The sequence below is a fragment of the Bacillus rossius genome, chromosome 2, assembly GCF_032445375.1.
Source record: "Bacillus rossius redtenbacheri isolate Brsri chromosome 2, Brsri_v3, whole genome shotgun sequence".
In the NCBI taxonomy this organism is placed as follows: Eukaryota; Metazoa; Arthropoda; class Insecta; order Phasmatodea; family Bacillidae; genus Bacillus; species Bacillus rossius.
The window spans coordinates 91,262,347-91,525,140 of NC_086331.1; the positions used below are offsets into that span (position 1 = coordinate 91,262,347).

Consider the following 262,794-nt stretch of genomic DNA (forward strand, 5'->3'; position numbering starts at 1 on the left):
TACGCACACGAAGTCGTCGTCAGAATCGTTTACCAGCGAGGACGCTTGGTGAATTTTCAAGATGAGGAAATTACATTACATCTGCACTTGAAGCCATAGGTATAAAGATTGTAACACCGAAAATTTTAAAAGAAATCGCATTGGCATGAAAAAGAGCACTTCTCTACCAGATATCGGTGCATTAACACCTGACAGCGTAAAGTTTCTTCTAAGTATTGGACAAGTGCAGAATAAATATGAAAGACATATTCCTCAACGTGGAAGATCCGGTCATTTTTATGACAGCATTACGAAAATGGAACTTCAGGAGTACCAGCCTTTCTGCTCGGGCCATACGCACTACCTTCAAAAGTATGCATTGTTGTACAGCAGCAGGAAATCTGTACTTTACCTTGGCAGACATTTTTATGTATTAGAGGCACGCTGAAAAAAGCAGATGGCATGCATCCGACAATGACGACAATATCCTGCAATGGTATTCTTCACCTAATCGAGCGCATTATATATGTACTCAATGGCATCGAAGTAGACCAGACGAGAGATTTAGAAATAACATCCGCTATGGAAAATAATTACCTTTCGCTCACGCTAAACGAACTGTCTGCTGCAAAGATGGCCATTTGGGTTCTCCGGTTTATGCCGAAGGAAAGTTCTAAGTTTGTGTTCCTCTGTGCATGCTTCTTGGGTTTGCTGAAGACTACAAGCATATCAACATTAATTCGTAACGAGAGCTCGTACTGCTTCTAGCCAACACGCACATTATGGAATTGTTGTTGCTGCAGAAAACCCACAGGATGTCTCGCTAATACCACAATCTATAGAGTGAATGCTACCTCATATCCACGTGAGCACGGTTGAACATATCAGGATCCCGAAGAAAGAAAATGGCAAGAACATTGATTTATCATTCCGATCCTGGAGCCTGGAAACTTATCCTGGCTTGCCTCATAATCAGCATATTAATTGGATAGTAAAGTCCAGCTTCACTATGGAAAAACTAAGATACATAATCCTCCGGCTTCAGACTGGAAAACATCTCAATGCAGGAGTGAGATGCTCCGTGTTCGATAACTGTAAAATATGTAATGTAAAAATATTTTTAAACATCGAAATATACCTGTATGTTGATATAAACATGGACTTTGAAAATGGAAGATTTATTCTCGCATCTCAAATGTATGCCAATTTTCAGCAAGCATACTATTGTCGCAGACAGTCACCAATACTGAGTCCCGACAGTTTCAAGAACAAGGCTCCATTAATTGTGTTTTTATGTTTCCAAACAGGATGATCGAATAGATTCAAACATCATAGACACTAAACAACTATGCTTTTTGCCTGATACTTCACAATCGGATTTCATCGTACAAGTGCCGAGACAATATTGTGAAAATTGTCTAATAAATACTGCTTCGTTTGCGATATTAATTTAGTTATGACCTAGCATTGCTAGCGACAAGATTTACTGCAACCTGCAAGGTTTACAGAGCCAAAATGGATTCGTGCTGAAAGAGCTTGGCGTTACCTACGAGGACGATGGCAGGACTCGAACCCGCACCTTCCGACCTTCTTATACGTTGAAAATATTGGACGAAAAAAGTAAATTCTCAAACAAATTGCTATGCAACTAATACCATTGACTGGAGTGGAACGAAGGTAGAATTTCATATCACCAAGTGAAAAACAACCTAGAATATTTATTATTTCAAAACGAAATAATTTATGTTGCTGGACCTGAGCAGAAGAAATGGCCGAGCAATTTGTGTGAAGCACCAGTTGAAAATGGAGACCTGCAGCAGACGAACTACGGCTGTCCTTGCCTTCGTAAGCTTAATGCAAAGTATGGTGTTCAGCTACACGACAAGTTTGAACGAGTATGTGCCTGTACACACTCGCAGCTAATGCGGAAATGGCACTATCATTGTATGTAGAGCCTGGATATATATAAAAGACATGCAACCGTTCGTGCCTTCAGTTGTCGTCCGACATGCACGAATATGTTTTCGTTTCTTCCTGCCAACATGTGCATGAGCATAAGACATAGATTCAGCAGTATCGAGTATAGCTACTGGGATGCTGGATATCTGCGCACATATACAGTAACCTGTGATATAAGTGCTCAGCACTGGCGGTTTTCGCACTTTCCTGTGTCCTACGAATGGACTCCGCAGCTGTTAGATTGCTACGAACGTGGAAACTGTGCCATCTATCACATGTGATCTCACATTATCCTTCCAGCCATCATCGATAAGGTAGTCGCTTTGTCTGCTCATGCAACACCAAACTTGGATGTGCTGCAACCTGTTGCGACCTGCAATGCATCCATACAAACGTCTAAACGACCTGCTTCTCGTCGTAGTTCAGTCAGTGATCCTGTCTTAACAAGCTCTATGTCAAAGCCAAGTCGCAACCCTGGTAACAGACGACGTCGTCCATGACTCACCAATGCAGTCGATACCAAAGATGTTCAGTAGGGAACCTGTGTTCCTAAGCACGTGACCTGCAAACCAGTTGGAACCGGAATCGACGAACTAGTTGGAACAATCGTCGACAACACAGTACCCACAGTCGACGAGGCAGTCCGTACAGCATTAAAGAATTTGCTTACGAAAATGTTTAATGCCTTAACCTAATATGCATTTGTGTATTTTTAATAACTTTGTAAGTTTTGAATTTTGTGTGTTTTTATTTCTAAAGTTTTAAGGGTACTTGCATTTTAAACTCTAAAAAAATTCAACAGTCGTAGTTTTGACTCACATAGTATCAGCAACCACGGGAATATAAGTGAGGACCACACTACAGGACCCTCTGTCTACCTCTGTTCATGGTGCAGTGCGGATCGGCTCTTTTCAGTAAGTTTCATAAGATTTAGTTGCTGTTCCAATGTCGGCTTTGAAGGATGGTCTAAAATCGATATCTGGGACCCTGATGGCACTGCCGACGGTGGCAGCGATGCCGACGGTAGCGGAGAGCTCAGTGGCATGGGTGCTGGCAGCCACGGATATCCCATTGTCATCGGTACCATCAAATGTAGACATTTCTATGCAATCTGTGATACCTGCACCGACTTGTGCTGTTCCATCGGTTGAAGTTTCACCAGCAACTTTAGAGACTTCAACGAACGTCGGAAATTCATCGCACTAGTGCAAATACTGTGATGCATTATTTACTAAACCATCAAATACTCGTCGGCTTGAAATGAGCAGCTGCTAGATTGCTGCGAACGTGGAAACTGTGCCATCTATCACACGTGACCTCACATGATCCTTCAATGAACAAAGAACACCGTTTCAGTGCGACAAGTGTAATAAACATTTGGACATCATGATAACCAGAAGATGTGCATACGAATATAAAAATTATACAATCAGGCATCATTATTTATTGCTTTGCCTGAAAACAGTAGTCAATCTCATAAACTTGAACGATCAGTTTTGTTTTAAAATGAGTATTTTGGCAAGATTTGTCGAAGGAAGTAATCAATATTATGTTGATATGAGGTATTATGTTTTGGAGAATAAGTACGACTTTATTGGTCACTAGTATCCACCTTAAATCAAATAAATCTTTTTAAGAAAAATAACCCTGAAGTTTCAGTTAATGTGTATGCGCTAAATGAGGATAATAAGGTGTGTCCGATTTGGGAAACTAAACAAGAAAGAAAATATCGTTTCGATTTGTTGCTAGTGACAAATAAAAACAATGCCTTACTCACCTGTTACATCAAAAAAATTTCCCTACTTGTGAGACATCAATCTACAAAAATTCAGCACAAGATTTATATGTGTAAGATGTGCTTTAAGTATTTCGTTGATCAATCTCGAAAATCGGGCCTTAGAGCTATACAATATCTTGAACTCCACAAAATGAAATGTGGAAATAAATGTCGAACAGAATTTGCTTAAGTAATATAATTATTAAATAAATTGTTTGTACATTTTTTAGTAGTGTAGAATTTATGTAATAAAATTTTTGTTTGTAAAATAACTTGTGTTTTATTTCTAGAACCTGTCACTTTTGTGATTTTTAAAATTAAATTACCTATTTTGCACTGACCAAGGACCGAAGAAAGGACAGGAATCCATCGATTGACCCAGTAAATTTATGAGTAATATTTTGATGACTTTTGAGATATTTCTGAATTTCTAGGTTAATTATTACGAATTTTCAAGATGGTGGTCGATATGTCATCATTGGCTTACTAGAGGCTCGTAGTATATGAATTTAAGTTTTTTTTAGGACTTTCCACTATATTTATTGAAAGTATTATTTTTTCATAAAATTAAAAATTGCATGGACAGGAATCGATCAAATCAATCTGTATATTAATTGCAGATTTTTTGATGACTTATGGAATTTTTCCTGAATTTATAGCTACATAAATAACAATTTTCAAGATGGCATCCAACTTTATAGATGGGAGGTGCTACAGTAATAATAAATGATAACTACACTATAATGAGTAAAAATTAAACTAACATGGCGGCAGTGCACTCTAGCAAACGAAAACAAGATAATGGCCTCCAGTAGACGGAAACAAGATGGCAGATGTGACGACATACTAGCTGGCATTAGTAGTAGGAGGTCAGTCTTCTGGTGGCTTCCATGGAGGAAGGATCTGTCACCATTTTTTTGCCCTCACTGGGTTCGAACCGAAGACACCATTATGTAAGTTTGTTTTTTAAATAATATTTTATTAAAAAATTTTAAATTATGTTTTTGTAAATATTAAATTTTTTCATAAATTTTTTGATAATAATTATGGTTTTTCAAGATGGCGGCCGTAACGAAAATTGCAATGGTGATGTCATAATTTTAAATGGTGGAATTCAAAATGGTGGAAAGTTCAAGAAAACAAAATGGCGGATGTAAAATTAAAAATGGCGGAATCCATGATTGCGGATCCAAGATAGCCGCCGGGGTCAAGGTCAAGGTCATCCAAGATGGCTTGCCGTGACATCACAATCCAAAATGGTGTCGACAATCCATAATCCACAGCCTGAAGCCAATATATACTACTCTTGTGGCATTCATAGTTACCGAATTAAAATACTACTATTATATAATTTTTCACGAGTAAGTATTCTTTATGAAGGAATTTTTGGAAATTTAAAAAGAAAATTGGTAGACTTTTAGTAAGCCAACTTTCACACATAGAATTTTTTAAGTAATGATTTTGCTTGAGAAAATATAATTGGACATTTTATATATATTTTTTATTTAATTGTTTTAATATTTTATTCTTAATTCAATTGTTTGATTTAGTTAAGACAAGTTACGAATACATATATATTCATGTTAATAAATACAAAAACACACACGTCATGTTTGTATGAAAGATATACTTACACAGGTGCAAACTGTCATGAAATATAGACTGTACTTAGAAACACAACTCCTGCCGTTTCTGTGTACGAGGGTTGTAATTGCAAACCCTGATCATAGGGTTAGTTATATCTTCAGAAGCATCGAGCCCAGTGGCCGCAGCTTGGTAACTATGTAACATTCAGTGAAATAAACCGAAAATTTAATTCTTTAGGAGAGAGTAAAGACTTTTTTTTTTTAATATTTACTATTTGTAATTAATAATATATATGTTCGAATGAAGTTGTTTTGCTTAATGTGTTTTGCTTATGTGTTCTGCGAAATGTAGAATATTATAATATAGCAGCAAAGTCAATGAGAATTCTGGTCGTTGTAATTGATAATGATTTGTGTGACAATAATAAAGATGCTGAATTAATTCAAAATGGATAAATTGTTGTCACCAAGAGTAAGAGAAAATTACATCTAATAAAAATGTTGTCACTGTTGAAATACATCATGGCGACTGCACAGTTAATTTTATAAAGGGATCGTTTATATAAAAAAAAATGATATTTCAAAAGCGAAGAACTTGTCGCTTCAAACTAAACAAATGCCCAGTTACGTAGTCCAATAACCTGACCCTAGAGCGCACGGAAAGTATATGTAATGGTACCCTACTCTTATTACCAAATTCAGTGTACACTAAATCTCAGAACTAATTTTTTTTGTCTTTAAGTACAAGCTGTCATACGAATTACTGAAATTTAGGTTGCCTATCAAGTGTACTAGTTAACACTGACATAGCTTTCTGTTCCATGACACCTGTCGAGCCACCTCTAAACACTTATTTTAAACTCACAAATTTTTATTAGGTAAAGATAGAGTAAGCAAAAATTTTGGTAAACAACATTTAAAGAACTCTAAAAAAGTATTTTCGTATTTTTATACGCGTTTATCAAGATTATCTTATCTAAACATTTAATATGATAAATTTTAAATGAAGAATTACCTGAGCAATTTATAGCTAGATAATTTTCTACCATTATATGATGAATAAATATCTAAAGTTTCCAACTCCCGCCAAAATGTCACCCTATTCTGCTTTCATTGGCTGTTGCACCAATCATTCGCAACATAAATGCAATATATTAATTTCCCTCCAATGTTCACAAACTCTCTTCCATGCACACGGCCGTTCTGTGTTGTGTTGTCAAGTCTTGTGCACACTACCTACTGTTACTGGTGGATACTCATATTTTTAATTGTGAATTCAGCTGAAGAGATGGAGCCATACAATATTTAAAAAAGTGGAAGCTTGTGTGCGTATTGCATTATTTTTATCAAGAAAAATATTACAGAAACACATTATTTAAATAAATTTGCAATAAAATATCATTTTTAAGTCCTAGTGAACTCCAGACTTCACTATATTTTAATGTAAATTTATGTTTTGATGTCAAAGAAATGAATGCTTAAGACCTGGAGTGACAGCTGATACAACGCAATTCGCTAAATTGATGTAGACAAACTTGGCTAAATTGGAAACGCATCAGCCCACAAACTCATTTCACAAATTCACCGATTTTGTCTCATTAAAGCCAGTTCAAGCAACTGATTCCATGTAAGAAAATGAATGACCAAACAACTTCTTGCATGTTTTCACTTTTTAAGATACTATTTAATAATTTTATTTGATATACATGGCAATAATTTACGGTATTAGCGACCCTTCTTCTGAATTTTTAATGCTATCTTCTTTAGTCTTCTCAGCATGATTGTCTTCCCAATTTCTCAAAAACTGTACAATTTCTGCGTGGCCAAATGTTTCTGCTTCGTCGATGGGCAGATTACCCCACCTGAAAAGAAGAAGTCATAGTTATTTTACCCATTAATGGATGTCGTGATCACAGCTGTGATGTCCCTATTCTTGCCCAGGCAGGATGATTCCACGCTGCTTTGCCATTACCTTCCTCGGGATGAAGGTGAAACGGACAGTCCTAAATCCAGGGAGAAGGTTTAAAAAATCCCCTCCCCGGCCGGGAATCGGACCCGTTTCCCTTAACCCGTAGCCAGCAACGCAAGCCACTAGACCACACTAACAAGCACATCAATCTTTAAACACTAAGAGACGGAAGTTACAAAGTCAAACACTTTGTTGTTCCTTGATAGGTGACTGAATGATATACTTAAAGTTTCCATTAAGGTTTTCCATGTATTGAAATGGGCATTGTGAATCTAGCAATTTTTCTGACGTCATGTCTTTCAAAATTTAATAAAAGAAAATTCTAAATAATCGGACAATATCTTCATTGGTTTCGAAATTAGGACACTAAATTAAACTTTCTAGAAAAAAAAAACAATCCATAAATACCGCATTTGCATAAAAAACAAATATTGTATGGAAAAAGTTTTATGAAAAGAAATATATATATGTAGGTCAGTTAATTTTTTGCTTGAAAGATTTTGGCATTAGTTTTTCAATGAAATTATAGTTAGCTACTTCCCGGTGGAAATAAATACATATGAATTAGTTTACATTTTTAACCTACAAATGTGAACTTTGATGCAGCCTATTCTAGGCATAACTGTAACCAATAGGTTAAAAATAATTGAGTTTTACAAGTACGGAAACACTGCGAGTAAAGAACTGCGCCACAACTAACTTAAAGTACGATAATGGATTTGTAGACGTATAGGATAGCCGGACCTGCGCCAGGCTTCAGGTTGTAGTGCCTTGTGTCGGGCTTCAGGCTGTAAATAGTACCTAACGTCACGGAGGCCATCTTGGACTAAAAATTTATCAAAATTCTTCAAAAATGACTCAAAATAACTCAAAATTCCTAGAGATTTCCCCATTTAGAAAGCAAAAATCTTGTTTAGAGGAAAATATTCCCGTTTTATTCCTCAAAAATTCAAAATTTTGGAATTCAAAAAATCTCAAAATACGTTTACTTATAAATAAACAAAATTCTTAAAAATAGCTTAAGAGTCCTAAGAGCAAGCCATTGTGATATATAATCAAGCTCTTCTGCTATTGTCATCTTCCTGGATTGTCTGTTATTTATATTTTTAAGGTCACTACCGTTCCAGTGTTCATCAAAAGCTTGATAAGAATAATTTATTTTATCATGCCGTTTCCATCGTTTCAATATCAGGGCTTCATCACAGTTTTTTATCTTGCCATCTATAGGTGCTTTATCACAGTCTCTAATCTTGTCACCAACATTATAGTCACTGTCGCCATCATCGTAGAAATCACCTCTTGACACAAATTATTATTAGACTTCGGAAGCGTTGACGTCGAAGCTTCTTCATCGTCTTCAAACTTCCTTTTTAAGATTCCACCATTTTTATAAACTACGGAGGATCTACCTGAATTCTGCTTGAATGTATTCACACTTTTCATGGTAATGATACTTTTATTGTCCTTAGTCTTCCATAAATCACCAACTTCCGTCAATTTAAGTTCTTTGTCGAGATCAGGAGAGCTATGAACATAATCTCGTTCAAAACAAATGACTATCTCGTTTTAGATAGAGCCCATGATTTTTCATTAATATTTTAGAATACCACGACACGTCCCACGGGTGGGAATCCCAACAACACTCACGCCTACCGCCTACTCGTAGTGTGCATTTGAGAATCGCACCCAAGGTCTTATGCACCATTTATATACTGTGCAAGAATCGCATGAACGTAAGAAATGCAAGGCATAAATTCAGTAATAATATTTTCGAATACCGGTTTATAAACTATGCAAGAAGCAATAACCCTACGAATTTTGGCTTGCGTTTTCGACGGCCATATTTGAAGAAAGCGAAGTCCGTTTCTAGCCGTCTATTACTGCTCACCAAGATCCACTCAAACTCTTCTATTCACTGCTCTCACAGGTAAGTCTCTCCATTTCTATACCTGCCAAGTCCTGCCCTGGAAAGATCTCCAAAGTGTTGCCTCATTAGAATCCCCGACTTAATAATCGAAGCTCTGAGAACAATGACAGCCTAATTACTACACTTCATGCATGCGGGGTTCTAGAAATGTGCCGAAACCTCGAGAGCCTCAGATAATCACCAGGATCAATAGCAAAGTGCTGGAGAAGGGGAATGGAGGAAACGAGGCACCTCTGCTAATGGGATTAGACACATAGTGATAATTGAGGGATGGGTGCTACCTGCATCGTGCCACAACCACAGGCAGTTGCACAGGCTGGCTGGCCAGCTTCGCCACTTAAGTCCTCATAACACTAAGCCTATTCGTCCCGAACAGGAAACATATCTCAAAGAGTCCAAATGTACACTTTTCATTCATTCTCTTTTACTATTTGAATGTGGTGTACCACATCATTTAGTCATTTCAAAACTTCATACAGTACTTCTTACACCATTATAAAGTTCAAGGCATTTTCCTTTCTTTTTTTGTGGGCTGTATAGGCACAAAAATTCGTCTTCTTGAAATTCGGACGAATTGTCCTTCAGGTCGTATCTTGTCTTCATTCGGTTCGTCGTTAACCAAGGTTTTTAAGGGCCTCATTATGTATGAGTTTTATATGCCCCTCATGATGATTGGCATATTTGGTGGTTCTGATTGTCTCTTGACGAGGATGGCTGAATTTTATGTAACAGGTAAGCATCATCTCATGTCCAGACACAATACTCGCAGGAATCTGTTCAGTCGAACCATAATAGGAAGCCCTATATATTAACAGAAATAATTGGATGTGTTGGTTCAATTTTGTTGGTGGCTAGCACAACCTTGGCAAGGTGCATTCTCTATAGTCCTGTTGAACTTTTCCACTATGTCATCAGACTGAGGATGTACTTCTGCAGTCCTGGTTTTCTTTATCCCCAGTAACCGACACACCTCTTAACACATAGTCGATTCAAAATTGTGACCTTGGTCTGAATGCAGCTCCTTCAGTACCCCGAATCTACAGAGCAATTCTTGAATAGTGCATCTGCCGTGGTGGTGGCTTCCTACTTACTAAAAGCATAAACATCAGGCCACTTATTGAAATAATCAACTGCCGCAAGGATATACTGGTTACCATCTTTATTCTTGGGAAATTGCCCAGCTTTATCAATAGTTACACTCTCAAATAGGGCTCCAACATAGTAGGACCTTATTTTCTCACGACTACTGTATTGTGGCCCTTTTACAACTTATCATGTCGCATTTTTACATCAAGCTTCTACATACTGATGGTACCTCAACCAGTAGTAGTGGTGACAAATTTTGGCTAGAGTTTTATTTAGTCCAAGATGGCCACTCGAGTTCCTATCAAGAATTTCTTTCAGCAGTTTAGGTACTAGGTTCGTCGGGAGGAGTAGTTCCATCATAACCACTTTTCCATTTGGACTATTCCATGCCCTTTTAAATAAACCTTCCACCATCCTTATGGAATCCCATTATGCCCAATAAGCTTTCCCACTTTGATCACTGGATATATAATGCCATGATGGACATCCTGTATCCTTCTCTAGTCTAGATTGCAGTTAGCCAGAGAGAGCATCATCATGGCTGTGAGCTTGAACCTTCCTGTGTTAGATTCGGCAATCATACTGTTGCATATGCTCAGTCCACCTAGCGAGTTGTCATTTGGGTTCTTGAAATGCAACAGCCACTTAAGTGCAGTGTGGTAAGTGAATAGCGAATATGACCTTTTTTCTCCCATGCTGCAGTGACTTAACTACTGCTAGAAGTACTTTTCTCATTCAGGTTTGGATAAAGTTTTGCTGTAGGAGCTGATGACTCGTTCGTTTCCATCTTGAACCTTGGGGAGTACATCAACTAGCCAATTTCCCCTTGCATCTGTCAAGGATCCAGATATACTAGAATTGTTTTCAAAGTCAAGTTATGAAATACAAGTTTCATTGGCTTTTAAAAATTTGCAGGAGAATTACATAATCTTATGTGGCAGCACCGTGAACTGGAACAATCCACTTCCTGTTGAGAAAGCAATCTTCTTCACTTGAATGTACCTGCTCTTCAAGTCCGATGTCGAGAATCACCTTATGCCACCAAATGTATCGAGAGTGTCATCGATATGAGGAAGGGGGTAGCTGTCCTCCTTAGTGATATCAGTCAGCTTCCAGTAGTTCACACAAAATCTCAGTTTGCCATTCTTATTTTCTACCAAACAATTGGGGATGCCTAGAGACTCGCTAATGGCTCTATTACTCCACCCTTAATCATATCTGGAATTATATTCTTGGCCTACTCTTTGTGCCGCCAATTAGTATTTTTGGCTCAATTCTAAATGTGAGTTTTTGAAATATTCTGTTGCCAGTCATTTTAGTTTCTTGCTGCAAGAACTTAAACTTTTCCTCTTCCTGTATACTCCCGTTTAATCTTTCTCAGACCTGTCTTCCCAATTTTTCCCAGTCCTAGATCTGATTTTGCCGAGCCTTTTGCGAGTCGGTCTGTGTATCATTTTATTCCCGCCTTGGCGCATGAACATCGCCTGTAATTCGCCTCCGAGCCATGAAAAAAATCGCTATGTCCTGCAAGCTATCATGGCAGGCTGTTTCTAAGACCTTGCCTGACGTGAGCACTCCATGGCATGATCTTGAGTCATTTTCACCAACGTCCAGTCACGCCTCCGGGCTCAGTAGAGCCTCGTTCCCACTGTCACCGCAGTTTCCACCCACTTCTCTTCTCCAAGTTTTCCTGGGAACACGGCCCAGAGCACTGACCAGCCACTAACACCAGCCAGGGTCGGCATCCCAAGGCCACGACTCCAGTCCCAAAAAATAATGCTTATGCACTCTCATGGCAGTGTTGCGAATCACTTCCCCTGGGCATTTGAACGCCCGCTAAATGCCTGCCCTCTGGCATCTACCGCAACAACCCGTACCCCGTAGTTCCTTCCCAGGCCACCAGAGCGTGGGCCTAGTCCCATCCATAAGCCCCATGCCTTAACAGTCGCCTCATGTGAGTCGATCTCTACTTGTTTCGGACACCCCTCAGTAGGTCGCGCTGACATAGGCTAGTACCACCAACTTCGAGATATCGAAGTCAGTATTTCTCGACAAGCCCCTCGTTAATCTTCGGAACCTTTCAGTCTGGAAGCCGAAGCCTCCCCCCTTTCTTTTGATTGACTTTGCCTTTTAATTACGAGTCGCTGCCGCCCCAAATTGACTGCGTGCCGCGACTCCGGACTGACCACACCGTATCTCTGGCATCAGGACGTCACTCTGTTTTTTTAAAGATGTAATCAGCTAGACAAGGGATATGATTCCCACAACTTTAGTGATTAGCATTTAGTCAGTTTGTGTAGGTCTACCTCGTAGGAGTATTCATGTTTTGTTAATCATAATTTATTAATTTTGTTTTTAAATCATGGGAACATCCGCGACAACCGTAGGTTCGCGAGCTCCACACCCGGGCTGATCCTGGAAGCCATTTCCCTGTTTGGTGAGTTTTGACAACCTTTATTCCCCGACCATCATCGTGGTTAGAAGGCATTTGTTGCCTATTTTGCCATCTGTCTGTGAACCAGTCCTGAACATGTGTGTTTCGGATCTGTTCACAGACAGGGTCCAAAGAAAGGATGAGATTCCAAGGACTGGACAAGTTCCAAGGATCAAACAGTTTCCAAGGGCCAGATGTTGAACTGACCACTCCACCCTCGAGTCCTTGCTCCATCAATGGGGACGACTAAGGCACCCGGACACCTTGTTAGCAGCATAACTTTGGCCAACCATCGTCAAACTTCCTGTTCTTCAGTTTTTTAGATCTTCAGAATAACATTAAGCCACGATGTTGATCTGAACACCATAAAATTTTTCATTCAGGACTTTAATCGCTGCCAGTGTGCTTATTGTGAAAGGAATTCAACCTGTTTATTGTTGCGAATTCTATTTACATTGTGTTAATGATCAATGAAATTGTATAATAAGGGCCGGCCCATTGTTTAAATAATTTAATTTTAAATCAATGTCAATGTAATATCATTATATACATGTCAATCAATTTATCTAATTTTATATTATTATGAAAGCAATCAAATGTTAAATAAAAATAGAGGTGCTTATGCCTGGACAAAATCATTATTTTGCCTTTTGAAACTAAAAGATCCACTAGTTACCCCATTCATCAAGAAAAAGTGAAGTGTAACAAAATAATAACATAACCTGGGTTTACTCTGTTATGACTGAAAAGTGTAACAAAATGGTAGCAAAGTGTGGTTTCGGTCCATGGACCTCTGCATTATAGGCCCATCAAGATAGAGTGAAGTGTAACAAAATAATAACATAACATGGGTTTACTGCTTTGTTAAGGATGGCTGACATGGGACCTGCTGTATTGTTTCTTCATTGCCTGTGCTAATGCAATGGTGTACTAGGTTCGTCCTTCCAATGTCAGTATCCCCCTAGAAGATCACATCCTGAACTTTTCATAGAAATGCAGTAACTTCTACTTATTCAGGGGCAAAGTTCTCCTGAGATAATTGTAATAATTGCTATAGTTCAGGGCTCAGTGGTGATAGAGTGCGATCGTTAGGTGGAGTAGCTTCATACTGGGTTATCTAAAAACTGATTTACAGTTGTTAATTGGTTCGCCCTGCATTAAACCTTTATTTTTTTGAATCAAGAACAGCCACACTAACTGGCACAGTCTCAACAATCTTAGTAATGCTGCGCGATACAGGAGTCTTTCCAGACCTATTGTCATATCTTGATCGATAATGTAGGTCAGTTACCTGTTGGGTCTCCCTATATTCGGGATTATATTATCTGTTCATGATTGGCCAGAATTTAAACAGTTTCATCAACTACAACCTGCATTGCAGGCACTTATAGTTGTTTGGGATAAAACAATGCCACATCCTCCTCTCTGATTCACAATGTCTAACCATCCATGTCGAGAACAAATCCACATTTATTTATGTTGTTCATTTACAAGATTACCTCATCTGTATTACCAGCAACAATAAATGTTCACAAAATTGTACAAGTTTCTATCTAGACTTCAAATTCTGCTCTCTATGCTAAGGTGATATGTCTCTAGTTGCTGTTTTCAGTATTTTATGAGAGTGGTGTCTTTCTCTGCTATTCCTAATAAACAACATCTGTACGAACTATAGATTATGATGCTCCAGTGCCGAAGGTAAGTAAGCAATATCTACTGTAGACCCATAAATTGAGGAACATACTGTCATTCCCTCTATGGAATGAAGATAAAGGAAACATTCTAGGTTTTATTATTTTCGAAAATCTGGCATGCTCCACTTCATACTGTCTACTGCTTGTTTCTATGTTGCTAGTTTTTCTGTGGTTTTCTTTTTGCATGTTGGGCAGTCCCACTGAATATGCCCTAGTTCTTGACAGGCCAAGCACCATGAGCGACCTTCTGTCATCTGAAACTGGGAACAATAAGTAATACTCAGCAGCTTATTTACAGCATTGATTATATCCCCTTCTTTGGTGGTGGCATTAGTGTTTCCCTCGTTTATGATTCTATTCCCATTATTATTATCTTGATGTTGATGTTCCTGGATGCATGGCATGCCGATTCTATCTCTAGGGCATATACCAGGAAATCATAACTCTTCTTGTGGTGGACCAAACAAAGGGCTTGCTGGAACTTTGCATCCCTGAGTCCTCTATAAATACACTAGTAGCTAGCTGCTGTGGAACTCTGCAGTTGTCTCTGGGTAGGCTAGGTGCACAAGCGTCTCGATGTTAGCCTCGAACTTCTGAAGTGTTTCTGAGGATCGCTGTTAGTGTGCCTTCAAAGCAGTCCTGTACACCTCACCTAACTGTAGGTCACCATACCTCAGCTCAAGAGCTTCTTCTTATATAGCACAGTCTTTCTGGTCCGAAACTGGTATAATCTACAGCATCTCGAGGGGAGGTCGTCGAAGAGCAGACACGAGTGCTGTAGCTCTTTCTTCTTCGCCCACCTAGTCACTCCTGCAGCTGCCTCGAATTGATGCCTGTGTACTTCACACGAGGATTGGCCATCGAAAGTGGGTGGCTTATTTTAGGTTGCCATTGGTAGACCCTTCCATCTTGAATTCAACTGACGAAATCTTCCGACTTGCAGCAACTGTCGCTTCTTTAATCATCCGACGGAACTCCTCGGTTATGGCTTCTACTTGCCATTCGGTTGCCTGTTCAAGTAGAATTAGCTGTTGTGCCACAATGTCTTCATGTTCAGCTAGCGGTTGCTTCCGTCGGGCACGTTGCTCGTTTTGTTGTGCGAGATGCTACTCAAAACACTTTACTTTACCTCAAATTGAATACTAATTAGGACAATCTTCATCATTTATTCTCGAGCAGCCACTCGTTCACTGCGCAGCCACCAGCTCATTTTCCATATTTTCATATGCATTTTAAATTTATTTTCTTGGATTATTTGCGTGCACCGTTTTTGCGTTCCTTGCATAGTTTATCTACCCACATTATATGAAACAGTCCTTAATGATGTTCCATTTGACATCCAATTTCAGAATTGCATCATTATGGGTTACCTACTGTAGCGTATCCAGAAACTCGTGAAAAAGAAGAAGGGAAGTAGGTAAACTAAAACGTTTTCCCATTTTTCTTTGGAAAACAACATTTTATGTATATTGTGTTGAAAAAAATGGGTGAGTTTTTAACACCTCAAGACAATGGTTAGCCCCATGCATGGACGTAGACTGGGATAAATATTTCGAGTTCAACCTCTGAAATTTGGAAACAGCACTTAAATCTATTTACGAATTAAAATTCAGATAAATACATTACCCAACTCATTTCCCCGATAATCGCCTGGCTACGTCACTGTCCACGCATGCTAAAGTATTCCCGCATACCCATTTAAGTGCTGATCCTATACAGAACTAAGATTTCAGACACTTTTCTGTAATGTTGCACACATATTAAAAAGTTTCAGCTCAGCAAATTTAAGTGCTACATAGGAAGCAGTAGCGGTGTCACAGCTCCGCAGTGGTCCCTGGCTGGATCGCGAGTGTAATCTGAAGGCTGAGGAGGTTACTGCGATATGGGAGTGCATTTTCAGATGCATGGTAGTGCCAGGTTTCAGCGGCGTTGTCTGGACAATCGTGATGTTAGCTGATGGTGTTTGGTGGAAATTGGCCGTATCCCAATTTAACCGAGCATGAAAACCATGTGTGACAACCTATAATACTCTAGCAATAAAGATAGTGGTAAAAATAGACAAAAAAATTAATAAAAAAGACATAGGGTTCAATATCCTGAAATTTGGTTGAATTTTTTTGAAGACGTTCAAAAGAAAACTTACTTTGTATACAATTTTTAAAATGAGATACATGTTTTTGGAGATATTGTAAAATTACTAATAAACCTTTCGTAAATGTATTATATAGCTAAACTCTTAAATGATTTTTTTTAACCAAATCATACTTATATATATTGTTGTAACATCTACCCGTTATGTACCTTCTTGAACGTAAATTGTCTAAGGAAACAATTTTATTTTGAACAAATAGTTGTATGGTACAATACTAATAAACATAGTATGAAAACAATTTGGCTCAAATTGGTTTTAGCCTTTTACGAACTAAACCTTTTTTCGACGTGTGTATCTTTTCATTAAAGTACGCCGTTTCAGAAGAAATTGTTATATGTTCATTAAATTAAATATAACACATGCATTAACATTATGAAACATGTAAACATATAAAATTGGCAAAAATTTCTATTTTTAACAATTTCAAGAAGAATAAACTTAAATATATATTTAAGAGTTAAAAATATAAAACTTAATTTATTAAATTAATTGAAATACTTTAAATGATATCATTAATCACAATTTGATATTTAACTATTCTAAATTAATATGTTAAGGATAATTAAGTTTTGAGTATATTTGTTAGCAAAAATTATTATTTTCTTACTTTATATAAAAGGCTTTTATTATAACTCCGAAAATATTAGTTCCATAAAAAAATTGTAAAAAAAAAAAGATTTAGGATTTAATTATGTTTATTTATTCCATTATTATTCAATACACTATTAATTTAAGCACATAAGGTATATTTACCATAAGATATTATCTGAAATTATCTGTTTTTTTTTTTTTTAAATGACTGCTGCAATACAGCCTACCAATGATACTTCACAAGTATATGAATTGAAGAATTTTATGTTCTTATGAAGCTTTGTCGGAAATATAAATGCACACGAAAATTAATTTTTAACTGAACTTAATTTCACGCATGAAAATGTTACAAATATATAAAAAAAAACTCATTTGGTTAAGAGTGATTTAATCACTCTCATTTAATTTCAGTAACCTAACCTCCATTGAATGGGGAATTATAAAAAAAACTTACATAAAAGCAGCTTTGTAAAGGGCAGTTAAATAAATAGGTAAAGTATCAAACATTCCGTTTATTGAGATATTTAGAGCCGCATATTTAAATTCATTCTCAGTTGGTTTAAGACAGTAGTGAGCAAATGGGGCTCCGAGGACGGGCTGCAGGCTGTGGAGCCAAGAGCGGGTCAATGACCAACCTCTCAAACGTCACGGCAACCATCTTGGATGATCTTGACCTTTGACCTTGACCTTTTACCTTGACCTTAACATGGCGGTCATCTTGGAGCTGCCATCATTGATCCGCCATCTTGGATCCGCCATTATGATTTCTAGAACTTTCTGGAATTTTAATTCCGCAATTTTGTTTTCTAGAACTTTCCACTATCTAACACACCACTCCATTATGTTTGCAATTTTCCTTACGGCCGCCATCAAGAAAATCCATAATTTTTATGCTAGAAATTCGAAAAAAATAGATAAAAATTAATTAATCAAAATTAAATAAATCATTATTTAAAAATATCGTTGCAATTTTCGTTACGACCGCCATCTTGAATATTTATTATTATTATTATTGGATTTTAATTATAAAAATAAAATTTATAAAAATAAATTATTCAAATTTTAATAAAATAAAAAAAACGGACTTACATCCTCGGTTCAAACCCGGCGAGGGCAAAAAATATAAAAAAATGTTGACAGATCCTTCCTCCAGACTGACCTCGCACCATTTATGCCAAGGCACATATATCGCCAGCTAGTATGACATCACATCCGCCATCTTTTGTTTTCGCCTGCTGGAGGCCACCAATTTGTTTTCGTCTGCTAAAGTGGGCTACTGACATGTTAGTTTAATGTTTACCCCACGGCCTTAGAACTACAGGTCTGGACACTTGTCTATCTTGCCATGCATTCAACTTGACCCCCTTATTGACTGATTTAGTTCATGAAACGGCCGCTGGCGCCACAAGACAGTGGTCCGGTTTTAGCGTGTTGACAATAGGAATTGTTTTATATAAATCAGAAATACTCGTTTGTCAAGAAGGGTAGTTGTTTTATATTTTTGATGTTTATTATTTATATTAAAAAAGTTATGTATGCGCACCAAACTTAACATTGAAGTGTGCAAGTTTTGAGTAATGTTGATTTTTCTGTTTGGGGCGGGATGGTGGAGAGGTTATTGGAGGCAGTTTTTGAAGTAATGTGAACCTTCTAATTTTTTTAACCAAGTTCAAATAATTCATCGTGCTGTACAATGCCAAATCGCGTTTTTGCTCCAGGTTGTAAAACAAATTGCGACCGTTCATTTGACAAGTGTCGTGTTCAGTGCACCCAAACATGAACAACGCCGATTGTTGTGGCAGGCAGCAATTCCGAGGAAGGACTTTATATTAAAAAGTAGTAATTTCGTAGGCGAGAAACATTTCATTGAAGCTGCATTGCTACATAAGTATTTTGTAATTATTTCTTGCTGATTTGTGTACATGTAATATGTTTATATATCTATACATATTTACCATGTAGGGGTATGAAAATTAAATTCTAGTGAGTTTATTTGTCTATAGTTTCTGTAAACGAGTTATTTTATCTATTAGTTCAGTTTTTCCTTCGCAATATTTTGTTTGGTATATTTATCAAACAACTTGAAAAATGTACATGAAAATGTTGTCTCATGATTATCATAAAAATGAACACTTTAAAAATTGATAATCAGTACACTAGCTAAACTTTACTTTTTATTCAAAATAACATAGTAGCTCAAATAACCCTATTATTTGCAACCAAAGTACTAACAGTTATTTAGTGATAAGTCGACTGTTTCCACAGTTGCATAATACCTTCAGGGCTGTCAAAATAGTGGCAAGTAAGCTATACGTATAGGTTTATTATGTTTTTTCGTAGAAAAGTTACTATGTATAAAGAACTCAATAGAGGGATTGTCTATCATCTGCAATCTCCTGGATCAGGTCTGTGGTGCTTAGATACGTAGAAAGATGTTGGGATGACCCTTTGTTCATTATTAAATGAGAATACTCAACAATTTAATAGTAATGCACTGTTATAGGTTTTTTTTGTTGTGGATGTTTGTTAGAATTAATTGATGTTTTCGCACAGAAAATATGTCATGTGCAAATATACATTTAAGGCTGTTTTAGTTGTATATTTGCAAATTATGAACTGATGCACTAAAATATCAGTTCAAAAGAAGTTTTTTTTATGAAATTAAAAATCTGTTATCAATAATAATAGTTATTAAACTATCCGAATTTTTAAACCTTTAGGAAGTAGGTAGTGATGTAGTTGAATAAAAAAATGTTTTAAAAATTCATAAACCTGAGTAGGGTTCATGGGTATTGAAGGGTTTATTCTTCCTGTAAATAGTTAATCTGCTTTCTCTTGATTTTAAACTGCACACAAACGATTGAGCATAATATTTTTATAATAATTTTTAAAACAGACTGTGTTTTTGTACTTAAGTTCGGCAGGGAAAATTGGTTTAGTTCATTTCAAATTATTGTTCTAAAATCACTTACATGCTATGGAACTCGTCAATATTGTTCTGAAGATTGGTGATGGTGTTCTCAACAAATGATCGAACATTTTTTTACATAAATTTTATTAAACAAACAATATTTTTGTACCAATGTTCAGGGACAGCAGACTGGTGATTGGTTGATGCAATTTTGGGTTGGAAATAATTTGCTATCACTTAAGGAACTTTTCCTTTCATTCTTAAATACCATTGTGCCATCAGGAACAAATAAGAAAGTGACTAATTTCCCAGCATTAATAACAATAATAATTGAAGGGGAAAAATAATGTTGGACACATAAAAATAGTTATTTTGTTATACCAGATACAGTTTTTTTTATAGACAGTTGGTACTGGGACTTAACATGTATTTCCACCTCCCCTTCCATTATCAAAGTTTTATTACAGTTTCGTTTGTATTTTGGCCTGAAGACTATTAAGTTGTTAAGTATTTTCTATAGATCATAAATTATATATTAACAAAGTAAGTGTGCATGTTTTTCATAAAGATATTGTAACAGCTTGAGGAATAAAAAGCTTAGTAACAATGCTGTTCAGTTATATTTTAACCAAGCAAGATGGTAGGTACTGCATTTGTGTTATTGAAAATAATTGAGAGTTCTAGAAATATAAGAGTATATCTCCCAGTCGTAGGACTAAAAAATGTTTTTTTTGTGTGATTTTTGTACTCGTGCATTTATCTTTGTAATTATGTAGTACATCTCCCTAAATAGTCTTAACATAATTTATTTTCTGTAAATATATAATATGATTTGTAATAAAATTTTCATTTCATAACATGTTTTTAAATAAGTACCTAAACACATAAGTTTTTTTTATGCTAATAGCAAGTTAGGGCACATGGCAATAGTTTATAAAATTTTGATGTTATGTTCTGCTGATCTTTGTACTCTGCTCAAAATGTTTCACACCATGTAAACATGTCATCATTTTATTTATATTATAATATACTTATGTAAGTATCTTAAGATTATGTAAAATATTATTTTAATTGATAACATGTATTATTTGATGTATGTTTAATTGTAAAACGTGGCTTCTCCAATACCATTGTGTATATTTCACTATACAGGAATAATCTGGATTTGATGCAAATAAACAAAATAGCAAACCAAAACCTAACTGAATTAGCCCTCATTTCCTGCTCCTAAGACTGTTCAAGCACGTGTTTAATCACACACATTATGTCTCGTGCATGATTACAGCTCACTCTCATTGTATGCATAAAAAAATTATTTAGAAGAATACACAACACATATTCATTCCACAAATGATACATTTGACAGACTGTGTAATAGCATGCCATGAAGGATGATATCTACACAATTTTTCAAGAAGTTTACATATATGGATTTTAAAATATTTATTTGTACTTACTTGCTATTAAGTTACGTAATTCCATTAGTTATATTAAAATCCCTACATTGCAAATTAGAGTTACTGGACATTACATACTGAACATTGACTTGTGAGTAATGCAATACGCTGTGTTTTTGTACCAATGTTCAGCGGGGAAAACTTTTTCAGTTCAGTTAAAATTTATTGTTCAAAAGAGCAGTTACCGTTACATGCTATAGAACTGGTCTATTTTTCTGAAATTCGGTGGTGGTGTTCCTGATTTGGTGGTAATGCTAAAGTGCATAACTTAGTATAGTATTATTGGCATGGTCATAATTTCAACCTTTCTCATTATTCAAACAATAGTCGCAAATGATTTAGCATTGTTTGTTAATTTGTTATAAATTTGTTTTACAGACAATATTTTGTACCTATGCGTGGTGACTGTGGACTAGTGATGAGTTGATGTAATTATGGTTCAGAAATTATTTTAAAACACTTTAAGTAACTTTTCCTTTCAGCTTTAAATACCACTCTGACATGAACAAATAAGTTAGTAACAATTTTGCCCTGCATTAATTGTAGAGGGGGAAAATAGTGTTAGGTGCATCAGAATATTTTTTTGCTCCAGATATGGTTTTTTATTACCAGTTAGTACTGCAAAATAACTGCACTTCCTAGGTGTATTTCAACCTTTCCCCTTCCATTTTGTAAAATTTTTACAGTTTCCTTTGTAATTTCGGTTAAAGACCATTAAGATGTTTAATATTTTCTGTAGATCATAAATTATATATTAACCAAGTAGTATGTATAAATGCGTGACAAAGGCCACTAGGAAACTAATTACGTATTAAAAATAAGACAGACATACATATACAGATCGGTACTTGTAGAAACTAAACACACGCACACAGTTTGGTTGACATTTTTGTGCGGAAGCGCGGTCGCAATGGTTTTGCTAGCTTAAGCGAGCTTCATCTGTTGAGTACCTAAATGTGTTGTACAAACTATGTGTTTTTGCTTTCTACAAGTACCAATCTGTGAGTACTTGTGTGTCTGTCTTATTTTTATTATGAAAGTAGTATGTTTGTTTTTCATGAAGATATTGTGACTGCTTGGAAAAAAGAAATCCTAGGTAACAACATACCTAGTTATCGTTGAAACAAGCAAACTGCATCTGTGTTATTGAAACTATACTGAAGTTCCTTTATTATGTCTTGATTTTCAAAAGTGAAAAGGTTATGAAATGGGAGGAAATGTGTTATCTCAATATATGCAAAATACAATCTAAATATAATGAAATGAAGTACGATGTTAAAAGGTTGCAGTGAATGCCAAATCTAAAACAGTAAGGGAAACTGTTAAGTCCAGGAAAATAGCTGGCGGATTGTAAGAACAATTTATTTGTGTCACTCTGCTTCCCAAAGGGTCACACTGAGTCAATGAACAAAATTTTTAAACCTTGCACCCACATGCTTGCACCTACAAATTTTGAAGAAATCTTAATACTTTTTTTACAGCTGCATTCTTACTTATAAGTGTTTTAAAAACAAACATCAATGTTGATTATTAATATAATTTTTACATTCTTTATCACATTACTTGGTAAGTTTTATAATTCTACTTTTTCTGATCAACCAGGCATTCTAGGTGGTGGTGGTCTGGAGCTAAACATTTTTGGGGACCTAATTTGGACAAAAAGTACTTTGGGTGGCAGCTTAGATAAAAACGTAATAAATATTTGGTATAAAAATTACAAGTTCAGAAGAAGAGTGCGGGAAAAGTAGGGCGAATGCTTGCCACCGGGCACTTCTGTACCCAATTGCAGCTATGATAATAATAATAATAATAATAATCATCCACAGCCTGGAACACTCCCCGGCATTCATTTGCTGATCATCCAAAGTACTACAAATAAGAGGAATGGAGGAATGAAATGGCCTGTAGCCACTGTTAAACAATTTTTTACTAGGCAAACTTTTCACTGCAATTTTATTTTGCGACATAGTTTAAGCTCTTGTTATAATTAGTTTCACAGAAATTGGTACTTTTACACAAACTGTTACTTTATTTTCGTAGCGGAAATTTTGTATATAGGAGAGTTATTAGACTACTGTGCCTAATTAAACACTACATATATAACTCCCGGAAAAAGAGCATTAAAATATTAGCATTACGAATCACGATTTTCAATAGCGCGTAGTTGACCGACGTTATAAAGTTATGAAAATAATCTTTCAAAACAATAACAAACATAACCTATCAAACATCAACATTAGCCATTTTCTTGAACTGTGCACATAAATTCTTTATAACGTTGGAAAAATGTTTTATAATACCTACATCTCTCATTGAGTTTTTAAAAAACGCTGCCAAGTATGTGTAATTATCATTTAAATGCAATTAACTAAAAAAAGTTCATAAAGCACAATGTTAAAACCGGACCACTGTCTTGTGGCGCCAACGGCAGTTTTATGAACTAAATCCGTCAATAAGGGGGTCAAGAAAATACGCTTGTGTCCAGACCTGGTTTCTAAGACCGTGGTTTACCCACTATAGTGCAGTTATCATTTATTATTACTGTGGCGCCCGCCATCTTTAAATTTGGACACCATATTGGAAATTCGTAATTATTTAGCTATAAAATCGGGAAAAATTCCAAAATTCTTTAAAAATCACTCAGTAATTTACTAATTTATTCGATAAATAACCTGCCTCGGTTCCATCCTTGGTCAATGCAAAACAAAGGTAATTTTATTTAAAAAAAAAAAAAACCACAAAAATGACATGTTCGATAAATAAAACACCACACGTTCTTTTACAAACATAACATTTGTTATATAAATTCTACACTACTATAAGTACAAAAAACAAGCAAATTACAAAAATATTTAACATTTTCACGATTTCTGCATCTGATACCTACGAATTAAAGCGAGTCATTTACATATCTTTAAAAGTCTTTTCAGTTTATCAGGTCGACTCACTGGTAAACCACATTTTTCATACAGAGAAGAATAATCGATTTCATTAAAAGGACAGTGGTATATTTCATGACGTTTTGCACTTGGAATATTTGCTAATGCTTTGCTACAGAAGATATAGCTTGTATCTGGTGAATGTTCAACCTGTCTTTTCAAAACCACATGTGCTTTTATAATTTTCCATAGTGTATAAACTGGCTACAACACCTTTTGCACAGATATTTAATGTGCTTAGAGTTATTTCAATTGTGTATTTAATAATTACTTATTTTCACGTGTTTGCTTTTGACACAGTACGCACAGTTGGGTGATTGGGTGATGGAACACTGTCAGATGCTGCTTCCTTTATCGATGTCACTGGCACTGTTGACAACCATTGTAACACCACTGAATGTTAACTTCGGAATTCTTCAAGGTCTGCTCTGCGGAAGATATTGCACACGTCGAAATCTCCCGCTGTGCTGGGAGAGTAGATGTAGCTGTTGACGGCATTGCCATCGGGCTCTGCACTGTTGATGGTAGGCCTTCCATCCAGGTCGACGTTAATAGCGGTAATAATGTCACCGAGTTCTCAAGAATATCCGGATACTGATCTATTACGTTAGACAAGTCTAACTATCTGATCCGCACAGCACCGCAGTCAGAGGTGGACTGAAGTTCTCATCGACTGGGCCTCACTTATATACTCCCATTGGCTGGTACAATACATTAGTCAAAACAACATTTTCATTATTCTTGCACTTAACTTTCCCGAAGCATTTTTTTATAACGTCGATGTAAGCTATCTCGAGACATGAAATTAGTTTATTACACTTGATGCACTGAAACAGTATTCTTTGAGCATTATTTGGACACCCACTACTATCATTTCCAAGATGGCGCCAAAATTTAAAGATGGTGGGCGCCACAGTAATAATCAATGATTACTGCACTCTAGTGGGTAAAAATTAAACCAACATGTCGGTAGCGCATTCTAGCAGACGAAAACAAGATGGTGACCCCCAGCAAGCGAAAACAAGATGGCGGACGTGACATACTAGCTGGCGATATATGTACCTTGGCATAAATGGTGGGAGGTCAGTCTGTCGGTGGCTTCCGTGGGGGATGGATATATCATCATTTTTTTGCCATCACCGGGTTCGAACCGAGGACGTAAGTCCTTTTTATTATTATTTTATTAATATTTGAATGATTAATTTTTTTAAAAATATTTTTTTACATTAAAATACAATAATAAATACGTATTTTCAAGATGGCGGTCGTAAAAAAATTGCAACGATTTTTTAAATAATGATTTATTATTTTTTTTATAAATTAAAAAAAAATCCTGAATTTCTTGTATAAAAATTACGGATTTTCTTTATGACGGCCGTAACGAAAATTGCAACATTAGGGAGTGGTTTGTTATATGGCAGAAAGTTCTAGAAAACCAAATATTGGCATTTAAAATGGCGGAAAGTACTAGAAATCAAAATGGTGGATCCAAGATGGCGGATCCAATATAGCGGCTCCAAGATGGCCGCCGGAGTAAAGGTCAAGTTTAAGGTTAAGGTTAAAGGTCAAGGTCATCCAATATTGCCACCGTGACGTCAGAGAGGTCGGTCTTTGACCCACTCTCGGCTCCACAGCCTGCAGCCTGTCCTCGGAGCCCCATTTGTACACTACTTAAGTTTTTTTGCTAAAAGTACTTGTAGTTTTTATTTCCCAAAAGCGGGTTAATGCACCCTTAATTCTAATTTTGTTTACATATATAATTTTTTACAAATTATATTGTGTTTAAAGAAAATTACTTACCTATATTATTGGTTTGACTTATTCTATATCTAAGAGTCTATTCTTATGTGGTATCATTAGAACGTAAATAAATAAATATATTCGGGGAAAACTTAGTTTTGAAAGTTTTTGTTATTAACTGCATCACAACTTGCCGTAGTGTCTACAAGGCGTCTCTGTGATATTGGTTTGTCTTAAATGGTTTTAAAATACTCATTAGGTATTAAATAATGCATACCTGTCTTTGGGGTTGTGTGGCACGTTGCATTGGTCCAGGAGGAATTTTACACAGTCCAAGTGACCCTCGGACGCGGCAAGATGCAGGGCTGTGCGGCCGTCATAATCTGACAAAGTCATGTCCATGCCAGATAGCCTGTGTCTGTAGGGAGAACATTACTCATATCAGCGGTATTACAATTTTTTCGTAATACTAATAATTCGATTAGATTGGTAAATTAAAGTTTTTCACTTTGATTTTACCACTGATGTATCAATGGAGACTGACACAAACATTGTAATTAAGTTTTTAACAAATACAGTAGATAATTTCTATCATTTAGCATGAGAACGTGTGGTGATTTGTACGCATTGTACGCTAGCGCTACAACGGCGGGGTAGTGTTAAATATAAATTACATCGTTTTCAAATAATTTCGAGTGAATCACCTTGACTTGCAATTACTCCTGCCATATATGAGAAATTTAATCGGGAAGTATTTAACTTAATAAATACAGACTTACTGGTAGTAATAAGGCTCCCGTGTGTTAAATATGTCAGTTCATTCTTATTTGAAATAGAGCATTCACATTATATAATTTATGAAATATTTGTAAATCGTAATTATCAATACTATAATTATACTTATTATTAGTGTAAAAGATAAAAAATAAAAAATGATAAGGTAAACTGTGAGGAATTTACTAGACTTCTACCATTATAAATACTAGCTAAATGAACCAATTTAGTATGAGTTTGAAATAAATATAAAAAAGGTGTTTTCATTTTCTAAGTTTTGGGTTCTTAGTTATATAAAATAATTTTACTTATTATTAGTGTAAAAAAATAAAAAATAAAAAACGATAAGGTAAACTGTGAGGAATTTACTGGACTTATACCATTATAAATACTAGCTAAGTGAAACAATTTAGTATGAGTTCGAAATAAATATAAAAAAGGTGTTTTTGTTTCCTAAGTTTTGGGTTATTAGTTATATAAAATAATATATATACGTGTTTGAAATCATTGCATATACATGTAGAACGTAAACAAACTACCGTCGGTTTAGTTGTAGACATCAGAAGAGTTGAGCTTTGTGTTCACGCAATAAAAATGAGTTTTCTCGGGGTTAGAATTTCGTTGCAGTCATCCTGATTTATGTTCTCCATGATTTCTCGAAACCGCTCCAAGCAAATGCTGGAATGGTTCCACGGCCAATTGCTTCAACCTCCCTGGTCTTTGGTGTTGTGAGTTACAGTCTCTTCTGCCGAAAAGGGCGGGAGTAAATTACATGTTAAACAATATGCAAACAGAAATGCTTGCACTCAAGGCAGCTATTATCCTGTCAACATGTAAACCCCATCCTCCCCCCGGTTAAAAACCTCTTGTTTCCCAATTCGACTCCACTTTCCCACCGTTTTACTATCACCCCGTAAGTGCTGGATCATGACGTCGGTGTGGTGCGATACACCGTTCACAGCGTGTGTCGCAATACCTCCAAACCCTATTCAGACTTTTTCCGGAAGGTAAAATTCTCTTGACGTATAAATACCAGACCAAAGATGTATCTGCAGTATGTGGATTTAAAAAGAATACTTTTTGTTCTGAAAGTGCTGTTTATATGATAAACGGCTAATGTATGGATATGATAAATGGTTTTTTTTACGTCTGATATATGTGATTCTAGCATTATGAAACATCTAGGACAAAACCTCGTTGTCAGATGTCTGATCTAAACATAAAAACAAATAAATTCATTGCACTTTCAGACGCATAAGCTATAGTTTTCCTTATTTGTCTTATTATGAACTTTGGGCTTGCTAAAATTTTATTTTATGGTTAAAATAAAAGTACTTACCAAACACAATCTAAGAAATTAATTCAACGTTTATTTTATAGCCCTCGTCCCATCCCTTACTTTAGGGGTACAATACCAAAGATGTTAACTAACAGCAGGGGCGCAACAACTAAATTTCCAAGGGGGGGGGGGGGGAAATGTACCTTTTTATAAAGAATCATCGATCCCCTCTATTAAAACGGGGGGTCCTCCCCCGGAAAATATATGTATTTCAATTTGGAAAATAGTGCTATTTAAGCAGTTTTATTGTATTGATTACACAGCACTTTCTTTGCCCCCGTTTGCCCTCACTTCAAGGTTTCAGAGGGGGGGGGGGGGGGCAAAATACCCTTGCCCCCCCTGTTGTTGCGCCCCTGACTAACAGTCAAAATACTTAACATATACAAATAAATATGGCAAACTGCAGAGTAAATGGGGGGACAAATGTTAACAGAGGGAAAGGTCAAGCCCATTCTGAGAAAAAAAACATTCCGCATGACTTCTTACTGTATTTTATTGAAGTATTATTTTAAGTACCGCAAAACTTTTGTAAATTAAATATAACTTTGAAGCATATGCTTCTTGCATCGCCGTACAGCTGAGCGATTCCTTCCCCTCCCTTCCTCGTTTCCCCCTCCCCGGTACCTCTCTCGGTGGTAAGATTTCCCCTCCGCCTCCCCACTCATTCCCCTGTAGTGTATTATTCCGCCGCAGCTCCAGCGCCCTCTACCCTTGTGCTTATAAGGGCCTGCGAGCTCTCGTCTCGGGTCGTTCGGTTGCGGTCAGGGGAGCAGCTCGCACTGGTTAGTATCAGCGATGACAGTAACTTGTATTCGGTAACGTCTTTCTTCCTGCACGGTGTGGCCGTGCCCCTTTTTTTTTCTCGCCCGTGTAAAGTAACTTTATCCAGCCACGTTGTTTGTTGAGCCTTTTGGGCTATTATGGGCCTTTCCCTTTGTGTCTCGCTGTTCTGCCAGTCATGGTATGTGGTTTGCATTGCCATTGGTAAACGTAATGTCGATTTATTGTATTGATAATTTTGCTGTACTTTGTGTCCGCCACCCCGATATTGGCCGCTTTATTTTGTTGCGCAGCTTTTATCAGTTCATTAATTAACTGCAGCTTAACGTCTTTCGCTTTATTTGTTGCGCGAGCCAATATCGCTCCCGGGGTAGTGTAACCTCTCCCCTGGTCGCACCGAACCTCCGCGTTAGGGCATACCAGTTTGACTTCGCCTAAATTGTATCACTTTTTTGCATTCATTTTTTATGGCCTGCGCAGCCCACTTGTTTGATAGTATTGTATTTTTTAATAGTTTTGTATTTTTACTGTAACATTTTAGTTTACATAATTTGATACTTATAAATTTAATAATAAATTTAAAGACAATGTTGCAAAAGTGGTTAATCCTGTTTTAAAACAACATACCTACCTCTCTGAATAACTTTTTTTCACCTTAATAGCTTGCAGTCTGGTCGAACTCGTGAGTCCACCGGGCTGCAACTTCTGTGCTACTCTGCTGTTTCAGAGAGCGTTCAGTGTTGTTTTTCTGTTTCATGAACATGGACTCCACTGGTGTGTCGTGGGTGTATCGACTCCACCGGGCCGAGCTCGTGCAGCACTTAGAGGAGAATGGTCTCTCGTCGCTGCCGACCGACACGGTGCGGGAAATGCGTGATCGTCTGGTGCAGATTATTCGCGAGGCATGTGACGTTCCGCCTGCAAGTTCTCCGGCGCGGGCCCCGCCTGAAGTAAGTGAATCTTCCGCTAATTCCTTTAACCAGAAGTTATTCTTTGTGGCCCTGAAACCCCTGCCAGTCCTGGGAGGTAATGAGCCTAAGTCCGTGTTGGATTTCTGTATCGCTGCTGAGCGTGTTTCCAAATTGAATTTAGTCCCGCCTGAGGCATTTATGAAGGCTCTTCTGAGCAAGTGTTCGGGGACTTATGTGGATACCCTTACTGAAGCCATAGTCCAGGGATTAGATTTTCCAAAATTTAAATCCTCTGTCATGCGGTCATTGTGTCCGCCGCGTGTCTTAGACGCATGTAAGCGCGACTTAGTTTTTCGCTTCCAGCGGCCTGATGAGTCAGTTGTTCAGTACGTTAGTTCTGTTACCGCGTATGCTGACGCCCTAGAACTTAACACTCCTGAGGCAGAATTCGTCCAATTTATTTTAGGGAATTTATCTCCTCGTGTGTTGCGACATTGTGGCATGCTGACTCCGCCTACGTCATTGAGTGAGTTGCGGGTCTGGGGGGGCGAGATTGAAAGCCGTTTGTCGGCTATTGCTAAATATGAGGCTGAATTTCCTTCCGCCTCTCAGAACTTAGAGCGTTCTAGGCTGCGCAGTTCCGCCCCGCGCACGTCAGATCAGGTGTTTGTGTCTGACAGCCACGCGAAGTCTGTCTCAGAGGGGGACTGGAAGTCTAGGTCGTCACGGCCCTATGATAATGCTGAGGCGAGGTCATTTTCTAATTCGGGTGACGTATTTTCTCATGAAAAAAACCACTCGTCACCCTGAGCGCCTGTCCCGCCCGCCCGGGGCAGCCTGCCACGCGGAGAGTGTAACCGATCCTCCTGCTGCGCCGCGCGCGGCCTTGACTAAGGACGTGCGTCAAGTACAGCCTGACCCGGAATATCGGCGCGGGCGCTGCTCAAATTGTTGCGCCTTTGGCCATGTATCGGCTGAGTGCGTCAAGCCGCACATTGATTTCAATGACAGGCTGTGTTTTCGATGCAAGGGCTTAGGGCACTATAGGGCTAACTGCCCGGGAAACGGGGAGTGACGGGGCGCAAAAGAGGTCGCTTGCGTCGGCTTGTTAAAAAATCCTCTGTCCCAGTGTATTTGCATTACGCTCCTGTCACCATTCAGGACTGTTTTTACCCTGCTTTAGTTGATACTGGGGCCACTCGCTCTGTAATTAGTGACAGCTGCCTTCAGAGTTTGATTCACAAATTTCCTAACATCGCGCGACGTGTCAGGTGTGATGACGTCGTTAACATCTGTGTCGCTAATGGCGACCTGCTGCGTGCTGATAAATGTGTTATTCTGCACTTTAAAATTAAGCATTTTTCCTGGGACTGGAAGTTCGTGGTGGTGCCAGGCATTTCGCCTAATTTTATATTAGGTCTTGATTTTTTGAGCAAATCCCGTTGTGTTTTGAACATGGCTCGTCACGAGCTCAGTTTTGATTTTGCCCCTTCTGTTATTGTTCCGTTGAGCTTTGAGTCTGGGAATCCTATTGTTTTGGCTTGTAGTGACGAGGACGGGGCCATGCGCAAGGCGGCTATCGCGAGGCTCATTGATTCGTTTCCCGATGTTATCACTACCAAATTGGGAAAGTGTGACATCATGCCTTATAAATTCTACTTGAAGGACGAAATACCAGTCCGCAGTAAATACCACAAGGTTTCTCCGCCCAAGTTACAGGCGATGCGAAGCATAATCGACAAGCTCATAGCAGCTGAGGTAATTTCGCCTTCCACGTCCGATTTCAGCTGTCCAACTTTTCTTGTTCGTAAGAAGGACGGTGTCAGCTGGAGGATGGTTCATAATTTTATTCCTTTGAACCGTAAGCTCCTTTTGGACGATTTATATCCCCTGCCGACTGTAGAAAGCGCCTTACAGCACCTTGAAAAGGCGAAATATTTTTCTGTTATAGATTTAAACCAAAGCTTTCACCAGTGCTTATTAGATCCTAGCTGTCGTAAATTCACCGGTTTTTCAACCCCTTTTGGACACTATCAGTTTAATAGAATTCCCATGGGCGTCAGTTTTGGCAGTCAGGCGCTGAGTCGTGTCCTTGACCACTTTATGAATGATCTCAAATTCGACTACGTCTTTAACTATGTCGACGATATTATTGTGTACAGTAATACTTTTGAGGAACATTTAAGTCATTTGTCTGAAGTTTTCACTCGTTTGAGAACCGCTAATCTGACCGTTAATCCTGATAAAATTTGTTTGGGCAAAACTTTTGTTAAATTCTTGGGCTTTGTTATCTCTCAGGGTAGCCTACTTATGGATCCCGAGAAGATTGCTCCCATTGTCAATTTCCCCAGACCTGTGAATTTGAAGGGCGTCCAACGGTTTATTGGTATGTTAGGGTACTTCGCTAGATTCATTTGTGACTTTGCCTCGTTAAGTGCGCCCTTGAATTTGCTTCGTAAGAAAAATGCGCCTTTCATTTAGGGGGCAGATCAGGAAAAGGCCTTTCAGGCTTTGAAGTCCCGTATCGCCTCTCCGCCTGTTCTCATCTTGCCTGACTTCGATAGGCGTTTCGTACTGCAGGTTGACGCGTCATCCATTGCGTTAGGCGCTGTATTAGGCCACCTGGAGGAGGGAAAACTTAGGCCTATTGCCTTCGCGAGCCGGTCCCTGTCGGAGTCGGAGCGACGATTAGGAATCTATGAGATGGAGGCCCTTGCATGTTTATTTGGACTAGAGAAGTTCGAGAGCTACTTGGATTGCCGTGAATTCGATCTCTTCACCGACAACCAGGCCCTTAGTTGGCTTTGTAATCACCCGCATCAGCTGGGGAAATTAGGGCGCTGGGTACTTAGATTATCCTGCTTTCGTTTTGTCATTCATCATATTAAGGGTACCGATAATGTTGTCGCAGACGCGCTTTCGCGCATGTTCTGCTCTGAGGAATTTGAAGTCCCACAACAGCCGACTTTAGTTCCTGTGAATTGTCTATTCTCTTGTAAAATTTTTCCTGAGTCCTATGGCAACATTAGGGAGAGTCAGAGTCAGGACCCATTTTGTGCGCAGATTCGCAAGGACTTGGCCGCAAAAAAGCCTGTCCCGTATATACTTGAGCAGGGAATGTTGTTTTTTACTGGCTCTTCAGGTAGGGCGCGCAAGGCTTTGGTTCCTGCCGCTTTAAGAGCCATGGTGCTCGCGTATTTTCACTCGTCTCTGATTGGAGGACACTTGGGGATAGACAAGACCATTCGCAGGATTTCTGCCCACCTCTTCTGGCCCGAGTTACACAAAGACGTACAGAAGTACGTACGCAGTTGCCATGACTGTCAAATCGCGAAGCCCCCTCGTAATTCTAAAATTGGCCTTTATACTTCTGATCCTCCTGTGGCCCCCTGGCATGTTCTTCATATCGACATTTTTGGTCCGATGACGCGATCTCGAAAGGGCAATGTATGCCTGTTAGTGGTGTTAGACATCTTCACGAAGTTCGTGGTTTTGTTACCACTGAAAAATATGAAGGCCACTACCATTGTAAAGGCCCTGAGGGAGCAAGTCTGGAAGTTGTTAGGTCCCCCTTGCATGATTGTCTCTGACAACGCCCGTTATTTTCAGTCGAACGTATATAGGGATATGTGTTTTTAGTGGGCAATTAAGCCTATCTTCAGCTCCGCCTACTTCCCCCAGGGCAATCAGTCGGAGAGAGTCAATAAGGTCCTTAAAAGCATCCTCACATCTTTTTATCGTTCAGATCAGACTCTGTGGGACTCTGATTTAGACTTCATTAATGTTGGCCTGAACTCCGCCTGTCATTCTTCTTCCGGGTTCCCTCCCTCCATCCCTTTTTTGGGCCGCGAGCTCAATCATCCTTTGCTTAATCAGTGGGGCTTGCCGCCGCTGGACTCCAGCCTGGACGTCGCCGGACTTGAGCGTGTTCTTGATAGGGTTGCGTGTAATCTCTCTAAAGCCAGACAGGAGGTTATTACCGCTTATAATAAACACAGAGCAGCCCATGATTATGACCTGCCCAACCTTTCAGCTCAATTAAATGTAAAATTGTTGGCTCCTTTTGAAGGGCCTTACGTGATTCATAGGTTGTTAGCCCCTAATACTCTATTATTGAAGTCGCTTAATGTTAATAATAAATTAAAAAAATGTCACGTGTCTCAAGTTAAGCCCTATGTGGCATAATGTTTGACGTATTTTCTTTTGCCTAATTGATATTAGCCCTGCCGGCATTTAAATTTTTTTACACATTATATATGTTGTTTGTTTTTAATGTATTATAATCCAGTGCACTGGTAATTGCAATGTTTGTTGTTTGAGTGTGCGCGGTGCTGCTGGCTATCCCTTTTCAGTCCTGGTGCGTAGTTCCTGCCTCCTTCCCCTTCGCTTGCTGTGTCGGTCTTCCACCTTCGTCTGCTGCCTGCCTCGCCGAGAGACGTCTCTACGAGTTGGGTCTGCTCCCTCTCCCCCCGCCGCGTCGCGGTCGCCTGCCCGAGAGAGCCATTCGTTTCCGCCAGCTGGAGCTGTTCTGCATGCCTATCCAGCCATCTGTGTGTCGGTAGTCTCCTTGGCATGGGCCCGCCATTGATGAGACACTCCGACTGCCTTGCGCTACTGTCGGCGCAGCCACCGCCTGCTCCGTGGCTGCCACCCGTATTCCGTGAAGGCTGCTTCTCGCGCCTCCGTGAGACGGTGGCCGGTCTCTGCCCGGCGCGGCAGTACTGGCTTGATGCGGCTCTTGCTGGTCTGGCTGGACGGCGCCTGCTCCTGCGTCTGTGACGCCTGTCCGAGTCTCCCGCCTGTCCCTGGCGGTGGAGCCACGCGGAAGTCAACGTTGGCCGCGCCATCTCCGTCTACACCCAGGCATCTCGTCGATCTAGCCCGGCGTCACTCAGCTTGCTGTGTGGTGTGGCCGCCCCCTGCGCGCCCGCGGCCTGCCGCACCTGCTCGTCGGGCGGGTTGCTGCTCCTCCCACCGCGAGGGGCTGACCTCGCTCCGCTACAGAAGTCTCTGTCGCTGCGGCCGCCTCTGCTCTTCGCTTCTTCTCGGCGCCTCGATGCCGACAGCCTCACCGCAATCTTCCGATTTGGTTGACTCTCTGGGCAGGGACATTTAGGGGGGGAGGTTGAAGCATATGCTTCTTGCGTCGCCGTACAGCGGAGCGATTCCTTCCCCTTCCTTCCTCGTTTCCCCCTCCCCGGTACCTCTCTCGGTGGTTAGATTTCCCCTCCGCCTCCCCACTCATTCCCCTGTAGTGTATTATTCCGCCGCAGCTCCAGCGCCCTCTACCCTTGTGCTTATAAGAGCCTGCGAGCTCTCGTCTCGGGTCGTTCGGTTGCGGTCAGGGGAGCAGTTCGCACTGGTTAGTATCAGCGATGACAGTAACTTGTATTCGGTAACGTCTTTCTTCCTGCACGATGTGGCCGTGCCCCTTTTTTTTGTCTCGTTCGTGTAAAGTAACTTTATCCAGCCACGTTGTTTGTTGAGCCTTTTGGGCTATTATGGGCCTTTCCCTTTGTGTCTCGCTGTTCTGCCAGTCATGGTATGTGGTTTGCATTGCCATTGGTAAACGTAATGTCGATTTATTGCATTGATAATTTTGCTGTACTTTGTGTCCACGACCCCAATTTAGGCCGCTTTATTTTGTTGCGCAGCTTTTATCTGTTCATTAATTAACTGCAGCTTAACGTCTTTCGCTTTATTTGTTGCGCGAGCCAATATCGCTCCCGGGGTAGTGTAACCTCTCCCCTGGTCGCACCGAACCTCCGCGTTAGGGCATACCAGTTTGACTTCGCCTACATTGTATCACTTTTTTGCATTTATTTTTTATGGCCTGCGCAGCCCACTTGTTTGATAGTATTGTATTTTTTAATAGTTTTGTATTTTTACTGTAACATTTTTGTTTACATTATTTGATACTTATAAATTTAATAATAAATTTAAAGACAATGTTGCGAAAGTGGTTAATCCTGTTTTAAAACAACATACCTACCTCTCTGAATAACTTATTTTCACCTTAATAGCTTGCAGTCTGGTCGAACTCGTGAGTCCACCGGGCTGCAACTTCTGCGCTACTCTGCTGTTTCAGAGAGCGTTCAGTGTTGTTTTTCTGTTTCATGAACATGGACTCCACTGGTGTGTCGTGGGTGTATCGACTCCACCGGGCCGAGCTCGTGCAGCACTTAGAGGAGAATGGTCTCTCGTCGCTGCCGACCGACACGGTGCGGGAAATGCGTGATCGTCTGGTGCAGTTTATTCGCGAGGCATGTGACGTTCCGCCTGCGAGTTCCCCGGCGCGGGCCCCGCCTGAAGTAAGTGAATCTTCCGCTAATGCCTTTAACCAGAAGTTATTCTTTGTGGCCCTGAAACCCCTGCCAGTCCTGGGAGGTAATGAGCCTAAGTCCGTATTGGATTTCTGTATCGCTGCTGAGCGTGTTTCCAAATTGAATTTAGTCCCGCCTGAGGCATTTATGAAGGCTCTTCTGAGCAAGTGTTCGGGGACTTATGTGGATACCCTTACTGAAGCCATAGTCCAGGGATTAGATTTTCCAAAATTTAAATCCTCTGTCGTGCGGTCATTGTGTCCGCCGCGTGTCTTAGACGCATGTAAGCGCGACTTAGTTTTTCGCTTCCAGCGGCCTGATGAGTCAGTTGTTCAGTACGTTAGTTCTGTTACCGCGTATGCTGACGCCCTAGAACTTAACACTCCTGAGACAGAATTCATCCAATTAATTTTAGGGAATTTATCGCCTCGTGTGTTGCGACATTGTGGCATGCCGACTCCGCCTACGTCATTGAGTGAGTTGCGGGTCTGGGGGGGCGAGATTGAAAGCCGTTTGTCGGCTATTGCTAAATTGAGGCTGAATTTCCTTCCGCCTCTCAGAACTTAGAGCGTTCTAGGCTGCGCAGTTCCGCCCCGCGCACGTCAGATCAGGTGTTTGTGTCTGACAGCCACGCGAGGGCTGTCTCAGAGGGGGACTGGAAGTCTAGGTCGTCACGGCCCTATGATAATGCTGAGGCGAGGCCCTTTTCTAATTCGGGTGACGTATTTTCTTATGAAAAAAACCACTCGTCACCCTGAGCGCCTGTCCCGCCCGCCCGGGGCAGCCTGCCACGCGGAGAGTGTAACCGATCCTCCTGCTGCGCCGCGCGCGGCCTTGACGAAGGTCGTGCGTCAAGTACAGCCTGACCCGGAATATCGGCGCGGGCGCTGCTCAAATTGTTGCGCCTTTGGCCATGTATCGGCTGAGTGCGTCAAGCCGCACATTGATTTCAATGACAGGCTGTGTTTTCGATGCAAGGGCTTAGGGCACTATAGGGCTAACTGCCCGGGAAACGGGGAGTGACGGGGCGCAAAAGAGGTCGCTTGCGTCGGCTTGTTAAAAAATCCTCTGTCCCAGTGTATTTGCATTACGCTCCTGTCACCATTCAGGACTGTTTTTACCCTGCTTTAGTTGATACTGGGGCCACTCGCTCTGTAATTAGTGACAGCTGCCTTCAGAGTTTGATTCACAAATTTCCTAACATCGCGCGACGTGTCAGGTGTGATGACGTCGTTAACATCTGTGTCGCTAATGGCGACCTGTTGCGTGCTGATAAATATGATATTCTGCACTTTAAAATTAAGCATTTTTCCTGGGACTGGAAGTTCGTGGTGGTGCCAGGCATTTCGCCTAATTTCATATTAGGTCTTGATGTTTTGAGCAAATCCCGTTGTGTTTTGAACATGGCTCGTCATGAGCTCCGTTTTGATTTTGCCCCTTCTGTTATTGTTCCGTTGAGCTTTGAGTCTGGGAATCCTATTGTTTTGGCTTGTAGTGACGAGGACGGGGCCATGCGCAAGGCGGCTATCGCGAGGCTCATTGATTCGTTTCCCGATGTTATCACTACCAAATTGGGAAAGTGTGACATCATGCCTTATAAATTCTACTTGAAGGACGAAATACCAGTCCGCAGTAAATACCACAAGGTTTCTCCGCCCAAGTTACAGGCGATGCGAAGCATAATCGACAAGCTCTTAGAAGCTGAGGTAATTTCGCCTTCCACGTCCGATTTCAGCTGTCCAACTTTTTTTGTTCGTAAGAAGGACGGTGTCAGCTGGAGGATGGTTCATAATTTTATTCCTTTGAACCGTAAGCTCCTTTTGGACGATTTATATCCCCTGCCGACTGTAGAAAGCGCCTTACAGCACCTTGGAAAGGCGAAATATTTTTCTGTTATAGATTTAAACCAAAGCTTTCACCAGTGCTTATTAGATCCTAGCTGTCGTAAATTCACTGCTTTTTCAACCCCTTTTGGACACTATCAGTTTAATAGAATTCCCATGGGCGTCAGTTTTGGCAGTCAGGCGCTGAGTCGTGTCCTTGACCACTTTATGAATGATCTCAAATTCGACTACGTCTTTAACTATGTCGACGATATTATTGTGTACAGTAATACTTTTGAGGAACATTTAAGTCATTTGTCTGAAGTTTTCACTCGTTTGAGAACCGCTAATCTGACCGTTAATCCTGATAAAATTTGTTTGGGCAAAACTTTTGTTAAATTCTTGGGCTTTGTTATCTCTCAGGGTAGCCTACTTATGGATCCCGAGAAGATTGCTCCCATTGTCAATTTCCCCAGACCTGTGAATTTGAAGGGCGTCCAACGGTTTCTTGGTATGTTAGGGTACTTCGCTAGATTCATTTGTGACTTTGCCTCTTTAAGTGCGCCCTTGAATTTGCTTCGTAAGAAAAATGCGCCTTTCATTTGGGGGGCGGATCAGAAAAAGGCCTTTCAGGCTTTGAAGTCCCGTATCGCCTTTCCGCCTGTTCTCATCTTGCCTGACTTCGATAGGCGTTTCGTACTGCAGGTTGACGCGTCATCCATTGCGTTAGGCGCTGTCTTAGGCCACCTGGAGGAGTGCAAACTTAGGCCTATTGCCTTCGCGAGCCGGTCCCTGTCGGAGTCGGAGCGACTATTATGAATCTATGAGAAGGAGGCCCTTGCATGTTTATTTGGACTAGAGAAGTTCGAGAGCTACTTGGATTGCCGTGAATTCGATCTCTTCACCGACAACCAGGCCCTTAGTTGGCTTTGTAATCACCCGAATCAGCTGGGGAAATTAGGGCGCTGGGTACTTAGATTATCCCGCTTTCGTTTTGTCATTCATCATATTAAGGGTACCGATAATGTTGTCGCAGACGCGCTTTCGCGCATGTTCTGCTCTGAGGAATTTGAAGTCCCACAACAGCCGACTTTAGTTCCTGTGAATTGTCTATTCTCTTGTAAAATTTTTCCTGAGTCCTATGGCAACATTAGGGAGAGTCAGAGTCAGGACCCATTTTGTGCGCAGATTCGCAAGGACTTGGCCGCAGAAAAGCCTGTCCCGTATATACTTGAGCAGGGAATGTTGTTTTTTACTGGCTCTTCAGGTAGGGCGCGCAAGGCTTTGGTTCCTGCCGCTTAAAGAGCCATGGTGCTCGCGTATTTTCACTCATCTCTGATTGGAGGACACTTTTGGATAGACAAGACGTTTCGCAGGATTTTTGCCCACCCTTTCTGGCCCGAGTTACACAAAGACGTTCAGAAGTACGTACGCAGTTGCCATGACTGTCAAATCGCGATGCCCCCTCGTAATTCTAAAATTGGCCTTTATACTGCTGATCCTCCTGTGGCCCCCTGGCACGTTCTTCATATCGACATTTTTGGTCCGATGACGCGATCCCGAAAGGGCAATGTATGCCTGTTAGTGGTGTTAGACATCTTCACGAAGTTCGTGGTTTTGTTACCACTGAAAAATATGAAGGCCACTACCATTGTAAATGCCCTGAGGGAGCAAGTCTGGAAGTTGTTAGGTCCCCCTTGCATGATTGTCTCTGACAACGCCCGTTATTTTCAGTCGAACGTATATAGGGATATGTGTTTTGAGTGGGCAATTAAGCCTATCTACAGCTCCGCCTACTTCCCCCAGGGCAATCAGTCGGAGAGAGTCAATAAGGTCCTTAAAAGCATCCTCACATCTTTTTATCGTTCAGATCAGACTCTGTGGGACTCTGATTTAGACTTCATTAATGTTGGCCTGAACTCCGCCTGTCATTCTGCTTCCGGGTTCCCTCCCTCCATCCCTTTTTTGGGCCGCGAGCTCAATCATCCTTTGCTTAATCAGTGGGGCTTGCCGCCGCTGGACTCCAGCCTGGACGTCGCCGGACTTGAGCGTGTTCTTGATAGCGTTGCGTGTAATCTCTCTAAAGCCAGACAGGAGGTTAATTCCGCTTATAATAAACACAGAGCAGCCCATGATTTTAAGGTTGGAGATCGTGTTTTGTGCCGGTGTTATGTCCTGCCCAACCTTTCAGCTCAATTAAATGTAAAATTGTTGGCTCCTTTTGAAGGGCCTTACGTGATTCATAGGTTGTTAGCCCCTAATACTCTATTATTGAAGTCGCTTAATGTTAATAATAAATTAAAAAAATGTCACGTGTCTCAAGTTAAGCCCTATGTGGCATGATGTTTGACGTATTTTCTTTTGCCTAGTTGATATTAGCCCTGCCGGAATTTATATTTTTTTACACATTATATATGTTTGTTTTTAATGTATTTAAATCCAGTGCACTGGTAATTGCAATGTTTGTTGTTTGTGTGTGCGCGGTGCTGCTGGTTATCCCTTTTCAGTTATGGTGCGTCGTTCCTGCCTCCTTCCCTTTCGCTTGCTGTGTCGGTCTTCCACCTTCGTCTGCTGCCTGCCTCGACGAGAGACGTCTCTACGAGTTGGGTCTGCTCCCTCTCGCCCCGCCGCGTCGCGGTCGCCTGCCCGAGAGAGCTATTCGCTTCCGACAGCTGGAGCTGTTCTGCATGCCTATCCAGCCCTCTGCGTGTCGGTCGTCTCCTTGGCATGGGCCCGCCATTGATGAGACACTCCGACTGCCTTGCGCTACTGTCGGCGCAGCCACCACCTGCTCCGTGGCTGCCACCCGTATTCCGTGAAGGCTGCTTCTCGCGCCTCCGTGAGACGGTGGCCGGTCTCTGCCCGGCGCGGCAGTGCTGGCTTGATGCGGCTCTTGCTGGTCTGGCTGGACGGCGCCTGCTCCTGCGTCTCTGACGCCTGTCCGAGTCTCCCGCCTGTCCCTGGCGGTGGAGGCACGGGAAAGTCACCGTTGGCCGCGCCATCTCCGTCTACACCCAGGCATCTCGTCGATCTAGCCCGGCGTCACTCAGCTTGCTGTGTGGTGTGGCCGCCCCCTGCGCGCCCGCGGCCTGCCGCACCTGCTCGTCGGGCGGGTTGCTGCTCCTCCCACCGCGAGGGGCTGACCTCGCTCCGCTACAGAAGTCTCTGTCGCTGCGGCCGCCTCTGCTCTTCGCTTCTTCTCGGCGCCTCGATGCCGACAGCCTCACCGCAATCTTCCGATTTGGTTGACTCTCTGGGCAGGGACATTTAGGGGGGGAGGTTGAAGCATATGCTTCTTGCGTCGCCGTACAGCTGAGCGATTCCTTCCCCTCCCTTCCTCGTTTCCCCCTCCCCGGTACCTCTCTCGGTGGTTAGATTTCCCCTCCGCCTCCCCACTCATTCCCCTGTAGTGTATTATTCCGCCGCAGCTCCAGCGCCCTCTACCCTTGTGCTTATAAGGGCCTGCGAGCTCTCGTCTCGGGTCGTTCGGTTGCGGTCAGGGGAGCAGTTCGCACTGGTTAGTATCAGCGATGACAGTAACTTGTATTCGGTAACTTCTTTCTTCCTGCACGATGTGGCCGTGCCCCTTTTTTTGTCTCGCCCGTGTAAAGTAACTTTATCCAGCCACGTTGTTTGTTGAGCCTTTTGGGCTATTATGGGCCTTTCCCTTTGTGTCTCGCTGTTCTGCCAGTCATGGTATGTGGTTTGCATTGCCATTGGTAAACGTAATGTCGATTTATTGTATTGATAATTTTGCTGTACTTTGTGTCCGCCACCCCGATATTGGCCGCTTTATTTTGTTGCGCAGCTTTCATCAGTTCATTAATTAACTGCAGCTTAACGTCTTTCGCTTTATTTGTTGCGCGAGCCAATATCGCTCCCGGGGTAGTGTAACCTCTCCCCTGGTCGCACCGAACCTCCGCGTTAGGGCATACCAGTTTGACTTCGCCTAAATTGTATCACTTTTTTGCATTCATTTTTTATGCCCTGCGCAGCCCACTTGTTTGATAGTATTGTATTTTTTAATAGTTTTGTATTTTTACTGTAACATTTTTGTTTACATTATTTGATACTTATAAATTTAATAATAAATTTAAAGACAATGTTGCGAAAGTGGTTAATCCTGTTTTAAAACAACATACCTACCTCTCTGAATAACTTTTTTTCACCTTAATAGCTTGCAGTCTGGTCGAACTCGTGAGTCCACCGGGCTGCAACTTAATATCTAAACTTGCAGTCTTTACTTAAGTCCTTTGTTAAATCATCGATTGGGTGTGCCACCAAAATACTCATTTTCACGTCCGTACGACTGCGCCTCGGAACGACTCGTAAACGAAAAGTTTACAAAATGCATGTTTGTTAAAGGTGACTGCAAACTTGCTAGTTTCGCACAAACAGGTCTGGGATGAATAATCAAGTGTTGTTCAATGATATGGCTGTAGTGTTGAGTAAAATAAATAAATATCAAAGTCTAATTTCATTAACTGTTTCGTAGTGCGCAACTAGTGTAGAGATCCCGTCAGCACTCCACACCCACCTCCTTCCCACTTCAGACACACAGGTTTCCGCAGCAGCGATTACACTGTTCACTGCGCTAGGCTCGTTTACATTGAGCGCGCCATCCCTCTCACTGCTCGCCGCAAACTGTTTCGTGGTGCGCAAATAGTGTAGAGATCCCGTCAGCACTCCACACCCACCTCCTTCCCACTTCAGACACACAGGTTTCCGCAGCAGCGATTACACTGTTCACTGCGCTAGGCTCGTTTACATTGAGCGCGCCATCCCTCTCACTGCTCGCCGCAAACTGTTTCGTGGTGCGCAACTAGTGTAGAGATCCCGTCAGCACTCCACACCCACCTCCTTCCCACTTCAGACACACAGGTTTCCGCAGCAGCGATTACACTGTTCACTGCGCTAGGCTCGTTTACATTGAGCGCGCCATCCCTCTCACTGCTCGCCGCAAACTGTTTCGTGGTGCGCAACTAGTGTAGAGATCCCGTCAGCACTCCACACCCACCTCCTTCCCACTTCAGACACACAGGTTTCCGCAGCAGCGATTACACTGTTCACTGCGCTAGGCTCGTTTACATTGAGCGCGCCATCCCTCTCACTGCTCGCCGCAAACTGTTTCGTGGTGCAAGCGCGCAGAAGCGTGACAGTGGTCATGTAAAAGTATGATTTGCAAACTGAGTTTATGCGAGGTTGTAGTGGTAACCAGTAGTTTTTAAATAGTTTCCAAAAAAATACGTGCCACGGCAAACAATGTCAGTTCCATGCTTAGGCACTAGTCAACTGGAAGCACATTTCTTCCTTGCAATATTTTAACACAGTAGTCTGATTCAGGCGAGTTAGGGGCAAAATGACGGACTGATCCTACTTTATCCGTCACGATGTCGCAGCCAGAGTCCAGGTGATTGGCCCCGATCATGTGATCGTGCAGCTCCTCTGCACCTGAAGTCTAGACCCCAGCAGACGTCAGACGCCCCACTCCTCGGACTTGTGCTCACACTCAGGTGTCACGATTATCTTTCTTGCGCCTCGCGGCGACCACTTCATACCAGGTCTCCGCGCATGCGTGATGCGCATCACTCGCGCGTCCCATGAAACACGCCGAAATTCTCGTATGAGAAACAGCACTGGGTGGCACACCCACACGCACACTCTCATACATATTCCGGTACACAGGTCCCTGCTTTGGTGGCACACGAACAACTGAATTAAGTGCTATAACAATCTTACAAAAATATTACTGCTAAAAACACGAATTATTTTATTTTACGAATAAGCACAGTTCTTGTTTTAAGCAAGTAAAATAAAAAACTAAAAAAATTGCAACATACCAAAAGCTATCGCACTTGTGTGTAAATACCAGAAGAAAATAATTAAGTAGACAAAATACAAGACAGGAGGAGTGCCAACCACCTCAACATTTTGATTTATATATAAAGGGCGCATATTTTCAATTACGGCATAAAGGCATTTGATTAGGCCAACCTATTTTTTTCCTGGGACTCTGACCTTATAATAGGTTAGTTACATAATTATTTATAAAATAGTAACTAGTAACAATTTTTAATTATCAGTTAAATAGCTACGGCACTAAAACAATTTTAAACTCTCAGATCATATAAAAAATGTAAGGTGCACCATACTTGACCTTCTCATAGCCGTGACATCTCCACAAGATGCTGAGAAAAGAAGGTTTACTATGCTCAGACCTTTAGTCTCATACTTGTGCCTTCGTGGGTCTTTCTTGTTGGTGGCGTGCTTCAAGTTGTCATACCTGTGGAAGTTGAATTCTCTTACCAATTCCTGGAACATTCAAAACTTATCATAGCATGTGCACGTACAATTTTTGTGATACACTGTTTAATGCAATAAAACCAAACAAATGCTGCTTAAGTAAATGGTCTACAATAACAGGGCCATGGAGAGAAACTAAGAGCCTGGGGAAAATTATTCTATCGGGTCTCCTCCCTATTGCCCAATGGGCAAAATTTTCAAAACTCACAACTTAAATATAATTGTCTCGTAAACTTTACCGTGGCCATAAATGTAAATGTGACATGCGCGTATCGCATAACTTGTACGGTTTCCAAAGAATTATATATGCAACGGACGTAATTTCGTCCAATTTTTTGGGTAAACTCATGAATCAAAAACAATCTCGTAACTCAACTCCTTCCATTATGCTCGGACATGCGGATTTTGCTTCTCCTGCCTCTTTCTCTCGACGGCCCTGTTCAACATTATACATTCAATAAAAAAATTGCTTTAAAAATGGATTGCTTTCTGAGGAGTATTCAACTGTAAGACCGGTCACAGGAGCAAAATCAAATAACGATACTGTTTATATGTCCCACGGTTATGCACAATAGGCGTAGGGCGACGGGACCTCCAAATATATAGTAGACTGAACCCCATGTCTACCGATTCAAAGCTCATATTCGAGTCATGCAACGTATTGGAACTTTATCCTCACCATAGTTTGAGAACAAAAACAAAAAAAAAAATACAATTAACATACGAAAACAGAGTGCGCTATCTACAGAGCCAACTGAAAATAGTATGCTACGTTAAAAGCATTGGCGTAGCTGTGTTCATAAAGTTGGAGGGGACAAATAATGATTTTGGTGTCATGTAAACCCATTCCCCTCTTACTAAGACGGGGGGTCCGGGGGTCCTCCACCGGAAAATTTTGATTTTAAAAGTGCAAAATAGCGCTTTTTAAGCAGTTTTTGAATCTAACCATTGGATACATCGATGTTAAAATTATTATTGTTTCCTTAAGATAAAATTTGATGAGTGAAGAAATTACAAATAAAGTTGGGCATAATAATATTATAAAATAAAAATATCACGCTCTAGAAAGTTGGGGGGACATTCCCCTCCACCCAAAAAGTTCAGGGGGACACGTCCCCCCTGTACCACCCGGTTCCTACGCCCCTGGTTATAGGTAGCTAAATACTCCTGTAGATGACAATTTAATGTCTTAAGTTTTCAACGAATATAAAATAGTAAATTGTCAATAGCTTTTAATAATACATACAGCTGTAATAGTATTATTCAGAACTATTTGATTTTTTAAAAGTATATATCTGGATTTACAATCGTTCATTGCCTCCGCCTATCTGTCAATCACGTAACCTGTAGCCAATAAGGTGGTCACAAAAATTTAATCCGTCAAATGTTTGATAACTTCATACTTTTGACGGACGGACGGATGATATTATAACTTCCAAATATTAATTTGGGTTTTGTGTTGTCAAATCTTATTATACTTATTAGAAGACTATGATGCAGTTTAATTTTTTAGCAGTTTCATTAATTATGTTTTAACATACGTTTGAACACATTTTAAAGGCATTTTTCAAAAAAAAATTGTCCGAGTTACAGAAGTGTTTTTAATTACTCATGGTAACTCTGGAAATTTTGAAATAAATACAAGAGTAAAAAATTCTGTTTAATAAGTTATAATTGCATACCTTACATGAATGTCAAACTAATCTAAATTTTCTCAAAAAATTCAGTTTTCTAAACAGTTGGCAGAGTTTTAATGGAAAAAAATATATTGTTACAAGCCCAAGCAGGGCCGCGATGCGTGCCGGGTTCGGTGCTGGCTGGCGGCCCCGCACGGTCACTGATGTCATGCGTCATCAATTGACGTAAGACATGCCACACGTGCCTGCCCGGATTACAAGGGTCGTTGCTACCCTCCCCCTCTCCTCCTAAACACTCCCCGCGCGGCGCCCTGCCCGGCGCCGGACAGCCTGTGGAAATTCCGCGGGTCATCACGCGAGCTGCCGATGCCATTCTCGACGCTTCGGGCGTCGGGTCGGCACAGGATGACGCAACTGGCCCCAGCTACGCTCGTCACTTCTAGAAAGGCGCCAGGGTCTATATAAGCCTGGACGCCGGCCTCCGGTGGTTGCTCGGCGAAGGGAAGTGCGACGGCGGCGACGGAGTGGCTCGGCGAGTTGGAGTGAGCTCCTCGGCGAAGGGAGTGCGACGACGACGACGGAGTACGACGAGAGTGCGAGGGGTGCGGCCCAGCGAGGTGTGCGGTGTGTAACGACTTGAGATACTGAGTGCAAGTAATTGTTTAGTAGGCATTTTAAGTAAGATTATGTATTAGTGTTGTAACTATTAGCAGTCAATAAAATTGTGCAAAAAAGAATAAATTGGGCAATCCCTATACGAACCCAGTTCTTCCCACCCAACGATTACAAAAATCGTAACAATATTATGACGGACGAGCGGAGTGTTGTAAATCACTCTGAGGTTGACGAACAAATGCCAGACGGACGGACAGACTAACGGACGCGACGAGCAATTGTTTTCTGACTTTTGAGCCAAGTTAAAAAAAAGCTCAAGACCAAGTTGATGAAAGTACTCAAAAATTCTCCAATATTTTTGAAGCCATTTTCTCAAGCTATTCGGTCAGTTAGAATTATCCATAATCGGCAGTAATCTTTTTCTATTTTTTTTAATCAATTCGGTTTTATTTGCTTATGTGTTTCCAATATATACAAGCACATTCAATAAAATCAAAATTGTATCCTGTAAAATATATACTCACACGATATTCACATTAGGTTATGTACTAACCGTGTATTACAAATATTTAATTTCCTTCCCATACTCTTTCTCTGAGTTTCTTTAAGAATAAATTGTCTCGGCACTTAAAAAATTTATGAATATGAACTTCCGAGGTTTTTTCGTTAGCCTGAAAGTAGTATATGAATGGGGCTCCGGGGACAGGAGTAGGTGTGTGGTGTCAGTGGCGGTGTCCGCCATCTTGGATTGTGACATCACGGTGGCAATCTTGGATGACCTTGACCTTCAAAATTTGGCAAAAATAGCCAAAAATGACAAAAATTCGCCAACATTTATCAAAAATTCCCCAAAATTCCAGTTTTTAGAAACGAAATTCCGCCAATATATTTTATAAAAAAGAAAAAATACCATTTCCGAAGGTATAAACAAGTAAAAAATTCAATAATTTGAAATTATAAATGCCTCAAAAAATTTTTGCCTTTAAAAGAACAAAAAATTCTCAAAGTGGCTACAATTGCTCATCTACAAGCCTCCAATAAACCTTCGAGGGCATTTGACTTATACTAATAGGATGTCATGGCAGGCATTTTTAATTGCAACGTCATTGTTGCAATTATCGTTATGGTCGCCATCTTTAAAGCCTGTAATTATTATTGTAAAAATTAGGATAAAATTTAAAATTTATAAAAATGTAATTATAAAATTAGTAATAGATTATTCCGCCATCTTGGATTATGGTCATGTCCGCTTTAAAATCTGTAATTACTATACAAATATGTAAAAAATATTTTAATGCAATTTTACTAAATTTTAATTAAAAATCACTTACGTCATGGAGTCTGCGGTTCAAACCCGGCGAAGTCATTCAATTAAAAATGGTGACCGATCCGTCCTCCACAGAAGCCACCAGCAGACACACCTCCCAACACTAAATCCAAGGTAGATATTACATAGGCCAGTATGATGTCATGACAGCCATCTGGTTTTCGTCTGCTGGATGCCACCATCTTGAGTCCGACATATTGTTTTAATTTTTATCTGCTAGAGTGCAGTAATTAATTATTGCCAGAGCGCCCACCATATTATCGGCCATTTTGGCCACCATCTTGAAAATCTGTATTTATTAAGCTATAAATTCGGGGAGAGATCAAAAATGTATCAAAAAATCACTTATTAATATAATAATGATTCATTCGATATCCTTCCTCGGTTCGATACGTGGACGATGCAAAAAAAGGTAATTTTTTGCTTCAAAAATTATTAATTCAATAAAATATTGCGAAAACCCTAAAACTAGCTTAGGTTACTCGTCTACCAGCCTCCTATAAACCGATAATTACCACTGGTCACTATCTTGGATATTCGTAATAATTAACCTAGAAATTTGGAATAAAATTCTAAGAAATCATCAAATTTAACGTCTATTAAGTGACTCGATAGAGTTACATCCTTTCATGAAGTTTATTAATCATTCTCTCTACGAAAAACCACTCTATACACGATACCTGTCCAACGAAATAAATACGTTGTCACTGTTCCTACCATCGAAGTCTAATTTTTGGATACTTGGAATACCTTACAACCACTGGACATGCAATGATCATGCAATACACACACTGGGCAAGGAATGGATATGCAATACACACATCAAGTGTGACTAACGACACAGCTAATAGTTACAAGCTTGGTGGTCAAGTTCGTTCGTGCCTTGTACTTTATGTTAGAATGTTTAACCTGAACACAAAAGGATAGAGGTTGTAAAGTAGAAACCTAACCTTTCTGAGCAAAACAAAATTTTTGAATTGGAACATTATCACGAGCTGAATTGGTAATATTAACAGATCAAAATGTGTCGATAAATAATGTAAACCAAGTAAGCATATAAATTTATTTTAAATATTGAGTCACTTTGAATTTGGTTAAAAGTTGCTTTAGTAAAAGTTGTTGATGTGTGAGCTGCTATAGGCCTACCTATAATATAAGGGTACAAATTGAACCAGCAGAGAGGCAGGTGGACATCAAGATTCAAATTGCGTGCCGAGATACGTAGAGTTCGTTGGTGATGTGTCGCTTCTCCTCCTTTTCCCCTTCCGCGCCTGCGCACTATCTTGCGCGAGTTGTGATTCTTATGCTATTTAAAGTTGTCTCGTTATTGATGTTAACTTATGTGTGGCTTATTCTGGCACTTTTATTTCTTGCCAGTATGTTGTTCTTACGTTTTGTCTAGTTTGACTTTTCGCTTGTTTTAAAATACCTTACTTGTGATTAATGCATAACCTTTTTCGTGCATCTTTTTGTACTTTCTAGTGGCACTATTTTGTAGCTTCACGTCTGCCTATAACGTATATTGTCACGCCCTTGGCGTTAGAGAAAGCTTGTTAACAGAGTATTTATGTTTACATTTTTTAAGAGTCATTAAAACAAAAAAAAATCCTGGATCATGTTTCTTTATGGCAACATTACATCTTTACTGAGCCCTGTATTTCTTGAATCGACAGGGAGTAACACTTGTGAATATGTCTCCACAGCAATAGGGTTCAAGCAGGGGTCTACCACAAGGTCCCCCAAATGTCTGTGCTTCTACGCTAACAGCGGTACAGGGGTTTGGTTGTTTTAGTTTACCCCGCGATCGCCCGCCAGTTTCAAACTAATGCTGGTAAAATTAATGCCAGGTGTGAGATGAAATTTTGACTTAAAGTACCTTCTGAAATATTGTGGCATGAGTAATGATCATAGTATTTGGTTAAGTTTTTTATATATTTTTATTATATTTTTGGAGATATTATTCTGTTGTTATAGACATATTAACCTTTTTGAATTACAGCTCAATCTATTAGTAGATTATTGAGGGAATGATTAAATATTTATAGTGGTGATTAATGCATTTCTTATATTTAAAATTTCTAGAGTAATATAATATGTTTTAAATCACCTGAGATGAATTGCTGAGTGTTTATAAAAATATTTATAAAATTATGTAATATTGATATTCTTATACTAAATAATACCGAGAAGGCCAAGTGAACAGTAAAGCATATTCCATGTAGTTATATGTTACTCTGAGAGGTATTTCTAAACGTGTAATAAAATAGTGTCAACTTTAATAAGTTATAAGAAGGGCAAGTGCAGGGCACTACATATAAGGTTAATGGTATGCAGGTAATGGTGTGAAACCCCACTAGAATAAGTGATTGTTTAACTTTGTACCTGATAGATAGTGCAGTGCTGCAGAGGGGATTATTTAATAAGGTCTTGAAAGGGACGTGGTTTTGTAAACTTGTGTGATGTTTGTGAGAATTGCACCACCTGTCTGCCCTGCTGAATAGAAAACTTACTATACCCCCTTATAGTGTTGATTTAAATTTGAGAGAAGAAACCCCTCTTCCATGGATAATAAGATTTTGGTCATACATATTTATTGTTATGCTGAACGACATTTTAGTCGTTATATATTGTTTTTCTTAAAGTTACTTGCATGTATCCTGTTTCTGAGTGCATTAAAATTGACCATTTTTAAACTAATGTTTCCTTACATTGCAACCTTAAGATTTCCCTTTTTGGCAAATATTGAGAAAGTCAACAAGGATGGTGAAAATGTGTTGGTATTTTTTTTACCCTTGTTCTCAAATAAAAGTACTATCAAAACTGTAAAATTACAATTGCTCTGGTTTGGTAAATGTGTCATAACTGTTAACAGCATTTTTACTTCGAGATAGATAGATTTACAAATGCATGCATGTGTATATTTATTAAAACTTACAGATTTTACTGTGTCATTGAGAAAATTTACACTAATGTAAGGAAATATAATTTTAGAGGACTGGTTTGTCTAAACTCTGTATATGCAACGATGTTGTACAATTGTCGAGTCAGCAAGTCTTTGTTCGTTGACCGCGCACGGAGACTCGCCAACCTAGTGTTTCCGTTTGTCCCACAGGCTTTGTGAGAATACTGACAAAGTTAAGGTCAGTTAAGAGAGCAGATAGCGTTATGCGAGGACATGAGAAGGTTGTGCAGGGAGAACTGATGTTAGTCCAGAGCTGGATTGCTTGGTTACTAAGAGTACCAGAAATGGTGAAGAAACTAAAGTGTAGAGTGGAGTCTGAAAGGTGTTTCGAGCCTTACCGTGGTACACGGTGTTACGGGTTCTCGCGAGTGAGGTCCTAAGTTCGACCCTCGGGTAGAGTAGAGCCTGCAGCGCCTAAACTTCATGTACAGGGCTGTGCATACAGAGACTACACATAACTAGGAAGATCCTTGGAACTACATGTTGGTGTATTAATTAAAAGGCACCATGAATGAATTCCGAGAAACTTTATAGAAGGCGACAAGTGCTAATATCATGAATCCAGCACCCTAGTTTTCACATCCTCTCCCCTTTTATACCTACCTAGCATCCTTCTTCCCTCATCCTTTTTTGAGCCCAGTTTAACACTGGCTTGTCAGATTTGTCGTTACGTCACCTTGAATGAAATAACATCTCGGCATATTACAAAAATGAACCAGAAGCTCAAACATGTACACTAACAATGAACATGTTAATTTTTACTACTTATAAAAAAATTTAGCAGCTTTTAGTATTAAATTAACATCAAAAACTTCAAACGATTTTTAATTTTATCACCGTACATAAATTACGAAATAACTTCATTATATGTCAGTGAACTAACGGAGTACCGAAACCAAAACCTAAAGTTTAAAAATCAAGCATATTAATCTTTCGAAGTTCGTTCCCACTGATAAATAATTAAATAATGGAGATAACAATTTCGTTACGTAAATTAAATTGGATTTTGCCAATATTAATTGTATGAATACATTAAAATTTTGTAGTTTCATAGCCGTTCATAATTAACTATAACTAATACTATGAGTAGATGAATAATAAGAGTTCGAGGACAGGCGCAGGAGCCAGGAGCGTTCCGTTTTCAAAGAAAAATTCCTTTTTTGAGAGAACAATTCCCTTTCCGAAGGAAAATGTCCCATTTTATTCACCGAAAATTTCGATTGTTTGGAAAATACCTAAACTGGCTTGAGACTCCCACCCCATTAAGAAAACCTTAATAAAGGCTCAAACCCCCTCTCCACCCCCCTCCCCCCAAACCTAAAAGGCATACGAGTAAGGAGCCAGACATTTAGATGACCTTGACTTTCTTAAAACTCCAAAGTATTACTAAATAGTCCCCCTCAAGGCTCAAAAAATAAATAAATTTAAAAGGTATGTATGCAGTGGACTATCAAAGTTTCAAAACTCTCGGTTTGATTCCCAGTGTAGGCACTTTTTAGAAATATTCGTTTTCTCCTTCCTCCATGGTATCTACTAGTAGATAGACCACGACTAATACCAATACATATATTACTCCTACCAGTGTGATCTCATGACAGCCAAATTAGCCGCATTCCTACATTTTTGCGTCTGTTAGCGTGTTATTGTGGTGATCGTTCACATAGATTAAATTAATATTATATGTGCAAGCCATACGCATTCAAGGCTTTGAGCAGCAATTGTCAGAGTTATAAATTAGTTGTAAATTAAAACTTTTGTTTTAGGATTTCCGAATCATTAATTTTTTCGCATTTTTATGCATTACATTAAAAATTCTTTTTTTTTGTTTTACCGAAACTCTTTTTAAAACAAGGCCCACCAATCTAACATTGAGTAAAATCCAAACGAAGTTATTTGTTTGGTCATTAAATAAAGATGACTATTATTTAAGGAATAGTTATAGTTTTAAGCCCCATTAAGTATAATGTTTACAGTACAAATAACCTTATTTTGATTAAATACACAGCAAAGATCACGCATATGGTAAGACAGTCGCCCATGAGAAGCGTCCACTAATGTGCGCGTAGAGCTCCAGAGCAGGTATTCATATTAACATTTTATTAAAACAAAATCCTCTCTTATGCACATCTCATCCATCGTTCTTAGCATCTCTTTGATCTCACCGCTCGAATGGAAATCCTGGAAGGTTGCGTGTGCTACAGTTAAATACGAATCCACCTGGCCCTCTAGTGCCGAGACCTGCGCTCTGCAAATATGGGAAACTATAGTTACAAGTACACAAGCTAACAGTCAGGTACCGACCTGCACTCTCCTGTGTGAACTCGTTCATTCAGTGCCAGTCAAGTTCAGACCTGCACTCTGTGGTCATGGGAAACTATAGTTACGAGTTTTTGAAATAGAAACATTATTGCAAGTTTGACCTATATACATGTTCAGACGTTATTGAATTGGAAATAATACACAAAAGTGAACAAGGCCACTAAAACCATACTCAGATGTGTTTTTTAACAGACTAGTTATGGATTACACAAATATAAAACTGATAAAGTTATTTCTTGCAAAACTTGATAGTGTCATAAAAATTAATATATGTGAGTTGCAAAAACACAATTTCATACATATTCCAGAATTTAATTTTTTTAAATAAAAAAAGTCACCGAGTACTCAGTTGGATTCCTAATGTATGCTTTGGTAAATTAAAACGACAACTTGTCCCTCTTAAATGATGGCTACAAGAAGACTGACCCCACAATACCTTTACCAAGACATATATTATTCATACGAGTGTGCTGTCATGTCAGTCATATTGGCCACCATTTTGGATAATTTTTCGTCTGCTAGTGTGCTCTTACCATAGATATTCAATTGTTACCGACTGGAGCGCAGAAGTGCCAATCAACAGAACCTCAGCTATCATAGCGACACTGCTATCTTGTCTTTTTGAATGTTGGACGACAGTCCAACACTCAAACAACACACACACAAAAAACACACAAAAACACACACCAACACATACCAACACACACAAAAACGCACCACCTACACACAGAGAAAATTCCACAGCAGACTATACAGGATAACCTAAACATAAAGCATTGTACAAATGAAAGGAAACCAGTTAAGTTGTATTAGCAGGTTAAGTAGATGCAGCTACCATATATGGTTTTCACCATCGTTGCCACCCATGTCTTCGCCGACGATAGTAACACTCCCATCGAGTGCTTCATGTACATTGAAGTCTCTGACACCCAGGTCTATTATCGACGATGGTAAAACTGCACTGAGTTATGAATGATCATTGCAGTTGATGACAACCAGGTCTTTGCAGATGATGGTGCACCTTCCATAGAGTTCTGCATGGAAGTCGCCATCGCTGGCACCCAGTTCTTAGTCAACGATGGTAAATCTTCTTCGAAAGCTGCATGGATGTGAAGTCACTACCAGCTGGTAATTCGCCAACGATGTTTACCTTTCATCGAGATCTGCATGAACATTGGCATCACTGCACCCAGTTCTCTGCTGACAACGATACTCCTTCCACTGAGGTTGTCTTTGTAAACGTACAAACCCAAAATAAATTCTAGGTTATGCAGTGAAGAGAGGTGATCTATACTTTACCAAAGCAACAGGAAAACTGGAAGTTGCAATTACTAATCTCATGACTGTACTAACAGTCATAAATATAACAAAATGTAAAGGCATTGTGGATTTATTTAATTAAATCACTTCTCCTTTTCTTACAGCTAAAAAAAATACGTTACATGAAAAAATCGGTTTCCATTTTAAACAGAAAAGTAATAACTACGTAGTGAGCTTTTATTAATGTAAGATAGGCCTACATATTATAGGATTTATTAAAACAAATATCACTCCCCAAAATGAGACGCTAATAAAGAAAAACTGATCTTTAATTCATGTAAACAAAAGCAATCGATTAAAAAAATGTACAATACTAAAATTAAATTATAATAAACAACACAAATGTCTGCATGTTTTGCAAGTTCGTAGCACTTGTATGCAAAATAAAGGATAAATAAAAATAAATAAAATCTTATATCACAGAGTTAGGAGCTCTTAATTCAAATTAACAAGATAGCAATTTGAATATCACGATAAAACACTGCCTGCTATTCTAAAAAACGAAAGGACTTTAACAGACACAGTGTCGTCTGCGCAGACGACTTTGGTTGCTTCAGGTACATCGACTTCGATGAGTTAATCTTTGATGAACGTTAAGGTTTCCCCAAAATCTCCTGAGAATTGATGCCAACACTGTGCCAAGGTATTCTCCAACAACAGTAATGCTTGACCACATGAGAGGAACAAATGTAGGTACGAAGAATCGTCTTCGGAAGAGGTTTAGCTGAATAAAATATTGGAAGCTGTTTGCTTGAAATGATAAGTTAACAAGACATGTGAATACAAGCAAAGACCATGCTGGGCAGCACAATTTAAAAAAATCAGCTCAACAGCATTGTATTGATGCACTTAAGAATATGCCTAACTTAAGTGCAATAGCAGCTTATTTACCAAAACGTTTTGTTATAATTAAATAGGCATCCTTGCATCTACTGTGATTTGTCATTTACCTTCGTACATAATGAACAAAGACACGGGAAGAGTAAATGTGTGATGAATCCTTCTTGTATCAGGTTTTGCTGAGATAAGTGTCACATATGGTTTATGTATATTGGTAGTTTGAAAATACATGCGATAAGGTATAAAGGAACTACCTGCGGACATTTTGGTTTGGTTGCTCAGTTTAGGTTTGAGACTCACATGCGCACAGCTTCTAGTAGTAAAACAGACGGGAAGTAACCGAATGTGTTGACTTCTGGACATTAATCCAAACGCAAGAGTTCTCGATGCATTACAGGTGAATTATAATATGTTATATTATGAAAAATCTTTAATTTGCGAAATGCTGAAAGATTACTAGTATTAAATACCTTAAGTGGTGATAGGCCTATCAAGAAAATGATAACAAATCTGCTTACTTATGAGGCAGCGATATATTAAGCATTGAAATGTAACTTATAGTTGAACTGTCTATATGGTAATACGGAGCCATCTGAGGGCAAGCTAAATTATTGAGCTTTAAAGATGATTAATATTACCATTTACAGTTCCGACAAAGTAAAGTAGCCTGCAAAAATACTATCAAGAAACTATGCTGGAAGAACCAAAAAACATGGGAAAAGGATCTGGCTGGACACAATCTTCGGTGAACTAACTGCAGCTGAGAATTTGCCATTTGAACCTACTACTGAAGTAGAAGCTAATTGGCCTCTTTACTTTTACATGTATAGATACTTGTAATCAAAAGTAATAAAATATATTGTAAAATGTTTGATTTATAATAGTCTAGTATAGGATCGATTTCGGGAACTTTTTTTATTCTTAAAAATATGTTTTTTTTTCTAAATGAGATCATATGACTTGACCAAAAAAAATTAAGTGTTTGAAGTCTATTTTCTTTTTAAATTTTATATATCCATCAAACCATTTTTGGTAATAGGTAAAACCAATTATTTTATCAAGAGATATTTTATTTGTAAATTTTCTGTTGATTGTAATTATTATACAATTTCAAGATGGTAATCTTGACGGACGACAAGATTTTGTGTAATATGTTACCTGATAAACTGTTGATTGTCACAAGTGCACTCTAGAGGGTCACAACTGAATGTATATGGTAGTAGCAAAGTGTAGGCGAAAATATAATTAAGATAATGGTGATGACATTACACTGTTAGGAGTATTATATGTTTTGGTATAGGTAAGGGGGAAGTCGTCTTTTGGGAAGCATTGAGTTCTAAAAAGTGCTATCTTGTTAATTTGAATTAAGAACTCCTAACTATGTGATATAATAATTTATTTTATTTTATTTATCCTTTATTTTACATATAAGTGCTACGACGTTGCAACACATAGATATATTTTGTGTTGTTTATTATAATTTAATTTTAGTACTATAACTAAGAACTCTTATCAGTTGTAAATTTTTGTAATCGATTGCTAGTGTTTAAATGAATTAAAGGTCGGTTTTTCTTTATTAGCCTATAATTTTTTGAGAGAGAAATTTATTTTAATAAATCCTATAATATATAGGCCTATCTAGCATTAATGTATCCATTTTGTAACTCGTAACTGTTGTTTCACATTACCGCAAAGCACCAGTAGGTACCTGTCTGCCTTAGAAGTTGTTTGCAGTAGTTCGTGGACCACCCACCTAGGAGACTCGAAGCTAGCAGCAATGTCATCATGCATTACTGCACAGTGCCCAAATATATATATGCAAAACTAACGATGGTGGCATGTTCGTTCATGCATGTATTTGTAGTAAAATATGAGAGAGTGTGTAATTTTAACATACACATATATATGTGGCGTTTGAAAAAAAACTTACTCTTTATTAATACTTTTGTGTTTAAAATGGAAACATATTTTAATGTACCTATTTTTAACTATAAGAGAAGTGATTTCAATTAATCAACTATTTTTTTCTCCTTCCAGAAATACACATCTAAAAACTTTAATTGTACTTATGCCAAGTAATGAAAGCGGTTGATGTTTTGACCTATATTTTATTATATTTATAACTATGAGTATATTCATGAGGTTGGGAAACGCAACTTCCAGTTCGCCTGTTTCTTTGCTAAAGTATAGATCACTTTACTTCACTACATAACCTCGAATTTAGTTTGGATTTGTATATTTTCAAAGACTACAGCGATGGAAGGTGTATCATTGTCAGCAGAGAACTGGGCTGCAGTAATGCCTATGTCCATGCAGATCTCGATGAAAGTTAAACCGTTTTCGGCGAATTACCAGGTGGCAGTGACATCACATCCATGAAGATCTCGTTGGAAGGTGTACCATCGTCAATGAAGACCCAGGCAGCAGCGATGGCAATGACAATGCAGAACTCGATGGAAGGTGAATCATCGTCTGCTAAGACCTGGGTGGCAGCGATGGCAGCATCAACGCAGATCTCGATGAATGGTTTACAATCGGATGCGAAGACCTGGTTGGCATCAACTGCAATGAGCATGCAGAACTCGATGGAAAGTGTACCATCTTTGCCGTAGACCTTGGTGGCAGTGACTTGAACGTACACTCAGATCCGATGAAAGTTGAACCAAAGTCGACGAAGATCTGTATGGCAACGGTGTGACAACCACTGAGGAATCTATGGTATCTGCATCCACTTCACCTGCTGATGCAACAGAACAGATTCCCTTACATTATTTATACAATGCTTTAAGTTTTCTACTGCATAGTCTGATGTGGCTTTGTTTCTGTGTGAAGATGAGTGTGTTTTGGTGTGTGTAGGTGCGTGAGTTTGTGTTGGGGTTGTTTGTTGATTTTTGTGTGTTGGTGTATGTTTTTTAGACAACAAGATGGCAGCGTCACTATGATAGTTGAGGATATGTTGATTGACACTACTGCGCTCTAGTGGGTAACAATTAAAGTCTATGGTAAGAGCACACTTGCAGACGAAAAGGGTAACCAAAATGGTGGCCAGTATGGCTGCCATATTAGCAAAAGGTAGGACTAATATATGTTTTGGCAAAGGTAGTGGGGGTCAGTCTTTTTGTGAGCATCATTGTAGAAAGATGTGTCGTCTATCTTATTAATAAAAGCATTCATTGTGAATCCAACTGAGGACTCTGTGACATGATTTTAAATATAAAAAATAGTTGTTTTTCTTACATTTCTAAATTTGTGATGAATTTCTATGTATTTTTAACTCACATTTATGGATATGGATGTGTAAGTGTATCATTTTTAATTATTATTGTATAAGTACTGTAACTATGATCTCTATAAGTTGTATATTTATGTAATGTGCAGCTAGTGAGTTTAAGAAATTATAGGTACGTTAGATTTGGGGATTTGTGACCGGGCCGCGGGCGCGCGAATTCCCGCTACAGATTTGCGCCCCTGCTGTAAACACCATACTTAATGGGGCTTAGAACTATAATTATTCCTTAAAATGGTAGAACTAATAGTCGTCTTTATTTGATGACAAAAAAGATTAACTTCGATGGATTTTACTTAATGCAAGAATGGTGGCCAATGTCCTTAAAAAGAATTTTGGTAAAACAAAAAAAATAATAATTTTTAATCTAATTCATAAAACTTCAAAAATTTTAAGATTTCGAAAAATCTAAAAAAAAAAAATAATAATTTACAACGAATTTTTAACTCTGACAATTTCAGCTCAAAGCCTTAATGCGTATGACTTGCACATATAATATTTATTTAATCTCTGTGAACGATCACCGCAATAAAAATCTAGAAAGGCAGCCAATTTTACTATCGTGACATCACACTGATAGAAGTAATATGTGTCTTGGTATTAGTCGTTATTGTCTGTCTGCTGTTAGCCACCATTGAGGAAGGAGAGGACGACTATTTATAAAACGTTCTTCTACTGGGAATCGAACCGAGGACTCCGAAGGTTCATTGCATACATAATTGTTTTAATTTTGTTATTATTGTTTTATTAAATTGGTCTGGACAGGTTTTACTCGACACTTTTACCTCAATGGAGCAAGTATGTTTCTATTAACTATATTTCATAATTTTAAAAATATATATTTTTGAGATGTATTTGTGTCTTTTTGGATAATTTTTTATTCGCTTGCCGTTGTTAGAGTTAGAACTGTAGACTATGAATGCGATGGAGTAAAGCATGTTTTTATTTTCCTCTTATTTATATATTATTGTACTTTTTTTTTGTAATTATTAGTTTCATTATTTTAAATTTTTTTTTATAAAATATGGCGACCAAGATGATGTCAGACGCTTACTGGTTACATCTCGAAGAATTTATAAGCACTAAAGTAGTTTTTTGAATTTTTTTTAGGGTTTTTTGGTCGAGAAATTATGTCTCTAAAAAGGAATTTTAACTTTGGAAAGGGAATTTTTTCCCCTGAAAATGGGCCATTTTGTGTCTTAACAGGGTCTGTTTTATCATTTTTGGGTTTCCTGAAGGTCAAGGTTAACCAGATATCTGGGTCCTTACTTGAACGCCAAACGTTTAGGTTTTTTTTTTTTTTTTTTAAGTTTTCAAGCATTTTTATAAGTTTTTCTTACAGGGTGGCTTGCAGGAGATCTCTAGCCACTTGGGGGATTTTTTAAGCCATCGAAATTTTTGGGGATTAAAAAGGGAAATTTTTTCTCAAAAAAGTAATTTTTTCCTCGATAATGCGACATTTTTAGCCTTTTGAGTGGCTGTTCAGCCGTTTTGGGTGACTGTTTTTTCCTTTTTTTCACTTTGCTAATTAGAATATTGGCTCCTGGCTCCTGCACATGTCCTCGAATTCTTATTGTACGATAAAATTAGAACATTAATTATTTTCACATTTGTTGTAGTGTATTTTCACACATACATGCACATGTGTGATTTAAACACGTTTGTTATTGTAACAACAGTTGTACATTAACGTATTTTTACTGAATCCTGTCGAACAATTTGGTTTTCTTGAAACATTTGCGTCAAATTACCACAAATTTACTAGTTTCTCAAAATTACACCACAAAAATGCAAAATTGCTAAAAGTGTAAATACATTATTTTACTATTATTTTTTTACAGTTGTTAACGTGAATTTCTAAAAACGTACTGTAAGTTCGTTATACTGCGTATTATACATAACAAAATATCGTTAATATTTCACCTCGCAGAACTGGACACCCCGACAGCTGTTCCCTAAGGGATCGAGCGGCGGCGACCATGAGCAAATGCCCATGACATTGGGAATCACCACGAGCATCCCACCACAAACACCTGATTTCGCTGGAAGGCCAACCTGAAAAGAAAAAAGAGCGAACTGTTATAGTTGTACAAATATTTCATTACAAAAAATGTGTATAATTAAATTAAAAATCAAAGCCACAAAATATCATTTTAAATTATCACTGAAACCAGGGTTGTGTGGTAGCCTGATCAATTACTCTTAAATTTTTTGCGGAAAATCTCATTTGGTTTTATTCTTATGAAGTACGAAAAACGGCAGTATTTATTTTAAGCATAAAGGACCTTTTGTTTCCCTTACTATCATCTAAGATAAATCTCTTTAATAATTTAAAATAAGAGCGATATAAAATTTATATGAGGTCACAGATCACAAACAGACTTACGAAATATGAAGTGCAATCTAGATAAATTTCAAATGATTAAAATTTCAGTTATTAAATAATGTTTAAGAGGAAGCTTCAGTCACAATACATATTATTAGGTATTTCTCCACAGTTAAAACATAAAAAATACACATGTGATTCAATATATAACGTTAAGTTTTCAGTTCCATCGTAAAGTAATATTTTATTTTATTCAACAGTATTGGATTGATGGTGTGAGTTAATATTATATTAATATGTTTTATTTATTATTCTCATTACTGAAAATGTGAGCATATAGGCTAGCTTTTGTTGAATTTAGAAAATGGTCTAAATATATAATATATTATATTTGCTATTTCCTTTAAATTATTTATTTTACTATACATTTATTAGTTGCCGGCCAAAAGCCAAAATATACATACTATGTATGCAAATTATGCATACAATATGATGTATCACAGACATGAACTAAATTTGCGATAGTTTTACTTTAAATTAAAAATCTGCATTTACCTAAAATGGAAACGCTAGTTTGTGATAATAATCTTCATCCTAATTTTACACTAATTTAGAGCGCTCATCTCATGATTAAACTAAGGTTAAATGCTTCAAGAGAAATTTCTTTAAATTTTTTTCTTTGTCGCTAGTAAAATACTTTCAAAACCCAGCAAAGACTGTATATACAAAGAAAACTACAATTGTTTTAGTTACGGTCGCTTATTTACATTACTATACAATAATAGTAGTATTATGCATGAAAGCTTAAGTTAGCAGTACCTATCAATCATTACCAGTTAGAAAAGTTCTGACGACACAAGTCTTGTAACATAATATTTTTGAAGTTGAGGCGATGACGTCATAAAAGTGTAACTAAAATGTAATTATAACAGGTTAACGACCAGTGTAACGCGAATTTACGCATCATATTTTAGGTATCAAATGACTGGCTGGAAACACAGATGGCAGCAGCGCTTGATGGCATGTTTGCATAATTGCGCACTTGCATACTTTATCACGCGCATACTTGGCTCACGCGCATACTCTCTCACTGGAATACTTTCACACATTATTATACACTCGCATAACTATACACCCGTCTTTTATGCTTGCAACTTGTATAAGTGTTTCAAATATTTGTGTTCCCTTGAAATATCCTATCTATCTGTGAAATTTCACTTCTAACGCACGTGGTTGCCGCAAATGCATTTATTTTTAATCGGGCCTGGCTTTTGGGTGTGCAGAGCTTGAAAGTTAATAAAAACCAACATTTTAAATATAACTTTGTACGCCAGTTAAGAGCCAAACATTCATTCTAGTCTTACTATTTTTGTCAGTAGGGTATAATGGTATTAATTTTCCCTTCTCGGTTATTACAGTGGTTTCCGAATAAATTAATTCTGAACACATATTGCGCTCTTCTCTGATACTCAAGTGAGTTAGAACACTTTTGATGAAATGATTGACAGAAATTAAGCAAATAAATCTCTGAATTAACATACCTGGTTATGGTTCCTAAGCTCCATACTGTTTTCAACAATATTTTCACCTGAATGTTGCGCGGTATTTCACCCCAGGGAAGTCTTTCATTAGAGAGTGAACGATCAAAGTGTGCACATTACTAAACACGAATACAGATCAGTGTAGTAGGACATTTTTTTGTCCACAATTGAACGGCTAGTTTGCCAATAAAAATGAGGTTATAAAATCTCTCATCACTCATCCGAAATACCAGTAATTTTCAGATGGAAAGTGCTGCAATTAACGGTACTATTGAGAACATAGTCGTCCCGTTCAGAAAACGTGTCTGAAGCGCACAGTGGCCATTTGACTAATGTGTTTGTTTTGGAATGTAACATTGTTGAGTCATATAATTATTTTGGACATAAGCAATTGTTAATTTGCACTGTATATCACAGATAAATACGACATGACGGAAACAGATCTTAGTTCCCGAAAAGTTGTAACACTTTAGCCTCGACAAGCCTACTGTGTTCGCCTGTGTTGTCGTGTTGTCAGAATACCTGTTTAATTCCATCGCTGGTATCGCAAGTGCTGTATTATCCGTGCATTATCCAGATTATCCGTTTAATGTCATCGTTTGGTTCCTTTGTCGTCGCTGTGTTGTCCAGGGATGTTGACTCTATTTACTGTTTTTGTTGCATATATCTCATCATTATCAGCTCACTGTATTCGTCTGTACAGTGGTGTTGATCTCAATCAATCCTTTCACGGAATTATAACACGGCTAACCTTCACAGTAAATTATTGTTTCAGACAACTCTTAAGAAAAATGAAAGTGTGGGACCTTCTTCATATAACAAAAGAGTAAAAAAAAATTGGCAAAGGGACCCTGCGAATAGGGCAAAGGTCATAATGGTAATTTGCAAACAAGAAATGGGATTGTTAAAGGTGTCTAAAATTTTTGTGTGCCACATAAAACTATAAGACGGTTGTCCGATGAAAAATATTGTATTTTATATAAGCTACTAATGTTAAACATGGGAGACCTACCGAACTTAACCCTCAATCGGAACACGAACTTGTTTAGATATACACGCATTACAGTATTTAACAAAATGATGACACATAATCTATAAACAAACACTCGTGTCAATTTTTACAACGTCTGATTTCGACAGCTCTGAAGGTAAATCTCAAGCCAATGATAGCTTCATTCGCAAAACACAAGAGATTGTCTTTACCAAATATCTAGTCTCTAGGTGTGAATCACGCTGAGGCCTCGATACCGCAGATACCATTAGAACAAGTGACGCCCGCCAAACAACTGCCAAGTAGAACATTGGGCCAAATATCCCCGCCGGTGGTCCGTTAGGCCGGGTTTATAAACTACGCAAGAAACGCAAGACGAAAAAAGGATAATAACGGCTTTTCAAATACTACTTTATAATCCACACAAGACCCAAAATCTCAAGGTAAGCATTGGAAAACTTTCAACTTATTGCGTTGCGTTTCTGACGTCCATTTAAAGATAAGTGTTTGCGAAAACTTACAGATACTAACGTTATGTGCATAGAAGGCCATAATGTTCCTTTTACTACATAATAACGTTGTCACTTGAACTTTCACGCAGTGAACGAAAATAACTCTTTCAAATCAAATTGTCAAGTTCTTTTGTTTTCATGAAAAATACGAAAATATTAAGAAGCCCGGGGAAGATATTTGATTTAAATTGATGTACAATTTTAAGTTCCAAGGTTGGTGACGTATTGAGACTTCCGTGCTTTAAAAACGATTGTGATTTTCTTGCGTTAATTGCGTGTTGCGTCGTTTTTTTCTTCCGTAATTTATAAACCCCGCCTTAGCGGCAGTGAATAGCCACGTAAGTGACAACTCAGGGGAACATTCATGACACAATCGACATACGAACCGCGTGTGGTGACATGCTGACAGCAACATACAAGTCTAGACGCCAGCTGATCGTTCCATCCCGATATCCAAAACTCAAAAATTATACGTGTCTAATTATTTTAGCACCTAACCGTATTCAATAGAAAATCTGTGAAGCCAGTTTGCTACCTCTTAATTTAGGACCTAAATGACATAATCTATCACTCCAAAAAATATACAATGTATTAAATATTATATAATGCAAGGAAGTTTGTTTTTTATTGTCTAGAATAAAAATTTGCAACATTAACAAAGAATTTAAAGTGTTTTTATCATAGTCTTAAATTATTACTCTAATCAACTTGAGCAGAAACTAGGTATTAACTAACTTGTCGAGATTTTTTAAATATTACTGCATTTTGTGTGAATCTCTAGTCCTGAATAAAACACCATCACTTTACTTGCGCCCTTCATTACGTAGACTGGAATAGTAAGAAAAATACGTATGAAATAGACTAAAACTCACTTTAATGTTTGAAAAAAAAATAATTTAATGAGAATTTTAACCATTGACGTCATTTATATATATATAATTTTATTTAACTACTTTACTTAAAGGAAAACTATAAAATTTGGAAAATGGAAGAGTTTCTCGTTGGAAATGTTAGTTGAAATATTAACATTTTTTGATATAATATATGACTTTAATTAAGCTTTTATTTATTTACTACGCAGTAAATCATATAAATTAATTATACTGTATTTATAATTCTATTATCAGTCGTTTGTACTAATATAAACTCAACAATTCTAGAAAGTGTTATTTTCTGTGAAAAAATAATGAAAATTTATCTATGATTGGAACTGTTTAAAATCATGTTGATAAAATATATATTTTAAATGATTTTGTTGGAAATTTACGTCAAATTTGTTTCTAAAATATTCAGCGTATTATCTATAAATTAAGTTTTGTGACTATTGGTTATTTTACATTATTTGCTTGAATTATAAATGAAGTAAAATTACTTGAAAAAAAAATACCATCGATGAAAAACATTCATTTTAAAGAGAGTTTAAATACTCAAGAATCCCGAAATTTTTTATTACCGTTTAAAATATATATGGTCATTGGAAGAATATAAATTTATATTCATTGCAATTGCTTAAAACCAACTGATATGGAAATATTAAGTTTAGCAATATTATAAATGAACGTTCATAAACTTTTTTTTTGCATTTTGAAATAATAATAACACTATTTAATAAAATTAGAATTTAACTTCATTGTCAGGTAAATGTTATTTTTAATGTCAACAGTTTGCCAGTCCAGACCACAATATATTTAAGATATGACTAGCTCACCGATCTAGTCACTGAGTTTGAAATACAGAACTCTCTATTGTAAGTAACTGATATGAGGAAAAAAAATTATCGTTTTGTGAGAAAAGCAGGAACTTCCAGCTGGTTTTGCTTTCAATCCTAAACTTTTTTCTTATGGTTCTAATAGTAAAATTTTATTTCTGACTGACCAAGTATCAACTGTACTAAGCATTTTTGTGAAGTATCTAGTGCCTATTAAATACTTGGGAAATTTATTTATGAAAGTTTATTTTTCCGTACACAAATGTACAGAAGTGCAAGAAAGTGTATATTGTTTTATTTAAAATAAATCTGAGTTGCTTAAAACGAAATTTGCATAGGTTTAATGGCCATCAATAGTCACACACATCAAAAATCTTAACCATGTTCCGAATCACTCGCTCTGCACTTCGTTTAGTGGCTTACCCATACGGCCAACTTATATCACAACATTTACCTTGAAAGCAAACTGTCCCGAGTAGTCGTACATGCCGCAGCTGTGCATGAGAGATAACACGTCCCTCACAGAGTCAGGCGTCAGAACCTTTTCTTCGGTTATCGGGCATATTCCTCCATTTGCCAGTGTTGAGGCCATCACTGCCATGCTGTCGCAGTTGGCTTCCATGGAGCAACACTGAAACAGCCACGCCATTGTTATGCATTCAGCACACGATTCTAAGCAAGGCCAATGTCACGCGTGTGCGAAAAACAACGGGAGTGAAAATGACGCACGTGTAAGGGGTTTATATGTACTTCGTACTTGTCACACGTGCGCGAAAAACAAGGGGCGAGAAAAGTGAAATGCGTGCAGGTGGTTAATAACGGACCTTTCACACGAGCGCGAAAAACAATGCACGGGGAAGGAGTTTCAATTGGCGAGCAGCTATTGTTTTTAAAATATCTGGGCTGAAAGTTTGCAATTAGTGCAGCTTATTTTTACGAAAGAGTTTAATTCTATAATTTGAAAAAAAAAATCATCATTGAAAAATTAATATGAAGAGTAGGTAACTCACAACAGATTTTGACAACGTGTAACTCTTCTGAAACTGGAATGTTATCAATTGTAGTTTATATTCTTCCGTATTTAAAACTAATTGATATCCCTTTTTTATCTGTTACACAATGCTAACTTCCAAATATTTTCTTGTATTATTTCCTCGGTTACCAAACAAGTTATTGCACGTAAAGCTCATGTAGTCAGATGTTGGGGATAGCAGTTTTAGTTTAATTCCTATGGATGTTTTGCTTAAAAAATATTTGATATTATTTTCGTTACAAATATTAATGAGGAAAATTTAACATGTTTTACACTACGTATTTCTAAAAACTTTTTGTCAAGTATTTATGAATAATAGTTTTCTTTTTACTATTCAAGCTGTGGTAAAATACACTCTAGAAGATCAATTTCTGTGTTTTGGACCCCAATGTAGCGACACCTTAACGCTCGGTCTCACACCCCATAATGATTTGATTTTATCTTATCGTCATTTATATTATTTAAAGGCTATTTTTAGTATTTATATACATTTCTTGCATGTGTTGTTCTACCACAAATATTATGAACAGATGCTCATTCAGTGTAATATAATGGGTGTTAAAAAGACTGCAGGTCTTAATTATCAACACTTGCGCGACTTTTTAAACCCATAATAATACACTGTCGTAAATATTTGTTGCAGAACAACAAATACAAGAGAAATATTAAGTTGAGATTTATAAATAGCTATTTAACAAAATTAACCACGAAAAAAAAAAAACGGAAAAAAAAAAAATTAAGAGAACACATTATGAGACAGTCTTGAGCCACACGCCTTTGCACCGAAGTATGTAAATGCAGTTCGTCCTGAAACACTGGACACTAGCTACTTGCTGGATTCCTAGGGATCCGTGGCGGCCATCTTGTATAACGTAACTTCCGGCGGCCTTCTTGGATTACGTCACAACCGCCTCACATCTTACATGACCATTGCCACCAACGAACATTTTTTCTAGAACCTTCCACCAAGTGGTTTTTCTAGAACATTCTGCCATTTTTAATTATGACATCACATCTGCCTTCTTGAAAATTGGTAATTATTGACTAAGAAATTTGGAAACAATTTCAAAATGGCTGCTTCCAGCAGACACTGACGGCTTCATCGTAACATAAAGTACAACGCAGAGGATTAGGGTGTTTGATGATATCATAGTAATGGAAAGTGCAATTCACAGGAGTAATACATTCGATGATGACATGGTAACGAAAAATACAAAGTACATGATTGTAGTGCTCGATGATGTCATCGCAACTGAAAGTGAAACCCATAGGAGTGGGTTGCTTGGTGATGATGCCATTGTATCGAAAAGTGTAACAAATGCAAGTCGGTTGCTCGATGATGCTATCGAAACGAAAAAGTGAAGTACGAAGAAGTGGGTTTTTTATATATATGTAGAAAGTTTTAGAAAACAAAATAGTGGATATAACATCATTATTAGAAATGGCAGAATGTTCTAAAAAACAAAATGGCGGAATTCAAGACTGCCTTTGGTATCTGAGGTCAAGGCCAAGGTCATCCAAGATAGCTGCCAGGATTGATGTAATCCAAGATGGCCGCTGTGACTCCCTAAATCCGACCCTGAATAAATTGGCTAAATGACAAGTTAAGGATTTACAGGTTTAACTAGCACTCTACAAATGTGGGCAATAGCCCTTCTTTGGGGGGGGGGGGGGGGGGGAGAATGGCCCCTCTCTGGGGACCTTGCACCTTCGGATTTTTTTCAATGGGAAATAAGGAAATATATTCTCGTAAAAGGAAATTTTCTTTCGAAAAGGGAAATTTTTTCTTGAAACAGGTGAAATTTTGGTGCATAATGAGGTATTTTGAAGTGTTTTTGCTGTCTGATGTTATGTAATCCAAGATGGCCGCTGGAAGTTACATAATCTAAGATGGCGGCACCTACTAAACGAAAACAAAATGGCTGTCTCCAACAGAGACTGACGGTGTCATCGTAACATAAAGTATAATGCATGAGTGGGGTGCTCAATGATAATTTTATCGTTTTTTAAAATTAAAATTTTAGTACAAATTTTTTATAAATTTTATTTCTTTTAATTTTTAAAGTTAATAATTACTTATTTTCAAGATGGCGGACTTGACACCATAATTGATAATGGTTGAATGGTCTAGAAAAAAAACAAATTGGTGGAATGTTCTAGAAAATAAAATGGCCGCTGGGGTCAAATGTCAATTTACAGGTCCTCTAAGATGACCGATGGAAGTTCTAATCCAAGATGGCCGTCGTAAGCGATGTAATACAAGATGGCCGCTACGGATCCCCGGATCCCCGGATCCCCACCCAGCAGCCAGTGTCCCAGGACGAACTATATTTACCTACTCACAGAACTTACAAGAAAATGACCGGCCTCGGTGTCCGGGACCAACGAAACTCGCTTTTAGCTGTGGGTTCAACCCCATTCGTTGTTTCCGTGTTATGGAACCAGCTTGTAAGCCGCCTGCTGCTCAGTCTCCGGCGGCGAGGTGCGGATGTCCATGTTTTTAGTTAATAAACAAAATAGGATAGACAAGATGTAAGCAAAATTTCATAATTAGTTGTCATAAGATGCTTGCAATCTAGTTAACGAAACCTTGAATACATTAAAAGGTGCTTTGTCATTATTTTGTAAAATAAAAAAAATATTTATATGATGCATAATACATTATAAATTCTATCCTCACCTGAAAATAAAAGTCCATGCATTCTCGTAGGTTCGTTTTCTCTGGGTAACACTTGTGTTCTCTCATGTAGAACCCGAGTGCATAGTTTCTGTCTGCTGCTTCCCTCTCCGACAGAAATACAGCATTATTGAAGCCCAGGTACTCACTGCCAGCCATTCTCTGAAATCGTAAACAAATCTGTAGTTTATACTTACCGGTTACTGAAGAATGTATATAAAGTCAAGAAAGTACATTTGTAAGGTTACAATATATATACTCTAAGAATTATAATTGAGATTAGCAATAATAAGGGAAATCTTTTCAAAAAATAAACTCAACTTGTTTAGATTAGTTAATAGATTTTAGTCTAAAAATACAAACAAGACCATACTTTAGACATTGCTCTATCTATTATTTCCTGGTATCTGTCTTTAAAAAGTATGTGAAGACCCTGAACGCTCTTACAGTCTAGAGTCTGAAAGAAGTACCTAATAACAGAGCGATAATACCATTCTGCGGCTATTGAAGCATAGTTTATAAATCTAATAAACGTTTCAGTACTATACAAATGTCTGTACGGGTACTGGGTTCTGGCTAGGAGCCGACCAAACTGACGTCACGGCGGATATTTTGGTGTCAAAATTTCCTCAAAAAAGACTCACATTTCCTAGAAATTTCCCTATTTCGAGGAAAAATTTGAGAGAAATTTCCCGTTTTATAACAAGAAAATTCAAAAATTCAAAATTTAAAATGCCTAAAACAATATTTGCCTTCAGAAAACGAAAAATTCCTAAAAGTGGCATAAGACTCCTAAAAGAAAACCGCTTTAAGCCGCTGAGGCCATGAACTTGACCTTGACCATAAACTTTAAATTCTTTCATTTTTGATCAAAAAATTCCGAACAAAATCCCTAACAATATATTAAAAAAAACGTTTACTTCAAATGTTTAGTTACTTAATCCATTTCAGTGCTTGTTTGGATCCCCGAAAAAAAAAAAAAAACATGTAAATTATTATTTAAAAAATTTAAAAAATAATAATTACAATTAAAAAAAATTAATAAAAATCTTGCTAATGTGACGCCAGCAATCTCGGATTACAGAACCTTCCATCATTTTGAAAAGTGACGTCAGTAGTGTATAAAAAGAGCTCTGAGCCCTGGCCTCTAGCTGTGGATCGATGATTGTTGACATTGTTCCTCCAAGCGCAGATTCTCGTGAGGTGTCTGCCATCTTGGATTGTTACGTGAAGGTATGCATACTGAATTACCTTGACCGTTGACCCTGACCTTGACACTGGTGGCCATCTTGGATCTGCCATTTTGTTTTCTAGAACTTTCCGCCATTTTGAATTACGCCATTATTTTTCTAGAACTTTCCACGATCTAGGAATCGAATGCCCCACTCCCTAATGTTACAATTTTCGTTAAAGCTGCCATATTGAAAATCCGTATTTTTATGCTAGAATATAGGAAAAAATTTTAAAATTATGAAAAATTATAAAAAAGTAAACAAAAACACTTCGACATTTTGGATTATGTCACGGTCGCCATCTTGAAAATCTGTAATTATTTCAGATTTTATTGGGAAAAGAATTAAAATTTATTAAAAACTAAACAAATTTTAATAAATAATTATTTTAAAAACCGCATTTATGCCATGGCATACTCTGTGCAAACCCAGTGAGAGCAAAAATAAAAAAAAACAGCGACGGATCCTTCCTCCACGGAAGCCGTCGACAGGCTAACCTTCGACCACTAATGTCAAGGTATATATATATATATCGCCAGCTGGTATGATCTCAAGTCCGCCATATTATTTTTGTCTACTGGTGGCCACCATCTTGTTTTCGCCTTCTAGAGTGCACTGCCACCATGTCAGTTTAATTTTTACCTGATAGAGTGCATTAACCAATTATTACTGTAGCATCCGCCATCTTGAAATTTGGTTGCCATCTTGGAAATCAGTATTTATTTTCCTACAAATTCGGGAAAAATTCCAAAATACATTAAAGAAATATGCAATTAAAATACTGATTGATTCGATTAGTTCCTGTCCTTGGTTCGATCCCTATGATCAAAAATGAAGATCCATAGTGACTTGCAGTGTCTCCAACATTACCCTATGCTAAAATCTGCATTTTTAAAATTTAACACATCGCTACCGTAAAGTGCTCCCGTTGAGCGTCTTTTTAGTGTTGGTAAAGAGAATCTATCTGATGAGAACTTTAAAATGCAATTGTTTCGTAAGGTCAATTCCAAAATTTAAAAAGAGTGTTACTTTTATTACAGGTAGCTACTTGTATGAAGTCTTTTGATGTTATTCAAGCAAGTTTGTACTCAAATATTATTCATTTAATTAAAGATAATAAATTTAATCATTACATGAAATTATTTTTTTAACAAAACATATATGTAAGTATGTTTATTAATGTAACAAAGTGTAAAAAAATTGAATCGTAGGTCAGTTTTAAAATGGTAGCAGAATGTAATTGTAATTGTAATTTTACTGATTACTTCTATATAAAGTAATTTTTACTTGTAATTAGTTACATTGTCACCACAGTAATTGTAATTAAGCCCAATTACTTTTTCCGAGTACTTTTAACAACACTGCACACTGGACACACACAGAACACACACTGGGCACACATTACACATATTGGACACACAGTACACACACTGAACGCACAGTACACACACAGTATACACTGGTCAAACAGTACACACTCTGGATGCACAGTACAAATATTCAACAAAAGAACACACAGTACAAACACGGGACGCACAGTACACACACTGGAAACACAGTACACACACTGGACACGCAGTATGCAAACCCAGTACACACAATGGACACACTGGACACACAGTACATGCAATGGACACACTGTACACACACCTAACACAGGACATGAAATGACCACACAGTCCACACACAATAAACACACAGTAAACACTCAATGAACACACACAGTATACACATGGACCCACAGTAAACACACTAGACACACAATGAACACACAGTACACACACATGACATGCAATGAACACACACACAATATACACACATGTAATGCAGTGGACACGTAATGCAGACATTGAACATGCAGTAGCGAGAACTCAGGCTTAGTTAAAAATCATACTTCGTGAAATAATAACAATGCCTTTTAAAATCTAAAACATAAAGTTTTATTTTTATTTATACAAATGCAGGTAAAACAAGTCATTAGAGTATGTAGCCAGCTTCCCTCAGTTCTTTGAGTATGAAGGCTACTTCTTTGATGTGTGAATAGTTTCCTGCACAAAGCGAATCATGTAGAAGTCTTAACCTGCTTCCCATGAAGCATAATTAATCTCTTCTGCTGTCATCATTCTTGCATGTTTATTATAAATATTTTCAATATCACTATCGTCCCAGTGATCATCGTAAGCTTTATCTGAATAATTTATTTTATTACAACTATCCCATTGTTTTGGTCTCAGGGCTTCATCGCAGTCCTAGAGCTGGCCTGCTTTAGGTGCTTCAGCACAGTTTTTGATCGCGTCACCAGCTTCAGAGTCACTATCGCCATTTCCTTAGAAGTCAGCATATTCACCTGAATTTCTATAAGAACTCGAAATCGTTGACGTAGAAGCTTCTTAATCGTCTAAAATATTAATTTTATGTGTCTATCATTATTTCAAAGTATGGAGGATCTACTTGATATGGGCTTAATGTAATTTCACTTTTCACGGTGATGATACTTCCATTAGTTTCAGTCTTCCTTAAACCGTCAGCATCCTTGAATGTAAGTTATTTGTTGCGATCGGGAGAGCTAGAACTTTGCGCTTAAGATAAGGAAAATTATTTACATCAAGCAACACACTCTTCCTTAGTGTAGAGTCTTTATCGATGTCCTCTATCCCGTAAGTGGTCTTGGCTTTACATGTTCCACGGTATCTTTTTAAGCTGTCAATTCGTGTTAACAACCTAATACGCCGATTACAGCTTATCATTTTGCGTAGTGGGTTTTTAACACAATCATTCTTCTTGTGACGTCTAGCATTCCATCTCAGGACAAAATCCTTGCTGCAGTATCTACAGCGGCATCCTTCCGATTCAGCTGCAGACAACACACCAGGATCCATGTTAACTTCTGTGACTAATGATACATGCAAATTGAGATTTTTATTTAGATACATATACTTAAACACAAATTTGAATCATACATCACGAGAGTTTATTTTCAATTTTGAAAGACTCGTAGCCAAATAGTTCTGCTTATCAAAGGCAAGGTAAGTATTATTATTGGTTTTTCATTTTGGATGCGGGATGCTCACTAACGATCGAAAAAGAAGGAAGGCTTCCCTAGACATCAAGGAGAAGGAAATTCGTCTTGCATGATTGTGATTCTCAGCTGTCTCAAGGCATGTTATTTGACTGAGTAATGGATTTTTCTTGTTTGAATTCCACCTAATAAAATTTTTTTTATTACTGATTTAGTAACAGTGATTCAACAATTAAATGTAACTCTGAATAAAATTGCATGTCTCATTAAGTCAAAAAATTCGTGCAGAGATCTATTTCTCAGAATTAACCAGAAGCTCTCACAGAAAATCTGCAGAAGCCTCGATAAGAATAATGAGCACACGCAGAATACCATCAAAATATTGGCAGGAGTAATCAAGAGCACACGGAGAAAACTAACGCACGTTTCCCTCCGTATCAAAAAATTACAGAAAAAATTTAAAAAATAAAAATAAATTAATAAAAATAATAATGAAAATAATAAAAATTAAAAAAAAAATATAAAAAATTACAAAAACAGCTTCTGCCAGCTTGTGAACTTCTCCTTAGTTCATGAATTTTTTAACGCACAAAACATTACATTCACAAGGTCAAACAAAGTATGGAAATGTGTTAGTTAAGCTTACCATAAAGCTTGTGCAAAAATGGTTGCAATAAACTTTAGAAAATGTTTGCTTTAACACTGTTTTATTCAGTCGTGCAGAACGGTTCTGAACACTTAATTCAAATTGCAATGACAGCTTTCTTTCCATAATGGGATGGGCTGCATATACTGCTTTTAGTTTGAAGAGCTGTTATTGATCTGCTGCCATCCATCACAAGCAGTTTTCTTATTGTCGATTTGAAAACTTTCTGCAGAGAAAGTGCTTCGTATCGTCTTGGCACACATACGTATGTGCCTCTATTAGATGTGTCCAGAGCAGCTCACAAATTCAATTACATTACTGGAACACTTTTACGCTCCTCCCTCGTGTCTTGTAAAAGTTATTTAAGTTCTTTAACAACATTAGGAAACACTCTGAAATGGAATTGAAATTGCTGGAAACGGACTGGTCAAAAAGAATAACAGAGGAGAACGAGAGAGAGAGAGAGTGTACAAGAAATTTCATGCAGCCCCTGAATGGCTTATAAGGAACTGGAGAATCGTTGGTTATGAGCTTAAATAAAAAGTCAAGATTAGGGTTGCTAGGATTCTTTTTGATTTATTAAATTAAATCAATAATTATTTTCTTTTCTTTTAGTTTGCTGGTTGAATAGTAATAAACAACATTATTTCTTAAACAATAACTAAGTTAAGTTGGCCCGGGCCCTACACAGAATTATACCAGTTATTCATTAAGGTTAAAATCTTCCTTAAAAAATTGGTTGTCTGTAAAGTCGGTTTACGGACGACAGTTTAACGTGACAACGTCATAACAAAACATTGATGAAATTATTGCATACTTTATGAATAAAATTGAATAATTTTTATTTTAATAAAAAAAGAATAAATACTTGAAATTATACTAGTAATCAGATTTTTAAAATGCAAGAATAATTAACCTTTATTGCCGAAATTGTTGTAATAAGCAATGTGTGCCGTGTATTAGGGATTTAGGCACGTTTTATTTAAAATTTTGTAATATTAAATATTTTTAGAAATATATATTTTTTTTCTTTTTCTCTCATCTTATTTTCTTTACGGCCAGGCCCTCAGCCTCTGTTCTCAGAGGCGAGCTGATTCTCTTTCCCAGCCTCATGCTAGGCTAGCATTCTGGCTAATATTTCTCCCACCTCCAGGCACATCGGGGCCGGTAACTTTATTTCTTCGCGGGTCTACTTTTGCCTACAGCAGCTTGTGAAGCAGTGCTGAGCCCTGCTAACTCTGTCACGAATCGGTTTAGGGTTCACTAGCAGCAAGACACGACAGGAGGATCCCGTGGGCCTTGTGTCCCACAGACCATGCATTTTTTGAAGCCCTCCTCCTGCTCACCCACCACTTTCTTCTCAGAAGTGTGGCTAGGGGCGACGACCGCACGGGTACGTTAACCAAAGTTAAGGCCATCTCAGGCTTGACAGCCGCAGTTACGATTCTGGACTTTAGCGACACCTAGCGACGGCTGTGGTAACTAATGCCACTTGTGAGGCGTCGGCAGCGCCGACACTACCGCGCTCGCGCGGAGGTAACGACAACCTCTCTCCCCTCCTTATGTCTCAGGCCGCTAGGTGGCACCGCTGGTTACTCCATTACCCCCTAGCTTGACACTCTCGTCGGTCACTAGTCGATTTATTAGTACTTCTTCTCGCCACCCAAAGATAGCGCCTCAGTCGCGCAGTCACTCCAGTAAGATCTAATTTTTTTATGCCGGACACCTTCGGGTGGACTCGGTAATTTTCGGCTCAGAGCCTAACCCCCCTCCCATTCTCTAGAGACCCCGCGCTTATGATATTCTGGTGATATCCCGCGCTGAACTTACTTCGGTGCGCGCCTCCTGACTGACTGGTACCGTTTGTATCTGCGATCTTCGGCGAATCATCGACACCGTATATTATGTAGTCTTCTCAGACTATAGGGATGGAGTCCCTAGCTAAAATTATTAACCAGTCAGTAGTTTATTTGAAAGTACCTAGAGAAATTTAGTATTTTTTTATATTTTTTTAAAATTAATCGTGATGACTTCCGTGGCTACCGCGAATCGTGGTTCGAGTTTGCGGAGACGAGACGCCCTATCCTGAGCGCCAGGACCAACACCCTGTTTTGGTAAGTCTTGACGTCATCCCCCCCCCCCTTTTAATTTCCCTCTATTGGCCTTTTGCGCCATTTAAGTATACTGTCTGGAAACAGGTCTAATTCTTTGGAATTTGGACATCTGTTTCAGACAGGGTTCCAAGTTTGGGGCAACCAAAATCCTCTGCCAGAACCTCTGGAGTCGGTTCCTGAGCAGAATTCAACATCTTTAGGCCTACTACCTCCATCACCGTCTACCTACAGCCCCGGGTGATACCCGCATAATTCTATCTTTTTATTCACGAACTCAAAAATAGTGTAACCCAGTTAAGACAGCGGACAGTAAAAAAGCAGTTCGAGGAGAAGAAATTTATATTATGTTTTGGAAGGACTATATGTACAACCTTTAAAGTTACCAATGTTAATTTCATTCTTGTTTTTAAATATTTTAATTTTTGTTATACATTCAGGGCCGGCCCTATCGTAAATAACGTTAAGGAATATCATATAATAAGTGTAATTGTGAGTTATGTAAATAAGGTCACTTATCAATGAAAAACAGACTTTACTAAGGAAAATTTAATCTATAAAAAAGAAAGAACAATGATTAATAAAATAAGGAAGTCTATAGACGTAACAGTTGTTTTTATTTATTTAATATATAATAACGATCCTTTTACTCCCAAGTATTTGTAGGGAGTTCCTAAATTTTCTTTGTTTACTCCTAGTGTCGCCTCTGTTGTTGACTTTTATAGTTATTAATTGAGGGCCCCAGTAATCAAAGTTTCCAAATCTTTTAACCTTATTATTTAATTATTCTTTAAGACACTTGGGGTATTACAAAATGGTAGCAGAGCATGGTTACGTCTATAGGCATACCTAAGTTGAAAGGTCATACCTAAAATTAAAATTAAAAAAAAGAATTGAATAAAAAAAAAATTTATATTTTTTTTGTCACTTAGAATATTTTTGTAGTAAGTAATTTGTGAACTGTCCGCTGATACACATAGTAGCTAAATTGACCCTTGAATTTTAAAATTATCATAAGTTTTGCTGCACTTTGGTCTGGGTGCTTACATCTGAGCGCGAGCCGAGAGGCAGCTGGCTGCCCACCCACGCGACTCAGCCCGCGCGCGTGGCTTATCAACAGAGACGTGTCCGCTGGGCAAGATACTCCCCCCCCAACTCCCCTTGTTAAAGGTGCTACGCGCCAAGGTCAGACCTGCCGGCTGACGTGACGTTCATTGTAGGTACCCTGTTGTGCAAGCTAACCTGACAGCTTGTTACACCCGAGTACACTGTTCATTTCCCGACGCGCGTAGTAATAATAATAATAAATTATGAAGGCACATTCTTCCCACGCAATAAGGCAATTGTTTTAATTATAAGCTATATTTAAGTGTATTTATAAGTTTAAAGTAAGAGATAATTTTAAGAGGGTAGTGTTTTGTTTTGTGTAATACTATGAATCCGGAAAGGATGATTACTCCGGAGCTATTACTAGTAGATGAATTAAGTTACGAGTTGCAGTTGCGTAATTTACCAACTACTGGAAATGCGCAAGAGCTGCGAAAAAGGCTTCGAGCCGCAGTACGTGATAAGTTACCTACCTCAGTACATAATCTAAATTTAGAAATACTCGAGGAATTCAACATAGCTTGCTCCAAATTTTACGACATAGCTGCTTTCGTAAGTTATTCAGATGTGGAAGAGAATTTGCCCAATGTAAAGCGACACATTATGCGATTAGAGCATGTCACCAGACGACTGGAAAATCTTGTGGTACTTTCCGCAGATGTGCTCAATGGTGTTTATCGAACAGAGCTAAATCGTTGTCTGCAACAAACAAACGCCTTCCAAATTAAATTGAAAGCTAGGGCAGCTCAATTAGAAACTCAACAGGACCTCCGGGCCAACAATGCCCAGGCAGAAAACCTAGGAATGGAAACAATAGGAAATGTAGAGAGTGAAAATCCGGAATTTCCTCAGGAAATAAGGCAACCCGACACACAAGTATCTTTGTGTCAAACAAGGCAGGTTCCACCCATTTCATCAACATCAACATCTCAATCACTCATCACGGTTTCAACCCCTCCCATCCCAGCAGCCACCATTCAAATTCCCTCAGGCATACATGCTTCTACAGCTCCCATCACCAGTGTCACATTTTCCGGTAACTTGCCTGCAAATCCACATCCTTTAACACAACAAAATTTGTTTTTCCCATTCGCCACAAACCAGTCATATTTTAATCCATATTCCCAGTTTCATTCTTTATTGACATCCGGGCAAGGAACTCCGATCCCTACCATCCCCACCGCGCAAATTGCACATCCTTCACCCCCACCTCCGCCATCAACGCAGAATCAACCAGAAACAGCATTACCAGTTACGCCAAGGGCGGCTGAGTATAGCTGTTATGGGAAAATTGCCCATCCAGTCGAGAGATTACTTGTTGGTTTTCCAGAAACAAGTGGTCTTGACCCAGATAAATTAATCGAATTCATAAGGCACTTACTTAAAATCAGACAGAAAGGGGGCATTCCTGACAAACAGTTGTTGGAGATAGTTTTTCCCTACACCCAACCACCACTGAGTGAAAGAACGAGTCAAGCAATAGAAAATAGTTACTCTTTTGACAAATACCACGAAGAAATTTTGAATTTTTTTATACCTGCCAGACTTTTGACAAATTACCGTTTGGAATGGTACAACAGGCTACAGCGAAGTAATGAAGCATTGCCGCACTATGTAGCATCAATCAGAGAAGCCGCGGCGGTTCTCAGATTGGGCGTATCAGAGAGCGAAATAGTTAGTTGCATAGTAGACGGACTAAATCAGGCAGAGCGCTCACGCGCTGTTTTCCAGGCTAGGCCACGGAGTTTTGTAGAACTAGATCAACTCTGTATACAGGCCATGAGTTACGAAAATGCAGACACTCAGAGAAACAGGTCAGCGAAGTCCGTGGATAAGCATGATTCTCAGGCAGAAACTGCAAATAGTTTTCCATACACGAAACAACAGAATAGCCACCCACAACAGAAAACAAACTACTACAGAAATAATAAGTATGGTTCAAACAAGAACATACAACAACAAACACCTTTCTGTAATTATTGCAAGCAAACAGGACATTACATTGAGCAATGTAACCACAAAAATTTCAAACCAAATTTCAACAAGGCAAAAAACGCGTAAGGCGGTGGCCAGGCAAATTTCTACCTGGTCCACCTAAAACTTCATCCGAGAGGAATTTTTCTGTTCATAATGTGCATACTAACGAATCACAAAAACAAGATGAAAATCAAAAAAGGCATAACACCGGAAAACAAAAACACAAGAAAAATAAACGAAAGAAATACACAGAAAAAGACAGAAAACACAAACAGAAGATTATAACACAGCAAATTAATCATAAAGAAAATTCTGAGAAATTCACAAGAATTTGCAAAACATGTGTTAGCCTGACTAACAAAGGAAAACGTAAGTGTCACAACATTTTCGGTCACGTCCGAACTGTATTACCATACACTAAAGCAATGTTTGGCAAAAATCAAATTATTGGTCTGATAGATACAGGAGCTACTCGTAGTTTTATTTCAGGCGATTTGTTTAGGGAATTACAGAAGAACAAGCAGGTTCTGAAAACAGAAGTCACGGATGTGCGCTGTTTTACTGCAGCGGACGAACCAATTAGTATATCCAAAGTGGCTATAGTGAAAATCAGGATAGAATTATTCACTTGGAATTTCCCTTTTCTTGTGGCAGAAAACTTAGCCACGCAGCTTATTCTAGGCTCCGACTTCATCGCTAAAACAGGTATTTTAATTGATCTACAAGCAGGAAGTTTTGTATTTAAATTTAATAAAAATTTTGTCATATCATTCGTGGAACCTGAAAATAAAAGGTCAGGACAAATTACTAGTGTTTCTACCAACACTGACGAGAGAAATTCTTTGTCCCTGGATCATCTCGAGCCCAGTAAACAAGTTGCTATTCAAGATTTGTGTAATGAATTTTCAGATGTGCTAACTAAGAAATTAGGTCGAACTAACCTAATTGAATATCAAATTGAATTGACTGATACCACGCCAGTCAAAAGTCACCCTTATCAACTTTTAGGTCCTAAAATGGAAATTATGAGAAAACACGTACAGAAAATGTTAGATAATAAGGTAATAGAACCTTCTAACTCTCCTTTCAGTTCACCTGCATTTCTAGTGCCCAAGGGCACGGAACAACGTTTCGTCACTGATTATCGAAAACTGAACAAACAGATTAAAATACCGCAAACACCCCTCCCAGATTTGAACTCGGCCTTTCATTGGTTTAGTAAGGCCAGGTATTTCAGTGTGTTCGATCTCAATTCGGCGTACCATCAGATCCCACTCACGCAAGACTCAAAACCTATTACCGCATTTTGCGTACCTTGGAATCTTTACCAGTATAATGTGGTACCTTTTGGCTTGGCCACAGGTGCTCAAGTACTCACACGACTTCTTTAACAAGTAGTGGGAGATTTTAAATTTAAATTTGTTTACAATTATTTAGATGATCTTGTAATTAATTCAGAAAGTTTTGAGGAACACATCCAGCATCTGACTCTTGTCCTTGAAAGACTGCGCAAGGCAGGCCTCACTGTAAATACAAAAAAGGTAAAATTTGCTGCTTCCGAAATTTCTTTCCTTGGACATTTGGTATCACACAAAGGTGTTACAATTGATCCAGAACGAACACAGGCGATCAGGGAATTCAAACCACCTAAAGACACAAAGGGCATAGCTCGTTTTATTGGCATGGCTAATTTTTATGCCAAATACATACCAAATTTCGCCGAGCATGCGGCACCTTTGAATGCATTACGTAAGAAAAATACACAATATATTTGGGGTCCTGAACAAGACAAGGCATTTAATTTCTTGAAAGAAGCTATAGCGAATCCACCTGTTCTGCGCATGGCAGATTTTAGTAAACCCTTTATTTTACAAACAGACGCCTCAAGTGTTGCTATAGGGGCGGTATTGTCTCAGGAAATAGATGGTGCCAGGCAACCCATTGCCTTTGCCTCACGTACATTAACTTTTCAGGAAAGGAAAGCATCTTCGGTGTATGAATTGGAATGTTTAGCAATAGTTTTTGGTATTGATAAATTCCGACAATTTCTGGAACATAGGGAATTTCTATTGGAAACTGATAATCAGGCACTCGCTTGGCTGTTAGCTCACCCTAAACAATTAGGAAAACTTGGAAGGTGGATCACCAAAATTTCTTCTCTCAAATTTAATATTCAACATATTCGCGGTACTCAAAACATTGTGGCTGACACACTTTCTCGAATGTTCGAGAACCCCTCCGAAACAATATCTCAGGAGGAACCTCAGATTTCGTGTCAGGCACTCCTAACCGATTTCCCCTTAGCTTTTCAGGACATACAAACACATCAACAAGCCGACCCATATTTGGCAAAAATAATTGAACAAGTTAAAACTGGTACAGCTCCGAAATTTTATAAGTTAGCTAAAGGTCTTCTACAAAAACGTACACAACAGTCAAGGCACCTTAAAATTGTTCTTCCACAAAATCTGCGTGATATGATTTTCACATATTACCATAGTTCACCTCTCGGTGCTCATTTAGGTATTTATAAAACCATTCAAGGTATCCGACGCCATTTTATTTGGGAAGGAATGCACCGGGACATTACACAGCGAGTTAAGTTATGTAAGCTATGTGTACTAAGTAAACCTGCACAAAATACACAGTACGGTTTTCTTGCCTCAGAAGTAGCCGAAAGACCTATGCAAAAACTTTTTATTGATTTTGTAGGGCCATTTCCTCGATCCAAATCCGGACACTCTATGCTTCTTGTGGGCATAGATGCCTTTTCGAAGTTTGTTTGGCTTATCCCACTCCGTAAGGCTACAGCTGACACCACTGTGCGTGCATTACAAAATCACATTTTTAAAACTTCAGGATTACCGAACATAATTGTATCCGACAACGGAACACAGTTTACATCCAGAACTTTCAAGAACATGTGTTTCTCGCATGGTATACAGCATGTGACGACATCGCCATACTACCCTAAACCCTCGCACGCGGAGAGATTTAATAGAAATCTTCGTTCGGCGCTCATAGCGTTCCACGCGAATGCGCAGGAAAAATGGGACAGTAATTTGGTGTGGTTACAGATGGCAATTAATTATGCTCGACATGAAGGACACAAATCCACCCCATTTGAGATTATGTTTACTTATAAGCCCAACACACCCCTTTCCAATCTTTGGTCTCTCGAAGACCTACTGCCGGATGATCCCAAGGACATCACGGAGATTTGGAGAAAGGCGCGTAGGAATTTAAATTTGGCTCACCAAACAAATCAGAGAAGGTACAATAAGTACCGCTCCCCTAACCCCTACAGGGTAGGTGACACGGTAATGTACAAAGCACACCCGCAGAGTAAGGCCATCGATAAGCGATCGGCCAAGTTATCGTATCGCTGGACTGGACCATTACAGATCCAACGATTTCTAACCCCAGTGACTGTGAGTCTAGCCGACCCCAGTTCCGGAGAGTATGTGACACGAGCGCACATCTCCCACCTTAAGAAAGCGCATCCGAATTTAAATTAGGAGCGATTACTTTCTCTAGGCCTTGGCATGCCACATGTATATATATATATTTAAGACTCAATAAGGAGTTTAACTGAAAAATAAAAAACCTAGGTAGTAACATTAAGTAACAATAAAATTCCATGGTACTAGTTTGTAAGAAAACTTAATATAAGGTGTTAGTTTAAATGGCCACTTAAAATAATTTTAATTAAGTTAATGAATTTAATCATGTTAGTCATTAAGAATGTGCACATTAGTTCATAAGAGTGTTTAATCTTTTTTTTGTGTGTTAGCATGTAAGTAGTAGGATACAGGCGAACCTGGTAACTCGTCCTACTGAAGTTTTTGTTTTTTGTTTTTGCTTTTCCCTAAGCTCCGCTTTAACGCGGGGGAGTATGTGCCGTGTATTAGGGCTTTAGGCACGTTTTATTTAAAATTTTGTAATATTAAATATTAGTGAAATATATATATATTTTTTTCTTTTTCTCTCATCTTATTTTCTTTACGGCCAGGCCCTCAGCCTCTGTTCTCAGAGGCGAGCTGATTTTCTTTCCCAGCCTCATGCTAGGCTAGCATTCTGGCTAATATTTCTCCCGCCTCCAGGCACGTCGGAGCCGGTAACTTTATTTCTTCGCGGGTCTACTTTTGCCTACAACAGCTTGTGAAGCAGTGCTGAGCCCTGCTAACTCTGTCACGAATCGGTTTAGGGTTCACTAGCAGCAAGACACGACAGGAGGATCCCGTGGGCCTTGTGTCCCACAGGCCATGCATTTTTTGAAGCCCTCCTCCTGCTCACCCACCACTTTCTTCTCAGAAGTGTGGCTAGGGGCGACGACCGCACGGGTACGTTAACCGAAGTCAAGGCCATCTCAGGCTTGACAGCCGCAGTTACGATTCTGGACTTTAGCGACACCTAGCGACGGCTGTGGTAACTAATGCCACTTGTGAGGCGTCGGCAGCGCCGACACTACCGCGCTCGCGCGGAGGTAACGACAACCTCTCTCCCCTCCTTATGTCTCAGGCCGCTAGGTGGCACCGCTGGTTACTCCATTACCCCCTAGCTTGACACTCTCGTCGGTCACTAGTCGATTTATTAGTACTTCTTCTCGCCACCCAAAGATAGCGCCTCAGTCGCGCAGTCACTCCAGTAAGATCTAATTTTTTTATGCCGGACACCTTCGGGTGGACTCGGTAATTTTCGGCTCAGAGCCTAACCCCCCTCCCATTCTCTAGAGACCCCGCGCTTATGATATTCTGGTGATATCCCGCGCTGAAATTACTTCGGTGCGCGCCTCCTGACTGACTGGTACCGTTTGTATCTGCGATCTTCGGCGAATCATCGACACCGTATATTATGTAGTCTTCTCAGACTATAGGGATGGAGTCCCTAGCTAAAATTATTAACCAGTCAGTAGTTTATTTGAAAGTACCTAGAGAAATTTAGTATTTTTTTATATTTTTTTAAAATTAATCGTGATGACTTCCGTGGCTACCGCGAATCGTGGTTCGAGTTTGCGGAGACGAGACGCCCTATCCTGAGCCCCAGGACCAACACCCTGTTTTGGTAAGTCTTGACGTCATCCCCCCCCCCTTTTAATTTCCCTCTATTGGCCTTTTGCGCCATTTAAGTATACTGTCTGGAAACAGGTCTAATTCTTTGGAATTTGGACATCTGTTTCAGACAGGGTTCCAAGTTTGGGGCAACCAAAATCCTCTGCCAGAACCTCTGGAGTCGGTTCCTGAGCAGAATTCAACATCTTTAGGCCTACTACCTCCATCACCGTCTACCTACAGCCCCGGGTGATACCCGCATAATTCTATCTTTTTATTCACGAACTCAAAAATAGTGTAACCCAGTTAAGACAGCGGACAGTAAAAAAGCAGTTCGAGGAGAAGAAATTTATATTATGTTTTGGAAGGACTATATGTACAACCTTTAAAGTTACCAATGTTAATTTCATTCTTGTTTTTAAATATTTTAATTTTTGTTATACATTCAGGGCCGGCCCTATCGTAAATAACGTTAAGGAATATCATATAATAAGTGTAATTGTGAGTTATGTAAATAAGGTCACTTATCAATGAAAAACAGACTTTACTAAGGAAAATTTAATCTATAAAAAAGAAAGAACAATGATTAATAAAATAAGGAAGTCTATAGACGTAACAGTTGTTTTTATTTATTTAATATATAATAACGATCCTTTTACTCCCAAGTATTTGTAGGGAGTTCCTAAATTTTCTTTGTTTACTCCTAGTGTCGCCTCTGTTGTTGACTTTTATAGTTATTAATTGAGGGCCCCAGTAATCAAAGTTTCCAAATCTTTTAACCTTATTATTTAATTATTCTTTAAGACACTTGGGGTATTACAAATGAAAACCACATTAAGTTTTCACTTCACTTTATAAACAGTCGAGTGGAAGAGAGATAAATGCGGCGCAAGCGTACAATGAGCGTAACGGGACACAGCGTAACGGAACAATGTGCGTAACGGGAAACAGCGTAACGGAACAATGTGCATAACGGTACACTTTTTCGTGCGTGCAGCCGGCGTTCATCGATTTATTAGACGTTGTCACGTCAAAATAATATAAAATACATTTATAAAGACAAAAACAAACTAAATTTAAATTGTCTCCCAGCTGGCACTTGTTGATTTTATTCGGGGCATGTTGCCGGCGGAAGGTGGGAAAACACTGTTTTAACGTAGAGGGTATAATCGGTGCGATAATGACTATAAGGTAAAAAATAATGCCCTTGGACATAGTTTGTTTATGGGACCTTCATAATAAATTTAACATACCCGATCTAGTTAATCAACTTATATTTTTGTATGAATTAAAAAAAATATATATCTTATACAGAGTAGGTGCATTTGTTATTTATGAATAGTGTAGTGGTAACATAAGAATCCCATTTTACCTTTTTTTTTTTGACGTGACAACGTCTAATAAATCGATGAACGCCGGTTGCACGCACGAAAAAGTGTACCGTTACGCACATTGTTCCGTTACGCTGTGTCCCGTTACGCACATTGTTCCGTTACGCTGTGTCCCGTTACGCTCATTGTACGCTTGCGCCACATTTATCTCTCTTCCACTCGACTGTTTATAAAGTGAAGTGAAAACATAATGTGGTTTTCATTGCTTATTACAACAACAATTTCGGCAATAAAGGTAAATTATTCTCGCATTTTAAAAATCTGATTACTAGTATAATTTCAAGTATTTATTATTTTATTATTAAAATAAAAATTATTCAATTTTATTCATAAAGTATGCAATAATTTCATCAATGTTTTGTTATGACGTTGTCACGTTAAACTATCGTCCGTAAACCGACTTTACAGACAACAATTTTTTTTAAAATAAATGACACAATTAATTTGTGTTAGGGGAATTTATAAACATGATACTAACATATTTTTGATTTGTGTAAGACCCCTGCCAGTGTCACTCTGAACCAGCAAGGGTGAGAAACTCCTTCGCTCTCTGGCCAGAGTTCCATGAAATAAATTTCCGCATACTTTACTCAAATTTAATATTTCAAAATACTCTAACATTCATGAACAACGGTAAACACAAAATATTATTAGCAGAGACAAACCTATTTATTTGGTAATGAAATTGGGAGTTAAATTCTCAAATTAATACTAAACTTAGATTAAATTATTTTTTAAATAATTTACTCAAGCAATGTGCATTAACAAAATCTATTATAAAATACGTTAACACATTGCACATCTGTTATCTGATTATATATTTATGCGTTCGATATAGTCTTAATCCAGTTTACGATATATAATATCTCTTATAATGTACATTAAAAACATAATACTTTAAATCTATAAAAAAAAAAAGGCAGCCAGCATAAAGTTAATTGAACAGATCAAAGACCCTAACGGGGTTCCCACGTATTTTAATAAACTTTAAAAGTAAATAAAACACTACATGATCTTAAAAGACCTTATTAAAACGTATCTTGAAAATATTAAAAATTGTGAAACACCACGTAGATTCGCAAGCTAACGATGACGGTTACAGTTGCTCGCAAAAATGTACTAAGTTCAAATGCCATACTAGGGGTTTCCAAAACTATGCGCAAATATTCACTTTCATTATTTGTTGACAAGTAATACTTGATATTGTCAACTACAACATATTCTAAGCTCAAACGTTTAACTGCCAAGTTAAATACGTTGCAAACTCACTATATTGCATCATATTGCCTTAACCCATTTTACGTACTGTAGTAAAAAAAATAAAAAATTGATGGTTCGACGACTAGTAACTGGCAATATTGCTGGTGTTATTTACTTTAAAATTTCTAAATTTTCAACGAAGTTTTTACTGCCACCTCGGAGCGTACAAAAGGGGAACTGCTTCATGCCATCACCAAAATATTACGTCCGCGCTGCTTTACTTTCTTTAGGAAGCGATGCAGAAGGTCTTGTTGAATTCCGTACATCGTAGCAGCCATGCCCTCGATGCCATATCGGGTCACTCGCGACGGCAGCAGCTCGGCTTCACGAGAGCCAAGCGCTTTGCCTCGTCCAAAGACCGTCCTTCGCCGGAGGTTGACACAACACACTACTTCGGCGCGCGCAGCGTACGGCACCTTCACTTCGACAGTCACCTGTACTCCCCGCACTCTCGCGTGCAATTTCAGAAACAGTTAAAAAAACCTCCCGGTGGCTGAGAAGCTTCGGGTTCAAAATCCAGTCAAGCCGATATCACCTTTATGCATTGTTTTACTTTCATTTTAATGCATTAAATCTTTAAGCTTAATTCATATTAAAATTTAAATAAACCTGAAAAAAAACCGCTGCCGCAATAATAATCTTAATATGTATTTTAAAAATAATAAAGCTGGACTGCCAAAATTATTAATGAAAATACAAGTTTCCATTAATAAAATAATAAATTTTAATATATTTAGAATAAAGATAAAAAATATTATAGTGGCGTGGCCAATGGCCACATTGGTTAAAACTTGGAGGCATATCTCACTTTTATTTTTAACTCATTTGCTCTACTAGTCTGAAGCGGTTATAAGAGAAGTAGAATCTACACAATTTTTTTCAGAAATAATTTTGATAATCTGTTTAATTTTATAATTTCATTGCTTAATCTTATGATTTTAGAAGTTTTTCGACTATTATTTAAGTAATTTTTTTCAGATTTCATTTTGTTTCAAATATTTAGTTTTCTCTTTTAGTTTTCTTTGGTTGTTTTAAATAAGACATAAATTATTTGATAGTTGTGTAGAATAAATCCGCCTCCATACAAAAAACTTTCTTGTGTGATTATATTTGGTGTTTTCAGATGATTCTTCAATGACATATGTGAAACTAAATTATTTATCACTAGTTAAACAAGTTCAATTACATCTGCTAGTTTGACGAATATTCCTCGTTGAATGCACTACCTAGTATAGAATTATAAATTATGGAATCTAATTTTTCTCAGGTTTTTGTTGTATCAACATAATGTTAGTGCATTAGAAGCAGAACTTGACTAGAGAAGTAATGAACATAAAGTATTTTCTGTAAATGTATCAGGATGCAACGCTTTAGTTTTTCTTTCATGAATGCACTAAAAGTTCTTTTTGTATTACTTTTGGTGATAAAATACAAAAGTTACAGAAATAAAAAGGAAAAAGTAATCAACACATGGCAATAATGATTTTATTTTGGACAGACAATGTGAAGAAATTCTAGATATGTTCCTTGGATAAAAATACTGAAATCAATTTAACTCCATTGTTATATTCCAATGTAATAAAAGTTTGAAAACTTCTTCGCAAATACAAATAACAGGGCTTGAGCTTATGAATCAATAATTTTAGTCCCATTTATTCCTTCAACGATCTATTTTCAATCCCCTTGATGAAAAAAGTTGTAACATTACTGATTGAGAGATTAAAGACCCTTATTTAATTTTTGAAACAGAATGATTGTTTTGTTACTAAAACATAAATATTTCGTAGTGATTATTGATTGTTTATTTCAAAATCAATAATCTATTTATTTTTGAAGACTTTTTGCAATAAGTAGGTACAAAAAATCTTACCGAAATATTTTTTTCCTTGTCATTTGATCATGCAAAAATAGTGGCACCGGAATTTCATATCACATTTTGTAAATTTAATTAAAATAAATAATTTCAACAGATTTTCCAAAAATTTAATGAATTAACCCAGTGAAATATCTTATAAATATTAAAAAAAAATTGCAACCAAGCACAATTCCTATCAGAAAATAAGTTTTCTCCTGCTACATTTCGAGTCAAAATATTTTCAGAATTTAATTTTTGACAATTTATATTTTTTAATTAGGGCATCGAAATACGACTTTCAATAATATTAAATGGATATTTACAGTTTAAAAATGGTTTTTCAAATAAAAAATATATATTAACTTTTTTATGGAATAGATTTGATATAATTCCAACACTAACAACCAAAAATAATTCTACAAGAAATCTAATATTTCTGAAGAGAGGAGAGTATTATTTTAATAAAAAACAGCTCAATAATATGTGAAGCCAAGGCCAATATAGCTTAAAGCAGAAAATATATTCTTCTTACAAGAGACAACTACACTCACCTTGAAGTAATTCATAGTGAAGTCAAATTTTTCTGCCAATGTCATCTCAGGCTTTACTAATGTTTTTAGTAACGAGCAAACCAAAATCGCACCAGCATTAATCATAGGATTATGTGGTTTTTCTGTAAAAAAACCAAACCATTACTTGTTTCATGTAAACAGTCTAATCATTATGTTGTTGACTATCTGGTCACTGTACATTATAAATGTATTACACATGATTTCCTCGAAGTAAGTGAAGGCTATTTTGGGGGTTGTAAGAAGGTCCTAATAAGTGATTATATGCAGTGAACATTTGATCTGCGATGTTTTCCGTTCATAGTATATATAATTTTATATTTTACATCTCGTTGAAGAGGACATTAGAAATGGGCATATGCAACACATAAACTGGCCAAGGCCTAACGGAACGACTCAGTATTTTCTTAGAGCGAGTTCGGAAAACCATGGAGGAAATAAGTCAGGACCGACGGGCAGGTATTCTAACCCACGTGATCGCGATTGCCAGTCAAAAGTTTTGCCGTTGCACCGCCTATCTCGGTGGGACGTATTTTAATGGTAGTGAACGTTACAATGCGAGTAAAATATTTTCGAGGCGTGTTTTTAGTAACATTGCGTGTTAGTCCTGTTTATGTGGCGGGCAGAGGGTGGCGACTGATTTCATTAATTGTTTTTTTTTTTTTTTTTGCAATTTATGTAGCAACTTCATTATAAAGTGCTGTCCCACAATGCATCTCCAACTGACGTTCTTTTTTTAGAAGAATAGAAATGCATGTCGCACAAAATTTCCATTAAACTGAAGATTATCATTCTCACTAAAACCTTCTTAACGATTGTGTGAAAAGTGTAAGTTGTATGTTTTTGTGCTGAGTGATACGAAAATTAAACCCTGTAAAGTTGAATGCAATGAAAATAGTGGTTTAATTAAGGCGAGCATTCAGCAGTGCTGTCAGTACCTTTCGAAGACGTGTGTATCAAGAGAACCGAATACTAGAGAAAAGCTTTGAAATGAATAGTAAATAATATATTGATTAAATTAGGACCTTAAAAATATAGTGTCCTGTGTAATAATTATTGTGGTACCGAGTAGTTTCCTGTAAAATAACTTGGATCAAACAAATATTTTATGATTTAAGAGGTTTTGGTTACGTTTTCGTATTTTTTTCTCATGGCAATAATTAACATCAAATATTTTTAGCCCTACATAAGCGAATGAAATTACTTCTCCAGAAGTCTATGTTAAATCCAAGGCTACAATTAGAATGAGAAAATAAGTAAAGTCATATGTTTTGGACTATAAAAATATTTGGTAGATCTATTATGTACATCTTTAAGATTATCAATACCTACACTAATTCAAACGCATTGACTATAAAATAAATTAACTTAGCTTTAAAAAAAGTTTCTTGATAGTTCACAACTGCACAAGTATTATACTGGAACCATTAAAAATACTTTTATTAAATATAAAAACTTACTGTTATAATCGAGAACCAGCTCGTTGAAGTTACGGCCGCTCGGTTCTTGGCCGACATACTGGTGTACCAGGTCAGAACCCAGCATTTCCAGAGCAATGCCGTACGTCAGCGGTTTGCTGGAACAAAATAATAAATACAGTAGCAGTATAAATAAATCTTGAATTGAAACTTAAAAATGCTTTGTATTAAAAATCTTCCCACAGAAAAATAAATAAATAAATTTAAATGTACGCTACGTTCTTGCGGAAAGTCTTGCACGCATTGATTTATTGTGTACCGTGAAGACTGCGCAACTTAACTATTTTATCTCCACACACTTTCTATTCCGTCTGTACCCAGTGTTGGTCTAAAAACAATCCATTTAGTCTTGACCCAGAGTGTCAAATCGTGAGCCATGTAGTCACAGTTCTCCTATAAAGGTAGCTTTGATACATTTCTGGCACAACTATAACTTAACAACCTTTATAGGTGTCGTCTATTTTAATAGTTGTATGAAAATCGTTTTTTTCCATTCGTACTTTTGTGAATTTGTTTATTGCAAGTCATCGCTTTACCTGTACTATAAATAAAAGTAAAGATTTTGAAACATTAAATGAATACCAAAATAAGTATTATTTTTTTCGGACAATTTTTACAAATTTGAACCGTGTAATTTAGCTTAAATTGGTGGGATTATAAGTGGTGTCAAAATAGGCTGTGTACAGATTACCTAGATTCCTATATCTGGATGTGACTGTACCTGGGCACCACGCTAATCTTGCGGGGCAGGCTGCAAACGGCTCGATCCCAATATAATTTGTTTCGGAGCCTATTATAATATTGGTGGTCCCTTCGCCTTAAACCATCCGGCGTGTAAGGTTTGACGAACAAACGTTACGTTGATGTGTTATTACTTTTGAAAACAATTATAGCAAAACAAAATAGAGACACAGAATTGATTTTGCAGCAAAATATTAAAAAAAAACTATTTAGTCATATGCAAATTATCCAGTTAATCAAAATAAACAATTTATCTGAGTTAAATAAATTATTCGAATTTAAATCACCGTTTATTTTGTAAGAATAGTATGACTAGAAGTGTCAGTTGTATGTATTATTAAATATTTAGCTGTAAAACTAAAGTACCTCCTCGATATAAAATTAAAATTATTAGTTGTTTGTAAGTAGTCTGTAATAGCAGATCCAGGAACAAAATTCGCCAGGTGGTGCCTGTGGTGCCAGTCTGCCATCATGGATTGTGATGTTATGACCGCCATCATGGATGACCTCAACTCAGGCCACCATCTTCGATGACCTTGACCCCAGCCGCCATCTTGGATAAGCTTGTACCCGGCGGCCAAATTGGATGACCTTAACCCCGACTGCCATCTTGGATTCCGACATTATGGGCGCCATGATAAATAATATCAGAGCTGTCAACTTGAATCCAGAATTTTACCCCCATTATGATTTTCCGCCATCATCTTGGAATATGTCAGAACGACCATCTTACAATCGAACATCCTCCTCCCAAAATGCAGCAATCATCGTTACGGTGACGAGACCTTGACCTTTGAACTGATGCTGACTGCCATTTGGTTTTCTAGAAATATCCGCCATTTTTAAGTACCAACCATTTTGTTTTTATAACTTACCGCCATGTTAGATTATGATGTCACAGCCGCCATCTTAGAATATAGAACTTACTACCATAATTGATTATAACTTCACAACAGCCAACTTGGATTCCACCATTTTTTCTAGTACTATCTACCATCTCGGATTCCGTCATTATATATTTTGACATATTGTATGACATTTTGATTTATAGAACTTTCCGTAAAATTTAATTATGGTGGTACTGCTGCCATATTGTTTTCGACTGCTAATAGGGTCAACATCTTGAATGGCATAATGCCTAACATTTTTTTTTTTTTGGTGTGCTGAAGGGAAAAATCCTATTTTCGTCTGCTTGAGGTCGCCAACTTGATTTCTAACATCATAGCCATTATCTTCTTGTACTTTATGTAGGTCTTTATCTTGGCTTATGTAATGTTCACCATTTTTGTTTCTGCTGTTTGTTCCTAGAGTGCACCATCATCGCTCTGCCTCTTGCACATAAAATCGATCGTTAGTTACCTACCATTACTGTTATAATACTTAAAGATTTATTAAATTTTATTTTCTATACACAGTACATTGGAAGTTAGGTGATTTGAACCATCAAAGATCGGCCCTATGGTATGGAAAAATTAAACCTTTGACCACATTGCCATCGAGACATATGCAAGATTAATAATTAAATAAGATTTAAATAAAATAATGCATATTCGAACTTGCAATTTATAAAATATAAATGAATAATAGCCGCACCTTTTGGAGGCCAAGCCCCCAAACTTGTATTCAATGCTTGTTACTAGGAGCGCTAATATAGAGTATTATACATATATGCTAAAGTTTTCTGCCAACATCTGTGTTTACAATACATGCTAAGTAGTATATAAAAGGGGCTCCTGCGGCAGGTTCCAGGCGGAGGATTTAGAATGGGGTCAATGACCGACCACTCTGATGTCATGGCCCCCATCTTAGATGACCTTGACCTTGATCCTGACCTTTAACATCAATCGCCATCTTGGATTCCGCCATCTTGTCATCAAGGGACCCAATCCCCGAATTTTGCAATTTTCGTTATGGTCGCCATCTTGAAAATATGTAATTTTTATCCGATTTTAATAAAGCAAATATTAAATTAATAAAAATAAGGTAATAAAATTTTATTTTGAAGATGCACTTACATCAAAGAGCTAGGAGAACTCGGTTCGAACCTGGTGAGGGCAAAAAAAATTAATCTTCCCCCGTGTGGTAGCAGCTGACAGACTGACCCCGACCACTAATGCCATGCCAGATATTACATTCAATCAGTACGACATCATGGCGCCCATCTTGTTTAGGTCTGCTAAAGGCGGCCATCTCGGATCAATCATATTGTTTTCATTTGCTTGAGTGCTTCAGCACTGTCATCATGTTAGTTTAATATTTACCCACTAGTGTGCAGGTATAATTTATTTATTACCTTAGGTTCCACCATTTTGTCGGTCATCGTGACCGCCATATTGAAATTATGCAATTATTAAGCTAGATATACACGAAAAAAAATAAAATTCATCAAAAAATCACTTGTTATTTTACTGACTGATTCGATCGATATCCATCCTAGGTTCGATCCTTGTTTAATACGAAAATAGTATAGAAAAGTTATTTCTGGCCCAATCTTCAGGATGTAATGCATGGTGCCGGTTCACCATGTTGGATTGTGATGTAATGGCGGCCATCTTGGATGACCTTCACATCGACCTCTGACCTTAACATACAAAATTTTCCCGAAATTCGCCAAAGTCAGCAAAAAATTCCAGTTTTTTTGAAGAAAAAAAAAAAAAAACAATTTTACCAAAAAAAAAACTCAATAAATTTGAAAAATTACTATTTGAGGGAAAAATTAACGTTTTGAAGGAAAATTTCATGTTTAAGTCCTCAAAAATATCAACGGCTTAAAAACAACATCTACAGGCTTCCCTAAGCTTCCGAGGTCATGACCTTGACGATAAGAATGCCATGGCCGTCATTTTAAATTATTAAAGCACCATTGTAATTTTAGTTACGACCGTCATCTTGAAAATCAATATTTTTTATTGTTAAAAGTAGAGAAAATTTTTAAAATAAATAACTATTTAAATTTAAAAAAATTTGCCATCAGGGTTAGGACGTTACAGCCACCATATTAAAAATTCATAATTATTACAAGGAAAAAAATTGGAACAAATTTCGATTTTATAAAAACTTTTTTAAATACAATTTGAATTTATAAAATACATTTACATCGTGAAGTCTTCGGTTCCAACCTGGCGAGAGCAAACAAATGGCGATGGATTCTTCTTCCATGGAAGCCACTGATAGACTGACCTCCCACCACTAATGCCAAGGTATATATATCGCCAGCAAGTATGATGTCACATCCACCATTTTTTTTGTCTGCTGTAGGCCGCCATAATTTTGTCTGCTGGAAGCCGCCATATTTTTGTCTGCTGGAAGCCGCCATCTGGTTTTCGTCTGCTAGAAGACACTAACATCATTTTATTTCAATTTTTATCTGCTTGACTGCAGTAATTTATTGCCAGGACACTTGCCATCTTGACATTCGGTCACCATCTTGGAAATATGTAGATATTTAGCTAAAAAAAAAATAGGGGAAAATTCCATAGTTCACTAAAAACAATAATCAATATACTTGTGCTGGCAGCAAGAAGACATTTATGAGTGTGACGTCATCGGTAAACAAGAATCTTCCCTCCTTCCTCCTCTGCTTCTTATTACTCCCTCCCTGGTGGTCTGTACTGCCTCCCCTCCTTTTCCCCTACTCCGGTCTTCTCTCTGCGCATGCGCTCTACCGTCCGGTCGCCCTGGTAGTCGACACGGCTGTCAGACGTTCTTATTATTTCAGGTTCGAACGAGGCAACATGTAACTAACTGGGTAGCAGGTACCTTAGTTCTCCGTGTCCGACGTGTGTGGGCAGCACGAAGGTTAGGGTATGGGATTAACTTTGGATTAGTCCTTTTTCTAAATTCGTTTTCGGATTGCCTTTGGAAATTTTGTTTGGCTTATCATTACTTATAACGTGTAGTAATCAAATTGTGTGCAATTATGTAGCTCAGTCGTTTTGATTTGCTGTGTTGCCTTTAGGTCAAGTTTAATTTTCACGAGTGGTCGGTGCATGGCACTCTCTATGTAAAAGGAATTAAGATAAACGTTGCGAGGAGTTCAATGTTTTAATGTAACTGTGTATGTGTTGCATTTACCGACGCCGCGGGGTCGTAAATATTTATTGTTAGTAATTTAATTGTTTTATTGTATTGCAGTTTGTACTGCACGGAGTAGAGCATTGTGATTGTACTTACGAAGGTTCGTGAATCCATGACATGGTTCGGTTAGGTAAGGTCGTCATGTGCAAAATTTGTTGTAACCTTTGTCAGATGTGGTAATTGTATCAGGCTTCTCCCTTTTGGTATAAATCTTGACCAGTGTATTAATTGCTCTTGATATCGCTCTTGCATAGTTGCGATCGTATGTATGAATCTAGCGATTTACTGTATTGCATAAATTGTTCAGTATATTGCATCTGCGTGATTTAAAGGTTAGTCATTGCTATTGCGACTGTACTCACGTGTGTTATTTAGTGCTGTTAAGCTGTAATTGTTTGATCATAATATGCAGGAAAAATTAACTAACATGGTGGCAGTGTACTCTAGCAGACGAAAACAAGATGGCGGCCTCCAGCAGACGAAAACAAAATACAGACATGACATCATACTAGCTGGCGATAAATATATATGTACTTTGGAATTAGTGGTTGGAGGTCAGTCTGCCGGGGGCTTCTGTAGAGGAAGGATCGGTCACCATTTTTATTTTTTTGTCCTCACTGGATTCGAACCAAGGACTGCGAGCTTCATGACCTAAGTGCGCTTTTAAATAATAATTTATTCAAATTTGATTATTAATTTTTTTTATAAATTTTAATTTTTTCCCAAATTTTTCTTATAATAATTACCGATTTTCAAGATGACTGTGCTGACGACAACCGCAACTGTGTTTTTTAAAATTATTAAAATTTGATTAATTAATTTCTGTATCAATTTTTAAATTTTTCTCATTTTTCTAGCATAAAAATAATAATAATTGTAACAGTTACATCATAATTAAATATGGCTGAAAGTTCTAGAAATCAAAATGGGGGAATTCAAAATGTATGAATGTTTTAGAAAACAAGATGGCTGAACCAAGATGGCCACTGGGGAAATGTTTAGGTCAATGTCAAAGGTCAAAGTTAAAGGTGAAGGTCAAAGGTCATCCAAGATGGCCACCATGATGTCACAATCCACGGCTCCTGGCTCCTCAGCCAAAAGCCAGGTTCTGAAGGAACCATCCTATACTATTAATTGAATTATATTTTATTGTATCAAGCAAAAATCGAACCAAGGACGCACGTGGATCGAGTCAAACATTATTTTAACAAGTGATTTTTTAAAATATTTGAAATTTTTCCCGAATTTCTAGGTTAAAATTTACAGAATTTCAAGATAGCGCCAAGCAGTTGACAAAATGGCGAACGCCACGGTAATATATACTACTGCACTCTAACGGGCCAAAATTTAACTTATATGTTCACAGTGCCCTCTAGCAGACGAAAATGAAATGTTGACCTCCACCAGACATCATCAAGATGGCTGACCCAAGATGGCTGCCATAACGTCACACTGGCTGGCATTATATCTGACTTGGCATACAAAAGTCTAGCGACACGAATGCTACTTGCTGCAACTGCCTGCAACTGCCGAGCCTTCCCGAAGTTTGCCGATCGGGAGCGCCTACACCCTGATTTTTTATGCGCGCGTTTTCTCTCTCTCTCGTATAAAAAGCCACACACACAGATTATTGAATAAGTGCGCGTACTTTTTACTAATTGTTTTTATCATGTTTATTTGTTTTCAGTTCTACAGTGAGTGTTAAGCTATGAGCAACTGTAATCAATTTGTATGCGAAGAATGTGGACAAGGGTATGATTATGAGAAAAGTCTTCGCCAACATGTGCTGACAAAACATCCCGGGAAAGATGACGACGTATCTTCTAGCAGGAAAAAAATTGTGATTTCATGTGGAAATATTGTGATAGACAATATAATCTTCTTCGAAATCTGAGATACCATGAACTGAAAAATTATAGTGCGGAAATTGTTTCCAAAAACAATTTCAAGTGCTCATTATGTGAATTCAAACCTAATACGGAAACATCATTTTTAGATCATCTAGAACCGGAACACATTGATGGTGTCAAGTTCCAAGATCTCTAGTGTTCTTCTTTGGAAGATTTTGTGAAATGGAAGCAAAATGTTGAAAAGGAAACATTTTCCAGGTATGTGAAAGAATGTGGTTCAAAACGGCGTGCTGACAATTCTATTAGGCATTATTTTGTATGCCATTGTTCAGGCTATTACATGTGTCAAAGTACCGGTCAGAGGCACCTTAGAACTCATAACAGTAATAAAATTCAGGGAACATGTCCTGCAAGCATACGAGTAATCTAATGTGAAGGTGAAATTTGTAAAATTAGTTACATTTCAACACATGTAGGCCATCAAAATGATATCAGTCTCTCTGATTCGGAAAAATGTAATTTAGCAACAGACCTTGCCAAAAAGATTCTATTACAAGCCATTATAGACAAGATACGCGATTAAGTTTCTGATTCAAAACTAGAAAGAATTCATCCCGTAACCAGAAAAGCCATACAATATCGAGCAGTGTTACAATTTATGCGCCGCTTCTGTGTAACACAGAGACGATGGGACTAGCGTGGAGGCGTGGGTTAACGAGGTAAGGGCATGTGATATGTCTTTTGTTTTGTTTTACAAGCCTAAAAATAGTCACTGAACTGCACCCAGATCTGAAAAAATAATGTTTTGTCTTAATTATTATGAACAACGCTCAGTGTGACACTGAAATAATATGGCAGTAACTGTGTTTGTATCGATGGCACCCATGGTCGTAACAATTACGGTTAGAACTGATCACATTATTCATTTAAGATGACGTAAGGCAGGGTTTTCCTTGCGAAATTCTAAAATCGAATAGAACAGATAACCTTTACTACCAAAGTTTTTATGTCTGATATGGTTGACGCATTCTTCAATGCATGGGTTTTAACCATGGAACCACCAATTATGATATTTTACTGTTCAGGGCACGTAGACAGAGTTTTGCAGTAAAATCTGTCAAAAGTTAACGCTAGAGAAAAACAGGCCGAAGTCTACAAACTCTTGCGAAAATTGTCGCAAGAACGGGACTCTGTTGCATCTGAAATGATGCTCCCTGCGGTAATAAACCGGCTGAATAGAGATTCATACACAGCTGCTTTTGGGGCATATTTCAGTGAGAACTACGTGAAAATATTCAGTTATGGGAATATTGTTTCAGGCTAAATAGTGGCATCAATAAAAACATACATATAGAACATATGCATTGAACCTTAAAATATATATATTTTCAAGGAAAGACTGAAAGACGTTTGGATAAAGCGATTTTTTCTATTATGAACTTTCTTAGGGACAAGCTGTTGGACAGACTAATTTTTCTAACTAAAGGTAAAGTGACCAGTAAACTTGTGAACACAAGAAGTGAGCATAGAGTACGTCTACTTCTTAACATGGGCTTTATTATCGAAGAAGACAATGGCTGGAAAGTTTCATCCACATCTGATGTAAAATAATTGTGTCACCACTTCAAAGAAAACAGATTGGACTGCCCCTGAAAACTTGTATGTACCAAATGTGCCACATGCATCAATTAATATACTTGCACATGTGTGGGTGCCACTATTAAATGGAACATGTGCAAGCATATCCATCTACTAAGTCAATATATTGTTGCTGAACTTAAGCAAAAAAAAAATATCTAGTACTTTCTTTAAAATAAGTGGTGAGCAAGTCAAACTTGAAGAAGATATTCATGAAATAATTAAAGGCATTTTCACTCTAAGTAAGGTTGAGGTAATTAATCAGCCATGAAAGCAATTTTAGCAGTAGTTCGTTCGCAGAATGGAAGTCTTTCAAATAGTCAGCAGCAGTTCCAGGAAGAGAACAACTCAAAATTAATATAGGGTCACAAAGAAGACTGTTTTCTACAAAACGAAGAAAATTCATTCATCGCGCTGGAATATCGAAACAAATGAAACAGAAATTCAATACATCGCAATATCATTACTGCACAACAATTAACATTTATATTTCATTTGAAATGTCAAAACTAACTTATCTCAAGTAAGTAATTGTAATATGTTCAGTCATATGTTAGTATTACTTATATTATTTATTCACTTTGCTAAGCATTTACAGTGAATTCATCTTAATTCAATATTATACTTATTTTTTGAAGGTAGAAACATCTCAAATTATATCTATCCATTTGTATAGGGAAAACGAATAGGCTTTATTTTGGTGCACATTTCCTGTGTTCATATTCCAACTCAGTTGATTAATATTTTTTTTTTATGATTTAAGTCACGTGTTTAGTGGATGACATTTACATGTTTATCTTATATAATTTATATTTGCACCTAATACTTCAAATTTTTATTTTCAGAGTTCATTAATTTGATAATTATTTTTTATTTCTTTTGTGCTGAGAAGTGACAAATAGGCTTAAAAATTTTTGTTAAAAATTTGTTTTCTGTTAGCGTGTAAAGCCTGTGTTAATAAGTGCAAATAACATTTAGTAGGTATGGAAGTTCACAGTATTGTATCAAGTTTCAAATTATTGAATTTTTTTAAATACAAGTTAAATTATATATTTTTATAATTTTTTTCATCACACTGGTCAGTGTTTGACGAAGTTGAGTAAAATAAATTGAAATGACTACGGTATGGCACCAAATCCTGCATGCATGCCATTGCGCTATTTAAGGTCCGAGCGAGCCGCTGGCCCCAGAACAAGCGTGAGCAGCGTGGCATTTGCAGCCAGTTGCAGCAAGTAGCATTCCTGACGCTAGACTCTTGTCCTTGGCATTAGTGTTGGGAGAAATACCGTAGACGGCTGGAAGCGCGCTTCGAGGAGAGACCTTTGCATCTAAGCTGTGTGTAGCACTTTTCAGTGCTACCCAGCGGTTCTTGAAAGGTAGCCTGTGCACTCAGTGTGCGCAGGCAGGTAATCTGAGCTACGGTAAGCAGGTAAAGGTATTTTATTACTGACGACCAACGAGCCCAGTGACACCCGGGGAGTTAGATCCCCTACAGCCTAGCCTGAACCCGGCTAACTTAGCCCCGGGGGACGGTCAGTGGGTGCGCTAGGGTGTGAGGCACGGACTTCATAATGACGACGGAAATCGACGAAATGACGTCCTCCCCTCAGGAGGGAATGAATGACGGTGACTGGCAGACAGTCGCCACTAAGAAGGCAAAGAGGTCGCACCATGAGATGGCGGCCTCTACCACCGACCAGCAGGCGGGCCCCGCCCCCCCCCCCCCCCCCACTCAACAGCCGCCTGCGGCAGCGACCAAGGCTCCTCGCGTCAAGCCACTCTTCGTGTTTCTTGACCAGGGGCACCAATACCCGCGTGTATACCATGCGCTGAAAAACGCTCTCACCGAGCGTTTTACATGTACCAACCGCGGCAAAGACGAACTCATGGTGCACACCGCCTCCATCGCGGACTACGCACGCGCGATTAAGGCCCTTCAGGCCATTGGGGCACAGCATTCGGTGCTCTTGCAACAGCACGAAGTGCCGAAGAAATTCGTGCTGCGCGGCGTTCACCGACACACGCCGACGGACTTCCTGCAGGAGGAGTTCGCCGCACTAAACCTGCCTGTCCAAAACCACTGGTTCCTGGAAAACAGGCAGCGGCGGGAAAAGTGCGACGCCCTCGTTATCGAGGTCCCGCAATCGTGCGACACGGCTCGCATACAGGCTCTGCGCGAGTTCGCAGGAATGCGGATTCGCGTAGACGACTACCGACGTCCGAAGGGCCCGGCGCAGTGCAGCAACTGCCAGCGTTTTAATCACGTTGGCAAGGGCTGCCGTGCGGCACCAGTCTGCCGATGGTGCAGCGGCCCGCACAGCGCCTCCGACTGCCCGAACGGGGGCAAACAAGAGCACAAGAAGTGTGCCCACTGTACCGAGAAGCACTGCGCCAACTTCAAAGGGTGCAGTGCCTACAAGAAGGAGACGCGGAGGCACCTTCCCCCCCCCCCCCCAAGAGCGTAAGAAGCGGGAGCAGCAGTCCCGCCGCGACATGCGCGACAACATGCGCGCCACGGACCAGCCCCAGCCACCTCAACAGCGGGCACCACAGGGGCACCACGCCCCCCCACGACACAACCCCTGGGGCCCACCGCCACCGTGCTTCGGCGACTATCTGGCGCAGGCCAGTGGGAGCCGGTTTGCGCCCCTGCAGCAGCACTGGGAGCCCAGCCACAATGAGCTGGACTACCCAGTGCTTGCCAACAACCCGTGGCAGAGGAAGAAGGGGTTCAAGAAGAACCCCACGGGCCACAAAAATGGCCAAGGAAAGCCCCCGCGCCCCGCCCAGGACAGGCCCCGACAGCCTGCCCAGGACAAGCTGGCAGCCACCAAGCCAGCTCCAACACCGGCGAAGAGGACGCCAGCTCCCGCACAGCCGCAGGCCGCACCTGAGGCTGCCATGGCTGTTGACGCAGCGCCAGAGCTGCCAACTGCCCAGCCGACACCCCCCACCAGCGCACCGGCGCCGCAGCTCGGGGACATCCAGGCGGTCATCTACTCCCACGAAGCCATTCGTGGAGACGCCCGACTGCAGAGCGCCATCGGCCCTCTGTGCCAGCTTCTGGTCATCTGGCTGGATACATCCAAATCCATGGCCGACAAAATACGAGCCACCATGGATTGCGTATGTGCGCTTGCTGGCGTCATAAATGACCAGCCTTAACTCAGCCCCGAGTTGCAACACAACCCCGGCCACTAGACATAAGTTACATTCCCTCCTATTCTGGAATGCACGCGGCCTTAAAAATAAATTACCGGAACTTATTAACCACCTGGATAAACATAAAATAAAAATAGCTGCGATCAATGAAACCCATTTAAAACCGACAGACAGGCTGACAATATTAAATTATGTCATACATAGGCGCGACCGAGACGCACGAGGCGGCGGAGTAGCCCTTGCTGTACACACTAGTGTACAACACACTGCCTGCCAGCTCCCTGATTTCCAACAACTGGAGGCTATAGGAATTAATTTAAACATAAATCGGCAACAAATTAAATTAATTGCAATGTACGCCCCACCAGGCAGGTAGGTCCCTCAGCGAGGCAGATCTGGATACTTTATATGGAGCGGCCCCGAGCTTCCTTGCTGTAGGCGATATAAATGCCAAACACATAGAGTGGAACTGCAGGCGCGCTACAGCGAACGGCAGACTACTCTACACTCACCAACTCAACAAAAACTACACTGTACATGCTCCCTCAGAGCCCACATATGACTCTGGTCGACTGAACGACATGCCTGATATTTTAGATATCGCCCTGAACAAACGTGTCAACACGGGATTCGTACTCGAGGTTGAACACGACATGTCATCCGATCATTTCACTGTTCATTTAATATTCGATGACGCAAATATAGACTCCAACCAGCCACGAAAAATCAGGGACTATAAAAACGCGGACTGGCAACAATTTAAAAACTACTTAACAATAAATCTCCCCGACGCGGCCGAAATAACCATTGAAAACAGCGATAATTTAAATTCCGCGATATTAGAACTAACAGAAAAAATCCAGGATGGTATAAGCCAGTGCATCCCAGAAAAGGAGGTTAGGTTAGCACACGACGAGCTGCCAGAATACATCCGCAGCTTGATTTCACAAAAAAATCGACTGCGGCGTGAATACACACGGCGTCGTACACAAGAGACGAAACGCCGAATAAACGAACTACAAACAATCATTTCAGACGAAATCTCACTCTGGCGAGGCAGCCAGTGGGAAACTAAAATCGCGCGACTCGACACCCAGGACGGAAGTGCCTGGACAATGACGAAGCGGATTTTAAATAAATCGGACAAAATCCCGCCCCTTGAAACAAACAATGGCGTAGTTTTTCAGCCCCGTGATAAGGCACAAGCTTTCGCCGACACACTGGAAGCAGCATTCCAGCCCAACATGCAGCCCTGCGATAGGATATTCACGGCGCAAATTTACCGCGAACTCCGTGTTAAATTGCGACTGCCCACAACCTCTGAGCCATTACTTACACAGGCGCAAGAAATAAAGCGCGCGATCAAAAAAATGAAGCCGCGAAAAGCTCCCGGGAATGACGGCATACAGGCTGTTGTTCTCAAACAACTCCCGAACGAAACACTCGAATATCTAGCCGAGTGCATAAATGCAATGGTTCTGTTAAATATTTTCCCCTCACAGTGGAAAGAGGCTAGAGTTATAGTCTTCCACAAGCCAGGTAAAAATAAAACACTGCCACAGAATTACAGACCTATCAGTCTGCTAAGTACTGTGTCTAAAGTCGTGGAGAGTATTATACTGCACAGACTTAATGTACACATTCACGAGAATAACATACTGCCGAATGAACAATTCGGCTTTCGCAGTACACACTCGACAGTACATCAGCTCGTGCGCCTGACTGAAGAAATCACAAGCGCATTTAACGTACAGGATTACGTAGTCGCTACGTTTATAGATGTAGAGAAAGCCTTCGACAGAGTATTCCATGCGGGGCTAATCTACAAAATCTACCAAACAGGATTTCCAGACTGTTATATTAAACTAGTCGCGTCCTATTTAGCAGACAGAACCTTTAGAGTATCTACTGAAGGAGCTCTATCAGACATAAAACAAATAAGAGCAGGTGTACCGCAGGGAAGCATCTTAGGCCCTGTACTCTTTAATATATATGTCAGTGACATGCCACCCCCCGCACACCGACTAGTAAAGCTGGGCTGTTATGCAGATGACACAGTGCTGTATAGCAGGTCCCACAACCTCCGGCTAGCTACAAACAGACTGCAAGTCGCGCTCACTGAGTTCGAACAATGGTGCACGACTTGGCGTATAAAAGTAAATACAACGAAATCAGAGGTTATTGTATTTACTCGTAAAAATCTCCCGCCTGTAGAACACAGGCCGCAAATACGTTTGTTTGACGAACAAATACCGCATAAGGATGTAGTGAAATATCTAGGTGTTCACATGGATAGGAAACTACTCTGGCGCAATCACATTGACACTAGGCGAGCGCAAGCGCAGGCTAGGATCAGTGCACTCTACCCAGTAATGAGTAGACGATGCGGCAGCAAGGTTAAAACCGGCCTACTGCTGTACTATGCTCTAATACGCCCAATAATTACGTATGCAGCCCCAGTCTGGGCAACAGCTGCCCCCAAACACCTAATAAAACTGCAGCTGATTCAGAATAGGTGCCTTCGAATCGCCACAGACGCCCCACGATACCGCCCTGTAGAAGCATTGCATCGTGAAACCGAGTCGGAGACTTTGCAAGACTTTTACACTCGTACAACACAAACTTTTTACGATAAATGGGTAAATAGTTTAAATCCGCATATTTCCTCACTCGGAAATTATGATCCCGACGAAACACAAAAATACAAACACCCGAAATCCATCCTGGCGCACCGACCACCGTAGTGGCCCGTGATTGGCTAGAAGCTCCGGCCAATCACAGCGCACCTGCGATTTTTTTTCCTAACCTAACTAAAAACAAAGTGTATTTTGTTTGGGAGGGTCTGGGTTAGGGAAGACTCTAGGTGCGTCCCAGGCCGAAGCCTTTACGCCTATTAGTAGTATGTAAATGGGCATACGGGCACAGGGTCCAGGGTGTGGAGCGTGGCGCCGAGCCACATCTCTGACGTCACGTCCATCTCTGACGTCACGGCGGTCATCTTGGACGAGCGTAACGGGACACAGCGTAACGGGACAAGTAGATCACGACAGCCATTTTGGATGCGCCATCTTGGATCCGCCATTTTGGATGACGTCATTGTGTTCTCGAAAATTCCGACATTGTGTTGTCCGCCATATTGGATGATGACGTCACCGTTGCAATTTCCGTTACGGCCGCCATCTTTAACTTTTTTATTTATTATCCGATTTTAATGAAATTTATTTTAAAAATTATAAAAAAATTTCAATAATATAAATTTATAAAATATTTATAAAAAACAAACATTAACGACACGAAGTTCGGAGTCCTCGGTTCGAACCCGACGAATGCAAAAAAAAAATTAAAAATGGCGACAGGCTCCTTCCTCAATGGTGGTTGCAGGCAGACTGACTCCCACCACTTTTTTCAAAGCATATATATCGTCACCTTGTATGACGTCACGTCCACCATCTTGAAATTTGGACGCCATCTTGAAAATCTTTATTAATTATCCAAATTTAATGAAACAAATTCCAAAATTCATCAAAAAATTAACGTATTTGATTTCTGTTTGATTATATCGATGTAAGTCCTTGGTTCGATCCCCGGCGAGAGTAAACGGTCGATCCTTCCACCATGAAAGCTACCTAGACTGATCTAACATCAACAATACCAAGGTATATATCGTCAACTGGTATGACATCATGTCCGCCATCTTGTCTTCATTAGCTGGAGACCACCATCTTGTTTTCGTCTGCTAGAGTGTGCCGATACCATGTAGTATAATTATCTGGTCACCATACTTTTGTCCTCAACTGTTGACATTGAACATTGACCTTGACCTTGAACTTTGACCTTGACCTTGAACTTTGACCTTGACCTTGAACTTTGACCTTGACCTTGAACTTTGACCTTGACCTTTAACTTTGACCTTGACCTTGAAATTTGACCTTGACCTTGAACTTTGACCTTGACCTTGAAATTTGAGCTTGACCTTGAAATTTGACCTTGACCTTGAAATTTGACCTTGACCTTGAAATTAGACTTTGTCCTTGAAATTTGACTTTGTCCTTGTCGACCCTCATGGATCCGACATTTTATGTTCAGTACATGCTACCAGGAGCTACCACATGCTGGAGTATGCCATATTGTGTGTGTACTTGTATTATAGAGTAAATTTCCATCTGGATAATTTTATTCTAACCCGCTACAGTGCAGTAATCATTTATTATGGAGGTGCCCCCCGCCATCTTGAAATTCGGCTGCCATCTTGAAATCATGTAATAATGTAGCTAGAAAAGCGGGAAAAATCCAAAATTCATTAAATAAATTAGTAATCCATATAATGATTGATTGGATCGACTAAGGTCCTTGGTTCGATCCCTGGCCGATACAAAACAACTTTAATTTTTAAAAAAATACTAAAAAAGTGTTAAGTTTGAGAAAATAAAAACACCACAAGTTCTTTTAAAAAAAATTTATTACATAAATTCAATACACTACTACAAGTACAAAAAATACACAGACAAATTACCAAAGCCTTTTGGATTCCACGATTCAAACAGTCTTCTTATTGTACGGACTAAGCCTTTTACATGACTTTAAATGTCTATCCGATCCGTTCATCACCACAGCCAGAGACGGACTGAAGTTCATATCACTTATATAGTCTCATTAGCCGGTACAACACATGAGTCAAATCAATAACCATGTTCATTATACGTCTCGGAGCATTTTTTATAATGACGATGTAAGCTATCGAGACGTGAAATTAGTTTATTGCACTTATTGCACTGAAATTGTATTCTTTGAACATTATTAGAACAACCGCTTCTTTCATGTCTGCGAGCATTTGAGGCGATAGTAAATGATGCACCACAGTATTTGCACTGATGCGATGTACGCTCTTCATTAATTGAAGTATTCAATGCTGATGAAACTTCAGCTGATAGTGGAACAGCACATATCAAAGTCTCCTCCAGTGTTGTCAGAGGCGTTGCCAACGGGATCTGCTCCAACATCGTCGGCACCGACGTCATGGTTCCCGTAGTCGATGGTACATCCTCCATCGAGTACGACGTTAAAGTCGGTAAAGATGCCATCGGAGTCTCAAGAACAGCCAATTACACGTCTTATGCACCAGAAGAAGAAACAAACTAGGTGATCCGTACACCGTCGACGGCAGTAACAAACTGAGCGTCCTGCTGTCTAGGACTCGTTTATATACATTAACCGGTTTAAATAATACGCTAGTCAAATCAAGAACAATTTACTAAAATACTAGAGTCAAAACAACATTAAAAAAATAGCAGCACCATCAACAAAAAAGGAAGCACATTTGGAAGCACCTTCAAAAAAGGAAAAACAATAGGAAGCACCGACTACGAAAAAACAGCACATTTGGAAGCACCGACTACGAAAAGGCAGCACATTTGGAAGCACCGACAACGAAAAGGCAGCACATTTGGCAGCACCGACAACGAAAAGGCAGCACATTTGGAAGCACCGACAACGAAAAGGCAGCACATTTGGAAGCACCGACAACGAAAAGGCAGCACATTTGGCAGCACCGACAACGAAAAGGCAGCACATTTGGAAGCACCGACTACGAAAAGGCAGCACATTTGGAAGCACCGACAACGAAAAGGCAGCACATTTGGAAGCACCGACTACGAAAAGGCAGCACATTTGGCAGCACCGACAACGAAAAGGCAGCACATTTGGCAGCACCGACAACGAAAAGGCAGCACATTTGGAAGCACCGACAACGAAAAGGCAGCACATTTGGAAGCACCGACAACGAAAAGGCAGCAAATTTGGCAGCACCGACTACGAAAAGGCAGCACATTTGGAAGCACCGAATACGAAAAGGCAGCACATTTGACAGCACCGACAACGAAAAGGCAGCACATTTGGAAGCACCGAATACGAAAAGGCAGCACATTTGACAGCACCGACAACGAAAAGGCAGCACATTTGGAAGCACCGACAACGAAAAGGCGGCACATTTGGAAGCACCATCATCGAAAAGGCAGCACATTTGGAAGCTCCATCAACAAAAAAAAAAAAGGCAAAAAGGAAGCACAAGTAACGAGATCTAAGTCTTAGTTAGAAATCAGAATACAAGAAATAAAAAAAACATTAAATTCTTATAATTTAAATTATTTATTTTATTACTTTACATTATACATATGCAAGTACAACAAGCTATTATTGTATGTAGCCAGCATTCCTCAGTTCCTTGAGTATGAAGGATATTTCTTTGATGCACGAATAGTTTCCTGCACAAAGCGAACCATGTAGAAGTCTTAGCCGGTCAACCAATATGTTTGGCACTTTTCATGATGTGTAATCAATCTCTTCTACCACCATCTTCCTTGCACCTTTATAAATATTATGATCTCTGGTGTCTTCCGTTTTACCACCAACCTCAGGGTAACTTTCATGTTTGAGACGGTGATCATCACAAGCTTGATCAGATTTATTTAATATATCACGTCGTTTCCACCGTTTCGGTCTCAAGACACCGCCACATTCTTCGATCTTGGCAGCTTTAGGTGCTTCATCATAGTCTATGTCTTTGTCAACAGCCTCAGAGTCACTGTAACAATCGCCGTAGAAGGAATCGTCTTCACCCAATTTACCGTAATAATTCAATGTTGATGATGTTGAAGTGTCTTCATCGTCTTCATGCTTCCTTTTTAGGAGTCCATAATTTTTACAAAGTAGGAAAGATCTACTTGAATTCGGCTGGAATATATTCTCACTTTTCACGTTAAGGATTCTTCCATTGTCTTCATTCTTCCGTAAATCATCAACCTCCTTCAATTTAAGTTCTTTGTCGAGATCGGAAGAGCGAAGAAAATTATTGTCGTAATGCAGATCACTCTTCCTTAGGATGGTAGATTCATCGTTGTCCTCTAGCTTGTACGCAGGCTTGGCGCTACAAGTTCTGCCATGTCTTTTTAGGCTCTCTCTCCGCGTAAACGACTTGCTACATCGAACACAACTTATCATATTGCGCAGTGGATTTTTAACACAGTCATTCTTCTCGTGTTGTCTTTTATTCTTTCTCAAGATAAACTCTTTACTGCAAAACTTACACCTATGTTCTTTCGATACAGCGTCAGATCCCAAATCAGAATTCATATTAGTTACTGAGACTAATGCCAGATACCAATTGAGTGTTTTAAATTAGATCCAATACTTAAATAGAAATTTTTTTTCATATTTCATGAGCGAGAATTAATATATCTCATGCAAAAGTACTTTAAGCATGTAGTTCTGCTTTTCAACAACAGATGTCGCCACATGTTGCTTGCAGGTAAATAATATTTAGTTCTTTTATGCGGGATGCGGGATGCCCACTAACGATCGCAAAAGAAGGATGGCTTCGCTAGACTCCAAGGAAAAGGAAGTTCGTCTTGAATGTTGGTTCTCCACTGATGTCTAATGGCATAATATTAATTTGACTGAGTAATGATATGTGTTAATTCCACCTTATAAAAATATTGCAGGTTTTGATTTAGTAGCAGAAATTATCGAATTAAATGTAACTCCAAATAAAATGACATGTCTCATTAGACAAAAAAAAATCCATGCAGAGAGCGGTTTCTCAGAAGAGTCAGAAACACTTGAAGAAACCACAGGAATGATTGCAAGAACACGGGAAAACCCATCAAAATATTGACAAGAATAATCAGGAGCACACGGAGAAAACCATCAAAATATTGACAAGAATATTCAGGAGCACACGGAGAAAACCACCATAATATTGACAAGAATAATCGGAAGCACACGGAGAAAACCGCCTCAAGTTTTCTTTGTTATCATAAAAATACAGAAAAAAAATAATTAATAAAAAAACCCAACAAATTCAAAAACTGATTATGCTAGCTTGTGAACTTCTCATTGTTGAGCAAAGATAGAGTTCTAGTCCAAGCCAGAATTAGTTTTTGAATTTGTTGTGTTTTTTTATTAATTATTTTTTTTCTGTATTTTTATGATAACAAAGAAAACTTGTGGCGGTTTTCTCCGTGTGCTTCCGATTATTCTTGTCAATATTATGGTGGTTTTCTCCGTGTGCTCCTGAATATTCTTGTCAATATTTTGATGGGTTTTCCCGTGTTCTTGCAATCATTCCTGTGGTTTCTTCAAGTGTTTCTGACTATTCTGAGAAACCTATCTCTGCATGGATTTTTTTTTGTTTAATGAGAAATGTCATTTTATTTGGAGTTACATTTAATTCGATAATTTCTGCTACTAAATCAAAACTTGCAATATTTTTATATGGTGGAATTAACACATATCATTACTCAGTCAAATTAATATTATGCCATGAGACATCTGTGGAGAACCAACATGCAAGACGAACTTCCTTTTCCTTGGAGTCTAGCGAAGCCATCCTTCTTTTGCGATCGTTAGTGGGCATCCCGCATCCCGCATAAAAGAACTAAATATTATTTACCTGCAAGCAACATGTGGCGACATCTGTTGTTGAAAAGCAGAACTACATGCATAAAGTACTTTTGCATGAGATATATTAATTCTCGCTGATGAAATATGAAAAAAAATTTCTATTTAAGTATTGGATCTAATTTAAAACACTCAATTGGTATCTGGCATTAGTCTCAGTAACTAATATGAATTCTGATTTGGGATCTGACGCTGTATCGAAAGAACATAGGTGTAAGTTTTGCAGTAAAGAGTTTATCTTGAGGAAGAATAAAAGACAACACGAGAAGAATGACTGTGTTAAAAATCCACTGCGCAATATGATAAGTTGTGTTCGATGTAGCAAGTCGTTTACGCGGAGAGAGAGCCTAAAAAGACATGGCAGAACTTGTAGCGCCAAGCCTGCGTACAAGCTAGAGGACAACGATGAATCTACCATCCTAAGGAAGAGTGATCTGCATTACGACTATAATTTTCTTGGCTCTTCCGATCTCGACAAAGAACTTAAATTGAAGGAGGTTGATGATTTACGGAAGAATGAAGACAATGGAAGAATCCTTAACGTGAAAAGTGAGAATATATTCCAGCCGAATTCAAGTAGATCTTTCCTACTTTGTAAAAATGATGGACTCCTAAAAAGGAAGCATGAAGACGATGAAGACACTTCAACATCATCAACATTGAATTATTACGGTAAATTGGGTGAAGACGATTCCTTCTACGGTGATTGTTACAGTGACTCTGAGGCTGTTGACAAAGACATAGACTATGATGAAGCACCTAAAGCTGCCAAGATCGAAGAATGTGGCGGTGTCTTGAGACCGAAACGGTGGAAACGACGTGATATATTAAATAAATCTGATCAAGCTTGTGATGATCACCGTCTCAAACATGAAAGTTACCCTGAGGTTGGTGGTAAAACGGAAGACACCAGAGATCATAATATTTATAAAGGTGCAAGGAAGATGGTGGTAGAAGAGATTGATTACACATCATGGAAAGATCCAAACATATTGGTTGACCCGCTAAGACTTCTACATGGTTCGCTTTGTGCAGGAAACTATTCGTGCATCAAAGAAATATCCTTCATACTCAAGGAACTGAGGAATGCTGGCTACATACAATAATGGCTTGTTTTACTTGCATTTGTATAATGTAAAGCAATAAAATAAATAATTTAAATTATAAGAATTTAATGTTTTTTTTATTTCTTGTATTCTGATTTCTAACTAAGACTTAGATCTCGTTACTTGTGCTTCCTTTTTGCCTTTTTTTTTTTTTGTTGATGGAGCTTTCAAATGTGCTGCCTTTTCGATAATGGTGCTTCCAAATGTGCCGCCTTTTCGTTGTCGGTGCTTCCAAATGTGCTGCCTTTTCGTTGTCGGTGCTGTCAAATGTGCTGCCTTTTCGTATTCGGTGCTTCCAAATGTGCTGCCTTTTCGTTGTCGGTGCTGTCAAATGTGCTGCCTTTTCGTATTCGGTGCTTCCAAATGTGCTGCCTTTTCGTAGTCGGTGCTGCCAAATGTGCTGCCTTTTCGTTGTCGGTGCTTCCAAATGTGCTGCCTTTTCGTTGTCGGTGCTTCCAAATGTGCTGCCTTTTCGTTGTCGGTGCTGCCAAATGTGCTGCCTTTTCGTTGTCGGTGCTGCCAAATGTGCTGCCTTTTCGTAGTCGGTGCTTCCAAATGTGCTGCCTTTTCGTTGTCGGTGCTTCCAAATGTGCTGCCTTTTCGTAGTCGGTGCTTCCAAATGTGCTGCCTTTTCGTTGTCGGTGCTGCCAAATGTGCTGCCTTTTCGTTGTCGGTGCTTCCAAATGTGCTGCCTTTTCGTTGTCGGTGCTTCCAAATGTGCTGCCTTTTCGTTGTCGGTGCTGCCAAATGTGCTGCCTTTTCGTTGTCGGTGCTTCCAAATGTGCTGCCTTTTCGTAGTCGGTGCTTCCAAATGTGCTGTTTTTTCGTAGTCGGTGCTTCCTATTGTTTTTCCTTTTTTGAAGGTGCTTCCAAATGTGCTTCCTTTTTTGTTGATGGTGCTTCTATTTTTTTAATGTTGTTTTGACTCTAGTATTTTAGTAAATTGTTCTTGATTTGACTAGCGTATTATTTAAACCGGTTAATGTATATAAACGAGTCCTAGACAGCAGGACGCTCAGTTTGTTACTGCCGTCGACGGTGTGCGGATCACCTAGTTTGTTTCTTCTTCTGGTGCATAAGACGTGTAATTGGCTATTCTTGATACTTCGATGGCATCTTTACCGACTTTAACGTCGTACTCGATGGAGGATGTACCATCGACTACGGGAACCATGACGTCGGTGCCGACGATGTTGGAGCAGATCCCGTTGGCAACGCCTCTGACAACACTGGAGGAGACTTCGATATGTGCTGTTCCACCATCAGCTGAAGTTTCATCAGCATTGAATACTTCAATTAATGAAGAGCGTACTTCGCATCAGTGCAAATACTGTGGTGCATCATTTACTATCACCTCAAATGCTCGCAGACATGAAAGAAGCGGTTGTTTTAATAATGTTCAAAGAATACAATTTCAGTGCAATAAGTGTAATAAACTAATTTCACGTCTCGATAGCTTACATCGTCATCATAAAAAATGCTCCGAGACGTATAATGAACATGGTTATTTATTTGACTCATGTGTTGTACCGGCTAATGAGACTATATAAGTGATATGAACTTCAGTCCGTCTCTGGCTGTGGTGATGAACGGATCGGATAGACATTTAAAGTCATGTAAAAGGCTTAGTCCGTACAATAAGAAGACTGTTTGAATCGTGGAATCCAAAAGGCTTTGGTAATTTGTCTGTGTATTTTTTGTACTTGTAGTAGTGTATTGAATTTATGTAATAAATTTTTTTTAAAAGAACTTGTGGTGTTTTTATTTTCTCAAACTTAACACTTTTTTAGTATTTTTTTTAAATTAATGTTGTTTTGTATCGGCCAGGGATCGAACCAAGGACCTTAGTCGATCCAATCAATCATTATATGGATTACTAATTTATTTAATGAATTTTGGATTTTTTCCCGCTTTTCTAGCTACATTATTACATGATTTCAAGATGGCAGCCGAATGGCGGGGGGGCACCTGCATAATAAATGATTACTGCACTGTAGCGGGTTAGAATAAAATTATCCAGATGGAAATTTACTCTATAATACAAGTACACACACAATATGGCATACTCCAGCATGTGGTAGCTCCTGGTAGCATGTACTGAACATAAAATGTCGGATCCATGAGGGTCGACAAGGACAAAGTCAAATTTCAAGGACAAAGTCTAATTTCAAGGTCAAGGTCAAATTTCAAGGTCAAGGTCTAATTTCAAGGTCAAGTTCAAATTTCAAGGTCAAGGTCAAAGTTCAAGGTCAAGGTAAAATTTCAAGGTCAAGGTCAAAGTTCAAGGTAAAGGTCAAAGTTCAAGGTCAAGGTCAAAGTTCAAGGTCAAGGTCAATGTTCAATGTCAACAGTTGAGGACAAAAGTATGGTGACCAGATAATTATACTACATGGTATCGGCACACTCTAGCAGACGAAAACAAGATGGTGGTCTCCAGCTTATGAAGACAAGATGGCGGACATGATGTCATACCAGTTGACGATATATACCTTGGTATTGTTGGTGTTAGATCAGTCTAGGTAGCTTTCATGGAGGAAGGATCGACCGTTTACTCTCGCCGGGGATCGAACCAAGGACGTTCATCGATATAATCAAACAGAATTCAAATACGTTAATTTTTTGATGAATTTTGGAATTTGTTTCATTAAATTTGGATAATAAATAAAGATTTTCAAGATGGCGTCCAAATTTCAAGATGGTGGACGTGACGTCATACTAGGTGACGATATATATGCTTTGAAAAAAGTGGTGGGAGTCAGTCTGCCTGCAACCACCATTGAGGAAGGAGCCTGTCTCCATTTGTAATTTTTTTTTTGCATTCGTCGGGTTCGAACCGAGGACTCCGAACTTCGTGTCGTTAATGTTTTTTTTATAAATATTTTATAAATTTATATTATTTAAATTTTTTTATAATTTTTAAAATAAATTTCATTAAAATCGGATAATAAATAAAAAAGTTAAAGATGGCGGCCGTAACGGAAATTGCAACGGTGACGTCATCATACAATATGGCGGACAACACAATGTCGGAATTTTCGAGAACACAATGACGTCATCCAAAATGGCGGATCCAAGATGGCGGATCCAAAATGGCCGTCGTGATCTACTTGTCCCGTTACGTTATGTCCCGTTACGATATTTCCCGTTACGCGGTGTCCCGTTACACTGTGTCCCGTTACGCTCGTCCAAGATGACCGCCGTGACATCAGAGATGGACGTGACGTCAGAGATGTGGCTCGGCGCCACGCTCCACACCCTGGACCCTGTGCCCGTATGCCCATTTACATACTACTCCTATTCATTCTGGGTTTAAGCCATGCAGACAAGGGAGCATGCATCGTGTGCTTGTTCGGGGATTGACCAGCCATGGCTGCGATTGGCGCCATGACTAACTCCCCTATCTTAATACTAGACTATAACTAGATAAGTTGGGCCCAGGTAAAACCTCCATAGACAGAGGGAAAACCCTGGGCACTTTCATGCGGGATGCAAAGTTTCATGCATTAATTACAAGCAGGTTGGTTACAGGAACAGAAGGATGGTTCAGGAAGAAGAGTTGGTCAGAGTAGAAAGAGTCTACCATGCGGGGGTTGGGCGCTTGGACGCTTGTGGTGTTTAGGGGCACTGGTTTTTTGGGGGCGACTTAGTCGTTTCCCCCCAGCTGCCAGCCAGCTGAAACTTAATACTATTTTGTATTCTAAATCTAAATGACATGTGGGCATTAAATGTTTTAATTACGTTAATTATCCGCGAGCTGAGACAAGGGCCTTACTCCGGAGAAACTATAGCTTCAGGTCGCCTGTCGCCTTGTCAATGGCTGTCGGCACTTAAAGAAATTAGTTCGTCCGTCATTGCTGCACCTGCGCTCAGCCGAGGCCCGACCCCAACAGCGCGGTTGCGGACTGGCGAGAAAATTCTGCTTAAAAATCGCGCAGTTTTTACACTCGTATTTCTGGCAGCTCCAGACTTAGTATTAAGTATTTTATTTTTTAAGACATAACTTTAAGTTCTAATATTAGCATTAAGTAATAGAATTCTGAACATGTGCCTGACCACGTCCTGCAGTGCAAATACGCAACATTGGTCTAGCCAATGATTGACATGCTCAGGCTGGCAGCACATTGTGACAGAATTAAATCCTCCCGCACCACCCAGACACACCAGCGATTGGCCCAGCGGGGCTCTAATGAATTTTTGGCCCAGCGGGGCTCTAATTAACTTTTGGCCCAGCGGGGCTCTAATAAATACACCAACACACAAATTCCCCATTCTTATAGGAATGTTTATTTATTAATTATTAAGTGAGCAGACTCACTATCGATGAATAGGTGTCCGACCATGTGCCTGACCACGTCCTGCGGTGCAAATAATCAACATTGGACTAGCCAATGATTGACATGCCCAGGCTGGCAGCACAATGTGTCGGGCATACATGGCCGTGGTAACTGGGGCAACCTGGGTGCTGCGGCCATATAACTTATAGTTGTAAGATGTACCTTTTCTTTTCTTTCAGCTTACCTGGCTGGCTGGCAGCCTGGCGGGAAACGACGAAAGTCGCCCCCTAAAAACCAGTCATGCCCAAACCCCCAAATGCGGACAAAAATGTCCAAGTGCCTGCCCTTGCTTAGTAGATATTTTCTACTCTTCCAACTCTTCTTCCTGAGCCATCCTTCTATTCCCGTAGCCAACCCGCATGTAATTAATGCATGAAATTTTGCATCCCACATGTAAGTGCCCAGGGGTTTCCCTGTGTCTATGCAGGTTTTACCTGGGCCTAACTTATCTAGTTTTAGTCTAGAATAGTCAGTGAGGGGAGTTAGTCATGGCGCCAATCGCTGCCATGGCTGGCCAATCCCCCTCCTAGCACACGATGCATGCACCCTCTCCCGCATGGCTAACCCCTGTATGATTAGAGCGTATAGGCTTCGGCCTGAGACGCACTTAGAGTCTGTCCCTAATCCAGACCCCTCCCAAACACACTTAGTTTTAATTTAGGTTAGGAAAAAAAAATAGTGTTGGGAGGTCAGTCTGCCTGTGGCTTCCGTGGAGGAAGGATACGTCACCATTTTTAATTGAATTACCTCGTCGGATTCGAATCCAGAACTCCATTACGCAAGTAGGCTTTTTATTAAAATTTAATTAAATTAATTTTTATTAATATTAAAAATTTTCCCGTTAACATCGCATAATAATTACGGAATTTCAAGATGGTGGCCATGATGAAAAAGGCAACATTATAGAGTGGGGAGTTCGATTTCAATGTGGCGGGTGTGATGTAAGATTTTTTTAATTTTATTTAAATAGTAATTAAGAATTGTTTAAAATTTTTTGTTAAGAAATTACATGTTTACTCTCGCCAGGAATAGAAATGAGGATCTAAATCGATTAAGTAACTAAACATTTGAAGTAAACATGTTTTTTTAATTTTTTCGGAATATTTTGGTTGAGATGGTGGCCGTAACGAAAATTGCAACGATAGTGGCCTAGGTCAAGGTCCTGATCTCAGAGGTTTAGGGCGGCTTACTTTTAGGAGTCTTACACCGCTTTTTGGAAGTTTCAAGGGTTAACAATTTTGAGTAATCAAAAATGGAAATTTTCCCTTAAAAAAGGAACTCTTCTCTCGAAATAGGGAAATGTCTAGGAATTTTGTGGAATTTTGAGACATTTTTGAGGAATATTTAAGGTCAAGGTCATCCAAGATGGCCGCGGTGATGTCAGGGTGGTCGGTCACTGACCCGCACCTCCTTCCTCTCACCGGCACCAGTACCAGCATGCCCATTTACATACTAACTGCTATACACCTGATTCAAAATTTTACAACTAATGTTTTGTAAAAATTATTAAATCATGGTACAAAATACAACATAAATTACTAAATAAACACAGTATATAAACCCAATACCTAAGACCATTCTATTTACATGGCTGCTTCTAAGATTCTGTGTATAGTAATGTTTGGTTGATTGTGGTTACGATTAGAAAGTTTGAAAATGTAACCACAAATAATAAAGATTTCTTATTTTGGCCAAATAAAATGTTTTTCGTTTCTTTGTTTTTTGTTTGAAAATTTTTATTCGTGAAATGGCTAACAAGACTGAAGTGTTAAGTATATTCAATTATCGCAACATAAAATATGAATAGTGTCTTTGCTGTTGGGTTTACTCATTTTACCAAAGCAACAATCAGAGTAAAAACTGGTGTTGTGCAGTTATGAATGTTCAACTTTGTAAAATGTATTTATAAATTTTAAAAACACTTAAATTATTGGCTTAAAGCAAGATCACCAATTTTAGAGCATCGACGATATTGTAGTTGTAGTTGATATTTTAGATCATTTTGCCAGTAAAGCTTTCACTTATAGATAAACGTGTATTTTACCTGCATGACTGAAGTGTGAATGGAATGTTTACATCTCCGATTGAAAATCTCTGCCCATCAATTGTGCACACGCTTACTCCCCAATAGTCAGGATTCATTCGTGCCAACTGCGGGATGTAACTTGCTACCTGTTAATCAAACCAAATTCCTATTGTACCAATTGACAGCCCGAAAACAAACACTAATTTTCTACAAAAAAACGACAGTGTAAATGACAATATAATTTATTTAATGTATTAATTTAAATAGTGTATAATGTTGTGTTGCTTTTCAGAGCGAGGTGGAAGGTATGCGTAGAGCATTCGACTGTCAAGAGTTGGTACGATTAGAGTTTGACAATCTATACTCTTCTCGGTTTTCCCAATCACTAAATAATGGTATCTCATCACTTTATGTGCAATGCGTAAAATAAGGATCGATACCTTATCTTCTTTGCATTAAAAAATTTGAGAATTTTTTTTTTCGAACTGCCTGAATTTAATATTCTCTTGTCCCTCAGACTTACTTCCCTTACTTTGCGAGACTAGACTACCCTACATCACGAAGGAACGCTGTCTTCTGGTACAGAACTATTTTGAGTATCTATTTAAAAATTTTATTTATGTATATTTACGAATAGTATGTTCATTCAATAAATCAGCATGTTTCGTTACTAGTAGTATAGAGTAAATCTAAAGTAGATATTTTACGAGAGTCATCAGAGCTGTGTACAACTGTATAGTTGAAGCATACCTATTTCCCTAACAAATATATTTTAAAATTTTTTCAATATAAATGGTTTTCTGTGTAGTTTAACAAGTTAGTATATCATAAACCTACTGCTTATTTCTACAACAAAGGCCACCCAAGATGTTTCTTATATGAAAATTCACGATTATTTATTTTTCATCGGATATTGCCCATTATAATCCACGAGATATTAAACAAACATTATTTGCGAGACGTAAAATGTCGCAATTTTCACAATAATTATGAAAACTCGAATGACATCTTGCCTCTATTAGAAAACACTCAGTAAATAGCTGACGACTTAATTTGTAACGTAACACAACAATACATTGAGCTACTGTGATACACTTAAAGGATTAACCCTTAAATATAAGTAATTTCTAGAAAATGAACTACTAATCAACTTGGCGTGTGAGATCTATTCTCTAAGTGAGGCCGAATTTCATGATTGTGACACTCTCCTGAGAGCATCCACAAGATAAAGGAAATTCCTAATTAGAGAACAAAAGGTTAGATCTACTAAATAGCCTGGACTGTACCCAATGGGATTAAAAGTCTGTAATTTAGAAATTAAATAAGTCATATTTAACAAAAGTTCTTTTACTTAAATTATTGGTTACTACTTTTCCTTCGATTCTTTACTTTTAAAGTATGAAATTACTATTACAAATAAACAAGGTGGAATAATATTTTAATGGATTATGCTATTTGGTTATTGTTTAGATTTTCACCTCAGCATTGCATGGTTGTTGGTCCAGTTATTACCTGCACTATAAAGATTTGAAAAAAGTACAATTTTGATTAGAAAAACAGTCTTAATGATATGTTCTATAATTAACGATTATGTATCGATTAACTACAATTACTTTAGAAAATATGCTTAAAACTGATACAGGTTTTTTCAATAGCCTACAAACTAAATACTAAATATTTATCACCGAGAGAGGTAGCACAACGCATTCGAGAGGACTCGGAGTTCTATTCTATGTCGGTACATTCATACGAATATTCTGATTTCGGTTTTCTGCGGTTTCTGTCAATCACTCCAGAAAATGCTAGGGTGGTTTCATGCGATTATGCGTCGTCTCTTATGGTCTTGGTGTCGACGGAAAGTGAAACAATTACCAATAAAACACCTTAAATTATTTTTAAAAATTAAAAAGATAAAGTGGGCTCACTTAAAAAAAAAATTCGGGTGTGTTTTATTTTTCAAACGAGATGGAAAAATTTGGCTAGAATCTAAATGTTATGTATTCTGTCTTAATGGTATGTTTCCCTTTCCATTAGCCTTATCACCCTCAATTACCTCGACATATGGCCACTATCATGTGAACTCATTATCGAGGGTGGCCTCTGTCTCCTTGATGATGAATTGCCACAAAAGTTGTTTGCGGTCTTTTTTCACTCTAATATGACTCCTTAAAAATAAATTTCTGCCTAATATAATACCAATATCTCCTTTAATGCTCTATATATCTTTCTTTCTAGGTTATAAAAAGCATTACTTGCATCAAATTAAGGCTAACCTTACTTGTCAGTTTTTTTTGGAAATTAATAGCTTTTTATTTATTTCTATTAACTTCAACAACAGCAAAAGGAATGCATTGCTTTCCGAACTCTGAATTTTTTATGTTATAAAGTTTCTCTACACAAAGCTTCATTTAATGTACCTATTGAACGACTGCATGAATATTTCACCTATGTATGCAAATTCATATTTCTAAATAATTATCTGTCAAAATTATAATTATATGTATTTGCTCAAAATGTTTTATGAACTTCTTAATGTATACATAGACTTAATAATTTCTCAGTTACTCATAAAACTGACTTTTAATCTTTCAGAAGGGTCCCCAATTATATTTGTCTCAACAGAAAAAAAAATTATTTTATTTTTTGCAAGAACTCTGGCAAAGCTTCGGACTTCCGTTAAGTGCTTCAATATAATCAAATCAGATGAAAATCAAATTTACTCGAGGAATCATCAGTGTTGATGCCGGGAGGTGACCACGTCTGATGACTACATGGATACCGGGTGAAGCCACATTTTTTCGCTGATGGCCTGCACCAAAACATTGGGTGAAGTTTAGTATTTACATTGTATTAACTGTTTGAAAGGAATGTGTTCTATGAAAGTGACTGTGTCAAACAACGGATATTCCGATTAATACTTATTAACCATCATTCTCTCAATGCTTTGGGTGTTACAATGTGGCGATGGTGAAGTAAAATGTTCTTCGATTACGTCATGCCGTCTCTTGACAATTCCTAACTCCGTGCTTCCATAGGCCTGTGTGAACCATGGGTTATTCGCCAACAGACTTCAATCAGCTTGATGTCATTGCCGCTCCATGCAGGAAAGTGGGAGAGCCACTGACGTCACACGTGGATGACCGACAGCTCCGGTACCGCATCCCATCCCAGGCGCATGTCAACTCTGCGCATACTCGACTGAGCAGGAAAGACTCTGGAAGGAGTGAGGTAGGTCAGGACTGCATCTCATTATGTACATTCGGTGAATTTTCCATACAGGTCGTCTCAAGCCTATTCAAGCTAAGAGAGTGAATTTTGGCCAAAGTGCGGGGAGTCGTGCGCTGGCGAGTTAACTACCAGAGCGACGTGAAGTGGCGTTAACACCGATTAAATTGTTTTGCATGGCGAGTGTGTCTATACACTAGATCCTTTTCTCTCTGCTCGAGTACATAGTACTAAATATTTATAGTATACACTTAAATGAACATAAAGAAGTAGCATAAAGTATTTCAGAAACATTTTAGTTGATTATGTCACTTGAGTTAAAATTTTCTTGGAGAATTCAGAACAATTTGTATGCATTTGTAAGGAACAATAATAATATGTATGATTTCATAACTGAATACATAAAGGAAATAAAATTACTATTTTAAAAATAAATCTTATGTATTATAAATTTTACATATTTGTAACCAAATTCAAAGAGACGATTTGACTCGGGTAGCTTGAGGTGCCAGCACTTGGGATGTGGGATGCATATCTAGTAAACAGTCAATTTTACGTACAATTAAAGGTTATATTTAGTCATACATAAAATATTATAATTAACCTTACTGAAAGACTGAACCAGTAACATAATTAAGGGTCATTCATAGACATGTATTACACAGCGGTTCCAAAGCACTAGGCCATCACTGGCCAAACTTAACATGCTTTAAGCCTTTAATAAAGTCAGTTTAGCAACATAATTAATACAAGTACATGGATCAACCATCTTCGTTCTACAGATACAACACTTATTTTTCCCTTAGACACAATAAAACGCACCCAAAACTTAAAAAATACATTTACAATGTATCTGAGAGCTACAAGGGTTATAATTCTATACTTAATACAAATATAAAGCTACGGTTGTACCCATTACGTAATCTGTCCCAAACGATAGTTAATACATATTCATCACACGATTGCAAGACACAGTTTCTTTGAATGCGATACGTAGCTAGATTTTAACACTCATTTAAGGGCTCCTTAAAAGTAAATTTACCAAATTACTGAGCTACAACTACTAGGGCCTACTTTGCAATATCTGGAACACATATAGGCCTAATAATTTGTTTATTTTTATTGCAACAATTACAAGTTTAGAAGTATAATTATAAAACATATTTTATGCACGACTTAAACAGTGCAATACGCACTTGACATATTTTAATCTTCCCCAAAGTCATATTTGTACTTACCAGTAAGCATGCAGTTGTCGTGGTTAAACTCATGCATGTTTTTTAAAGTAAGTATCGCTTTGAAATAAAAAATCAGACTTTTGTTAGCATTTTTACTTTTACATGAAAGCCTGTACTTTATACTTTTCTACATAACTTCTAATTTTCTACATAACGTCTAATTTTCTACATAACTTCTACTTTTCTACATAACGTCTACTTTTCTACATAACTTCTACTTTTCTACATAAATTATACTTTAATATATAACTTATACTTTTCTACGTAACTCCCATCAATATTAAAGCACTTATCGTATCGTACAACTACCTTTTCCATCCCATAGTCACAGAAATCTGCCGCTTGAATTAAACTCATCAGATAACGACGAAATCGTAAAACGTCTGTTCTCTTTCACTTCTTCGTCAAATTTCTGCACCAAATCTTCAGTAATGACAGAAGGTCACTCACTTCGTTCCTCATTCATGCGGCCATATTTAATAGCTCTATCTTATTTCCGTAGCATTACATAGTTCATAAAATTTGCTCCGTACACTTCACTGACCAGACGATGAATTTCAGCCGCTTTCACGCATATAGCGCTACGAAAACAAATCACAACGCGTATTTCACAGTTAGCAGGGTTCTCAACTGGCAGAAACATTATAAATACTCTGTGGCTTGCCAACAGCTATAGGCACACAGTCCTCATGCGCGGAATGCCAACTGCAGCGTTGCATCTGCCGAATTTCAAAACGGATCTTACTTAAAAAGAACCCCCCACGTATATGAGTCCTTCAGACTAACGTATGGCCTTTTCATGACAATCACTTACGTTCAACTACAAAAAATCAGCTGAATCTATTTGGATACGAACATTGTACTACAATAAGGAAACTATAACTACCAAAAAAATATTCAGCTACAAGTGTCAAGTTTGCTACAAGACATTGTACACAATCAATCGTCTATAAATATTTGATTACAAAATTGCTGATACAAATATGCAACTGTTTAGTAATGTGTAAAATAGAAATCTAGGCAAGTGCATAAATTTCACTATGCAACACGATTTTCTATGATTCTCTGATATTAGGTTTTCCTAAAATATTTTTTGCGCTGATTCCAGTTCTGCAATCCGTTTTTTCCTATCACGTACAGTTTTTTTTTTTTTTTTTTTTTTTCAAATTGAGGAAACTCATATTTTATTTACACGTAAATTTTACAAAGGGAATTTTCATTGCGAAGGGGAAATGTTATTTTGGTAAGAGGGAATAGTTGGCAACACTTGTTACACCCAGCTGGCTGTAGTGTGAGGTTATATTAGATAAATGAGTTCCCGTAAGTGTTTAAATAACCCAAACGTGTTCTGTTATGTTTGTGGTAGTTATGTTACTGCTAAGCAAAGACAAGACATCAGTAAATTTGTGAGAAATTTCTATTATGATTACTTCGGCATAAAGCTTGGAGATCAAGACAAAATCTGGGCACCGCACAAGGTATGACGTAGGGCATGTGTCGAAGGACTGAGACTGTGGAATAATGGTGCAAACGAATCAATGCACTTTGCAATTCCAATGTTTTAGAGGGAGCCCCAAAATAATATTAGGACTGTGATTTCGGTATGGTTAACGTTCAAGGTCATAACGCAAAGGCTAAGAAGGACATACGATATCCGAACATTACTTCGGCCATACGACCAGTTATACATTGTGAATCTCTTCCACCTCCAATTATCTAAAATGTGCTACAGGAGAGAAGTTCAGAAAATAAATGTGATAATGCTGATGATTACAAGTCCAAAGAAAATTCTGCGCCAAAATCATTCATTCAAAATGAACTTAACGATTTAATCGTGACTTAAATCTGACAAAGAATGCTACACAATGGCTTGGATAAAGATTGAAAGCAAATCAAAAAAAAATTCCTAGCACCTGGAGTTTCATTCTCTAGGTATAGGACTCGAGAGACGGAATTAATAAAATTATTTGAAGGAGAAGACTCTCTGGTTTATTGTTGTGACATTGAGAGTTTATTGAATTTTTTCAACGTCAATTACAATCCAAGTGAGGGGAGGTTATTTAAAGTCTCTTCCAAAAGTAGTCTCAAAGGTGTAATTTTACATAATGGAAATTTCTTTGGTTCATTACTCATTGCGTGCATCTCAAGGAAACACATGAAAATCTCAAAGTTCTGCTAAAATACGTGAACTATGAAAAACATTCTTAGACAATTTTCTGTGATTTAAAAGTTGTTAGTATGCTAATTGGTCTACAATCTGGCTACACTACACAAAAATGCCGTGTTTTATTTGTGAATGGGACGACAGAGCCAAAGACAAACACTTGAAGCAAACAGAATGGTCCAAAAGAAAAACCCTACAACCCGGTTCACAGAACATAACAAATGTACCACTTGTTCAACAAAGCAAGGTACATCCTCTTCACATTAAACTCGGATTAATGAAGCAGTTCACTAAAGCACTTCTAAAAGAAGGTGACTGCTTCCAGTATTTGGTAACAAAATTTCCGAAAATATCTTATGCGAAACTGAAAGAAGGGGTCTTTATGTGACCGTAGATCAGAAAATTAAAGAAAGACAGTATGTTAGAAAATTCAATTATACCTGTAGAAAAAAATGCCTGGGTTTCTTTTAAAGAAGTTGTGGCCAACGTTTTAGGTAACAAAAAACATACAGAGTACAAAAGAAAGGTTAAAGAAATTTTGGAGGATTTCATGAAATTGGGATGTAACATGAGTGTCAAACTTCACTTCTTACATTCACATATTGATATTTTCCTTGCGAATCTCGGTTATGTCAGTGAAGAACAAGGAGAACGTTTTTACCAGGACATAAAGGACATGGAAAAGAGATACCAGGGAAGGTGGGATGTGAAGATGATGGCGGACTACTGCTTCATACTTAAAATAGATGGCACTGCTGAAGGATACAATCGAGAGAGAGAAGTTTCAACCCACGTCAGACAGATCGTTGTGTTATCGTAAGTCATAGAATTTTAAAGTGAGGATAATATTTTATACTATTGTCCACTGTGATGCAAGTGCATTGCAATTTCATACCAGGTTAGAAAATACACGACTTTTAAATGAAACTCAATAAAATTGTTCACTGTTCAAAGATTTAATTTACTTACGGGGGTTTTATTAACCCCTGGCCGGAAAAAGCGTTTTGGGATGCTAAATAGCGTATAACTTTTTTAATATTTTGTTTATAATTAGTATTGTAGCAAATAATTTATATAATAATGTAAATGAAATATTAAAAGTTAATCCATTCAAGAATATTACTTTACAAGAGAGAAAATTTGTGAAAACCAACTTAATTTTAAGTTTTCAGAATTTTTCTCTCTTGCAACGTAACATTTTTAATGGTTTCAGTTTTAATAATTAACTTACATTATTATGTAAATTATTTGCCACAATCGTCATTATAAACAAAGTATTAAAGAAGTTATGCGCAATTTAGCATTCTCAAACGCTTGTTCAGGCTAGGGGTGTCTTACTGATCCTTAAAAAAACTCAAAATTGAATAGTATAAAAACCTTACGTGATACAGGAAAAGTAAAATAATATTTGACATCAGCATAAAAAATACTTCTAAAATCACCTTACAATCTCAAAACATCGTTCCAAAAATTTTAAAATGTCGCATAGTGTTTTCAGCACATAGGTAGTTAACCTAAATATGCTTTGGTGTTAATGGTTGTTTTTAAATATGCATATGTATTTATAGACTGATAAATATTTACATGGTTATCATAGGTGTAAATGTTCATCAACTATCCTGTGTTTTAACCCAATTTATAATTACTTTAATTTTCTCGGAGTGTTTCCAATTATGTCTTTGTCGATATTCGGCCAGTCTTATATTTGCCTAAAAGAGCCGTGGTTGTTTCACTAGACTCTAGTGAGTACTAACAGAGATATTCACTAGACGCTCTAACGGTGTCCGTTGTAATGTAGGTCAAATTAGGTTCGTTCGGACCAATAAATTTATAAATATATTCAGACAATTTTTTTTCATACGATTGTAATTGTTTGGTTGTTAAAATTATATCACTAGCGATATACACGTATTTTCCAACATGTTCACGAGCTTTTATTTTTATCTGTTATGAGAGGGTTATGACATTTAAAACATGAAAACAGTGGTAGTGGAAAGTGATATTATAAACCAAAACTATCTCTCACCTAAGGGAGGAGTCGTCATGCTACATACTAACATTGTCACGATGTTAGTATTATCGTGAGAGATTTAAGGCCGACTAAATAGGAAAAAGTCATAGAGTAATGTATCTGGTAACACTGCGCACATTCAGCGAAACGCAGGACGAAATTTACACCAAGAAACTTTGACTGTAAAGAGTTAGCCAACCTTGCTTTCCAAAACAAAACATGGTGTATATGTTACCGAAATTTTCTTTGATTGGATAAAACATCATGGATTTGTGGTTTCTGTTATTAATGACTAGGAATGATTGCATTTCCTCGTATATAAACACCATTTTATTTTCGTTGCAATTTTTATCTTTGAAATGCACATAATAAACATTTTTTAGCTACTTACTCTATGCCGCTGATGTAGTGTCTGCTGATTGGTTGCAATCAGATTTCGGCGCACAGCCCAGAAAATATTTAGAGTTCAACTACTCTGTGTGCGCCGTGTGAGTGCCATTTTCCTGTGCTTGTGCTATTTTTTTAATGTGGCAGCTGCTATGTGTTTGTGTACATTCAACATTGCGTGCGTGCTGTTCGCGGGCTGTTGTGAGTGTAGCCCAGTCTTTACTATGTTGTCCCCCGGTATTAGGTGATGTGACTCACGCGTGAAAACATGAAATAATTTTAAGACGCATATTTCTGATGTTGCCACCTAGCAGTTCATTATTTGATATTTAAGTTCAATTTTACTCTACTAGTAGAATTTTTAAATAGTCTCACTATCGTGGAATGAAAAAAAAAAAATATTTTCATGTTGGATCAAATTTACAATTTTAACTTTTCGGTGGCTTACTCAAAATAAAAACTAACTGGGTTACAAAATCGAAAGTTTACAGTTAAAATTTATATGATACTGTCTACTTCATAACATAGTTATAATTCATTTAATTTAAATTTATTAAATTTTACTGGGGTGTAAACACCCAAAAAAGAGTTGAGTATTTGATAGCAAAATAATATCTAGTAGATAAATTTTATTATACTATAATATAGCCAGGAGCATTTACTTTTAATATGTTACTCATTAAGTTCTCTTTATTGTACGGACAGAATGTGTATACAAGCTTTATATAAATGTAGTTCTATATCATTCACCTAGTAATATATAACATATTTATTTGACAAAACTAATGGAGAGCGAAGTTATGCAATTGATTTTTTTAAATTGTAATAAAAAACTTAGAATTCTACATATAGAGCAACTGTTCACTATATATGTTCAAATGGGCTGCTGGGGGGCAAACCCCTATGGTTGTAAAACATGTCAGGAGTAAGCAATCTCAGTCCTGGATCGTTCAGGAGTGTCGTGGATAAGCTTGGTCCTGCGGCTGCTCAGGTCTCGACGAGAGGTGCCGCTCAGAAGCCGAGAGGAAACAATTACACGCTTCAGTAGTATAGTAAAGGGGCTCTGAGCCCTGGTGCCGGGGCGTGATGACGACAGCGATGACCGCCATCTTGAATTGTGACGTCATGGCGGTCATCTGGAAAACATTGACATTGACCTAGACCTTTGACATTTTCCTTCAAAATTTTCTTAAAATGACTCAAAAATAGCCCGTTTGGACCAAAACTCGCAAAAATTCGACAAAAATTCCTGTTATTAAAAAAAATACCAAAAAAATATAAAATTTAAGTCTGAAAAATAAACATTTCAATTTTCGAGGAAATAACACCAGCAAAAAATTCAAAAGTTATAAAATTCTAAATGCTTCAAAATATTTTAACTTTTAAATGAACAAATATTCCCCAAAGAGGCTTAAACTCTCCATTTAAAAGCCTCCAATAACCCTTTGGAGGGTAATTTTGACCTTGACCTCGGTCACATTTTAAATTCCGCCATTTTGGATAATGTCATTTATGATTCTGTCATTTTGAATTACGCCAGTTTGGATTACGCCATCTTGAATTATGATGGTACAGGTGCCATATTGTTTTCTAAAATATTGCGCAATATGGGAATCTGTATTTTTGCATTCTAGAATTCCCTGTCATCCTGGAATCTGCCATAGTGATTTTTAATATATTCAGTTATTTTGTGATCGAGCGCCCACTCCCATACATTGCATTCTTCGTTATGATGAAATCATTGAGCGCCCTACTCCATTGTGTTGCACTTTTCGTTGTGGTAGAACATTCTGTAATTTATAAATCCGCTATTTTTAAATGTGACATCACGTCCGCCAATTGGGAATTATGATATCACTATTGCAATTGGCATGCGTAAGGGTAATTGCAACAGTTACATCATAATTTAAAATTGTGGTCATGTCATCTTAATTGTCAAGGTCATGACCTCAGTCACTTAGATTGGCTTGCCCATGGGGAATTTAAGCCGTTTTGGGGAATTTTTAAGCCATTGGCATTTATGAGGGCTAAAACGGAAAGTTTTCCCTCAAAAAGAGATTTTTTTCACTCGAAATAGAGGAATTTTTTTATTTTTCAATTTTTTTGAGATTTTTTCCAAAAAACAGGAATGGGAAAATTTTGACAAAATTTGGGCCATTTTGGACAAACTTGAAAGTCAAGGTCAAATGTAAGGTCATACAATATGGCCGCCGTGACATCACAATCCAATATGGCGGTAGGTTCCTCCGGCTCCTCCCGTTAAAGCCTGTCCCAGAAAATACTTTTCTATACTTCTGTCTCCCGATTTAACTCCAGCCTCAAGTCACTGTCGTCATGTCCCAGTGACTATAATAAATTTTAACAGAATAATTTAGTTAAAACCTCTTTTCCATCATTTTGGTCTCAACACTTTATCTCAGTCTTCTGCCTTGGTAGCATGAAATTCTATATTTTTCTCATTTTCTTTAAAGCTGTTATTACTATCATGGTTTCCAGTAGTATTGTTTAATCAATTAGCTTACGTAACAGAAAATCTCTCAAACAATTCTGTAAGAAGGTCGAAACCTCCATTCATCACCTTACAAAATTATCATTTTCTTCCTGTAGCATGAAAATTTGTTTCCGTTTCTACGATATTGAAATTGCATTACATTCAATGCAGGTGATGCAGATGTTCAAGTATGATCATTTATAACATTTACACATATATCCGGTCTAAACACTGAAATATTTATCGGTAGCCGAATTAAGTGTACCTTCGCCGGGTTTGATGTGTTTTTTATCACTTTGTCTAAACTGAAAGTTGCAATTTTCGCAACTTAACATCTTCTGCAAAGGGCTCTTGGCAAAATTGCCTTTCTCATGACGTCGAGCATTGTTGGTTTTAGTGAAAGAAATGCCACAGTACCGACAAATATATGACGACGATTACAATACTGCTTGGAATCACGGTAGCAGTTATTGATATGTCATCAAAATGGTTTCCATATTTCAAACAGAAATTATCCAATCATGGTCAAAAAAATTTCGCCAATATTATCGCTCTTATATGTATCCGTTTAAATATTTCGTCAGCTAGGGTTAATTTATCTATTGCAAGAAACTTGTTGCAAATAGTTTTGATTCTTGCCAATAGATGTTACGACATGTTGTGTTGAGGTAATTATTTTTTTATGTGGGGTGCGGGATGGTCTCTCACAGTCGCAAGAGATGTTGGGCTTAGGTATACCTCAAGGGAAGGGGAAATCGTCTTGCGTGATAGTATTTCTCAGCTGTCTCAAGACATAGGAATCGACTGAGTAATGAATCTTTATTTATTTCACCTAAATTAAATACTATCAGTTTTAATTTCGTAACAGGAATTCACCAATTAAAACTCTGAATACAATTATATATCTCATATCGAAAAAAATTTTAATGCATGCAGCGATTGTTTTCTTAGCAATAAGTTGAAGCACACGATGAACGCCAGCAGGATTCATGCCGAGAATAACAAGGAGCACATTGAGAACCAAAAAAAAAAAAATATATTGTCTGATGGTATCGGGAGCACACCGAAAAAACAAACAGAAGACTTTACAATATACAACTATGTGAACATATTTAGATATATGCTTATGTACTTAATATAATAATATTGTTACAAATGCAAACAGGACCGCGACAGGCGCCAGGTTCGGAGCTGGCTGGCAGCCCTGCATGGTCACTGGCGTCATGCACCGTGACACATGCCGTCCACTGACGTAAGGCATGCCAGGCTACTAGCGTCACGCGTCGTGTCACGTGCCGTCCACTGACGTAAGGCATACCACGCATGCCTGGCCGGATTACAAGGGTCGTCGCTACTCTCTTTCCCCATCCTGACAAGCACATCGTCCCATATCGGGCTTTTATCACTTTTAGCGGCCTGGGAATTCCTGGCTTACAGTGGCCGCCGCGTGGAGAGGCATGAATAAACATCGCCATTCTCGATGTTTCGGGCTCGGGTCGGCCTGGGATGATGCGACTCGTCACAACCGCTCTCGTCGGTTCGAGAAGGGCACCACAAGTACTTGAACAGCGATGCCGGCCTCCGCAGGAGTTCCGAGCGAGTTCCGAGAGTTCCGCGAGTTAAGGGAAGTGCGATATCGGCGAAGAGGGTGAGAGACCCCTCGAGAGTGGCACGAAGCGGAGCGATGGGATTGAGAGAGTGCGACTGAGTGGCGTGAGACTGTGGCGTGGACAGGCGCGAGGTTAGGGGCGAACCACTGTTGAGCCTAGCTCCAGTGATGAGTGTGAACTGTGGAACTTGCCAGGCATTGAGTGACTTGAGAATAAACATTTTTAAGTGCCAGTGATTGGTGATCGGACATTTTTAGTACAATTATTTATTAGTAGTGTAAATAATTGTAAATAATAAAACCGTAATAAAACTTAATCGGGTTATCCCTTATGAACCCAGTTCTCCCACATATGTTCATAACATTTTGGTGTTAGAAGCGGGATAGCCCTACTTTAAATAATTTACGAATAGTTAATAAAGCATTAAAATAAAATAAAAATATAATAAATATAATTAGATTTTTGTTTTTAAAATTAGTGTAAGGAACTTTAGATAGGTTTGAGTGTAGTAGTAGTAAAGTCGGTGTTTGTTTTTAGTAGAAGGTTGGGTAAGCTGGTAGGTCAGGTTACAGTGTAGTTCATAGGAGAGTACGGATACTGACAGCCTGGTTCTGTATGTAGACAGTAAATATGGCTACCAACGAATTAAATAAAGTGATGGCTTTCGTTTCCACCAATTTCTAGTTAATAATTTCAGATTTTTAAGGTGGCGACTAAGATGGCGGATGTCACGGTAATAAATACTGCTGTACTCTAGCGGCAAAAAAATTAACTAATATGGTGGCAGCGCACTATAGCCGACGAAAACAATATGGTGGATCCAAGATAGCCACCATGATGTTATAATGGCTGCAATAATGTATTTTTTAATATTAGTGGTGGGAGGTCAGTCTTCTGGTAACCTCCGTGGAGGATGAATCCGTTTTTTTTGCCCTTTCATGATTTGACCCGATGATTTCGATCTCCATGACGTATTAAAATTATTAAAATTCTATAAAAATTGGATTTAAATAATTTTTATTTTGTTTTTGAATTTATTTTTATTTTTTCTTACAATAATTGTGATTTTAAATATGGTGTAAGTGAAGTCATAATTTCAAAGTGGTGGATGTGATGTCACAATTCAAAATTTATGAATCTATGATGGCGAAAAGTTCTAGAAAACAAAATAGTGAACATGTCTTTATTCAAAATGGTGGAATCAAAGATAGTGGAAGTAACGTCATCCCAAATGTCCTTCGAGTCGAGGTAAAGGTCAAAGGTCCTTTGTAGAGGCTTATTGAAGTCTTATGAATAGGGAATTGAAGCATTTTTGGACCATTTTAGTTCGTTTGAAAACAAAAATATTTTGAAGCATTTGGAATTTTAATTTTTGAAGTTAAAACGCGTTTTTCCCTTGAAAATTGATATTTTAGTTTAAAATTTTGTTGATAATTTTTGTTCAATTTATCTCCAAAATTTGAATTTATTCAAATTTTGGTGAATTTTGGGCCTATTTTGGCAACTTTTGAGTCATTTTTTGAATTTTTGAGGTCAAGGTCATCCAAGATGGCCGCCGTTATGTAAAATGCTAGGTCGAGAACACCGCCACCGGCACCAGGGCTCGGAGCCCCATTAATATACTACTCGCTTTAACTGAAGATAGTATTGGACAGATGGATCCTTCTTTTGCATTTATTTTGTATTTATATTTTACACATTTGGTGATTAGGCCTATTTAATTAAATTTTTCATCTAAACAATAATGCTTACATCTATACGTACCAGTATGTAAGAAAAATATTACTACATCTTAATAGTAATAAATAAAGCTAAACAAAAATTAAGAATCCGTTCTTACCTTTCCTTCAATGTTTGATTTACATTTCCAATAGAAATCTTCAATGTGCTTGGTGAAACCCTGAAAATCTGGAATGATGAATTGATGTCTGAATGCTCTCGATATCAGGACGATATTCGCTGAAATAACACTGCAATAAACATAAAAATAAAATTAAATAATTCTTAAGTCATTAAAATTCTTTCCTGTGGAAAACTTCACTCCTAAAATGAAGTACATTTTGAAGGAAAATTGATAAAAAACAAGGTTTATTTTAAAACCATTAATTTTAATATCGACTGCAATTCAAGCAATATTAAAACAATCTGTAAAATGATTAGAATAATGTGTTTGTTTTGTTAAGAAATTTAACACCATTAGCTCATAATACGAATTGACAATAAGTGAACTGATTCTTATTATTTCCAATAATTGTAACCAAAGAACATTGCTTACATTCGCCAAAATAACACTGCAATAAACGAAAAAAAAAATTAATGAAATAATGCATACATTGAAACAACTATCTCATTAACATTGATTTAATATTTAACTTCATTTTTCATAAAATTATTTATTTACAGATTTTTAAAGCTTTTTTAAGTAATGTGATTTAGTAAAAGTTACAGTAGTTGAACCACTTCCCAAATAAAAATATTAAAGGTTCTAGCTTATCAAAAAATTTTCAAACTCATCGCCAAATAATTAATTGTATTAGGAAGAGCTGTCTATTACACGATGTAAAGCTTCTCTGCTTACAGCATTAAGTTATTACTGTGAAAAGGGAGTCAGAGAATTCCTGGATTAAAAAAGACATTAATTTTTATACATTTATTTTTTCGAGGAACAAGCCACTAATAATAAATTATCAGCAATTACGTTAGCCCAATTTGAACTAAAATTGAAGGGCTACTAAGCTACATGAATCGTAATAAAATGTGCGGCCATCAAAACAGTTCGGCAATTCAGCATGATGTCGATATAATAAAACAAATAACTCGCTGCTCATAGAGTTAGAAATTGTCAGGAGACGGCATTTTGTGACGTAGTTGATTTCACTTTTTTTTATCTCGCCATCATCATATTTCTACTCCCAAAACATTTTGTAAATGTTGCTGACCACGTCTGATGATGGTTAGTAATTAAAAACCGTCACTTCCAAAGAATACAGTCAATTAAAACTGTTTCCACAATGCAAACACTACACTTCAGGCAATGTTTTGGGCGTCTAGTCAAAATAGCGCATACAAAGAAATGATACAAAAGTGGCATCACTCGGTTACCGAGAAATAAAGTAGGATGTCAACCTTCTGCCGCTGTTATTAAGGGCGATAAACTGGTGTCCTGGTTGTGCGGCAGGGCGGGAGGGAGACCACGGTATGCTACGAGCGCGCTGGAGTACTCCGGTACTGTCTTCCTTGTCATATCGATATAAACGGCAGTTGTTTCCAAGTTTACTTCTGTCAGTTATTTTACATACACATCCTTTTTGCCTAACCTTAGTTTACTTATTCTTTGCATTACGCTATACCTAGGTGAACACAATTTCACTTGTTATTTTAAGGTAGTTTTTGAAGAAGGCTTCCCTATTTGCAGTCGTTACCACGTTGTAACTTACCGGAAAATTTCCATCTATTTTATCGTTTCATGGTCCCTAGATACGAAAACTACCCTAAATCCAAAAGTTTAATGGACACTAAAAATGCCATAAATGGGCACAAATTACTTCCAAACTGATACATATATTGAGAGGCAAAATCTCGGTCGAGTTCATTAACGGCCACAATTTGGACCAACAGAATAGAAATGGGGAAGGTTTTTTAAAAACTGAAAAAATAAAATTTTAACTCCCTTATAATATAAGTAAACCATGGCAACCATATACATATCAAATTTTTGTTTGAAAGTATTTTTATCACCAATCTTGAACTTAAGGGGTGGATAAAATGCATAACTTCATTGGTAGACAATATTAAATTTGTTAACAGTTTTTGTAAACCTTCTAATTGTTATTTAAAAACTTTGTCTGAAAATATTTTCGATGCAAGCAACTTTGTTGCAAGTCCAAGTTGAAAGAGATTTTTTAATGTTAAATTATTATATAAAAAAACTTAAACTGTTACACTAATTAATCGAATGAACCAAACGACTAGAAATATTTCATACAACATAGCACCATCATTCAATCCTCAATGGCGATTCAGGTTCGAATCTGATAACTCAACATTTTTTCAGGTTTGATAATTTTCGTAAGTGGCAAACCTGGCAAACGTTTAAGAATTTTTTCCTAGTTTATCGCGGTACTTTTGCAGCTAATACAAAAAATTACACGCCATTCTCAAGAACTTTTAAAACCACTAAGGCTGGGATTGATTTCTAGCTGTTCAAACTTGAACCATCGAAAGCCGACACATACAGAATGTTCATAAACTACGGGAAAAAACTTTCAGAGGGCATTTTTTGCAAATAAATAGAATAAAATATCTCATGTGGATACATGTCCGGAAGGGCATAGCAAACCCGCGTTAGACCCTATTGACTGTATTCCTATCGTATCATATGATGAAATTGATCACCATGTGCGAAGAATGGCGAACCATTTCTCTGATAAAGCTTTTTTCAGTAACTAATTATGGGATTTGAGCGTGTTTTTGTCCAAAAACTACGTGTCCAGAACTATCTCAGTATACATCACTCTTTTTGCAAGTCCCCGAAGGTAAAAGGCAAGATAATTCCAATCTAGCGATCGTGCAAACTATGCAACGAGTATTCGCGCATAACCAACTTCCAGAGAACCATTTGGTCTGAAACCGTACCTAATATGCTACGAACTCAGGCTGGAAACATATCGTGGCTTCAGTGACTGAAATTTCCTTAGAACATTCCAGACGATGTTCTTTATTAACTGGCTGTTGGATTCATGATAAGCTCATTTTAATACTAACTGAGAAGAGCGCGATTCAACGCTTCTGTATATCGGGTTTGCTTTTGGATCAGAGTTATTCGGGATGTGTCAAGCTATATATGATATAATAGTGATAATTACACTTAAGTGTACGATCTTTTAGATTTTCTGTATTGCCAAAAAAATTCGCAAAATTTTCCACTCTTTAGACATTGATAAATGAACGTGGCGTGCAATGCTTGTGACAAATGTTCCCAGATGTTTGGAGGTGGCTTTATAAAAACGATAATATATATGTAATTTGATGCAGGGTTCAGTATCAAAATCAAAGATGGGATGACTCAACAGCCACCATTTTGAATTTCTATGAATTTTTTTACTTCAAAAATATATTTTATTTCATAGAAAAAGTATCTCCAAACCCCTCAAATTGACAAAACCAATTTCTCAACGCTAGCATTTTCATCAAAGCGGTTAGTGTTTCCTTACAACGACTAACTTTCCTTATTGGTAGCTGAATGGAATGCTGTATGCTATTACATAAGAGAATAACCGAGTTGATACACTTATTGACAGATAAAATTGTAAACATGACATGCTTTAACAACAAACATTAGAAACCAGTGTATACCTCCGAAAAGTGATTCTGTCCAACTTTTGTGTTTCTGGTGACCCTCCTTCCATATTGGATTTCCTGTGAACCTGTTTCAGATTTTCCATCAACTCTGCAAGTCTTGGGTCGTTTTTTCGTAGTCCTGTACTCCGGAGTGCCTGAAAAGCCATACATGATTTGTGAATATGGAAACATATATATAATAATAGTGAATGCTTAAATTATGAACTTGAGCAAAACATATTTTTTGTCAGGCATATATTTCGTTAAAAATCGTTTTAAAATGGTTTGTAAAAATTTCTTGAAATTTATTACATAGACGAAGAGTAAGGTGTCAGCCAAACCAAAAAAGTTACTGTTTCTTGTCCAACGTCTGCGATACCCTCGATGTCAATGAAATGTTAATATTTAAATTATTAATTTTAGTTTTATAGTTTACTTCACGGCTTCAAATAAATTCACCCTCGTTCTTAAAATGGTAACTTAAATTGCATTGAAACAAAGGTGAGCATAAATATTCAGATTTTAGGATTTTCAGCCTTCTAAATTATTTTAACGTAAAAGCGAAATTTTTTACTACTTCTACAGCACTTAATGACACATTGTGAAGGGACAGTAGTTAAAGTCATATAACGTCCGGAGAGTAGATATTAACCTGATTTGGTAAGTGAAAGAAAGTCGAGCCATTTTTCAAGGGAAGATATGTGTAGGGAAGTTTCGCAATGTAAAACATTTAGCTTAATATAGTTTTCTTAGGGTGACCGTCTGTGTTACAATATAGACAAGTGCACGCTGTCTAGTAGGCTACTGCATGCCCCGTGTTGTAGTAGGAAAGCAGATTCTTATACAGAACGATCCCGGATTGCAGGCATAAAGTAAATGTGTGGAAGAGAATTAAAAAAAAAATTATTAAGGAACATGTGTCTGGAATTGCAACCCAGTGAAGTTACAGGCGCGAACAGTAGAGCGAAAATTTGAATTTCCCGCGTATTGTACGCCACTCCAGTGGCTGAGAGGACGCGTGATCGTAGCGCCGTGACGTTTAAAATCTCTGCGGGAAGAAAACAATGAGTGGGGTGCAGATTTTTAGAGTTAACCATACGCACTCGCAACCAGAAGCTTGGTGTACAACACAGTGGATGATTGGTTGTGGCACGTTTACAGGTTTATCTTCAGTGGTTAGCGCTGTGTCGACTGTTAGTACGGTGCTGCAATTACATAATTTATGAACAACAAAAGCATGTTAGGACCGCATGAAACTGGGAGAGCCATAACACACAGATATGTACACAAAAACACAGCTGGTTGCTAGCGCAAATGGCCAAATCTAAACCTCCGTTATTGATGCCTACTTTCCGCGGAGCATTTGAACATCACGGCGCTTCGATCGCGCGTCCTTTTAGGCCCGGTCCACACGAACGGCCAGTGTGCGGGACGGGAGCCGCGCGGCGCCCGCATAGCAGTTGCGTGGTGCAGTCCACACGAGCGGTCAGTGTGCGGCTGATGTCTGCGGGCATTACCATTTTAGAGTTCAGTCATTAGATGCAATGGATGCACGCCATAGTGCAGTACTTGTGTACGTAGGTGTTCAGGTGTTAAAAATAAGAAAGTCGAATCTTAAGTACATATTGGGTACATCCCATAGTGAGCAGTCGTTTGTTACAAGGAACTTTTTATTGCAAGAAGACGAAATGACATTTTTTAATTACTTCAGAATGTCGTCTGCAAGCTTTCATGAACTGCATGAGACTGTGAAGACTGCAAAAGCAAGATACAAACATGAGGCTGGCTATACCTACAATGGAAATGATGGCTTTAACGCTTAGTTAAGCGTGTTTCCTTTTTCTTTTACTAACTTGTACTAAATAAGTTGACAAGGCCATTTACATATCGCAATAACTTTCTTAGACAATACAGGTTTGTTTTAAATATGAGAAAGTTAAAAATATAATTGTATTGTAGGTGTATTTATACAATTCTATTAATATTGTTATGTACAGTACGCACTGGAAAACAAATATGTCCTTAAGTCTGAAAAAATTCTTTTGCACAGCTATTCACGTACAATAAAAAATTAAAGATAATAAATATGAAACTTGATATTCAAAACGTTTATTTATGGTATGCACATTAGGAGTCATCCGAGAATGCAGACAGTTCGGTGTCACATGGTGACACGATGGAACTACATGAAGTGAAAAGCCGATTTTCTGTAAGCTCGCTGTTTTGGCTTCCTTGTATTTGTGACATGATGGGTATACATAGGTTTTGCCCTTTGTACCTGGAGGTGTCCATACATAGGTGTTGGAGGTGGGTGGTACACACTTGTAAGTGGTGTCTGGAAAGCAGAAATGTGGTTTGGGTGTGCGGAAGTACTTTGCAGTGGCTACATAGGAGCTGTATTTAGGGAATCAATTATTTGACCTGGTTGCAATGTTGCCCGTCTAATTTTTTGGAGTAAACCAGTTTCTGGTCTGTATACACTTCAACATCAACTTTTTCTACGTCAGTATCATTCATGGTGGAAACCAATTCTTACTAACTTGACAGCACACAGAAGACAATGATATCGCTACGGTTCCCCCGCAAGACTGGTGCGACCGCTCGTGTGGACGACTCGATATCTCACAACAGCCCGTAACAAAGTTGCGTCTGCCGCGCGGTGCCCGTCGCGCTATGGGCAGTGCGGGTGGCAGCTACAGCCGCACGGCTGCCGCACCGCTGCCGCGCAGTGCCCGCCCTGTGTGGGCTGCTCTACCTATTTTACTATCCGTAACAAACCGTGCGGGCGCCGCGCGGCTCCCGTCCCGCACACTGCCCGTTCGTGTGGACCGGGCCTTAGTCTCTGGAGTGGTGCATAATGCACATGAAATTCTAATTGCGCGCTTCTGTTCGCACCTGTAACATTGCAGGTTTGCGATTCCGGACAAATGTTCCTTATATTAGGTGACACGCACTCTGAGGCCGCCGCGGCTTGGCCGCCTAGTGTGCGGGAGCTGTAAGGAAGCACATACACAAACACACACAAGTGTGCATGAATATATATCATTCTTTCCCCAGGAATGTAGTCAAAGAATGTAGGTCTCATGTAACAAATGTCACGTAACTAATTACGCTAAATAAAAACACTCTTTTAGTTACTGGGTAGTACTCACCACTAACAATAAACACTGTATTTTAGCTATGAGATATAACTCACCGCTAAAAATCTACCAATAGGAAGCAGACCATCCTCCTCATTCTTGAACATGTCAAAGAGGACATCTTCTGCGTTGGTGGCTTTGTCTTGGTCATGAGATCTGAAAAAAATATTTTTTAACAATTAACTTTTTGAAGTGCAAATATATTTATATTACCTGACTCTGTTCGTTTGACTTGTCAAAGCGCTTTCCTTAGCCGATAACAACAGCCTCGTTTCAGCTTGTGAGTTAGTCTTCTGACAATAATAACAAACGATGTCATTCAAACCAAATACCACATATGTAACTTTCATTCACTGCCTTAATGGTTGCATTTTGTTTACACCATTACATAAAACTGCTTATTTTTGTATGAGCTTGTGAAACTATTTTTTTACTCCAGTAGCATTGCAGTGTGTCAATTTTTTTTCGTGTGTCATGATAAGTATGCAGATACAATCACCAACCAATCAAAAAATTATATTAAATAGTTTACCTGATAATAAAGTGTACATTAAACAATCATGCAATAAGAATACATAGATTTAAATAACACGGAAAAATATTTGCAATCAAAACAAACGTGTCCATTTTTTCACATAACAAGATATATAAATTTAGGAGGTTATTATCATTCTTATAATACGTATCTTAGAATCATTTGTGATTATTCTTTAATACGCCATACTTGTTAGAAACGTTATATGTTCGATCCCAATTGATTTTACACGTAATTCTCATCGCTATTTCAGGACAATAATATTAAAAATAAGTTTCTTTTCACTACCACGATTAACAAGATGGGTTAGAATTAAATTATATGCAGCAAAAGTGCTATATATACATATATATGTTTATTACTGCAACTAAATAACATAAATAAATATATTTATCTAAAGACTAATAATTTAAAAAGAACTTTTTTACAGTGTGTAAACATATATTGTTTGTTGAAGATGGGTTTTGACTGACAGGTGCTGCGTAGAACGTATGATCACGGAATAAATATTTGACAATTGTTGGTTGATTCAGAATTCAGCTTCCCATTCGAGTTATATCCATCCAAAGCCTGGGGTCATAACTGCGGTGGTCAAAGGCCGGCTTTCACAGTCGTGACTTGAGGCAAAGTAATGTATTTCTCCATTTTACTAGCCGGCCTTAGTGTATTCGAGTGAGCTGACCAGTTCGGCTGAGTCAGCACTTATACTCACGTAGGCGGAAAGAATTAAATGTGTTACCATTGAAGGGGAGGGGGAATGACTTTAACCCTCTGATGCATACCCTAAAATTTATCACTTATTACATACCCTGGGTCTCTCAGGCCCACATACAAAATAATTACATTTATATAGGATTTTGTATACTTTTTACTTACTACTTTAGCACACTTTATTTTACATGAACTATTAACAATGTATATACATCTGTTTGAATGATTTTATAGATTCATAAAATTTATCTGCCTTATTTATGATATTGTCAAAAATTCAATTTTGTAATAGTACATTTTTATGAAAGAAACTGTACTCAAATTACTTAGAAGCCTCATTTTTTCACACTTTATATTTACATAATATATTTATATACAACATACCGGTATATGAATGCACACATTTACAATAAATAAGATATTGTATCTGTACAACTTCTAACTTCAACACCTCCATTTGAAGCTTTCATGTTACACAAGGATAAGTTTTGGTTCAAAACATTATTCATTGTTCTAAATGCATTTTTGGCACACAATAAGCTATATTCCTTGCAAACATTGGTGGTGCATTTGCAGAAAAGAATAGAATACTTCCTGTCTTTTGATGAAGGGCAAATGGAACACCTTCTCTTTTTCGATGAACTAGATGCAGCAGTTACATTACTAGGTGCGTATTCTGTCTTGCCTATAAACTTTTCCATATCTTGTTGAATGTATTTCTGAAGAAATGGGTTGGCTGCAGGTTTAGTCATGTGTGGCATTATCATTTCCAATGATAGATCTTTGATAAACAGTCTCCTTTGGTGTGTGACCCCTTGATGGTAATAAGGATGTTGAATTCTGAACAAAATGTAGGCATTGTGTGTGTCAACGTCCAGTATGTTACTCCAAATAACAACAGGCCATCTCTTTGTCTTGCGTTTACAAGTATACAGGCGTACTTTTAGTCCATCAAGTCAACACCACCTTTTGTAGAATTGTAATACTTTATAATTTATAGTTTCTTCTTCGGATGCAATTGGTCAATGGCATTGTCATGGTGCATTGTACTCAACAAAAGCACACAATTGTTTTTTTTTTCGGGATGAAACTAACCATTGTCAAATCATCTTTGAATGCAAATTTTGAATTGTACAAAGGTTGATTTTTACACTCTTTCAGTTCAATTGGAACATCTCGCTTATTTTGTCGCAAAGTTCCTACAGTTGTCAAGTTTTTTCTAGTAAGTATTCTGCTAGTGGAACACTGGTAAAGAAATTATCAGTTGTAATATTTCTTGATGTATTATGAAGGGGCACAACTAACTGGTTTACTATATTGAGAGCCAAATTATTCGTTGGCTTTTCTCCTTGTAATTTACCAGCATAAATGCATCCATCAACAGTATAGCCAGTATTAGATTCGCACATCCAAAAAACTTCATCCCATACTTCCCAGGTTTGCTGGGCATGTATTGCACCAAGCTGCTATGCCCTCTGAATGAACCTAATTGTTCATCACACACTCTGATGGTATTACTGTATTTTTGCACTGTGATATAAAGAGCTCCCATACATACAGAACTGGGGACAACTTATCTGTTTGCAGCCTGGATTCAGGTGTGCGTTTGTCATCAAACCTCAAACACTTTCTTATTGTTTCAAATCGGTTTACAGACATTGTTGCTCTGTAAATAGGGTTTGCACATTTATCTAAAAATAGTTCACGAGCAGCAACATCCCAACTCTTTGTATCAACTACACACTAAATACATTTCTAAAAAATGAAAACTGTACTTGTTAGATGTGAATACTGAAACCAACTGGTTTCTCATGTATGTGTAGCAAGCTACAGCAATCTGGTGGCAAGCGATGAACCAACAACTTAGTTCACAAAATTAACCACAGATGACTGGTGGTATGTTTATCCAGATAGCTGTGCACATAACAATGTGAAAAAAGTTATGAAATTTACATTTATCACCACTGCAATAATTACAAAATAGAAAACATAATAATCGAATACTAGTGAGATGCATATATTTTGTCACAAGTATTAAAGTTTGCATCTAATTATTGTATGTAATAAAAAGAGTTACATCAAAGTAGTACAGCATAATTTCACTAGAAGGGTTTATTTGGTGTTTACATATGAATAAATAACTTGTACAAAAATTCAATACTAGAAAATAAATTCATCCAATAGTTTTATATATTGATTTATTTTATAAAAATAAATGTGTTGTAAATATATTGTAATGGATCAGGAGAGTTAGCTAAGGTAATTTTTGTTAACCAAATAAAAATACATCAACATTAATTAATATTACATGTCAAAGAAAATTAATTTTATACAGGGCCTGCGGGACCCAGGGTATGTAAAACCGGCGTACAGACATAAATTATTTTTTTCTAAAAAAAATATTGTGCTAATTTTTTTTTGTAATTACATGAAAACTAATGAAAAGCATCAACCGAGGATTACATAAATTCACAAATATATTGCTTTTCAAATATAACTGAAATATCCACAGTAATAACTCAATGGGCCTCCAAGACCCAGGGTATGCATCACAGGGTTAAAGTAAGCGTTAATTTTTTACAGGTCGCAGACTGATCCATTATCAACAGTCTGTCATTGCTAAATATAGATTTTCGGTAACGAATTATGGGTCATTTCTTTAAAAGTTTTTTTAATAAGATTCTGTATTTTCTTCAGACAGACACCATTCAAACAGCGCTGCATCGAAAAGCAAGTAAGTGGGAAATAACCAATAAAGACGACACCCCAAAGGAAAATTGTATATAGGCGTTTGTGCGGGTGTCTGTGGAGAGCGGGAAGTTCTAGCCACTGTGCCGGGAACACTCTAAGGAACGGTTTCACCATCAGGAGGGGAGAGGGTGTTTTGGAAATCGGAAGAAACTAGATAATTTTATTGAGAAAATATATCAAATGTAAAATTTTAACTGCATGCGAAAATGTGTTTCAACTTATTGTATTCTTAAATGGTGGTTTTTAAAGTACATGTAGGTATATAATTGAAACCAATTGCTTCCTGGAACAAAATAAGCTGAAATAAATCCCCCTGCAACATTGTTCCTTTCCGTAAATCGAATTATACATCGTTCTATTCATCGGTTTAGGTATTAGGTCACAAAACCGATAAAAATAATTTTCTACGAATAAAGATATTTACCAATTCTTGTCTTCAATATAGCAAACGTTGTCTTAGGATTTCCTAATGGAGCTGCTTAAAACTGTCAAAATCTATCTATATAAACAATTAAATAAACACTTGTTTACATGCTTTTGTTAGGATTTTAAAATAAACGCTGTATGATGACGCAGTACGTAATTTAATGAAGAAGTAATGGAAGCTCAAACACTTTAACTGCATTCTGTCAAACCAAAATGCACAAAGTGATACAATAATTATAACTTCAACAATGTAAAAACATTTTCCGTCATGACACGTGTTTAAATTATTTTTTTTTTTTGAGAATAAGCGGTTCAATGTTGGTAGGCACAATTTATTTATTACACAGCTTGCGTGCCTAGTCTATAACTTAATTATTTTTTACTAAACCAAAACTGGAGTTTAAAGATTTCACCTCAATAAACTGAAGAGAGTAAGGGGGGAAATCCTATAACCCAGGGGGTGGTGATAGAAAGGGAGAGGGTGTGGGCTGGGGTAGGGGGAGGAGAAATATAGAGCCCAGGGAGAGGGCGTAGGGTGCAGCAGGGGGAGAAGGTACATAGAGACCAGGGAGTGGGACAGTGATGTTGGAAAGGAAGAGGGGGTGCAGTGTGTTAGGAGGAAGAGGAATGTAGTGACCAGGGGTAGGTGTGGGTTTTAGGAAGAGTGAAGGTGTGGGGTATGATGGTGTGAGAAAATATGTAGAGCCCAGAGTGTGGAGCTGGGGTTGGAAATAGGTTGTGGACTGCGGCAAGAGGAGGATGAATGTAGAGTCTAAAGGGAAGAGAAGGAGGAACTTAGAGCCTTGGGGGAGGGAGTAGTTGTAACAATGGTGGATTAATTTTGATTTAACATTTAATTAAACATTCACAAGAAATTTATCACACTTCAAACTTTTTAAATACATCTCAAAGGAAAACAGCCTACCGAAATATATTTCAAATATTTTGGATTGTTTTCACATCGTATCATTAAATTAAACTTGTAGATCTTAATCGCAAGTAAATATATATTATAAAATAAAAATAAATTAATCCATTTTTAGGTTAAACTTGTTTAAAGAAAAAAAATTTGGTACACCGTAATTTAGGATTTAATAAAATATTCTCAAAAGTTTTGACACAACAGCTTTTTCGTAACATGCTAAGATTATTATTTAGGTGTAAAATGGACTCGGAAAAAGATCCATGCAAATTCTGAGACGAATTCTTGCCAAATATTTTTATAAGTGAACCTAGTACTGAATTTTATTTTGTCTGGGCATGTGAATGTGTGTGTATTCTCATCGTCAGTTCTGAGTTCGTCCCCCCTCTGGCAGATGACGCGCAAGGCGCGTGTTGAGCTACTCAGCAGCTCGCCTATTTGTAGATGAATCACGCTGACTAGCAGCGTACGCTGGCCCCGAGAGTAGGTAACGAGAGGTCACTTGGACTTGTGCAAAAGCAACGGAAGAGAGCAAAGTTATGTTAGTAGTGAGAGCGAGAATAGATAATCGATAGTTGCGCAAAGAAGCACATAAAGACAAACTTCAACGGTAGAGTGTCAGATATAACGAGTAGATTGGGCTGCACACTTGGTTATTGAGGATGTACTGCACTCACGTCGTGTTTGTTGGGAGTCTCCGGTTCGAAGCTAAAGAGAATAACAGCTTCAAGCAACCGAAGCTCTAAAGTGCAGATCCGTGTTAGAGACAATAATTAGAGTGTTTAAGGAACCAAACAGGCATGGGAGTAGTATCTGAGAACATCTTATGACTCTCCTGGCTAAAGCAATACTTAACCATTAAGTGTGAAGGTCTAGAGATCCAGATTCCCACCCAATACGTTCTTGAACTTCCCCTACCTTCCCTCTACTTAATCTCCTCTCCTTTCTCATCCCCTTCCTTACTGAGTTTACTCTGGTGGAGTCGAAACCTCGGATAATTACATTAATGGATCAAAAATGATTAGAGAACCCTCGCAATTGTTATGCGTCGTTGTTAGGTAATTGCCAGAATTAGATCATGTCGCCTGCAGATGTTACAAGAGAAGCTACCGCATCAGTGGTTTGACTCTGAAACATCAAGAACCAGAACTTTGTCGTGAAATATCTTGTCTAACTCTAGCATGAAATTTTTTTTGCTATGTGTGAAGATGTCTCGAATATGCGACACTGTATAATTGTTATATGTTTTTGAACTATGTTCCGTCAGCCGGCAAGCTTGCCTTGTCTTCTATGCCCTCCATGTCTTCCGTGCTTGTGTTTCTCATTGTGTCATCGCTACAAGTTTCTACAATAATGTTGTGTCTCGTTCGTATCAGGTATGTTACAGCCAGAAATGATCCAGTCAGCCGCATCTTCTCGCATCGCTTGCATGATTCGCGCATGTCCGCTCATTCCAGCATGATCCCTCCACGTGTTTATTCCGCGTCACGCTTCCGTGTGTCGCGCCGCTGCTGACAGCGTGAGCTGTCTCGTATTGTTGAGCAGTAGAGGTTTATAACTCTCCTCATTTCTACTGGTATCCCATTAAAGTACAAGCCTGCATCCAGAAGTCAAGGTAAGATCGTCTGTTTATTGTTTATTTCCTTCATCAAGATGACGACCACCCAGGTAAAGAAAACCCAGGTGTATAGTCAAGAGTTTCAGTTCCACATAACCTACATTCCTGTGAAAGTGTGTAACAATGATTTTAATACAATGAAAGTATTGAATAAAAAATTAAGCAACATTGGTTGTAGACCAATGAAATTAATTATATAAGTAGCACTTGAAAATGTTTTGTGTGACAAATAAAGGTGTTAGTGACACAGTAACTTGTCTCAAATTTCCTTGTCTGCAATCATTGTGGAAAACATGTATTGGACACACAGTTTTATGTTTCAACATCCAAGGCAAGCATTTGTTTCCACTATAAGTTATTAATTTGGGAGTACGTTTGAAGAAAATCACGAGTCTACAGTTTGTACAGAACGAGACGTCTATGTTTTGTGGCTTAATTTTTTTCCATTAGTATAGCCGTGCGAAGCCGGGTCGGGCAGCTAGTTCAAATATAAAGCTTAATTATTTTTAAATGTTTCTTATAGCTGTATGAAGTTATTTTTAGTATTTTTTTGGTAAACTGGCTGGATGTATGCTAAAGATACCTACAGTGATAAGCCTCGGAAAGAAAAGAGAGAGGCAGAAGTGAAGTGCGACGCTAGGCGCTAGAGGGCGTGACGTCTGTGGTGTGAACTAGACAGTCAGTCGCGCCGGGGTTTCTAGTAGTATGTGAATGGGGTTCCGAGATATGGCGTCTGGCGGTGGAGCCGAGAGCCGGCTCCGCCATCTTGGATTTGTGACGTCACGGCGGCAAAAATTCCTCAAAATTCCTCAAAATTAACTCAAAATGACTCAAAATTTCCCGTTTTAAGAAAAAATTTCCCGTTTTCGAGGGAAAAATTCCAATTTCGAGGGAAAATTTCCCGTTTTAGTCCTTAAAAATCCCAGTGGCTAGAAATGTCCTGATAGAGGCTTAAGCATCCTTAACTCAAGCCTCAATTAAGCCTCTATCAGGATGTGACCTTGACCTTTGACCTTGACCCCGACAGCCATCTTGGATCCACCATCTTGGATGACGTCATTTCGTTTTCTCGAACATTCCGGCATTGTGTTATCCGCCATTTTGAATTATGACGTCATCGTTGCAATTTTCGTTACGGCCGCCATCTTTAAATTTATTATCCGATTTTAATGAAAAAAATTTAAAAATTATAAAAAAATTAAATAATAAAAAATTTAATAAAATATTTAAAAAACAAACATTTACGACACGGAGCTCGGAGTCCTCGGTTCAAACCCGACGAGTGCAAAAAAAATAAAAATGGCGACCGATCCTTCCCCCCGCGGTGGCTGCAGGCATACTGACTCCCTCCACTTTTTTTTCAAAGCATATATATCGTCAGGTAGTATGATGTCATGTCCGCCATCTTGTCCTCGTCTGCTGGAAGCCATCATCAGTGTATCGTCGGCGAGAGTGCGCTGACGCCATGTTAGTTTAATTCTTATCCGCTAGAGTGCAGTAATCATTTATTACTGTGACACCCGCCATCTTGTCATTTGGCCACCATCTTGAAAATCCATAATTATTTAGCTAGAAATTCGGGAAAAATTCCAAAATTCATTAAATAAATTTTTAATCTATATACTGATCGATTAGGTCGACTAAGGTCCTTGGTACGATCTAGGACGATGCAAAAAAATTAAATATAACATCAATTTAACATAATAGTAACAGGTTCGAGGAATTAAACACCACAAGTTCTTTTACAAACATAATATTTATTACATAATTTCTATTCTACTACAGGATCATTTGCGAAAGCCAGCAATCTTATAATCATTTAGTTCCGCAGCGGTGTGAAATGACTAATTCTTAGCTCCAATCGGTTGCTGCACATCGGTTTTCTTGCTTGTACGCTCACGAGCCTTCAACCTAAACCGAGGAGTCGAAATTTCTGCAGGTAGTTCAGCAGTAGGCACACGGACTTCACCTTTACAGTTTTTCGCATGTCGTCGCAAATTATCAATTCTAGTAAACCATTCATGACACTCATCACATCGAAACTTCATGCGAGATGGATTCTTCGTGCATTTGCTCCGCTCATGTCTTCGTGCATCATGAGCAAATGCGAACGACGTATCACAGTAGCTGCAAGGATACCGTGGTGATGAAGACGAACCTTTCAGACCCGATCCAGATACTGACGTTGCCGCAGTTGCACCATTTCCATGCATACTCTTATGAACATCAATGCATCGTTGTTGCGCCGAAACCTTTACTTTCTGCCGAACAGCAGGACCTTTGCATGCCTTCGTGTGCGTTTTCATATTATCTTTTCTGGCAAACTGCTTATGACATTTCTCACAAACAAACATTTTACGATATAGGTTCTTGGCACATTCTCTATTCTCATGTCGTCGAGCATTGCTGTTGTTTGAGAAAATCTTGTCGCAGTAACAGCACCGATGTTCGTTAGTTGTTGTCGATTCGGCATCCATTGAAATCTCCATTGATGGCGAACCAGCGTTCGCCGAGTTTCCCTGTGCAGCCAGCACTAGCGGCATTAAAGTCTCTTCTGCTGGCGGTACCACATCTGTTGAAGTCTCCTCCAGTGTTGACATCGACGTTGCCAACGGGATCTGCTCCACCATCGTCGACGCTGACGTCAAGGTTCCCGCAGTCGATGGTACAACCTCCATCGAGTTCGTCGTTAAAGTCGGTAAAGATGCCATCGAGTTCGCAAGAACAGGTAATTACGTGATTAATGCACCAAAAGAAACAAACTAGGTGATCCTTACACCGACAACGTCAGTAACAAACTGAGCGACCTGCTGTCTAGGACTCGCTTATATACATGCACCGTATGGAATAATACGCTAGTCAAATCAAGAACCATTTACAATAATACTAGAGTCAAAACAACATTAAAAATAGAAGGACCATCAACGAAAAGGCAGCACATTTGGAAGCACCGCCAACGAAAAGGCAGCACATTTTGGATGCACCATCGAATAAGGAAGCACCGACAACGAAAAGGCAGCACATTTGGAAGCACCGACAACGAAAAGGCAGCACATTTGGAAGCACCGACAACGTAAAGGCAGCACATTTGGAAGCACCGACAACGTAAAGGCAGCACATTTGGAAGCACCGACAACGAAAAGGCAGCACATTTGGAAGCACCGACAACGAAAAGGCAGCACATTTCGAAGCACCGACAACGAAAAGGCAGCACATTTGGAAGCACCGACAACGAAAAGGCAGCACATTTGGAAGCACCGACAACGAAAAGGCAGCACATTTGGAAGCACCGACAACGAAAAGGCAGCACATTTGGAAGCACCGACAACGTAAAGGCAGCACATTTGGAAGCACCGACAACGTAAAGGCAGCACATTTGGAAGCACCGACAACGAAAAGGCAGCACATTTGGAAGCACCGACAACGAAAAGGCAGCACATTTGGAAGCACCGACAACGAAAAGGCAGCACATTTGGAAGCACCGACAACGTAAAGGCAGCACATATGGAAGCACCGACAACGTAAAGGCAGCACATTTGGAAGCACCGACAACGTAAAGGCAGCACATTTGGTAGCACCGACAACGAAAAGGCAGCACATTTGGAAGCACCGACAACGAAAAGGCAGCACATTTGGAAGCACCGACAACGTAAAGGCAGCACATTTGGAAGCACCGACAACGTAAAGGCAGCACATTTGGAAGCACCGACAACGTAAAGGCAGCACATTTGGAAGCACCGACAACGTAAAGGCAGCACATTTGGAAGCACCGACAACATAAAGGCAGCACATTTGGTAGCACCGACAACGTAAAGGCAGCACATTTGGAAGCACCGACAACGTAAAGACAGCACATTTGGAAGCACCGACAACGAAAAGGCAGCACATTTGGTAGCACCGACAACGAAAAGGCAGCACATTTGGAAGCACCGACAACGAAAAGGCAGCACATTTGGAAGCACCGCCAACGAAAAGGCAGCACAGTTTGTATGCATCATCGAATAAGGAAGCACATTTGGAAGCTCCATCAACTTAAAAAGGCAAAAAGGAAGCACAAGTTACGAGATCTAAGTCTTAGTAAGAAATCATAATACAAGAAATAAAAACATTACATTCTTATAATTTAAATTATTTATTTTATTGCTTTACATTATACAAATGCAAGTAAAACAAGTCATTATTGTATGTAGCCAGCATTGCTCAGTTCCTTGAGTATGAAGGATATTTCTTTGATGCACGAGTAGTTTCCTGCACAAAGCGAACCATGTAGAAGTCTTAGCCGGTCAACCAATATGTTTGGATCTTTCCATGATGTGTAATCATTCTCTTCTACCACCATCTTCCTTGCACCTTTATAATAAATATTATGATCTCTGGTGTCTTCCGTTTTACCACCAACCTCAGGGTAACTTTCATGTTTGAGACGGTGATCATCACAAGCCTGATCAGATTTATTTAATATATCACGTCGTTTCCATCGTTTCGGTCTCAGGACACCGCCACATTCTTCGATCTTGGCAGCTTTAGGTGCTTCATCATAGTCTATGTCTTTGTCAACAGCCTCAGAGTCACTGTAACAATCACCGTAGAAGGAATCGTCTTCACCCAATTTACCGTAATAATTCGATGTTGATGATGTTGAAGTGTCTTCATCGTCTTCATGCTTCCTTTTTAGGAGTCCATCATTTTTACAAAGTAGGAAAGATCTACTTGAATTCGGCTGGAATATATTCTCACTTTTCACGTTAAGGATTCTTCCATTGTCTTCATTCTTCCGTAAATCATCAACCTTCTTCAATTTAAGTTCTTTGTCGAGATCAGAAGATCCAAGAAAATTATTGTTGTAATGCAGATCACTCTTCCTTAGGCTAGTAGATTCATCGTTGTCCTCTAGCTTGTACGCAGGCTTGGCGCTACAAGTTCTGCCATGTCTTTTTAGGCTCTCTCTCCGCGTAAACGACTTGCTACATCGAACACAACTTATCATATTGCGCAGTGGATTTTTAACACAGTCATTCTTCTCGTGTTGTCTTTTATTCTTTCTCAAGATAAACTCTTTACTGCAAAACTTACACCTATGTTATTTCGATACAGCGTCAGATCCCAAATCGGAATTCATATTAGTTACTGAGACTAATGCCAGATACCAATTGAGTGTTTTAAATTAGATTCAATACTTAAATAGAAATTTTTTCATATTTCATCAGCGAGAATTAATATATCTCATGCAAAAGTACTTTAAGCATGTAGTTCTGCTTTTCAACAACAGATGTCGCCACATGTTGCTTGCAGGTAAATAATATTTAGTTCTTTTATGCGGGATGCGGGATGCTCACTAACGATCGCAAAAGAAGGATGGCTTCGCTAGACTCCAAGGAAAAGGAAGTTCGTCTTGCATGTTGGTGCTCCACAGATGTCTCATGGCGTAATATTAATTTGACTGAGTAATGATATTTGTTAATTCCACCTGATAAAAATATTGCAAGTTTTGATTTAGTAGCAGAAATTATCGAATTAAATGTAACTCCAAATAAAATGACATGTCTCATTAGACCAAAAAAAATCCATGCAGAGAGCGGTTTCTCAGAATAGTCAGAAACACTTGAAGAAACCACAGGAATGATTGCAAGAACACGGGAAAAACCATCAAAATATTGTCAAGAATAATCAGGAGCACACTGAGAAAACCACTATAATATTAACAATTATAATCGGAAGCACACGGAGAAAACCATCATAATATTGACCAGATTAATCGAAAGCACAAAGAGAAAACCACCACATGTTTTCTTTGATATCATAAAATTACAAGAAAAAATATTTAAATATAAAAATAAATTAATAAAAAAATAAAAAAAATGCATAAACAGTTTCTGCTAGCTTGTAAACTTATCATTGTTGAGCAAAGATAGAGTTCTTGTACAAGCCAGAAATTTATGCATTTTTTAAATTTTTTTATTAATTTAATTTTATATTTAAATATTTTTTCTTGTAATTTTATGATATTAAAGAAAACATGTGGTGGTTTTCTCTGTGTGCTTTCGATTAATCTGGTCAATATTATGATGGTTTTCTCCGTGTGCTTCCGATTATAATTGTTAATATTATAGTGGTTTTCTCAGTGTGCTCCTGATTATTCTTGACAATATTTTGATGGTTTTTCCCGTGTTCTTGCAATCATTCCTGTGGTTTCTTCAAGTGTTTCTGACTATTCTGAGAAACCGCTCTCTGCATGGATTTTTTTTTGTCTAATGAGACATGTCATTTTATTTGGAGTTACATTTAATTCGATAATTTCTGCTACTAAATCAAAACTTGCAATATTTTTATCAGGTGGAATTAACAATTATCATTACTCAGTCAAATAAATATTACGCCATGAGACATCTGTGGAGCACCAACATGCAAGACGAACTTCCTTTTCCTTGGAGTCTAGCGAAGCCATCCTTCTTTTGCGATCGTTAGTGAGCATCCCGCATCCCGCATAAAATAACTAAATATTATTTACCTGCAAGCAACATGTGGCGACATCTGTTGTTGAAAAGCAGAACTACATGCTTAAAGTACTTTTGCATGAGATATATTAATTCTCGCTGATGAAATATGAAAAAATTTCTATTTAAGTATTGAATCTAATTTAAAACACTCAATTGGTATCTGGCATTAGTCTCAGTAACTAATATGAACTCCGATTTGGGATCTGACGCTGTATCGAAAGAACATAGGTGTAAGTTTTGCAGTAAAGAGTTTATCTTGAGAAAGAATAAAAGACAACACGAGAAGAATGACTGTGTTAAAAATCCACTGCGCAATATGATAAGTTGTGTTCGATGTAGCAAGTCGTTTAAGCGTAGAGAGAGCCTAAAAAGACATGGCAGAACTTGTAGCGCCAAGCCTGCGTACAAGCTAGAGGACAACGATGAATCTACTAGCCTAAGGAAGAGTGATCTGCATTACAACAATAATTTTCTTGGATCTTCTGATCTCGACAAAGAACTTAAATTGAAGAAGGTTGATGATTTACGGAAGAATGAAGACAATGGAAGAATCCTTAACGTGAAAAGTGAGAATATATTCCAGCCATATTCAAGTAGATCTTTCCTACTTTGTAAAAATGATGGACTCCTAAAAAGGAAGCATGAAGACGATGAAGACACTTCAACATCATCAACATCGAATTATTACGGTAAATTGGGTGAAGACGATTCCTTCTACGGTGATTGTTACAGTGACTCTGAGGCTGTTGACAAAGACATAGACTATGATAAAGCACCTAAAGCTGCCAAGATCGAAGAATCTGGCGGTGTCCTGAGACCGAAACGATGGAAACGACGTGATATATTAAATAAATCTGATCAAGCTTGTGATGATCACCGTCTCAAACATGAAAGTTACCCTGAGGTTGGTGGTAAAACGGAAGACACCAGAGATCATAATATTTATTATAAAGGTGCAAGGAAGATGGTGGTAGAAGAGAATGATTACACATCATGGAAAGATCCAAACATATTGGTTGACCGGCTAAGACTTCTACATGGTTCGCTTTGTGCAGGAAACTATTCGTGCATCAAAGAAATATCCTTCATACTCAAGGAACTGAGCAATGCTGGCTACATACAATAATGACTTGTTTTACTTGCATTTGTATAATGTAAAGCAATAAAATAAATAATTTAAATTATAAGAATGTAATGTTTTTATTTCTTGTATTATGATTTCTTACTAAGACTTAGATCTCGTAACTTGTGCTTCCTTTTTGCCTTTTTTAGTTGATGGAGCTTCCAAATGTGCTTCCTTATTCGATGATGCATACAAACTGTGCTGCCTTTTCGTTGGCGGTGCTTCCAAATGTGCTGCCTTTTCGTTGTCGGTGCTTCCAAATGTGCTGCCTTTTCGTTGTCGGTGCTTCCAAATGTGCTGCCTTTTCATTGTCGGTGCTTCCAAATGTGTTGCCTTTACGTTGACGGTGCTTCCAAATGTGCTGCCTTTTCGTTGTCAGTGCTTCCAAATGTGCTGCCTTTTCGTTGTCGGTGCTTCCAAATATGTTGCCTTTACATTGACGGTGCTTCCAAATGTGCTGCCTTTTCGTTGTCGGTGCTTCCAAATGTGCTGCCTTTTCGTTGTCGGTGCTTCCAAATGTGCTGCCTTTTCGTTGTCGGTGCTTCCAAATGTGCTGTCTTTACGTTGTCGGTGCTTCCAAATGTGCTGCCTTTACGTTGTCGGTGCTTCCAAATGTGCTGCCTTTACGTTGTCGGTGCTTCCAAATGTGCTGCCTTTTCGTTGTCGGTGCTTCCAAATGTGCTGCCTTTACGTTGTCGGTGCTTCCAAATGTGCTGCCTTTACGTTGTCGGTGCTTCCAAATTTGCTGCCTTTTCGTTGTCGGTGCTTCCAAATGTGCTGCCTTTTCGTTGTCGGTGCTTCCAAATGTGCTGCCTTTACGTTGTCGGTGCTTCCAAATGTGCTGCCTTTACGTTGTCGGTGCTTCCATATGTGCTGCCTTTACATTGTCGGTGCTTCCAAATGTGCTGCCTTTTCGTTGTCGGTGCTTCCAAATGTGCTGCCTTTTCGTTGTCGGTGCTTCCAAATGTGCTGCCTTTTCGTTGTCGGTGCTTCCAAATGTGCTGCCTTTACGTTGTCGGTGCTTCCAAATGTGCTGCCTTTACGTTGTCGGTGCTTCCAAATGTGCTGCCTTTACGTTGTCGGTGCTTCCAAATGTGCTGCCTTTTCGTTGTCGGTGCTTCCAAATGTGCTGCCTTTTCGTTGTCGGTGCTTCCAAATGTGCTGCCTTTTCGTTGTCGGTGCTTCCAAATGTGCTGCCTTTTCGTTGTCGGTGCTTCCAAATGTGCTGCCTTTTCGTTGTCGGTGCTTCCAAATGTGCTGCCTTTTCGTTGTCGGTGCTTCCAAATGTGCTGCCTTTTCGTTGTCGGTGCTTCCAAATGTGCTGCCTTTACGTTGTCGGTGCTTCCAAATGTGCTGCCTTCTCGTTGTCGGTGCTTCCAAATGTGCTGCCTTTGCGTTGTCGGTGCTTCCAAATGTGCTGCCTTTTCGTTGTCGGTGCTTCCAAATGTGCTGCCTTTACGTTGTCGGTGCTTCCATATGTGCTGCCTTTACGTTGTCGGTGCTTCCAAATGTGCTGCCTTTACGTTGTCGGTGCTTCCAAATGTGCTGCCTTTTCGTTGTCGGTGCTTCCAAATGTGCTGCCTTTTCGTTGTCGGTGCTTCCAAATGTGCTGCCTTTTCGTTGATGGTCCTTCTATTTTTAATGATGTTTTGACTCTAGTATTATTGTAAATGGTTCTTGATTTGACTAGCGTATTATTCCATATGGTGCATGTATATAAGTGAGTCCTAGACAGCAGGTCGCTCAGTTTGTTACTGACGTTGTCGGTGTAAGGATCACCTAGTTTGTTTCTTTTGGTGCATTAATCACGTAATTACCTGTTCTTGCGAACTCGATGGCATCTTTACCGACTTTAACGACGAACTCGATGGAGGTTGTACCATCGACTGCGGGAACCTTGACGTCAGCGTCGACGATGGTGGAGCAGATCCCGTTGGCAACGTCGATGTCAACACTGGAGGAGACTTCAACAGATGTGGTACCGCCAGCAGAAGAGACTTTAATGCCGCTAGTGCTGGCTGCACAGGGAAACTCGGCGAACGCTGGTTCGCCATCAATGGAGATTTCAATGGATGCCGAATCGACAACAACTAACGAACATCGGTGCTGTTACTGCGACAAGATTTTCTCAAACAACAGCAATGCTCGACGACATGAGAATAGAGAATGTGCCAAGAACCTATATCGTAAAATGTTTGTTTGTGAGAAATGTCATAAGCAGTTTGCCAGAAAAGATAATATGAAAACGCACATGAAGGCATGCAAAGGTCCTGCTGTTCGGCAGAAAGTAAAGGTTTCGGCGCAACAACGATGCATTGATGTTCATAAGAGTATGCCTGGAGATGATGCAACTGCGGCAACGTCAGTATCTGGATCGGGTCTGAAAGGTTCGTCTTCATCACCACGGTATCCTTGCAGCTACTGTGATACGTCGTTCGCATTTGCTCATGATGCACGAAGACATGAGCGGAGCAAATGCACGAAGAATCCATCTCGCATGAAGTTTCGATGTGATGAGTGTCATGAATGGTTTACTAGAATTGATAATTTGCGACGACATGCGAAAAACTGTAAAGGTGAAGTCCGTGTGCCTACTGCTGAACTACCTGCAGAAATTTCGACTCCTCGGTTTAGGTTGAAGGCTCGTGAGCGTACAAGCAAGAAAACCGTTGTGCAGCAACCGATTGGAGCTAAGAATTAGTCATTTCACACCGCTGCGGAACTAAATGATTATAAGATTGCTGGCTTTCGCAAATGATCCTGTAGTAGAATAGAAATTATGTAATAAATATTATTTTTGTAAAAGAACTTGTGGTGTTTAATTCCTCGAACCTGTTACTATTATGTTAAATTGATGTTATATTTAATTTTTTTGCATCGTCCTAGATCGTACCAAGGACCTTAGTCGACCTAATCGATCAGTATATAGATTAAAAATTTATTTAATGAATTTTGGAATTTTTCCCGAATTTCTAGCTAAATAATTATGGATTTTCAAGATGGTGGCCAAATGACAAGATGGCGGGTGTCACAGTAATAAATGATTACTGCACTCTAGCGGATAAGAATTAAACTAACATGGCGTCAGCGCACTCTCGCCGACGATACACTGATGATGGCTTCCAGCAGACGAGGACAAGATGGCGGACATGACGTCATACTACCTGACGATATATATATGCTTTGAAAAAAAAGTGGAGGGAGTCAGTATGCCTGCAGCCACCGCGGGGGGAAGGATCGGTCGCCATTTTTATTTTTTTTGCACTCGTCGGGTTTGAACCGAGAACTCCGAGCTCCGTGTCGTAAATGTTTGTTTTTTAAATATTTTATTAAATTTTTTATTATTTAATTTTTTTATAATTTTTAAATTTCTTTCATTAAAATCGGATAATAAATTTAAAGATGGCGGCCGTAACGAAAATTGCAACGATGACGTCATAATTCAAAATGGCGGATAACACAATGCCGGAATGTTCGAGAAAACGAAATGACGTCATCCAAGATGGTGGATCCAAGATGGCTGTCGGGGTCAAGGTCAAAGGTCAAGGTCACATCCTGATAGAGGCTTAACTGAGGCTTGAGTTAAGGATGCTTAAGCCTCTATCAGGACATTTCTAGCCACTGGGATTTTTAAGGACTAAAACGGGAAATTTTCCCTCGAAACGGGAATTTTTCTCTCGAAAACGGGAAATTTTTTCTTAAAACGGGAAATTTTGAGTCATTTTGAGTTAATTTTGAGGAATTTTGAGGAATTTTTGCCGCCGTGACGTCACAAATCCAAGATGGCGGAGCCGGCTCTCGGCTCCACCGCCAGATGCCAGATCTCGGAACCCCATTCACATACTACTGTTTCTGAACGAACATCATGTCAGTTGCCGCAGCTCCGTGATTTAATGGCAGGTTTCGAGCAACGGGTCAGGAAACGGTGCCGGTATAATGAAAACCTTATTACGCTAGCGTTATGTTGACATGCGAGTATCCGACCCTCCGAGGGAGGTGATTGTCGCTTGAGGTGTATCCGAGACATGATCCAAATGGGTTCATGGAATAGGTGCATGGAAGCGAATACATAGCATCTCCGCACCTACGACAATCCTCTGCCTCCTCGTGGCACCGCTGTTTGGGGCGTGGTGGTGACTATGCTGAGATGGGTACCCTCGGCCTCTGGTCATAGATGCGTCTCTAACTAAAGAAGACTCTGCCGGGCATAACCCCGCCTGACGACATCCCCAATTGCCTGGCTGGGGTCAGAAATGGTGAATGGGCTGAATATATGGGCAAAAACAGATGCGATTGAAACCTTTCTGGGGGGGTTCGATTGCTGAGCCCCGGTGTCTGGTTCCCAAAGGCCTCTCAAATTGAATGAGGACAAGGCCCATGGTAATGGTAAGGACTGAGAAAACCGCCGGCGTGATTGGGGGTACCCAAACCTAAAGGACTATAAACCATCTGATCTAAGCCCAGCGGTCTGGGGAGGTACCGAGGCAATTCAAAGGGCCTCCAGCTTCTTGGAACGACCTAAGCGGTTAGTTCGAGCCAGTCACCGAGGAGTCCGGGCATGTCCAGGCCATAATCGGCTCTAAGCCCGCCGGGCCGATGTACGGCGGGTCGGAGGATCATCCGAGGAGACGAGTTCGATACAGTGAAGTGGCTCCGGAAAACGGCTAGTCGGCTAGCTGTTGGCGAACAGTCTACGCCCAATATGGACACCGAAGTTGGTAGTAGTACGGAAAGGATCCGTGAAAGTGAAAGGATCCCTATCGATGTTTCCTCTAAGGACATGGATCTGATTGGGTAGGGCTCGTACTTGGAGGTGGTGCTCCGATCGCTTGGAGCAGACTCTAAGAGTTCCCTAGCCCTCTGATGAGTCGACGGAGTGAGTGGCGACACAACACCTGTTACTAGCCTGGACCACTAGGAGAGGTTGGATAGTCCTCCACCGGACCACGGGTTCACTGGGTGATTGAGGGGTCCCAGTGTGATGTGGTGGATCGGAATAGGCACTAGCAGTGCTGACAAAGTCTATAGGGCTAAGGACCCAGCCAACTGTCTGGTTAGCTGAGAGTGGCAAGAGGGCGAGGTAGTGATCAAGCTGGGATGGGTAGCCTCAACCTTTGGTCAAAGCCAAAGCTCTAACACCTCTCCCGATTCGCGTATACGGCGTATCCGTGTCCACGCCCATCGGGGCCCCGGTGCGGCTAGGTCTTATGGCTAAGAACGCCGAGTTAACAAAGAAAAGGGGGAGTAATCTCTTAATTGGTCTATCATGCTAAGGTAAGAAGTGGAGATGACAGGAACAAGTAAGTGGCACAGATAATATTTTTGGGAACGAAATTTGTGATCCCGAACTCAGCGATGTGGAACTAACAGACAAACCACGCATTTGACTGTGACTGAATTTGCGTGCAATAGTTAGCGGTAAAAAAGCTGCTGTTAGAGGAGTAATACCCGCAAATAAGAAGTTTATTGACTGATTATAAACTGTTGAGAGTATGGCTACAAGAAACTGGTTTGCATTGGCAACCCACTGTGAAGTTGCGAAGCAAATAGTGAGGCGTCCCCATTAAAATTTAGTGAGCGCATCGAACTAGAGACTCTTCCTCCGAGCGTGGACTGTTGAGGAATACGGTAATTTTTATTGTAAGATTAAGTTAGCTACAATAAAAACAATACCATAAAGCAAAGAAGGTTAGTTAATTTAAGTTAGCTAGTTGTTCCTAATTAATCGTTCAGTGATTCTTACAGTATTTTTTAAGTAGCTTACCTAAGCAACTGATTGTCCTCACGATTAGTGCTTTTTGTTTCATGTACCTAACCCAACCACCTGTTAACATTGCAAACTACTGGTAAACTAGTTGAAGTTAAAAAGCTTTCATTCAGAATTAACTAAGGATTTGTTTTGCTTTAAATTCCTAGTGCTTAAAAAGTAATACTTTGCTCCTGCAAAATCATTATTTAATATGTTAATTCATCAACTTCATGTTCAAAATATAATTAGCCTTTAATCCTACCCCAGGAAAGGTTACACAGGCTTTATTGCACTATACCTAACTTTACTGAAAACAAGACCACTTACACGGGGGAATTTGAAAGTATTTATTAAAAATGTTTTTTTTTTTTTTCATTTCAGTTCTTGCTAGAACAGAATACAATCCCGAAAATGAGTCAAGCACCATTCCGACGAAACGAACCACATGTTTTTCCAATATTTGCAAATTACGGTCCTAATTAAATAAAGCACTTAAATTATTATAGAAAATTATTTTTAAAGATGTAAAAATAAACCATAAAATATGCCAGGAGTATTTCAACCGCCAATATCAACATCGTATACTCGTGTTTAAAACTTCCCAATATACCTATAAAATCTTTACTAATATTATAAATGCGAATGTGAGTGTGTTTGTTTGTTACGCTTTCACGCGGAAACTACTTAACCGATCATCAAGAAATTTTGTTCGCATATTTTCAAGGGTATAGTAAAGGACATGGGACACTTTTTATAAAAAAAAACAATATTTTTTCCGAAGGACAAAAAAAATTATATTGGTATGTATGATCGTCCGACTGAGAGTTTGAGTAATTTTAATGAAATTTAACGCCATCTGGCGTTTCAATAAGTAAATTAAATAATTCACCAAAATTACACTCCAATACCGGCGGTCAATTTACTATTCAATTTTATTTTTCTGTTACCGCCAAGCAATACTTAAACGTTTTTAATTTATGAGGTTAGGTGTCTGTTTATTTTCTTCGGTGATGGTTGTTTGGACGTTAATGCAGAAGGTTACATTTTACTTTCAAGAGATATTTGTAATTAAGTATAAATGATGTGGATCTTATTACTAAAGTCTTCCCGGACTTGCAACAAAATTTGAATGGTGATCAGCGGTTGTGCGCAAGAGCAATATTGGTGCTAAAAATTTTTATCGTTAATAAAATCAACACTTATATTTTAAAAGAGGAGCAAGGGGAAATTAAGGAGTATTTGTCAATAGATACAATCATGGATACAGAACAAAGCACTTCATATCCTGCGGTGTTTTTAAATTCACTTGAACTTTCGGGTGTACCCTCACATAAACTTCAAATGAAACTAAATGTACAAGTTATGCTTATGCGAAATCTATTTGCTCCTCGACCATGTAATGGCTCGAGGGTTCGGATCACACAGTTGGGGCAGAATGCACTTGGTGCCACTATTTTAACAGGTTCGGTAAAGGGGAAATTATTATCATACCTCGAATTCCCATTATCCCCACTAATATACCGTTCCAATTCAAAAGAGTTCAGTTTCCCGTCAGGCTTAGTTTTGCTGTTACCATCAACAAAGCGCAAGGGCAAACATTGCAGGTAGCAGGGGTGCATTTGGAAAAGCCATGCTTTTCCCATGTATATATGTAGCCTGTTCACGTGTGTCCAATGTCCGAAATCTACACATATTTGCATCTGACAGAAAAACATATAACATAGTATACAGAAGCATCCTAGAATAATAATCTGATTTAAGCTCTTTAGAAAAATTAATTTACTACACGTTAATACTTTGAACTTTTTAAAGTGTTAGTATTTAATTTTTTTTGTATAGTTAAACATATTTCAATAAAGCATTTTTTTCCAGTTTTTTAAGCTAAATTGTATGTTAGAATTTTTAAATACTGATGATCCCAGTCAATTACCATATTATTTTATTTTCTTTGCAATGATATTTGATACTTATTTAAGGACATCAACGCGAGCGAAGCTGCGGTTAAAAGCTAGTAAGTTGTAAAACGCCAAACAATGCTATATATTTCACCTAAAACTCTCCCTGAAAGCTAAAATCAGTCCGCGCCGTTATTTTATAGCATCAACACTCACGAAACGATTTAACTGTATTTTAACGAAAGATCAAATGTAAACAAATGTCAGGGCTAGATGCTGTAGTAGTCTGCTAATTCTAGAATATTTATAATGTTAAAATATGCAGCAAAACTCTTCCTACAGGTTTATTTTGATAAATTATCATTATTTACAAGCAGCACAAGTCCAATTACTCCATAAAATAAGGTATAAGTTTTATTAACTAATTTGATTTTTCGAAAACTCGTAAGCCATTTTGATTTTGAAGCCCTTAAGGCTTGGATCTGGCTGCCTAAAGATTACAAATTAGGACGCCTTCAAGAAGGAAGGTTGAATGATGGTTCTTGCAGAGTAGTTAAGGCTACCTTTTTCGTTTTAGGGAGCCTAAAAGATAAAGAACTCTGCATATGGATGTAAGTGGCTAGCTCCACGATTTCTTTACATATTATTTTCGCTCCAAGCAGACTCAAATTCCTATCCATATTTGAGCCAAAAGCGTTCATTGGTTTATCATCTTGAACTGGGTTGCATATGATTCACTGACATTATTTCTCCCTGTTTATTGCCGGCTCAGGGTGGCGCAGGGCGTGTGAAAAGAGCCGTGAGCCCATATCAGAAAGCATATTTTTTAAAATTAATATTTCACAATTTAATACGTCTGTTTAGGTTTCGTTCCACACAATATTATGACAGAGGTACATAAGCTGTGGCACTGCAATGAAAAAAAAAGTATCTTTTCGTTTCAACAATCCGAAGACACTGCTATTCTATGGATTGCTTATGTTTGTATGCGCTTTAGAAATGTGTATTTAAATATTTTTAAATTATCATATTTTGCACAATTTTCTCGCGAACATCTGGAGTTAAAACACGTGATAATCTGTGTCTGTTGGTTTTGGACTGCGTACCTACATTCTAAAAATAATAGCGTAAAAATAAATCGTAAATGGAGAGACACATGTCATATTGATCGGTGCGAATGTATCACGATGAGTGAGATCAATTGGGAGTTAACTTCTAGCACATATGAAGAGATTTATTCTTGTCTCCAAGCTGATTACTATTCTATTTTTTAGAACACAGTTAAGACTGCAAAAACACAGTGGGCTATATAACATCTACAAAGCCTTCGAACTCCATGTATATAAACAGCGATTCTTCTAGTATCTGTCATTAAAAATATGAATATGTTATACGGTGATAGAGCCTTTTATTTCTATAGGCTGCTGAAAAATACGGAAAAAAAAATATATATTTTAAAAGTCTTCGTTTCTTCTAATGTTTGAGGAGGGAATGTCTCTTTTAGACTATAGCTATGATTTTGCCATAACTCGATGTTTTTATAACAACTGAAGTGTGTGTATTTATATGCATGTGTGTATGTGTGTGTGTAAAGTAATTCCGGATGTGTACGAACCTTGACGAGGCTCAAGGAAAATTACATATTTCCCCCATTGTACCACTGTACCCACTCTACCCACTGTACCCACTGTACCCACTGTAGCCACTGTAGCCACTGTACTCACTTTACCCACAGACAGACTGGCATTTACACTTATATTAAATTTACACACAAACCAATTCTTTAGTCCTGGCATTCAGTTTCGTTTGTTCATTATTTTATTTAAAAAACACTTATCATGTTAATTTTATAACAATAATGAAGCAATTAAAATATTAATGAAGTTTGATTATGTGCCGCCAAACCATATCAAAGCAGTTATAGGTATCTGTAATTGTGGGTGCCTAAGCCTTAACCTTAAAATTACTTTAAAATGTTATATTAATGTTGCTTTTAGTTTCACCCCAATCTGTTTTCAATTAATTGAAATCACAAGGCCATTGGTGGATATAACTTTGCCTACTGTACACTTGAAGTAGTCAATGCATCAATATAATTATATCTCACATAAATCCATGTCATATCGAAAAGTCATCTACATAAAATCAAAACAATGAGTTTAGTAAAGCTGGATGTGTCTCAGATACCTACAGAACCAATAAATTGATCAAATTGATAACAATGATAACACGGGAAAAAACGCGTCTTTACAACAAATGCTTGAATTGGCTGCCCCTTTCAGTTATGTACACGCGAGTACGTTTCACCTTTTTCCCGTGGCCACTTCCTTGAGTACACGTGCACCGATATTGTTAATCTCCGTCAAAACTCTTCTGCAACACGTGCGTACGAACGAGTGGTGAAACAATGTTCAACAATGAACACGCGCTGCTCTTGGGAAAACTCCCTGTCTGCCAGGCAAGAAACAAAGGTACACTGCGAACGTTGTTTTTCCCAAAGTGCGATAGATACCACGTCTGCTCGTTGTTTATACGCTTACAGTATTATCTAGCGGTGGACGCTACAACTAACACAACTTACGATACCACATATTACACTCTTCACTTTCATGAGTGCGAATTTCCGATCAATCTGTAGCGTGTCCTGCGCCAGGGTTCAGGTGAGGTGCCGAGGTGCCGAGGAACCGAGGGTAGCCATGTTGGATTGTGACGTCAAGAGTTGAGTTTTTAGGTAAAAACGTGATCGTAATGTCAAATTTCACTCGGGGGTGTATTTTATTCGAGGTGTCATATTTCAGCTTTAATTTAATTTTTTCGTGTATTTTTAGCCTCTTTGCTGAATATGGTCCCTTTAAATCTTTTGAGGGAAAAAGTAGTAAATTTTTCCTTAAAGTGGGAATGTTTCCTCAACAATTGGAATATTTTGTCATTTTAAGAATTTTTTAGTCGTTTGTAAGGGCTTATGAGTAAATGTTGAGGACTCTTGACGTCACAACCAAACATGGCTACCCCGGAACTTCGGCACCACACCTAAACTCTGGCGCCGGATATAGGTGCCCTTACACACTACTCACGAGGCACTTAGTGAACAAACTTAGTTTGTTGTGCTCCTATCAAATGGCCAATACTTCAAACCTAAAGTCAAATTTGCACAGCGGTTTATTCCTATCTATCCAGCAATATCAAACCAAAAGCTCCTCGGGTTCGAACCTGGGCATGCGTTTTGCTGACCATCGAACCAATACAGTAGCATGGCTCTGCAAACACATCGACCAAGCGACTCCGAGCCACGAGACCTTCAGAAGCCACACTCATCACCTTTTATGTATTAATACAGGTCACATCGTTCTGTTTCAAATTCATCGGCATTTTATTTATTGCTACTCTCGTAAACAACTGTTTGTTGATGATGAGTTGGTGTGGGGTTTGTAAGTAAAAAAACAAAGCCAGGCGTACTTGGGACTGACTTTAGAGTATCAAGTGGAGTCATTGGTAGAGACATTTACGTCAGATGTGGACATACTGCAGCCAGCCATCGAGGCCAATGTTATGGCATAGTGAGGTAGCTGTAAGATCAGTGTTGAGCTCTTTAGGTGGTTCCATTCATGAAAGTGAATAGTTGTATGTGACTTCTGTGTAGTGAGGAAAAGATAAACTGCTGTTGTCTAGAGGGAGGTAGCAATTTAATGAGGCTCCATCAAACAGTGGTGCCAGGACTGTGAACAACAAGATGAAAAGGTAATAAATATGGTATTTTCCTAATATAATATAATTCAAACCATCACTTACTTTCACCTTTACACAAAATATTAAAAAGCATGGTACTTGCATTTAAGGTTATTAAGATTTTTAAAACATGATATTAATTTTAATAAATTGAATTTTAAGATGGCCGGTATATAAACTGAAATAACCATAAAATTAAATATTTTTTTTCAATTCATATAAATTAAATTACAACTCTTTCGATGTATGGTTTTTTTTCAGTTTTTTTAATCCTAAAGGTAATTCATATAATTCACATGAGAGAAATAAAAATTACAAATAACTCACGATGGTTAAATAGGTACATGTGTTGAATGCCAATCTTCTATACTGTTCCTGAACTTTGTACTAAAACCTAGGTAAATAACTTTCAGCCAAAAAAATTTAGTGACAATATCAGCCTAAAAATAATAGTTTATGCACATCGATACTACAATAATGTTCCCCCAGATAAGCAGATGAAGGAGGCAGTCACTAATATTACCGTAACTGTATGTCTGTTGTGTTATGTTAACCTGCACGGTAGTTGGGCGGACAGAGGCACTTCACCAATCATGCTGTTCACCTGGTGACAGGATGGGCATGGGTTTGAATCCTCTTTGAAGCGAAACACTTTTTAGCAAGTGAGTCGGTTGCTTTCCACCCAGCCTACTGGCAGGAGACGTAAAAAACTATTTAAATAAATCAATAAATACAATAATTATAAACGTGATACTGCTGAATTCATTTCATCATATTAAGCAACTTTTATGTAACTTTTAGGTAAGTATTTTTAATGCTAACTATTGACTATTTTACTTTAAATTTTACTTGATTTTTCCTTATTGCTATTCAAAGTATAATCATACTGACAAACAGACAGACCATAAACAATAAATGTACTTGATATCACCATATGTAATATTATTCCCTTGAATTTACAGGATAATGTTAAACAAAACAGGAATAATTATTTAACTAGCGATTCTAACGATAAAGTATGAAATAACTATAAGAAATTTCGTGAAATACTTTTTCATGCTTGGTGTAAGTGCAAAAAAAGTGCATGCTTCTACAAAATGAAAGAAATAAACATTTATCAGTGATTATTTAACTCTAAAATTTTAAGCTAAAATTTTAAATAAAAATGTAAATTTTTCATGTGTTTTATTTTGAATAAAAAGGAGCTACTTTTTGAGCTACACAATATTTACAACGGAACTAAAATATTAACAAAAAGGAATTACCTACTCATAAGACTCTCACATAGTAACTACTTACATTCTAAATCTGGACGAGTGAAAACTTAAGCGAATCAGTGAATTTTGCGTCTTAAGTTAATTTAAACTTGTTCACTGTTAGTTTAACATCACCAACACACCGAATACTGCTGCAGTCACGAATCACCAGTTAATATACTAAAAATAACAGAATTTATAGCAACAGTGATGTCACTGATTGCAATCACTTACTCAGATTTAGATGTAGATTACGATGGGCATGCGCTAAGATAAGCTACTCTTTACCAAAGGTGTGCGATTGATTGAATGAAAGACATTCCTTTGTCAGGATGAGTTTAGGTGACTCACTTCCTTAACTTCCAGACCTTGAACAAAATTGGTTGATTACTGTCCCATTTAACACCGTCCAAAAGCATAAACATATTCGACCTTTGGGCATACCTTGATATTTAAACCGTTCATCTACGATAAAAGTATCACCTTCTGGTACGTTTATTGAGAGCTATGATGGAATATAACTTAGTAAAAAACTCTCCCACTGAGCCATTACTTTCACTAATACTGGCTATGAACAAAGATCACATTATTTATTCAATATATGGTTGTTTCAGTCCATTGATTATTTAAAGGCAACAAAACAAGGTCATATTTAAACTAGACTTTGATAGTTAATATGCATTCATGTCATTCAAAGCCAATACGTTTTATTTTTTCCATTGTCTGTTTTTAAATTATCAATTACCACAAAACAATTGCTTATGGTGAATTTAGTAATTGCCAATACATTTTAAAGTACGTGTTAAGTCCTCTTAGTTATCAATGTATGAAAATCCCGACATAGCCAGAGTTTACTGTCCTAGTCAAAATAAAAAAGAAGATAATATAAAGGCCCAAAATTACAACAGAGCAATGTTGTAATTTTTTTTTGTTTTGAGGTCAGAGCATCATAAGTATCTCCTCTTATGCTTGGAAGACCACTTATATGTTCATTGAGATACTTGATACTGGCTCCTACAAAAATGTATACTTGGTATCATAGTCATTAACTAATACACAAAAGAATTTTTAATACTGTTTGTTTCGCAGAAAATTAAATTTCCATTAGTTATATTTCAATATATATCTTTCGTTGGAAATCTGGTAATGTGCACTGTATAAAATTAAGGTAGTTGTGGCTTTTCGCAACAACATGAAAGTAAAACCTTGGGTAGCGAAATGGAAAAAGTTCTGCCTTTTTTTTTATCTACAATTCACAAGTGCAATGCTGTTTGGAGGAATATTCGTGAATCAGTGCAAAAAAAGACTGAAACTAATGTCTTAAAAATGATGGAAAAATATTGTTTACTCCGAAATCGAAGTTTTGGTGGGAGGATGAAGAGGAGACCATGGTTAACACTGTTTATTTTTGGCAATCTCTTCCCTGTACCCTCTTCCCCAACCCCCCTAACCATGAGACAAGTCACTGACTTGTCACAGCCACTTTGGGTAACAGCTCAAGGATTCAGCTCTAATCCTGCACAATTGTACGTGACAATAAAGTCAAATCAATTGTCTTGCTTGTTGGCTAAGATAGCCATCTGTGTAGTGACATACGTAGATAGTGATTTGTGTAAAGCATCATCTGCGTAGCATAGTTTTGTATGACCATGTGTTTAGAATTATGTGTATGAATATTTTAATTAGATCTAATTCGAGTGTCTTAATTTAAATGCAGCAGTCTAAGTGTGATCACAGTAGTTCGAAGGAAGCACTATTTCTGCTATTAACTAATATTTATGGGTATAGTAATATACCAGGTCTTGGAAACTACCTGTACCATTTTGTTTCGAATATGGAAACAGTAATACGGGGTTAATTTTTTGCGTAAAATTGTTAAGTTAAATGCATTGCTCATATGAAATCTGAAGTATTTTACAGTTCATAAATGAGAACAATAATTTTGACTTTAAAAACACCTATGTTGTTTTGACTGTCAGCCTAGTTGAACTAATGCTAAGTATCTCTAACGTTTTAATTCATAAATACTAAAAAACATGTCTATAAACCATTATTGTGTATTATGTGTTATACTCTGACCATATAAATCATAATTCGTCTAGATAAAACACTTTGGCCTTAAGATAAAGAACATGGAAAGATTCTATGTACATAAAAATCTGCTGGCATTTATGAACATAATAAGAGACTGCATTGTCATTGCGCTCTATGCAGGATTGTGAAACTTCTTCAATATTCTAAATCACGCAAAAATGTTAGGCTCTATGATTTAGCTCGTTTGTCTATGGCGGGAGGCCTGCAAGCCATACGTCGTGAGACTGATTTTGTGCGCGGTGGTTACGATATATTTTCTGAAATCTTGGATAGAGCCATTACGGTTTATGATCCAACATGTAAGTACATATTTCCAGGGCTAGAGAGTTTTTAATGAGGGAAAGACGATCTATTTTAACCATATTCTTTTTTTGGATGTTTAGGGCTCGGGCAGTCAAGGACCCGCGACCATTTGTACCATTGTACTCTTATAGCGTTTAATATCGCCAAGAACCAATATATAAAAATTTTAGATATGAGGTGTACTGGTTAAAAATCTGCTGACCATGATGCTTGGAACTTCACTTAGATAACAAGAGTAACAAACGTATTTTTAATAAAACCCGTGTGCCAAGATATCGAGAGTGCGGTCGAACGCCTTTAAATGAACACCACATGATAATTTGTGCATCTTAATTATCTATAGAGTTATTCGCACACTTGAGGTGGCATATTTGGTGACGAGCAGAAACAGCTTACCACGGGCAGGGGGTTGTGGGTTATAGGTTGTGTTGGAAGGCGTGAGAAGGTACTCCAGCACACAATTTAAACAAAACTGTGATATCAATAATGTATTTATTTTTGGAGTTTGCACTTTTTTCATAATGAGTCACCCCCAAAAATTAAAATAAATAATTATAGTTTTAAATAAATATATTGTTAGGATTTTTAATATGTGTTTATGTATATTTAGACTAAATAACTTTTATTCAAATGTTGCAAATTACACCCGCCACTGTGTCGGAACATGCAGTATAAATAATTATATACATAAAAGTATTATGAAGTACACACCTTTAGGCAATGAGTACTTTCTGGAATACCATGCAGTCACACTAAAATGGTGCACCTATTCCGGAAAAGAAAGTGTCGATTCTTTAACGGAATATACTTACATATAGATATAGCTGGTGTCGTGTATAAACGAATATCCTCTACGAAGTTTGGAAAAAAAAGATAACAAGACTCTGTTAGTAATAAGCCAAGTAATAAAGTAGAGCAGAAAAATAATAATTATTACTTATATAATATAGTGTACGGTTTTAGTAGTTTACACACAATAAGTCGAATTACACATTATACATACACAGGTAGACCCAGAGACTTAAACATGCAACAAGGCATAAAAAATATTTTAAATGGCTTATATACACATAAATTAATTTTGCAACATTTACCTCAGACAATCAAATAAATAAACATAGGTTTCAGATATATTTATCTTAAAAACATAGATTAAGCTAACACCTATTTGTAGTTAAATATGGGATCTTAAACACACAATTATATTAAACAATCAATCATGATAATAACGCAGCATTATATTGTGGTGTATCGTATGTATCCAAATTTGCTAGTTAAAAAAAAAATTTCAGATAACCAGCACCTTCATTTGCTATTGTCAAATCAATTACAGGATGTAAATAGTAGTATATAATAGTTCCTCCGGAAGCTGGAGTCGGAGTGTGGAGCGTGGCGCTGGTCCACCATCTTAGACTATGACGTCACGGCGGCAATCTTGGATGACCTAAACCTTCAAAATTTTCCAAAAATTGCCATAAAAACCAACATTTGCCAAATATTTGCCAAACATTGCCAAATTTGCAAGTTTTTAGGAAAATAAATTACGCTGAAAAATCGGACAAATAAAAAAAAACTTGTTTCGAGGGAAAAAATCTTATTGTGAGGGAAAATGTCCCGCTTAAATTCCTCATCTACAAGCCTACAATAACCTATAAAGACATTTGACGTAGACCAATAGGATATCATGACCGCCATTTTGAAAATATAATCGGTGTCGTCACCGTTGCACTTTTCGTTAAGACCGCCATCTTGAAATTCCATAATTTTATCCATTTTTAATGGATTTGTTTAATTAATTAAAAAAATAATAATCATTCTGACATCTTGGTTTATGATGTCACGTCCACCATCTCGAAATTCCGTAATTATTCAAAAAATTTGGAAAAATTTATATTTATAAAATTTTTTTAAACAATTTTAATAAACTTTAAATTAAAAAACACGTCATAGAGTCTTCGGTTCGAACCCGGTGAGAATAAAATAAAAATGGCGACGGATCCTTCCTCCACGGAAGCCAAAGACTAGAGACCTGCAAAATTCGCGGTTTCGATGGCCTTCAGGATAGACTGCACATACCCCTGTACACTCGGGCAAATAACGCAAGTTCATTGGCTGCCGACTTGTAAGTCGTCTCAGCTGGTTTGTCTGTGATTCGATCCTTCTTTGGTTGAGGGTTTATAACTGGTTGAGATTCGTCCAGATGAACAGTAAGCCAATAGCAAAATTATCTAAGAGGTATATGTGTTTGAATTATAGCCTATCACCGAATGAATCCGCGAATTTTGCAGGTCTCTACCAATGGCAGACTGACCTCCCACCACCAATGCCAAAATAGATATAGCGATAGATAAAATATCACATCTGTCATCTATTTTCGTCTGCTGGAGTCCGCCATATTGGATCCGACATATAGTTTTCGTCTGCTAGAGGGCGCTACCATCATGTTAGTTTAATTTATACCCTCTAGAGTGCAGTAATTATTTATTGAAATGCCACCCGCCATCTTGTTAGCCGTCTTGAACGCCATCTTGGGAATCTCTATGGACGTAAAAATTCAGGGAAAATTTCAAAATTTATCAAAAAAATAACACTTATTCAAATAATGATTTATTCGATCACCTCAGTTCGATCATTGCTCGATCAAAAACAAAGGTAATTTTAGGTAAAAAGTATTTATTCAATAAATAATTGAAATAATCCTATAAGCAGCTTAGGTTCTTAGCCTAGGAGCCTCCAGTAAGCCGATGTGACCACCATCTTGGAAATTCGTAATAATTAACACATAAATTGGGAAAAAATTCTAAATATGATCAAAAAATCGTCTCTCAATGTAAGACTGACTCGATGGATTTCCATGCTTAATTTGATACTCGTACAGTTATAAGAGTACCTAAATCTTAAAATATTTTTAAAATCTTTTTCCCATTATCTTTTGTGGAGTTTATTAATCATTTTCTCTACGAAAAACGACTCTATACAAAATACCTGTACGGCGAAAAAAATATGTTGTCGCAGTGCCTAGCATCAAGGTATAGTTTATCGATGATTGGAATACCTTCCAACTAAGTCATGTACAATGTTAGGCGTATAGACTAAGTGTCTTCGAACCACGTGGCCAGGTCATGTACAATGTCAGATGTATAACCCAAACATCTCCGAACCACAAGGCCTTCTTCGTCGGGCGATAACCAATATAACATATTTCAAGCCGTCAAGACAAAGTCTTTGAACTGTCAGACCAAAAGTATCGTTAAAATTAATTACAAAAAATTAATAGCAACGGATGGAACATGTTTTACGCTTACTAAAGGACCAAGGATCCCTGAAAAATGTTTTATTAAGACCAAGATTTTTTGAACAAGTAAATATTAAGAGCTGACTTCAGACTTGGCAATGCACATTTAACTAAACGACACACATTCAACAAAAGAAAAGGACACGCAATTAGTGTATAGTAGTTCCTCCGGCGCCAGGCTTCAGGCTGCGGATCGATGATTGTTGAAGCCATCTAGGATTATGAAGACACGGCGGCATTTTTGGTGTCAAATTTCCTCAAATTTCCTCAAAATTTGCCATAATTCATAAAAATGTCCCTATTACGGGGGAAAAATTGCCGTATTGAGGGAAAATTTCCCGTTTTAGTCCCCAGGAATGACAATGGCTTGTAAATTCCCCAAAGTGGCTTAAATTCAACATTGACTAGCCGCTCTAAGCCACTGAGATCAATACTTTGACAATTATGATGCCATGACCGCTATATTCAATAGTTGCATAACCAGTGAAATTATCGTTACGCCCGTCATCTTGTAAATTCGTAATTTTTATGCTAGAAAATCGGGAAAAATTTTAAATATAAAAAAATCATAAAAATTAAATAAAACACTCCGCCATATTGGATTATTACATCACGGCTGCCATCTTTAAAAACTCTAATTATTAGGCTATCAGTTTTTAATGGGAAAAGATTAAAAATAAAAAAATAATAACATTTTTATTAAAATTTTAATTTAAAAAAGCACTTATATCATGGAGTCTTTTGTTCGAACCTGGTGAGGACAAAATAAAAACATCACAACTGATCCTTCCTCCACGGAAGCCAGCAACAGACTGACCTCCCACCACTAATACCGAGGTATATATATCGCCAGCTAGTATGATGTCACGTCCGCCATCTTGTTTTTGTCTGCTGGAGGTCACCATCATATTTTCGTCTGCTAGAGTGCACTGCCACCATTTTTGTTTAATTTTCACCCACTAGAGAGCAGTAATTATTTATAAATCCAAGATGGTGACAGTAATGAGATGAGCAATGTTATTTTTTAAATAAGTTTTTATTAAAATTTTATGAATAATTTTTATACATGTAAAAAAATTTCCGATTTCATAACACACAAATTACGGATTTTCAAGATGGCGGCCATAACGAGAGTTGCCACATTAGGGAGTGGGGCATTCGATTCCAAAATGGTGGAAAGTTCGAGAAAACAAAATGGCGGAAAGTTCCATAAAACAAAATTGCGGATCCCAGATGGCAGATCCAAGATGGCCACCGGGGTCATGGTCAAAGGTCGAGGTCAAGGTCATACATGATGACGGCCATGACGTCACAATCCAAGATGGTGGACCTCGGCTCCGGCTCCTCAAGCCGAAGCCATATCCAAGGAGCCACATTTACATACTACTAAGGGGTATATAGTATTCTTCCAGGTCTTGTTCGCCTTACTCGGAGCCGTTTCATTATATAGTATAACATTTAACTCTGCAAATCGATTTATTTTATAGTCAACGTAGCTGCTCCGGCAACAAATTCTAGTGGCGAGTGCAAAAAACTATGTGTGATTCGCGTCCAGAAATGTATTTTAAACCACAATTTTCGTTCATTAATCACGCTTGACATTAGAATAATACATTTAATTTCGTATCCGAGTTTCGTTTTATAAATGTATTTACAACATGAGAACACATGAATTTGCTTTTTACATGGGTTGGATGTTACTCATCTCTAGCAGTACCGAATAACTCACACGCATTTTTTTTCTTCCAATGGACACATTCGCAGATTATCACTGTAATTAAAATGGATTTATCGCCCATAGCACAAGAGCACATCGAACAGTTAAACACTGAGTAATATCGAGTGGAATCTCCTCAGCATTCGGGCAAAGATCGTTGAAAAGTTTCCGACGCGGCAACTGCAGTTGCCAGGTCTTGGCAACTCGTGAGCGACCGATCGCCGGCAACTCAGTTGCCCGTGTGAAAGAGCTCTAAGAGGCGTGAATAATTCTCTATCGGAGTGAGGCTGTGGGTGACTGTGGCTCAACAAAGTAGCATTGAGATAGGTCCTATTCGTATGCCATGTTGTCACTTTCACCTACCTCAGACTACACACGTACATTTGAACAATTAGTTAAGTTGCATAAACTACCTAATTATCGGCAAGCTTCAAGTTTAAGAATTATTTAAAATCAAAGTTTATCTTAAATTACGAGAAAAAGATTTTAGTACAATTTTAAATTCAAATATTCTACAATTTATTTATTCGCGTGGAAAAGAGTTATTTCGTTTGAGAACACACCTGCGTCCTTAGTATTCTCTATTTTTATATATCTTGTTCTATTAAAGAAATATTCGTATTTTGTCCCTTTCCATAACTAATAAGCAAGAAGATTCTCTTCAGACACGCGTGGACTCCACGTAACAATTTTTATTAAATTGCACTCGTCGGATTCCAACCACAGACTTTCGAAGTCATTTATATAAGTGATTTTTATTATATATATTTCATATTTATATTATTTTAATAATATAGCTGATTTAAATATATTATTTAATTCAATACGGTGGAATCCAATAGGGCGGTCAGGGTAGTAAACCAAGGCTATTCAATATGGTGTTAATGACGTCAGCGTGGCCGTGACGTCACCTGGTTTGGGGTCCGTGTGGTCGGAGAGACCCCGACTTCTTCCATCCGCACCGGAAGCCAGACCTTACTGAGGTTTGATCAGTTTATCACATTACGTCAACAGGATTTAAGTGTAAATGAGTTAAATTATTTGTTATTAAAAAAATCTCACTTTGTAAACGCTTACAAAAAATAATTTGCACAAATTATTAAACTGTTGACAGGGAACAACTAGAATATACATTTTTCAACTAAAACACAACTTGGACGCATTAAAACATTTAGTATTTAAACCTAGAATATTTTCACCAAATATGTAAGAAAGATGTTTGCTAATAATGTTGCTAGTTAGTATTGATAAAACTATATGTATATGAACTTTTTTACATACCTGTTAACGGTACTCTGTTGAACCATATCGTCCTTTTCCAACAGTTCGAATGCTTTGGGAACCCAAGAACGATTTCTTTCAGAAGACCGCTGAAACACAAAATATAAATTTGCCTTATAAAATGTAACATGACTTTAGTCTCTGTTGTTACTGAATCGCCATACACAAAAACATCAAAAGACAAATTATTGAACAACCAGGACAAATTCGCTTACATTATTTAAAGTTTAATGTTTCGAATACACACACATTAATTTACACGGCCCGCTTATTCAAAACATTTCCAGTAACACTGATAACATAAGGCAATGTAGCAGTGTTTTTGGCCAAGTTTTAGAATATTTCAGTCACGTAGGCCTACTTGTTTAAATAACTTCGCAAGTGAGTCTCCAAAGTGGTATGGTGGCCGCGCAGGTGGGCGATAGCACCTCCCAAGCCCAAACTTTATCTTTCATTTTATTTTTTAGATTAAATTTATTTTTACTTTACACTTATAAACTTATTTAAACTTTTCTTTAATCAACTATTGAATAACAGTATTTGAGACCATAAATTTGTAAATATTCCAAGCCTATTCTGACTTATTTAGACTAACTGGGCCACTCTAAACGCGCCACAGTGTGGACGCGTGGCACGTCAGCAAAACGCGCAAGAATTGTCTCGAGTGACCGCGAATGCGCCACTCCGCCACATTCCCATTCGCCAGTAGAGAAATTGATTTGGAAGACGTGCATTGTTTGTGCCGTTGCTATAGCGATAGCGATAGAAGTGCCGTAAAAACAAAAGGTGCTGTATTTATCCGATTCTTTCTTTAGCAATAACCTAACGATATCTAACCAACACTTTTTTTTTCTTTTTTAACTCTCTGAGTATTCCTTTGTAGGCATGTTGCAGATTGTGATTCCCTCCTGCAATTCTAAAATAAACCTTTCGGCGTGAAAACTTGACTCCACCATCACTCGAAGAAACATATGTGTTGCAGGAAGTGGCTTGATTACAAACGCGCCAGTGTGCGCGACCCCCGGCCACTGCTGGCGCGAGTGCGCCACTCGGTGGGAGCAGCTTTGTGTGGTTTCATGTCACCACGGTATGGCGCGTTTCTTTTGGCACGTTCGCAGTGAGCGTGAAGGGAGCCTTAATGTTACGTTATGCAACTGTATCCTTCCTTTGTACGACAGCCCCTCCCGAGAAGTCTTCCTGGAGCCGCCCCTGTAACTTGGTGCGATCCATAAACATCTAGTTGAATGATGACATTAAACCGTTAAATTGACACGTTTTAGATGTTTTATCAAAATCGCTTGTACATTTAAAAAACAAAATAGAAATTTGACCTTCGATTTAACTCCAACCTCTATTGTTTTCAAATTAATTTTGTTGCTCCTTAAGCTGTTTCAACAGAATAAGTAATTTAATTTGACCACTTGAGAGGAATAGCCTCAAACCGGAGGAACAATAGCTTGAATGAGTTTCTAAAGACTTAAATTATGTAACGCGATTGTATATTATAATATTTAAGATAATACATTATTAAAAAAAATAATTTTTATGTTTGGCTTATGTTTTAAAGAACATGTGGGAAGATTTTTTCTATAAATATGGAGGTATTGCAGTCATCGTAAAATTCCTTTTTGCTAATGTTTTGTCCTATGTCTTTTTTTGTCACTTCTACTGTAGTTTTGTTTTTATTTTTGGCACTGTTCTACAACTGTTTGAAAACATTCTTTGTTTTAGTTCATTGTTTGTACATTTATATCGTTGCTATTTTTATAATGACGATATACAATCATAATTTGTGCTTGTTTTTGATGGACCTATTCCTCAAGCATTTTGTTCTAAGTCGATCTATACATGCTGTGTTTTCCGTTGATTGCTAGGTCTGTGTGTAATGTGGTTATAATCGTTTGTATTTTGTTAGTTTTTATTCGTGGTCGGTAATGGAAATTTAGCATGAGAATTTTTAAAATTAAATATAACTGAAAGATTTCTAATAGTCTGCACGCAACTTGAGCTACAATTTTTCGTAGGATTCTTAGTAGTATATAAAACGGTCCAAGCGCTGGGAGCCCAATGTGGTGTCAGTTTCGGGGTCCCGGCACGGTAGCAATTTTGGATTACCATGACATTGACCTTAGAACTCTACCTTTGGCCTTGAAACCAGCAGCAATCGTGGATTAATTTGACCCCGGCTGCCATCTTGGATTCATATATTTGGAATTATGACATCTTGCTTTCTAAATCTTTCCGCCATTTAGAATCATGATGTCACGTCCACCATTTTGTATTATGACATCACGTCCGCAATCTTGGATTCTGACATCCCAGCCGCCATCTTGGATTCTGACGGCACAGCTGCTTTCTTCCTTTCTGACCTTACAGTTTCCATCTTGTTTTAGTCTGCTTTAAACCGCAACTTGTTTTCTTCTGCTGTAGGCCGCCACCTTATTTTTTTCTGCGGGAGGTCGCCATCTTGGATGATGTAATGTCTACCATATTTGTTTCTGCTGTTAATTCCTATAGTGTGCCAGCATCACTGCCTCATGCACGTAAGCTCTATGTTCCATTACCTACCAGTATTGTTGTGACCTTTATAGACACATTAAATTTAATTTTATACAAAATACATTGGAAGTGAGGTGATTCGAACCATAATAGGTTGGACCTCTGGTATGAACATACACCTTTAACCACATGGCCATCGAGAGATCTACTCGACTAAGTAATAAATAAGATATACAAAAAATAACAGGTATTCGGACTTGTAATTTTTTTTAATATGATGGAATAACAGCAGCACCTGTTGGAAGCCGAGTCACCATCTTTGCAATCAATGCTTGCTACTAGGAGCACTAGTGTCTTATAGTGCACGCATTATCTGCTAGAGTGCACTAATGGAATATTAGTTTATTTTTTACCCGTTTAGGTTCAGTAGTGCCAATTAACAGAACACCGGCCATTTTAGCCATCATATTGAAAATCTGTAATTATTAATATAAAAATATGAAAAATCCAAAAATCATTAAAAAAAATACCCTTTAATATATTAATTGATTCTATAGATTCCTGTCCTCGAGTTGATCCTTTGGCGATACAAAAGTTACTTTTTGGTTTAAAAATATTTACTCAATTAAATATCACCGCAATTTAACATTTTACCATAAAAGTCAAAGTCCCATGTTAAACAGCATATTTTTACAAACATTGTTTATTCCATAAATTCTACTCTACTACAATTACAAACAAAATAAAATACTTTCAACATTGTTTTCAGCTCCACATCGTTGTGTAATCAGTATTTTAAATGTCTTGACATGTACTTTCATATCATCTCTTTGCGACAGATGTTTACATCTGGTACACTTATACCTCTCCGGAGCGGCAGTAGTATTCACAATGCTTACAAATGCTGCACTATATAAAAGTCTTATTGCAGTAGGTATATGCAACAGTAACCAATTTTAGGTGACTTTGGTTGTTATTGCATGAGTAGGCGTTGTAGTCATTACTGGAACTGCTGCTGACGAAACTGTATCTGTAGAATTTTCCTGTACAGTTGAGATGGTAGGTAATTTTGGAGCTGCTTGCTCCGATATAAGTGGGTCTTTTAATGGCACTGCCATCAGTATCTATGTTGATGATATAGGTGACATTACAGTTGTTATTGTTGTTGTTGTTGTTGTTGTAAGTGATGAGGCTAGGCCGAATAACCTTCAATTGTTGGTGGTACATGGGTCATCAATGTCTTCTTCTTAGATGCTATTGCAGCCATCGGAGATTTTTAGTCTTGCTAAGTATTAACACCGCTGAATCACTGTCAATATCTGTCCTCTCTCTTCCACACTCAAAGAAAAAACAGTCACACCAAAGGCAAGCTACTTATTGGTTCAAAAGCTACAGTCATGTGAAACTTTGTACCTGTTAAAATTTCAGTTTGTATCTTTACAGTATTCAAAATGGACTGCCAAATAGTTGCGACGTCGATATGTAAAGCCACACATTTCGCATTGTGTTGAACTTAATGACTTGTACAACAGACAGTTCCAGTATTCATTATGTCTAGCATGCTGTAATAGAATAAAGATTTTGCCACAGAATAAATAAACAGGTGCTTTCTTGCACTTAGCTGACTCCATGCCGATTTTATCATGATTTTAGCTATATTGTCGCCAACATTGTTTACTACACTTTTCGTAATGAAACAGTGATCTTTGTACATCATTCGGGCATCTGCTTCTATCGTACCTGCGAGTATAAGATGCTTTGGTAAAATACTTTTAACAGTACTTAAACTAGTGCATCTAACATGCCAATGTATTTCTGTTGCACATTGTTGTCACTGAAGCTGCGTTGATACTGTTGCTGAAGACACTGCACATATTGAAGTCTCTTGCAGTGAAGAGAACCAATGGTGTCTGCGTTTCTGCCATAAGAGTCTCCGATAGCAATGACAGGCTTTACATTGTCTACATTGGAAATACAGAACACCAACTTAATCTCAGGAAACATACTGAAGAGAGCTGACACGCACAGCACCACAGCCAAAGGAGGACTGACAGTCCCTTCGCCTGGACCTCTTTTATATACCCATCGTTGCTGGTGTAAGATGTGAGTCAAAACAACTAGTTAAATATTTAATTTGCGAATATCTTAAAACTCAAGAAATAAAACACACAAAAATCAAATTGTACACATTTATTTAAAATTAATTACACAAGTCACATATACATTTTGTTTAAGTCTGATTATTTTCGTAAGCAGAGATTTTAATTCTGCCCGTACTACTTCACCGATTCCAGCTACGGTCTCGTCGACTCTAGCTACTGCCTCATCGACTACGGTTCCTACTGGTTCACTGCTCTCGGGCACAGGAACACAATTATCCAACTGGTCATCCTCGTCAATACTCTCAGCGATGACTCCTTCGGTGTGACATTACCGACGATGTCTGCAATCACTACAGCGACTGGGCATTGACTCGGTGCTTGTTAGGCACTGATGATCTCAGGTGCATCTTCTTCGTATGTAGGAACACCTTTAGAGCAACTATGAGATGCATGTGTTCTATATCATTTGGGCGTCTGCGTAGATGCATCACAGGTCTTAACAGGTTGCAGAAATCTTGACCTGTACTGTTTTGTGTTGCACGTGCAGACAAAGTGACTACTTCTTCAATGCTGGCTGGAAGGATCGTATGCAGTCTTATAGGTTATATGACACAGTTTACAGATTCACAGCTATCTAGCAGCAGCTGAGTCGGTTCGTAGGACAGAGGAAATTGCGAAAACTAGCAGTGCTGAGTTCCTCCATCACAGATTTTTGTATATGTGCATAGATATCAAACATCTCATTAGCTTTACTTGACACAGCTGAAACTACACCTTAAACTCACATACGCATTGGCAGGATGGAACAAAAACATCTTCGTGCAGGTAGGACGACAACTGAAGCACAAACTGTTGCATTCCTTTATATATGCTGGCTCAATAAGTGTTTTCACACTCGGAGAATAATTTCTGCATTAGCTGCGAGAACCGTCAGGCACAGGTTTATTAGCGTCCAATTTTGTCAAAAACATGATGTTGCTCGCTATTTATAGCACTAAGTTTGCACAGGGAAGGAAAGCCTCAGTCGGTCAGTAGGTCTACAATTTCAGCACCTCCGTAGCAAAACTTGCTCAGCCATTTCTTCTGCTCAGGTCCGGCGATGGCGATCTAAATGATGGAAAATGGATTATATAGTAGCAAATCGTCAAAAGTGTTTTCACATGGTGGTACGGAATTTTACCGTCACACTCCAGGCATGGGAACATTTACTTAACCATTCGTTCGACCATTTACTTCTTCGTCCAGTTTTTTTCCAATGAAATGGAGGCTGGAAGGTGTGAATTCAAGTCATGTCATCATTTTGTAGGTGACGGCAAAATCCTTGAGCACAAAATCTATTTTGGTTCAGGAAACCTTGCAGGTTGCAGTATATCTTTACGATAGCAATGCTCGGCCGTAACTAAATTAAATTCACAAATGCACCAGTATTTATGAGAGAATTTTAACAAGGTTGTCTCGACCATTGGAGGCTGAGCCGCCATCTTTGTATTCATTGCTTGCTACAAGGTGTTTTAGTGCCATGTAGTGCACACATTCTCTGCTAGAGTGCGCTAATGCCATATTGGTTAATTTTTTACCTGCTAGATTTCTGTAGGGCCAATTACAAGATCATTGGCCATTTTGCCCGCCATATTTAAATTATTAACCTAGGTTCGGGGAGTTTATTATCAATGAAATAATGGACCAGTGGGATATGAAGATTGGTCGCTCACCAAAAGAACTTGAAAGTTCTGTGTAGAATAAGTTCTTCAAGGTAAACCAAATACTTAAAGTACATATTACGCAAATTAATCGTATGCTGATGTTTTGTAACCTGATGTTTCATAAATTGTTAAATTTTTTGCTGTAACAGTTATGTGCAGCATTCTTTTCTTTGTCAAAAACAACAGATCAAATGGTATTTTATTTCTTGTTTAGTTACATGATTCAGGCACATATTATTATCATACAGCTTATATACATCAACAGAAAATTCGGGATTGTTTTTCTCAAAATGTTTTATCTGATGAATTGGTCCAGACCACACATGTCGTACTTATTCTCCAAAGCATAATACTTCCTATTAACATGGTTTTTAAGATTTCCCTCGACAAATCGTACCAAAAAACATCATTTAAAACAAAAATAATCATTTAAGTTCTGGCAATTTACTATTTATTTTTGTTGATGATCGACTCAGATAAAGCAATGAATAATTATATATGCTGGTATTGAGGCTTACTAGGAATTTTTTGTATTCCTGTGCACATATTCTTGTGAATACTCAGACTGCCACAATCGGTCAAACTTTTATGTATCGTGAGGCAATGTCAGAGATCTACTGGAGTTTATAAGATAGCTTTTCAAGTTATCTAGCAGGTAAGAAAAAAACCAATACGGCATTAATACACTATAACAGAGGATGTGTGCAAAATGCGACACTAGAACTCCAAGTAGTAAGCACTGAATACAAAGATGGTGGCTCGGCCATCAAAAGATTCTGCTATTATTATTTCTTATTAAAAATTACAAGTCCGAATACATGTTATAATATATATATATATACACCTTGTTTAATTCAAGTTATTATAGTGTCCAAATTGTTTACTACACATTTCGCACTGAAACAGCATCCTTCCTACATTATTTTGAAATCTGCTTTTTTCATGCCAACGAGCACTTGAAGGTCCTTCTGCCATGGTTCGAATCATCCCACTTCCAAATTATTTGTAGAAAAATTAAACTTAATATGACTATAAGCAACATAATAACACTGGTAGGCAATGGAATATAAACCTTACATGCATGGAACAGAGTGACTGGTGCTCTCTAGAAAAAAACTGCAGAAACAAATGTGGATAACATTAAATCATCCAAGATGGTGACCTCCAGCAGAATAAAATAAGATGGCGGCCTACAGCAGACGCAAGAATATGGAGGGTGTAACATCAGAATCTAAAAAAAGCAGCTGTGATGTCAGAATCCAAGAAGACGGACTTGATGTCATTAACCAATTTCGCAGACATGACACTATAATTCAAAATGTAGCAAAGTTCTAGAAAATAAAATGTCCTAATACATAATGGTGGTATCCATGATGGCCACCAGGGTCAAAGTCATCCAAAATGGCGGCGGGGACCAAGTTTACTGTCTTGGGTCAAGGTCTAAGGTCAAGATCATGGTCATCCAAGTTGGCATCAGTGACGTCACAATCCAAGATGGCGGACCCCGAAAACCACACCCAGCACGCAGCACTTGGACGGCCATTCAAATACTACTATTCTTATGTAAAACTATAGAGATATAATTTTTTATCAGAAAAAATCAAATGTAAATTGGTTCTAACATTTTTTAAGTCGTTACCAGCAAAATATAAACTTTGAAACTTTTCGTCATACATATCATTTTAGTAATAGTAATACATTAACAATTTATAATTGAATACGAAGTAAGTATGTAATTAAAACCCTTAATGATATAATCGTAAATGTTTATTCGCCAAAATAATTTATATACGGAAATATGCTAAAAAGTAACTTTTTAATTTAATTCAAACTCATTTAGTTCAAACAGAAGATTATAAATATATATATATAAGGAAATTTTTTCAAAAGTTCGATACAGTTTATGGATGTACAGAAGTTTTTTAGAACATCTTTCTTGTGTAAAATATTTTGATGTGAAGAATATTATTAGTAATATTGCTCAGTACAGTATTCCTGCCATTTTTTTTATGCAGTATGAAATATTTTTATAGTATTAAATATTATTCAAATCGAAAAATTAAGAGATTTAAAAACAAAACTTTATCAAAAAGGCATGAGTTGTTCAAATCATTAGTTAATATTTTATGTCTCGTTTATGTATGTGTTTATGTAAATGCGATAACGTTTTTCTGTACTAATTTTTATTTCTGTAATGATTTGGATAAACTACTGAATAAGTCATATAGGACCTAATAAAAGGGTAAAGGCCTGGATAACAATTTTTATCAAAATTCAAAAGTCAAAAATAAGAAACTGAAAAAACTTATTTTGAAATTTCAACACAATCTGTAAGTGAGAGAAAAGTTAGTAAAGCGAAATACATATACATAAATACACAGATGCATACTTTAAGGAAATTTATATCAACCATTTTTATTTGAAAAATAGGTTAAAATAAATGTTTTTTTTACCACTTGGAAATATCCCATTAATCTTGGATTGACTTCCATTTAAGTTCACGCAATTCAGTAATATTATGTAGCGCCATGCCACGTGGTACTGGTAAGTGCCCCCCATTAGTAAGAGTTCGCAAAGTGACTACCTCTAGCTCAGCTAATGTTGACAATCCACCTACTTCTTATCAGCCACTAGCAGTAAATATCCGCGTCACTGATTACCCATCCGAGGATGCATCAACGCCAACAGAAAACTTCGTGTGAATTTCGTTAGTGTGTTGATGCGATATGCCGCTTAAAACTACACAGTTTTACCTCGAGAATTTTTGAAGTGAAACTTCTTGGGCGCGATGGAAGTAAAATTTCATGGCCGAATTTAAATGCAACGTTTTCGTGAAACATTGTAATTTTTTTTCCTAACCTAAATTAAAACTAAGTGTATTTGGGAGGGGTCTGGGTTACGGATAGACTCTAAGTGCGTCTCAGGCCGAAGCCTATACGCTCTAATCATGCAGGGTTTAAGCCATGCGGGAGAGGGATCATGCATCATGTGCTAGGAGGGGGATTGGCCAGCCATGGAAGCAACTGGCGCCATGACTAACTCCCCTCACTGACTATTCTAGACCAGTGGCATCTCGTCAGGGCAAGCAAGGCAAGCAGTGATTGCCCAGGCAGTTTCCAGACGTTGTATTTTTTAAATAAATATTTTATTCAGAATAGTTTTTACTTTGGCTCGTGCAGTTAGGTGTATGTATTTTTTTACACTATCTTCTTGAGACCCAATACTGTGTGCTGTGCGCTATAAGAAAAGAACTCGTTGACACAAAAAACATGCTGTTTTAGAAGCGTTGCTAGGTTTAGAAGCGCTGGTAGGACCGCTTTCAGCAGGAAGGCTGCCGCAGTAGTTTCCTTTCGGAAGGGGGGTGGCATGGTACAAAGGTTCGAGGAGGGGATTGGCTGTAAAAATACGTGGTAGAAGCTACGAAGGTAACGCTTTCTTGCCGAACTGAAGCGAACATGGCCGAAGCAGACGGTTGAATTCTTCCGCCGACTGCTTCGGCTATGTCCGCTACAGTTCGGCACGGCAGGTGGCGAGGTGGCGTTTCAGGAATGGAATGATTGACGTGCCAGTTAACAGAGTTTCTGATCACGTATGAAGATAATTTCTTTCGTGTTGGTACGAAAAATACCAAGATTTAATTTTTACTATTCTAGTACATTTTTATGAGGTTCTTCTCTTTATTTTAAGTACTTACTTTGCCATGTGTTGTCTGTTTATATATTTTGTACCAGATATCGATGATACTACACTCCCACTTAGTATGTAAATAATGCAAAGTAGGTATTTTATTATCAGAAAAATGTAAGTCAAACATTATTATTTTTCAAAAATAATTTATAATTAAAAAAAAAGTCAATTTTTCTACCTGTGGAATAGTCAATGTTCAGTAAAGAAAACTACCTACTTAAATATCACCCTTTTGTACCTTTAAATCCATATTTTCCCGGGGGAGCACCCCCCCCCCCGCCGGTCATGATTTGGGGTGAACGGAGTTGTTGCTTCCCCTCATGTAAACCTCACGCCTCGCCACTGTTCTAGACTATAAACTAGATAAGTTGGGCCCAGGTAAAACCTGCATAGACACAGGGAAAACCCTGGGCACTTACATGCGGGATGCAAAATTTCATGCATTATTGACAAGCAGGTTGATTACAGGAAACAGAAGGATGGTTCCGGAAGATGAGTTGGACAGAATAGAAAAGAGTCTACGATGCGGGGGGTTGGGGGCTTGCACATTGCTGTGCGCATTGGTTTGGGTGGCACTGGTTGTTTCGGGGGCGACTTTAGTCGTTTACCGTGGCGGCGTACGGGCTTAGGTTTAACCCTGCCATGCTGCAGGGATAAGCAAGTGGCGCCGGTTGGAACCCGCCTGCGCCTGATTGCCACCCTCCTTCCCCCCCCCCCCCCCCCCAACGACAGGGGAAGAGGGCAACTCAACAAAGTTTAAACAAATCCCGTGCGTCGAATAATATTAATGGTTTTTATTTTCACTTTTTGGCAATATGGTTATAATGCAGAGAATTACTGTGAGTAAGATCCGTGCCGTATAATTTTCGCGTCGCGGACGGCGGACATGTTACTCATTGTTAATTCATTCGACGGCATAACATTATCAATGACTATGGATACATTGCAGTATCTGTTGGACTATAACTAGATAATGAGGTGATATTTGTAGAACTACAATTTCAGTCTAGAAAATGCTCGATTACATCTAATCTATACATAATGTTACTAGTATAATTTGGAAAGTCAGGGTTCTTAAGGGATAGCCCAATTAGGTTTTATTACAGTTATATTAATAACTTATATTTACATTTAAAATAAGTGTCAAATTGAATGTCGATGATGGAAAATGAGTGTCAAATTGAGTGTCGATGATGGGAAATGAGTGTTGAATTGAGCGTCGATGATGGAAAATGAGTGTCGAATTGAGTGTCGATGATGGAAAATGAGTGTCGAATTGAGTGTCGATAATGGAAAATGAGTGTTGAATTGAGTGTCGATGATGGAAAATGAGTGCCAAATTGAGTGAAGATTATGATGAATTTGCATTTGATTGCATGTCGATGATGAAAAATGAGTGATGAATTGAGTGTCAATGATGGAAAATGAGTGCCGAATTGAGTGTCGAATATGGTTAATTTGCATTTGATTGCATGTTAATGATGGAAAATGAGTGTTGACTCAAGTGTCTAGGATGTAATATGAGTGTCAGTGATGGCAAATGAGTGTAGAATTAACTTGCATCCAGCACTGTGTATGTGTAGCTAGTTTCTGAAGGTTCAATTGATTCCTGGTCCTATATAAATGTAAACTTTGCTAACATGTTCACTGTCAGGCTTATTTAACTAAGCCGTCGGTATGCTGTTAAATGTCCGAATGTAAATAAAAGCTCGTTAATTGACTTCTTTTAGTTTTTGTGTGCTGAGTGTAGCCGAGTAGACTGATGAAAGTAAGTGAGGAGCTTAATGAAGAATGGACTTGTGTTAATGGATATATTTTTAGCGTACTGTATGTGCATAAATCGAATGCTAGTGGTCTGAAAATATTTAGGGTTATTTACGAAGATATTTATCGATGTGTGCTATGACAAGCATAAAAATGTCTAGTAAACTTATAGAGTAGGTCTCTTGTTTCGGAGACTTTTGTCGTAAGGCTTAACAAGGATCTACTCTGAAGGCTTAGGATTTTGAAGATGCGTTGTACTGAGCATGTCTTGGCTGTGGCTATATCAACACTGAAGGTCCCCTGAACTTTAGATGAGAGGTACAAAAAATTATTGACTTTGGACCTAGCCTGGTAGCGGATAAAATATTTTAGTGATGTGGTCTAGTCATTTGGAGTCAGTTGGAGGTTATGTGTAGCTGTGCATAATAAAATTTATATTTGAGTATTTTAAATTATGTTTGGATTCTGAAAGTTCCATTGTTCAGAGACTCTTGGTCCTCTAGTAAGTCTAAATGGGTATGTACGATGTGCGATTAGTTGTTTAAATATATATTTTAAACTTGTATTCCCTGAAATTCCTAATTTTTTTTAAGTAAAAACAATTGATGAAGTATTGACTTGCGTATTATTCAAGCGGACGCTGTTTTTTAAGCGAGTCTCAGACAAAAGAACCCTCAGTCCACCTCTTGTAGTGGTACAGTGCAGATCTGTTGGATTGACTTGTCTGCATATAAGTCTGGTATATGAATATTGATGTGTATCCGAACTCAAATGGTAGCAACGTCGACATCGGTACAAATCCCAATGGTGGTGCGGTCAACGGCTGCAGAGATCTTCTCGGAGGGTCTCGCGTCTACACCGGGGTCCCTGACGACGGAGGCGACAATGACGAAGCAGATCCCGATGACAACGATGAGGGCAGCTCCAGAGATTCCGATGGTAACGAGGCTACCATCTCCAGAGACCCCGATGATGGCTGTATCTACTGTCTCTTCACTCCAAGAGACTTCAATGTGTGCGTTATCGACAGCAGAGGAGACTCCGATACATGTAACTACACTGCATTTGGTAAATAAAACATTTTGTGAGCAATTCCCAGCTTCTGCATCAGTCATGTATACTTCAGATTCTTTGACATCCAGTACAGATGATCTGTCAATGTCGACTGGGAAATCTCCAGCTCATGTAACATACGGGACTTCGTCGCCCACAACAGCAGTGTACATTGAAAGTAATATACTTTCCGAGCCGTCGGTGACTCAAGGTCTAACGACGAGACATTTGTGTACGTAGTGTGACAAAAGTTTTAAGTACCGTCAACATGCAAGAAGACATTAAAATCATGTCTGTAGAAGAAACGCTAATCGTGTGACATTTCCATGTGACCCATGTGGTGTGCATTTCACAAACAAAAGTAATTTTACTAGGCATTGTAAAAGCAAAGTTCATTTGCAAGTTGAACAGCGGGGAAGCGATGGTAATTGCGTTGAAAATCTGTATCAGTGCCGCTACTGTGGTAAACGTTTTGAACGACTACGAAATACACGCATCCATGAAAATCATGGCTGCAGAAGAAATCTTGACCGTGTAAAATTTCTGTGTGAGAAATGCGGTGTACAGGTTATACGAAAATTTTACTTGAAAAAACATTATAAATTTTGTAAAGGCAGGTTTCTAGCATCAACATCTCTGGTCCTCTAAGGTGTAACACTCCTGAACTGTTGTATCGTGATCTGTATGAATTAGTTGTATTTTTTTCACCCTTAAAACGAACTATAATAATTTATTTTAATAAAAATGAATGTCGCATGGACTGAGAAATGTATACGATATATATCTATACAGTGTCAGTTTTACTGTGTATAAATGTACAATTTTAAATAAATTATAGAATTAAAGAATTTTTTATTTATTTTTCTTAACCTACATCATTCATCTTAATGTAATAAACTACATGTGACACGTAATTTAGGTCGGAGTTGTAATGCAAGTTTTGACTTGTTTGTGTGTATTAATTTTTTTTTACCAATAATGCTGAAGACAGTGTATTTTGCTAAAATTATTTTTGTCTGAGTATGTCATCTGCATTCTTAAGATTTTTTATGGGAGATGTTTTGGTAAAGTGCTGGTACAGGTAATACCGTAACATTAGAGCAAATCTGATAGGAACTTGATTTATTATTTCTGAGAAATAATTTTTTACTCCCCGAAATAAAACTAACAAACTTGATGGAAATGTATGGTCTTAAATCGTAACCTGTCATATATTGGTGTACACGACGGTGGTGATATTAAAAAATGAAAGAATGTTAATCAATTAACCCAACTTCGGAGTAAGCTGGTGCACTGGATGGGCTGTATCAGTAAGATTCTGGATACTTGGTAAGCGGTTCTTCGGCAAGTTACTCACTCCTTCGTTGCTGATTACTAGCAAGAATTTTTTACAACATGAAAAAAAAATTGTATACTGGCAGGGGTCTTGATGTAAAATATTTTGCCGCTTATAATTTTCAGAGTATCGACTTTCGTAGTATGATATGTGGGGTTCGACTCCTCTCGTATATGTGCTACATATACGCGTATATATATTTTTTTCGGTAGCAAGTTTTACATTCGTAGGCTGATTTTCTGCTCTGGATCCGCGTTTAGCACTTAAAACTGATTTCATCAAGTACTTTACATGAGCTTGATTATGATTTCAACCATGTTTCTTTCACGTAGTCACTGTTGATTATGATTAGTTAGTTCACACCTGGTTCACATAAAAGTTTTGATATAGCTACGGAACAATAACTGCCGCATCAAGTAGTGGCAAAACTAGAACACTGTAAATACCTCACGCTATACTTGACGTCACATAGATCACTGTTCTTCTTCTTCTGATAACTCTGGCATGAGGCGTAGGCTATCCGTACACTTCGTCACGGGATGATGTTGCAGTAGCGATGGCGACGGTGTAGACGTCTCAGTATTTGTCAATCGACGTGATGCAATTGACATTAGTGGCGTTAATGGTCTCGTGGATAATGGCATGGCTGGTGATCCGTCACGAGAGGTAGCCGGCTCTCGAGCAGCACCAGCAATGGTGGTGTGGGGTGATGTCGACTCACGTGATGGTCCATGGTTCTCGAACTGACGAGAGCCCGCCTCTCCAAAAACTTGACGGGCAGACTCCACTGGTGAGTGGTCACGTTCGGAGGATCGACGCCATGGCTTGTCTCGCGTCCAGCGACGACCCTGTCGTCTGCAGCACTCGATGGCATACCAGTTGTGTAGGTACGTTTCCTCGTCCTCTTCGTCGCTCATATCATCATTAGCTATGTGTGTAGAGGACTCCAGCATCCATGGGTCGTCTATTAATTTTTTTGTTGACATGTTATCTGCTGCAAGGACCTCGATGCTGGCGATGAGGAGATGAGATGGAGTGATGATTCAGAAGAACACTAGTGCTGCACGGTGTCGATGACGGCTGTGGTCCTACTCTCCTCGCAGAGTGCAATCACCTTGGCTGTTATGTAGTTGGTGATCATTACGTCGATCGGGTCCGGATGCAATTGATTTAACACTTCGTTAATGTATATTACGGTTTCGTAAACGTCGGTTGTGTCGTAACCGTCGTAACCTGCAACGATTTCGTCGATGGTCACGACCGTATTTTCAGATGTGGGAGCGACCGATGCCACGTGCAGATCATATTTTAACTCGCAAGCCTAAGGTTTGCACATGATATTTCCCTCGGTAGAGGACTGGTGCGCGCGAGAAACTGTATGTAACTGAAGACTTCCCCGGGCCGGCAACCAGTATTGATACCCTAAAAACATTAGGTTTGAGGGGGGTAGGGGTGGAAATGTCGGTAAAGAGAGAGAGGGAGGGAGGGGTGAACATTTTTTTTTCTTGGAAGGGTGGGAGAACATCAGTAGTGGTGGTAGGGGTGGTTTATTACAAATAAAAAAATTAAAAAAATAATAATTAAAAAAGGAGTGGAGGGGGGAGGGTAGAAGATATATGCTATGAACAAAGTGGTGGGGGGTCAGTCTGCCAGCAGCCGCCATGAGGGAAAGATCGGTCGCCATTTTTTTGCCCTCACTGGGTTCGAACCGAGGACTCCGAGCTTATGTCGTAACTGTATGTTTTTTAATTTTTTTAAAAAAAATATTATTTGAATTTTTTTATAAATTTTAAAATATTTTCATTTAAGTCGGATAATAAATAAAGATTTTAAAGATGGCGGCCGTAACGGAAATTGCAATGGTGATGTCATAATTCAAAATGGTGGAATAAAAATGACGGAATGTTCGAGAAAACAGAATCACGTCATCCAAGATGGCGGATCCAATATGGCTGATCCAAAATGGTCACTGAGTAAAGTTTAAGGTCAAAGGTCAAGGTCACGGTCATCCAAGATGGCCGCCGTGATGTCACAATCCAAGATGGCGGTCGGCACCACATGCACCACAGCCTGAAGCCTGGCGCAGGACCACCATTCCTATACTACTCCCGCCATCTTGATAATCCGTATTTTTTATGCTGGAAAATCGGGAAAAACTGTAAAATTTATAAAAGAAATTAATAAAAATGTAATAAAAAATAATTAAAAACGCCGTTACTCATATAGTTATGGTTAAAATCTTTGTTTCTATAAATGTCGCATGTTTCGTTACACCCGCCATCTTGGATGTATATAACGTCATCGTTGCGCCTTTCGTTACGGCCGCTACCTTGGATTCTAGATCGTTGCATATTTCGTTATGCTTGCCATCTTGAAAATCTAGAAAATTTAGAAATTTCAAATTTATAAAAAATTCATTAAAATTTAATTTAAAAACACTCCGCCGCACAGTGGGAGATTTGCCCGAAAACGTGGTCAAAATGCAAATCGCGAACTTAAAATCCCGACCAAACTGGCGATGTGGTAGTAATGTTAGATCATCCCTGCATGGGAAACCGGATATTGCAATGAGAAATTCCCACTTCCTGAGGTTTCACGACAGTTGACAAGTGAGGTTCAAGTGCGTTGGGCGGACCTAACTATGTTGAAGATAATTCCATACTGTACTAAAGTGAATGTCGCGGCCGTAAAAATTTATATTTTTGAGTTCTGAAAAATGGATGCAATTCCTGGAGGTATGGCGTCTATATCACTGCCTTATGTTGTTATATATAAAGCTCTGATGTTTTTTTGTTTTATTTTATAAAGTGACTTTGTGAACATAATGCAAATTTAGTTTTATCATATTACATCGAGGCTTTTATTTGGGTATGCCACATTATGCACCTTTCTTTCGAAATAGGGCGTTTAGTTTATTGTTTTAGTAATACGAATTTACAATAACTAGCTGCTAATAGGTGCTACCCTTTGTGTACGATATTTTTTCCTTCATTGCTGCACTGGTGGCGACTCCCTGAGGCTATGGCGGGTCTAAGCCGACCCATCATTGTCGACAATGTGCATAGCCCGTCCAATACCAGATGCCTTTTTTCTTATTCCTTCATAAGCTTCACTAATTGTCAGTTCATTCTCGACATCGTCATCGATGTCTGTTAAAGTCTGGAGATGTTTACTAGTGGTGGTCTAGCCTTTCAGAAATCTTTGATGAAAACCACATGTAGTGTTGGTATAGTGAGATTTTTTTATTGATACGGAATTTTTTACTACTGGTAAGAAACAAATCTAAAGTCCTTCAAAGTTGTTCACTAAGAAGGACAATTGTTTTAGATTTTCCAGCTGTAAAATAACCATTAAAAGTATATGATGGGTGGGTACACACAAACCCATAAGGAATTTAGTAGTTTATGTCTTGTGTTTTTTTACAATTCAATGATTGTTATCTAATGAGATGAAGAAACTTCCTAAATTAGTCCACGAGACTGTATGCAATGATGGGATGGAAGAAATGGCAACAATTGAGAAATTTGAGCGAAGTTTAACAGCCTAGGTCTTCGGTGCCAGTGACTGTGATTTGGGGTAGAATCGAAGCATGAATGGAATACAACAGTGAAATGGGAAGCACTCCGAGAAAACTAGCTCTTCTAGGGCCAAGTCAGTTAAATTTCCCCCCTTAAGAAATTCCGGATCGACCATAACCAAGAATCCATTCCACGAATAAGACATTATTCCTAAGGATCTACTTTTGCGAACGCAAATGAGCACTGAACAAAGAATTTGTAAACGAATTCACCAAAAACAACCCAATGTAATGAACAATTTTTGACATCTTAATTATGGTAGAATTTTGTTGACTATTCCTTTGGTATTTTCTTTTTTCACTATAACAGAATGGCATAAAAATATCAATGTATTTTATTACACTATTGTAATTATATTCAACAAAATGGTATGAATAATTTGTGAATATTATGTTTTTAATATTCCTAATTGTTTTTAATCTATGTTACTCTATTCATGCAGAAAATAATCCAAGAAAGCACTCCATTACTGCAAACCAATTTCCCTCTTTTCCCGACCTGAACTTTTTTACCCGCCCAATGATTTTAATAAGTGCCATTGCATTGCAGTCATGCAAAATTTTAATTTTAGGATCAGGGGAAGAAGAACTGACATATACTAGGAGGGAGCTATTCTTGATGCTGAAGGGCTTCTTAACTACAGATACAAGAAATAGTCTGGAAAACCTACAGAAAGTGTTGTCCGAGAAACGGGGTTTCATTATAACAATACCTGCGAGTGCAAGGCCTGCTTTGTCCACGTTTTTTTCTAAGCTAAACACTAAATGAAAAGAATCTTCAAAAAACATTTACTATTTTCTGAATAAAAATCAAGCATGGCTCATCAAGAACATTTGTATTCCGGTAAGTAATCCCAGTTCTGGAGAGTCGGCAAAGAAACTTGGACGCCCTTCCGTAGAATTTTGTTCAAGTAGTGAACGAACGAAACGAAGGAGAACAGAGCAACTACGTACAGATGTAGACATGTCGATGTTGTCTTATGCCACTCAGATGAGCCTTCGTTCGTCTGGTAATTTAGATGCTGCCAACATAGTAAAAGACATATACACAACTACCCCAACAAGAGCTTCGTAATATCGGAAGCGTTATAGTATGCAAGTCGAGAAGACAATATCTGCAGATGAGGCTTTGTCTACAATGGTTGAAGCTAAATTGAGTAGGCATCAATACAGTGTAATTAGATCAACAGCGCGAAAACACAACTGCAAATTGTATCCCAGTTATGAAGCAGTAAGGGAAGCGAAATCGAGGTGTTGTCCACCGCGTACGAGTATCACAGTTACTGAGAAAAGTGCAGAAGTGAAGTTACAAAGTCTGTTGGATCACACTTGTCAACGTATTTGACTAGTCCAAGAAGAAGTGATACAAAGTTTACATCCCGAAGATGTGCGTGCATTAACTTTAATTTGTAAATGGGGATGTGATGGGAGCTCGGGACACAGTGAGTACAAGTAAAGATTCAACAACGATTCTGATTCGGATGCAAATGTGTTCTTGATGTCTTTTGTACCACTGCAACTTGTTTCTTCTGAACCGAAATCTCGGGATGAAATTGTTATACGGAAGAATCCGAGGCCTTAATCTCCCAGGTTTTGTAGGCCAATCAGACTGCAGTTTCTCCATGAAAACACTGAATGCATTGTAAGAGAAAAAAACTATATCGAGCAGCAAATTGAATCACTTGTTCCACTGACTGTAACAATAAATGGGAATGAGATATCTGTTTCATGCAAAATGTTATTTACCATGATAGATGGTAAAGTGTGTAACGCAGTGTCATCAACGACATCTCCGTTGCGTTGCTATTTATGTAGAGCAACGTCCAAGAATTTTAATGACATTAAACAGGTCGTTAAGAGGGAGAAAAACGAAATCCACCTTTCATTTGGTATTAAAACATTGCATATGTGGATTCGTTTATTTGAATGTTTATTGCACATGTCATACAAACTAACTATTGGAAAGTGGCAAGCACTTTCTGAAGCAGAAAAAAAAATTGTCAATGACCGAAAAAAATTGATTCAAGTTAAATTGAAGTCGGAGTTAGGTCTGGTTGTTGATCGTCTGAAACCTGGCTACGGAAGCACAAATGATGGCAATACTGCTCGACGTTTTTTTGAAAACTCGGGTGTGAGTGCATCAGTTACGGGTGTAGACGTAACTGTAATAAAAAGATTCTACGTAATCTTGCAAGCAATTTCAAGTAGTCACGACATTAATGTCAATAGTTTTGAGGATTTTTGTCTAAAAACTGCAACAACATACGTAGAAAAATATTCATGGTATCCCATGCCGACAGATGTAGGTACATAAACTACTAATTCACGGACCCAAAATAATATTGTCCACATTGTTGCCAATCGGACAATTATTGGAAGATGCTCAGGAGGCTAGGCATAAGGATATGAAGAGATATCTTGAAGGATTTTCTGGGAAATGTTCCAGAATAAAGACAATGGAAGATGTTTTCAGTTGGTTACTCGTATCTTCAGATCCGATGATTTCTAGTGTACGAAAGCTCCCTCAGAAAAAAATGAAGCAACTCTCGCCAGATGCCATACAACTACTGGACTGCCCCCATTCCCTTGAAGCATCAGGAACGCACGATGATTCTGACAGTACAGATTCTGATTGAAAATATGGTTTATACCGAAATGTTGCCACAATGTAATTTATATTGTTGTTATTCACTGGGCAAAATATTTATTGAGGGGATGCTTAAGTGCTTATTTGTCTGCACAAAATTTTGCATTAGCAACAAAATAATTTGACAAGTGTGAACTTCCTACAAACTTTGTTTTTCAGTTTGTGGTAGCTTTTAAATGTGTATTTGTGTATTTTTCAATTGTGTATATTTCTTTTTCTATTCTCTTACTAGTTTAAGTATTCCTTATCGTTTCTTGCTTCTTAACTATTTAAATAGCCTACTGTAAATAGATTATCCAGTGATTATGTCAAATATACTCAAATAATGCAATGTGTACAGTATTGAAAATATAAATATGCAAGTAAAAGTAATTTTCGCTGTTATCTTTTATTAAGTAACTTCTAAATAAGCAATTTTCAATAAAATTACAAACATTTAATATGCATATTATAGACTACAACTTATATGTATTTTTTGTTATTTTAGCCTCTATAAAATGAACGGCAATTAATTAATTGATTTTAACATTAAATTCGTAATCAGCGACCTCGAAAACCCCTATAATGAAGTTTGTATGAAATAACATTGGTTTTTGTATTTTTGACCACGTGTTCGGGCAAATCTCCCACTGGGCACCGTCTTGGATTATGTCATCATGACCGCCATAATGAAAAGCCGTATTATTGTCAGATTTTAATGGGAAAAATTTTAAATTTATAAAATAATAAATAAATAAATATTTAATAAAATTGTAATAAATACGCACTTACATCTTAGAGTCCTTGGTTCGAAACTGGTGAGGGCAAAAATAAAAATAAAAAGACAGTTATGGATCCTTCCTCCACAGAAGAAGTAAGAATCTGTCGTCATTTTTATTTTCCATGATATAAATGCGTTTAAAATTGAAATTGTTATAAAATTTAATTAATTTTACTGTAAATTTTAAAAAATTCATAATATTTGGATAATAATTACGTATTTTCAATATGGCTGCTGTGACATCATAATCAAAGATGGCAAAAAATTATTAAAATTTTTATTAATTATTTTTTTATTAATTTTAAACAATTTCCCATTTTTTAGCATAAAAATGGTTTTCAATGGCGTTCATAACGAAAATTGATACGTTCTATAATCCCAGATGGCGGCCGTAACAATACGTGAAACGATGACGACGTACACAACGAAGATGGCAGGCGTAAAGAAAAATATGTTTTTTTAAAGTCCGTGATGGTGACCGTAACGAAATCCGCAATGGTGATGTCTTTTTTCAAGATGGTGGAATTTTTATTAAAATTTTATTAATTAAATTGTTTTATGAAATTTAAAATTTTTCCTGATTTTCTAGCGTAAAAATTGCGGATTTTTCGGATGGCGGGCGTAATGATAATTGCAGTTGTTATGTCATAATTCAAGATGGCGGGTGTGACGTAAGAAGTTTAATAAATTATATAAAATTGTAATTAAGAATATTTAAAAAATATATTATAAATTTCATATTTACTCTCGCCGGGATCAAACCGAAGACCGAAATTTATTAACTAAACATTTGAAGTAAGCAATTATTTTATATATTTTTTAATTTTTTTGGAATTTTTTTTAAATTTTTGAGAAATAAAACGGGAAATTTTCCCTCGGAACGGGAACTTTTTTTTTCAAATATTTTGGCGGAATTTTTTTCAAAACAAATTGCAAATTTTGTTGGATTTTGGCGAATTTTAGTCAAATTTTGGCCAATTTTGGCATATTTTAAGGTCACAGCAAATTACAAAGGTCAAGTTCAAGGTCAACGTCAAAGGTCGTGTACAAGGTCATCAATATGGCCACTGTGACGTCATAATCCAAGATGGCGACCTGACAATCCCAATCCACAGCTAGAAGACTGTCCGCGGAGAAACCAACCTATACTACTGTAGTGATATTCTGTCTTGTGATAAAACAGAAGACTATATATACTTCCTGAATATTAAGAGCAAAGGTTTAAAGAAGATGGAAGCAGTAGAAGAGATAGATTATGTATCGTGGAACGATCGAAGTGTATTAATTGACATGGTGAGACATCTGTACCAGGTGATTATTCTCGCCCGGATGAGATATCCTTCACACTTAAATTTCTGAAAGAAGCGAAATTCATAAAATAAAATAATGGTAAGTTGGTCTAAAGATTTATATAAATTTTTTATGCGTGAGGTAAATAAAATAATAATAAATCAGTCATCCCACAATTTGTTTTTTGACCTATTGAAGCATACCTAATGCTTATACATAATAACGAAAGCTCATCTTAATGTGCGTCCGATTTATATAATGTGCGTGCTTTTTGATGAATGTGCTGCATTGATTTGAATATGCGTCTAAATGTGCATTCTTTTTTGTGTGTGTGCGTCCAATTATTCGTCCTTTTATTTGAATATGCGGTTAAATATACGTCCTTTTGAAAGAATGTGTGTCCAAATGTGCGTCCTTTCAGATGAATGTGCTTCAAACTGTACACCTATTTCGTTTAATTTGCGTTTTTTTTTTAAATGTGCTTCCAATTTTACGTCATTTTTTTTGTTTGAATGTGCGTTCAAATGTGCGTCCTTTTCGTTGGATGTGCGTACAAATTTGTGTCCTTTTAGTGTAATGTGAGTACAAATGTTTTTCCAAAGATAAATAATTTGCGTCCCAATGTTCATCTTTTTTGTTGAATGTGCAACCAATGTGTCCTATATTATTTTTGTTAAATATGCGTCCAAATGTGTAGCCTAGATGATGAACGTGAGTTCATAGAAGCAGGAATATCTTAAGATTTATTGTTTTTAATGTTACATTAAACATTTTCTAGTATATTTCATGTACAATTAATTTAAAATGTTTGCTTGAAAATCGGCAAGATTTGACATATGTGTGTGTGTGTGTGTGTGAGGCGAAGTGATACAGCGAATGATCTCTTGGTGAATCGCATGCACACACTAACTTATAACTCAGCTATGCGTGCCTTCAGAATATATGTTTATGGTGGTGAATAGTGCATGATATGACTGCTTTTACAGTGGTGTTTAGAGACATTATATACCTTCAAAGTTTTGAGTCAAGGTCTAAAATGCTTATTTTTAAAAATTACAAATTACTTCCACAGTTGAAAAGAACCACTAAGGGATACAAACGCACACGTATCAACTGCCCAGTCGCCTCTAGGCGAAGGGTGGTAGGCGAGGGCACTATAGGTTTATCGATGGAAGGTTTTTAACATATTTCGATTCTGATTCCTATGGATTTAAAGTTACAGTAGTTTGAAAATTCCCAATTTAGCCTTGTGGAAGGGTTTCACATCAATGATTATCAGAGATAAATGTCTTGAAAGTAGGTATCCAGCGAAATCTAGAAATATTTTTTTTTATTTTCATGAATTTATTATGGATATATTAAACCTATTTCCGGTCAAAAATGTGTTTCAAACATTCTACGACATCGTTGCGTGGTTAGCAGGAGGTTCCCTTGAAATGCTATTAATAAAGCCGACAAAAATAGCGAGTCCTTTCAGTGAGGAAAACAAGAAATTTAACAGTCAATCTTTAACCAAGCATTTTCCATCGAGTGAGCGTGAATAGCCTTAAAGGTGTTTGAAGTAACAGGGAATAACGTGGATGTTCCTAAACTTGTCTATTTGCAACATATTTTCCCACCAAAATAATACAATGTCACGCCATTTCGCATTTGGTAAAATCCCAATTAATTTTTATTTGTCCGCTCTTAAAATGAATCTGTTTAACGGCCATAGGGGACATTTTATATATATATATATATTTAGGTATTATGTATCGTTCACAGCGATGCCAATGGAAGCGAACACACTCAGCACCAGGCAGATGAATTCAAATTGTACGAGGAATCGGCCATTAAATATTTCAAATAAATAATCCTAGCATTTCCTGTCGTGATTTAGAGAAACTTTGGTGAGAAAAAAAATAGGATGTCTGCCGTGGCAATTGAACTCAGACCGTCCCAAATGTAAGTCAAGTGATTTATCACTGCGCCCAAAGTCTGTAGGCCAGTTATGTGACCTATATTACTGGCGATGTTACAGTATATTTGCTTGTTGGTGTCACCTTTATTCCTTTCTTGTGTGAGTTATAATAAGGGTAAAGTGGAATTATTACACTAACTTTCTAATTAAACATTTTAACATTATTTTAAGTAACTATAATGCAAAATTTTACTTTAACAAAATAGAGGAGTGTTTTTGACGTGACAACGTCTAATAAATCGATGAACGCCGGCTACACGCACGAAAAAGTGTCCCGTTACGCACATTGTTCCGTTACGCTGTGTCCCGTTACGCACATTGTTCCGTTACGCTGTGTCCCGTTACGCTCATTGTACGCTTGCGCCGCACCGACAGAAGTGAAAACTTAAAACTTTGTTTATAAATGTGTAATATGAAATAATTTCTGCGTCAAATGTACGTAAGAAATTTAATCTGAATACTAGTATAATTTCAAGTATTTATTCTTTTATTATTAAAAAAAGTAGCATCTGTCGACGAGTGCAGTAATAATAGGTTATGTTAGATATTTGATTACAGTTTATTTATATGAAAACTTGTTCATAATTATATTTAAACTTTATAGCTAAACGCCAGTTTTTAAAATTAATTACAAGTCATCTACACGTGAACTGTTTCGTCGACTGTTTATAAAGTGAAGTGAAAAGTTAATGTCGTTTTCATTGCTTATTACAACAACAATTTCGGCAATACAGGTTAATTATTCTTGCATTTTAAAAATTTGATTACTAGTATAATTTCAAGTATTTATTCTTTTATTATTAAAATAAAAATGATTCAATTTTATTCATAAAAGTATGCAATCATTTCATCAATGTTTTGTTATGACGTTGTCACGTTAAACTATCGACCGTAAACCGACTTTACATACAACCATTTTTTTTTTAGTTATAGAAAGAACATTTAGAAATGCCATTGGACACAAATGACTGCTCGACAAAAAGAAATACCAAGAGGTGAATGAATGCCTTTATAATGTTGGTTAGTTATTTTCCATGTATTTTTGAAGTGAAACTTCTTTGGGCGCGATGGAGTGAAATTTCGAGGCCAAATTTTAATGCAGCGTTTTCGTGAAACATTGTTGTTTTTTTTCCTGGCCTAAGTAAATCAGAGTGTGTAAGGGGGTGTCCAGGTTAGGGGAAGACCTAATCGTGTCTCAGGGCGAAACCTACACACTCTACCATGCGGGGTATAAACCATGCAGAAAAGGGCGCGTGCATCATGTGCTTATTGGGGTTTATTGGCCAGCCATGGCACCGTTTTAGCCATGACTGACGCCCTTTAGTTTTTTTTAGTTTTTTTTCCTAACCTAACTAATAACTAAGTGTGTTTGGGAGGGGTCTGGGTAGGGAAGACTCTAAGTGCGTCTCAGGCCGAAGCCTATACGCTATAGGCATACAGGTTATGAACCATGCAGGAGAGGAAGCATGCATCATATGCTAGGAGGGGATTGGCCAGCCATGGCAAAGTTTTAGCCATGACTAACTCCCCTCACTGACTATTCTAAGTTAAAACTAGATAAGTTGGGCCCAGGTAAAACCTGCATAGACACAGGGAAAACCCTGTGCACTGACATGCGGGATGCAAAATTTCATGCATTAATTACAAGCAGGTTGGTTACAGGAACAGAAGGATGGTTCTGGAAGAAGAGTTGGACAGAGTAGAAAGGCTACTATGCAAATGGGCGGGAGCTTGGACATTTTGTCCGCATTTGGTTTTGGTGGCACTGGTTGTTTTGAGGGCGACTTTAGTCGTTTCCCGCCAGGCTGCCAGCCAGCCGAATAGTTGAGTAATAATTATATTATAATTATACGACCGCAACGCCCAGGTTTCCCCAGCTGCCGCGGTCGTGTGTGCCGACTCATTGTGCTGCCAGCCTGGGCATGTCAATCATCGGCTAGTCCAATGTTGCTTATTTGCGCCGCAGGACGTGGTCAGGCACATGGTCAGACACATATTAATCAATAGTGAGTCTACTCACTGAATAATTATATATAGTTTAATCTAAGGGTCAATAAATGTCAGGACACATGTGTGTAATTCATTAGAGCCCCACTCCACGCCTCTCTTTCACTTTCACTTTTTCCCTATCTCTGACTCTCTCGCCCCTGGTTCGATGGTAATCACCTACCAGAATCCTGTGAAGATGTTGTCATAACACCATTTATTCTAGGAGATACTTTTGATTTAGGTATATTTCTTTTCAATACTTTAATAAAACGCTTTTCAAAGAATAAATAAAATATTGTTAAGTGTTATAACGATTTCTTGTTACAAATATGGAAACCGCAGTTAATATCGACGACCCAATTGAATCAGTAGATTTGCAGTACGACGATAATTCCTCGGATGACGATGACGATTGAAAAAAAAAATTATATATATTTTTTTTCAACAATAATATTTTATTTAAAATTTTTTAAAATAAATTATTAATATCTACTTAGTTTTTCGTGCTTTTATTTGTCACATTTCATGGTTACTGAAAAGAAAAAAATCATTAAAAAATTTCTAGCAGTCAGATTAAGAATTCCCCTCCAAATAATCGTCAGATTTTAGGCTAGCACGACTGGAAAATCAAGCTGAACCATCTGTATAAAAATCTGACACGCTTGAGTATTTCAATATGGCGATGTGTTAATGTTTTTTTGCATTTTAAAAAATTTGTTACGAGCTTGCGTCACTTCCGAATCGTCAGTATTTTGAATGGGAGTATTTTTAGGGTTCACTTAACATCCCCTCCGAATATATGAATACCTGACGCACTCGTATATATATTCTATTTTCTACCCTTCTGGATGGCCACCCCCACCACGCAAGCCGGTAGGTTAGGATATTTTTGATATCAGAGATACGTTGGGACATCTAATCTTCAAAATCCAATGGTGACTCGTATGCGTATTAGCTCACAAGCAGATGGGCAGCAAGCGTTTGCGATGACGCATGGGCATGAAACTTAACACAAGACTGTGCTCAGTGGTAAATTATAGTGATTTCCACTTGGTGAATTCTGCTTTTCGAGGAATGCTGAAAGACTACTACTATTTAAATACACTTAATGAGTTGAAAGACCTTTGTAGCTACTTTTCTTTATGTATCAAGCAGAACATTATCAATCAGCTTACTGAAAAGTAGCAATGTACGAACCTTTAAAACATAACTTGTAGTTGAGTTGCGTATATGGAAAACCGTGTCCGTTTGAGGACCAAGAAAAGAAGTGCGCTTTCAAGACTATGAACACTGCTATTTACATGTCACACGACGTTGAAGAGTCTATTAAACACATTATCGAGAAACTGTCGTGAAGATGAAGACTAGGCCTATGTCAGTAAAGGATCTTGCTGATCTCCGTGTTCAGTAAACTGATTGGAGCTGAGAATTATTTAGTTTAAACCAATGCAGAACTAAATCGTTATGAGATATCTATCTTTCACAAGTGTTCTTAGAATAGAGTAGAATTTACACAATATTTTTTCTTTGTGATTTTGTGTTTTTTTATTAATTACACTTGTAATTTTGTTTTGATAATTTTAGTTAAACCATCTTTTCCATAAGTCAAGGATTGAACAGAGTCGATCGAATCCATCATTTTTAACAGGCAATTTTTTTTTATGAATTTTGGATTTTTTTCCAAATTCCTAACTTCAAAATTACTGATTTCCAAGATGGTGGTGAAGACGCCCGACAAGATGGCGAACGTTCGGGAAATAAATGATTCCTGCTCTCTAATGGGTAAACATTAACCTAATATGGCGATAGCACCCTATAACAGACGAAAACAATATGTCGGATCCAATATGGCGGCTTCTGACAGACGAAAACAAGATGGCGCCATTACATCACACTGGCTGATGTAACATCTGCCTTTTAATTAGTGGTAGGAGGTCAGTCAGCCGGTGGATTCTGTGGAGGAAGTATCCGTCACCAATTTTAATCGATTGACCTCGCCGTGTTCGAATCGAAGACTCCGTGACATAAGTACGACTTTTTTTATCAAAATTGTAATCAAATGAAATTTTTCATTAATTTTTTAATTTTTTCCTTATTTTCTTGCTTAAAGATTAATTGTTTTCAAGATGTCGGCCAAGATGGCCGACAATGTAGTGAATGGTATTGGTATCATAGATAGCGGGTGTGACATAAGCAAAGGTTTTATGTAAATTTAAATAAAATAATTTTTTTATTTTTTATTAATATATTACATGTTTACCTCGTAGTAATCTAACCGAGGACTGGGATGGATTTATTAACTAAACAATTTTTTTAATATATTTTTAGGAACTTTTTTCGGAATTTATTGGTTAAAAATTTTAAAAAATTCATGTTTACAGTAAAAGTTTAGGTCATAACCTCGGCAGTTTAGGACGTCTTGCTTCTATGAATCTTAAGCCACTTTTTGAATGTTCGTTTTTTCTAAGACAAAAGTTTTTTGAGGCATTCCGTATTTCGAATTTTTGAATTTTTGAGAAATAAAACTTGAAATTTTTCCTCAAAACGGGATTTTTTTTCCCTCGAAAAATGGAAATTTCTAGGAAATTTAAGGAATTTTGAGTCATTTTTATGGGATTTTTAGGAAAATTGACACCACGATGGCCGCCGTGATGTCAGAATTTAAGATGGCGGACTCCGACACAGACACCACACCCTGCACCCGGTTTCCGGAGGAACCAACCTATAATAATATGGGTAATTATTTATGAGAGTAACGACCTGAAAGGAACAAATAAAAATCCTAAAATGCATTTTTGTACGTATAGAGATTTTATCTAATCGTTCTGTAAACCCGCAAAGGTATTTTTATTGGTACAATTTCATTACCCGAGACAGAATCTTTTTCAAGGAACATGTCCGTTAGTAGTATAGAAAAGGGGTTCCGGAAACAGGCTTCAGGCTGAGGTGCCGAGGTGCCGACCGTCATCTTGGATTGTGACGTCACGGTGGCCATCTTGGATGGATGTGACCCTGACCTTTGACCTTGACCTTGAATTTGACCTTCAAAATGTGTCAAAATTGGGCAAAATTTGCCCAAAATTCCTCAAAATTTCCATTTTTGTGGAAAAAAATTCTACCAAAAAATCTGAAAAAATTAAAAAAATAAAAAATTTCTCTTTTCGAGGGAAAAATTCCCGTTTCGAGGGAAAATTTCCCGTTTTTAGACCTTAAAAATCCCGGTGGCTAGAAATGTCCTAGAAGAGGCTTAAGCATCCTTAACTCAAGCCTCAGTTAAGACGCTATCAGGTTGTGACCTTAACCTTTGACCTTGACCTTGACCCCGACGGCCATTTTGGATCCGCCATCTTGGATCCGCCATTTTGGATGACGTCATTTTGTTTTCTCGAACATTCCGGCGATATGTTATCCGCCATTTTGAATGATGACGTCACCGTTGCATTTTCCGTTACGGCCGCCGTCTTTAACTTTTTTATTTATTATCCGTTTTTATTGAATTTTTTTTAAAAATTATAAAAAAATTCAAATAATAAAATTTTAATAAAATATTTATAAAAACATACATTAACGACACGAAGCTCGGAGTCCTCGGTTCGAACCCGACGAGTGCAAAAAAATAAAAATGACGACCGATCCTTCCTCAATGGTGACTGCAGGCAGACTGCTCCCCCCACCACTTTTTATCATTCATATATATCGTCAGGTAACATGACGTCATGTCCGCCATCTTGTCTTCGATGCTGGAGACCGCCATCTTGTTTTCGTCGGCGAGAGTGCGCTGATGACATGTTAGTTTAGTTCTTATCCGCTAGAGTGCAGTAATCAATTATTGCTGTGACACCCGCCATCTTGTCATTTGGCCGCCATCTGGGAATCGTGTAATTTTTTAGCTAGGAATTTGGGAAAAATTCCAAAATTCATTAAATAAATCACTCATTAATTTACCTATTGAATAGTTACTTGGTTCGATCTAGGATGATGCAAAAAATTTAAATATAACATCAATTTAACATAATAGTAACAGGTTCGAGTAATTAAACACCGCAAGTTCTTTTACAAACATAATATTTATTACATAATTTCTATTCTACTACAGGATCACTTACGAAAGCTAGCAAATTTATAATAATTTAGTTCCGCAGCGGTGTGAAATGACTAATTCTTAGCTCTAATCGGTTTATACTAGACAGAGTCCAGCCAGAACCTTTACAGACATAGTCCTCCTCTTCTTGACAGAGTTTCTGGATACCGTTTTTAACAGTTTGCTTCACATCGTTAGAACTGTAAATTACTGCAGCCGATGTCTTGAATGCACACTTCTTCACTTCGTCATCGAACGGATATGGCTTTCCATATATACAGTCCAACCACAAGTTATATTTCAAAGGTCCGTTTGTTGCTACATCATCAGTAAGCTGATTGATTATCTTCTGTCTGATATCGTCAAGAAAATTACAAATGTCTTTCGACTCACCGAACGTATTTAGATAATAGTAGTCTTTCAACGTTCCACGAAATGCAGACTGCGCCAAGTAGAAGCCATTATCGTTCACTTGTAATGCTCCGAACACAGTCTTAGGTTTAGTTCCATGTTCAGACGTCATACCAATCGGTTGCTGGGCATCTGTTTTCTTGCTTGTACGCTCACGAGCCTTCAACCTAAACCGAGGAGTCGAAATGTCGGCAGGTAGTTCAGCAGGAGCACGGACTTCACCTTTACAGTTTTTCGCATGTCGTCGCAAATTATCAATTCGAGTAAACCATTCATGACACTCATCACAGCGAAACTTCATGCGAGAAGGATTCTTCTTGCATTTGCTCCTCTCATGTCTTCGTGCATCATGAGCAAATGCGAACGTCATATCACAGTAGCTGCAAGGATACCGGGGTGATGAAGACGAACCTTTCAGACCCGATCCAGATACTGACGTTGCAGCAGTTGCACCATCTCCAGACATACTCTTATGCACATCAATGCACCGTTGTTGTATAGAAACCTTTACTTTCTGCCGAACAGCAGGACCTTTGCATCTCTTCATGTGCGTTTTCATATTATCTTGTCTTGCAAATTGCCTGTGACATTTCTTACAACCAATCATTTTGCGATAAAGGTTCTTGGCACATTCTCTATTCTCATGTCGTCGAGCATTGCTGTTGTTTGAGAAAATCTTGTCGCAGTAACAGCACCGGTGTTCGCTAGTTGTTGAATCATCACCCATTGAAGTCTCCATTGATGGCGAAACAGCATCCGTTGAGGTTTCCTGTACAGCCAGCACTACCGGCATTTAAGTCTCTTCTGCTGGTGGTATCACATCTGTTGAAATCTCCTCCAATGTTGACGTCGTCGTTGTCAACGGGATCTGCACCTTCTCCATCATAGCTGTCGTCAAGGTTCCCGTAGTCGACGGTACAACCTCCATCGAGTTCGAAGTTAAAGACGGTAAAGATGCCATCGAGGTCTCAAGAACAGCTAATTGACACGACTTATGCACCAGAAGAAACAAACTAGACGATCCTTACACCGCCGACGTCAGTAACAAACTGAGCGACCTGCTGTCTAGGACTCGCTTATATACATGCACCGTATGGAATAATACGCTAGTCAAATCAAAAACCATTTACAATAATACTAGAGTCAAAACAACATTAAAAATAGAAGGACCATAAACGAAAAGGCAGCACATTTGGAAGCACCGACAACGAAAAGGCAGCACATTTGGAAGCACCGACAACGAAAAGGCAGCACATTTGGAAGCACCGACAACGAAAAGGCAGCACATTTGGAAGCACCGACACCGAAAAGGCAGCACATTTGGAAGCACCGACAACGAAAATGCAGCACATTTGGAAGCACCGACAACGATAAGGCAGCACATTTGGAAGCACCGACAACGAAAAGGCAGCACATTTGGAAGCACCGACGACTAAAAGGCAGCGCATTTGGAAGCACCGACAACGAAAAGGCAGCACCATCATCAAAAAGGCCACACATTTGTCATTGGCTCCAATATTCATTGGCTCCAATATTCATTGGCTCCATTATTCATTGATTCCTTTCAGTCATTGGCTCCTACAGTCATTGGCTCCTACAGTCATTGTCGGTGCTTCCAAATGTGCTGCCTTTTCGTTGTCGGTGCTTCCAAATGTGCTGCCTTTTCGTTGTCGGTGCTTCCAAATGTGCTGCCTTTTCGTTGTCGGTGCTTCCAAATGTGCTGCCTTTTAGTCGTCGGTGCTTCCAAATGTGCTGCCTTTTCGTTGTCGGTGCTTCCAAATGTGCTGCCTTTTCGTTGTTGGTGCTTCCAAATGTGCTGCCTTTTCGTTGTCGGTGCTTCCAAATGTGCTGCCTTTTCGGTGTCGGTGCTTCCAAATGTGCTGCCTTTTCGTTGTCGGTGCTTCCAAATGTGCTGCCTTTTCGTTGTCGGTGCTTCCAAATGTGCTGCCTTTTCGTTGATGGTCCTTCTATTTTTAATGTTGTTTTGACTCTAGTATTATTGTAAATGGTTTTTGATTTGACTAGCGTATTATTCCATACGGTGCATGTATATAAGCGAGTCCTAGACAGCAGGTCGCTCAGTTTGTTACTGACGTCGGCGGTGTAAGGATCGTCTAGTTTGTTTCTTCTGGTGCATAAGTCGTGTCAATTAGCTGTTCTTGAGACCTCGATGGCATCTTTACCATCTTTAACTTCGAACTCGATGGAGGTTGTACCGTCGACTACGGGAACCTTGACGACAGCTATGATGGAGAAGGTGCAGATCCCGTTGACAACGACGACGTCAACATTGGAGGAGATTTCAACAGATGTGATACCACCAGCAGAAGAGACTTTAATGCTGGTAGTGCTGGCTGTACAGGAAACCTCAACGGATGCTGTTTCGCCATCAATGGAGACTTCAATGGGTGATGATTCAACAACTAGCGAACACCGGTGCTGTTACTGCGACAAGATTTTCTCAAACAACAGCAATGCTCGACGACATGAGAATAGAGAATGTGCCAAGAACCTTTATCGCAAAATGATTGGTTGTAAGAAATGTCACAGGCAATTTGCAAGACAAGATAATATGAAAACGCACATGAAGAGATGCAAAGGTCCTGCTGTTCGGCAGAAAGTAAAGGTTTCTATACAACAACGGTGCATTGATGTGCATAAGAGTATGTCTGGAGATGGTGCAACTGCTGCAACGTCAGTATCTGGATCGGGTCTGAAAGGTTCGTCTTCATCACCCCGGTATCCTTGCAGCTACTGTGATATGACGTTCGCATTTGCTCATGATGCACGAAGACATGAGAGGAGCAAATGCAAGAAGAATCCTTCTCGCATGAAGTTTCGCTGTGATGAGTGTCATGAATGGTTTACTCGAATTGATAATTTGCGACGACATGCGAAAAACTGTAAAGGTGAAGTCCGTGCTCCTGCTGAACTACCTGCCGACATTTCGACTCCTCGGTTTAGGTTGAAGGCTCGTGAGCGTACAAGCAAGAAAACAGATGCCCAGCAACCGATTGGTATGACGTCTGAACATGGAACTAAACCTAAGACTGTGTTCGGAGCATTACAAGTGAACGATAATGGCTTCTACTTGGCGCAGTCTGCATTTCGTGGAACGTTGAAAGACTACTATTATCTAAATACGTTCGGTGAGTCGAAAGACATTTGTAATTTTCTTGACGATATCAGACAGAAGATAATCAATCAGCTTACTGATGATGTAGCAACAAACGGACCTTTGAAATATAACTTGTGGTTGGACTGTATATATGGAAAGCCATATCCGTTCGATGACGAAGTGAAGAAATGTGCATTCAAGACATCGGCTGCAGTAATTTACAGTTCTAACGATGTGAAGCAAACTGTTAAAAACGGTATCCAGAAACTCTGTCAAGAAGAGGAGGGGATATGTCTGTAAAGGTTCTGGCTGGACTCTGTCTAGTATAAACCGATTAGAGCTAAGAATTATTCAATTCACACCGCTGCGGAACTAAATTATTATAAATTTGCTAGCTTTCGTAAGTGATCCTGTAGTAGAATAGAAATTATGTAATAAATATTATGTTTGTAAAAGAACTTGCGGTGTTTAATTACTCGAACCTGTTACTATTATGTTAAATTGATGTTATATTTAAATTTTTTGCATCATCCTAGATCGAACCAAGTAACTATTCAATAGGTAAATTAATGAGTGATTTATTTAATGAATTTTGGAATTTTTCCCAAATTCCTAGCTAAAAAATTACACGATTCCCAGATGGCGGCCAAATGACAAGATGGCGGGTGTCACAGCAATAATTGATTACTGCACTCTAGCGGATAAGAACTAAACTAACATGTCATCAGCGCACTCTCGCCGACGAAAACAAGATGGCGGTCTCCAGCATCGAAGACAAGATGGCGGACATGACGTCATGTTACCTGACGATATATATTTGAATGATAAAAAGTGGTGGGGGGAGCAGTCTGCCTGCAGTCACCATTGAGGAAGGATCGGTCGTCATTTTTATTTTTTTGCACTCGTCGGGTTCGAACCGAGGACTCCGAGCTTCGTGTCGTTAATGTATGTTTTTATAAATATTTTATTAAAATTTTTTTATTTGAGTTTTTTTATAATTTTTAAAAACAAATTCAATAAAAACGGATAATAAATAAAAAAGTTAAAGACGGCGGCCGTAACGGAAAATGCAACGGTGACGTCATCATTCAAAATGGCGGATAACACATCGCCGGAATGTTCGAGAAAACAAAATGACGTCATCCAAAATGGCGGATCCAAGATGGCGGATCCAAAATGGCCGTCGGGGTCAAGGTCAAGGTCAAAGGTCAAGGTCACAACCTGATAGAGTCTTAATTGAGGCTTGAGTTAAGGATGCTTAAGCCTCTTCTAGGACATTTCTAGCCACCGGGATTTTTAAGGTCTAAAAACGGGAAATTTTCCCTCGAAACGGGAATTTTTCCCTCGAAAAGAGAAATTTTTTATTTTTTTAATTTTTTCAGATTTTTTGGTAGAATTTTTTTCCACAAAAATGGAAATTTTGAGGAATTTTGGGCAAATTTTGCCCAATTTTGACACATTTTGAAGGTCAAATTCAAGGTCAAGGTCAAAGGTCAGGGTCACATCCATCCAAGATGGCCGCCGTGACGTCACAATCCAAGATGACGGTCGGCACCTCGGCACCTCAGCCTGAAGCCTGTTTCCGGAACCCCTTTTCTATACTACTTCCGTTATTATATTATACCTGTCAAGTTGAACATCTGAATCTAAACGTTCGAATGTTGTGAGCGGCTGTAGTCGTTGCGAAGGTCAGTTATTTAATGTCTCTTCGTATTTCGTATTAGTGATGTTAGTTTGATTGCATTATGTATGTTTCCTAGGTTATTTTTCACACGCGTGGCTGATTCTTGCAAAAAATGTATAGGTTAATTGGATAAGGTCAGTGACATTAATAAACGTTTTAATTCGCAACGAACACCTTATTATTGTGAACAAATCGTTCACACGTTTTTTTACAGTATTTTAATTGTAGTGAACCTATAACCTAACAGACCGTTCACACAAATTTATAAAATTTTCATTGTATCCAAACCTAACCTAATCATCCATTAAAAAGGTAAATTTCTGGTAAAGAACTTGAAATATTGCAATGCCGTTTTACTGAATAAATATAAAATTTGTAAAGAAGTACAGAAATTCATTTTTTAATTTTGGTTTGCTTTTATTAGAATGCGCTCCTCTGCTAGATAACTACCCACTTATGAATAGTCCTTAAAAAACTTTCATCAGCCACAATGTTTTCCGCAATATTTAAGGATCGGGTGAACCTCGGCGACCCGAGCTTCGAGCCAGTGCGCAGCTGTGGTCTCGCCGAGACCTGTTGCTCATGCAAGGTGCGCTGCGTCGTTGTCGACAACCTCGTGGTCCAGGGGCTCTGCAGAGCTGCCGGGCGACGATGGCCGTCCACCGCCCTTGGCCGTGGTAAAAACAAGAATGTACGAGAGATTTGCGGATATGCGACTTCGACGCCATCAAAAGCCGGCGAGGGACGATGCTATCAGAATGGAGCACTGACTGAACGGTAGGTGGAACGGGAGTACCACGAGGAAACCCACCGGTTCATGGCAACATGCGCCATGTTTGCCACTCGCATGAATCTGGGTTTGATCCCGCCAAAAATCTAACCCCAGAGGAGAAGCCTCCTTGACTCTGATAGGGTTTTAACGTCGTGCGGTCCTGGTTAGGAGTGCATCTGCGATTATAAGGGCAACGCTCGCTTGTGCTTCTAGGACCGCATCGCCTCCAAACGCAAGGCTCTGGACTGGCGCGCTGTCTTCACGTCGTGCATAGGGCAACTATGATATTATGTGGCGGAGAAATTAAGATAAAGTAGTATTGTAAGTCCATTGAGTGATTTCAATAAACTGTACCGGAATTTCCATGCATATAAATTATTTTAAAAAGACACGTTTTTCGCTATTTTCATTCTTCTAAAAATACAGTTTAAAAATAAATACGGGGACAGGACTACTAATCCGCTCTCAGAGTATTCTTGAGTGCTTTCGTAAACAACGCTATTAAGATATCTAGAACAGTTTTCAAACCACGTGGTGTCTCCTGAAGCTCTGCACACCGCAAGTGTGCCTGGGTAGGCGCTGCCTTAAGGCGAAGGGACCTCCAAGATTATAGTGGGCTCCAAACTGCTTGGTAACTGACTCAGTGCTCGTGAATGTTAGCCAAAACGAGTTTTGAGATCCAACCCACCACCTACGCCACTCGGGCATGACGCGTTAGGCGGGTGTCGTCGCGCTATGCGGTTGCAAGTTTCTACTGTGATTTCTTCTAGAAAATTGTTTACATGCTTGATTTGAATCAATGAACTAAATGCATTCTTGAGAGCTCTTCGATATGCAATCTAGGAAAAGCAGCTGAGGGAATATTCATCCAAGAAACTCTGCGGAAGAAACGCATGGTGTTAGACCGGCCTTAGCGAGCACCCTTCCAGCGGCAGCTGGGGCGCCGGCCACCCACGTGGAGGAGAAACTCTCACTTGCCGAGACTGAGACATGCTTTTTTTGAAGTAGTTTTGGACACAACCGCTAGATAGTAGCTTTCATAATATAATTTGAACATGGCTATAATGATTGTGAGAAGTAATTCATAAGTTACTTTCAGGCAAAAAAAAAACAGTGGAAATTAATTCACTTTATCTTTTGGAATACCAGATATTTTGCATCCCCTATTCATTTTCATTTTTATTAGAAAACAGCATTAAGTGTTTTTGCACGGCTAAGCAATTAGTCAAGTAGTTAGTAAGCCGAACCTCCCGCTAGCAGTTACGGTCCCACGCGACAGATAGCGCCACCCACCTGCGGCAGGCGCGCGCGAGCCGGCGAGAGCTGGCGCGACGACCGGTGTCGCCTCGCGACGCCCGCCCACTGCAGCCTGCTGGCTTCGGCGCACAGGCAGCCGACGTAGCGCGCGCTCAGCCGGGGCAGCGCCGAGCTCGCCATCGTAGCCGGCGCGTGATGCCGGGTGACTGACTGGCGGCTGGCACGCCGCCGCTCTCCCCCGGCGCTGCATTGGTGCCTCCCCCGAAACTACGGTACACCTCAGTCTAATTATGGTACGTTTATATCAAAGCCGTGTATTTTTAGCGAAAGGATTTCCAGACCACTTTATAGCGTTGTCTGTGTTTAGTTCAGGCACATGACTACTTTCAGCACACCACTCAAGCCATCCAGTGCCATTGGCGTAGCTGTGTTCATAAAGTTGGGGGGGACAAATAATGATTTTGATGTCATGTACACCAATTACCCTCTTACTAAGACGGGGGGTCGGGGGGATCCGGGGGTCCTCCACCGGAAAATTTTGATTTTAAATGTGCAAAATAGCACTTTTTAAGCAGTTTTTCTATCTAACCATAGGATACATCGATGTTAAAATTATTATTGTTTCCTTAAGATAAAATTTGATGAGTGAAGAAATTACAAATAAAGTTGGGCAGAAAAATATTATAAAATAAAAATATCACGGTCTAGAAAGTTGGGCGGGGGGGACAGTCCCCTCCAACCAAAAAGTTCAGGGGGACACGTCCCCCCTGTCCCCCCCCCCCCCGGGTTCCTACGCCCTTGCCAGTGCGGAAGCAAGCGCGTCCTGAATAGCCCGGCCAAATAGGGCAATGGCTTGCTTCTCTTGAAGACGACCGCCGATTGCAAAGTAAAAGTCGCGAGTGCAGGCGTACCTTATTGCAGTCTAATAAGCGATCAGTAGAGACCTGCAAAATACGCGGTTTCGATGGCCTTCAGGATAGACTGCACATACCACTGTACACTCGGGCAAATAACGCAAGTTCATTGGCTGCCGACTTGTAAGTCGTCTCAGCTGGTTTGTCTGTGATTCGATCCTTCTATGGTTGAGGGATTATAACTGGTTGAGATTCGTCCAAATGAACAGTAAGCCAATGGAAAAATTTTCTAAGAGGTATATGTGTTTGAATTCTAGCCTATCACCGAATGAATCCGCGAATTTTGCAGGTCTCTAGCGATCAGGTTATCTTGCGAAATATACTTGTACCCAAGTATAACATAGGTAGACTACTGGAAAAATTTGCGAGTTCAGTGACCTCTATGGTAGACTCCATAATCTACGTAATATGTTAAATGTAACCTGCTAATTGGCTACTGACCTGTTAACTGGGAGACGTGAGACTGGATGTTTATTTACTGGGGGTTTTTGATTGGTAAAAAAAAAAGCTTATCTTTTTTTTTAGATTCAGCGCATGTTTATATTATAGTACATCACGATATGAATCTGCGACTTTTTCCGGAGTCTATTCATTGATGTTAATTCTTGCGTAGATTGTAGTTCATGTCAGGCATTTCACTTGTTACAATTCCTTGCTTGCATCTTTTTATCGCACTTAATGTATCAGAAGGCATGTACGTAGGAATATTTATATTTATAAATATAAATATAATTATGAAAAAAAAATACATTCTTCCGAAGTAAATCAACCCAGAAACCCTGACAAACCAACTTTATCAGTTGAGAGAAGATGTGTATTCTTATGTTGACATAAAGGTTTTAATTACATTGTCTTCACTGCTAAGCTGAAGTCCAAATAACTCGCATTATGTAATAAACTTAAAACAATTTTGTTTGCTGAGTTTTCACTTTTTACTTCGGTTCAAGTGAAATGGTGATGAATTTGCGTACCGTGATGCCCAAGGCTCGATCGTGGTGCGCGTACCAAGATTATGGCGCGTGAGACAACTGCGCCGTCTCGCACAGCTCATCGAGCGCGCGTACACCGCCCCAGGCAAGTTCGAGGCCGCGCCGCGCGCCAGTCAAATAAACACGATGCTATTTCCGTGCGCGGGCGCTAATTTAGAACCTCGACAATACGGACTGGCACCGTCTCTTTACCTTGTGCGTCTCAGTGACAAGAAGTGCGAGTGACGGTGGTGCAATAACCCGTGTTGCCTAACGGGAACAAATATTACTCATCAAAACTTTGGTCTTGATCTGGGGCGCGTGCGCAAAGCGTTTCCGAAGGCACATTGATCCGTCTCGCTGCCAAAATTCGACTACGGTTCCAGCAATAAAAAGTCTCCCAGACCAATAAAAAATAATTAAACTTAAACTAACATAATTCATTAGCTCTTCTCAAAAAACACACACGTTATGAAAAGGCCGAAAACTTACGTACAGTAAAATTATTGTAAATTATTTATTTTTACAGTATATATTTTATTACGGGCCTAAATGCACCAGTATTCCACCTTCTCCAGCCTTCATCCAGTGTGATAGTTTTTATGGAAGTTTGTTTCAAAAATAATGTTCTGGACTTAGTAAAAATTCATCTCAATGTGACTTTTCTTTATTAAAGAAATTTGAGACGTGGACAAAACGAGGGGCATAGCTATTAAAATAAAATTCACCATTATTTTAGTGATACTTTTTTATTTATGTTAAATAATTCTGTCAAATTTTATACTACTACTTAACAGAGAACTGAGATTCGTGTTGGAAAAAAGAAAAATTGTAATCTAAAATGTATGGTTTTTTTATTTGCACATGTCTGAGATCTATAATTATACTTAACCCAAGAGTTTCCAATAATGCTGGTATAGTAAATACAAATAAGGCATAAATTCACTGAAACTGTCAAGTTAATTTTAAAACTTCATTCTTTTCTCTTTATTTTAGTTTAGCTTTATTGTAAAAATAGTAATCGCTTGTATAAAATTAAATTAATTAAAACACATAGATAAAATATTGTATATTAAACCTTTACGCATAGCGAATTAAACTAGTGTTTAATAATTTTTAATGCTTTAAAATACTTTAAGCTATTTTATAAGCCTGAATTTTGCTATAATTTACAATAAACCACGGAGCCCATCAGTATTCTCAGGTCTCTTAAGTGGTGGCTCAAACTTGCTACTTATTCCACTACGAGTTTGCTTATGAAATTGCAAAAGTTTTTTTTACATTTAATTCTCGAGTTTCAGAAAGAAATAATTTCATTCAGGAAAATTTAATTGGCTGCAACATTTGCGCGAGATCAAAAATCGTACATTTGCCATTATTGCTTGCATTGCATTAGTGATGCAATTGGAGATTTATATACTGACGTCGTCCGGGCCTGCGGCCCCTTTGAGCCCGATATGGCACCGCCCAACCACCGTTTCAGTTCAAACCTCCCGCTCGTGCGTGCGTGTGTGCGTGTGTGTCTAGCCCGGCAAGAGGGCGCTTAGCTGCAGTGCGCCGCACCCCTAATTTGCTACGTTTTAATATTATTTGTAAACCCTTTTTGTTTTCATTCGTCTTTGCCCCAGTGTTGTGCAATTTACTTGTGTTTTCTGTAATTTAAATAGGTTACCTTAAATAACTATAGACGTTGCCCGGGCGGACCCGAACAGGCACGGACTTGGACGAGGATAGGAATGCTTTTATATGAATTATCATTAAATAAGTAAATAGTAACAAACTTTCCATTGTCAGTAATTTTTATATATTTTTAATGTTTATCTGTAATTTACTCAACTTTCGCCGGGGCACGGAGTCGTAGAATATAGTAACGGTAATTGTGTTGGCGCGAAGGGCGCCATGTTGCCACCTGCGAGCGATGAGCTCAGCCCAGTCCATCTTCATCACTGACCGAGAGCAGACGCGCCAGCACCCCGGGGACTTCAACCTTTGTTCTGCACTGACCAAGTAATTCTGTCTCATTAAGTATTTCTGAATCTCTTTCGCTCGTCATCCTCGGGGCAGCTCTCGGCCAGCGGGCTGTTTAATTAATTAATTGTCTCAGTCGAGTTTTTTCATCACCGTGTAATAAGTATACTTTGCAGCATGGCCACGTGTGTGGACCATGCCTTCACCTAAACCGATTCGTGCCTCAGGCTTTTTAACCGTGTAATGTGTAACGTGTAACGGGCGTGTAGAGAGACGTGTTAGTGAGATTAAATCTGGAGAATAAATATAAAGTGAGTACTTATTTAATCACGTGGTGAGTGAGTCTAGGAGTGTGGCGTGCCCGACGCCTAGAGCGGGCCAGGTCTGGGTAGCTAGGATAGAAAGGGCTGGTAACTCGTCCCCACTTGGGCTACGTCACGCCCTGAGTGAGAGACTCCGCCGGGTCCACGTGCCCTTCCACGTGGTGGCGCCCATAGTTAACATCTCGAAATCACCGGCAATGCGCGATCAGCCCTCAAATGGCGCCCAAGAACGTGGGGCGAGTTACATCTTCCGCGAAAACCAGACCTGTACGAGCGTGTGAGATAGGCGGTTGTTACGCGGAGCGCGCGGAACTAAAGTTCGCGCCGGAACTATTGTTCCCGCGGAGCGCATAGCGGGACTCTGGCGCGCCGGCCACGTGATCAGCCAAGCGCACGCTTCCAGGAATCCGCGCACAAACAACGGACTCCGAGCGCAGTAAGTAACACAGTGCTGATGTGTTCGTGAGGACTGTTCGTGTGCAGAGTACCACGTGCGTAGACATGTATCCGTATCCGGACGAGTGTATCGGGTGTTACTTTCCCCGCCCGAGTTGGGACTTGCATGGCAGGACCGCCGCCGGATACGAGTGTGGCTACTGTACGGAGTACCGCATACACGGCGTGACGAAATGTGGAGCTAGGTCGTGTCCCGGAGGTAGTAGCGAGGGATACCGCTGCCAGGAATGTGCCGGCCTGTGGCATCGTGGCTGTATCGGCGAACGTGAATGGACCGTACTGCGCAAGTTTTTTACCTTCACGTGCGCACGGTGCACTGCCTACCTAGCCACCCAGGCGCAGTACGAGGCAGAGACGCTGGAAAATCCTCCACGACACGCCTCGACGCTTCCCGAAACGCCGACGCCGCTCACGCCGACACCGACTCCGATCACGCCGACACCACTCACGCCGAAAAAGACGCCGCTCACGCCGACGCCAACCACGCCGAAAACGACTCCGCTCACGCCGACGCCAACCACGCCGGAAAAGACGCTGCTCGACTCGCCGACGCAGCCCGTGCCAAGGACGCCGCCCGTTGCCGGAACGTCACCGCCGCACCAAGCCGACTCCTCACGCACGACGCCGACCCCAGCACCACGAAGGTACGTCCTGACGTCACCCGCACCGCCACGTGTTACGTTACCGACGCCTACCGCTCTGACAAAGACGCCCGTCGTCCTGACGCCCACGCCCGTCGTCCCGACGCCGACGCCCGCCGTCCCGACGCCCGCCGTGCCGATGCTCATCGACTTGACGTCTCCCGACACAAGTCCGATCCCGCCGCCGCCTGCCACACTGCGTTTCGTCGACCCGACGCCACTTATCCCGACGCCGACGCTCGCCGTCCCGACGCCGACAATTCCGCCTCCGCCACCTCCTGTCCTGGAGCCGCCAACCTCGGCACCTCTCGTCGACCTGACGTCTCCCGACGCTGGTCCTAACGCATCATCGCCAGCAAGACCTCGTTTCGCCGACCTGACGCCACTCATCCCGACTATGATGACGCCTGACTCGCCGAAGCCAACCGAGCGACGCCCGACAACGACCGTCCCGCCGCAGTCTGATACGCCGTCCAGCACCCGCCTCGTGTCGGAGACACCTCCCGACGCCGGAATGACCTCGCCACCGCACCGAACCGCCGTCTCGACGCCACCAAGGTCATTTCCGGCGAAACCCGCATCGTCTCCGCCACACGACTCGCCACGGACGCCACCAGACTCGACGCCGACGCTTCGTGTCACCTTGTCGCCACCACCTGGCTTCGACGTCATCCGGCCGTCGTCACCGCTACCAGAGTGCGCAGTCGCAAACAGGACGCTTTGCGACACGATGTCCAGGGCCATGACGCCGAGACGCCTGAGCGCCGCCCCGCCGCCTGGATTTGCTCCTCTGTGCCCGCCTGGCTTCGAGGCACAGACGGATGAACCGGACCGAAAGAGACGGACGCGCGCGACGCCGACGCTGACGCCGCCTACAGGCCCACCTGACGCGACGCCAGGAACGACCGAGACGCCACGACGCCCGATTCCGACGCCGAATGCCGCAGTACCGGAACACCGGTCAAGTGCCCTGCCGCCCGAGACGCCACAAAAATGTCGCAAGTTGGCAACATTGGGACGCCGCACCGTGAAGAGTCGCCTGAGCTCCCTACATCCGCCTGTCGCGATGCAGGTCGACGCCACGACGCCGGGACGCCCGACCGTCCCACCACCGAACGTGACCACCACCCGGACTTCGACACCTGTCACCCGTCTGTCACGACGGGCCGCGAAGCGCCCGCCTGTCGGCGAGGCTGAGCCGGGCCGTGCCGAGCGCCGCCCGCGCTTGCTGCCCGCCTGCCACGAGCCGCCTGACCTTGGCCGCCGCCGTCCCTGCCGGCCAGCGCCCTGGCCACCGCCACGCTATCACACGCAGCAGCCGCCGCAGCCGCAGCTGACGCAGATTTGGGGCTCGGGACAACTGGTGGGTCACCACCCACAAGGTTAGTCAGCCAGCGCCCATTCTGTCCGTGTGTATCGTCCTCCATAGTGTAAATATTGCTCAACTGTCATTTTGTAAACATTGCTCGCCGCCATCATGTAAACATTGCTCGCCCTTCCATCGTGTAAACATTGCTTGTCCGTCCGTCATGTCAACATTGCCACCTGCCCGCACAAACATAAACATCAACATTGCCACGTGGGAGTGCGCGACGTAAACACCACAGGCAACGCCCCCCAACCATCTGTCAAACGGCGCTGTCATATCGGCCTACTTTCGGAGGGGGCAATTGACGTCGTCCGGGCCTGCGGCCCCTTTGAGCCCGATATGGCACCGCCCAACCACCGTTTCAGTTCAAACCTCCCGCTCGTGCGTGCGTGTGTGCGTGTGTGTCTAGCCCGGCAAGAGGGCGCTTAGCTGCAGTGCGCCGCACCCCTAATTTGCTACGTTTTAATATTATTTGTAAACCCTTTTTGTTTTCATTCGTCTTTGCCCCAGTGTTGTGCAATTTACTTGTGTTTTCTGTAATTTAAATAGGTTACCTTAAATAACTATAGACGTTGCCCGGGCGGACCCGAACAGGCACGGACTTGGACGAGGATAGGAATGCTTTTATATGAATTATCATTAAATAAGTAAATAGTAACAAACTTTCCATTGTCAGTAATTTTTATATATTTTTAATGTTTATCTGTAATTTACTCAACTTTCGCCGGGGCACGGAGTCGTAGAATATAGTAACGGTAATTGTGTTGGCGCGAAGGGCGCCATGTTGCCACCTGCGAGCGATGAGCTCAGCCCAGTCCATCTTCATCACTGACCGAGAGCAGACGCGCCAGCACCCCGGGGACTTCAACCTTTGTTCTGCACTGACCAAGTAATTCTGTCTCGTTAAGTATTTCTGAATCTCTTTCGCTCGTCATCCTCGGGGCAGCTCTCGGCCAGCGGGCTGTTTAATTAATTAATTGTCTCAGTCGAGTTTTTTCATCACCGTGTAATAAGTATACTTTGCAGCATGGCCACGTGTGTGGACCATGCCTTCACCTAAACCGATTCGTGCCTCAGGCTTTTTAACCGTGTAATGTGTAACGTGTAACGGGCGTGTAGAGAGACGTGTTAGTGAGATTAAATCTGGAGAATAAATATAAAGTGAGTACTTATTTAATCACGTGGTGAGTGAGTCTAGGAGTGTGGCGTGCCCGACGCCTAGAGCGGGCCAGGTCTGGGTAGCTAGGATAGAAAGGGCTGGTAACTCGTCCCCACTTGGGCTACGTCACGCCCTGAGTGAGAGACTCCGCCGGCTCCACGTGCCCTTCCACGTGGTGGCGCCCATAGTTAACATCTCGAAATCACCGGCAATGCGCGATCAGCCCTCAATACATATACATATATATGTGTGTTTTTTATTAAGAGATCAAATATTCTCCCTGTCTGGAGGAGCAGAATATCAAAACAGTATAATTTTAATAATTATTTTGAAAATATGCCATTGGTTGTTTGCACTGTACGTCATAGAGAAAGACCAAAAAACGGAAAAAGAAAAATGAATACATACACAAACACAAAGAAAACAAGCTAAAATAAGTCGATGTCAAATATTTATTAAATACAAAGACAGCACAAAGAATACCGTGAAATGATTTATTTAGAACAATATCACAACATATGCAAACACAGTGGCGAGACAGTTGAAAAAGAAAAACAATAACTTTGGACAACACAGTGACTGACATAAAACATCGACAATACAGCAACGCACATGCGAACACAGTGATGAATTCAAACAGGTACTCTGACAACACAACCACAGAAGTTAAAATGAACACAGTAGGCTTTCCAAGATAAAACGTATGAATACAATCAATAAATATTACTCGTATTTACTGCGTTAAAAATGGACTGCATTGAGTTCGATGAAAGAATGTTGGTTATCTTTCAAGTAAATATTATAATTAATGTAAAAACAAACATGCACTAAGCAAACAATGGAAACATTCAATCTCTTTCTAGAAACCATCCTTTAACTACGTAATTCTTGCAACATGCGAGTATTCCGCTTCATTTAAATTTAAACATTTTACGTAACGGAATTTTCGTGCCGTATTTTAGATAAGCATTCACTTGCAGATATGGTAATAGTTCAGCACGCATTATGTAACAAATCTTGGGAAAATTTATGTAACAAACCTTTTGGCCCTTTCCTACTTTTTTTGCTAAGATGCCAGCCTAGCGACATTGCGATAAGGAGTATAAAGAACTGTAAACATGGCACCCGGACACGTAAGCCAGAAACAGACAAAGACAGGCGTGGGCAAATGTACGTGATAATCGTTTAGAGTGTCGCTTTCGTGCTACCAGCTCGTGACTGGACGTTCGAAATCATTTGGAAGTCCCACGCAGTATTTCACACAATGTTGCACCCAAGAAAAACATTTTGTCGATGAAAATTTTATGTTTAGAAACATGAGCAGTTAGATCTAGCATTTAAAAAAAAACTGGATTCAATTAAAGAATCGTGTCCTTGGTAACAGATTTTTCACATTGTAAAGACTATAAAACACTGAGTGTTGTGTAATTAGTTTATCTTCATTCTGCAGAAGGTAAGGTAAGGTAAGGTAAATTGATCTCATTACAGTTTTCCACCACCTAGTGCGGCTCATCTGCACCGAATCACTTTTCAAACTTGCGGAAAATCTCAATTGGTCGCCACCGAGCTTGGGTCACCGAGGACCAGATAAACAGTGTTTAAATTTTGGATTCGCATTTGGGAGGGTCTGAGTTCAAATAGCAGAGTCGTTCTGATATTGTTTTGATTTTCTGTGAATAATTTAAGGCAAAGGCTCATGCTATCTTAATTTCCTCCGCTGTGGTCGTTTTACATGTGTGTGCCTTTTACGGCCTTCCAGTCGGCGAGACGGAAGTCCCCGACGACGAACTAAGAAAAGAAAAAATATTAATAAAATAAGAGACGAGTGATCTGACCAATCGACCACGGTGTCCTACCCATCCCCCAACCGCCCAGTGGCCGGAAAAAAGTGAGTCATACGTCATTCACGAATCTAAGTCTTAAAAAGAGAACATCGGGAATCACTGACGACCAGCCCGTTTTGCTCCTAAGTTGTCTTAAACCAATTAAATTTTTGTAGCCTAGTTGCGCTGGCATCGTCAAAAGTATATATATTGGTTTCGGAAACTGAGTTCTGGATGTGGAGCCGGAGCCGTTGTCCGCCATATGGGATTTTGACGTATCGGTGGCCATATTGTATTACCGCTAACTCGACCCGGCCACCATTTTAGATACTCCCATTTTGGATTTCGCCAACTTAGATCCCGCCATTTTGTATGAATGTTATGTTCGCCATATTGAAAACCCGTAACTATTATCCAAAAACTCTGAAAATTTTTAATTTATAAATAATTATTTAAATACAATTTTAATAACATTTAAATAAAAAAACATGTCATGGACCTTGGAGTCCTCGGAACGAACCCAGTTTGGTCATTCGATTTTAAAATAGTGACGGGTCCTTCCCCTATGGTGGCTACTGGCAGACAGTCTACCCATCACTAATGCTAAGAAATATATATAAATACAAGTATGACATAACAGCGATCTTGGATTTGTCATTTGGTTTTTTTTTGTTAAGTGTTCGCTGCCGCCATTTTAGTTTAATTTTTGCTCGCTAGAGTGTAGTAGTGCCAATCACCAAATCGTCAACTGTCTTAGCATTCGCCATCTTGTCGGCCATTTTGGCTGCAATATTGAAAATATGTAATTATTTACCTAAAAATTAAGAAGAATTCCAAAAATCATTCAATAAATTACTTATTTATATAATGATTGATTCGATCGATTCCTGTTCTTTGTTCGATCCTTGGTCGGTGCAAAAAAAATATTTTAACTTAAGAATATTTATTTTACTATATATTTATTATCATCTCAATTTAACATTTTACCATAAAATTCAATGCTTCAAGAAATAAAACAACATATTTTTACAAACATTATTTTTTACATAAAATCTACACTACTACAAGTACAACAAAAATTACTAAAGTCGTTTAGCATTTCTTGAATAATTCAGTATTCCTGGAGTGTGAAGCTATTCCTTTTATTTCTTAGCATGTATTTTCAGTTTGTCGTCCTTTAGTTCTCTCTTTGTTATGAATGGTGGATGGTCACAAGGGGGCCAACTAGCCTAAGAATGAACCCTGCGGGCAAGTTCGCAGGTAGAGCAGGACTCTTCTCCGGGTGTGACGTCACCACGTGGCTAACAGAAAACATGAATAAAATTAGCAGAGACCCCCGCTGGCTGTAGTAGCCACCAGGGATGCTTTGATAACTACAGAAATCAGAATGACTACAAATATGGTATAACTATAACAGCTTTTGTTGGCATATTTTCACTGTACACACGCTACCCGTAACGTGGTCTGTCGTAGATGTATGGCCGTAGCTTGAAACAGCACAGGGCCTATCATGGGACTATGATATATAAGCAAACTAGCTGCCCGACCCGGCTTCGCACGGTTGTATTAATGGGGGAAAAAATGAGACCAAATCTCTTATTTACAGTTATAATAAATGAAATAAAATGAAAATTAATTAATTTTGACAAAAACTTAATACAATGCTTTGTGAAAAAACGAATAGCACCGATGGTTTCCCGACTCAAGCATGCAACGTTGTCATGGAGACAAAAGTACCCACTTTTTCCCGGGCTTAAACACCAATCAACATTGATAATCAGTTTATTATTAATTATAAATTATTAAGACCATTAATCGAAATAAATACAATCCTATCTCTCAAGTTGTAAAAAATTACACATAAATGCCAATTTTCATCGAAATCGGTTAAGTGGTTTAGGAGTCCATTGAGGACAAACATTGTGACACGAGATTTATATATATTAAGATTAACGCGGTGATCAATAATTCAAGAGCCTTCAGGCCTTAAGTCCTAGGCTGATGTGGTGCTGCATCGTCCGTGTGCTGCCTTGATTCGTAGACTTTTAAGGCGTAGTACGAATGAAGCACACTCTAATTGACAACACTGCTAAATACATAACACTAATGTAACAAAACCCTAAATGCGCAATGGCTCCACGTAAATGCACGAAACCAGAATAACGCAACTTAGAGCGGGGGTAGTTGCTTATACAGAATGAGTTCACTAATGTCAGTGGCATTGGTGAAACGTTTAGTGCTGTGGAGGGCTAGCCATGGAGCTGATGAAGGGCGGTGATGCACTTACGCAGTGCTGATTGTGGCGGTATCGCGAATGGTGTGGAGTTCTGTGCTGCGCAGATGCGGCCGGCCCTGGTGAATGGTGAAGTCCAACTGCCGAGCTAAGAATCGCGCTGTGCTCCTCAGAGCCGGCTTCCTGTGCAACATCCCATTCGCAAAAGGAATACGTTAGACCACGTTGTGGTTATGGTCTCACCAACCCAACCATTTCTTTATTAATTAGAACATAATTAATGTGATAAAGACGTTGACAAATATTCTGAATGAATGAACTTAATAATAAGCTGGTACAGTTATGCCCTGGTCAATTGCCGCTCGGGCAATCGATACGCCGCCGCGCGGCTGACATTTTTTGCGTTGCACTCGGCCACACTCATGCTGCGCTACTCCTTTTCGACGCAACGATGTGTCATAATGGTCTGTGCAAGCGAAACGAGCTCTTGGAACAATGTCATATTTAAGTCGACTAATTGGTACACCACATTTTTCACATAGACAAGAATTTTCTAATTCATTAAAATCACAGTGGTATATGTCATAGCACTTTACACAGGCTGTGTTTGCAAATGCATTTCTACAGAAGATGCAGTCAGATCCTGATAAATGTGCAATCAGTTCTTTGCAAAATTACATGTGAATTTTTAAGTGTCAGTAGTGTATAAACTGGTTACAATTCATGTTTCACTGATATTGAATGCTTTTAGGGATATTATTACAATCGTGTATTACACGAATTTTCAAGTTCTTGATGTTGTCACAGTAGGCTCAGTTAAGTGATGGAACATAGTCAATTTTTGCTTCATTTATCGTTATCACTTACACTCTTGACAACCAGGGTCTGGCTGCTGTCGAAACTGCATATCTAGATGACTGTTGCAGTGCTGAGACAGTGAGTACAGCTTACATCGGTATATATGTAACTGTTGGCATCGTTTGCATCAGGATCTGGGCCACCGTCGGAGTCGCTGCCATCGAGCCCATCGTTGGTACAGATACCATAAAATCGACACTGGAAATGATTAACATCGATTAACAGTAGTCTATAATAGGGCATCCGGGCACTGGCGCTGGCGCGTGGAGCCGAGAGCCGTGGAGTCGTCTTGGATTGTGACGTCACGGCGGCCATCTTGGACTCAAAAATTCCTCTAAATTCCTCAAAAATGACTCAAAATGACTCAAAAATTCCCGTTTCGAGGAAAAGTTTCTCGTTTTCTTCCTCATAAATTCAAAAAATTAGGATTTCGAAAAACCTCAAATGTCTTTTGCCTTAGAAAGAACACAAATTCCTAAAAGCGGATTAAAAGTCCTAAGAGCAAGCCGCTCTAAGCCGCTAACGTCATCTAAGACTATGACATCACCGTTGCAATTTCCGTTACGACCGCCATCTTGAAAAACTTTAATTATTATCCGATTTTAATGAAAAAAATTTAAATTTATAAAAAAATTCAATTAATAAAAATTAAATAAAAAGTATTTTAAAAACTTACTTTTACGAGTCCTCGGTTCGAAACCGAGGAGTGCAAAAAAATTGCAACTGATCCTTTATCCAAGGAAGTCGCTGGCAGACTGACTCCCCCCACCACTTATGTATAAGTATATATATCGTCACCTAGTATGACGTCATGTCCACCATCTTGAAAATCCGTGATTTTAATGCTAGAAATTCGGGAAAAATTAAAAAATTAATAAAAAAATATTAATAAAAATTTAATAAAATATTACTAAAAAACCACTGTTGCACTCATCGTTACGGTCGCCATATTGGATTATATAAATGTTGCATGTTTCGTTACGCCCGCCATCTTGGTTTAGTACGATGTCATCGTTACACTTTACGTTACGACCACCATATCGGATCCTATTAATGTTACATGTTTCGTTACGGTCGCCTTCTTAAAAATCTGTAATATTTATGCTAGAAAATCCGAAAAAAATTCCAAAAAATATTTTAAAAATCGCCTACTTCAAATGATTAGTTACTTAATTGTTTTCGGTCCTAGGTTCGATTTCCGGCGAGAGTAAACCAGTAATTTATTAATATATTAAAAAATTCTCAATAAAAAGTAATAAAAATGTTTTACACCACACACGACATTTTGAATTATGTCACCACTGTATAAATTATCGTTACGAACGCCATCTTTAAAATCTTTATTACCCGATTTTAATGAAAAAAGTTCAAAATGCAACAAAAAATTAACTCTTTAGAATACTGATTGATTAGATTGATTCCCGTCCTTGGTTAGAAACCAGTAAGAGTAAAAAATAAAAAAAAATAAAAACAGATCCTTCCTCCACAGAAGCCACCTACAGACTGACCTACCACCACCAATAACAAGGTATATATCGTCGGAAGGAATGACGTCATGTCCGAAACCTTGTCTTTGTCTGCTGGAAGTCACCATCTTGTTTTCGTCTGCTAGAGTGTGCTGGTGCAATGTTAGTATAATTTTCTGTTCACCATGCCTTTTACCTCTACTGTTGACATTGAACTTTGAACTTGACATTGAAATTTGACCTTGAAATTTGACCTTGACCTTGAAATTTGACCTTGACCTTGAAATTTGACCTTGACCTTGAAACTTGACCTTGAAACTTGACCTTGAAATTTGACCTTGACATTGAAATTTGACCTTGACATTGAAATTTGACCTTGACCTTGAAATTTGACTTTGACCTTGACTACCATCATGGATCCGACATTTGAACTATAACTCTATCTTTGCTCATCAATGAGAAGATCTCAAGCCAGAATTTTATGTATTATTAGTAATTCTTTTTTAATTATTAATTTTTTTTAATTTTATGTTATCAATGAAAATGTGTGGCGGTTTTCTCCATGTGCTCCCGATTTTCCATGTCAATATTATGATGGTTTTCTCCGTGTGCTCCCGATTATTCTTGCCAATATTATGATGGATTTCTCCGTGTGCTCCTGATTATTCTTATTAATATTTAAATTGTTTTTTCCGTGTGCTTGCGATCATTTCTGTGGTTTCGGTCAGAGGTCAAGGTCACACCCATCCAAGATGGCCGCCGTGACGACACAATCCAAGATGGCAGACCGTGAGAAATCTGAGAAGCACTAACAGGAAGGACGAACTTCCTTCTCCTTGGAGACTAGCGAAGCCATCCATCTTATGCGATCGATAGTGAGCATCCCGCATCCCGCATAAAAGAAATATATATTATTTACCTGCAAGCAACACGTGGCGTCATCTGTTGTTGAAAAGCGGAACTACTTGCAACAAGTACCTTTGCATGAAATAAATTTAACTCTCACCACTGAATAGTGCTATTGTAGTCAGTTAGAGACATGAAGTTTCGTAGCCACGCGGCCAATTAGTCATGCAGTCTCGTAACCATGCGTTCTGGAAGCTTCGTAGTCCTATAGCCTCGCGATCACGTAACCTTGAAGACTTGCAATCGCATAGTCTCGTAACCTCATGGCTCGTAGTCTCGTAGTCATGATGCATTGGAGCCTCGTAGACTTGAAGCTACGTAAGCAAGTAGCCTTGTAATCTTATAACATAATGCTGATGGTGCAGTTGGAGCAAAAGAGAAAATTCCGTCGAAGACAGATGCGGAAATTGGAGCCTTGTAGACGAGTAGCTTCGTAGTCAAGAACTCATGCAGACTTGTAGTTCTCTATCCTCGCAGTCACGTAAACTTGTGTTCTAGAAGCTTCGTAGCTCTGTAGCCTCGCAGTCTCGTAAACTTGAAGATTCGTAGTCACGTAGTCATGTAACCTCATGGCTCGTTGTCGCGTAGTCATGATTTCTTGGGACCTCGTAGAATTGTAGTTACGTAGCCAAGTAGCCTCGTAGACTTGTAGCTACGTAAACAAGTAGTCATGTAATCTTATAACATAATGCTGCTGGAGTAGTTGGAGCAAAAGAGAAAATTCCGACGAAGACAGATGCGGAAATTGGAGCCTTGTAGACGTGTAGCTTCGTAGTCGAGTACTCATGCAGACTTGTAATCCTGTATCCTCGCAGTCACGTAAACTCGTGTTCTAGAGGCTTTGTAGATCTATAGCCTCGCAGTCTCGTAAACTTGAAGATTCGTAGTCACGTAGTCCATTGAATGGTGCTATTGTAGTCAGTTAGAGACATGAAGTTTCGTAGCCACGCGGCCAATTAGTCATGCAGCAAAGAAATAAATAGTATTTACCTGCAAGCAACACATGGCGTGTAATATATATTGTAGTGGCCATCATGGCCACATGGAGGTGCAGAGGCCACGAGGCAGGAGTAACAAGGTAGAGAGAGAAAAAGATGGATGAGATATATCGTGTGGAATAAAGAATAAAGGTGTGAACAAGAAATAAAACATGGTGTCAGATGTGAATTGTGCTTGTGCCAAACGTAGATTTGCAGAGAGACATGGCTACTCAAAGTGCGGACGGGTCTTATAGGTTACCGGAGGTGCTGGACTTGTCATCAAATGTAGCTGAGGATTGGAAAAAATTCCGACAGCGTTTTGAAATATTTCTACGAGCGTCTGGCAAGGACAAAAAAGATGATGGGTTGAAAGTGGTATTGCTGTTGAACTGAATCGGAGATGACGGGTTGGAAATTTTTAATACGTTTAACATTGATGAGGCATCTGGCAATAGTTATAAGCAAGTGGTAGATGCCTTTGAAGAGTATTGTGCGCCACAGAAAAATGTGATAGTGTAACGGTTCAAGTTCGGAATGATAATACAATTGGAAGGACAGTCATTTGACAGTTTCTTAACGGCGTGAAAAACAGCAGTCAAGATGTGTGAATATACAGATGGAGAGGCAACGGTTCGTGATTGTGTGGTAATAGGTATTGGAGACAAAATGGTGCAAGAACGACTGTTACGGGAACCGGCACTGGATTTGAAGAAAGCTGTGGCGTTGTGTAAAGCAGCGGAGACAAGCAAACAACAGACGAGGATCTTGCAGGAGAATGCGGAGATAACATCAGCCGTTAATTCAACAAGATCACTTCATCCACAACAGCCGTGGCCCATGATGCAATCATGGTGCGGTAATTGTGGGTATAATCATAAGAAGGGAAGATGTCCGGCATATAATAAAATTTGTGCGAAGTGTCACAGGAAAAATCACTTTGCCAAGGTATGTAGACAACGTGATGGGAAGGAGGAACTAAGGACGAACGAAGGTAAGACAGTCAACTCCGTGCGTGAGGTGCAGGATACTGACGATGATCGGCAGCGCGTGTGCATTAGCTCAGTTGATGGCAGTACAAAATCAAGGGCGTGGTATGAACACATTTTAGTTAATGATAAGCAGAAGGTACTAGTAAAGTTAGACTCGGGTGCTGATGTATCTGTATTACCATTGGAAATGTACACACAATTAGGATTCAGTGTTGATGATTTGAAACAGACCAACACTGTCATTCTGTCATATGGAAATCCAGAATTTTAGACAAATGTGTTAGGAATTGGGGTCTTGCAATGTTAATCAAAAGGTATGGAGAGTAATGTAGGTGTGTCGTTTCTAGTTATAGATGTAGCTGGTCAGCCAGAATTGCTGGGTTTAGGGGACTGTGTTAAATTGAATTTACTTAAACGTATCCATTTAATTAATAATGGTAGCACAAGTATGCCAATCATTCCTAAGTTACTTCATGAATATGAAGATGTCTTCTCAGGTCTAAGATGTTTTCCGTCCACATATAAAATTGTACTAGCTGACGGTGCATGTCAACACATAGAGGCTACTAGGAGAGTACCGTATGGACTAGTTGAGAGGCTGAAAAGCAAGTTAGAGGAGTTGGAAGTGGTAGGTGTAGTTAAAAAATTGGACAAACCAACTGAATGGGTTAATGCATTGGTAATTGTAGAGAAACCCAATAAAGAATTGCGATTATGTTTGGATTCAGTGCACCTAAATGCAGCAATGCAACGGGAACATTTTATCATACCAACTGGGGATGACATTACAGCTCAAATGGCAGGCAACAGTTTTTTTACAGTGTTGGACATGAAGGATGGCTATTATCAGGTACCGCTAGATCCGAGTAGTGCCGATTTATGTGTGTTTGGCACACCATTTGGCAGATACCAAATTTTGCGAATGCCATTTGGAATCAAGTCGGCCCCGGAAGTATTTCAAAGGAAAAATGCAGAATTGTTTGGTGACTTACTGGGGGGTCCAAATATATTTTGACGATATCATAGTAGTGGGAAAAACTGAACAGGAACATGACAGCAGACTGGTTACAGTGCTAGAACGCGCTAGGAGATACAATGTTAAGTTTAACAGAAAGAAAGTGCAGATGAAAAGGAGTAGTGTGAAGTTTATGAGGCAAACATTTTGTGCAGAAGGTGTTAGACCAGATGAGGGGTATGTGCAGGCAGTATGGAAGATGAAGGAACCTCAGTGTAGGGGTGATGTATTAAGGTTTCTGGGGATGGTGAAGTATGTAGGGAAATTTATCCCCAACTTGTCTCATGTGTCGGCCCCCTTAAGGATGTTAACGAGGCAAGAGGCACAGTGGAGATGGGAGTTGGAGCACAAGGAGAGCTTTGAGAAACTAAAAGTGCTGCTGTGTAGGAAACCGGTGCTTGCATTTTATGAGCCGAAAGAGGCTATACAGGCGTTTGCGGATGCTAGCAAAGATGGGCTGGGGGCCTGCCTAATGCAGAAAGACCACCCTGTGACCTTTTCTTCACGCAGTCTTAATGAACACGAAGAACGCTATGCACAAGTTTAAAAGGAGCTGTTGGCTATGCAGTTTGCAATGTCTAAGTTTCACAACTTTGTATATGGCCATCACAAGGTTACAGTGTTCACAGATCATAAGCCGCTTGTATCAATCTGCAAGCAGGATCTGAACAAACTGTCGGCCAGGCTTCAACGACTGAGGTTAAAAATGCTCGAATATGATGTAAATGTGTGTTATCTCCCTGGGATGTTGCAATACATAGCAGACACATTATCCAGGGCATGCATAGGACAACTGGAGCAGAATCAAGATATGGAGGTGACACATGCAGTACAAGTAGTAATAGACAACATTCTTGTAGCAGACAGGCAAAAACAAGAATTACAACAGAACACACTAGCAGATGCGCAGTTAAATAAAATATTTTTCAAGGTCACTTGGTCCTTTAGTATGTATAAAAAATGTCACGATGGACTAATTGAATATAATTAGCTAACGACGAAGAAGGTCACGCGGTCCTGATATGACAAGCCTATACGTCTGATATTGTCATGACTCAGTCTCATGGTCTGAAGACAATTGGCCTGTATGTGTGGCTTTGTACATGAACGGTTTATAGGTTATTCAGATTATTGAAAAATTAGACTTTCATGTTAGGCCAATTGGCACTGTATTTAATTCGTTGTTCAGGTATATTGTCTTGAAATGTTTTTCGTAGAGTGAATGATTAATAAACTCCGCGAAAGGTAATGGAAAACAGAATCTAAAATTTATTTAATAATTAGTTACAACTGTCACTGGTCAAGAATCAAACCGTGGACAGGAATCCATCGATTCAATTTGTATATTAATAATTGATTTTTTTCGGAGACCTTTGGAATTTTTCCCCCATTTCTAGCTAAATAATTACATGTTTTGCAAGATGGCGCCCAAATTTCAAGATGGCGGGCGCTCAGTAATAATAAATGATTACTGCACAGTAGCAGGTTAGAATAAAACTAGCATGATGGTAAGACGAGTACACACAAGATGGTGTCCTCCAGCACACGAAAACAAAATGGTGGCAATGACCACTAGCAGGCGGTAGCTTCTGGTAGCATGTACTGAACATAAAATGTCGGATCCATGATGGTAGTCAAGGTCAAAGTCAAATTTCAAGTTCAAGGTCAAATTTCAAGGTCAAGATCAAAGTTCAAGGTCAAGATCAAAGTTCAAGGTCAATGAAAAAGTTCAATGCCAACAGATGAGGTTAAAGGTATGGTGAACAGAAAATTATACTTACATGTTGCCAGCACACTCTAGCAGACGAAAAAAAAGATGACAGTCTCCAGCGGACGAAGACAAGATGGTGGACATGACGTTATACCAGCTGACGATATATACCTTGATATTGGTGGTAGGTCAGTCTGTAGGTGGCTTCTGTGGAGGAAGGATCTGATGGGTTTTTTTTCTCTTGGCAGTTTCGAACCAAGGACGGAAATCGATTTAATCAATCAGAATTATAATAAGTTAATTTTTTGATGAATTTGGAATTTTTTTCATTAAAGTCGGATAATAAATAAAGCTTTTCAAGATGGCGGCCATAACGAAACATGCAACATTAATAGGATCCAATATGACGGTCGTTACATAAAGTGTAACGATGACATAGTACTCAACCAAGATGGCAGGCGTAACGAAACATGCAACATTTATATAATCCAAGATGGTGACCATAACGATAACTGCAACAGTAGTTTTTAAGTTTTTTTATTATTTAATTCGATGATTTAATTTTTTTATGATTTTTAAAAATTTTCCCGATTTTATAACAAAAAAATTGCTGATTTTAAAGATGGCGGGTGTAACGGAAATTGCAACGGTGACGTCATTATCCATGATGGTGGTCATGGAATCCTTATTCCTAAAAAAAGTCTTATCGGAGGCTGTAAACATGGATGCTTAAGCCGTTTTTAGGAATGTTCGTGGTTTCTAAGGCAAAACGACTTTTGAGGTTTTTCGAAATCCCAATTTTCCCTCGCAACGGGAATTTTTCCCTCGAAAACATGAAATTTTTTCTCAAAACGGGAATTTTTGAGTCAATTGAGTCATTTTTGGGGAATTTTGAGAAATTTTTGAGTCCAAGATGGCCGCCGTGACGCACAATCCAAGATGGTGGCTCGGCACCAAGCACCACTGTCTGACGCCTGTTTCAGGACATACATTTACATACTACTAGTTAAAGTTCGCGGATTACATAATGCCAAGGGCCACCGCCTCACTCACAAGAAAAGAGACTTACATAGCTTTCCCCCCGAGGTCGCTCTCACACGTCGTTGATAAAGAAAACTCTACTTCAAGACTACGTGCTCATGACTACTAAAAAGAAGGGCGAATAAAACCCTGACGGCTGCTTATATGTAATCGGCGCGGCACAGCGAGCATGCGCCAACCCCGAGAGGGGTGTCGAGGAGAAACAACACTAAGAGGGGGAAGGAGGGAGGGAAAGATGCGCCGACGCCCGCGGTGAAGCGCGAAGTTTGAAGGCAGCGGACCTGACCGCTGCACCTTAATCTTTCGCACACCGTAGTAGGGGGAGGTATCCGATTCTGTAGCATACCTTAGGTGTGGGGAGGATGGGGTAAAGATCAGCGTGGATAAACATAGCCCCCAGAAGTGGGGTCATTGACTTAGGTCAACAGGTTGTTAACAGAAGTGTGCCATGTGAGTATTCAAGCCAGATGTGGAGTGGAGGGGATGATGATGGTGATGAGATCTGCTGGTGGAGACCATCTTGATTCCGAAGCTTGAAGGCAGGTGTTGCCAGTGGTTTTATTTTTACAAAAAATTTGCGGTGGCTGGGTCCCAAAAGGAGGGATACAAGCATGTTGATGCTGACAAGGCAAAACCTTAGCCACTGGTCTAACATATCAATTCTGGAATCATGAGATAAATAAGTAATATATGCTACCTAAGAATGCCTTTAAGACACTAGTACTAATGATATTTGGTAGGGAGTGAACCATTTAAATTTAAAAATTATGTTCCTAGAGGGAGCCATCTAATTCTAGCGTAGGCTTCCAGAGGGTACCACAGTTTGTCGTTTTGAATTACCATGTCATCTGCTAGAGACTCGTTCCATATTGTACACTGTGCACACCAAGAAAAGCTTTCAATGAGCTACATCCTCCACCATCTTGAATTCTAAAAGAAGCCACCTTGGATGTAGAGGTTTATACATGATTCACCTAAGGTAATGTTTCTTAAGAAATTTTACACTTTAATGGTCATAACATGAAATAATCGCAACTTCAAAATTACTTGAGAAAATTTAAATTACACAATTTAATTCGCAAAATAGTGCTGCTTTCTGTAAAATATTCGACGTAGTAAATGTATCGATGGTTGCCAAACGATTGCTAGAATGCTTTGAAATTAGTTTCTAGCCTTGTGGAGGGCACAGTTTATTAAAATGGTTGTTTTTTCGTTACCTAACAGGGATTGGGTTTGGACACATTCTGGAATATGGTCTGCGGGTTATATTACAGTTGTATCTCAACAAGGTAGGTAGTGCTTATTCGTTACCTTACCCGAACAGAGATTAAAGAAAGTTATAGATGGAGCATAAACACAGTTTGGTGGTATCTCTGCTGAAGCCAGGGGATGTAAGGGGGAAGAAGGTCGCCGCCATATTGTGACATGAAGAAAATCGTATTTTCTCATAAGTGATGTATGTATGGTGTTGGAAAAGTGCATGAATATTAAACAAATAAAGACTGTTGACTCGAGAAAAATGATTGTGTACAAGAGTATGTAGTAAACTACATTTCTATATACTAATTAGATACTTTTAGTGCCAAATTGGAAGTGTTTTACTGAAATTAGGACAGCTGTGTTAACGTTGGATCGTGTTGGATGGGAATTCGAGCTCTTGGAATGTGTATTTACGTAAAATGTCGTCTTGTTAGGCATATGGGTGCACGAACATGAGTGCAAGGAAGGGGCTGAACAGCTGGAAGTAGAAAAACAGAAGAAAATAACTTTTCACAAGTAAGTTTAATCATTGTCCTCGAGTGTTCAGGTTAGGTTAAAACATGCCTCCTTTTTTGGGCCTAGTATAAATATATTTTATTACTGGATACAGAATATATACATACACATTTTTGGCAAAATAGAAGTAGGCCTACTTATAAAATCATGGTCATGTAGTTTTGCATTTCTATTTTTGTCGTTTTGCAACACAATCTTGATAATAAACGAGATACAGAAGTATGTAGGCCTAGTTTATGTTTCAATAGAAGTGTACTATAGATGTCATTCTTATTGTTATTACATTTATATGAGCCAACAAAGTTAATTTAACATCTTTTACAGACCTAACCAGCAATTTTTTTTAATTCTGTATTCAGTTGTAACATTTGTTAAAAAAATAAAAAGCTACAGTTTGGGTTTTATTGATATCTTACATAAAACCATTTGGAACAAACTATTCTTGATCTTCATGCAAATAAGTTTTAACAATGTCATTCAACCTATCAAAATCGAGTAGTATGAACATTTATACAATTGGTAATAGAATAAATAATATGACTTGATATCACATTCCTTGGAAGATCATTGTGTTGTTTAACAGCAAGGGTGCTAAACATCCTTGTAGTTTACTATACGTTAAATGTTCTGTATCAGGCCTTTTATTATTGATAGTGCTTCTCCCACAGAACATATCACTCCCTTACAGTTCTCACAAGCATGTTATATTGAATACAATGTCATTTATCATTATGGTGACTAACAAAGGTCCCAACACACTTACCTGCGGTACTCCTGACGTAACCTCTTCCTTCTCTGACATTGCCTTCCCCACTCTCACACTCTGAGACTTCGTCCCCTGAGAAAGTCCCCAATTCATATCACCAACGACTTGTCCTCTAGCAGATCGTCTACCTTCCTCACATCATTGCATGAGACTCCTTGTCAAACACCTTTTCAAAGTCTATGAAGCACGCATCTACCAGTACCTGCTTCCCCTCATCAACTTCCTGCACAATATCCTCAAAAAAAACCTGCCAACTGAGTCACACATGAATAACCCTTTCTGAAACTATGTTGGTACTCCTGAAGCCAATTCCTCTCATTCATAATGTTAACCACATACTGCACCACTAATCTCTCCGTTACCTTCCCTGTACATAATATGAGACTCTCAGGTCTGTAACTGCCAGGCCTCCCTTTATCCTCATTCCATTATGTTCCCTAAATAATCATGTTTTGCCTGCTTTATTTTACTTTCTAGCTCCCTTCCCATCTGCTTCTTACATTCCCAGGCTGTTGTCCTACCACTAGTTTTGCACTTTGCATACTTTTTTCTACATTTCATATACAATCTATACATAATTGCTTTCATAGTCTTCCAGCATACTCTTAATCAGTGCACCAATTGTACTTACACCCTTTCTAAGACAAAACAGTTCAGCAAATATATAATTTTTGGTTTGAAAATAATTGTATAGGCTTACCCCTTTGTCTATGATAGTTTTCAACAGTTTTAGAGAAAATAAGAAATAGATAACTTTGGTAGGTCTGCTAGCATGTTTTGAAAGCTAGCATTACACAGAGTGTAAACTACCAGTATGACCATTATAATTTTTTTTTCTTTCAAGAAAACAAATTTTCTCCCTTTAATTTTTAAATGCACATTTTATCTTGCAATCTCAATATTCTTTGTGTAAAGCTGGTTGATGGCCCTTACTTACTGTTGCTAAAAAGTGCAATGGTATCTTTTCAGGTTTCCGAAAGACTTGGAGAAGCGACAGCAGTGGATAAAAGCTGTGCGAAGGGAAAACTGGGAACCGTCAGCTAGGAGTGTTTTATGCTCATCTCACTTTGCTGACGAGTGTTTCGACAGGACATCTCTGTGCTATGTAAGACTATGGGAGAATGCTCTTCCAACTATATTTCCTGCTTTTCCACCTCACTTGCAAAAGGTTCTGTACCAACTGCTTTTCCTGTACCTACCTATGTGTTGTTGAAATTGCTTCTTTTACTATTTTGCTTCAGCAGTTATGACAACTTATATCAATATTTTGATTGTAATGATGGTATCATAATTTAATGAGCAGTTTTAATGTTTTGGGGTTTAGGTAACTAACTTAAGGAAATGTATTTTTGGTGACTACACCAGTTGTTGTAATGATGAAGTAAATATTAAAAAAGTACATAGATAATACCACATTAAATCACATTTCCCTAGTGACTTGGACTTCAAGGTGAACTATTTCGACATTTTAACAAATTTAATTATACATTTTCACACGCTAGAGTTACCAAGAATAGTAGTCCTGAGAGTACCGTTTCGTTGAAATACCTTACCGAACTACGCCAGAGCAGTTTAAGAAAAACATTCCCTGAGATTTTTAGAACATTATAAATGTAAATGAACTTTTGAAATAATTGTGTGCACCGTAACGGCAACTAGCATTGAACATTATTTCTTCTTTTGTCATCATACGGATTGTCATTATTATAGTGTGCTGTAGTGACCCAGTTGCTATTTCTTTTTTTTTTTTAATAAATATCAATTAATTGCAGTAATTTTATATGTATGAATCTAATCCTGACCATAGATAAAGTATGTATTTTGCTAGCTGTCATTCCACGCATATACTAGAGGGATGCAGTAACCGTCATAATTCATATAACTTAAACATTTGTCATGCCACTTTGTGGGGCCTTAGAGGTTATATAGGGGAAAGTTGCATAAATCGCACCCCTTAAGGAGATATGTTGTTTGCTTTTTAACATTTTAACCTTTTCGAATATCTGAATACAGTTTTTGTGAATGCAGTTAGTAGAGATACACTGAAGAATGTCACATAACATAGGTTTTCAATAATATAGCTTTTATTGGCAGAAAATCAAGAGTCTACAATAAGTGCGATTTAGGAACCAGTGTCCTAGATCGCACCATGACGGATCTTAAATCGCACTCACTTAACAGGCCTAAAATTCTGACTACTTTATTTAAACATTTCGCTGCCTGAGAACCAGATTGTTCTAACACACATTTTGTAAATTTTTTTGGAGAGTGAATTGAAAGTTTACAATTGACGCTAACCATTAGTGCTCCTCGAATCCGCACAGACCACTATGGCGCATCGCCGCCTCGTCCCGAGCATGTGCGACGTGAACGCACCTGGGTGCAGGGTGGTGCAACGCCTCGAACCTAAGCTGCCCTGCCTAATCGACTGTCGCCCGCGCGAAAGTCGACCACGGGGGTACTGTTAGGTGACCTGATTACCTGGACTTTGAAATTAACATTCAGCACTCTAAAAAAACAATATTAATTAAGTAATGACTATGTTTAAATATTAATTGTAATTCTGGACTTTAGCGCGATCAGGCGGCGTGCATGGCCCGGGATTACTTTTGCACACGACACGTTTTCGCGGGAGCGAGGCTGGGGAGTCGTGCGGACGTCACAGCCATCGCCAGTTAATCACCGCCCTCCAAGGAGACGAGACGCGAGTAGCCCGCGGAGCCTCTCGACCTCCGCCCTTGCCTTCTCTCCCGGAATTGCGTGAGTTTTCAGCCCATCAAAAACGTATCCTGTAGAGCGCGGCTCCCAGTAAGCGGGTCATGCACGACGCAGCGCATGTATAGCGTGCCTGACAATAAATCACTTTAAATTGAGCCTCCGCGTAATTGTTACAATGCCCGTAGTATAGCGTCCCTGGTGGCTAAAACAGTCGGGGGTAACTCTGACGGAACGACCCTTACTGCCTGCTGGCCACGTGGCGACGTCACGCCCTGAGTCAAGAGTCTCGGCTATGCACTAGCACGTAGCTATTATTGCTAGTTGGCGCCCAGAAGCAACTCCACACCCTCAACATCACCTTGGCAGAAGGCAGAAGGCATCAAATGGCGCCCACCTAGTGTGGCAACATAACAACGCCGCAAACGCCATCCGAATCACAGAAAATCCGGCAGAGTTACGCGTAGGGACAACACAAAGGGGAGAGAAAGCGCATGCAGATGTGCAGGCGCCGTGGAACGGGACGCGCCGGGGTAATCAGGCCACATCACCCCCCTCACGCTCTAAGATCGTTCGCTCACTCCCTCCCGCATTCCACGGTTCCACACCACCCCCCCCCCCCCCGCATGCAGATCGTTCGCTCACTCCCTCCCGCCAAACCCCACGCGAGAAAGTGGACTGCCCCGACCGATCGCGCGCCGAGGAAAAACGAGCGCGCCCGAAGATCACCGAGACGCCAGAGTACGTCACCAGCCGCAGCCGCGTAAACAACCGTGAGGCGCGTGCGTGCGGGCAAGACCGCTCGGTCGTAAGCGCAAGAGGGCGCACGGGCCCGCCACCGACGCTTCATCCCGACGCTCGGGTTTGACAGCCGCGGATCGCGCATGGACAAGAGGCCGGACATAGCCAACACCATGGAGAGCTATTGCGCCGGGTGCAGCAAGCGGCACACCACCAGCCACAGCACCAGTGAGTACCCCCACCTGTACTGCACATGCGAAACGGTACGCGTCAAGACGGAAGGGCAGCCCAGAACCCAAGCGGATCCCCAGTTTGCCGCTGTCCACTGTCCCGGTTACCGAGGCGAGATAGCGAGATGCCAGCAGTGCGGAACAATTAAACACTGTGCATGCGCAGACGCGCTGGAATTCGTAAATTTCCGGGACGGACTTTTTCTGTGTGGGGGGTGCGAGCGACGCGCACGAGGGCACCCAGGGGGTCAGCTAGCTACCACGACCTGCCCCCTCACTGGGCCTATTATCCTCCCGGAGTTCGCGGGCCTCAACCATGAGGATCCGTGCATGTTTTTGCGAGCATGCGAGGCGAGGCTCATGCGGCACCAGATACCGCGGGAAGAGTGGGCGGAACGCGTGAGCGCGCAGCTGCGCGGGGAGACGCGCGAGTGGTGGGCCCAGGCGGGCAGCTACGACGCAGACTGGGAGGACTTGGCCCGCCAGCTGGAGGCGCGCTTCAATGACACCCAAGCCCTGAACACATATCGGAGTGAGATGTTCAGCCATTGCCAAGGGGACGGGGAGGCGGTGGAGACGTTTGTTTATAACAAGCTCAGAATATACCGCCGCCTAACACGGGGGGGTGAAACTAGCGACATACTACCCTTCATAGTGGAGCTAGTGTCCCCCGAAGTTCGCCCATTCTTGCGCTAAGCAGTGACTCGCGGGCTGGATGTTTTTCTCGCACGAGCATGAGCCATAGAGCATGACCTCCAATCAGCTCGCAGCGCCAAGGGCGTCGCGACGCCCCGGTCAGCCCCGTCCACCAAGGTGGCGGGGCGCGCAGAGGACGAACGTGCCGTAGTGCCGTACGCGGGCCCACCGCCGCCGAGGAGCAACTACCGGCCCACCGACCCGTCCCCGATGGGGGAGGGGATGCCCCTACCGGGCCCTCCTCATCGTGGCGCGGTGCAGACGCGTCGCGACGAACACCGTGGGGGAACACAGGGCGCCCAGGACAGCCGGCCACCCCGCTGCCGCTACTTCGCGACAGAGCAGTACCACTGGCACTTAGTGTGCCCGACCCGCGAGGCAGCCTGGCGAACGCGAGGGGGCGAGGTGAAGCTCCCGGGAATCTCCATCTAGGGGGCGGTGATGCAGCTGGCCACCACCCCCAATTAACAGCCCAGCTCCGCCGAGAGACGCACCCCGGCACCGCAGAACCACCCAGCCGCCACCCCGCCCACCTATCACAGCTGGAGGGGGCCCGCCTCACCTGTTCGCGTAGTTCGCGGCCTGCCTCAAGTCGTCGGCGAGCAACGCCGTCCACCTCACGTCGGCGCCGCCCCGCCCGCTGCTGTGGGGGTCACCCAGCTGCCGTCACACCCACCTGGCGCGGGTGGGGGCGGCCCGCCTCACCCATTCGCGGCCTGCCCCAGGTCGCCGGCGAGCGACGCCGTCCACCTGGCGTCGGCGCCGCCCACGGACACTGCTGCGGGGGCCACCCAGCTGCCGTCTCACCCACCTGGCCCGGGTGGGGGTGGCCCGCCTCACCCGTTCGCGGCCTGCCCCAGGTCACCGGCGAGCGACGCCGTCCACCTGGCGTCGGCGCCGCCCCCGCAAACTGCTGCGGGGGCCAACCAGCTGCCGTCTCACCCACCTTGCGCGGGTGGGGGCGGCCCGCCTCACCTGTTCGCGATGTTCGCGTCCCGCCTAAGGTCGCCTGCGAGCGACGCCATCCACCTGACGTCGGCGCCGCCCCCGCACGCTGCTGCAGGGTCCACCCAGCCATCGCCCTACCTACTTTGTGCGGGTGGAGGCAGCCCGCCTCACCCGTTCGCGGCCTGCCCCAGGTCACCGGCGAGCGACGCCGTCCACCTGGCGTAGGTGCCGCCCCCGCACGCTGCTGCGGGGGCCACTCAGCTGCCATGTGACCCACCTCGCGCAGGTGGTGGCGTCAAGCCTCACCCATTCGCGGCCTGCCCCAGGTCGCCGGCGAGCGACGCCGTCCACCTGGCGTCGGCGCCGCCCCCGCACGCTGCCGTGTGGGCCACCCAGCTGCCGTCTCACCCACCTGGCGCGGGTGGGGGCGGCCCGCCTCACATGTTCGCAGCCTGTCCCAGGTCGCCGGCGAGCGACGCCGCCCACATTATGTTGACACCGCCTCCACAAGCTACTGCAGGGGCCACCCAGCCGTCGCCTCACCCACCTGGCGCGGGTGGGGGCGGCCTGCCTCACCCGTTAACGGCCTGCCCCAGGTCGCCGGAGAGCTACGCCGTCCACCTGGCGTCGGCGCCGCCCCCGCACACTGCTGCAGGGGCCACCCAGCCGTCGCCCTACATACTTGGTGCGGGTGGAGGCAGCCCGCCTCACATGTTTGCGGCCTGCCCCAGGTCGCCAGCGAGCGACGCTGTCCACCTGGCATCGGCACCGCCCCCGCACGCTGCTGCGGGGGCCACTCAGCTGCCATCTCACCCACCTGGCACGGGTGTGGGCGGCCCGCCTCACTTGTTCGCGGCCTGCCCCAGGTCACCAGCGAGCGACGCCGATCACCTGCCATCGGCGCCGCCCCCGCAAGCAGCTCCAGGGGCCACCCAGCTGCCGTCTCACCCACCTGGCGCGGGTGGGGGTGTCCCACCTCACCCGTTCGCGGCCTCCCCCAGGTCGCTGGCGAGCGACGCTGTCCACCTGGCGTCGGCGCCGCCCCCGCACGCTGCTGCGGGGGCCACTCAGCTGCCATCTCACCCACCTGGCGCGGGTGGGGGCGGCCCGCCTCACCCGTTCGCGGCCTGCCCCAGGTCGCCGGCGAGCGACGCCGATCACCTGGCATCGGCGCCACCCCCGCAAACAGCTCCAGGGGCCACCCAGCTGCCGTCTCACCCACCTTGCTTTGGTGGGGGCGGCCCGCCTTACCTCGCAGCCTGCCCCATGTTGCCGGCGAGCGACGCCGCCCACCTGGCGATGGCGCCCCTGCTGCAGGGGCCACCCAGGGGTTTCGGCTCAGGCTGGGCCGAGTGGGGCCCGAGGCTGTTGCGCTGATCCTCATCCAGGTGGAGCTGAACGGCCAGCCCATCACCGCGCTAGTGGACACCGCGACCACGCATACCTACATCGCTGTCCACCTCATCCCTGAGGCGGACCTGGTGTGAGAGGTCGACATCGTCCAGCTGGCCACCACTGCGGCAACCACGTTCACGACAGGGCATGCCCAGGTAAGGGTCGGCATAAGGGATTTTGTGAGTAGCACCAGTGCCCTAGTGGTGTACGACCTCCGCGACGACCTGATCCTGGGGCTGCCCTGGTTGGAGCAGGAGGACGCCACAGTCGAGGTCCGGGGGAAGCGAGTCCATGTGGGGACCAGGGGCCGACGGACGGTATATGGACTCAACTTCAGGACCCCGCCACCGCGGGGCGAGCCCCTCCACCTGGTGGACCTCCGCCATGGTGTACCCCCCGTACATGTGCCCATGTTTGATGCAGTCTTGGGGCAGCAGCCCCAGGTGTTTGCCGCCGCGGACCTACTGCGCCGCACCACTATCACAGAACATTGCATACCAACCATACCACACCGGCCCCCTTTCGAGAAGCCCTTTGGGTTTGGACCTCGCGAGCGGCTTGCTATCAGGGATCAAATCACAGAGATGTTAGAGGATGGCGTCATCGAGCCAACAGAATCACCATACAACTGCCGGATCGTCATGGCTAGCAAAAAGGACGGATCTCTCCATTTTTGCATTAACTTCAAGCCCGTCAACGACATCACCATCCCAGCACCACCACCCATCATTAACATCACTGAGGCTCTCACCGGACTGGGGGACGCCCGCATATTTTCGTCTCTCGACCTCAAGTCGGGGTACTGGCAAGTCCCAGTATGTCCCGAGGACCGCCCCAAGACAGTGTTCGCATCCCCCGATGGGCGGCGCTTCCACTTCTGTGCGATGCCGTTCGGTCTGATGGACGCCCCCGCGACGTTCCAGGCCATGATGGTCCGCGTCCTGGATGGGTACATCGGCGAGTTTGACACCGCGTACCTGGACGACGTGATCATCTGGTCACGGACGTGGGAGGACCATGCCCACCATCTCGCGCTGGCCCTCGAACGGCTTGCCACACACGGACTCACGTGCTCGCCGCCCAAGTGTCACATCGGTGCTGCTGAGCTGGAATTCTTGGGGCATAATGTCAGCGCCAAGGGATGCCGGCCCATTCCCGCCCAGCTCGACTTCATCGACAGCAAACAGGCACCCCGCACCAGGAAGCAGCTCCAGAAACTGATGGGGCTGCTCAACTGGTTGCGGTCGTTCATACCCCATTTCGCCACTATCACCGCACCCATGACCGACCTCCTATCGCCCAAGTCAAAGTTCCGGTGGATGACCGCCGCTGAGCAGGCCCTGACCGCGGTCAAGCAGCGATTCAGAGAGTGCCACACCCTATCGCGCCTGGACCCAGACGAACCCATCTTCGTCCAGATGGACGCCAGCCAAGAGGGCATGGGGGCGGTGCTCTACCAGGAAGGGGGAGACGGGGAGCGGCGAGTGGCCGAGTATGCCAGCGCCAAGTTCGGTCCCGCAGAACGCCGCTATCATGCAAACGAGCAGGAGTGCCTTGCGGTGGTGTGGGCCTTAGGGCGCTATCGGCACCACCTCGAGGGGAGGCCGTTCACCCTGCGCACTGATAGCCAGTGTCTGTGGTGGCTGGACTCCGCCCAGGGGCGGAAGTCCAAATTTACCCGCTAGGCGCTCATGCTCCAGGGCTTCGCATTCCGCGTAGAACACGTCCCTGGGCGGCAGAACCAGCTGGCAGACGAGCTGTCCCGTCACCCTGACCCCAATTCTGTCTTCCAGGACCCCCAGGGCTGGGAGGAACTCCTGCCACCACCTCACCCATTAGCCAGCGGCACCACGGCACCTGCACCAGTGGCCCTCTACGCCATCCAGCGGGCGAACCCTACCACCCAGGCAGACACACCAGCCACCCTACTCGCCCTAATGGAGCATGTGAGGCAGGCCCAGGTCGACAACCCCGACACGCAGCGCGACCTGGCTGCGTGTGGGGAAGGGGTTCAGCCCCATCAGCGTAGTCTGAACGGGGTTTTGCAGAATCGGGCCCCAGGTGATATGGACAGCTGGCAGATCCATGTGCCCCCTGCGACGAGGCAAGGGGTCCTTCAATTTTTTCACGACTATGATTTGGCCGGCCACCCAGGGGCTGAACAGACCCAACATGCACTCCGAAAGCTGTTCCACTGGTCAGGGGTAGCGCGGGATGTCCGCGTGCATGTGCGCAGCTGCCAACAGTGTCAGCAACACAAGGCGCGCCGTGCGGACTGGGTAGAACAGCAGCGCCCCCAACGACCGGAGGAGCCCTTCCATACTGTGGCCCTCGACGTCATGGGGCCCGACCCGCGGAACGCGCTTCCTCGTTGTGACCACCGACGTGTTCACGCGATGGTCAGAGGCGTTCGCCGTGTCCAAGGCACGCGCAGGGACGATAGTGGCCCTCCTGGACAGCGAGGTGTTCCCTCGCTACGGGTACCCAAAGACGCTACTAACAGACAACGGTACCCAGTCCACAGGGAGACGTTGGGCAGCAGACTGCCGATGCTGGGGAGTTGAGCATCACACTACCCCGACGTATCACCCGAGGGCGAACCCAACGGAGCGACGCAACCAGGACATCAAAGTTCAGTTGCGCCTCCGCCTGGGGGATGATCACTCGAAATGGGATGTACACCTTCCCAAGTTGCTCTACTGCCTGCGCCGGCGAGTCAATGCCGTTACCGGCCATTCCCCGGCGGAACTGCTCCACGGTCAGAACCTCGCCCTACCGGGCGAGCTGCGGGTCGCCGAGGCAGCAGGGGCAGTCACTCGCCCACCAGCCATTGACCTAAGGGAAGAGGCACGACGGCACCAAGCTCAGTTCCTGGCTACCCGAACCCTGCAGTCAGCCACTCCCCCAACACCACTGGAGCCAGGGCAGATGGTCTATGCCCGGTGTCACCACCTGTCGTCCAGCAGGAAGAACTACTGCGCGGGGCTGAGTCCCAAGTGGGCAGCCCCCCGGGAGGTCTTGCGATACCTAGGCCCCACCACATACCTCATCAGACTCCCAAATGGTAGGGCCACAAAAATCCACAGGGACACCTGCGCCTCGTTTCCACCGCCAAGGATCCCTCTGAGGGTAGGGAGTGCCCAAGGGCCCCCACCCCAAGCGCAGCAGCCTCACGTGCCATGTCACCAGTCGGCCAATCACCCTACCACCAACCCACCACCATGGACACCACATCACCGACATCACCACCCCCATCACCAGCTCCCCATCCTACGCCACCAGCCATGCCACTAGCCACACCACCACCCACCACCTCACCCGCCGACATGCAGGACGTGTGCCGACCCACAATCATAGCTGACGCACCATCACCGATGTCACCATTCGCATCACCAGTCACACGCCCCACGTCACCGACCATGTCACCTGTCACGACTTCCTGCCATCTTAGCCGAATTGAGAGGAGCGAGCTAAGGAGACTTGGGCATCTAATTGACCAGTTGGACCTAGGGGGCGAATGCCCCAGCGGGCCAACTACCATGACCGCTCAGCCATGCCCCGAGGTATTTTACCACCCCGACCAGCCTGAGGTCAGGCAGTCCCACCGAGCGCGCAGGGCGCCGACGAGAGGATGCTGCGAGGGCAGCAGCCAAGAGGTACCCATTGCTCCTCCCGGCAAGGGGGAGGGTGGTGACCAGACAGCTGCCGGAGTGGGAGGGGGGAACATTAGTACCGAGGGACCACGACAATCCACCCGAGTCCGCCAAAATCCGGGGAACCTCAGGGAGTTCATTTGGCACCCACTACGACCACCAGTAGACCGGAAACCACACCCCGACGTACCCCGCCTCAGTGTCATGTCTCTGCTTCCCCCGTTCGCCCAAAACCCAGGAGCCCCGGGACCAATCCCCCAAGGCAGTGTCGGCCTCAGTGCCCTTCTTTTTTTGGGCTGACTATCTTCTGTCAAGCTACCAAATTATCCTCAATTTTGCACATGAAATCATCGAAACTGTCACGTAGTTTCTCAAGATATTGCTGAAATTGTTCTACCCTATCAATGCATTTTTAACACCACATAAAATAAAAAAATTTCTAAACCTTGTTCCTGATGCGTTTATAATATCTCGCACTTTAACCATGTTTCAAGTATTGATAATCGCTGTACATTACATGATTAAAACAAGAAAGCTGTTGACAGGCCAATCATGGCGCTAAGATCGTCGTAGAGGAGAGTTTCCCCTTTCCCCGCTTCGATAAGCTAAGTGGTGTCTGAATTTCCATACGGCTGATAGTGGCTGCAAGCAGGAAGCTATCTGCTTACAGCGTGCATGGCAGGGTTGTCAACTTACAGGCGGATGGTAACGGGATGCCCAGCTGAGCGGACCTCCGCCCTCCCTCTGGCACGCACATTCGAGGGAGGGGGTGATGGTCTGACCAATAAGAGCTCACAGCTGCCTATATTCAAGAGGAGAAGTGCTTACAGAGGGGTGTCCACGACGGGGAAACTAGCCATTTTTCACGCTGCCGGAGCGGGGTGAGGGCAAGTAGGCAGCTCGGCCGGCTTCAGCCAGCCTGCAGGGATGACGTGCGGTTAGGGAGGGGTGTCCACTGTCTAACAATTACAAACAACAAGTCGTCAATGCGGTGGTATGATAAAAGACTGTGTGTTAGCTATTCAAGTGTTTATCATTGATAGATGCCACTTCAGAATGCATTACCACATATGTAGGACATTTTCAAACTGTAAGCACTGCTTACAATGCTTACGTAGAATATTCGCCCCTGACACAAACACAACAAAACTATGCCCAGATTGAGAAGGAACTTTTGGCTATAGTGAATGGTTGTGAGCGATTCTACCAGTATGTTTATGGACGTAAGGTTGTCGTGGAAACAGACCATAAGCCCTTAGAGGCCATATTTAGTAAACCACTAGATATTTGTCCCTTACAACTCCAGCGAATGCGTATCAAACTGCAAAACTATGATCTAACCTTAAAATACAGACCGGGGAAGGAATTAATTGTAGCTGACACGTTGTCAAGGGCAGGTGGTCCCGATGAGGGTTTCAAGCTACATGAGCAGGAGATAGCAGCTCAACAGGGACTAGTCATTCACCACTTACAGGCATCACAGGATATGGTATTAAAGCTTCAAACAGAAACTAGTAGTGATGTTACATTGAGACTGCTTAGAGAAATTATTTTGAAGGGGTGGCCTCTACACAACAGTTAAGTTCCACATGCTGTAAAACCATTCTGGAAATACAGGGAGGAATTAACAATACACGGGGAGTTGATATATAAAGGCACAAAGGTTGTTGTTCCACAATCCATGAGACAAGAAATTCTAGATAGAATTCATTATAATCATATGGGAATACATAATTGCAAATTAAAGGTACGGGAATGTGTTTTTTGGCCAGGGATGTCGAAAGACATTGAAACTCTGGTGAACAAATGTGATGCATGCAGATCAGTTCAAAATCTTAATGGTAGAGAGCCACACATGAACAAATAAATCCCTGATAGACCATTGCAAGTAGTAGCTGCGGATATTTTCCATTTTCAGGGTAGTGATTACCTTTTAGTTGTCGATGCCTATACAAAGTTTCCAGAGTTTTGTCACTTAAGGAATCTTTCCTCTAGTCATGTAGTCACACGCTGCAAAACAATAATGGCCAGACATGTAATACCAGAGGTCCTATATAGTGATAATGGTACACAATTTTATTCACGGGAATTCAAGGAATTTGCTAAGCAGTGGAATTTTCAACACAAGACATCAAGTCCTACATATGCACAATCAAATGTTCTAGTAGAATGATATGTTTAAAGTATAAAAAAATGCTTAAGAAGGAGGTAATTGATCATAAAGACATAATGTTATCTATCTTAGAGTATAGAAATACTCCCATTGATGACACCCTTCCATCTCCAGCACAGTTAATTTATGTCAGGCGTTTGCATGGTTTGATGCCTCACTCTAGGGATTCACTCCAGCCTCAGTCCCAACCTAATATACAACATAACCTAGTGTCAAGGCAAGAGAGACAGAAGCAGCATTATGACAGGCAGTCAAAAGAATTACAACCAATGTCGGAAGGTAGTCGGGTAAGGGTTAGGAACGGAAAGGCTTCTTGGCAGAGAGGACAGGTTGTTAAAGTTCTGGATAGACCCAGATCATATCTAGTGAGATTGGACACAGGCTCTGAAGTGGATAGAAATCGTAGAAACTTAATACATGGTAGTAACAAGGAGCCTTTAATATTTGAGGATTGGAACCGAGAAGTAGATACACAGGAAAGTTCAATATCCAGCCCAGACGCGAATATACAAGCAAAGGGGAAACGAGGTCAGTCTGAAAACAATAGATGTAGTGAAGATGAGGATGAGATAGGATTCAGAGGGTTTGAGAAATGTGAGGTAAGAAGCCAGGGCAGACATAAAACACAAGTTACGGAGGGTGAAGTTACTAGGTCTAGATCAGGCCGTATAGTGAAGCCTCCAAGATACCTAGAGAATTGCCGTCGCCCGGGGACTCGGGTTCGAGACCCGGTGTGGTTCCTAGCAGGAAAGGCTGTTCTCAATGGAATGTCTCCGGGTGGGCGCCAGACTAGCTCTGTTCCTAGTCGAGAGATGGGTCGTGGGGGCGGTTGCCCCTGCGTGGCCTACTAGGACCATTGGCGGTGTTGCGTGGGATAGGAAGGATCCCCTACTTGGTGGTGGTTGGGGTTTTGTATGACTGATTAATTAGGCGCTGAATTAATGCGGTAAATGGCGTGCGCCGTTTATTCCTGCGACTGTGGGTTTGGCGTAATACAGCGGATTACACACCACTTCGTACAGAAGCTGACGTCACGCAATACACAAGTTATACATTACACAGTCACTCTAAAAATATTACGTGAATAAGACGTTGCACAAATTTACTAAGAATGTTACGTGAATAAGGCGTTGCACCAAATTACTAAAATGTTACATGAGTAAGGCGTTGCACAAAATTACTAAAAATGTTACGTGAATAAGGCGTTGGGTGTGATTGGAGGCGGCCAATCTCGTATGTCTTTGCTTCAAGGTGGTGTTCGCGTCCACTGTGGTGGAGCGCGGACCGCAATTAACTTAGCTCAAGTCCTACGTTAGTGAGGTCAGCGCCGGGGCGCGTGACTTTAACAAAAGTTCGGGGTTTCGGGAGGCAGCCCGTGCTGTATGCTGGTAAACTGCCCCGCGGACCAAGTGTGGTGCAGGGAGTTTTGAATTTACGTGGCCGGATTAAGTACTAGACCCAAAGGTTGGACCGGGTACGCATTGAGAGCTTAATAAAAAAGGTTTCGGTGATGTGACTATATTTACCAGGAGTTACTTCAGTGTAGACAAAGGATGCTGTCTCTCCGTGGGACGTGCGTCCGCCCCGGTCCACGAGTCGCGCTGTACTGGCGTAGTGTCATGGCGTCCGGCCGAGGCTCGGTGTCATCTCGTGCCGTGGTTGACCTCATTACGTTATTTTCCAAATTAACAAGTTAACAAGAAATTTTAAGAGTGTTAAATTCTTACATTAATTATTCAAGGTAAATTTAAATTACACATCCCTTCTACGATTTAGATTTAGCATGTTTACGGATTACGTTTTTGAACTGTAAGTCACACGAGAGAATGTTCGTCTTTTGCCAGACTGCTCTGGTGGGGAGTAAAAAACCAACATAGGGGGGTATTAATTATGTCACCTGAAACACTTAAATAATACAGGTAGAAGGCCTCCAGGGGGACACTCGCACACGTATGGACACATTTTCACACGTGAGTGCCCGGGCACTCCTACGTCGCATTTTCATTGAGAGAACGTTTAACTTATACGTAATTTTGTTTTTATTCTGCATGCAATTTATCAGAGGGATTAACTGTAGTGTCGGTCTGGTTATTATGGGTGGCCGGATTCTACCTTGTCTGCCGGTGGCTTGCATGTATCGGGTGGACCATGGCTAGGGGCGCGTTCCGTTAGCGGGGTTGAATACTGGCAGTTGCAGGTCTTGCTTTAGGGTGGCCTTCGGTCGGACGACATCAAACGCCCCCCTCTCGAGAAGCCCGACCTTGCGCCACTAGTGACCCCGCCACGTGGGGGCGCTTCTAGCTTCGGCAGCAGCTCCAGCCAGGTGGTGCTCGGGTGGCAGCAGCTGGTAGGGCCTGCGCTCTGGATCTGGGTCGTCCCACGTCAAGGATCCGGGTTTCGGTACCTTGGTGCGGCCCCGCGGTACCTTCCCCTGGTCGTAGTCGTCCAGGTACCTGGGTGGTCGGCGGGCCCTCTGAGGGCGGTCCCCTGGGGTATCTCCTAGGCCCAGGGCCCCGTGGGAGGGGGCAGGGGTGCCTGGTCGTAGATCTTCCGCGGCCGGGCGCGGTGTAAACTAGTACGGGCGCCTCTCCCGTTCCGGGATGCCGGGCGGTCCCGGGTTGGTGGTCTCGTCATCAGGTTCCATCACCACGGGGCGGGTTTCGTCATCACAGTCTTCCGTCGGGGCGCCGGGGGAATGGGGGAGCTCGGTGATTGAGAGCGTCCTGACGCCGTGCCCTGGCTGTACCGGTGTTGCCGTGAGTTCGTCCGTGTCCTGGTCGATGGGCCACTCGATGAGCGGTTCCCCGGACTCGTCCTCATGGGTAGGTGTCCCGCTGGGCTCACGGGCTACTTCTGTGCCGGTGTTCCTGTCGTGTCTTCGTACACGGGCGTATGTGGTCGACTCTGTCCAGTCCGTCAGTCGTCTCGGGGGCGTGTCCCCCTAGGGTGCTCCCCCGGTATCAGGTGTCGGTGTTGCCCCCTCGTCGGGGAGATTTTCCCCTGGTAGGTGGGCCAGCCGCAGGTCGTCGCGGCGCACCTTTCTATCCCGTCGTCCGTTGGTTCGCACTAGGAAAGTGGTCCTCCCGAGCCGTCGGCATATGGGTTTGGGGGCCACTTTACCTTGGGGAGAGTCCAGTGCAGTAGTTGCGAGGCACATTGGAGAGTGGGTGCATGCGGATAAACATCTGGTCGTCTACCGGCACCGCGGGCAGAGGGTGGTCAGTCGTTGGTGTTATTTCTTGGGCGTACCGTCTCTGACGTTGTCGAGCCTCGCCGTGTTCGGCGGTGCGTCGCTGGTCGCAGTCGGCTGCGACTTCTGCCGGGTGGGGTGCTCCATGTGCGGTCCATTCCCCCGGCAGTGGCAGGTTGTGCCCCAGCACCATCTCTGCCGGTGTGAGACCTGTGGCGGCGTTGCTACGTCTTCGGACACAGAACAGGGCGTCTGGTACGTGGATGTCCCACTGTGCATGGTCCGCCCCCGGTCATATGCGCAGTTGCGCCTTCAGTTCCTGGTTCCGCCGTTCGGTGGGATTTGCCATTGGGTGGTATGCAGGCGTCGTGTGGTGCTCGACCTCGTGGTCGGCGCACCAGGCCTTCCACTGGTGGCCCAGGAACTGACTGGCATTGTCCGTTAAGATGGACTGGGGGTAGCCCCAACGTGATAGGAACTCTTTCGTCAGGATATGGATGAGAGTGGAGGTCCGGATGTTACTGCACGGGCATGCTTCGGTCCACCGTGTGAACAAGTCAGTCACGACTAGCAGGAAGCGTTTCCCACGGGGTGTGCGGGAGTAGGGGCCCAACACGTCCAGCGCGATTGTCTGAAAGGTGGTGGTGGGCTCCCTAGGTCGATTTTGTTCCTCCCCGTCCCGTCGACGTGCCTTCCGTCTCTGACAAACCTCGCACTCTCGTACATATTCCCGGATGTCATGGGTCAGGCCTGGCCAGTGGTAGTGGCGACCCACTTCGCGGCGGGTCTGGTCCGTCCCGGGTTGCCCGGCGAGGTCGTGGTGGTGATGAAATCGTAACGTGGTCTCTCGCGCCTCCGTGGGGACGTAGGTACGCCAGTCGCCAGGGTTGCCCGGAGTCCGCGTCATCACCACGCCGTCCTGCACGCGCCAGGTACCGTGCTCGGCCGCGGTGATCTGCCGATGCCGGCGGTCGGCGTCGGGTGACGTCTCTTGGGCTTGGCATACGCGTCGGTACAAGTCAGCAGCAGTGTTGGGCGGTCCCTCCTCGTCGTTGGCTTCGGCCATGAGGCGGCTAAACGTCGAGTCACCGTGTTCGAATGGGTTTGGTGTGACTGGTGGTAACATGGCATCCCAGTTGTCGTCGTCCCGCAGTTCGGTGTTCTGGTCGGGTTCTCGTGACAACAGGTCGGGCAGCTGATTATCGGTGCCGGGGACATGCTCCACCTCAAAATCAAATGATTGGAGAAACAAGGCCCACCGAATCAGCTTGCCCTTCCTGCCCTGCATTGTGTGCAGCCACGTGAGGCATCGGTTATCCGTCCTAAGTGTGAAGTTTTTCCCCTCGAGGTGGGGCCGGTACTTCTTCATGGCCCAGACTACGGCTAGGCACTCCTGCTTGTTACTATGATATCTGCGCTCTGCCGAGCCGAGGTTTGCACTAGCGTAGTCTGTGACCTCACGCTCGCCGTTCGGGCCTACGTGGTATAGCACCACGCCCACTCCGAGGGTACTCGCATCCATCTGTAGGAAGAGGCGACGTTCTGGGTCTACCTGTGTGAGCATGTGGCACTGTGTGAAGGCGAGTTTAACCTCTTCGAATGCGCGCTGGGTGTGGTCGTTCCATCTGTACCGCGACTGGGGTGACAGGAGGTCCGTCAGGGGGGCTATTGTCCTTGAGAAGTCAGGGATGTAACACCGGAGCCAGTTGATCAGGCCAATGAAGCGTTGGAGCTGTTTCCACGTTTGTGGTACCTCGGCTTCGGCGATCTTTTTGAGGTGGCCCGCTTGCGGCTAGTTACCCGCAGCGCTCACGACATGTCCCAGGAATTCGACCTCATGTGTCCCGAGGTGGCACTTGTGGTGCGCCACAGTCAAGTGGTGGGTGGCGAGGCGTTCTAGGACTAACGTAAGGTGCCGGATGTGTTCCTCCCAGGTCTCCGAGAATATAATTATGTCGTCGAGGTAAGCCAGCGCGAAGCGATCGACATAGCCCTCTAGTACGCACGTCATCATCCCCTGGAACGTCGCGGGGGCACACTTCAGCCCGAATGGCATCGCTCGAAATTGGAATATGCGGCCGTCGGGGATGGTGAACGCGGTCTTATCGCGGTCCTCGGTCCGTATGGGAACCTGCCAGTACCCTGATTTAAGGTCAAGGGTACTGAACACCGTTGCTCGCCCTAGTCCTGCTACCGCGTTCTCTACGCTGATCTGGGGTGGTGGGGCGCCAACTGTGATTGTGTTCAATGGCCGGAAGTCCACGCAGAACCGTAGTGACCCGTCCTTCTTCGGCGTGAGTACAATGCAGGCGTTGTAGCGACGGTTCGATAACACCGTCCCGGAGCATCTCTGCGACCTGTTCCCTGATGGCGCGTTGCTCCCGGAAACCATACCCTCTGGGGGGCTCGTACACCGGGTTGTTGTGGGTGGTCGGTATGTGGTGCTCAGTGACTGTAGTTCGTCTGAGTGGGTCGGACACCATGAATATCTCTTGTCGCTCTGCTAGTACCCGGTCTACGGCGGCGCGGTGCTCGAGTGGGACGTCGTGACGTATCTAATGGAGTGTTACGGCTTCATTAGCCCTTGCGGGTAGAGACCCGACTGCATATACTACTAGCCGCTCTTGCGTGCCGATGTGTACCCGGGTGGCCTTGGTCTCGATTACGGCATCCTGCTCAGCCAGCCAGGGCTGTCCCAAGACTATCTCCTCGCGGAGATCCTTGACCACGAGGGCGGCCACGGTGGTAAGATAGCCCCTTATGCTGAGCTGGAGTGTTGCTCGCCCTATGGTCATGCCTGGCCGGGTATTTGTGGCTAGTTGTAACTCCGTTTGTTGCGGTTGAAGTTTCCCGGGCAGTGCCAGGTGGGGGGCTACGAATACGTGACTCGCCCCCGTGTCGACTATAGCAGCCATGGCTCGCCCGTCGACCTCCACGGGGATGCGCAGGAGGCTGTCCCGTGGACGGGTCAGCTGGTACAGTTGGGGTGACTTTTCCCCTCCTGTGGTAACCGGGGGCGGTGGTTCTAATGGTCCGCCCCCGGGCTGGCGTTTCCTGGCGGTTTATTTGTGCGAGGAGGTGGCAATGGGCAGTCTTTGTGCCAGTGGCGATTACCATTGGGGCAACCTCGCTGGCACAGTAGTAGCCCCAGGACGTCCTGTGGTGCCGCCTTGGTGGGTGTTGTGTCGGTTTGGGGTGTGTTCTCGATAGCTCGTCGTCGGGTCGGTGGCTGGGTAACAGCTGCCCCCTGTTGTGGTGGCTGTTTGAGGCATCCCCGACTCGTGCCTGGTGTGCCCTGTTGCCAGAGATCGCGCAGGTTCTGCTCGATTGCGGCTGCCTGCTGCACGTATTCTTCTACCGACTCCGGGTGGCAAAAATGCATAAATGGCTGGAGGCTGGTGTGGAGTAATGCCGTCACGGTGGGTAGCGCTGTTGTGGTTCAAGCGTGTGGGTTGACGTGCGCGAAGAGACGTAGTTTTTGTGCCACGAACTGTTCGGCCATTTCGCCGACTTTCTGCCGCTCGCCATAGAATTACGAAGTGCAGTCGACCAATGCCTGGTCGGTGTCGAAGCAGCGAGAGAGTGCGCCGATGAATTCTCCCCACGGCATGCCGAACCGTCCCCACAGGTCCCACCATTGGTGGGCTGTGCCTCGCAGCTGCCCGCTGGCCTGTACCGACCACTCGTCTACGGGTATACCTGCCCGGGTTAATCGCACTTCGCAGTTCTCCACGAAATTCCGTGGGTCCTCATGTGTGAGGCCCCCGAATTCGGGTAGCGTGAGCTTGCCCTGGTTATCCTGGGGGCGGTTGTACGTCACGAGATTCGGGTCAGCAAGTGGTGTTGGCTGTTGCGCGTGGCGTTCCCCTTGCGTGGTGTTTGTGCACGTCGTGCATGTGGTCGGGCGAGTGCTCACCACGGTGGTGCTAGTTTCCGTTTCCGTCTTTACGGGTTGTGCGTGGTTCTTTCCCGGGAACTGTCCGTCCCACGGTTGTACCCATGAGTGGTCGTGTGGGTCGTTACCGTGGGTGGTACACTGACAGGTCATGTGCCATGGTCTCGACCCCGTTAGTAGATCCGTTCCCTTAGGCCATAGGCACTGGGTGCACACGACGTCGGTGTTCTAGGTTTGCATGGTGTTCCGGTTATGGTGTGTGTCTTGCCGTGCCAGTTAGTTGATTCGCTCACGGCGCTATGCACGTGGGGTTAGTCCGCGCACGGGGTCGTGCTTGCCGGCTGGGAAGGTGCCCGAATAGCCGCACAAAGCGGAGGCCGATAATGGCCGCAGCGGAGGTGATGTGCAGGTCGTTGTGCGCAGCGACGGCCGAGAGCGCCCGGACAGCCGCACAAAGCGGAGGTCGAAACTGTCCACGGCGGAGGAGGGGGCGCGGATGGGCGTGCGAGGACAAGGTGGGGCGCCCGGACACTCGCACAAAGCGGAGGCCGAGGATGGCCGCTGTGGAGGAGGGGTTGGGCTGTGACGTAGGCTTCTGCGTCGCGTGCGGCACTGGAGTGTCGAGCGGGGGAGGGGATGTTGGAGCCCCTTTGTCCGCTTTCTTTGTCGCGCCGGCCTGTCTGGCCCTAATTCCCTTTGCCTTCGCAAAATGGCCGTCCCGTGTCCGTGTTGTGGCTTGGTGTGGCCGGGGGAAAAAATCTGACTTGATAATGGATAAAAAATTTCGTGTTTTCGTGAGAGTTCTTTGTAATTTTGTGTGAAGAAAATCTTGATTTTTCCTGTCTTCGCCCCACGCAGCGGGCGCCAAATGCCGTCGCCCAGGGACTCGGGTTCGTGACCCGATGTGGTTCCTAGCGGGAAAGGCTGTTCTCAATGGAATGTCTCCGGGTGGGCGCCAGACTAGCTCTGTTCCTAGTCGAGAGATGGGTCGTGGGGGCGGTTGCCCCTGCGTGGCCCACTAGGACAGTCGGCGGTGTTGCGTGGGATAGGAAGGATCCCCTACTTGGTGGTGGTGGGTTTTGTATGACTGATTAATTAGGTGCTGAATTAATGCGGTAAATGGCGTGCGCTGTTTATTCCTGTGACTGTGGGTTTGGCGTAATACAGCGGATTACACACCACGTCGTACAGAAGCTGATGTCACGCAATACACAAGTTATACATTACACAGTCACTCTTAAAATGTTACGTGAATAAGACGTTGCACAAATTTACTAAGAATGTTACGTGAATAAGGCGTTGCACCAAATTACTAAAATGTTACATGAGTAAGGCGTTGCACAAAATTACTAAAAATGTTACGTGAATAAGGCGTTGGGTGTGATTGGAGGCGGCCAATCTCGTATGTCTTTGCTTCAAGGTGGTGTTCGCGTCCACTGTGGTGGAGCGCGGACCGCAATTAACTTAGCTCAAGTCCTACGTTAGTGAGGTCAGCGCCGGGGCGCGTGACTTTAACAAAAGTTCGGGGTTTCGGGAGGCAGCCCGTGCTGTATGCTGGTAAACTGCCCCGCGGACCAAGTGTGGTGCAGGGAGTTTTGAATTTACGTGGCCGGATTAAGTACTAGACCCAAAGGTTGGACCGGGTACGCATTGAGAGCTTAATAAGAAAGGTTTCGGTGACGTGACTATATTTACCAGGAGTTACTTCAGTGTAGACAAAGGATGCTGTCTCTCCGTGGGACGTGCGTCCGCCCCGGTCCACGAGTCGCGCTGTACTGGCGTAGTGTCATGGCGTCCGGCCGAGGCTCGGTGTCATCTCGTGCCGTGGTTGACCTCATTACGTTATTTTCCAAATTAACAAGTTAACAAGAAATTTTAAGAGTGTTAAATTCTTACATTAATTATTCAAGGTAAATTTAAATTACACATCCCTTCTACGATTTAGATTTAGCATGTTTACGGATTACGTTTTTGAACTGTATGAATGTATGAATGTTCGTCTTTTGCCAGACTGCTCTGGTGGGGAGTAAAAAACCAACATAGGGGGGTATTAATTATGTCACCTGAAACACTTAAATAATACAGGTAGAAGGCCTCCAGGGGGACACTCGCACACGTATGGACACATTTTCACATGTGAGTGCCCGGGCACTCCTACGTCGCATTTTCATTGAGAGAACGTTTAACTTATACATAATGTTGTTTTTATTCTGCATGCGATTTATCAGAGGGATTAACTGTAGTGTCGGTCTGGTTATTATGGGTGGCCGGATTCTACCTTGTCTGCCGGTGGCTTGCATGTCTCCGGTGGACAATGGCTAGGGGCGTGTTCCGTTAGCGGGGTTGAATACTGGCGGTTGCAGGTCGGGCTTTAGGGTGGCCTTCGGTCGGACGACGTCAGAATTATACTGCATAGTCCTAAGGAGCAACTTGGCAGTAATGTTTGTAAAATGATGTAAATAGATTTAAGTGCCAGAAACTAAACATTAGCATATTGTGTCCATGCAATACTATATGTTTTGTTGTGTATTGAAACTTGTAAGGTGTCCATGAGGAACTATATGTTTTGTTGAGAATTGAAACTTGTTAGGTGTCCATGAGGCACTATATGTTTTGTTGAGTATTGAAACATCCTTATGTATCGTGCAAGTACTATGTGTTTACAGTTGGTGCAAAAAAATGTATTTTCAAAAGCTTTGTAAAAAGGGGAGATGTTGTGTATCAATACATTGGTGTAGTGTGAGACCTGCACCGGCCAGTTATAATATCTATGAGCGGATGCTCGGTAAATAAAAAGCTCGCAACATGTCGACACGACATCTTGTTCGTTGGTTATTTATTGAATCTTAAATCCCTACACATCGCAATCATAACAGGTACTATGGTAAATTTTGTAACATCTGTAATTGTACGAGTTCTTGTATTTACTGGGGGAAAAAAATTAAAATAATTGTGTGTACATTGGTGTACTATAATATCATAGCTGATTTGTATGTCTGGACATTCAAAAATTATAAATTGAATTTATGTGGAAAGTTGTCAATGTACTGTCTGTCATTAGATATGGTTTATGGTATGAGCTGTATGTGACAATTTTAGAGAGAGAAAAATTCTGTGTAATTTTAGTACTGTTTGTAGAAGAATTTGTACTGCATTTTTTACTGAATATGAAGCTGTTTTATCTATTTTCATTTTGAACAATTCTCTGTAAATGTGTAACTTCATAAATTTGCACTACTTGTATGCACATTTGTAATATTTGTTTGTTGCCACAGTTTATCAGTCTAGATGTTATTACAATACAAATTTTGTACTACAGGATTCACTGGCATTAAGATACATATGTCTTGTCATTAGGTACCTACATCGAGTACAAAGTACAGATTATCATCAACTTTCTTCTTGAGTATATTAAGCACTTCTTTAATGCAGGCTAGTTTCAGGACTCACCACTGAGAGTTTTAAATTTCTATTAATTGTAATGGAACTTTGTCCCAGAAATTTGAAACTACTGTATACAGTCATTTCATGCAGACAATCCAAGTAGGCATCCTCAACTTTCTCAGGAACTTGTACTGAACATTACTTGTGGTACACTGCTTTAATGTATGTGTCACACAATTGCCTTTGCAAAAAATTGTTATAGAATCAGTCAAATTAGTACTTAGAAGTATTTCATTTAAATTCTTTAGTTTTATTGTTAACTTAATGAAATTGTAATTGTGCATTGTGTTCCTATGAAAATCTAGGAATAGGTTCTTGTTTCTGCTTGTATCAAATTTTCTAAATTAATAAATTTATAATGAAAACATTTATGAAATTGTGGTAGTTATTTTTTTTTGCTATTTCTAATAAGAGCAATGTTTGTTAAAAGTTAGTTGGACCTCTTTCCCCCCCCCCCCCCCCCCCCCCCTTCCCATAAAACAGGGATGGCGATTAGCAGTATTGAATACGCATGCCTCTGCGCAGACATGTAACCTAGCGTGCTGTGTTTGCGCTGAACGTGTTTTCTAATAGGACTTTTAAAGATTGAACCTATTATTTTATTTGTGGAAAATGTGTGTTAAATCCAACACAGGTTGTTGATTTACCTTTCATCTTATTTATTAGTGAAGTGTGGATTTTTAACTATTAATCATTACACTGCTCTTTATACTATTAATCACTTTATTTTATATCACATCACAATACATCTTGTTCCAATATTACAATCAACCACAAGATACATACGCCATTTTATATAACATTTTCTTGTTCTTTTTTCATAATATATTTTTATTATTACACACTCTTATTGCCTCTACCAGTGCCAACATAATAAACAAAATGAAAATTACCTTCCAACATCCTCCCTTAATTTTCAATTTTGCTTTTACAAAATAGATTTACAAAAAAAATCACTTATCAGTAATTTATCACATCTTACTATCACATTTACAAGTTACATCATTTCAGAACACCCTTTTATAAAAAAATTACAGATTAAGTCAACATCTGTAATATACAATTATAAAGATAAAGTATCTACACAATAACAGCACATTTAAATTTTTCAAACTTTATTGTATTAAGTGGTTTTGTTAGACCATCAGCAATATTTTTTGAACTTTCAATGTATTTTATTTCAATTTTGTTTTCCCTCAATTGTTCCATAAGAAAATGATAACGTACATCAATATGTTTACTCCTTCTATTGAAAACTCCATTATTAATCAATTTTATAGCACTTTGATTGTCCAAATTCATAACTACTTTTACTTCCCTGTTAAGTATGTCTTCAAGTAAGCATTTTAGATACAACAACTCTTTTACACAATCAGCGGCAGCAATATATTCAGCCTCAGTACTGGACATAGCAACAATTGGTTGCTTCCTTGAGCACCAAGCAATTGGCCCTCCAGAATAGAAAATTACATACCCAGATATACTTTTACGAGTTTCAATGTCATTAGCATAGTCGGAATCACAAAATGCTTCAAGGATATTACTATTATTATCATCTTTCATATAAGAAATACCTTTATCAATGGATCCTTTCAGATATTTCAAGGTTTGTTTCACATTCATAACATCATTACTTGAAAAATTTTCCAGATGTCTACTTTCAAAGTTCATTGCCAATGCAATGTCAGGTCTAGTTTTACTTGATAGGTAAAGCAAACTGCCTACTGCTTCTCTCATTGGGAAATTACTGACTCTACTATCAGTAATTGAATTTTTATGTGCCTGACAAATAGGAATACTAGATACTTTGGCATCAGTCATGTTATACGTGTCAACTACTTGATTAGCATACTTTGACTGTTTCAATATAATTTTATCAGATTTCTCATCAATTGTCATCCCTAAAAAATATTTAGGTTTATAATCTATTTTTATTTCAAACTGTTTACTCAATTTAATCAACAATCTTTTCATTTCTACTTCATTATCTCCTATCACAATACCATCATCAACAAAAAGTGCTAAGATTATCTTAGAATCTCCAGTCTTAAAAATACATCGTTCAACACTAACAGCATTTAATCCATTCTCAGTTAAACTCTTTGAAAAACACTGATTCCACTTCAGTGGAGCTTGTTTCAACCCATATAAAGCTTTTTTGAGTTTTACTATTTTTTCTTCAAACCCCTCAGGTAATTTCAAAAATATGTCTTCATCAAGGTTACTATATAAAAATGCAGTCTTGATGTCGAATTGAATCATCTTATAACATTTATTTGCAGCAACAGCAAAAATGAGTCTTAAGGCTGCATTACTGACTACTGGACTAAATGTTTCATGGTAATCAATGCCCTTTTCCTGTTCAAACCCTCTAGCAACCAGTCTAGCTTTATACTTTCCATTATCTTTGATAGTAAAAATCCACTTGCTACTAATTATTTTAGAATTGTCTAGATCTTTTTCTTTAACATACTCCCAAGTATTATTCTTCAATAAAGATCTTTTTTCTTCTTCAATTGCTTGTT

General features: G+C 39.9%; 1 protein-coding gene and 2 long non-coding RNA genes across 4 annotated transcripts; 2 read left to right on the forward strand and 1 right to left on the reverse strand.

The window, feature by feature from the left end:
* Positions 1 to 6,953: 6,953 nt before the first annotated feature.
* LOC134529455 (glutaminase liver isoform, mitochondrial) lies at positions 6,954 to 214,033 on the reverse strand. Of its 2 annotated transcripts, XM_063363571.1 has the most exons (14): positions 213,864 to 214,033; positions 176,138 to 176,226; positions 140,295 to 140,394; positions 137,114 to 137,253; positions 133,599 to 133,728; positions 118,651 to 118,778; positions 91,227 to 91,342; positions 89,749 to 89,870; positions 69,552 to 69,710; positions 66,293 to 66,469; positions 60,684 to 60,815; positions 44,309 to 44,463; positions 26,479 to 26,619; positions 6,954 to 7,163 (listed from the first exon to the last, which is right to left on the reverse strand). In XM_063363571.1, exons 1-14 carry the CDS (start codon positions 214,005 to 214,007, stop codon positions 7,019 to 7,021), a joined length of 1,878 nt encoding a protein of 625 aa, XP_063219641.1. In that variant the 5' UTR covers positions 214,008 to 214,033; the 3' UTR covers positions 6,954 to 7,018. The 2 variants fall into 2 exon arrangements, with proteins under 2 accessions (XP_063219641.1, XP_063219642.1); XM_063363572.1 differs by lacking the exons at positions 118,651 to 118,778; positions 133,599 to 133,728; positions 137,114 to 137,253; positions 140,295 to 140,394 and having other exon boundaries at positions 213,864 to 214,023.
* Positions 76,274 to 79,876, forward strand: LOC134528798 (uncharacterized). The gene is made up of 2 exons (XR_010074424.1): positions 76,274 to 76,559; positions 76,678 to 79,876. It is a non-coding gene; the product is annotated as an uncharacterized LOC134528798 (long non-coding RNA).
* Positions 84,419 to 85,307, forward strand: LOC134528799 (uncharacterized). The gene is made up of 2 exons (XR_010074425.1): positions 84,419 to 84,704; positions 84,822 to 85,307. It is a non-coding gene; the product is annotated as an uncharacterized LOC134528799 (long non-coding RNA).
* Positions 214,034 to 262,794: the final 48,761 nt, after the last annotated feature.

Excerpts from the sequence above, each read along its gene's own strand:
- LOC134529455 (XM_063363571.1), bottom strand. The coding sequence starts at position 214,007 with ATGGCGAGCTCGGCGCTGCCCCGGCTGAGCGCGCGCTACGTCGGCTGC. Across the intron at positions 69,711-89,748 it reads TCACTATGAATTACTTCAAG|AGAATGGCTGGCAGTGAGTA; the intron begins GTGAGTGTAGTT and ends TTACGATTTCAG. Across the intron at positions 26,620-44,308 it reads GATGTCACGGCTATGAGAAG|ACACAGGCTATCTGGCATGG; the intron begins GTCAAGTATGGT and ends TTCTCCCTACAG.